Below are 257401 nucleotides of genomic sequence, written 5' to 3'. Positions count from 1 at the left end.
TTATATACATCTAACTTTTAAATAAGTTTTCCAGAAAGGCAAAAGGCTCCAATTTTTTTTAAAAAAAATAATTAGGTTGTGATTTTTTTAAAAACATTCCTAACATTACAGTATCTGGGTTTGAAAGAGACTGCCAGAAGAATGAATATTTATGATTTACACTTATATTAAATAAATATATGTACATTTCAAGGTGCTCAGGATAGGTAGTGCAAAATTAGTTTTATGCATTTTTATATACTTTCATTTATATTGTACGCTGATTTCAAATGTGAGCTGCATAGCAGTTTTGTTTTTTTCTCTGCTGCCTCTAGCGGTAGCTTGGCACAGGACCAGAAACTCAGATTTGCCCTGAGATGTAAAACACTCCCTGTGTGTGGTGGTGAAGGTGGCAGAAGCAGGCTCTTTTGATCTTGGCAAAGCTGGCAGTGAGAGCCCTCATGTGATTGCCTCAAGCAAGCCAAACATTGCAAAGCAACAGGGCAGATTTTATGGGACTGCTGTTTGGATTAGTATTTATAGGGCAGCAAGTTGGAACAAGATAGCATTTACCAACTTCTGACTGAGAAAGGAAATTGTTCTCCACTGGAAATTCTTGGTGACTTTGGAAAGCCTATTGGTATCACTGTTCAGACAGATCGTGCATCTGTCCTATATCCTGGGAGTTTGGGAGGCTGAGCCAAAATGGAAATGTAGGAAGCATCTTTATCCCCTCTTTTGCCTTAAGTAAATATGCTGCTAATGATGAAGATTTAGAATGGTGTAAATGGCCTGAAAATAACACCAATGCAGGCAAAGTACTGATCACCATGATCTAAATACTATGGCTCAGGGAAATTCTTCATAGTGAGAGTGAATTAAATCAGAGGTAGATAACGGGTGGTAGTTCAGATATTGCTGAATTAGAGCTTCCAGTTTCCCAAGCCCATCTGGCCAGTGGTGAGGGATACTAGGAGTGATAGCTTAGCTACTTCTGAATGATGTAAGTTAACTGTCCTTACTATAAACTGTGAATAAACAATCAGGTTTTTGATCCACTGTGGATCTTCAAATCTTCTCTCAAAAATTCTCTAAGGAGAATAGATGGAAACAACAAGGAAGCATCATTACAGGTCATGGGGAGTTAGCCTGTCAGCAGCCATGCTTCTAAAGAGAGTTGAATTTGCTAGTCTCTGCCTTGAACACAATTGTGGTTCCTTCCAATGGAGCAGCTCTCCATTGGCTGCTCCTAGAATGGTACTGCTAGGGATCAAACGTAAGAGTTGTATACATTTAAACCTCTGCTTTACTTCCAACACAATAAATAAAACCATACCAGGAGATGTGGACAAGTGTACATTGAATCAAACCAATAGGACTGCATATCTAAAGCAACTCAAATGTAAACTGTATTTATTATCAAAATTGAAAAGGAGGGTTATTCATTACACCCTGATTCCCCGTGGTTTATATATTGTATATTTAAACAAGGTACAAAGCTTGAACATAAATTGTGTTCTTAAATCTTGCAACTTTGTGACATGTTGGTAGATAGAATAGGCTAATGCTGATTCCATTCTGATGAGTTGGTTTGGCAGGAGGTTTATTCTATGTTGAAAAGTGTGTTCAATACTTGGCAAATAATAGTAAATAACTAGGATTCTAGAATATCTGCAAAGGAGATTTGATGATATTGATTTCCAGCTGTTCCTCATTTCTGCTCTCTATGAATGATTTACAAGTGGGAAACACAATATTTAAGAATTTAATGAGAGATTCTAGATCAAGTCAGAGTAGCAATCCAATATGCCTCAAATAAAATGCCATTTTTAATTTCCTTACTGAAAATAAGGAAATCTACCTATTTCAGATTTTGATTTCAACTGGTGCTAATAGCTTGAGAAAAAATGAAAATATAAAGTGATAAATAAAATTTATATTATACTTTAGATATAATATTACATTTTTCATATTGCTTTTAACATTCTTGCCAAAATGATATTCAACAATTTAGGCATTTATCTGTTTAAAAGTGGTAAGCCAAATTATGAATGAGGTACAAGAATATATAACATTTTTACAATGAATCAGGGTTTGAACTAAGAAAAAAGATTTTCACCATGGGCTCTGTACTTAATTAGACCATTCACCCACTTCAGGGAAAAACCCTTTTTATAAAGTCCTAATATTTTCTCATGTGAATTATAATCATAATTTTGGTTTGAGTTTAAATATATTCTGCTTCTATGGGATTTTATTTATTAAAAAAGCTTGCTCATGTCAATTTATGTAGCTGTGTTATTTTCAGAACCTCGAGGGCTTTGGTGAAAATATTCCAAATCGTAAATCACTGACTGTTTTATGAAAACATGACTGTAACCCAAAACATTTGTTAACTTGAAATTAACATATGTGTTCTTTTTTTTCTTTTTTTTCTTTTCTTTTCTGAATCTTAGCAGGTATATATTGTATTATCCTCTTCTTTTTTTAGAATGGCTATTACATAAAAGGGGCAAAATTTTTATTGGGCAGTTCAATACACATACACACACAGCCTTAAATGTCCGGCATAAAAATGTTTATATAGTATATAGTATAGCCTTTATTGTCATTGTAAATCATATATACAACAAAATTGGTTTAGCCTCTCTAGTGCAATCCATAACAGAAAATACAAAACTATGCTTCTATGCACATTTTTAGGAATGCCATAAACCACTGAAGATACCAATTTATTTGTTGAATATTAATGGATATAGCTCGTTTAAAATTAATTTTTTATCTTCAGATTGCTAAAAATTTAGTAGCATGTTTCAGAAAGAAAGGCAGTCTTTAATTTCACAATTGTAATACATTGAAAACTTTATAGAATGTCCAAACTCTTATTATTTTCAGTAATTTTTCATATTACTACATCTATTAGTCACTGCTGATCACAGGTTGAATCTATTGATGGTAATGAACTAAATTTGTAAACCTAAAAATTTGTAAACCTAAAACAGGAATCCCCAAACCCCGATCTGCGGCCTTAATACCAGGCCACGGGCCACTGGAAACTGGGCCGTAGAAGCAGCAGGCAAGTGCATGAAACTCCATTTAACTAAGGGTACATGTGTGAAATCAACCCCTTTGCCCCATGCAGATCCGCAGCGCCGGAAAGTTTGGGGACTACTGACCTAAAACAGCTAAGGGAGTTAGTCAGCTAAAACTGAAAAGGATTGAAGTATCTCCACAACTATGAAAATATTTTAACAATTCGTTTTCAAAAGTTTTCTCCTGTATATGTAATCTTTTTAGAGATTACATTGTTGGGTTTTTTTTAATAGAAATGGCAGTCATTGTACTATTCACTTCTAGGATACTAAAACAAAGTGATAAATTGTGACTGAAACAATTCTTGTAGAGAACACACCTGTGATCACAGGAGCCATCTTTTACCACCCTTGCAGTCTGTAAATCTATTGAAGACTTGACAAGCTACATGTGATAGGAGCTGAAGTTCAACACATCTGACAAATGCTCATTGGGTGGAGGGTTGAGAAATCTATTCTTAACCATTGAGGAATAGGAATTATTGAGGGAGAAACAGCAAAGATTGAATTACACATTAAATTGAGGGAGAAACAGAAAGATTGAATTACACATTCTCACCTCTGGTCCATGCTTCCTATTCCATAAGATTGGATTTAAAGCCTCTGTTGGACTATTTCTGTGGAATTTAACAACTTGAATCATTTTTCTGAAAACTAAAATGTTTTAAAAACACAAATTCAATAAATGTGATGCAGATGTCATCACAAATATAAGTATATACTCATACTCGCTGGATTGTAGACTTATGTAAAGGGCATACATATAATATTCTACATTGATAAACTAGGCAAACACACAACTTAAATAACAAAGCTGTTGCTAAATCTTGCTCTCAGGCTACTCAGGTAAGTATTTTAATAATTACTGTCCAGAATTTCACATATCTGAATATAATGTGCCCTGTGTGCAAAAGCATGATAAAACCATTTCACCGAGGAATTGTTCTCTTCATGATCACAAAACCCCACAGTAAAAACAGTGAAATATGGGGTCTTTTAGAAATTGCTGAACTATAGCTGACAGCACTTGGGAGCATAGCCAATGGTGACAGATGATGGGGGTTGTAATTCTGTAATATCTGGTAGGCTGCAAGTTCTCCAATCTTGATCTACATCAGTGGTCCCCAACCTTTTTATCGCCGCGGCCTGCTGAGCGCGCGCAGGGGTGGGGGCACGGCCCCGGAGCTTTTGCGCACGGCCCATTGCGCACGGCCCAGGAGCTTTTGCGCACGGCCCAGGAGCCTTTGCGCTGCAGCGTTTATGTCCACCGGCCGCTGCGCGGCCCGGTGCCAGGTACTCCACGGCCCGGCACCAGTCCATGGACCGGGGGTTGGGGACCACTGATCTACATGATATAATCCTCCAGCAATACTCTAAAGCACTGTTTCTCAACCTTGGCGACTTAAGTTGTGTGGACTTCAACACCCTGATACCCTTATACTGCACTGGTTGGGGAGTTCTGGGAACTAAAAGTCCACACATCTTAAAGTTGAGAAACATTGCTGTAAGCAAATAAAGTGGGTTTAAGTACCCAAGCTAGAACAGAAATTACAGTTGTTCCTGAAAACTGACTGAACATGCTATGAAAAGCCTTCTACTCAGGATAAGAAATTCCAACATTTTGCACTTAGATGTCTTGTGACTCATATGACTTGCATATAACAATTAGGACATTTGTGCCCATTCCAGTACACTAACATCAAACAAATAAAGGTGGGAATAGAGGCAATAAAACATGGTGGGAGGGGAAAAAGGAAAATATACAGTAAGCAGATTGTGAATTGACTTGTTTTAAAAAAATCCCACTTGCATACACTTTGGATAGCAGTAAAAACTGAACAATTGTTTGACAGGTAAGCTAACTGATAAGTTTACAATTTATTTTGCTACCTGAGGTAGAATTGTGTTCCCTGCTAAGTGCTGGATAACTAAGATTTTACTACTTTTTTATGGCATTCAGATTACCCATCTGATGCACACCCTCTTTTTTTCTGGTTATCACATTTTCTGCCCTCTACATCCTCTACTCCAAAATGAAGCACTGTCATTTTAATTTTTTTCAAAATTTGTTGTTGCTTTTCATGGATGCGGGACTATCAAAGCAGATAAATACATGCAGGGATGCCTCAGGGCATAGTTAAAAGAATTAAGATGGCAGCACTGCTTCGATCACACCATTTTGGCTGATATCATGGCTTTTTGATTGTACCCTGCAGACACCTCTGAACTATTGCAAATCTAAGATAAAGACCTGGGAATTCTCTTACACCACAACTGAGGTTTTGACCTACCTAACCCATCCATCCTCAATGCCTCTTTGTGTCTATTAAGATTTGCAGATTTTAGCAATAAATCTGCAGTTGAGTCAAACTGGAAAATAGTTCAGGGGAAAAGTGCAGATGTGGTCTTTCTGCTTCAGTGGAAAGGAAAGACCTGGAAGAGTCACCAGGTGGATCTTCAAACAAGATGCAGAGCAAAGTCAACTGTAATAAAAATTTGATTCAGGTCAAATGAAGTTAATCCTGCAGAGTCTCAGTTAAGAAAAAATAAAATAGCTACTTAAGATATGCATTGTTTTTTAGCAGCTAATCTTCTACAAATTAGGAATATACAAATCAGTAATCACCGATTGTCCCGCTAATTTCAAAGGCACTGTGATAAGCTATAATGAAGTTTGCATAGTTTTGGTTTTACATCTCTGTGAATTTACAGAGTTTATTTGATACAAGTAGTCCTCATCTTATAACCATTGATTTAATGACCGTTCAGTTACAACAGCATTGAAAAAAGTGACTTATGACTGTTTTTCGCACAACCATTGCATGGTCACCTAGTCAAAATTCAGATGCTTGCCAACTTGTTCATATTTTGATAGTTACAGTGTCCCGTGATCAGCTCTTGCGACCTTCTGACAAGCAAAGTCAATGGCGAAGCCACATTCATTTAACAACAATGTTACTAACCTAACATCTGCAGTGATTCACTTAACATCTGTTAAGGTCATAAGAAAGGTCATAAAATAAAGCAAATCTCACTTAACAAATGTCTTGCTTAGCAACATAAATTGTGGGCTGAATTGTGGTTGTAAATTGAAGACTATCTGTATTTCTAAAAGCCCCAATAAACAGTTCATCATGTGAACTCATTACGTATGAAGTCAGAAAAAAAAAAGGCTCCTCTAAGTGAGTGTAGCTAGTATCCAGTGCAATCTACTGAAGTGCAAACTTTTAATTTTGGCTACAGCTCATCCCACCCTCTACATAAAACATGACATATGTTTGAATATGAATAAATCATCAACGTTTTCAGTCAAAAAGAAGGACTGACTTTTTTCAAAATCTAAAACAGGATTCACCAAATTCACTATCTTGAGGTCTTCCAAAGGTTTCATATAAACAGAGATTGGGACAACATAGGTTATTCTTTACACTGAGTTGCACTATCTATATAGATTCCTGTAGAATCATGGAAGATGCTTTGGCTTTTCAAAGTAAGCCTGCACTCTCACTTCATACTACACAAAGGCTGTGCTGGACCTTTGACCTCCAAAGAGACTCTTAAGAAGACTGTAATGTGCTTCAAACCTAATTTATTTCTGAAAAGGCATTATCTGACAAAATAACAGTATCTGCACAAATCACAGGGCAGTAGATCTGTGAGGTTCTGTGTTCAGAGTTAGAATGTTCAGTATAATTGACTACAACATTTAATTTCACTTAGAACCACTTAATTATGTGTAAAGACTTCAATGAAGTCTCTTAATAAAACTTCTGGTGCTGGAAACTGTTCTGCCTGAGCAGAAAATAGTTGATGATTGCCCATTGATTATTAACATGGCATTGAAACGGTCTGAATTATAAAACCATTTGTCTATCACTACTGTGGTGCTTAATTTGTGTCTTGATTACCTCTCCTTTATCTCAGTGAGTTAAAACTGCAGACAAAGAAGGTTTTGATTTAAACTTATGTGTTACACACCAGCATCTTTTCAAACCCAATAATGTTTGACAGCTGAATGGATCTTTATTTGACAACTCATAAGGTATATTTCATCTTCCATAAAATCTACATCTCTTGAATGTTCTACAGAAAGCCTGTCAAACTTCATGTACCGAGACCTAGTAGTCTGTGTTTCTTATCCAAAAAAAAAAAAAAAAAGACTGGATAGAGGATTTACTGCCTAATGTCAACCCTGGTTTGTTGTTTAAACTGAGATCCTTTCAAAACTTCAGAAAACTAATGCAAGTTATGATCGTTGAAAATCCATAACACATGCAAACATAAAAGCTGAGTTGACACATTGTGCTAAGCCACAATATATTTAACAAAGAATTGTTCCAGAGTTTCACAAACTGTCTAATATGGTGACTCCTTAAAACAATAAATGCATTTATACGAACACGCACATATATTCCTGAACTGTAGTGAGTACACTCTGTCAGGACTCCTGTTATCAGACAGGTCTCCACTCTGCTTGTACAAGCCAAGTGCCCTAATAAGCCAAACGGCTTGTGCACAAATTGTAAAGCTGGTGCCAGTCAGATCATACACCACATGTTGGGTCTGTAAACCACAGCTAGATTGCTGTAATGCTGTCTGAACAATCTGACAGCTGGAGGTAATACAGGAATGCTACCTAGCCTGGTATGTCTGTGATAATTTAATTTCCATTCTATTATGTCATCACTTGATCCAGTGGTGGGTTTCAATTTTTTTTACTACCGGTTCTGTGGGTGTGGCTTGGTGGACATGGCTTGGTGGGCGTGGCAGGGGAAGGATACTGTAAAATCTCCATTCCCACCCCACTCCAGGGGAAGGATATTGCAAAATCCACATTTCCTCCCGATCAGCTGGGATTTGGGAGGCAGAGAATAGATGGGGGCAGGGCCAGTCAGAATTTTTACTACCGGTTCTCTGAACTACTCAAAATTTCCACTACCGGTTCTCCAGAACTGGTCAAAATCTGCTGAAACCCACCTCTGACTTGATCCTGCTAAAAGACTAGATATATCTTAATATTAAAAAAAAAAAGGTACTCCAAAATTAAAGCAAATTTTTCATTCATTCATGGTGGGTCTCTTTCTCTACTCAATTAGGCTGAGATTTATTCCCCTCTTCTCTGGGATATGTTCTGCCTTAATGTCTACCTGTGCATTTCAAATGATGCTGTCCAAATTGGAATTTGTCACAACTACAACATACCTCACCCATATACTAAATGCCAACATTTCACAGATTTTACACATACTGTCATTTTTGTAGTAATTTTATTAAAGAGTATAATCAACAACAATACCTGGATTGCAAACTTTCAAATAACCACTAGCTGGAAACAAAGAAATACAGAAAACTGTAGCCCATTGTTGCCATCTAGTGGTTGCCTTGATTTTTTGCAGCCCAGATAGTGAACTTGTACTTGTGTCTCTTGTGACCTGTGCACTATGGTAATGCTCTCTAAATAATCTATATCACTTTCAAAGTGTTTGAAAGGCTAAACTCCATCTCCACCCTACATATGAAAGATATCAGACTAGCCCAGAAAAATCTTGCCTTCAAATCCTCCATCTATCATTGGATGAACTTGATCCTGTCTCTTCTCAGCCTAGGTACAAGGACTGGGAAAAGTGACAATCATGTATGCAGTCTTGCTTTCCTCAGAAGAAAGGTGAGCTAGTTAGATAAATGATGGTGCCCCAGAACTGAATACTGTATTATTTATTTATCATACTGCACTTAAATTCTGGCAGAAAATACAGAACAATTAAAACTTGGACCACACATTTTCTGAATAGTTTTTATCTGGACCCGTACCAGTCGGGCTTCAGGCAGGGGTACAGCACAGAAACGGCATTGGTCGAGTTGGTGGATGATCTCTGGGCTCGGGACAGGGGTTGCTCCTCTGTCCTGGTCCTATTGGATCTCTCAGCGGCTTTTGATACCATCGACCATGGGATCATGCTGCAGCGGTTGAGGGGGTTAGGAATAGGGGGCACCATATTGCAGTGGTTCTCCTCCTTCCTCTCTGACCGTTCGCAGTTTGTGTTGGCAGGGGGGCAGAGGTCGACCTCGAGACACCTCGCATGGGGAGTGCCGCAAGGGTCGGTTCTCTCGCCCCTTCTGTTCAACATTTATGTGAAGCCGCTGGATGAGATCATCCGTGGTTTTGGGGTGAGAGTCCATCAGTATGCTGATGACACTCAGCTGTACATCTCCACCCAGACCACCCCAAGGATGCCCTTGATGTGATGTCTCGCTGCCTGGATGGGGAGAAATAGGCTCAGACTCAACCCTTCCAAGACCGAGTGGCTGTGGCTTCCGGTGTCCCGATATAGTCAGCTGGTGCCATCGCTGACTATTGGGGGTGAATCTCTGCCCCCCACAGAGAGGGCTCGCAATCTGGGCATCCTCCTGGACACACGGCTGTCTTTAGAAAAGCATATGACGGCCGTGGCCAGGGGGGCTTTTTATCAGGTTCACATGATTCGCCAGTTGCAGCCCTTTCTGGACCGGGACATCTTGCGCACGGTCCCTCACACCCTTGTCACCTCCCGGATGGACTATTGTAATGCTCTCTACATGGGGCTCCCCTTGAAGAGCACTTGGAGGCTCCAACTGGTCCAGAATGCGGCCGCGCGGGTGGTTATGGACGCAACTCGTTGTGCCCACATGACACCCCTCCTGCGCGAGCTGCACTGGCTTCCAGTGGTCTTCCGGGTGCGATTCAAGGTGCTGGTTACCACCTTTAAAGCGCTCCATGGCATAGGACCCGGGTACCTTTGAGACCGACTTCTGCCACCAATAGCCTCCCACTGGCCAGTCCGCTCCCACAGAGAGGGTCTCCTCAGGGTGCCATTGGCCAAGTTATGTCGGCTGGCGACACCCAGGGGGAGGGCCTTCTCTGTGGGAGCCCCTGCCCTGTGGAATGAACTGCCCCCGGAAATGCGTAAAATCTCCCACCTCCATGGATTTCACTGTGCCCTCAAGACCCTGCTGTTCCGCCAGGCCGAGATATCAATGTAATGATTTTAAATTGGGTGTTTTAAATTTTGGGGGTTTTAAATTTGAGCCGAAACTATTTAATAATTTTAATTATTTTTAATTGATGTTTGTCTTTGTGCTTTTAATAGGCTGTACACCGCCCTGAGTCTTCTGGGAGAAGGGCGGTATAGAAATATTATTATTATTATTATTATTAGTAGTAGTAGTAGTAGTAGTAGTAGTAGTAGTAGTAGTAGTAGTATTAGTAGTAGTAGTATTATTATTATTAGTATTAGTATTATTAGTATTATTATTATTATTATTATTATTATTATTATTATTATTAATCCCAGAGCTATAATAGCACTCAACAATGCACTAAAAGGCCACCATCAGTGAGCTGTTGAACAGCATTATTAGGTCTGTTGTGTGGATGTTTGGGTGGTTTAGAGGCAGGGAATTTGTGACGGGTGGGGGTGGGTTTGGGGATTGTTATGTGTGTTGGAGCTGGTCTTTGGGTGTTAAGTGAATTTCGTTGTATGGGTATACTGTGTATATACGTACAATGACAATAAAGTTATTATTGGTTAATCTTTAGTGAGATTCACAGCCTTTGAGGCTGGTTAATAGCTCAGCAGCTCGAGTCCTAACCAAGGACCTAGGAACTGTTAAGGTATCGTCGGAGGATGTAAGCTGTTCTGAGTAAGGTGGTTTTTTGTAGAGTCAAAATGTTCAAGTCCGGCAAATTTAGAATTTCTAAATAGCGGGGTAGCCCTTTGGGTATTGCTCCAAGAGCTCCAATTACAATCGGGACAACACACGATTTCTTTTTCCACAGTCGCTCAACTTCAATTTGCAAGTCCCGGTACTTTGTGATTTTTTCTTACTACTTATCTTCAATCCGTGCATCACCGGGTATTGCAATGTCAATGAACCATACTTTTTTCTTTTCAACTATTGTTATGTCAGGTGTGTTGTGGACCAAGTGCCTGTCAGTCTGAATCCTAAAGTCTCACATGAGTTTGAGTCTGTTGTGTGGATGTTTGGGTGGTTTAGAGGCGGGGAATTTGTGACGGGTGGGGGTGTGTTTGGAGATTGTTATGTGTGTTGGAGCTGGTCTTTGGGTGTTAAGTGAATTTCGTTGTATGGGTGTACTGTGTATATATGACAATAAAGTTATTATTATTATTATTATTATTATTATTATTATTATTATTATTATTATTATTATATTCATCTGGCTTAATGTAAAGCTGCCTACTTTTAGAGGAGAGTTAGATAGATTGCAGACATTTAAAAGAACGACGAGGCATAAGAACATATGTGGAGTTTGAGGTTTTAAAGGCCTTGTTTTCATGTCGATGGGCCATTTTTCATAGTCTTGTGTGGCAATGCTGAACATTTATGGCTCGTTTCATAGAACATGGTTACCCAAGAGATCTCTCAAGCTCAGTGGAAATTTCAAGGAAAAAAAAAGGCATTCTCCAGAGACAGGGGAGGGAAGGTGAAGCAGGAGTCTCATTGGCTCTTTCAATGGGAAGAGCTGGCAATGTACTGGAGTATCTTGTCCTTCATGCAGCAAAAATGATTAAACCCGTTCTGTTGTGTCAGCGTATCCTCAGTTTGTTAGTGTTTTCTGGCCAATGCTTGCCAGAAAAAGTGAAGGAAGCCTGCCAAACAGGCTTAACAAAAATGCAGCCTTAAATATAACAAATGAGGTTGCATTTTGCTGTGGAAATATTTCCTGAAAGATTTAAAAAAATAAAAATAAAGATGTGAACAAGCCAAACAGCCATGTACTTAAGGGAAGGGAAACGGGGGCTGATGAGGAGAAATCAAGAGACTCCATTCATCTGAAAGCCTGTTTAGACAATATGGGGCTCTAATTATTTTGAAGGCATCCCAACTAATTTAAGGTGGGGAACCATACCTCATACTTCGGCCTCCTATTTTCCTCACAACAACCACCCTGTGAGGGGGGTTGGGCTGAGAGTGAGTGATTGGACCAAAGTCACCTGGTCAGCTTTTATGTATTCATCCTTTCCTGGTTTCTAGGCCAGCACCTTCACCACTACACCAAACCCCAAGTGATGGGTAGGGTAAATTCCAAAACTAATGTGATGCATTGATCTAGTACCTAGAAATAGAAATAGAATTACAGAGTTGGAAGGGACCTTGGAGGTCTTCTAGTCCAACCCCTTGCCTAGGCAAGAAATCCTAAACCACTTCAGACAAATGGTTATCCAATCTCTTCTTAAAAACTTCCAGTGTTGGAGCATTCACAACTTCTGGAGACAAGTTGTTCCACTGATTAATTGTTCTAACTGTCAGGAAATTTCTCCTTAGTTCTAAGTTGCTTCTCTCCTTGATTAGTTTCCACTCATTGCTTCTTGTCCTACCCTCAGGTGCTCTGGAGAATAGTTTGATTCCCTCTTTTTTATGGGCAGCCCTTGAGATATTGGAACACTGCTATCATGTCTCCCCTAGTCCTTCTTTTCATTAAACTAGACATACCCAGGTCCTGCAACCATTCTTCATATGTTTTAGCCTCCAGTCCCCTAATCATTTCATTACTCTTCTCTGTGCTCTTTCTAGAGTCTCAACATCTTTTTTACATTATTGCAAATGTATGAGTACTGGATGAGTACTCCGAGTTGGTCTTACCAAGGCATTATAAAGTGCTATTGAACATGTCTCGTGATCTTGATTCTATCCCTCTGTTTATGCAGCCCAGAACTACCTGATCTAGTACCTAGGGCTGCCTATATTTCAGAATAATTTGGAAGAAGTGCCTCAGAGCTCACCCATGCTCAGCACCTCTCCACTTATCTCTAGTGCCCTGGCAGAGCCTGGAAGAAAAGGGCTGCAGCTGCTTGGAGAGCTGTTTTAACTCTACCAGACTGACTGCTTACAGCAGCTTTCTTGCAGAAGCCTGGAGAAAGATGGGTAACAGAGTGATGAGTAACAGAGGGATGCTGTGCTTGTGAGATCACAAAGCATTTGTTCCAATCAGACTAAAAAGTCTTCTCCAACCTCTAGTCAACAATGTCCTCCTTCTGTCACACTCACTCTCAACTTTTTGAGCTCTCAGCATCCACTTGTAGCCCTGGGCATCTCTGCCCTAGAATAAAGTCTTGCTCTTCCAGATGCTTCCAGCCTCTGTTTTGTTTTGTTTTTGCAAACACAGAATATTACAGATGGTGATGCCATATTTTGCCACCACTTTTTTATTAGTTCCAGTAAAGGGAAATGCATTTGATGGTCTCTGGTTGTAGGTCAAGAAACATATCTGAAGGAACTCTCCTTTATTGATATGGACTAGAGTAATAGAATCTTAAAAGTCTAACTCAGTTTTCCCTTCTTTTTACACCATAGGAAATTAGGAAGGGTTAGTCTGAACCCATTTTCAGGCTCCAATTCCGCTGCTTAACAATTTTTTTTTCCAAATATTACTTCTAATTTCTTCAAGATCATCTCTGTGATTCCAAACACAAAGATACCTTCTTCTTCTTTTCTTTTCTTTTTTTTTTTTTTACTGGAAGCACTTCCTAAGTTGTGCAAAATGGCTTTTTCTAGTTTGTGTCTTCAATGCATCTCAAATTTACAGTATGTAATCTACAAATTTCTTGTAGTTCCTTTCACAGAAGTTGTAGTTCAACATATGGCGGTCTTGTCTGGCTTTGCTCAACAGTTCCTAATGTTTGGTGTGGAAAACACTCAAGACCCGCAAAGATACTGCATGGGCTTCCAAATAAATAAATAAAGGCTAAAATCTCATGAGATCACCAATAATGCAAGATGTTCGTATTCTCATTCAAAATGTTGCAAGATTTCAGGAATGAATGTTTTAAATCTCTGCAGAATTCATACTTTCGCAAGTTTTCAACATTAAAAAATAACATATTGGTATCAGGGTTTTTCTTGGGTGTTTTTTTTCTTTTAAATTGGTTGTTCTTATTTAGGTTCTTATGGGACAAACAAAACATCAATATAAAACTTAAAAGAGTTTGATTAGTGATTAAGTTGCTGACTTAGAAATCAGGAGATGGTGAGTTTTAAGTTTCCCTCAGGCCAGCTGGGTGACTTTGGGCCAGTAACTCTCTCTCAGCCCAACCCACCTCATAGGGTTTTTGTGAGGAAAATAGGAGACGTGAGTATTAGGTAATTCAAAAATAGAAGATGTACACAAAAATACACATACCTGTTCATAGACACATAAGCTTAAGGAAAAATACATACACATATGTATATACATATAGAGTACATAAACATTAGGGGTTTTTTAACAACCCTTTTTGCTATCTAAATTTTTAACCACAACAGTTTCTCATACATTTGAGTATCTCAGTTAAAAATATATTGCATTTTATGTGACCTATATGTTTGTTTTACAGATATGGACAGAAACCACAGCAGATTTCAAGGGAATGTTAACCCAGCTAACAAAGATACCAATTTGCTTTTAATCTGCCAACACAATCTATAAAGGTTACAATTAATGGAATAGAGTGTTATCTTCAAGGTCAATAGCTGAAATAGATTTATTGGGAAATGTGTGCTACAAAGTAATCCAGGTAAATTCTTCCAATGTCTAAATCCTTTTTTAATTTTTTTTAAATTTAAATTTTTTAAATTGGACATTTTGCCAATCCCAACTGGGATTTTTCAGTATGTGCACATACTGGTGCCCACAAGTGTTGTTAGTTGCAAAGTTGTGTCTGACCCATCGCAACCCCATGAACAATGTTCCTCCAGGCCTTCCTGTCCTCTACCGTCCTCTGGAATCCGTTTATGATCATGCCAACTGCTTCAGTGACTCCATCCAGCCACTTTATTCTCTGCCATCCCGTTCTTCTTTTGCCCTCAATCTTTCCCAGCATTAGGCTCCTTTCTAGTGAGTCCTTCCTTCTCATTAGGTGGCCAAAGTATTCGAGTTTCATCTTCAGGACCTGGCCTTCTAAAGAGCAGTTAGGGTTGATCTCCTCTAGGACTGACCGGTTTGATCGTCTTGCAGTCCAAGGGACTCGCAGGAATCTTCTCCAGCACCATAGTTCAAAGGCCTCGATTCTTTGGAGCTCAGCCTTTCTTATGGTCCAACTTTCACAGCCATACATTGCAACTGGGAAAACCATAGCCTTGACTATATGCACTTTTGTTGGCAGGGTGATGTCTCTGCTTTTTAGTATGCTGTCTAGATTTGCCATAGTTTTCCTCCTCAGGGGAGGAAAATGCCCACAGGTACCATATTGCTAATCACTAATTTATATGATAATTCTCAAAAGCCAAAATTTTACTTGTGTAGAAAAGGAAAACATTGGGGACCACATATTATAGCATTGACTTTTGTGAGCTTTCCTGAATTTCATCAGAATTTATCAAGGCCACATGGCTTTTCATAATTTGACCATAATTCCCTGGAGCATAAAAACCACCAATTGGAGGGGGTTGTTTAGCTTTGTCCAAACAGCTGGTATCTGCTGACTTGATTTTCAAAAAGGAAAAAAAAGGGTTAAATCAAAAGAATGCTTTATTTCTATGCACAGTGGGAACAATTTAGGGAAATGATAGTCCATTTGGAATGGTGTCAAAGATTCCTAACTGCAAATTTGTTCTCAGATGCAGGTACTGTATCTTGAACTTTGACAACATCTCAATTTGGGAGGGGGGGTTGTTTGCTTTGTTTTGCATAATGCCTAAATAGTTTTTTCTCATTCCAGAAAAACCAACATAACAAAAGGAATGAATCCCAAGATACAAATCAGTCCAAATGGCTTTTTTTTTTCCTTTTCCTTTTTCTTTTCCTTTTTTTTTTTTTTTTTTTTTTTGCTATATAGATACAAACCCCAATGCCAAAGCAGATAACCATGTCCTGCTGGGTCATCGTTTCAGAGATATTTCCCTACTTAAACAGAGAAACAGAGTGAAGAAGGGCGAACAAAAAAGCAGGCACAACATTCGACTTCCTATCAGCTTCCCTATTGAATTTCCTTATGGGAAACTGGCAAGGAGCATCGGAAAGCCAGCCTGCCTTCTTTCCTTCCTTCCTTCCTTCCTTCCTTGCTTGCTTGCTTGCTTGCTTGCTTGCAAGTAAGTGGCTGCTGTTGGGTTGGGGAGTGAGGGATTATTAGACTGGCTGGGAAACACACACAGAACATTGAAAATTACAATCATTTCAGCAACAGCCAATAGCACTGAAGCAGCCACAAATTTCCCAAATTTCATTTCCTCTGGAGTCATGTGTCCTAGATTTTGGACACATTCTGTAAGTTAGCTCATTTGAGGTACTTTGGCTCAAAAATTGGAGCCCTGTGATGCATCATTCTGCTCCAGTTAAAGGTCATGACAACAAGAGTAGCATATAAATGAATTTTTTTGGCTATTAAAATGCTCAGTTATCAAGACTTAAGTTATACCTTGATTATTAATATTGTTCATATTACTGTTTAAGTAACAACATCTCATCTTCAAATACCGTCTATACCCATTCAAAATAAAGAAAAAGAAAAATGTTCTTATGGATTGGAATCTCCCTTTTTTCCCACACTTAACCAGATGGAATGCCGTAATTTGAGGCACCAAACCTCAAAATGTATTAACATTCCATCATGTTTGAAAGGAAACATAAAAATGTTTTCTGATGTGGCTTCTAAAATAACAAAGATTATAGGAGTGTAATTCAACTTTATCAAATAACCTGTACCCGAACTGGCTGTCTGAATTTTTGGAATCCTATTTCCCATGTTATTACATTTTCGTATTAACTTACATTCTGTCTGCCTTCCTACCTGTCCATCAGCCTGCCAGCCTGCCTTTGGTAAGTAGGATCCATAGAACATTACAGGGATTGCCATGAAGGGAGAGACAAAATGACAAAGATTAATTAAAAAAATAAGAAACCATTTTGCATAAGCTCAAGTATGAGCTTCACTTTCATGCTCGCTTTTACTTTTGGAAACAAGCCATGGCTTTTTCAATGAACCATTTCAATGTGGATAGTTTCAAAGTTAATATAAGCCATACATCAGGGGTGAAATGTAAAATTTGTTACTACCAGTTCTGTGGTTGAGGCTTGGTGGTGGTGGTGGTAATGTGACTGGGTGGGCGTGGCCAACTTTTTTTTTTTTAACTTTTCAAAGCATTTTTTCTACAACCTCTTTGCCCGAAGAGGTTGCAAAAAAATGCTTTGAAAAGCCTTTGCCGATCAGGCAACACAGCTGGGATCGTCAGAGGCTTTTCAAAGCATTTTTTTTACCACCTCTTCGGCCAAAGAGGTTGCAGAAAAAAATGCTTTGAAAAGCCTCTGACGATCCCAGCTGAGCTGCACGATCATCAGAAGCTTTTTTTTTTTTTACTTTTAAAAGCATTTTTTCGGCGGAAGAGGTTGTAGAAAAAATGCTTTTAAAAGTAAAAAAAAAAAAAGCCTCTGATGATTGTGCGGCTCAGCTGGACATGGTGGTGGGGGACAGGGATTTTTGCTACCGGTTCTTCGAACCACCCGCTGCCATCGCTACCGGATCGGGCGATCCGGTCTGAACCGGGAGCATTTCACCCCTGCTATACATGCTGCTGAAATGAACTGTTGCCATTAAATAATCCATATTAATGAAGGGCAGAAGCATTACATGAATGAATTAAAATAGGGACTGACTCTAATCTTGGTCTGTTTTTCATCCCCTGGAGCTCTTTGAGATTCATTGCTAATTGGATCTGATCATGCATTCACTTTTTTCTCCCTTAAAGCGTTCCACTTCTTGGAGAGGACAATTGAAAAGGGTAGACCAGGTCAGCATTGGGCCATCTCTACCAAGTCCAGTGAATACCGCTGAAATATCTGCAATGTTTCAAAATCATTTTGAAACCAGACACTTGTCTAGTCAATCTCTTTGGTAGGCTGAAACTCAACAATGTCTCTCTAGAGCCCAGAGTCCTTCATTCCTAAGAAATCCTGGGGACATTATGACCTCCTGTTTTTGTAATAAAGGAGCAGAAAATTACAAAACCTGTACAGAACAGTACATTTTAATAATATTATTTGCCATACATGATTTTTATATCTTTTTAATATATCCCTTGAGTATTTCAGGAATTAAGGTCAGAATGAAACTAAGAACGTACAGAGAGCAGAGAGGAAAAGAAGCATACCTTTTGTTGCAGTCAGAGGCAGGAAAGGAATTTGAACCTAAACTAATTTTGGGATTTGTTAGAACGAATTATAACTGACATTATTATTGAGTTTAATTTCTGCTTTGATTGAATAGTTTGACAGACTCTCTGTTAAGAGATGCCAAAGAGTAATGAAGTGGAAAACAAAACAGAGTAGGGACTCCTTTTTACTGTTGCGGTGCCTAGGGACAATTACCAGGAATGCAAGGAACAAAGTTGGATTATTTTGTTTCTTATTCTTTTCTAGCTGCACCTCAGATTGGATAGTACAACCTGATGCCTCCAAACATCACAGAGTCCCCAGAAGGATATGGCCTTAAGCGTTCCTTCTGAATTTCACTGAAAGGGAATACTATGAAATTTGTAGTGGATAATTATATTATTTCCATTTCATCATAGTAATTCTGTTAATCTTGGTTTCAGGAGTATTTGGAGTTAGAGGTAAAAAATCAAGATGGTGGACATGAACATGTGATCTAAACCATCAACTTGATTTTTTTTTTTTTTAGTCTTCTTGACGTATCACCCCAAAGTCAAACACTGCCCTTGGCCCAAAACTGGCATGCATCTAGTGAATAGAACATCTCTGTATCAAATTCCAATTGAAGAGGATCACCAGGTATAGATTATCTATTCCCATTATTCTGAGTAATCTTCAAAAATCCAAACCTAATCAAAAAGAGTTCTCACTTTAGTATTGACTTGTGCTTCTTGTGTGAAACAACATCAGGAGCAATATGAAAGGCTGGGGATTTGCAGCATAATGTTGCAACACATTTTTTTTTCATCTTCACAGTTTTTAGTTTTTCAACTTCACAATTTGTAGTTGTGCTATACTATAATATCAATTCTTTGCAGATGTGGTCATCTAAACAATATCAAATTGGGGAGGGATGCATACATAACCAATACAAGTATCTATATTTTAACACTTTTGTTGCTCAAACCATAGAGAAGGATTTCTGCTAATCACTGGAATCTTGCATTCTCTTTTTTTCCCTCAAAAAGAACATCTGACAGAGGGGAGACTTGTCTGACTATCACTGTTGTTGGTCAAAATCCAAATAACTTTTAGGGACCAACTTCAGAGAGACTTTTGCCTTAGGTTCGAGGCATGAGGAGAAGAATATTCTGGCTTCTTCCACATTGACATAGATTTCTTGAAACTTCTGGCATTCAGATGTGATGGACCTCAACTTCTATCACTCATGTCAGTCTATCAAGAATTATTGTGACTGTAAAGCAACAGACAGAACCTTCCTACTAATTATATTATTGTTCTAATGTGTTATAAGCTACCTCAGAAATGAATGGGAGAAACAGTGAGAAAGAAGATCTTAAAATCGAAAGGCTTCTTTTCAAAGAAATAGCACAAAAATTTTAGATTACAATATGCTTGCCTCCGAGATGGTGACTTTTTGGTGTATCTTGAGCTTCTCTACTATTTGAATCATTCTGTGTTTCTTCCTTTCTATTCTAGCCTTCCTGTGACTACAAAGAAGAAGAAAAAAAGCCATATTTAAAGATAAAAAGTAAACTAACATGCAAATAATAAGTTCACAGTGCCTTCATTGAGTCAGGTGGCATACATGTTTGATAAATGAATAAATATAGATTGTTAGAATTGTTGTTTAGGTGCAATTGATCCTGAGTGTTACATTTTGCACTGGTAAAAATTTTCTCATTTGAATGTAAATTTCTTAGTAATACAATTTGATACATATATATATGTTCAAAAGTAAGTCTTACTGAGTTCAAAAAGTTCAATGGACTGTTTTCATAGTTAAATGAATGTAGGCTTGTAGGCCTAGGAAACAAAAAGCAGAAAACTAAATGATCAAGATATTTAATTCTTTGTTCTACACTATTTTCCTGTAAGTTGTCTCATAGAAGAAATATTACTTAAACTGTTTGGCTCATTAAATCAGTACGGTAGCTGTTGAATTTCATTCTCCAAACAAAGTCCATTTTTTCTTCAGGTTTCTAATCATACCTAGCTTGTGTTATAGTATATTAACAGAACAGAACCCTAGTACATAAATCACAGAATTTGCTTTGTCATGACATAAAATATTTTTTGTCACTTGTCCCCCAATATCCTGTGGACACGTACAAAAGCATTAGTCCTGTGGAAGGCCTCAAAAACAATAAGAGCTGGCAGGAATATCTCTCTATAATTCATTAAAGCAATTGTGTCTTCTTGTGGATTCATACAGTTGTCTCCTGCAGCTGCTGTGAATACTTGGAAAAAGATACATTCTATTTCACACATCATACATGTGCCATACATGCTTTTGTACTAATATGTACAAAAGATTGTAACTCACTAAAAGCTGAGGGAACATCAAACCATCAGAGAAGTTATTGGGCTGGTGTGGTTTGACTTCCTTATGTGCTAAAATACAGGAGTAGCAAATGTAGAATTGGAAGACAAATACCTATAACAGAGATAACACTGCCATTGGTTAATCCATCCACAATGGCACTGAAGTCAACATGGCAATAATATCATTCTGAAGGTACAAAGAGAAAACTGAAATTATTGTGGGGAGTGTTTACACATTTTTGCTACATAGGGATATCATAGGGGGAAAGTACATAAGCACAATAAATTCTGAAAAGAGAATCCAATCAAGTTTGCCATTAATACATGGAACAAATATGTAAATATAACATGGGTCACAGCACTGAAAATCATACCACCATACAGGATGGCAGGAGTTGTATCAATTTTAGACCAACATTTGAATTGGCATAAGGGAAGATTAATACGATGAAATCTTTAGAATCTGGACTTCTTTATAAATTGCCAAGTTATTTTTCCTGTGGCTATACAAAGGAGTTACACAGAAGCAACAGTTTGCAGTCTTGCTGTGCTTGATTTATTGTAGCATTAAATTTTTGGCATCTTGAGGAACTTTCATAATAGGAGAAAATGAATAATCTGTTGTTTGAGCAAAGAGAACCCATTTGAATACAGCTACCCATGTTTTAGCCAAGTACATTGATGTAAATCCAATTCTAGCTATTTGGAAAGATGCAGAAAAATATACAAAAGAAAAGGAAAATGTGATTGAACGTATTTAGGAACTTCTAGTTAAAAACAAATGGCACATTAACAAAGCGGTCCAATTAAATAAAGTATATTTCCATGGCCCCAAAGTTTCTACTCTCCCAACCTAATCCCTTCAAAGCACAGGTAGTCCTTCCACAACTGGGACCAGAATCTTGTTTGTTTAGTGAAGCAATCATTAAGCAGAATGTCCATGTGGCCACTTTGCTCAATGAACATAATTCCAGCACTCCTAGTTGTGGTCATTAAACAAACTTGTGGATCATTAGGCAAAGCCAGGTAGCTTTTTTCTCTGATTTCAGCTCCATTTAGGTCTATGGGAAGCTGAAATCCTTGGGTAGGCAGCTCTTTCAACCAGCTTCCAGAAAGGACAGGGAGTTCTCTTGGCAGGTGGCAACCAAGCATCCAGATGGTGATCACGTGCGGCATATGCTTTGTTTCCAATCATCAAAAGTGCTTTACAGGCTATAGTTCACTCTTTTTGAGACTGTTGTTAGGCAAACAGTCATAACTTGAGGAATACCTGCATTTTCAATCTGATCCATAAACCTCTTCACTCACAGCCAAATGCGTGGGCAAAAATAAATGAAATAGCAATCGCACTTAGACTTATATATCTCTTCACAGTGCTTTACAACCTTCTCTAAGAGTCAGCATATTGCCCCCAATAATCTGGGCCCTCATTTTACCAACCTCGGAAGGATGGAAGGTGGAGTCAACCTTGAGCCACGTAGGATCGAACTCCTGGCAGTCAGCAGAATTAGCCTGCAATACTGCATTTTAACCACTGTGCACTATGACTCATCAGAGATAAATAAAGGCTCTCTTCATCCACTCCAAGCTGGGATATCTTCAGGATGTAATTAAAAAAAAAAAGTCAAGATGGCACACATGCAATTAAAACAGACAGAGCTCTAATCACACCATTGTGGTCACCATCTTGACTTTCTTGACTGTGCCTTCAGATATCCCCAACTCCAAGTAATGACAGGATTGATGCAGTGTCAAGTCCTCTACAGCTGGGCTGTAAAGCAAGAATGACATCCTTTGGGACAGAGTGATGCCTGGATCAGCCATTCGTGATCTCTTTTGTTTCTTTTTAATGTAAGCTCCCCAGGCTCATTAGGAGTCAGGCAACCTTTACATTGTATGAATAATGGAAATCAGTAACAGAAATCTATTAGCCTTTGGGGGGAGGGGGTGTCCCATCCTTTTGAGTCAACATTGACTCAATTGGACTGGTCCCTGCAGTTTTCTTGGCAAGGTTTTTCAGAATGATTTACCCTTGCCTCCTTCCTAGGGCTGATCCAGTGTGGCTGGTCAAAGGTCATCGATCTGGCTTCATGCCTTAGGTGGGATTAGAAACCCACAAAACCACCAACCACTACCCAAGACCAACTGCAGGCTCTTGGAAACTGTAAGGATTTCCTAGCCATGTTTTGAACTACTTTTCTCAGATGCCTCCCCACCTGGACTAACTTGCTCTTTATGCAATAATTTGTCTACTGACTCATCTCCTGGATTTGCAGCTTCCTTAATGCAGTTGTCTTTAATTATTCCAGAGTAAAAATGGTATTTTCCCTCTCACCATAAAAATCTTTCCATGTCTAGGGTGCATTGGTGGTTGCACCTAATCTACTCATTTTTCTTATTTTTATTCCAGAATATCAGTTGATTACTACTCTCATGTGTATACTATTCTATGTTCATATGGAGAGGAGGGAAGGAAATTGGTTATATGCAAGTATCTCCTCTTTGCTTTGGCTATGGATTTATAAGATACAGCAGACCACTTTGTTATGCCTTACCAAATATTTTCTCTTCTCCATACTCTATTTCATACATGTTGTGCAAATAATAAATCATTAATTCCCTAGCAGTGTAGTCAGTTGTCCAGTTATTTTCTATCCTTGATTGTAAGAGCAGCATATTATTTAACAATAGCAAAAGATAGCAAAAGAATCAACAATACATCTTTTCTTGAATTTCTGCTATGCAAAGTAAACAGCCTTGAAATTATCTGCATGGGTATTTGGGACTGGAGTCTAAATTACATTGACTAGTCCTATGTTTCGGTGAACCTGACATTTCTCTACAGAAAGACATAATTATAAGCAATGGAAACAGTAATATTTTTATTGAAATTGTGAACCGTACTATTCCTTGCAACCACTCAACAATTGTAGAATAACTGATTAAGTTAGTGAAGGCTCTTATTTAATTTTGCAAATTTCCAATGACAAATTCTCAATCAGACTCCAAACATGATTTAAGTAAATATCTGCTCCCTGAACTGATAGATATTCCAAATATTTAAGCGATTTCTGAATTTTCATCAGTATTTGCTTATTATATCACTTTATATATTGCATTTAATTTTATTATTAAATGCATTTAATTTTATTTTAAATATGCAACTAATTTTAGGCATTGTCAGCCATTAGAGGTAGGGCAGACCAGGAAACCAACATTACAAGTATTACTTTTATTCTAATGTTACAATAACAGAATCAAGCAAGTCTGAATGTGCTCTCCCTCTTTCCCTCCATCCCTTTATCCTTGTGAGAACTAGAAACCATCAAGTCTGACACTCTCTCTCAAATTACATTTCTGCCCCAACCTCAGATTTCTTTTCCTGACAGTTACAGTACCTTGATGGTAGCTCTTCTTCCTGCCCCTCAAGGTTATTCCTACTGCTTATTACAAGTATTTAGTTTAACCCACATTATTGCTTATTTATTTGTCCTTTGCTTGTTTGTCAAAGACCAAAACAGACATTAAAAAAAGGAAAAGAAAAACCCCTGTAAAGAACAAAGCAGTATAGTCAGAAACTTACACAAAAAGTATTGAAGCTACCAAGATTACTCAACAACATAAGATAGAAGTGTAACTGCAAGAAGAGAAATGGCTATTCTAGAGATATTTGGAAGCTTGTCAACTAAGAGGAGGAGTAATTCTTGCTTTATGTATTGCATTGTTGTATTGCACCATATTTCTATCATCACTTTGTGATAGAAATCTACACGTGGAGATGTCATTTGTCAGTTATTAGTTACAGCTTCTGTGTCAACCTATTGAGTTCTGTTAGCCAACTTAGCTTATTGTGGGAGAATAATTCCAGGAGTCTATACAAATTGTCTAAATCATTAAAATTTCACATGCTGATAAATGGCCAAATTTTCTTCTCTGAATTTTACATGGCCTAAAAAGAATTAAAATCTGCCTTGGACTGCAGCCAAATTCTTTACACTTGATCATCAGGAAGCAACAAGGTGTCTTGGCTTCATCCCCACCCCCACCCCCACTTCTTGCCAAAAGGCAAACTGCTTTCTCCAAGTAAAACTAAAAAAATTAAAGGCATAGTGTTCCATTGTTTCTGAGTTCATCCCCACTATGTTTTTCATTTCTTGTATGGATAAAGAGCGGGACATTCATATGAAATTACAGTTGGAGAATCAGGAGACGTTGTCCATTAATTTCTCAGGGAGGTAAAGGTGTGTATTGCTTCACTTCCATCAAGATTTTTGCTGCTGCCAAATGGATATTGTCTTTTTGTATAAAAATCCAGCACTTCTGTGGCTGCATATGCACAATTATGACTGAGTGGGATCAGGGAAAAAGTTCTCTTACTTACGGGTAACTGAGGGCATAATGTCTTTATCTGAAAATTCCATAGCTAAATAGGGACACATTCAAGCAATTGGTACTGTTTATATTTGCAAAACAAATCTGTGGGCCAGCCTTGAATCTACCTGCAATCTTAGTTACAAAATGAAACCATAATGGCTTCTAAAAGAGCCTAATGCAGCCTTTATAATCTGATGCTATCCAGGTTGTTATTCTAGGGTACACTATATTTTCAGGCTGCTACTAAATGAATTCTTGGATCAGTTTTGTTGGTTCTCTACTCCTTATTGTAACACAAACCTATATCACTTTATTTAATAATTTAACAATCGATCTGGTGAAATACAAGTGGCAGTTTCAAACTTTCTTTGATCCTTTCTGTTATAGTGATAGTTTTTAAGAATCAAAGGATTTATTTCTTTGATTTGGATGTGATCCACAGATGCTACCATAACATCTTCTTATTATATGGCAAATTGGGTTTGTAAATGGGAAATATCTTTATGATCACTGACCAATATTTGGATTTGTGTAAATTTGGACGGGTAGGGTGGGGTTGCTAGCATTATTCTCTGCATCTGCCATAAAATATGCAACCCTTTGCTGGTTATGCAACATCAGAATAGATACCATTTTTGAATGGGATTTTCTATTTTGTTCTCCCACATCTATATAAATGAAAATGTAAATGTCCGTTTGTACATAACCGCACATCTCCAAAAGTTCTTCACCGATTGCTTTCAAATTTTGACACAACATTGCATTCGACTACGGGCATGTTTTTATATAACTATGTTATATACATGTCACACCTGTGACAGGTAAAAACATGAAAAACATTGGAAAACATTGAAAGACATTGACAAACATTGAAAGACATTGAAAAACAGCGCCATCTGCTGGACGTAAAACCAACATGGCAGCCTCCCAGCCCTGATTACGCTCAACAGATTTCTGCTCCTTATATTTAGACTCTCCATATTGCTTCCAAGAAACTTCGTATTTGGAAGGCAGAGATGCCCGAGGGCCATATCCTGCCACCAGGCTCGGCAGGTAGGCAGCCGGCTCCCCACCGGGAAGCCCTCATAGCTGGTGCTTCTAGGGCTGGTTGGGGCCCGCCCGAGCCTGGCTCTGACCTCCCCCTCCCCCGGCCTCCCCGCGAACTAGCCTCGCCTGCTGCTGCTGCCCATCCCCCTCGCCAGCCGCTCGCTCCAAAGAACACCTGGCAACAAGGCTGCCTGGGTCCACCGAGCGGGAACCCTCCATCCCTTGCCTGGCCCAAATTGCGCCTGGCCCAGCGCTACCATGGGCCCCGAGCTCAGAAAGACCAGCCACTAACCGGCGCTATGCGAATCTGGTCAGTGAGTGGGAGATGGAGGCAACTGGAGCCTCGGGGTCACCTTTGACCAGCACCGCCTTTGATTCCCAGGTGGGCGCTCTGGCAGTTCACGGAGCCTACACGAAAATTTCGGCCTCTGCCAGAAAAGGGGCTCCGGGGAGGCTTCGGGGGGCGGAAACGGCCAGGAGGGAGGATGGCTGGCCCTCCTTCGTTTCGCTTGGAAGAGCGGGGAATTTAATCATTCCCCTGCCCTTGGCAGGCGGGGCAGGAGAACTGCGCAGCAGGGGTCCAGTGGGGTGTGCGTGGCTCCTGGCTTTGCCGCTTTTTTCCTTCAAGCAGGAAGCCCCAAACCAGCCTCGAACCCCTGCCGCACCCCCTCCCTCCCTCCCTTCCCTGCTATGCGTCTCCCCGTCGAGCCCCCAGAGAACATCTGTGTAGGGAGGACGGACGGGGGCCCCGAGTTTCTGCTGTGGTGCGGAGAGCTGTGAAGGCATGGCCTGAAAAGGTAAAGGCGACGGTGAGGGATGCAGAAGAGGCCAGGCCAGAGACAGAGATAAACAGAGAGAGAGGGAGAGAGAGACATAGAAAAATACAGAGAGACGGGGGGGGAGAGACACATACAGAGAGACAGAGAGACAGAGACAGAGAGAGATACAGAGAGGGGGGAGAGAGAGACATAGAGATACAGAGAGAGGGGGAGAGAGAGACACATAGATACAGAGTGGGGGAGAGAGAGACATAGAGAGATACAGAGGGGGGAGAGAAAGAGAGACATAGATACAGAAAGGGGGAGAGAGAGACACATAGATACAGAGAGGGGGAGAGAGAGATAGAGAGATACAGAGGGGGGAGAGAGAGAGACAGAGAGAGATACAGAGAGAGGGGGAGAGAGACATAGAGATATAGAGAGAGGGGGAGACAGAGACATAGAGAGATACAAAGAGAGAGGGGGAGACAGAGAGGGAGGATTTTGTGGTTCCCATTGTTTTTTAGCAACCGGTTCTCTGCCCTAATCACCAGCTGGCTAGGCGTGGCTCGGGGGCTGTCATGTGACTGATGAAAGTGAGTGACGTCAAGTTGGCCACGCCCACCAAATTTTCGTGGAGAGTTTGGAACTTCAGCCTCACTCTTTTAGCCCAGCAGAAGCACCAGACCGGGCCACAGCAACGCGTGGCCGGGTACAGCTAGTATGTAAATAAATAGAGATCAATAAGCGTTTTTAGCTTATATTGTTTTCATTAAACAAACATGGTCCCCATCAGAGCTCCAGAAAGCCATTTCAAGGACTCCACATAAAGTCTAGTTTAGGATTGATGAAGAGGGATAATTTGGCTCCAATTCTATATTATATCTAAAAAATTGTGCCCATTTTATCATTGTCTCCTTGACGACCTCATCTTCCATCTTGTTTCTCAATAAATATTTATATATTTTGTTAATTAATTTTTCCTCCGTTCCTTGTATAATTTTATCCAATTCCACTGCCCGTCTGTCATTTTTTCAGGATTTTTTCCTTATGTATTGTATCCTTTACATTCCAATATTGGGACTAATAATCTTTTTGTTTCTCTATGGGTGGGTATTTAAAATAGAAAGTCAACTGGGGGTGATTTTCCGAGAACAATTCCTATAGAGCTAGTCATTTATCAAAAAATTTAGTCAGATTATTTTTCCAAGAGACCACATGATTATGAAATTTTTCCAAATGCCAATGAAATGAAAAGACTGGGGCAAAGAGTACTGCTAGAAATATAAAATATCTGTATTTTCAAGAGCATTCATCTTCTGTGTGGTCAAAATATTAGGGTAGATGAACTTTGATGGTCAACTACCTTAGGGACACCATACATAATAAGGCCTACTCTTAAGGAACATGTATTTTATAGAGATAAATCTGGGCTTGCCATGATCTGTATATATTTTCAGAACATAACTACAATCAATCCTGCTTTGTGAGGAGGACACTTTTATGTTAAATGAACCTATGCTGTAAATAAATAAGTTGCATTCAACCTTTACTTATGTGGGTGCAAATGGAAGAGTGATGTTCCCATTGATCATTTGTTCAGTCTCAATACATCACTTCAGAAAGTAATCAAAATAGACTTGGAATGAATCCAAAGTGAGAATGATATCTTCCAATAACTAGCATAAGAAACCTGCAAGATATTCAACTTTCTAATACTTCAGCAAAGTGAGGTGAAATTTCCCAAGTGGTTGACGCCTAATTTTAGATAAACTCATGCTTCTTTAAATTTTGTTTTAAACTATATGAAATTCAAAATGGTCAGCAAGAATTGGATAAAATTATACAAGGAACGGAGGAAAAATTAATTAACAAAATATATAAATATTTATTGAGAAACAAGATGGAAGATGAGGTCGTCAAGGAGACAATGATAAACTGGGCAAAATTTTTTAGATATAATATAGAATTGGAGAAATGGGAAAAAATGTGGGAAACAAATATAAAATTGACTATGTCTGCTGCCTTCAAAGAAAACCAGATTAAGATGTTCTATAGATGGCATCTCCCACCGGCAAGGCTTGCCAAGATGTTTTCAAACATTTCACCAACAGTTTGGAAATATAAAAATGCGTACGGGACATATTATCATTTATGGTGGACATGCTCATCCGCAAAAAGGTATTGGACCAAAATTAGAAAATGGTTGGAAGAGTTAATCGAGCAACCCATAGATTGGAAACTGAAGATATATTTATTAGGAATATCCACCAGGAAATATACCAAAGAAATACAATACCTAATTTTACATATAATAACTGCAGCAAGGATATCATATGCACAAAACTGGAAAAATAATAATTTACCAACTGAGGAAGAACTGATAAGAAAAATATTGGACTGTGCTGAGATGGACAAATTAACGAAGGAGATAAAAGAAAAGGAGGACACAGAATACTATGCAATATGGAACAAATGGTTTGGATGGTTGTGAGCCACCCCGAGTCCTCCGGGAGAAGGGCGGCATATAAATTTTAATAAATAAATAAATGGTATAATTGGCTGGAGATTAGAACTAGTAAATAAGAATGAATGGGAAAATGTCACAAAACGGATAATGTTTGTAAAATAATAGTTACAATATTATGTGTGAAGGATTATAGACAGAAATAAGGAAAAAGGGACTATAAAGACAAGTATAGTTAAAGAAGAGCAGGGGGAAAATGTAAATAATAGAGGAATACCATTACGAAACTGTTGTAAAAAGGAAATATATGTTTTATGTTTGTGTTTGCCTTGTTCTGTCTTCTAAAAAACAATAAAAAGATTTAATTTAAAAAAAATTTCATTTTAAAAAAGGAAAGGAGACAAGGAACTTTACTGTTCTGAGATGAAATCAGACTGCATTTGCAAGAATAGTCTGGGATGATAGACTCTTCCCAAAAGTTCAATTGGTATTGTGCAAAGGGAAAATTTACAAATTTGAGATGATTTAACATATAGAGTCATTTATTATTTGATGAACAATTTGTATGAAAAATGCAAATACAGTAGCATTTGGGATGGAACATTGGCATTTGGGATGGAATTGATTTCTTTTTTACAATATGTATACCTAATATACATATTGTTTGATAGAATTTGATATGAAAATACATTTTCTGAAAGCAAAAGGTATATCTGCACTTGCTATTTATGGCAGCTTGAGAGTAGAGTTAGAAAAAAACATATCTAGACTGAGATGCTGCAATAATTGTTTGTAAGGCATTCAATCAGGGGTGAAATCTAAATATTTCCCTTACGGGTTCTGTGGGCGTGGCTTAATTGGTGGGTGTGGCTTGGTGGTCAGGTCACCCAGTGGGCGTGGCTTGGTGGTCAGGTTACTGGGTGAGCATGGCCAATAATAATAAATAATAAAAATAATAAACAAAGTACACAAAACAATAAGAGGTACCAAAAAACAACTTTTATACTTTACACACACACAACACAACACAACACAACACAACACAACACAACACAACTGACTCACACACAATGTAAAAGCAGCTGCACTTCATCCAAAACGGCCCCTGCAACAAGCAGGAACCTCACACAGCCACAAAAAGCTCAACAACCAACTTTCACACTTTACACACACACAACACAACACAACTGACTCACACACAATGTAAAAGCAGCTGCACTTCATCCAAAACGGCCCCTGCAACAAGCAGGAACCCTACACAGCCACAAAAAGCTCAACAACCAACTTTCACACTTTACACACACACAACACAACACAACTGACTCACACACAATGTAAAAGCAGCTGCACTTCAGCCAAAATGGCCCCTGCAACAAGCACGAACCTCATACAGCCACAAAAAGCTGAAATCAAGTGTGAAAATTGGTTTTTGAGCTTTTTGTACCACAGAACCGGTAGGGAAAAAATTTGAATTTCACCCCTGACTACATTATTTCTATAATCCCACATAATTCTAGTCATCAAATCCCAAAATCAAAATTTCATTTCTTTCAAGTTTCTTGCAAAAAGTACAAAATAGTTTTCATATTAGAAATAAAATTGGTCAAAATCTTTTCTTCAATCAAAACTGACAACTTTGCCATCTCCAAGAATTACATCAGCTTTACTTCCACTCCACTTTTTCACTGGAGGCATTTAAAAGTCCTTCCACCTTTGAGCATATAGAAGTATCACCGCTTTTATATATGTTGTGGGAGTTTTCCTAACTTTAAAATCAGAAATTTCTTTCCTAAAAAATGGGAAAGCAACTAATTAAGGAATACTCAATACTTCTCATTTATCACACCATTTTTCTACTAATATCAGCATTTTTGGAAACAGAAATTTTTCCAAACCAGGGTTTAGTTTTTAGGAATTATGACATGAGATTCACAAATTCTTTTGCAGAATCATTTGCAACCTATTTCTTCCCTTGAAAAGCACCTTGAGTAAACTGGCTGTTAGAAAGAGATTCATTTCTAATTAAATTACAGATTCATTTCTAGTCTTGTTCAGCAAAGGACTTCTGGGAGCTGTTGCAGCCTCATCCCAAACTCAGATTAAATAGTAGCGTTAGAGATAGCCAAATATTCACAGCCATCAGTTTTGTTGGTTTAATTCTAGGCCAATTAATCTTAATTAATAATGGAATTATTTGAAACTTGCATTTTAGCTGCAGCAATGGCCTTGACACAAACCCAGTTCCACAGATGTTATGTTTCAGCTCACAGTCTATCTAGGAAGACATGAACTGAGTGTACATGAATATATATTTTCCCGAGTAGGCTATGAAAGTATTGCTATTTAAAAATAAATAATAATGTAATTTATTTACAGTGCTGAAAATGAAAATTGCACAAAAGTTAGGGGTGGCTGACACAGGCAAGGGGAATCTTTGAAATGATATGAAGCCATGACAGAATGTTTAACAAATTCTTTACCCTAAATTGAGCTGATTTGGTTACGGGAAACAATTGTTTGCATTTACTTGCTTATAAATGTGTTTTAAATAAACAGAAACTTCCTAGCACATGTCTCGGCATATAGTATTTTGTTGTTAAAATGGTAAAAAAAAAAAAGGAATAAAGCTTGTTGGTGTTTAAGATTCAACAAAGGAACAGCAATCCTTTTCCTGTTATGAAAAAAGAACGGAAAGAAAATATTAAAAAGTGGGACATTTCTCAAGAGGATGTTTTTTAGTTTATTTTTGTTTAAGAAAAGACAACATGTCTTTTCTGGCAGAAAATTAGGGGTTTTTTGCTTTCCCGCTGTTTAAGAAGGTGATGATTTAGGGCATTATCCTGTCTTTTGGATAATGAAAACCCATTTTCTGAATTATTTTGGAAGGGTTTTTTTTAATTTTTAGGACATTTTAGACAATAAACAGGCACCAGGTCAAAAAAGTTCTGAGGCATGTGCCAGATTTATAACACTGTATACAATGGGACTATTAATAGAAAGGCCCATTAAAACATGTGCTTGATTGCTGTACTTTGCTGAATCAGGTCCATGCATTGTTTCTAACATTCCTGCAAAAAAGGGAAGACCGAAGGCCAATTTTAGTCTGACTTGAGACTTTAGTTGACAATGCAACTTGAGATTTTCTGCCAGAAGTGAATTGATGCCTGGAATTAATAATTCAGAATCAATCATTGCCATCTAACCGGGCCCATTCTTAAGCGTGGTTCCAAACTTAATGACAAATCTACAACCCAAGCCAAGGCATCTTTTTCATGAAGGGCAAGATAGACACGCCTCCAACCCCTGTAGGAAAGCTGACTGGATTGGTAATTGAACCTGCTAATGAGAGGAGAGCATCCCTCAAGATGCCAAAAGGTAGCAGCATATTTAAAGCTCTACAATATGCAAAATCTGGTCTGTTTTGGTGTCAGGCTGTCTCCCAGCAGCTGGTACTTTCTCTGTCTAAAAAAAAAGGGGGGGGAACCTTGTCCTAAATGATAATGCCAGAGTTAAGTAAGTATTTATGTTCTTTTCCAAATCACTCATTGTGTTCGGTTCAGAGGTAATATAATACTGTAGAACTTCTCTGGGATAAGAGGGAGAAGCCAAATATGCATATCATAAATATTCATTCATTCATTCGTTTGTTTGTTTGTTTGTTTGTTTGTTTATATCTTCAGGAGCTCCAGGCAATTTACATAGCACCTTTCCTGCAATTTCACAACAATCCTGAGAGGTAGGCTAAAGGTGACCATGAACCTTTCTGGTTGAAGCTCTAGGATAGTTGGGATACTCCCCCTTCTCCCACACACATCCTGCTTTTCCATTGTGCTACCTCAGTGTTTTTCAAACTTGGCAAGTTTTAAGATGTGTGGACTTCCACTCCCAGACTTGCCAAGTTTGAAAAACATTCAGCTAGACAGTTCTGAAGCAATTTTAACCTCTGACTGGTAAATATCAGTGATTTCTACTGTCTTCCCGCATAGCTTCTAGTTTTTCTAAGAACAATATGAATTCAATTTTTATTATTTTTTTACTTAAAATACTTCTAAGGTGTTTTGAGGGCAAAAGTATCTTACAATAAAAGCATTTATTAAACAACAGTAAAGCCTACAAGATTTAAAGAATGAATAAGGTTTACAATCGCTACCAATTAAAGCTATCCTTCCTATACCAGACTACTAAAATTAGGGGGAATGTGTGCTTCTAAGTCTGTGTTGATTCCTGACGGCTTCCTGGACAAGCCCATGCTGCACTTTCAGAATTAGTTTGTCCTTGGCTACTTCCTAAGGATGAGAATGAGTGGCCCAGGGTCATCCAGATGGCTTCATGCCTATGGTGGGACTAGACCTCACAATCTCATGATTACTAGCCTTCTGCCTTAGCCATTAGTCCAAATGCCATAACCACTAGCCCTAAAGAGCTCTGAAAATTAGGCTTTGTTATAGCTAATATCCAGAAGGGAACACTAAAACTTCACTAGGAGAAAAACTTGGGGAGAAAATCAATAGGTCTCGAGGGCTTTTAAAGAAACTGTTAATGATAGAACCTGATGAAATCAGAGGCTATGTGCCCCACCTGTAAAATGCCACTAGGGAAAATCTCTCTTTTTAAAGCTCGTTCAGGAAGGTATCAATCTCTGCTTCAGGTAAAAAGGTGAACACTATCCTACCAATAACATGGTGCACAATTTTAAGGTTGATGTCAGCAACAGCTCCGTGAGAGACGCTGGGCTGAGAGAAGAGGATCCAGTCAGTTTCCAGAGTGAGGGTGAGTTGAAGATGGAACTGAACCCTGGTTCTAATCCCAGACCTTTGTCCTAATTTTGCAATATTAACCCGTGTTAGTAAAATTGAATCATCAATTAATCAGTCTAAGGAGGTTCTCCAGTCATCCAGGTCATGGTTGTCCCATTTGGCACAACCATGACCTGGATGACTGAGAATCTTCATAGACTTTTAGCTATGGACTTTGGGATAAACACGCTTCGAATGGTGTGGGAGTATGAATGGATTTCCAGAAAAATTGCAGACTAAAAGAATCATTTGTGCTTCAGTTTGAGATGCAGACAACACAGACTCATCCCCAACAGCCAGTGCCTATGTTCAACAATGAAGAGACACAGGACAGAAAACATCCTGCAGCCAAGTAGGCTCCACACCATTTGCACAGGTGACCCTGAGAACATAGATAAACCTCCAACTGGCCTCAATGACTTTCTAAAAGAATGCAAATAACCAGCTGTCTGCAAGGAATATAAATCCTTCCATTCCTCACCATCCAGTCAGAGCTGAAGAATCTTCTTGGTTGAGAAGCGAAATGTCTTCAAAGGAAAAAACAAGAAATCCAATCGCCTCCTGAAAAACCACCTTTGAGCATCAATCGATCAATTATAAAACCTTTGTAGTGGTAGATGGTTTTCACAGATGTCAGGATCATCCAAATGTAACCCTCTTATAACGATTGCAGGCTTTGCTTCCCTTGGCTTGTATAAACCTGCTGTGAGTTGCCCAAGCAAAGTGTGAGTGAGTTGAGTGTGCTCCTGCTTTTCCTGAACAAGTGTGATCAAAATTATTATCTCCCCTGTAGATTAATCTTGACACTTCAAATGGACTCACAACATCCCACTCTAAAACCAGTTTTTAAAAATAATACATTATTCACTATTTTAAATTCTATGCATGTTAACACTATACATGAAAAGAAAAAGAGAAGTGGAATATTATATTCTTCTTTCACAAATGCATGCTGAATCAAAATATCAAATTTAGTATGTTTTAGGCTGTGCTGTGAATAATCAAGCACAAAGCTAAAACATATATGGTCCAAACTTCTGAGAACAACAATCAGCCATCAGCCCTTGAGCTGTAATTAAACGTTATCTTTTAATGAAAAGGCTACATCCCTCCATGACTATAAGAATAAGGGTTTCTGGGGATCACAATCATGAAAGTGAGTCCAACTTCAAAATGTGCAGTTGCACATTTTGCAGCTTTTGCATTGTTGCAGCTAACAACCATGTTCCAAAGACATTGACAAATGCGATGGACATCCTGCAACCTATATTATCCTCTTGTCCCTTATTAAGCTTTATCCTTTAGCCAGTTCCTTTACAAGAACTGGTGAAATTTGAAACTCAAACCTCACATGAAAGAGCAATAATTAACATTCTCAGGGTTTGGGCCTAGTAACTATATTCTGGATAAATTTTATTCTGAAGGATAACAACAAGTCACCATCTCATCTAACTTGCAGTGGGATATTGTGGTAAGGAGGCTTAATTCTCTCAGAAATGTCCTCCAATTTGCAGAATCAGAACCGTACGCTATGCTGACATTGATCCAACTCTTAGATGTTTGTTGCGGATGTTCAGAGAGGACATAATTCTGGGCACTATTGCAGATAAAGTACAGCAAAACTGGGTACGTGAATAAAATGTACACCCAACTACAGTTAAAGTATTTAATGAACTTAAGAATAAAACATTTATGTGATATTGCTGGTTTTACAAGTGAAATCAGATTGAGGTTGGTCTTAAGAGATTTGTGGGAGATTTAATGTCATTCATTAATAACTAACTTGGCATGCCTCACCTTTTGTTGACATTTTCAGCAGGCTATAAACACATTCCCATAAACTACTCTGCAGGAAGATTAATTTTAAATCAGGGATAAACAGTGAAAATTACTGAAATGGGGACATCTAGTGGCTCCATCTATTCCTACTTTTCAAAAGAGTGACCAGCTTGACAATACAATGGCAAAACACAGTGGACTTGTTCTTTCACTGAGAAATAGAATTTAATTGGTTGCTTTGCCCTTGCTGGCTCAAAAGATAAAAGGGTGCAAAACAGAACCAGCTGAGTCTTAAAAATAAGCACTTGACAAAATATTAATGGTGTAGAATTCATTGTTTAATGCACATGTTTAATGTTTTTTCAGTTATATTTGTGGGATCCTTGATGCTCTCAGAGAGCAGCATCGACCGCATAGCTCAACTCTGAGCTACAAATATTCTCTGCTATTGGTAAAGTTAGACTTAATTCAGATTGCAGCAGCTCATTTATTATCAGGAATTAATCTGCAAGCACAGTGTGTAGCCATTGTGCTAAAATACAGTATGGGATATTAATTAGCTTTCAGTGATAATTTAAAATGTTTAATATTTAAATTCCTAAATCAGTTTTGACCAGATAATCCATTATTTTAGTTTTGACTCAATATCAGTCCCATGCTATCAGGTTCCCTGCACCAACTTTCTTCCTCACTTGAAATTAAACTGAAACAGGTAAGCCCCAGCTCTTCTCAGCAAGGAGGATAGACTGATTCTGCTCGTTCTCCCAACTTGATATGTGTCCCTACAGCAGCTTTGCTCAACCTTAGCAACTTTTAAGATGTCTGGACTTCAACTCCCAGAATTCCCAAAAACTTCAGGCATCCAGATTGAGATTGAGATACATTGCCCTACAGGCTGAGATAGAAGTTGTCCCAAAGATACTCCACACCCATTTGTACTACTCAGATGACCCTGAGGACAAACCTCTAAATGGCCACAAGAACTTTCTAAAAGAATGCAAATGACCAGCTGCCTGCAAGGAATATAAATCCTTTCATTCCCCACCATCCAGTCAGACCTGAAGTAAAGCTTCTTGGATGAGAAACCAAATGTCTTCAAAGAAAAGAAAGTCCAGTTGCCTCTTGAGATAAACAAAAAAAGGCACATTTGGGACAACCATGATCTGGATGACTGAGAATCTCCATAGACAAGAAGAAGTTGTGTTTCAAAGATTTGAAAGGGGACAGGTTGGGGAAAGCCATTTTAGGAAGTAAACTTTCTGTTGTTTTTATGGTGCTTATAGTTTACATTCTCATTTCTATTTGATTTTCAAGAATATAGCATTTTACTTATTTTCTTCTTAGAGATATTTCAGAGTGTAAATTGCAGGTACTTCTTATAATAGTAGAATGCTATAGATTGCCACAATAAGATGTGTGTTAATATGCAAATCCTTATCCATAAATCCACTGAATTTAATGATCCAAATCCTTACTGTAGCAAGCCAAATTTGTGGGTGAACCAAGATATAAAAAATGCCTTTAGAGAAACTGGCAGGAATTAAAAACAAAGCTAAATTTTAATGGCATGTAAAGCATGTAAGATAATCTCTGCTTTATGAGCCTTTTTTGGCAAAGTGACATACCATTAAAGTATCATTGCAATAAACCAATCTTATATAAGCAATAGCGTGATTTAAATCAAAAGTCAGCTTTTCTATACCAAAGTAATATGTAGCTTTTTAATACAAAAAGAACAACTCTGTGGCACTTAATTGGATTGAAATATGTTGACATATGTTACCAATCTGTTATTTTTCAGACAATTTTATATTCTTCCTGCATTTCTGGATCTGTGCTATTGCCATATTATATGCAGGACAAAATCAATGTTAGGGTTGCCAGGTGTCCACTATTTGAGCGGACAGTCTGCTTTTTTCACATTATGTTCACTATTTTTTTTCACAAAATAGTAGACATTTTTTTTATTCAAAAGCTTTATGATGAAATGGTACGTAATCTAAAGCTGTACAGTCTAAGAGAATAAGGATAAGAGAATCGCGTTTTGTCTTTTTTTTCATAAGTTAGAATGAGACAAAGATCGAATATCCATTGAACTCGATTCTCCAAAAAAATTAATCATGAGATTAAAATAAAAATATATTATAAAATTATGTACAGTTCACATTTTTAAAATGTATTGTAGCTTGTGTCGACTGACCTAAAATGGCATCGAGTGATGAGAGTGACAGCAGCAAGATTTCGAATTCTTTAAAATGAAAGAGAGTGTGCAAATACACCAAAGACTGGGAAGCTACTTTTGCATGGATTACCAACAACGAAACCGACAGAACAAATACGACGGCCTACTGTAAATTGTGTCAGAAATCGTTCACAATTGAATATAATGGTATAAAAACTGTCACACAGCATGCAAGCACAAAAAATAATTTAGATAAGGAGAAAATAGCTTCCAGCAACAAGCGAATCAATTCGTTTTTCATTGTTAAAGACTCCTCTTTCAGTGAGAAAGTGACAGTAGCTGAAATGGCTGAAACTTACCATGGGATCAAACGCCATATTTCTTTCCTGGCTCAAGATTGCGGTATTAAGTTAATGAAGCAAATTTTTGATGATTCAGAAATTGTAAAAAAGATGTCTTGTGGAAGAACCAAATCATCAGCTATTGTCAATGAGGTTTTGTATCCTTTTTCTATTGAGTTGGTTCTCAATGATCTTAAAACTGGAATTCCATTTTCTCTCTCTACTGACGCATCAAACAAGGGAAATCGCAAAATGTATCCCGTTGTTGCACAATATTTTACTTGTGAAGGACTGTGTGTGAAAATTTTAGACTTTTATGAGGATTCTTTCAAAGATTCTACATCAATAAAAAATCAGCTGTGTCGAGTTCTTAGTGATAACGAATTGGAAATAAATAATGTTTCAGCTTACTCAGCAGATAATGCATCGGTCATTTATGGAGTGAACAAATGTGTTTACCAAAAATTATTGCTGGAAAATGACAATATTGTAGCTGCTCATTGCAATAATCACATTTTACACAACAGCGCAAAAAATGCATTAAAGCAGTTATCTTTCGATATCAAAAATGTAATGCTGAAGGTTTTTGCCGAATTTTCGAATTCTGCGAAGAAACAAGAAGAGTTGAAATCATTTTTTGAGTTTTGCGAGTCAGAATTCCATGAAGTTTGTATATTTTTTAATATTTCTCAATGTTGTACTGAAATTAAAAAATTATTCCTTAAACACAAAGAATTGATCAAAGCTGCGCAGTCAAATAAAAAATACACACGACAGCAAAGTAAAATGTAATTTAATATTTTACATATTATTATAATATATTTTATGTTTTGAATTTTAAGTAACGTTTTGAAGTGATTATTTTAATACATGTTAAAATGTTTGTAAGAAAATATATAATTTAATTGTAATTTTTTTTTATTTTTTTACTACTTAACCTCCCCCCCCCCCCGCTTGTCCGCTATTTTTTGAAAGCAGACCTGGCAACCCACAAATATCAGACAATTTATATTAATTCATCTGATCCCCAGATATTTACCTTCTTCTCAATTTTAAACCCTTGTTTTAGACTGTTTTGATCTTGTATACTCATATTTTTAACCAACATATTTGCTTTTTGCTTTTTATTTTAAGATCAACTAATACACCAAAGGCCTTCAATTTCTTTATTAAGTGTTCAATTCCATTCTGAAGCTCTCATAAACATAAACTAAACTAAATCATCAGTGAAAGCTATGAATTTGTAAGCCTATTTTAAATTTTCAGTCTCATTATTTTCTCATCCTAATGTCTCTATTTAACACCTCAAGAACAAAAATAAAAAGCAACAAGGATAAAATATATTCTTGCTTTTGTCTCCTTCTGTATCCTACATGATTTAAATTGCTATTACAATATTTTTCTAAGATTTAATCCCTTAAATAGAATTCTCCCCAAAATCCATACCTTTCAAAATTTTGAACATAAAAGATCAATTCAAATTACTGAAAGCTTTCTCAGTATCTAGAAAACTCAGTGCCACCTGTTTCTGATTATGTCGTTGTAGCTACTCTACTATATCCAATACAATTCTGACATTATCTCTTAATAGTCATATTGATCTTCATGAATAAAGTCCTGTAAAATCCTCTTAACTCTTATCAGAAAATATCAATGTAAATACACTGCTCAAAAAAATAAAGGGAACACAAGCAGAAGACATCCGAGATCTGAATGAATGAAATAGCCTTATTAAATACTTTGTTACATACAGTAGTTTTGTGTTCCCTTTAGTTGTTTACCTTAACATACAGTAGTTTATACATTGCTCAAACAACTAAAGGGAACACAAAACTACTGTATGTAACAAACAAAGTATTTAATAAGGCTATTTCATTCATTCAGATCTCAGATGTCTTCTGCTTGTGTTCCCTTTATTTTTTTGAGCAGTGTATTTCATAGTCATTATTCAATCGATCTATAATTCTTAGTTGAAATTAAAACTCATCCTTCCTGTAGGAAGAAATATCCTTCTGGGTTCAGCTCCAAGTGGGGAAAAAGACACTGGAAACATGGAGACTGCTTGGAAAGATGGTTTAATGGTGGACAGGATCACATGGTTTGAGTTCCTGAACAGAAAATGGCGAGATACAACGAGTCCCTGGGTTTTATGCTTTCTCTGGCTTTGAACTTCCTGGGGCCCCGAAAGAGTATCCTGATTGGTTGTCAGACTCCCAGGGTGTGGGGGTCTTAGTTAGCCTTGCTGGCTGATGTAATCTTCCCAGGTGCCATGTGGTGAGTTTCTGTTGCTATTGTGTTGCAGATGGGTCCTATTGTCAAAGATTGAGTTTCTGCCTCTGGCCCATTAACAAAGTTAATGGTCTTCCGAGTGCACTTCAAGGTGTTGGTTCTTACCTTTAAAGTGCTCCATGGCTTAGGATCTGGGTACCTACGAGACCACCTTCTGCAACCGATAACCTCCCACCAACAAGTATGCTCCCACAGAGTGGGCCTCCTCAGGGTGCCATCAGTAAAACAATGTCGGCTGGTGGTTCCCAGGAGGAGAGCCTTCTCTCTGGGGGCACCTGCCATATGGAACAGGATACCCCCAGGGATACGAATGATCCCAGATCTCCGTACTTTCCGTCGTACCTTGAAGACCTTTCTATTTCACCAAGCCGGATTGGCATAAATTTTCAGTTTATCTAAATTCTATGCTGAGGATCTTAATTGATGAGCCAAATCGGTTTAATTATTTTAAATTATTTTTATTTCACATTATATGTATGTTATTCTGACTTTTCACTGCCCTGAGTCCTTCGGGAAAAGGACGGTATAAAAATTTAAATAAATAAATAAACAAACAAACAAACAAATAAATAAATAAATAGGGGGAGGTAGGAAGGTGGGAGTTGCTTTGTCTTTAAAACATGTTTCTCCATTTCTCAACCAGGGAAACATAATATTCTGCCTTTTTAATATTTCCTAAAATATTTCATTCTTCTAGGAAAGGGTGGGTGCTAACTTCCTACACTTTGATAGTAAAGCATTATTAGCCCCTTTCCAAGATTCTGGCATAGCAGATCCGTGTAATTCAGCATGCAATTGTTGGAAGAAATATCCTTCTGGGTTCAGTTCCAAGTGGGAAAAAAAGACACTGGAAACATGGAGACTGCTTGGAAAGATGGTTTAATGGTAGACAGGAATCACATGGCTTGAGTTCCTAAACAGGAGCACATGGCTTGAGTTCCTGAGCAGAAAAGGGCAGAGATGCTATGAGCCCCTGGGTTTTATACCCTCTCTGGCTTTGAACTTCCTGGAGCACAGGAAGAGTATACTGATTGGTTGCTGTCAGAGGTCATAGATAGCCTTGCTGGCTGATGTAATCTTCCCAGGTGCCATGTGGGGAGTTTCCATTGCTAGATGGGTCCTATTGTGTTGCAGATGGGATGCTGAGGCTTTAATGGCCCATTGAAAAAGGGGTGGGGGAATGAGTTTTTGCTTCTCTGAGTTTCTACTTCTCCTTTAGGGGAAATATTCTGCCTTTTTAGTATATCCTAAAATATTTCATTTTTCTAGGAGAGGGGTGGGTTTTAACTTCCAACACTTTTAAATGGTTGATCTTTGAAACACTTATAGTATAAACTTGGTGATCCATCAGGCCTTGGTGCTTTCCCTATTTTATTCTTTTTTATAGTTTCTGATATTTCAAAAGTTGTTATAGGATTATTTTATGGAAAGCCTTAACAAGAGTTACAAATTTACAAAAGTGATTAGAAAAGTATCTATCTTTAAAGGCACTGACAGTGGTTTGAGCTACAGTGGCATCCCCTCATCTCCCAGAGCATTAAACCAGAGCTGTCAAACTCCTGGCCCATAGGCCGGATGCGTTACGTGCTGGCCATGCCCATGTCCAGTTTAGCGAAGGGGGGGAAAGTCCCGATACATCACGTGACAGCACCAAGATGACATGAATTTGACACCCCTGCTCTAAACCCATTGGAGTTCACTGGCTTGCAGTCTTCTCATGAGAAGTAATTGTCTGGAGCACTTGTGAACAATCCCAAGTGGTCTCCTTGTCGAGAGAGGAATTACGAAGAGTCCATTCACTCACTGTTTCTTCATTCTGTCATGGACATTAGCTCCACCCCCAGTCAAGCTGTCTTCAGCTTGCCATTTCCCCTCCCCCCCCAAAAAAAAGATTAAAGACAGTGGTGAAATCCAAATTTTTTTACTACCAGTTCTGTGGGCGTGGCGTGGCTTGGTGGGTGTGGCTTGATGGGCATGGCAGGGGAAGGATACTGCAAAATCCCCATTCCCTCCCCACTCCTGGGGCCAGCTGGATTTGCTGGTTCTCCAAACTAGTCAAAATTTTTGCTACCGGTTCTCGGAACTTGTCAAAATTTCTACTACTGGTTCTCCAGAACCTGTCAGAACCTGTCTGAGGGGAAGATCTTATTTTGATATAGAAGCCTATTACATTTCTAGGTCAATGCAATATACATGCATCTTCCTGTATCAACCCCAAAACTCAATATAAAGCAATTACAGGTAATACTACTTCAAGTATTTCCAAATGATTTCATCAAATTCTGACCTCTAAAAGGAAGTTCATGTGTTATGCACCAGGTTACTGACCTTTCTTTAAATGAGCTGCAAACATGAACAATTTGGTTATCATTGTGAAAGAAAGTGAACTGCTATTAACCCCAGCTAAATATATTGACACATACCTATTCTGGCAGCAAATGGGCATTTCAAACTTTTAAAGACAGTCCCCAATTACAAATTCTCTATCTTGCTATACTTATTGGAACTAAAATTACTGCGGGATATTATTTTCTGAGTATTCTGAGTATCCAAAAAAACAACAACATAATTTAAAGCACAAATTTAATCTTCAAGATGATTACCAAAAGCATTATCAGAGAACAAATACAAATAGCCTTATTAGAGACTGAAAAATAGCCTTGTTTTACTGCTGAAATTTCTTTAATTTCTCAATTTGTATAGTATTGAGGTAACTGTACTTAGCTTACTTATTTGAATAAAAACAAATTAAAACAAATTATGATAAAAGGCTAAAGCTCAGCTCATTTTGTTGTTGGGCTTTATTGGGGGCGGGGAGTAACACTGAAATTTTATCCTCCTTGAAGCCATTATCAATTTCATAAATTAGTGATCTGGCAAAAAAGTGGATAGCCACACTTACTATTTTAAAGATAATGAGTGATAATAATGCCATTATAAACAGAATGGTTTGAAAGGGCAGTATGGGGGCAGAGAGGTTACACAGCTTATAATATGCTGTCAGCCATTCCATGAATTTTTTTGACCGTAGCACACTTGCTTTTGCCTTTTCTGACACTGTCAACATAAATTAAACAGGGCAAAAACTAAGGCCAGTCAATATTGCTTTCAACATCCTTTTCTGCAGTAAAGAACATTTCATTATAAGTGTTAGATTGACAGCAGACTCCACCTCCCCTCTGTTCCCCACTCACCCATATTTTTATTAGCCATATTGATGTATTTGCTTTGCTTTCTTTTTCCTTGTTCATTTTATTGTCCTTCACTTTGTTTAAACTTCCTTTTTGTTGTGGTTGTTGTAAACCACCAAAAATAGCCCCATGACAAGACAGCCAGCAAATAAATTTAAGAATTATTATATTCCAAATAGTCACATATTCATTATATTGATTAATTTCAATTATGTTTATAGTGTTTCACTATATTCATTGTATTTTAGATATCTGACTGGAGACGAATTTGGTGCAGTGGTTAAAGGCACCAGGGTAGAAATAGGTAGAGCCTGAGTTCTTGTCCTGGTTTAGGTACAAAACCAGCTGGGTGATCTTCAGTTAGTGACTAGCAAGAAAGCAAAAGTAAACCACTGTCAAAAACTTTGCCAAGAAAAATGCAGGGACCAGTCCACAGGAATCAACACTAACTGGAAGGCACAATGCATATATGACTGTGTGTGTGATACGCACCTCAGAATCCTAAAAATTTATTATACAGATAGTCCTCGACTTACAATCAATAATTGAGCCCAAAATTTATGTTGCTAAGTGAAAATTTGTTGAAGTGAGTTTTGTCCCATTTTCCAACCTTTCTTGTCACAGTTGTTAAGTGAACCATTGCAGTTGTTAAGTTACTAACATGGTTAAGTGAATCTGGTTTCCCCATTGACCTTGCTTGTCAGAAAGTCACAAAAGGAAATCAGGACCAGTGGTGGGTTCCTCCCGGTTCGGCCGAGCAGGTAACGGTGACGTCACCGAACCGGTTCTTCCCCCCCCACTCTCCCACGTTATTCTTACCTTTTATTTGGTCCCACCCCCAATCTATTGCTGCCTCCTGAGTCCCAGTTGATGACTAGAGGGAAAAAAACTGTTTAAACTCTTGCAGCAGGGCTTCAAAGGGCCGTCCTACAGCTGATCAGTGTTAAAAGCAAACAAATGAGTTGGGTCATAAGTGCGTGGACTGGTCGTAAGTGCGAGGACCTTCCAGAAATGACTGACCAGCTAGCCACGCCCACCTAGTCACGTGACCTCTAAGCCACACCCACAAAATAAGCCACGCCCACAGGACCGGTAGTAAAAAAATTTAGAACCCACCCCTGATCAGGACACTGCTGCAACCCTCACGAACCAGTTGCCAAACATCCAATTTTTGATCACCTGACCATGGGGATGCTGCAATGCGAAAAAAGGTCATAAGTCACTTTTTTCAGTGCCGTTGTTAACTTTGAATGGGCACTAAATGAACTGTTGTAAATTCATTACTATTTTTTTTCTGATATTTTAAAATTCTTTTACATCCACATTGTAAATCCTCAGTTTTGGAAAAAGTTGGCTGGAAAACTGTTAACTGTTGCCGAGAAAGAAATAGCTAGCTGTGTACAGAGATATGCAGAAATAATCTCCCGACACACCATTGCAACGAACAGACGCGCGTAAATACCTTCAAGCTCAACTAGACTCAGTTCATTATAGCCCACCCCTTCTTCCCCCCATGAAGACATCCCGTGTCAGTCGCATGAAAGTCACGTGGCCGCCCGAACCGCTATGACGGAGCCTTGACGTCCCTTCGTAATCACGCGCTTTCTCCCCCGCCCCTCCCGCCGCTCCGTTGCCTCAGCAACCGAGCCGTAAATGCACGCCACCTTCCGAACGGGCCTTCTGCTGCGCTTCTCCGTTGCCACGACAACCGCGTTGGACCGTAAATGAGAGAACAGTCGTCAAACTAAAACCCTTCGGCTCTATCAGTACGTCGGGAGTTTAAAGTGAGCCTGGTGGTCTCCTTCTGGTCGACTTCTGCCGACGTCATAGGGGTTTGCCTTCTTGTTGTCTGGGCGGGCGGTCGCGCAGAATAGCTCGTCCGCTGTCTTGCTTTCCGATTTCCCATTCGGGACTGCAGCCCTGGGATTCCCGAGTGGTCTCCTATCCACGCATTAAGTAAGACCCAACCTGGGTAGTAGCTTCAGCGCTCGGCAAGGAAGCGGCGAGGGGTTAGGGCTAGCTAGGCTGCCCTTGGCCGCGTTTGCAAGGGGCGCTAAGCCACGTTTTACTGCCAAAGCTCAGCTTCCCTCTTAAGACTCTATAGCTCGCGAGCTCTGAAAATGGGGCTTTTTAAAGTGAAGAATATAGAGGCCGAATCAGGGAGACCCTGCACCAATTGAATTTCCACGCAATAAACAGATGTATTTTTTTAAAATGCTCATAGCAACCTAATTAAGGAAATAGGCAATTCTTTTAGCTTTTAGCACCATTAGTAATGTGAGAACAATTGGGTATTTTGTGTAACAAGTTCATATACTGCATGCCAGCTTTTCCTCCTTAGAAGGCATATCAAGTCCGAGTGTCAGACCTAGAAGTAAACATGCAGCTGCTGCTGTTTTCCCTCAGGGAAACAAGCTCTTGTTACTTCCATTTTCGCAGACTTGATATGGAATTTTTTACTTAAGATACTAAGAGTAGGACAGAAACCCATTTATAAATATTGTTTGAAATAACCATAAAAGTTCTTTCTTAACTGTTCTGAATAAGATAATGGGAAAAAATACATTTCTGTTTTGGGGGAGGTGTGCGTTATTATTTTCCCCTCAGTTGGCTTATGGTCTGTATAAAAGAAGAACTTGTGCAAGTGTCTTTTTTTCTCCCTTTTTGATATTAAGTGAAAGGTTATAAAAAGTGCCAGAGCAGATGGCAGCATCTAGCAGATACTAGACATTCCCCACCAACCTCCAGAAATGCTAAGCATGATCCAGCCTGTTTAATAATTGGATAGGGGAGAGCATGGCAAGTGGCTAAGCTGGAGACTAGAAGGGAATGCTTAACGCATTGTAAGCCGCCCTGAGTCTCTGGAGAAGGGCGGCATATAAATCAAATTAAATATATATATATATATATATATATATATATTTTAAAAGAAAGTAGTGGTCATATTACTGCCAAAGGTTCCAGTGCGGATGGCTCTATGACATCCCCTGAAGCTATATTTGATTCAAAATATTTTCTTTTGTATTTGGGAAAAGCTTATACCTCAGTAAAGAGCCATACTGTTATCATACATAAAAGTCCATATTCAGTTTCTGGCATTTCCACTGTTTTAAGCCTTGGACATACACACTTTGCAAGCTGTTAAGAATATAGGTAGTCTTTGTTTAACAACTGCAATTGGGACTAGAATCACTAAGCAACATGGTTATTTAGTGAGTTATCACATGACTATGATGGATGGATGACCTCAGTTCTACCAAGGTGGTTAAGCAACTCACCTGTAATCATTAAGGACATCACCTGACTGCAATTTCCAATTTTACTTACAGCTTCTCCATTCACTTTGCTTGTTGGAAGCAGGTTGTGAAGCACAGAAATGGTGTCCACGGGATACTACAATAGTCATCAACCCCTAGCTGGTTTAAAATGCCTGGATCTCAATTATAATCGCAGGAATGCTACAACGGTTATAACTGCAAGGATTTGTCATAAAGTTATTTTTTCGGTGCTGTAAATGGTCCTTAACAAGGGAGTGGCTTAGTGAGGACTACCTATATGTAGCTTTGAACAACATAAAAAAATTAATAATTTAGAATATAACCAAATATTTATTTATGCTCTTTACTCTTAGATACTTGCATTGAAAGAGAAAGATAATACCAAATGGCAGAAGCAGTTTTTCATCCTCCCAGAAGGAAAAGAAAAGTATATGAATCATATGATTCCCCATTCCCTATTTCTCCTTCCGTAGAAGGCAGTCATGGAAGAGTTTATAAAGTGTGCCGGGCTGAATTGATAAATAACAATGTAATTGTGAAGAATCCTGAAGATATAGAACAGATATATAGCAAGGTATTTTTGGCTTATTTTATCTGTATAATCCATTAAATTAATCAGTTTTGGATACTGATCCTGCATTTCTGTCTGAACAAAGAATGTTTTGTTAAATAAGTGGTATCATAGCTTTGCTTGTTTTCTAGGGATTTTTTGGAAAAGGTATTCTTTCAAGAAGTCGACCAGAATATAATATTTCAGATCCTATGTTGACTGCTAAATGGAAAGGTAAACAGAAGCATGTATGTGTGTGTGTGTGTATTAGACTTATATAGCTCCATTTTATATACCAGAATCCTGGACAGGATCACATAACAGCAACAATCAATCTCCTGCCCCCCCACCCCCAACCTAGCACCCTAAAAGCAATACACCTCTACACAGCCCATGTTCAACTGAATTGAGCTCTAGCTTCACCCTACCTTGCAGGAAGAGCCAGTTGTTCAAAGCCTTTCAAAAGATTAGGAGAGTGAAGGCCTGCCATATCTCAGGAGAAAAGGTGCTTTACAAAGCAGGGGCTGTACAGAGAAGGCACACTTTCTTGATCCCATGGATTGGTAGCATTTAAAGAAAGGGATCTGGTATGCACCCACCCTATCAGACCTAGTTGAAAAAGTAGATGGATACTGTGGGAGAGACAATTGAATAAATAACCTGACATTTCACCCTCAAAAGAATCTTCCCTAAAAAGGGCAGGTTGGAGAATGGACAAAATTTGTCCAACTCAGTTGAGTCCAAGGAAGGCCTCTTGAGAAACAGGCATACTAATGCCTCCTTCAAGGGAGGTAGCCCTGCCCCATCCTCCAGTGCAGTGGTGGGTTGCTACTAGTTCGCCCCGGATCGGGCGAACAGGTGGCGGCGGCGAGAGGCTCCACCCACGCTCCCGGGTGTTTCTTCCCATGCCCAGAAGCACCGCGTGAGCATGTGCGCACCCACAAGCGAACCGGTAATGATGGGACTAATGCTCCAGTGAGTCACTAATCACTGCTTGGATCCAACTGCATGTCACCTCCCAGAGGACCTTAAGCAACCAAGAGGGGCACCATCCAGCACAAAAGTAGCAAAACTGGCATCCCTGAGGACCTCTGGTCATTTCCTCAGAAGTAACCAGCTTAGAATCTTCCCAGATAAATTAAAAAGGCATGTGGTAGGCATTTGGTTACACAAAATTGCAACTGTGCTGCTTTGTGGTCTCTGAGCATGCAGATTGAGAGAGAGCTACAGTTCTCAAATTTATTTCAAGATCAGCATATTTCTAGATTTATTTACCCCATATATTTATATACTGTCCCTCTCCCAACATTCAATGTAATTTTCATAATAAAGCATTTTGATTATATGGTAAATATGAATACCTTTCTGAAATTGTATCCAAATTATGTTATTAATGTTTTAATATGTATATAAAAATAGTAATTATACTTTCTATTGCAGATGCTAAATTAAATATGCCAATAATCTCATCAAAAAAGTAAGTTTTACTTTTCGCTTTGTCTAGCCTAGAGTTTGAGCATGCTTAGTAACTATAAGAATAACAGTTTAATCAAGTGTTGTCTCATTGTTAAGATACTTTAAAGAAACAAAATACTGATTGATTCCCCAATTAAATCTTTGCCCTATCATCATTCCAATTATTAAGTGATTATAGTGGAGAAATCTAAATATCGGCATTTTTTTTTTTTGAACCAAGAATTATCAAGCAATTATTTAAGTTATAATTTGATATGCCTTTTGAGTATTACCAATAGAAGAGAATATTTGTTGTTCAGGATTGAACTGTGGGATTTTGGTGCTCTCTCAGCTTGGTAGTTCTCTTACAAGCGTTTCATTACCAAACTTGGTAACATCATGAATATACTTTCGAGTATTAAACTAAGAGTCATATGTTGCAATATATGATATACTGAATCTTGCTTCAGAATTAACAGGAAAGTATATCAAGCGTGGTCCTGTTTTTCTTGTTCTCATATCAAAGAAAACAATTTTAAAAATTTCTAGGTGAATTACACTTTTTTTTACAAGGGCTTGATATGGGGAAACTTGACTTGTTTACATTTTGGTTAGTGAAGAGATCAGAGTGATTATGGCTTGTTTTCAATTATAATTTCAGCAAACTATGTCTTTCCAGAATTATCAGTGATTTTCCTTCTTGGAATTAACACTTTCTTCTGGAGCAATTAAGCTGGTTGCATATTTAAACTTGCCTTTTTGAATGGAGGACAGTTTCTGGCCATACTTGCTCAGCAGTAGAGTTTGAACTAGCTACAACTTTTCAGACTCAGATTTTATAATTCAGTAGAGAACATGTGTCCGTACATTTTATTCTCACCAAGGATGATCTTTAAAAAATTTGTCTGTTTTATTCCTCACTGACTTTTAAAATAGAGATAAAAACATTTGTCTGAGAATGGGACACATATTCACGTTCTTAAGCAATAATAACATTTCCCTCTTTATAAGAGCCTGAAATTTAGAGTAATCCTTTGCCATATTTAGGGATGCAGAAAAAAGCAAAGAACAACATATTTAAAATTGCTGGATCCTTTCAGTCTGACCTCTGATAGCAAAAACAAGTTGCTTATAGAGATCCTCAGATAATTATAAAGGCATACAAAAGATCATCTCTTCTTCTTGAAATTATCATATAGTTCCTTATCCAAGTTTAAGAAGGGTTAAAAAAATATTGTGATGTCAAAGCAATCCAGAAAGCTAAAGGAGAACATGTTTTAGAATCTTAACCAGATCAGAGTTTACTCTCGATCCTTAGGTGAGGAATACTGCTGCAGGAAATTATTCCTCGGAATTTGCTTGTCTGTTCAGAAGTAGGCTTATGTTCTATTATGAAAGTCACATCTGTCATTGCTATTGTTTCTTAGCAATGTAAAAAACATTCAAGAAATATGCTGAAAAGTCATATATTTAAGCATGAGTTAGCAGAATCTTAGAAATCATGGTCATGCTTTGGCTTGGTTTATTCCATCTTTTTATTTTCAAAAGATGAATACGGCCATCAGAGCAATCTTGAATCCTAAAGGGCTGAGCAAATGTGAGTGTTGGCATTTACTCTGACTGACATCATCAAACATTACTGGCATCAGTAATTCTTTCTGAAGCATACTTCATAACTCAGTCAAGAAGAAACCAGTATTAAATACTTCAAAGTTTTCTGATACCATAAATAACACTGTAATAATTTTTAATTAAAGAGATTACCTTCTGAACAATTAATACAAATAAGTGATGAAATTAAATATTTCCTTTAGTCCACTGCATTTTTAAAAGAAAAGAATTCTGAAATATACCTAAATAATTTCCTAAATTTAATTAAGACCCTAGAACTCAAGGTGGAATTCAGATTTAGCTCTATATTTCCGATCTGACGTTGTATTATTTTTTATTTTATCTACAAGTTACTGTTCTTCCGGATGCTCAGCTTGCAAGAATAACTGGCAAATAAAATAAATAATGCAGCAATCACAAAAGAAATGAGTACAAGAGTGAAATTACTAGTCTCATCATTCAATAACACGCGTTACAGCAGTGAATTTTTAATCTATTTGCCTCAGTGCCGCTTAACTCTATTATCTTGATCAAAAGATAAAAGCTTTAGCAAATACTACTTTATTCTTCATATGCACCACTGAGAATCTCAGAGGTTGTGGGTTTCTCACTTAGGGCAATCCTCACTAAATAACCCAGAAAGACAATCATACCTGTAGTCTTTGTATGTTGTGCAATAGAAGAATAACCATTAAAATATTTATGAATAGCCAGAGATATAGAATATATGATTTATTTATTTATTTATTTATTTATTTATTTATTTATTTATTTATTTATTTATTTATTTATTTATTTATTAAATTTTTATACTGCCCCCTCTCCCGAAGGACTCGGGGCGGTGAACAGCCAGAATTAAAAACACACAATACAAATATTAAAATACATTAAAACAAATTAAATTATCTTTGGCTTCTCCAATTTTAAAACCCCTTACCCATAAAATTCACCCAATTAAAATTTTAACCCAGCCCGGCTTGCTGAAATAAAAAAGCCTTCAGGGCCCGGCGGAAGGTCCGGAGGTCCGGGATTAGTCGTATCCCTGGGGGTAGCTCATTCCAGAGGGCGGGTGCCCCCACAGAGAAGGCTCTTCCTCGGGGGGTCGCCAGCCAACAGCCCTGACAGACGGCACCCCGAGGAGACCCTCTCTGTGGGAGCGTGTTGGCCGGTGGGAGGTTATCGGAGGCAGAAGGTGGTCTCGTAAATAACCGGGTCCTAAGCCATGGAGCGCTTTGAAGATGAGAACCAACACCTTGAAGCGCACTCGGAAGACCACTGGAAGCCAATGCAGCTCGCAGGAGAGGTGTCACGTGGGAGCGCCATGTCGCCCCCATAAGTACCCGCGTGGCCGCATTCTGCACCAGTTGGAGCCTCCGAGTGCTCCTCAAGGGGAGCCCCATGTAGAGAGCGTTGCAGTAGTCGAGGCGGGAAGTGACGAGGGCATGAGTGACCGTGCATAGGGAGTCCCGATCCAGAAAGGGGCGCAACTGGCGTATCAGGCGAACCTGATAGAAAGCCCCCCTGGCCACGGCCGTCATATGCTCTTCTAAAGATAGCCATGCATCCAGGAGGACACCCAAGTTACGCGCCCTCTCCGTGGGGGCCAATGTCTCGCCCCCAATAGTCAGCGATGGCACCAGCTGACTATATTGGGATGCCGGCAGCCACAGCCACTCAGTCTTGGAGGGATTGAGTCGGAGCCTGTTCCTCCCCATCCAGACCCGCACGGCCTCCAGGCACCGGGACATCACTTCAAGGGCATCGTTGGGGTGGTCTGGGGTAGAGATGTACAGCTGGGTGTCATCAGCGTACAGATGGCACTGCACCCCAAAACCACGGATGATCTCGCCCAGCGGCTTCACATAAATGTTGAACAGGAGAGGCCAGAGGACCGACCCTTGTGGCACCCCACAAACCAAGTGCCTTGAGGTCGACCTCTGCCCTCCAGCCAACACAGACTGCGACCGGTCGGAGAGATAGGAGGAGAACCACCGTAAGACAGTGCCTCCCACTCCCAACCTCTCCAACCGGCGCAGCATGATCCCATGGTCGATGGTATCAAAATCCGCTGAGAGGTCTAATAGGACCAGAACAGAGGAGCAGCCTCTGTCCCGAGCCCTCCAGAGATCATCAACCAACGCGACCAATGCCGTTTCCTTGCTGTATCCGGGCCTGAAGCCCGACTGGAACGGATCTAGATAGACGGTTTCATCCAGGTACTGCGGGAGCTGTCGCGCAACCACACTCTCAGCAACCTTCGCCAAGAAGCGAAGGTTGGAAACTGGACGATAGTTTGCTAAAACAGCTGGGTCCAGAGAGGGCTTCTTGAGGAGGGGCCTCACCACCACCTCTTTCAAGGCGGGAGGCAAGAACCCCTCACTCAAAGAAGCACTTATAATCCTCTGGAGCCAGCCTCGTGTGACCTCCCGGGTAGCCAGCACCAACCAGGAGGGACACGGGTCCAATAAACATGTGGTTGCGTTCAACCTCCCCAGCATCCTGTCCACGTCCTCGGGAGTCACAGGGTCGAACTCATCCCAGATAACCGTCTCAAGACAGACCTCGGACAACCCGCCTGTACCTACCCAGTCAGAGTCCAAGCCTTCCCGAATCTGAGCGACTTTATCGTGCAGATAATGCGCAAAATCCTCAGCACGACCTTGCAAGGGGTCTTCCCGCGCTCCCAGATGGAGAAAGGAGCGAGTCACCCTAAACAAGGCAGCTGGGCGATTTTCTGCCGACGCGATAAGAGCGGAAAAATAATTACACTTCGCCGCCTTTATCGCCACTAAGTAGGTCTTGATATAAGACCTCACTAGTGTACGGTCAGATTCGGAGCGACTGGCTCTCCAACTACTCTCTAGGCGTCTTTTCCGGCGTTTCATCCCCCTCAGCTCCTCGGAGAACCAAGGAGCTGGGCAGATTCGGCGCCGGGTCAGAGGCCGCAAAGGCATGACCCGATCTAAAGCACCAGCGGCCGCCCTATCCCAGGCGGCCACCAGGGCTTCCGTCGAGTCGCGCGCCAGAGTCTCAGGAAATGGCCCAAGCTCCATTCGGAACCTATCAGGATCCATCAGGCGCCTGGGGCGGAACCACCTGATCGGTTCTGCCTCCCTGCGGTGGGGCATAGCGGTCAGGAAGTCAAGTCTGAGGAGAGAATGGTCTGACCATGACAAGGGTTCAATAACTATATCCCCTGTATCTAAGCCATTCAACCACTGACCAGAGACGAAAACCAAGTCCAGCGTGTTTCCTCCTATGTGAGTGGGGCCCTGAATTAACTGGGTCAGGTCCATGGCCGTCATGGAAGCCATGAACTCCCGAGCCACCTCAGATGCTTCACCGATGGACAGCAGGTTGAAATCCCCCATGACTAAAAACCTGGGGGTATCAACCACCACCCCGGCTATAACATTGAGGAGCTCAGGCAGGGTCGCTGCCACGTAGCAAGGAGCCAGGTACGTAACCAGCAAGCCCATCTGCCTCCCATGGCCCCACTTCACAAGGAGAGACTCACAACCGGCTATCTGAGGTACAGTGGCCTCCCTAGGATCAAGACCTTCCTTTACAATAACCGCCACCCCCCCCCCACCCCTACCCTGGGCCCTCGGCTGATGAAATGCGCGGAAACCCGGTGGGCACATTTCTACGAGGGGGACCCCCCCTCCGGGCCCAACCAGGTCTCAGTAATACCCGCCAGGTCCGCTCCCCCCTCCTGAATCAGCTCACAAATGAGGGGGGCTTTATTAGCCACAGACCTGGCGTTGCACAGCATCAGCCTAAGACCCAGGCTCTGAGACTCCGGACAACCCAGGGAACGAGAAGAGCATTGGGAGCCGGAGCATGTCACCGCTTGGAGACAGCGGATACGTGCCCCCACAACATGATATGGCCCCCTGCTCCCACCATACCTGCCCCTCCCACCCACGGTCCTGATGACATCGCCCTCTTCCCTACCAACACCAACCCCCTCCGATCCCCGCTCCGCACCTCCCCTAGTGCGACCCTGTGCCGGGCCTGGTCCCCTCCCCAGCAAATCACCCTCCCTATCCTTTGCCAAACAACCCTCCCCCCTCCCAAAATCCCTTAAAAGATTGGCAAATGACAATTTTAAAAAAACCCTCAACCCCCTCTTCGCCGCATGCCACCTCTCGGGATTCCAAAATCCGTCATCGAGGTAGGCCCTCGATAGAGTGGAGGGCCAATCCTGCGAGAGGGGGGAGTCTCGCAGAACAAGAAGCTCAGCTGCTGAATACATCTTGCCACAGAGGATAAGTGACCATGTCCCAAGGGTCAGATGGAAAATAAGAGGTCCAAAAGGGAGCAAATAGAGTGGGGGCATCCAAAATCCAAGGTCCAAAGTAACTAGATATTATTTATTTATTTTTCATATTTCTAAACCACCCATGTCCCTCAAAAGAGGGACTCCTAATATACCTAGGTCTTAGTAAAACTCGAGAAGTGATAATTTGTTTTACATATATACTTTTATATTGTTCATATGTTTATTTATTAGCCCATACTTTCTGTTTTCTTCTATTCCAGATACCAGCATTGTGTTGAATGGGCTAAAAAACGTCTGTCAGAACAGGGAATGGATGACTCCACAATTAAAAACATCATACAAAATTACACTAAACAAATTAATCTGAGAATAGAAACTGGACAAAATAATGGATTTCAAGATGAAGAAACATTTAAAATGGAAACTAATAAAGAAGAACCAAAGCTTTTAATGACTTCATCTGAAATTAATGGGAATAACAGGTCTTTCAAAGATAATTCACGTTGTGATTCATTAGACAAACATGCCTGTAGTGAATCAGATATAACAGACTCTAACATTTTAGCTAAAACTCCTTCACCACAACAATGTTCTCTCAATATGTATGATAGCTGCAGAGAAGACAGTTATGTTGAACCAAAATCTCATTGTTTCAGTATTAATGAATATGAGCACGAGCTTGTATTAATAGAAGATTCAGATTTGTGTATGGAAGAGAAAACAAGTGAGGAATTGCAGGTAAGTATAACTTGATTGGTAAATGGTAAAGTCAATTTAAAACTTATTAAATTGGGTATTTTGCTTTATAGATGTCCTTTATCCCTTTTTATTAAGAGATCCTGAAACTAATCAGTTGATGGATATCAGCAAAGTGCACTTAAAGAAATCATTTGCCATTTTACTTCAGGAGTCTGCTTGCATTTCCTCTGTCCTATTCCAAAGCATGTTGCAACACCGATGAGACTGAATAGGGACATCCAGAAAATCATGTCTTTGCCTGCAAAACTGTTATAATGTTAGAGCAAAAGTTGGAGGATTTAGGAATGAAAAGCCAAAAGGATCAAGAGGATGTCTTATGGCACAAAGGAAATATAATTCATTATGGTGCCTGACCTCTAGCTTATGCTATGTAAATTACAGAGATGTTTTGATTCCTTCTTTATAACTTTCATTACTTTCTTGTAGTTAATTAAAAAAGCAAACTTAGTATGCCGAAGAAATCCTTTCAGGATTTTCGAATATCTGCAACTCAGTCTAGAAGAGGTAAGTTTTATGTTCTCTCTTAGTTTGCATCTGCATATATTAAGAAAAAGCCTTATAAAGAAGTCTTCTTTTCAAAAAATCTAAATTGAAAACTTCCAGGCAAACACATAAGACTGAGAGATTAAATTGATGCTTGCATAATTGGAACAGCAAAGTGACATTGTCTAGCAAACCTATTGTAAGATTGATTAAGCAGCAACTAGCTGAAGTTACTGATCCATTTGCCACCAAATGTTGCATGATAGCAAAAATTGACTCACCAAGTCTTATCACCTCATACTTTTTTTCACAGAATGTTCCTGAGATTTTCCCTTGATTTCCTCCTTCAGCAATGGATTTCTGTTGCTTAGCACTAATGTACACAATGGAAGTTTATTCCTCTCTAGACTGCTTCCATTTTGTGGTAGTACATAAGTAAAGGGGAAAATATCCTTTTTCCCCAGTTTAATTTGCTTAGGAAAATGTCTCTTGTATTATAATTGCTGTGTAGAAATACTTCTCTGTAATCCTATACTTGCTTATTCAGATGTAAATTAATCTAACTAAATCCCATTTTCTTAAAAAATTGTCAATATTGTGTAATAATTTTGTATCTTTAAATAAGAAAGCTTTCCCAGTACTCTAGTTCTTTAAACATGCACAAATTAATTTTTATTTGATGTCATTTTTAGGCTTTTTTCCTGGTCTATGCTCTTGGATGTTTAAATATTTATTGCAATGAGGTAAGTTAATTGCAATGAGGTAATGTTGTTAGTAGTCATTCTTGAGTGAGAAATCTGTTGATTGTGGAGTAGTTATTAGCAAATAATAAAGCACACTCTAAGGCACTTTATACCAACTTTAAAAAGGATGCTACTTATTTGTTCATGTAAATACTTTTATTAATTAGTGTATGTAAATAATTTTTTATCATTGTGAAATATAGCCCTACCAAGCTACTATTGTCTGTTTTTTATAACAGATTTCATACTTGGCTTCTATTTTGTTTGTTTTTATAATTTTGCAAAGCACTGTCTATGACATTTCTATAATATTAGAATATATTCATTCACAATGATCATATGGTTGTGTTTTTAAGGCACCCTTATCTATCTTGAAGCTATGGGACCTTTTTGGTAAAGCACAACCCAATTTTAAGGCTACCTACATGGCTTATCATTACTTCCGTAGTAAAGGATGGGTCCCTAAAGTTGGCCTGAAATATGGAACTGATTTGTGTAAGTAATATTCTTTCATTATTAGCACCTAATGAAATAACTGTACAAGAGTGGGTCCATTTGCTTGCTCTGTTATGTGAACGTTCCTCTACCTTTACATTCAGTCATTCTTTAGTGGGGTTGATGTTCTGCTGCTAGGAATATTGGCTTATTATCTTGAGTCTGCTTGTCATATTCTTGGAATATATTATGTGAAGGCAGCAGTACTCTTCCCTGTAAGCGTGTGTTTAGACTGAACATCCCATTTTAGGGATTTGTGCTGTTTGGAGAAAAAAACAGCAAAGAATAATACTGGGCTTCATTGTTCTTTGATATAAGTAGCCCTCAAATTACAACAGTCCATTTAGTGACGGTTCAAAGTTACAACAGCACTGAAAAAAGTGACATGACCATTTTTCACAGTTACGACCTTTGCAGCATTCCCATGATCAGGTGATCAAAATCCAGATGCTTGGCAATTGGTTCATACTTAAGACCGTTGCTGTGTCCCAAAATCATGGGATCACTTTTTGCAAGCTTCTCAATGGGTAAGCCAGATTCACTTTAGAACTGTGTTACTAGCTTAACAACTGCAATGATTCACTTAACAACTGGCAAGAAAGGTCGTGAAATGGGGCAAAACTCACTTAACAAATATTTCACTTAACAACAATCACTTGGGCTCAATTGTGGTCGTAACTTGAAGACTACCTGTATATGATTGTATTTATGTATTAAGTGGCCAGTTCAGTTGATGTATAATATTTTTTTCTGTACATCAGTAAAACTCTACTAAACAGTCTGTGATCCCTTGGCTCGTTGTTTCCTTATAAGTTCCAGTTTCCTCAACGTCTTCAAGAATGGCAGGGCTTCTAATTTATTTGAAAAGTTCTTAAAAATTCAGGGATATTCAGAATGCATCTGCCTCGAACAAAGCCCAGTTGAACTGTATAGCACAGTATGACATTAAGAACTGACCACAGGAAGTGTTTTGTGACATTCCGTATTATGTCATAAAATGCTTTATGAAAATTGTTATAATTGTTTTTATAAATTTTATTAAATTTCAATTCCATGGGAGTCATGGGACCCAGTTTTGGGATGCATTTTGTAAATTAGCCCATTTGAGCTTTCTTGGCTCAAAAGGTTTTGCCCTATGCACCATTTTGCCTCGTTACAGACATGAGAGTGTATATGGCGATTCTCAGTCATCTAGGTCATGATTGTTCCAAAGGTGCTTCTTCAAGAGGCAATTGGACTTTCTGTTTTTTCTTTGAAGACATTTCGCTTCTCATCCAAGAAGAAGCTTCTTGGAGAAGCTTCTTGAATGAGAAGCGAAACATCTTCAAAGAAAAAACAGAAAGTCGAGTTGCCTCTTGAAAAAGCACCTTTGGTACAGAGTTTTAGTAGATAAACTAGGTTTTAGTAGGTAAAAAATCAGTTTACTTTCAATAAATATGTGGTATCATTTCTACTTATTTAGAGTACATTCATGTTATAACATTAGAATACAAGCTCATCTTACTATAAAGTAGTTTAGATTCTCAAAGTTTTGTAATGAGTTACCACAATCTTACCTTGTTACAACTGAAAACAAAAATATGACTCTTATAATAAATGAATGTTCATTTTATTCCTGTTGTAGTGCTATATCGAAAAGGCCCTCCTTTTTACCATGCCAGGTATAGCATTAAGGTTTGAATATAGTTTTCATTTTTACTGTATACTATGCTTATTTTTTATGCTACTGGAAATTATGATTATATGTTTGTTTCTAACTTGCTTTGACATAATTCCGAATATTGTTTTTCAAAAGCTGAAGCTAAGAGTAACCTCAAATTAGGAGATCCCATGGGTGGCCATCTTCAATAAGAACATTCAGATAACCAATCCTACACTGGAATGTTCTGTTACCCACAGAATAGCCCTGGAGATGCCCTGAGATTCAAATAAGGGTCTCAAACACTTAAATAATTGGAATTTCAAACATAAAGAACAGTTATGTTGATTTTGGCATACTTATATTGCATTATCAGTATGTATTTTATTAAAAGCTGACCTTGTCTTTAAATGCTGCTTTGATGAAGACAAACCAGTGTTGCTTCTTTTATTAAAGTAATTAAAACATGAAAGTGGGTGGTGATGAGTACCTCTCCTCACAAATATTTGTTCTGGAGGACCCTCACTGATGTCCAGAGATGATTTGGAAAGGGGGAAAATGGCTTTGGTGGCTGGAGGAGGGGATAAATGTTCGTGCATTTGATAGAATCAGTTTCATCATCGTAATGTTACATTGAATTTTACCTTCCCTTTAATCTACGTAGTCTACTTATCTATTTGAAAGAATACTGTGGAAAACTCAGAAAAAAGACTTAAAAGAATATGAAAAGAGATCTAATATCCTATTGTTTGCTGAATTGATTCTTTCACTTATACTGAAGGAACCATCAGTATTTTAAGTTATTTGGGTTGTGATTTTTAAATACATGTTTTAACTTTTCATCCTAAAAAAAATTTGGGGGTTATTTTCCAGCTATTCTGTGATTGCTGAATTAATTAATGATGATTTTGATGGACCATTGCACAGACCATTCAGTTGGAAATCTTTGTCTGGATTGAACAGAACTACAGCAAACGTTTCCAAGGTAGCCAATAAGAATAATTTTAAATTACACCAAAAATGCTATGGAGGAAAATGGATGTTTAACTTTAAGTGCAGTAGGTGAAATTTTACAAAGCGTGTAATAAAATAATTTTGCAATAAATGAGAGTAAGCATATATGTGTTTGTATGTATGTTTCTGGTTAAGAGTGGAAAATCATCTTTCATATATGTTTCAGTGTGTGAATTGTAAAGCAATCACAAATGTTGTCTGGTTGACTGACGCTGCTGTGATGGAGAAAAGATTCTCCTCTTTTCCATGTTTAATATTCCATCACAGATATGAACCAGTTTTTAGATGCCATTTTTCAAAAAAATTGCTTTAAAAAGCTAAACTTTCATAATAGTGGTCTGCTGCTATACAGTATTTCAGCTTTCTAGTTTCTAGGGGTCTTGAGTTGTTCAGATTGTATTTCTCTAATAATTGAGGTTTGCTTGAATACTTAGATACCCATTGCTTTTACAAATCACTTTTCAAATATATATTTTTATTTAGTTTGTCCTAATATACTATTTAGGATAAATGTTGATAATCTCCACTGTACATTTTAGAAAGAGTAAATGGAAGGAAGGAAGGAAGCAACTGAATTATAGTAACTAGAGATGAAAGTTACCTCTGAAGGCCAAGAAACCTAATTTTGAGGGCTCTGCACCACTTCACATTCAAAGCCAAATGGTGCTTCGGATGACCCAGGAGCACAAATAGAATACATGCCCAAAACTCCTAAAACCACATGCATACTTAGGACTGGGTTGCAACAAGCAGCTACATAATCCTAGAAAATGACACAACCACTTTCAGGAGTTGCAGGCAAGTTTACGTTTCCATCCCTGCACACTCCAAAGTATATTTTGCCTTTGAATCTAAAGTGCTATGCAACCCTCTAGGTTACCTGTTTTTACATACACATTTTTCTCACTTTAGTTTCCTCTGAAAATTAGCTCTAGAAAATGGTTTGGAGCTTCGCGAGGCGCAATAAAATGATAAAGAGCTTCCAATACTCTTCAGAAAACGATAAGATTTTTTATAAAACTCTTACAAAAGGACTCTCTTACTCTTGTTTTTTTATTAGAATAATTGATTTATAGCATTACTTGCTATAAAAAGTGAATGAACCTTAATTTGAAGTTTTCAGGAGAAACGTCTGTCGTATTTACATTTACTTGACATTTTGGTAACATAATTTATTTGTCACCAGGAACTCATGTTCTGCTATTTGATTAAGCCATCTGATATGAATGAAAAAGAAATGCTTTCACCTGAATGTCTCAAAAGAATGAAAGTCCAGGTATGTATGTTTCTTCCCAACTTAATGTTTTGTCAGAAATGAACATTGAATTGTTTATTTATTTACTGCTACAGTAAATAAATATACTGTGTTATTTATTCACTATCAGTTCTCTAAAACCAAATTAGAAGATCTCTTCTATATATTAGAAGAGATTGAAATACATAATTTCTCTCTAAGAAATAGGAATGATGCATGATACAGGTATATTAAACTAATTCGTCCAAGAATAAATTACAGGTAGTCCTCATTTAGTGACCGCTTTGTTTAGCAACCATTTGCAGTTATGATACTGATGAAAAAGTAATTTTGCAGCTTTACATTTACAAACTTCCCAGATCTGTAAAGCAAAGGAAAGCTTAAGTAAGATAAACCCGCAGTTTCACTTAGCAACTGCCTCACTTTACAGTCAAGTTGCCAGTCCCATTTTTTAATCACTAATAAGGATTGCCTGTAATTGTGTTTGAAAGAGCAATGCTAAAAATATGCTTTGGTATAGTAAAATAAACTATGGAAAATAATGGTTTGAATGCAAAATACTCTGTTCTTTAATTTTAAAGGAATTTGAGCATATCTTATCTTGAAATTAAGCAGCCCCATCAAATCACAAGAAGTCTATGAAGCATTTACAATACTAGAATGATATGTTCAAAGAGAAAAGGCTTTTTAAAAAATCTTATAATATACGCAGTGCTAAAAATCAGCTATGTAAAACATTCATCAAATAGTAGGTTGATCTTTTAAAAAAATGTAAAGGTCAGCCAAATGAAGTGCTATTGCAACTAGTACAGGAAGTTATTAGTGGTAATTACTTTCTGTGAAAATGCCATAAATACTGAATTAGCGAATGCCAAAACCTCAATTGGGAATGTGCACATTGGGTAATTCTAATGATTTGCCACTCCGCCTATCTACTAATAAGTGTGATAGTGATGCAAGTACTGATTTCAGGATGACAAAGATATTTTCATAAATAATCAAATTCACAAATATATACTTCTTTCACACACACCCCAAAATAACAAGGATTATCTGTATTTTCATTAATCAACTGTCGCCTTGTTTAGAGATGAAGCAACCATTATATATTGATTAGAGGGGTATTTAAGAAAGAATCATTCTTCCATTTCCACTAATAGTCTCAGTACTATTTGTAGTTGCACCAATGATCATGCCTCTGGCTTGCTATACCTTTGTGTGAACCAAATACTTACAATAGGTAGAAGCAGCCCAAATGCAGTATTTCTCCTTAAGCTATCTCTTTAGCAGGAAAATACATATTAGCTAACAATATTATTCAGCAGCCATATTTACATATTTTACTTATTTTATAACCAGTATCTTTCTCTTTAAAGGAATTGATCCTAAATCGCTGGGTTTCATCCTGTGAACGTGGTGAACAAGAAGAGGTGTGAAAATTGGAATCCAAAAGTTGAGCAATATTAATAATAGAACTGCAGCAAACTAAATAAATTTTAACTATTCTTTCTTTTAGCATGTATATATTAAGTATATATAATACAGAACCCTACAAGTTTGATTTTTTATGAAAGCTCAAATGGAGAGTGACAATTAAGATGAGCATGTTTTATGACTATTAGCTTAATACTTCTAGAGTTAATTAACCTCTACTATAGTCTTGGCTCAAAACGTTCTAGTTACACCATGTATGTTGGAGATTGCTTAAATCAATTAAACAAAAAAGTCAATTTTTTTTTATTTCTGTCAACCAAAATTTTTTGCTACATTATACCAAATAAAAGTACAGTACATTTTATTCATATGGTTGATAGTTATATGTCACTTCCAGCCCTATGATTCTATGAAAGCTGAATTTAATTTTGTTGGTTGGTAGGAATTTCCCTTAACTTCTATTCATGAATACACCCACAGAAAGAAAAATGTCATTGTGTCTGCTTCAGTGCCATCTGGAGCAAAATTAAAATATTAAAAATTGTTTTCCACTTCCAACAAAACAGAAGTGTTTCTTCTTCCTTGATCCCATCCATTTTTTTTCTGTTTGTAGATTCTTAGACTTCGTATCAATGTCTATAAATTAAAATAATGCTAAATATAATTATTTAGCCAAATAGAAAAGATGTTTATTAGAAAATTTACATTGTGATTCAGTTTCTGCAGTTTTATGGATAATAGGAAATAGTTCTGATTTCTCATGGATTTCTGTCCAATTAAGTATGATGGTAATGATATCCACTTTCCTTATAACAAGATAGGAACAACACCTTATGTCTTAACTTGAATATTTTAATTTTACTTACAGTAAGTGCTTTGGTCTAAAGTCAAATGGCATTAGTAGAAGTACTGCCTTTTTGAGCAGGATGGTCAACAACATAAAAACCATTCTTGCATACTTCCTTGTAGATGGTGATATATTTGGAAGCTTTTCTTGTTCGGGGAATTACAAATTTCTCTGTAAATTCATTTTTATTCATTTGCTGTTGCTTTTGGGCACTCAACACACAATTAATAAATGTTAGTGCAAATGTATAACAATTATGGAAACATTCTTCATACCTGTTAAATAGATAAAGAGAAATGAGTCTCAAAGTAACAAAAACAAAGCTCCTGCATAACTACTGTATATTTTATGAACTTCTGGTATATTTATAACACATTTTCTCAATGGGAATAGAATTCTAAACAACTCTTAACTTATTTAACATAATTATCCTGCTCTTTAACCAAAATTTGTATCATGCTCAGCTAGAATAGAAATAAATAGTGGCAGCCTTATAAATAGAATAGATTTACAAATAAGAAAAAGTGGCAAAGAATATTGCCATACAAGGATACTGCAGTAAATTAATTACTAGTCCTGTGCATCCTTTGAGCATTATTTGAAAATGCGAGTTTAGTAACTTTTTCCATGGAAGGCTGAAATTAGATTGCTTAGGTGATTGTAGGAAAGTATTGCACTTATCATGAAAACGCAATGCCCCTATTGTGATTTTAAAAAGCAAATCTGTTTATAATTTTCTGCAGATCAAAAAATATTTTTCAATTCACATGGTAGCCACCTAGATTATTCTCATTAGGAGGTCACGTAGTTCCTCTCCTTCAGATGATAGCAAGATATGCAATTTATTTTTCCACACAGGCTACTTTTATGGAATAAAAGTATAAAATTCTGCAATTGACAAGGAGCTCAAAATTATTCCGATTCCAATAAATTAATGGCCCAGTTGTGGTCTTCTTAAATTTAGGACTAACTATTTAATTTATTGGAATCGGAATAATTTTGAGCTTATCAAATGCAGAATTTTGTATGAAAGTTTCATTCCATAAAACAAGCCTGTGTGGAAAAATAAATACTTTGCTATCATCTGAAGGAGAGGAATGATCTTTATGATGATCTATACGACCTTTCTTGGCACATTTGTTAAGTGAAACACTGCAGTTGTGAGTAACATAGTTAAATCTGGCTTCCCCAATGACTTTGCTTGTCAGAAGGTTGCAAAAACTGATCACATGACTCAGGACACTGCAGCCATCATCAATACATGCCAGTTGCCAAGTGGCCACATTTTGATCATGTGACCATGTGGATGCTGAAACAGTTGTAAGTATGAAAAACGGTCATAAGTCACTTTTTGCAATGGTATTGTAACTTCAAATGGCCACTAAAGAAATGTTTGTAGGTCAAGGACTACCTGTATCCCAATTTTTCAAAAATGTATTTTGAAAATATCTTTCTAGTTTGCTTCTGAAACCAGTTTTCTTTTTCTGTCCCAAACATATAGAAATTACATATAGAAATATTATGGAACACTGGAAGTGCTTTCTGTTGTAAAATAATCAATAACCTTCCAAACTTTTATCACAGGTGGTTTAATTTCAATCTATTTGTTTAGGACTCTTGTTAAGTAAATTAAACACAAATAGTCCTTACTTAACGACTGCAATTGGGATGGGAACTCCATCACTGAATGATGCAGTCGCTGAGTGAAAGATCACATGATCGTTCCTGGCGTACAGTGTCAGTTCTCCTGCAATCATTAAGCACAATGTGAATGTAAGTTGCAACTTACAATTTACTGCTGGCTTCTCTGCTGAATTTGCTTGTCAGAAGCCAGCTGAGAAGATTGCCAATGGCAATCATATGACCATGGGATACTGCCACCATATAAATGAGCATTTTTTTTGGTGCCATCGTAAGTTCAAACAGTCATTAACCCAGGAGTACCTCTATTTCTTAGTATAGGCTAATGAAGACAAAGGTTCTGAAGAGGTTTATTCTGTCCAAATGATTGCATGAGACTCATCTGTAACTCAACCTAAGCAAAGTCCAAAAGTTTAACATGTTAGTTTTGCTATCTTAGAGGCAGTCTAAGATAGCAAAACTAACCAATACCATTTTGAATTCTGTACCTGTGTGGAAGCCAAATATCTGTTGCTGAAAATTGTCCTAGATAGGTATCCCATTGGTTAAGGAGACCATACATATCAGGCTGCACTAGTGGAATGCTCACACATTGTTCCCAGCCATATTCAGCAATGGTAATACCAGTTTCATTGTAATTATACACCAAACCTACAAATACAAGAACAGATGAGATCAGAAGGGCATAACTGCTCTGTATACAATGGTAATATGGAAAGCCTGGTTATCATATATTAATAACCATTTTTCTCATTCTGTTATAATTCTGAAAACACTCTTCCTAATTGTAGCTAGGACACATATTTATTTATTAACAAATTTGTATGCCCATCCATCTAACCAATAGAATTTTGGTCAGCAAACAGAAGAAAAAAAACACAATAATTATGTGTCATGAAGTTAGTGGCAACCACCTAGATTCTCTCCACAATACACTATCATAAACTATTACATGTACTTGCATAAAAAACATATATGCTATACTTCACTAAACATCCTGGTTACAGTACCTGGAGGATAGAGGGGGAACCCAGGTCTTTATGGCTTTCTAGAAGGCCAGCAGGGTTGGAGCCCTCAAATCTCTGGGTGTTCCAAAAGGCAGAAGCTGTGACAGAAAAGGGCACATTTCCTAGGCCCCACGCTAGGTGACACTGCTTCATAGCGGCCATTTCATATTGCTATCAGCACTGCGTGTAACCAAACTACTTTGTAGGATAGAAAATACAAATTGTTTGTCCTGTACAGTATATACTTACAATGCATGAAGACTTCATATTAGAAGGTTGATTATATGTTTTTCTTACCATTGGTATTAGTTATTCCAACATGAAGGTCAGAATCTCCATCATAATCTCTGAAAAGACATTTAATGTTTCACTTTGGAAAAAGACATTAGAGGGTTTTTTTTACTTATTTGAAGAGTTTTTGAAAAATAGGCTGACGTAATGCTATTCAAATACAATTAGAGATACAAAAGTTATTTGCTTAGCAAGAGTTATTACTTCTAAAAACCTCTGAGCAAAAAGCTCTCCAGTAATCAGATGTGTAAAAATCCTTTTCTACATTGGTGCTTGCCTTATATTCCAGTAATGATAGAAGGCAGCTTTTATATGCCTTGTTTCTAACCATAGAATAACAAGGAAGACTCATACCTTAGAAATGTTCCTATAGTGGGCTTCAGTAAAAAAGCACATCTTTCTCGGTGTCCATTAACAAATGGGCTTGGAATACTGATAGGTGCTTCTTCCAGACTTCCGTAAATCAACCTTTGCCCACATAATGGACAGTTCTCGGGAACTAAGCAGCCAAAAATGTCTTTGTCACAGTGGGTGACTTTAATTAAAGCTCTCTCTGAGTCCAAAGGTTGCATAATCAGTCCTTCCTTGGGTAAATGAACCTGCTTTCCAACTTGTATTTAATAAACAGAAGCCAGTAGAATTGGACATTGAAAGAAGGAAGAGATTAGTTGAGAATGACAGGTCCCAATACCAATTCTTCCTCTACCGTGGACTGAATTAACAAATGAGATACAAGATATGGGAGGGACAGCTTTTACTGGACATTCTTTTAAAGAGATAGTGTTCACTTTTTGTATTAATTGTATCTGGTACTTGTGTGCTGACTTAATTTTTGATAAATAGAAACCATCACATTTGTTTGTTATTTAGTCTGTAGAATAACCTGTTAATTAATGGTAAACAGATACATCTCTATAGATCTATCTCCCTTGATTAAAATGAGAAATAAACAAATTTAGAATTACCACCATCTCTTCCTGACAAAGATCTTCTGACTTTTGCAATATAGGCAAAAATGTAAACTGTTTTCTAGTTTATTTGGTCATAAACCAAAACTTTCCAAATACAACCCTACTATTCTTGTTAGCTGTACTGGCTGAGATTTTCAGGAACGGCAGTACCAAATCATCAGGAAGAAACCAGATTGGGAAATATTAATTTTGTCCTCGGCAGGAAAAGATCAGCATCCTAAATTTAATGCTGGCTTATCATACAGTTATTAAAGCCAGGGGATGCCTTCTCTTTTTATTAATATTCTATTACCGTAATTTGAATAATACAAATTTATTCTGACATACAAATGAATGCAAAAAAAAAAGTATTGCAGACAACTCACAATGTTCTCCAATAAAAACATAGATATGAAAGATCAAATAAAAATTAAGATTTCCAGATCTGAAACAGTTGCATACTTCTCATAAGCTACCAGATATCAGAGTACAAGGACCTAATACCACAAGTTTCCAAAAGTTCTATCCCCAGTTCTAATTAGCTACTCTCTGCACACTGCACAGGTTGTATGTTTCCACAAAACATAAGCATCAAGAATATTTGCATCAAATTTGGAGGAAATGCTGATTTTCCAATTATTGCTTGACATAACTAGTTGCTATCTTTACAAAATCAGAAGGTTCATTTAACTGCTTATCTGCTTTATATTACACTGTTTTATGCTATATAAACTATTGTCTACTCTATCCTTACCTTTAGTCATGAGACTGCTGTAACACTTTCCTGATCTCTATGCTCTGCCTTTTAATCTATATATTTTACAAGATAACTTCAAAAGGAGAATACAGCAGGAAGAGTTTGGGTTAGATGGGCTGTAAATTGATTTAAAATGTGATAATTGTTTAGCGCCAGAATCGTTGCCAATTACTCCACATACACTGAAGTTTTAGGATACTCATATTTTCTCCGTGTGTTTGTGTACACATACAAGACGGATTTGCTGATTTAAAATGCATTTTATAAGTTGAGTTCTGATGCATCTATATAGCTCGATCTTTCAAGGTATGGCAAGATAAATCCTTTAATGTCCCAGTTTCACATCATCTTTTTCCCCCCTGCAATTTAAATCATTTTATCGCAATAAATCTACATCAATAGACTGCATGTCTATTTCGCGCGTCAAAAACGAAGACCTTCTGTTGCTTATTGTGAATGTCCCTCCATTCCCTGCCAGATAGGCAACAGGAATCATAGATATACCAAAAATAGCGGATCCCGACACCCTATCACTTTAAACTGAGGAGGGGACATTCTGGCCGGCAATCTCGCTTCCACCAAGGCGGCCACTGTCCCGCCTTCCGGATGTACTGTATACCCGGGGAGCCGCGTTAGTCTATGGTAGCCAAAAAGCAGGAGACTGCCCATTTCCCAACTGACAGTTTTTTTTTTATTAAAAGGCGGCTTTCCAATAGCTTGTCAGTCTGGAAGAGGGAGGCCGATCTCCTTCCGATATTTAATTTATCATAATTGGCCTTCCTGCTGAAAGATCTATACAGCCCACCCTCTCGCGTGTGAAGGAAAGCCACTCTCTCTCTCCTGCTCTATGGTAGAGCGTTTCATTCATAATTTCCGGCCGGAAACTAGTTCCTGTAGCAAAGGCCCGGCTCTCTTTGTTTGGGCTCCCAAACACCTTTCCCTTCCTCTCCCTCCCCCACCTCTCCCCGGCGCTACAGCGGAACCAAAATGCGAGGAGCCGCGCAGGGAGGAGACATCGAAGCAGGAGCGGTGCCAAAGGAGACATGAGCAGCACGAAGGACGTGACCTGCAGGTCTGAGGGAGCAGTTACCGCTTGGGATGAGCGCGCTCTGCTTTCCTCCCCACCCCGAAAAACGGACGGGCGCTTGGAGAGGCTCCGCCCACGGGGACGGAGGGGGGGGAGGGAGGGAGGAGGACGGCACCGAGATGCCTCCCGGCTCTCTTCGTCGGTCTCCTCCATCTCCGACTAAGCCTCGAGAGGAAGGGAAAAGCCGGAGAACCGATGGCTCCTTGTCCTTGTTTCGCTAACTCGCCAGCCCATCCCTTTCACGCGGTCTCTAGTGGCCCTCTTTCACTTCCCCCAGTTGTGTGTGTGTGTGTGTGTGTGTGTGCGTGTCTGTTGTAGCCCTTCAATATGCGCATTACACACAGAGAGACCTTTTTCTGCTAACTCGCCACCCCATCCTTTTCATGCGGTCCCCAATGACTCTCTTTCACTTCCCCCAGTTTTGTGTGTGTGTGTGTGTGTGTGTGTGTGTTGTAGCCCTTCAAAATGCGCATTATACAGAGAAGAGCTTTTTCCACTAAGTCTCCATCCCACCTTTTCAGCGGTCCCTCGTGGCCCTCTTTCACTTCCCCCACTTTGTGTGTGTGTGTGTGTTGTAATCCTTGAAAATGTGCATTACGCATAGGGGAGCTTTTTGCAGAACCCCTTAAAAGATCTAAACCTCATTTCCCCTAAATGATTCCTAAAGGAAAGTGTTTCATAGGACCAAGGCCTTTGTGCAATTGATCCACAAAACACCTCAACACCTCTACAGGTCAATCAGATCAGTTCCGTTCTCTTAGTTCCTTATTATAAGAGATTTGAAGTTTCACACAGGATGGAAGAATGGCATTAATCCTGCGGATTGCTGATTTGCCCCAAAGTCTCTCTTTATTGATAATCAGGAATCTTTTTAGGATATAAAGTACATGCGTTCAGAATCTTAAATATATATTTTGTAAGTTCTTTTAAAAGCGCCAATAAAAACAACATTGCTAGAGGAATCAGTGCAATTTTATTTGAACCATGAGTTTAGAATCAACCTCTTATTTTAGGACATTTGTATATTTCAGTATACAGATATTTCACATTCTGCTTTTCTGAACTTTCTGGAGAAAATCTTGGCAGATTTATTCATGGGCTTGACAAATATTGAAAGAAGAATTATGTATTTTGACATCTGTTGCTGTATAACTTTACATTTATATTATTGTAGGTATTTTGTACAAGGAGTATGTCGTGAAGGAAATAGGTGTCTGTTTTCCCATGACTTGTCTACCAGCAAACGATCTACTATCTGCAAATTCTATCAAAAAGGACAGTGTGCCTATGGAACTCGCTGCAAGTATGTGTTAGTTTCCAAGAGAAAACCTGCAGTTATTTTATTATGTTAAAGAAATTTAAGAAGCTGGTTATTGTTTGTGTACTTCTTGTACTATGTGCCAGTGCATTTCTTGTAATTTCTTATTAGCACTGTTTGCTGTAAGATGATTGGGAGCTGAAGGAATCTGAGAAAGCCTCTTAAAAGAGGAACTTTTGAATTTTGATAACTGTTTTAAAAGAAACTGCAGAGAGATATGGTCTATAAATAGGTTTCATTTTTAGCGAGATGGCTTTCTAAAGGTTTGCAAGTTTAGCACCCCGATCATCTGCATATCTACTCCAAAATAAGTGAAATTCAGCAGGTCTTACTCCCAAATAAGTGACAAGTTTGGCAACCTCAAAGTATACTGATAATGCAATGTTCAGACCCCAACTGTTACAAGGAGGAAAGACTCTCATGACTTTGTAATTTAATTCTTTTTTTACTTTTTTACTTGAACTCCAAAATCCAGTTCAGATATAAATTATATGTTAAACTACTGAGAAGTCAGAAATCCTGATCTATTGTAAAATACCCAGAGATTCACCAATAGATGCTGATTTACTTTCTATACATATCCACATTTTAAAATTATAATCCTGCATGTGCTTGAATATTTATTTTATTAAATTCAGCAGATTGAATTAAGATTGTTAAACTAGAATATATGACAATAATCCATATTGAATTTAATGAGTGGCTATATCGGACTACCAAACATTACCATGAGTGAAGTTTTTTTTTTAATCATCTGGAATTCTACTATATATCATTATATTGCTTTACAATTAAGTTATATGGAACTTTGAATTTTACAGGATCTTTTATATATAGTTTTAGTTATATTATAATGTTAATCACTCAGGATTTAAATAACAAAAAGCCTGTTAATTCTTACTTCTTTTATCTTCGGCATCTTTCTCCTAAGATTAGAATAATTTAGGTTCCTACATTGAGATTATCAGTTCTGTGAAACAAATCCATATTGCAAGTATTGCTATCTTTCAAACCATTAGAAATTTCGCAATAGCAGAGTCTTATCTTTGTGATCAATGAGCTTTCTGAAATACATGTCTTTATAGGTTATTGTTGTTTCTCATTTGTTAAGATATGATCACGTTAAACCTCTGGGGTCCTCTGCATCCGGGGGCCCAGTGGGTTCTAGACCACTTTACATTGCTGCACCACCATTCCAAAGACTTAACTCTCCATCAGAGCAAACCCCAAGTGTTACCAAAAGTAAAGTACACGAATCTGGAAAACGTGAAAAGAAAACCTTAGTGCTCAGGGACAGAGGTGAGTAAGAATGGGTCATTTTTTAAATGGATTTTCTTTTTTCTACTGGTTCTTTAAAATGTAAAATCTTTCAATCAGGTTTTATTCCTGGTTAGATTACAGATATACCCATATCATTTTGTTGGAAGCAATAGAGAAGCTGTTTGTTATTGGTTTCTAAGTTTTCTTTTAAATCTAATCTGCAATCCTGGTATGGTGTACAGCCTCTCATCAAAGTATTAACCAAGCTTAATCTTGTTTAGCTTTTTGAAGTCAGCCATGATCAGCCATCTATCTGGACTTGACTAGTTCTTCGTGTCCTATCTTTTCAGTTGTTTTAAAGCAAATAGACCTATTTTTTTCTAAAAAAAACCCCAACAACCTATTTTACTATGAAAAGTAACGAGTTGTATATAATTTTCCTCTGTCATTTACCATAATATCCATTCCCCTTATATTTCATTTGCCAATAATGGCAAGTATGTTATACAAAGTGCAGTTGTTCAAGCCAAGGATAGATACATCCAAAGTATTTGCTTTACCAGACATCTGAAAATACAAGGCACATCTAAACACTTAATGATCATCCTTTGCCAGCTCTCTGTAGAACCAGGTATTTGGACACATATGGCAATTCTCAGCATTCCGTCCATTGGAGGCATAGTTCATCATATTGGTTAAGAAACGTTTATGTAAGAAAGCTTCCAACATGTCTCATACCATTCATACCTACCTATATCTTGAGGTGAAGATATTTTTTTTACTATTTCTAGCAAATGACAGGGAAGACCTTTTTGGTGCTGGCATCGTGGATATAGAATGGCCTTGTCTTAGAAGCTTGCCTGAAGTCAGTTGAATTTTTTTTTTAATAACCTGCTAGGGTTTTATAGATCCTGACTTTTGCTTTTAAATATTTTAAGACTTGCTTTTTGTGGTTCGTATTGCAGTCATTTTTTAAATTTATGTATAATATCCAGAGGATTTTATGGGATAAATATAAAGAAAATAATCGGGTCCACTATTCTCTCATTTGCTAGACTGACCAAGAAATAGATGCTACCTTAAACTGTGTAGTTAAGGGCAGACCTGATTCATAATGGGTGAAGTCAGAAAGTAAGTTTAGCTCCGGTTCCCACCTCAGTAGTGATATTGAATTTGCATTTCTCGATGTTCTTCTCCCTGATTGGATGGCTGCTACTTATGGAGGGAGAATAGTACGAGCTGTGTTTGGAGACTCATGTTGTGGCCAAAATATGCTCAAGCCTCATCTCTAAAGTCCTTGAAACAAGTTCTTTTATGTGCACTCCTCTGGTTGTCATTACTGGTATTTTGTTAATCTGCAATGGTTTTCATCTTCTGTTGTAAACTAAGAGATTATGTTGCTGCTGCATGGTTTTGTAGGCAACTAATAGCCATAACTTTGTGGTTTTACAGTATGCCACTGGAGATTATAATAATTACTATGCTTTGAAGTTGAAAGCAGATTTTCCATGTTTGATGGAAGCACATCAACTGCTATTAAAATTCAAGCTTAGAAATACTTGCTAATTCCCCCTGCTTTACGGATTCCATGAGAATCATGGCCTGTTTTTAATGTGATCAAATATTTTTTCTTCCTATTCCAAGACTTATGTGGAACCAATGAAGAAAGGGCAAGGCCTGGGTCAGTAAGTGACTTGGCATGTTGCAGTATGCCAGCTGACATACCAGAAACAAAGCCCCATTCGTATTTAGATGCTATCCGCAGCGGGCTTGAAGATGATGCTGAACCTGGCAGCTCATATGCATATGATGAACAGTTATGTCCCTACGCAGCAGCCGGCATGTGCCAGTTTGGGGACCGGTGCCTCTACCTCCATGGGCAAGTGTGTGAAATCTGTGGGTTGCAAGTACTCCATCCCTTTGATCCAGAACAGAGGAAGGCACATGAGAAGGTAAACCTGACCAGAAATAAAACTAACTTGGCTCTGTTATTTTCAAATCAAATCATTATTTAATTGACCAAAATAATCAGGCCAACTAATATTACAGGATGTAAAATATAAGAATGACAAAAGAGTGAACAATTGGGTATGTAAAAATGAGGAACTGGTCCTCATCTGATTTACTAGCTCTTGCTATGCTAGTGGCCAATTCCTGGTGGATTTTATGTACTGTTGCACAAAACATGACAACTGTGTATGTTATGGGGAGGGGGATAGGTATTACCACAGGTTATAGACTTACCATATTTTTCGGAGTATAAGACACACTTTTTCCCCCCTAAAAGGGAATGAAAATTTAGGTGCGTCTTATACACCGAATGTAGCCCCGCCCACCCACTGGTCCCCACCCTTTGGCCTCTGCTTCCCAGCAGTTTACCTCCTTGCAGCAACCAGCAAGAAGAAACAGCTGGTTTCAGCTTCAGCACAGCCTAATTAGCACAAGTTGATTGAATTGGCCTCCCGACTCGCAGCTGTTTGGCTCTCAGCTGTTTTGCAAGGCCTCTGCTGCTTGCTGCAAGGAGGTAAAATTCTGGGAGCAGATTTTTTTTTTCTTGTGCTAATCAAGCTATGCTGAAAACGAAAATGAAAGTAAAGCAGGCTATTTGCTGTTTGCTGCAAGGAGGCAAAATTTCTGGGAGGCAAGAGGCAGATTTATTTTTCTTGTTTTCCTCACCAAAAAAGATAGGTGCATCTTATAGCCTGGATCGTCTTATACTCTGAAAAATACGGTAGTCTGAAATCAGTATTGGGGAAACGAGTATTTAAAATATCCTTCGAAAATTATCACTGAAGAAAAGCATGCTTAGCCAACTCAATTTGCCCACAAGGGCATAATCATTCCTTGTGTGGGATCTTCTATGTCTTCCCACAGAAGCGGCTGAACAGACAACATAACCAAAATATAAACGTGATCAAAGGTTTAATGCAAACCTAATGGAATGCTTTTTATTTTCCATTAGAAGAAATCACTGTATAAACCTTGGATTTGTATAGTTTCTCTCCTCTTTCAGACCTGCAAGAAAGAAATTGCAGTACCCCATAACATCTGAATATGGAGAATGGTAGCTTCGTGAAAAAGACTATATGATTTCTCTACCTAATCACACAGTGAAAAAGCATTTTAAGTCTTTAATAAAAAATGTCAGAAAGAAATATGGGTCCAATCATATTAATTCTAACTTCTTTTATATTTTAGAAGAATGCATTTGTTGTTCATTGTATGTTGTATAAAATTATTTGGATTATTGGAAGAATGTACCTAGTCTTGTTTTAGATCAATGGTAGTCAACCTGGTCCCTACCGCCCATTAGTGGGTGTTCCAGCTTTCATGGTGGGCGGTAGGGGTTTTGTCTCTACTTTATAAATCACCATTACTGTGGAACCGGTGGGCGGTTAGAAAATTTTACTACTAACAGAGATACAAAAGTGGGCGGTAGGTATAAAAAGGTTGACTACTCCTGTTTTAGATCAATTAATGTTCTCTAGTAACATGCAGATTCCTTAATCCAAGGGCATATGGCTCATAGAATCAAACAAAGATGGCCCTCATTATTTTTGCTTAACAACTGCAGAAACAAAACTAGACATAAGATGTTGGTGAAACACACTATACTTTACACATGCCCCAAAACCTATTTCTTCCTATTTGCACATGCATAAAATATACAGAATGTATCCCAAAAGTCCTCCTCCAAACATAGCCATATGCCTAAATCCTTTAATAGGGATAAGAAGATCTAAGCTATATTTACTAACCGCAGATAAGCAGAACTGTGGTTAATTGACCTATAGATTATAGAAGCCACCTGTACAAAATATGGTTAGATTTTTTTTCTCTAATATGACTTAAGTGAACTTAGAAAACCATGGTGAACTGTAATTAGTTTAAACAGATATTTTTGACTGATTCCGCAATAACATGAAAGTAGGAGAGGAAGAATTGCTTAGTTTAGCATTCTATTCTGAATATAACTCATTTATGAATGAAGACAAATATACATGTCCCAGACAAGGTTGCAGGGTCCAATCCGGGTCAGTCACTGGCATAATCATTTACCTGTGTGTGGCGGTTCTCTTGTGCTGCTAAAATCCCTGTTTGAAAAATAAACATACAGGTAATCCTTGACTTATGACCTTTTGCTTAGCAATTGTTCTAAGTTACAACAAGCCTTCCCAGACTACATATGACAGTTCTGGACTCCCCCAGTCACATGGTTGCATTTTGGCTCTCAGCAGCTGGCCCACATTTACAGCTGTTTGCAGTGCCTCACAGTTACATGATTGCAATTTATGACTTCTTTGCTGGAAACCAGTGTTTGGTTTCTAGCAGAAAAAAACATTTGTTCCAGACACTTAATTCACTTAATGTCCACAGCATTTGCTTAATGGCTGCAATGATTAAGGACCAATGTGAAAAAGGTCGTAAAATCAGGCATGGTCAGGTGATGATCCACTTAATGTCCAGCATGACAAACAACCATAATTCTGGGCCCAATTGTCAAAAGTCAAGGACTATCTGTAATTAAATTTTTGCAAGTTTTTTCTTTCCCTTTATCAGTTTTTCAATCAGCCTATTTCCCTTTTAATTTCTCATTTCAGGCACTCTGTTAACCAATATTACATTAAAGTTAACACCTACAAATGTTAAAAGTTATTCATTCCTGTTCAGCTTATGACTTAATGTGGCAAACTTTGTTTATCTGTTGTATTGGCTGCATGTTGTGGAGGTTCCCTATACACACTGACCTGGTTCATTTGTCATCCTGTGATTTGTGGCTCATTGTGTAAAAAGTTGTGCTCATTTATTTAGCTTTATAAAAGGTACAATTCTGTTATCCCATAATTCTGTTCAGTTCCCTTTAAAATCCAGGTTGTTGTCCTGTATCTGTATCATAGTTTTTTCTGTCTGATACCTCAGATGCCAGTGTTATTTATAGCAGTGGATTATGTCCTATTTTTCAGTAAGAACAGAATGACTGGTAGTTTTTAATAAAGTTATTTGGTATTATGTAATCCAACTTTATTAGCGGTGGTTCTTGCCAATAAAATTGAGATGCTAAAACTTAAAGTCTTCAGTGGTATGCAGCGACAGACCTTTCTCAGTTGTAGTCCTACTTATTTCAGAGTAAGCTGCTTTGATTTTAATGAACTTGTGTTTTACTGTAAGCATACTATTTTATCAATCTAGAGTAACCACTCCTTTCCTCTATCTCTGCCTTCTCTTCCCCTATCTAGATGTGCATGGCTAGCTTTGAACATGACATGGAGAACGCTTTTGCCTTCCAGGCAAGCCAGGACAAGGTGTGCAGTATCTGCATGGAAGTGGTTTATGACAAGCCATCCGCATCCGAAAGAAGATTTGGCATCCTTTCAAACTGCAATCACACCTACTGCTTGTCCTGTATCCGTCAGTGGAGGGGGGTCAAGCAGTTTGAGAATCCCATCATCAAGTAAGTTCCCATAGCCTGCTCTTCCAAAACTTTATTATGTTTCCTTTCAAACTGTTCAGTCCTTATAGCTTAAATAAATGATAGAGTAGCTAATAGTTGACAAGGATATTCACAAAGACACGTAAATTGGACAAAATATGATGGTGGATTTCTCAGTTTCAGATTATCTTGATTAATTTTAAACTGCTTTGAAATAGATTACAATATTTTTCGGAGTATAAAATGCACCTTTTTCCCAAAAAAAAGAGTGTGGAAATCTAGGTGCGTCTTATACTCTGAATGTAGCCTCGCCCAGCCTCACAAACGGAGATTTCAGAGGCTGAAAGAAGCCTCTGAAAGAAGCTTCAGAAAAAAAGCCTCTGAAAGGCTTTTATCTAAAATAATATGGCAAGCAACAAAAGAAGAATCAGTAAAGGTTCTAACCAAACTATGCTAACAAATCTGGGGAATGACACAATAACCAACAGATCAGAAGAGGTTAATCTATATACCAATACCAAAGAAAGGAGATTGAACAGGGTACAGATAGTCCTTCAGAATAAAAGCCTCTGAAAGAAGCTTCAGAAAAAAAGCCTCTGAAAGAAACTTCAGAAAAAAAAGCCTCCAAACAGAGCTTTAGAAAAAAAGCCTCCCCCCCCTGCCCCCCAGCTCTGTTTTAGAGGCTTTCAGAGGCAGAAAAAAAAGCAAGGCACAGAGCTCACAACCAATGAACCTGTTGCTAAAATTCACCTCTGGGAACAGCTGATTGGGGGTATCCCGGGGAGGCCGATCTACCCACCAATCAGCTTTTTTCTTATTTTCCTCCCCAAAAACTAAGGTACGTCTTATACTCCGGTGCATCTTATACTCTGAAAAATATGGTAATTTCAAACTGCTTTAGAGTGGGCTTTGGGACTTTGATTTCTGATTATTGTCTTCGTTTGGACATCAGTTTACAGACTAAGGTTTGGTGCTGGCTGATTTCTGCATCATTATTAATGCTATTAAGCACAATGTTTTTCTGTTGCTGTTTGCCATGATTATATTCATTTTTTTTCAGACAAATTTTAGATGTTCTTCAAAGTTCTAATCTGTCTTTATTTTATTTCAATATTTATATGAAACTGATAGGAGTTCTCCAGCAGATTTTGAGCTGGATGGTGCTAGTTATTTCTTAAGTTCAAGTCCTGCCACTTTTTTTAAAAAAAAAAAAATCAAAGACCAACAAAGTTTAAATATTGAATTTTCCAGAAATGAATTGGCGCTCTTCAAATGCTGTGAAGCTTACTTTTATTATAAAAAGTTAATTTGCAGGAATGAAAACTTAGATCTGAAAATACAAAGAGGATGGACTTTTCTTAATAAAGATAATGCTTAGGTTTAATAAAATTACATGGTAGATGCCTTCAAAATCATGATAAATGGAAGGGTAATTTTATTCAGAGAACCTTTGGTGTGTGGTTTTTTTTTTTTTTTTTTTTGTTGCTTTTTCTTCTGTTTTTGAGTTAGGTAAAATAGCTTCTTCAACAACCAGTATACTACCTTTTCTTTTTACTACTCGAGGTCCTGTCCAGAATGCCGTGTGGTATCTGAGTTTGTCATTCCCAGTGTGTACTGGGTAGAAGATCAGACAAAAAAGAATGAACTAATTGAAGCATTTAAGCAAGGGGTTGGGTAAGTATTTGTACAAACATTTAAGACCATTTGTAAGACATTTTTGTTCTGTGCTGTGCCGCTTAAAACTGTGGCTGAATGAATGGATGGTAAACAAGGTCTTCCTGTAAAGAGGAGTAAGAGAATTCTGTATGACCATTTATTTTCAACTGAAGCAGAGTTGTATGTTGCAAAATAGGACCAGCTTCAGTCAATCATTTCAAACCGCATGTACATCTCTAATCACTGTATGGGTAATGCATGCTACACACACTTCTTTTCTATGAAATCAGCCACCACACCAGTCTAAAAGCATAGGCAGTTGTATTTCTGAGGGGTCCTTGGTGCTTTCGGAGCTTGGTAGTTTTCCTTCAGACATTTCATTACCCAAACTAGGTAACATCATCAGTCCTAGTAAGGAGTGGGTTTGCTCTTAGTTGTTTATTATTATTATTATTATTATTATTATTATTATTATTATTATTATTATTATTATTATTATTATTAAAAGTTTATATTCTACAGGCTGCCTTGTCAGTGTTGGTGGGAGTGGTCTTGGAGGTTATTTGGTTGGGCTGTTTACTGTTAGCTTATTTGGCATTTCCTTGATTGGGATACCCAATCCTCATTTCAACCCTGAGCTACAAATGGTACCCAACCAAAGAATCCCCAATACCGCTCCCACCAACACTGACTGGACAGGACATGCCACTAGAATATAAATGGAGAGCACACACCATTCCTTACTATCACTGATGATGTTATCTAGTTTGGTTATGAAACATCTGCAAGAAAACAACCAAGCTCAGAGAGCACCAAGGACCCCCCCACTCTCCATTTCAGCCCTGTAAAAGAAATATGCTCCTTGATTGTATTTTTGTGCTTTGAAGAATAACAGGGATAATAAAATGCACTTGCCTATTGTTGCTTATCTGAGCCATTTTTAATTGCCTGGGGCCTCCTTGTTGAGCTCTTGGGAGAAGACACTGGAATTTCCTAAAGAAGAGGCTGTGGAGTGATTTGGGAGGTGACTCATAATTTCACTGGTTTGGTGCTTTCCAACCAACTCACAGGAAGAAAGTTTGGCAAGACAAGCCATCACTAGATGTCCTAGAGCTATTCTCTCGTATGCCCCATTTTACTAATTTATCCTTCAGTTTATGAGACTCAAAGTCTTTCTGAAACTGTTGAATTAGGAAAGATCATTGGGTGCACATCTCCAGCATGAAACTAAAAATTAGCTACATACTACTACAAACTACATACTACTACATACTACTACAAACTCTGGAGCCTGGATAGCTCTGCAGACTAAAAGCACTGTAATTTAACACCAGCTGTCTGCAATTAAAGTAAGTTCGAATCTTGCCAGGCTCAAGGTTGACTCAGCCTTCCATACTTTCTAAGGTAGGTAAATTGAGGACCCAATTTGTGGGGGCAATAAGCTAACTTTGTATAAAATATACAAAAGTATGAAGGCTATTGCTTAACGCACTGTAAGCCGCCCTGAGTCTCCGGAGAAGGGCGGCATATAAATCAAATTTTAAAAAAAAACCTCGCAATTTCCTTGTTTTACTAATTTGTCATCAAAAGCATCTCTAAATCTTTGTATGAAATTATTATTTGAAAATGTATCATTGCTCACAATGAGTAGGACTGTCCATCTTGGCTGACACTTCTTTCAGCAGACCAAGAACAAAGGGGACTTTGATCTGACCTGTAGAAAATCCTGTTAGTTAGCCTGCCATGAACAAATCACATGAGTTTTGAAAGTTGGGGCTCTTGAGTTTCTTCAAATTTCTCTGGTAGACTTCCAGAAGAACAGAACAGCATTGGCTTTCTGCTAAGATAAGCCTTAACTTTACTGCCGTGCTAACTGTATCACAGTGTTTTATGGGTGTATTATCTATGTATCTTGCTACCGTTGCTACCGCCTCAATCACGTGTTTTACAGACAGCTGGGTGCTTCAAGGGCTGTCACCATATTCTAGACTGGAAGGTGAGATCCAGTGCCTCTCAGACAGTAGTGAGGCTTACAAGATTGTTGTTAACTTTTTGAGGTCAAGAAATAAGCATCAGAGGTTCTAGGAATACTTTTTATTGTTAGAAGGGGAAGTAAGAGAATCTTGAAAGTCTGCCACAGTTCCTCCCTGTCCCATCTTATATCAAACAAATTCAAGGCAGGGATTAGGTCCTTTCTCAGGACTTTCCTTGACCCTTAATGATTCACTATCCCCTTTTTTCCTTCAAAAGCCCAAATCTGTATTTTGCATATATGAAAGACTGTGTTTTCAAATCATATTCTTTTGCTAGAACATCTTTCATTGATGAAATGAACATCTTTCATTGATTTATTGAAGTTATCAAATATATTGTACAAGTAGCAAATTCAGAATGAAAATGTGAATAGGTTTAAGAAACATATTTTGATCAGTGTTTTTGTTGTGGGTCAAGTCGAGGGATGAAACATTTCACCAAACTGGTTTTATTTGAAAAAACAGTGTTCAATATACACCATATAGTACTAATATAGTAGTCCAGAAATTTTGAATGCTCAGACACTGAAAATTTTTAAGAGGATATTGAACAACCATTTGTTTGAAATTGTATAGGACTTCCTGCCTGAGCAGGGGTTCGACTAGAAGACCTCCAAGGTCCCTTCCATCTCTGTTATTCTATTTTATTCTATTCTGTTCTGTTCTATTCTACTCTATTCTAATTCTATTCTTTCAACTAGTATTTAGATAAATGTACGTTATGTTCAACAAAATGACACATTTGTAATTCTGTGACCTTCACTGCTAGTCTCTAAAAAGTTTTGTGTGTGACTCTAAAAAAGCTGAACTTTCGTTGTTTACATTATGTTGCTCTCTGTTTATGGAGCATTTTGCTTATCAGTAACATCAGGAACTGTGCTGTTAATAAATCTAGAGCTGAAATCTGAAGCTGTTGATCAGAACACACAGATTAGATTTATATTACATAATTTATATTATGGTTTCAGTTTGAAGTCTATAATATATACATTTCCATAGAAATTAAAACTGATTGTTCGATTATTTACCCATGATGGTCTCCAAATAACCTGTGGAATAAATCTCTATGTGCACCAAGATAAAAAGACCCTGTGAGTTTATATTTTGCAAAGATGTAACTGGAAAAGATTCAATGGTTTGGTTAAAAGTCTACCCTAAGTGGGAATATAATTTCTTTCACTTCTGTTATTTTCTTTGCCAAATGAGAAGTTTAACATGTTTGACTTTGACTTACTTGTCAGATTTCTCATGCTACATATAATTTATTTTGCTGTGTATCAATCATTAGTTCTGTGTTGGAATATGAGTCCTTGGCATCAGATTAATTGGAAGTACAGTTAACATTTTTCATGTGCTATAAATAGCAATAGCACTTAGATTTATACACCACTTCACAGTGCTTTACAGCACTCTCTAAGCTGTTTACAGAGTCTCAGCCTATTGCCCCCAACAATCCGGGCTGTCATTTTATCAACCTTGGAAGGTTGGAAGGCTGAGTCAACCTTGAGCCTGGTGAGATTCGAACTGCCAAATTGCAGGCAGTTGGTAGAAGTAGCCTGCAGTACTGCATTCTAACCACTGCCCCACCACAGCTCTTTAAGAAATATTTGAGAATGAAATACTAGATGACTGGTAAATATTGTTCTTATCTTCAAAAATGGGGGAAGAGAAGAATCAGGCAGGCAGGCATTTGGCATTTATACTTGGGAAGATTCTGGAGTAGATAATCTGTGGTGGTGGTGTCTGTGTGTGTAACAGTATTGACTCCTGCAATGGCATGGACAAGGCCCATGCAATTTTCTTGGCAGCATTTTCATAAGTGGTTCACCATTATCTGCTTCCTAAAGCTGAGAGAGCCCAAGATCACCCAGTTGGCTTAATGCCTAAGTCAGGATTAGAACTCAAACTGTCCTGTGAGTTTCTTGCCTAATGTCTTAATTTCCACACTAGACTATCTCTTAATATGCCCCAAAACAATCCGTAATTAATACGGATTTGTTAATAACTTGTCTTATCAATCTATTCTCATTATTTTTGGTCTGCTTCCTTAGCAGAACATAGGAATGCTCTAGAGTTAATATATCTTGATTTCAGCAAAGAGTTTGACAAAGTAACCCATTACATTTTGACTAAGAGGGTAATCATACAAGGTGTGAGTAGCAATGACAGTAAATGCTGGCTTGGAAATCATATTCAAGAAGTACTGGTGTGAGGAATCAAGGAAAGTGCCACAAATGATTCTAGTGGCTTTTCCACATCTTTATTAACTCCATGGTTGACTTAAGTGGAGAGAATGCCTGTCATACTTCAGATTACATAAAATTTAGTAGGGTAATTAATATTACTCAATACATAACATTCAAAATTATCTTTATAAGTTGGAGAAACGGGCTGAAAATAATAGAATAAAATGACTAGAGAAAGAACAAGAAAGTACAAAGATCTGAGTATGTTTCATTTTGACAGTGGCAGTCAGGAAGAAGTGGTTTTGTAATATTGTACATTTACAGATTGTTCAGCACGGGTTATTGCCAATATTATCTGAGCGAGAAAAGGAAAGGCGTTGGTGTTTATTCTAGCATATAAATACAGCCAAATGTTTTAAATATTGAATTGCTTTCCTTTATACTTTTGTCATCACAATTCCCATTTCAAAATCATCCCAAAAAATATGCATCAGGCTTGCTTTTAGGATTGATCTCTCTGTAAATTGGCTTTATTTTTCTTTTTAGAGCCACTAAGCTCCTTGAGTTTTTAATAATACATTGAGCTGTCAGTCTCCACATGAGTAACCCTGATACGCATTCTTCACCCTCTTAATCTAGGAGAAAGGCCTGCAAGTATTTTGAACAAGGAAAGGGGACTTGCCCATTTGGAGGGAAATGTTTGTATCTCCATGCTTACCCAGATGGAAGACGAGCTGAGCCAGAGAAGCCACGAAAGCAGCTCAGCTCTGAGGGGACAGTCCGGGTAAGAAGATACATAACTCTCTCTATATCCTGTCTCAGCTTCCCAAAACTGCTGGGATCACTAATCATCTCCTTTCATTTGAGACAACACATGCTATTTTGAAAACACCTGAATAGTTGGTTTAGCAGGAACACTTTATCTGTGTTATATAATAAATGTAACACAGACAAAATAAACCTAGTCCCTACTTTGACAATCCACTTGTTTGTTTCCAATTTAGAACCTAATTAACCTCAATAATTTTAAAATTGCAGCTTGCACTTGCAATTGTGACAGTGGTGTCATCACTCTTGGCAAGCTACCCTGCTGGTTTCTCACAAGCAAAGTCAATGGGGAAGCTGGCAGGGAAGGTTGCAAGTCACTCTGGTGTGAGTCCCCCCCCCACACACACACACTTCCCTGCACCCTCCTTCCTCAGCCTCCTTGTGCTTGCACAAATCCACAGTGAGGTGTTGGGATGCTGCCCTGGATGTTAAAAAAAAAGCTGTAGTTATAAATCCAAACAGTGCCTTAAATATATTAATAAGAGATATGTGTGAGTAACTAATATGCCTTCTGTTTTAGTTCCTCAACTCTGTTCGTCTGTGGGATTTTATCGAAGACCGAGAAAACAGGACGCTGCCAGTTACCAATGATGATGTCTCTGAGATTGGAGAGCTTTTTATGCATCTTTCTGGCACAGATGCCGAATCTGCTGCTCCTCCCTAGACTACCACAAGATCTCTCCCGTGTCCATATTCCATTTTGATCCTTCTGTTTCTTCAGTAACTTTGTACCACAATGTTAGAATTATTGTGCCATGGAGACTGAGGTCCTGGTGAAATTCTAGTATGAGTGTCACTGTAGAGCAAAAGTGTTGAAACATCATAAAATGAGTGCTTGGAATAAAAGTGATAGATGTAATCATGAAGAGAAGAACTTTTCTATTAGAAGGGAAAGAGCAGCAATGTGTTTTTAGTTTAAATGAATATTTACTCCCATTTTATTGAAAAAAATCTTGCTATTCTAAGATTTGAGGTAGATCCAAGTAATTGGAGGTTGTCTTTTAATATTATAATATCTTAATAAAAGAACGGAAAAATACATTTAATTATCCATGTCAAATATATCAGTGTGGTTTAAAATTATCAGACTCTGTTTTCAGGGTTGTTAGCAAAAAAAAACCCCACGCCCTGCACGTGTCCAATTTTTTTAAAAAAGTGATTTAAAAAAAAAAATGGCCATGAGCATTGTTAATGTATTTTATAAGCAGCATGGTTACTTAAACATTTGCCGCACTAGCTATGCTACAGTTCTCCTGGCTTAAGCTGTACCCATTTTTCCATTTTAATGCAACTATAACTAACCACATTTAAGATTATTTGTAGGAATGAGATATCTAAGAATGAAAGTACAGTCAAAATAATCCATGTTAGTTATATGATTTTCTTGGAAGCAATAACCAAGATTCTACTTATACATATAAGTAGAGAATTCCTTTGTTAGTTAGCTCCAAGTAGGGATGGATTTTCAGAAATAATTGTTTTAGTTCCAATATGCCTGTTCAAATATTGAAGTAAAATCTGTTAAATCCATATATGGGTAATTTTTCCCCTTCCATTTAATTGTGTCCGATTCTTGGAGACTGAACAAGTTCCTGCAGGTTTCTTGGTAAGGGTTTTCAGAAGTGGTTTGCCATTGCCTCCTTCCTAGGGCTGAGAGAAAGTGACTGGCCCAAGGTCACTCAGCTGGTTTTATGCCTAAGGCAGGACCAGAACGGACAAGTTCCTGCTTTCCAGCCTGATGCTTTAACCACTACACCAAACTGGCCATAATAGGCATTGCTAAAATACTGGCACTCTGTGACATGATATAATTTAACTTTTTAAAAAGTAGCACTGTCTGAACATTGCCTGAAAAGTGGGACCATGCTGCATTTCAAACTTGGAGGCAAAATGATGCTTCAGAGCAGCATGTTTGCTCATGGAGCCCCTTTCTACAGCTCTTTAAAGCAATTGCGTCTTTTTCTGGATGCTGTGCATGTTTGCCTTGAGATCTAAAGTATTGCAAAACTCTCCAGTTCAGTTATTTTAAGATGTTCTCTTCTCCTAGTCCCATTAGTAGGAGCAATTAATAGCAGTATTCAGCCTTCAAAAACAGCCTTCACTGATACCAATTTTTTATATATATATGAGGATAGCAGGTAATGGAAAATCATGACTCAGGTCAATCTAACTAGTGGGTGAAAGTGGTAGAAGTTCAATGGAATAGAAACTATTTGACCTGCATATACTAATTTACACACAAAGAACTTTCTGGGTTTTGAATCTGCTTTTTACAGTCCCTGTCAGAATGAAGGAGCCATTTGGTAACTCTCCCATCCTGCTTGATATTAACTGAATTTTAATATATCTTTAAAAACAATGCCTGTATTCCTAGTAACTGCAAGAAACTTGTACTTTACTTGGCAAGCATTATAAGAGTCTATTTGCTATTCTTTTCTGGAAAAAAAATCCCTCACTTTTAACATACAACCCTAGAATTCTCAGGTAGTCTCCCATCAAAGTATTCATCATGGTTGACTCAGCTTAAATTTTGAGATTGTCCAAAGTTACTGAGACAACTATTAACCTTTTAGGCCATTATTATCTATTACTGACAACAGTGATTCAATACCTCATGTTATAAGTAAGGGTGTCAAACTGGCGGGACGAATGTGTCACGCGCAGGCCACGCCCACCCCAGCTCCACAAATGGGGAAAACGTCGCAAAACGTCATGTGATGGCAGCAAGTTTGACACCTTGTTATAAAGCACTATCAAAAGTGCTGCTGAAATCACATTCTAAATCCTCACAAATGAGATTGTGTAGATAGTGGGAAAGTATGTGAAGAAATAATCATATAGGAGGCTTTGTGGTGTAAGTACTATAAAGAAGCAGAGTATCCTGTCTGGCTTGTTTGTCCAATATAGGAGCAGGTATTGTATACTATCAGGAGTATATTTGGAGTTTTACGAGTGTATTATGAGTTCATTCTTGCAGTCAATGGCTGTGTGTTTATATTTACAAGAATTTATAAATGCCCAAAGATGTGAATGTATACCATGTGGTCAGCACCTGCTCTAGTAGACCTTTTAAAAATGCATTTAATTCAATCGGCTGGTTTGGCACTTAGGTATCAGGTGAGAAAAAACAAGTATAGGCATATTCTCCAACAGCATAGTTCCAAAATAGCATCATTTTCTGTACCTAAACCAGATATTCAGTCTCATACAAAAGTGCTTGGTGGCATCTTTGATAATTAGCCACATGTTAAAACTCAGTATCTAAAATTAGCTACTCGTAGGGGTCTAGAGGTTGTAGACAAATATCCAAGCAGACTGAATAATTAACTTGCTTCTTTGTCAATGGTTAGTAGTGTCACTTTCTGACCCATTCTAAGCTTGACACTTATTTTGAAGACTGTATCTGTTATTGCTGTAAATTTATTAGAGTATTTATTAAATATTGTTCCAGGTTTGTGGTCCTTCAAATGCTACTGAGCATGTGCAGCTTTTTTACTACAGATTGAGAATTTGAAATGTTACTGAAGAATTGCAAAAAGAATGCAAAAAATACAGCCCAGGGATGATATGCGATTTGCCAGCATACCTTTTGCAGAATAAGCAGAACCAATGACTTCAGCCTCATTTTTGTTTTGGCAAAATTCGTAAAAAGCATTCTTTAAACCTCATGAGGACTTAAGGTAGGGGTGTCAAACTCACGGCACGCGGGCCAGATGCCTCACGTGCTGGCCACGCCCACCCCCGGTTTAGCGAAGGGGAAAGTTGTGAGATGTCACGTGACATGACATGAGTTTGACACCTGTGTCTTAAGGCACCTGTTTGAAATCACCCAAACCTAAAAAACCTGAGCCAAAGATTATTTATACTTGTATAGTGTATCATTCTTCAGAATATCTACAAGATAGATAATTTTGATTATATAGCTAGCCAAAGTTACTGTCAACATGCAATTTAATGAGGGCATTGGTCGGAATCCTGACAGTTACATTTCTTTTCAAGAAGTCCCAGCATCCACAGTTGATCAGAAGGAATAATCTAAGATGCTTTTATGAAAAATTATATTGTCTATACATTGACTGATAATCACTCTAAAGATTATTTTACTTTATTGATAGATTAGGCAAAATGGAAGACAATGCATCAAATTTAATTCATTTCCACTTATATTTAAATGGCCAGGTGAGTAGTAAATAGTAATAGTTTTATTTAAATAGAACATAGGTTTGAGTTCAGGTGTCTTTTCTAACACTGGAAAATAGTGTTCTTTTGATTGATGGTGTGTGTTTGACTTCTTGAAAGCTTCAGAGGGCAATAATTTTAAACTTGAGTCAATAAAAATTCAAGGAAGATAAAACTAGTTTCTCTAAATCTACTACAGTAACTATACAAGTTCTTAAATCAGATCTTGAGTTCCCAAACTACAACTGATAGCCTAGGCATACAGTTTTGAAATGAAAATGTTTAGTTTTTACTATTTGGCTATAACTCTACATTAATATTCTGTAATCAGCAGAGATACATAAAACAAAGAATATACTGGTTCAACAGTTTTTCTCTTACTTTATAGAGTATTTTTAGAACTAATGTATCTGTATAGGATTATTCTCAGATTATTATTTTTTAGTTATGGATAAGATCAGGGCAAATTCATATTAATCTCGATTTTTTTTTTTCAAGTTGGCAGTGTTCCCAACAATTCAGAGCTCAAAATCTTTACTAAGAGGCTCCAATACTCAAATAAAATCTGATGGCGGAAATCAGGAAACTTAAGAGAACACAACTCTGCTGACATTAGTTAAAAAATTGTTCCGATTAGAAACTCTTATTGAAAAAAGCACCCCTTCCCAACAGGCAATATGCAGAAACTTTCATTTATTAATTCTCAAATATTTCGGTCTCGAGTCTATTCTTAAAAATGATTGAGAAAATGTACAGTATCAATATGTACAGTACTCTATTAGAAATTAAAACAGAGAAATGTTAAAATATTATTTGACTCCAGAGAACCCCTGAAAGGGCCTCGGACTCAGCTGTCTTCAGACCATACTTTGAGAATTGACACTGTCATTCAAAAGATTACAGCAGTACAGCATGTTAGTTGGAGAATTCTGGGCCTTGAAATTGCCGTAGTTGAGAAATACTGGATTATAGGATATAAAATGCATCTTTTCAACATTTCTTTCAAACAGCATATTTCCCCTATAAAATCTTAAAATGTTTTGAAGTTGCGTGTTTTAAATAGCATCAGCCAATTTTTATGTAAGTATTGATAACGTCTCTAGACCAAACTGTTCTTTGCTAATGTTTTACTTGCATAGAAGGGTGCCACTGGTTACAAGAATGACTGGTGCTTGTGAACTGGATTAAAGTAACGTGGTAACAAGACAAAAGAACATGCGTGAATTGAAGCCTGGCAAACCAGCTCAACAGATTTTTGCATTTTTAAATGTACACTGAAGCTCAACAGAATGTACACACACAGAATGTAAAGTGCACATCAGAGTTCAGCTAACCATCACAGGCTAACGTAATAATCTTTATATCTGTACAATTGCAGCAACATTAGGACTTGTGCAGTCATAATGTAAGGTACTGCAATACAAGCAACTGCATTCTCTCCCTGAAAAATCAAACACCATAACATACAGTATCACACCCAAACCCCTAGTCTGCCAACTTTAATTCTAATTTCTTTGCAGCATCCTGAAGATGAGTGGATTTTAACTCAGAATGCTCAGCAATGGCAGAAAATTCTGAGAGTTGAAATCCATACATCTGAAGAGTATCCAGATCGGGAAACAATGAACTGGCAAGCTGCATAAAATGTTATCTGTGTGAGATAAATTAATTGGAAATGTACAACGCAGTTCAAAGGGAATTAATATAAAATACATATAGCATTAACATATATATTGGATGACTCAACTTTCTGCTTTAGTAATCCAACAATTTAACGAGAGATTTTGGAAGTACAATGGGCAATTTTCAGAGTATGAAATGGGTAGACCCAGTTATATCTGGCTATCGGAAAAAAGGCATTTTCTTCTTGTAAAGAAAATCACAGAAGCCTACAGAAGAATTTAACAGATCGCTCCTCCCTCCTTCCCACATTCATGGAATTCAGTCGAGTGCAAGTCTGAACCCAGCAAAGTATGTCAGGTATCTGAGAGACAATACACAGTGAAAAGCTGTAAATAAAATAGTGTTTTTTTATGAAATAGCATTTTTTAAAAAATTGCTTCAGTATTTTTTATTCCCTTCCTTTAAAAGTACTTGATAAAATAGAATGTATGGATTTGATTGGATATCTAAACACATACGTACACATACTGGGAGACCAAACCTGTTGTGTGTGAAGCAGCCAGAAAAAACAAATCAATGACAAATTTAAATTTAATTTATTTATTAAAATAAGATAATCAGAAGAACCTGGGTTTACAATAAATGTTTTTCTCTCAGGAGCAATAAAAACAAATTAAAACCCAAATCAGCAAGGAAAAATCCTGTATATGCCAAATTTCCTTATAGTGCATCTCAGAAAAAAAAGTTTTTTTTTTCCAAACAGTCTAATGACTGTTTGCAGAAATATACTGACATTACTTTATTTATTTCTTCCACAAAACTATCATGTCTTACTGAACCCTCCAGGTGCTGCAAGAAACAAGTCTGAAGTACCCAATAAGTTTCTTATGTTACCTTATGAAGATTGTAGCAAGATTGTGCCAGCTTCTGAGGAGGAATACTAGTTATAATATACATCTCATCTTAACATGATTTTTCCTATGTGCAAAATTATTTGTAGTGATGAAACTTTAACCACCAATATTAAGTGATTATGACAAATGCTCAGTTGGGGACACTTCCATGAACTTGCATTTCCATCTTCCCTTAAGTCATCTTTACAAATTGGTATTTTAGTTATGATTTCTCCAAGCCAGAATGTTCTTAAGTTATAAGAAAAACAGCACCATTTGCATTGCCTTTTCTCAAATGCTGTTGCTATACAAAAAAATAACAGTTTGTTCAGCAGAATGCAAGAGTTGAAACCAGAAAAGTAATACTTTTTTTCCTTTGTCCTTTTTTTTTTTTTTTTTTGCATATGGGAAAAAAAAATAAGGCTCAAGTGCATCTATAAAAAATAGCAATAGAACTTTTTATACAGTCTGTGAACTATTTCCATAAGATAAACTGTAGCAAAAGGCAACATGGAGTTTTGTCCCTGTAGGCTTAGAATAGTAGAAATTCATAGCAGCTCACTCTTAAAATTGGCACCCAGGTGAATCCCACGCTTGCTGTTCAGTTCTGTAGATTGAAGCCTTCAAAACACAACTGCTATAAAATAACTCTTCTTGGGGAGAACTGTGAAGGCTGCACGTGGATCTCCTAGAACACAGGTAGCTTTGTTGAAGTCAATGTGCATGAATTTATGTCCTGGGTGTGAGTTGCACGATGCAGAGAAGGTTCTGAAGCACTTCGGTTAATTTTGGGTAAAGAATGTTGCAGCAGTTCAATGGAAGACAATATCTGGAAGAACGATGGGGAAAGGAAGTGAGATTTTTTTTTTATTTTTCAGAAATAACACATCCATACAGACTATATTTTGAATATTATATTCAGCACGTGAACAATAGAAACATTAACATTATAGATACACAAAAGAAAACCCGATGGTGATAATGGGAATAGCTTATGAGATGGTAATTTCGTATATTTTGAAAATTGAAACACCGATCATCGTTCATTACAATATAACATGATCATTTTCCAAATCAGAAGTTCAGTAACAGAGCAGAATTTTTATTTTTTGACTTGCAATTAACGGAATAAAACTATAAAACTATACTCACCTGTGGAAAAAGAGGTCTCTCTTCCCTTACTTTTTTTACGCAATCTGCTACAAGCCTCTTCATAGCTTTTGGACAGTTTTTGTATAGTTTACTGAGATCAGGCGATGTATAACCACGACCAACCATGAAAATGATCTACGAATTACAAATAAATACATTTTTGTAAATGTAAATGTGTATCAACTTTATAAATATGAAAATGTGCATCAAGTTTTCATAATTCTCATGAAAAAATTAAAAGTAAATAAGCAGCTGCTAAGTCTTTCATACAAAAAAGGTACATCCAACCCCTTGCATTTACCAGTAGTAGCCATTACTACTGCACTAAATTAAGTTCCATCAGAGTCACTTGCCAGGTTAGGAAAAGAAAAATCAGTGTAACAGACTACAAGGAGGACTGGAAATCCAATTTTTTTTCAGATGTGTTATAGTATAAAAAAGTGGATGAAAATTTATAGAAATGCAAACTACAGCTGTTGCCATCTTGAGCAAAATGTAACAAGCATTCTGTATTATTCACGTCAAGGAGAAAATAATTAGAAGGATGTGCTAATGCAATTAGCCTATATTGCACCTTTTCAATTCTGCTACTAGAAAATGGAGGTATAACTTTCCTGAAATATAGACCTTTCTGAAGCATTCATTTTCTCCTTACAATATAGAATGCAGAAGCTAATCAAAGAGTAGGAAATCCTTATCAATAAGAGCCTAAGAACTGCTGTATTCAACAATACAAAGATTAGCAGTTTCAAGCCTTGACTAGACTTCCAAGCCTTCTCGAGGAAGACCTTTGCTCAGCAACAAACGTCGTGCTTCTTAAAACTTCTTAAAAACTATAGGAAAGATGTTTTAGACTAGACTAGGTTGACAGAAGGGCTCAGAGTCCAACTGTCAAACAGGGCATGAGGCACTCCTAGACATAAATTCCCTTTCATCCCTGAAGAAAGAGGCAGGGATGTATCAACTTTGCTCCTGTGTAATGGCACCATTTTCAGTCTATTTATTAATCAGCAGCCACAAATGGTCTTTCACATCCTCCTTTTGGTGCCCTGAGAATTGTCAAACTTAATCACAGGATTTCTTCCATGGATTTGGAATGATTGGGAATGCTTCCAGTGAATTCCCTGTCTTTTTAGCTTCCATTCAGGAAGAAGGCTATCCATTTATTATGCTCGCTAGAGGAAAGTGTCGTGTTTATCATGCCAAGTGAAAATGTTAAAACCTAGCATACTCTGATCATTCTCTTTAGAGACTGGATTAGTTAATTTTTTTTTAAAAAAAAAAGTTAATTCCATCATATCTCACTGTTCTAAAACAATTTCAGGCCCTTCTCCCAACTAGCATAATTATTCATGATATCTGGGTAAAGTAGAATACAAAGGGGGAAGAAGAAGAGTACACAAGTACTTTTAGTCTCTGATTAAAAGAGCAATCGGAAGACCAAAGCAAATTAAAGGAAATTATTAGAATATACAATGCGAAAACACCAATGAGCATAGTTAGTTCAGTATATGGGAACTTTAATTCTGTATTTTTAATAGATGAATCCTGTAGTGGCTCACAATGAAAGAGCTTAGGACAAAGATGATGGCATTACACTGACTTGAGGCACTGTAAAATAGGAACCATTACAAAATTATTGAGAAAGCATTCAAAAACACATCAGATAGATATCATCCAAATACAACTATTAACGTGTATATTTTTTGCTTTGTTAATTTTAATATAATTTAAAAACAAAACTTGATCAAAAAATATAAAGCACTCTATCAAAACATAATAATTTCTCACCTGATCTCTATTGTTAATATGTGAATAGGGTAACTCTCCTGTCATCAATTCGTATAGTACTATTCCATAAGAATACACATCTGATTGAAAGCTGAATGGATTGCTATCTTGCATTCGAATTACTTCTGGTGCCTTTAGAAAACATAACATTAAAAAAAAAAAAAAAAACAAATTATAGCAACCCACCCTAAAGCCCATACTTTTTTGTCCATACCCCACCACTGACAACCATAACTGTGGACTAGAACAGTGTTAAACTTTGAAAATAATTTTCTAACGCATTTAAATTGGGTCCAAGACCATACTTACATGCCCATTCACTATTACCTTTCAAGGTAAGCAATGTTATGCACTGCTTGGAAAATGAATAAAAAGTAGAGGGTCAAAAAAAGTAAAGACCTTAGGTAAAAATAAATAAATCATAAACCATAACTTAAGGTGAATGGTTTGGGTGTAAACTACTTTATCTTCCTTTTTTTTATGATATCTGCCCATGACTAGATGGCTGACCAGCAAATTAAATTAAGTCTGTAGACTACTACACAGGATTTTCAAAGGAAATAACTGGTGTTGCCTATAGTGTTGGATGAATACAAAAGACTGGGACAAAAGATCTCTCCCCAGCACCAATCTTCTGCATGGATATAATGGAAAGTTGAAAAAAATACTGTAGGTTATTATAGTGAAAGATGCCTCACATTCTGAAGGCAGGGGTGGGAAGCATGAAATGGGCATTGGTCTTACCTGAGACGCCTTTTCTCAGGACAGTGGACCAGCAGCCAGGAATGGAAGGCAATTCTCGATCTCAAGACCCTGAACCGTCACATCATTTATCAACGGTTCAAGATGCAGTCGCACCAGACCATCTTCTGTCAGGTCTACTGACGTGAGGAAGTCGCCTTTTCTGATGCTCTCCAAGATGGTCTGGAGCGACTGCATCTTGAACAGTCGATAAATGATGTGACGGTTCAGGGTCTTGAGATCGAGAATTGCCCTCCATTACTGGCTGCTGGTCCCACCTTTATGGAGAATTGTGCATATAGTAAGTGCAGGCTATGCAGTCTCAATTTGACTCCAAATCAGGTCTTGAAGCAAAATTATTACTTTGTTTGTTGGGCCTTAATTCCTTAAACACAAACATACTATTAACACTGCAGCATATCAGAAACCTAGATCTTTCATAACAAGGAAAAACAACTGTAATGGAATAGAGCACACTATATTTTGGGAATTAATTTCCCCCCCAAATTTGTTGTACAAATCTTCATTAATGTTAAGCGCAATGATGCATTATTTCCTTTATACTTGAGACCTTACCATCCAGAGAACAGATCCTGTAGGCTGTTCCACTTGTTGAGAACCGCTCCATCTGGATTTGACTGTTGCCAAACCAAAGTCTCCTATCTTCACTGTTCGGTCTTCATGAAGAAATATATCTTCACAATTGTTAAGGAACACATCTGGACCATAATTTGAATTACCAAGCACTGTCCATACTGTTAACTGTAATATTTATAGCAATTAATGTATTTATAAAATATATATTATTAATTGGAGGAGCCACTTATGTATACTTTCTATATTTCATTATCAGCCTTTCAAATAGATAACTACTATTTATGTTTGTGTTTTGCTAAATAAAAAGTTTATTTGCCCCCTTCCCACCTACAAAACTCAAGATTTACAAATAGGCCACTTTTCCTCTTATTACCATTTATTATAATTTTGATATGAGAGAAAAAACTAAGGAATAAATGGTGTAATGTTTATTGATTTATTTTTGCTACTCACCACTCTCAACTGATTTATCATTGGATTTATATGAACTCTTTATTATTTATATTATATGTATTTATGAATATTTTTATTATTTTAACTTCTAGAGTAGTTAAATTATCTATTTTTGCAGAGATGTATTGTCTTAAGGGCACCGTATTTCAAAAAAATTACTGCATAAGGACTTGTCCACAAGCAGGACAAATCTAACAATTAGATACAAGCACTTTTCTATTAGGGACTACATGCATTCTATGAGACTTTTTATACTAATTTTCAGCTCTAATTAGTATCAAAATACTGAATGAATGCCGAAGGATTCATTTGTTTTGTCAACAGCAGTCATCTTGATCTCACCAAATCACTATCCTTCATTAGTAGTATTAAGCTTCTTTATTGTCTTAATCAACCAACTGCTAGAAATCTCACAAGTAGAAAGGATACTATTTGATTTCATGTCTCTGTGTATAATATTCTTTGCATGCAAGTAGCTATAAATAGAATTAGATAAATTTGAGAACAGCAATAAGCAATTGAATTAACTTCCCCAACTGTTTTAGACAAACAATTCTATCCATGCAGAATCATTTTCTTTCTCTACAAAGAGAAATATAGGTAGCCCTCAGTTAATGATCACTCATTCAGGAACTGTTTGTAAGTCAATCCTATTCCAAATGCTTTTTTCTCCTCCAGAGCTCAGTTACACGAAGATCCTGGAGATCTCGTACTCGTAACATCCACCCAACTCACTTGTGTGGCGCTGCAGTAGCCACTTGTGTGTTCTCCCACCCTGGCAAAACCCACCCCCCACTCGACTGCACTTGCACCACAGCAGCCACTTGTGAGCTACCTAGATTTGTGATTTCCTGCTGGCTTCCTTTTCTTGTTGGAAGCTGGCAGAAAGTTGAAAGCAAATCCTTGGATAACAGCAACCAGAGATTGTGTCAGCCGGATCTCCAGCATGGGTTTTTCCTTTGACACATGCTTGCTATCGGCTGACATAGTAACTGGGGGAGGGGGGTGTATTTGGGTTTGGGAAGTGAGCTGGTGGGTGAAGGCCCATGTGAACTAAAAGGGAGGTTTGCTCTCAAGAATTATTGCGCTGCTGAGTGGAGTTGTTTACACCCAGTTAAGGCCAAACATCCTAGAACTCCAGGTGGGCGAAAATACCTGAAGAACAGCTTCACATGACATTATGCAGGACATGGATTGGACATTCAGCCTGGGACCCTGGAAGGAGGGATTTGGGGAAACTTTCATCCTGTATCTTTCACACCTTTTGAATCAGATCTTGCTTTGCTTTCGCTGCTATCATTTCAAAGTCAGTAAAAGTACCTCTTCTCTACTTCAATGGAGTTGGGGATTTTCTTTCTTGGGTTTTGAACGGAGACGGTCCTGACAGATTGCTATCTGAGAGGTACTTGGTACTTTCTGAGCTTGGTTGTTTTCTTGCAGATGTCTCATTACCCAAGCTAGGTAATATCATTACTAGCACTGATGATGTTACCTAGTTTAGGTAATGAATTTTTTGCAAGAAAACAACTAAGCTCAGAGAGTACCAAGGACTTCTCATTTCAACCCTGAGCTACAAATAATTTCCTTTATTGTATTGCTATCTCTAAGCGACACAGTCTCGTGTCATCACAAAAGGCTTTGCCAAAAACTTAAGATAACATTTCCTCTAGAATCATTTTTGCTCTACTGAGCAGTCAATCGCACTTCAACAATCTCTTAATGCAACAATGATCTGTTATCATTAAGCCTACTTACTCCATTCCTTGTGCTGTCTGTCTTGCAATATCAATACGCTGTAACATTGGAAACTTGGTCTCCTGAACATGTAGGTGGTTATATAGGCTACTTCCTTCACACCACTGTGTGACAATGGCCAGATTATCTTTAGTCATGTAGCCCATAAATAATAGAATATTAACATGTCGAGTTTTCCTACCAGAAACAAATAAGAAAGTATATTCAGCTGACATTTTAAAAACCTTAACAATAAAAAAATGCCAAAAGTCCAGCTTCACATGGGCTATACAATATAATGTAAAACAAATGTGTGAGATGGATGAATTTCTAAACTAACTCTTCAGTGTTGACATTTAGTCTTAATTTTGCTATAATTCCAAAACAATATTCTTTTAAGTTACTTGGGCTGTATGGATAAGTATATAGTAGAACCATACGGTTCCCCCACCAGGGTCCCTTAATTTGTATAGGGGTAAGTAGCTGTTTATTTCATTGCTTTTCATTTATATCACACAAAATTTCACATTGTTGCCATCTACTTAATATCTTCATAAAATCACAGATTAAGAACACAAAAATGTTTATACTAACAATATTAATACTCCTGCACCTGTAGGAGAAGGAGTGGCAGAACCTGCATGCAGAGTCAAAAGAGGCATTAGACTAGAGCAGGGGTGTCAAACTTGATTTCATTGAGGGCCGCATTAGAGTTGTTTGACCTCGGGGGCCGGGGTGGGCATGGCCAACTCGACATCACTCGTGTCAGGGGCACCTATGGTGCCCAAGTGCTATGGCAGAATTTCCCTCAGACTCTCCCTCACTCTCATTATAATCTTCCTTCCTTCCTTCCCTCTCTTCTTTTTCCTTCCCTCTTCATTCTTTCTTCTTCCTTTTCCTCTTTCCTTATTTTTCCTTCCTTGCTCTATTCCCATCTTTCCTTCTTTTTCTTTGTCTTTCCTCTTTCCCTTTCTCCTTTCCTGTCTCTTCTTGAATGCTCAAATGCAAAGGGGGAAACATTTCTCCTTTTGTTTTGTTTTTAGTTAGTTTTGCTAGCTCTCTGCCAGCAAAAACAGAGCTCCGTTTTCGGCTGTGACAGCCTCCTGCAGTCCTCTGCCAATGAAAACAGAGCTTGGGGGGGATCCTGCGCCCCATTTTCGCTGCCAGAGGCCCCTGGGTCCAGTCCTTTGCTGGCCCCGGGGGTGGCCTCACGGGCCACATCTAAGCACCCCGCGGGCCGGATCGTTGAAGAGATTCCGGTATACCGGCATGATTTTAATTGGAACTACATGTGTGGTCCTGATCTTTCATGCCTGACACACCAAAATTCAGATCATTTGAAAAGCAGTGTTTTGGGCACAAAGCCCATTATCTGTCACTTCATAAGCACTCGGGACAAATACAGCTTTGGGATCAGGCTTTAATGCGGTCTGTTGCCTAGAGATAATACAGCCATTGCAGTATCTCAACTGAGGAGAGCATTAAAATTAACTGCCTGGTTATTAACCATCAATCAATAAATTTTAAAAATGGTCTTTCAAACAGATTCCCTCTCAATATGGTAAATTAACAGGAAAGTTATGAAACATTTTAAGAAACTAAAATATCTCAGAACTGTTCTCCCTGCTGAGTAGAGTTCAGTATTTGAAAGAACTATTTTCCATGCTGGAGAGTTCAGTATTTGAAAGACAAGGCAAAAGAAGTTTAGCTGCCCTCTTTAGTTTTCCTGTATGAAGGAAGGTAATTATATACTGTGTGGATTAAAAACATTTGAGGCTTGGCTATCTAATTTTTGAATATTTTAAGACATATATTTCTGGTCCGATAATGGGCCCCAAACTCAGTCCCTTGACTTCGGAATGGTATCAATTAAAATTTGAGTTCAGACAGAAAACATTACCATTGGGTTACATTTGTAGAAATATTCAAAACATATATATTTCTCCAATCACAGCACAAATTAGGGCAGGATAACTAAGGATGACAATTTACATTAATTGATGAAGAGGAGATCTTTGGTAGTTAGAATCTATATATTAGCTATGATGGAATGTAAATATTGCTTAGAGTTTGAAAAGTCCAAGCGTTGCTTTATGTTAATACATTTATATGTTTTTATATATTGCCTTAGGTTTTCTATCTATCTATCTATCTATCTATCTATCTATCTATCTATCTATCTATCATCTACCTATCATCTATCTATCTAACTACACACACATATACATACACACACACACATTTTGATGTATTTATTTTATTACTGATAGTTGCTTAGATCTGTAAGTGCAATGCATTTTAAACTTCACTACAATCTAAGCAACAATACTGACAGGATAATTTTAAGAAACAATGTTTTCTAACAATGAAATTCTGGAATTTTCTCCATTTTATTTTTCAACATAAAATTCCAGGAATCTGGAATAAATGCGATATTATATCTAAACTCAAAGTTGTCACTGCACTTGTATATACAGAGCACATTGCAGATATTTGAAGAAAGCCATGCTGATTTTTTTGTCCTTAAAATGAAAAAGAACTATCTGCTAGCTTCCCTTAAAATATTTGTTGAAATTATTACATTAACAATTTTCTTTTTTTTCACCCTGGAGATCTATCTATGTGGTCATGAAGAATCAACATTGATTTGATAGAACATAATCAATCAATCAATCAACTTTCTTTTTTTATTCGCCCCACCAGCACGTTTCACTGTATTGAAATCCCAGTAATATATTACCTTAATACAGCTACTTCATTTCTAAAGGCTTGAAATTGTTCTGGGGTTGGATCTACAACCTTTAGGATCTTTACTGCTACATCACCTGCAAAAATAATCAGTAAACACCAAAATCAATAATGGGAAAGTCTCAAGTGCAGAATTTTTATGTATATACACAACAGCTGTTATAGCAAGGGAGAACTTGAAAACAATATGCCAGTTACAATGGAAAATACAAAGCCAGAAATTTAATTTCTCTGTTTCATAAAAATGTATACTTCTTGACAGAGATTTATAAAATGAACTTTTCAGATTGAAAAGCACGAAAGCATTCTTTTTCCCCCTCAGAGGCAGTACCAGTTTGGCTAAAAGCAAAGTGCTTTAAATGAAAAATGCTCCATTTTTATTTTGAAACAACTCAATTCCTGTATGGAATAAGCTGTTTTGATTGTTTCTTAAAATGTATTCAAGTTCTCCGAATTGTCCCTGTTTTGATTCCAAGACATAGTGTTGAACTCTAAATATCCCAAATGACGAAGATGTGCATTTCATATAATAAACAGCTATTTTGCCCTCAAAACAGATCACTTCAAATTCTAAACAGTTCATATATAAAATATTTGCAAATTATTAAACATATTATTCTGTTAACTAATATTTTAAAAACTGTTAAGTTCTAAAACAAAGAACTAATTGATTATAGAAAGGCATTTGTATTGATCACATCAAGCTATGTGCTTAGAAAAACAGGAATTCCAGAACATCTCACAGTCCACATGAGAATCATATAAACAGGTCAGGAAGCCACAGTACAGACAGACTACGGTGAGACAGACTGCTTCCAGGTTGGCATAGGAGTGAGACCCAGGTATACTCTGTCCTTGTTTATTTAACCTATATGCCAAATACATATTAAGGACAGCTGGATTGGAAGTTGATCATTCAAAATTGGAGGAAAAAAAAAACATCAATAAGCCTGCACTATGCCAATGACATTACTCTGATAACCAAAACCACAAAGAATCTGCAAGCTCTAAAATCAAGGAGCGAAAACCCAGGACTAAAATTAATATAAAAAGAATAGACTAATGATAATAAGCACAATAACCAGCCTTAGAATTGAGAATGAAAATACTGAAGTTGTAGTTAATTGATCCTAAAAGACAGAGGCTATCAACAATAAAGAAACAAACAATAAAAAAAAAATTCAGAGACTAGCACTTATAGAGTAGGAATGAAGGCCCTGGGAAAAAATATTTAGATGCTCTGATGTGTCTATACCTACAAAAATTAAAACAGGGCAAGCAACGATATACCCTGTGATAGAATAGGGGTCCCCAACCCTCCAGGTTGCAGGCCATGGCCTATTCGGAACCAGGTCGCAGGAGAGGCGGGCTGATTTGCAGCACCTGCAGCTCAACTCGCACAAGCGGTGGGCAGTTGAGCTGCGTGTGCATGTGCGTGCACTCTGGCCCACCACTCAGGTGAGTTGAGCTGCGCAAACATGCATAACAGCCTGCCACTCAGGTGGCCTAGTTCCCCTCTCCTGCCCCACCCAGCTGGGCCACCAAGCTGCAAAGGTTGGACACCACTGACATAGAACATTCCCTGTTCAATGGAAGTAAAAATTGAACTTTGAAGAAGCAAGCTGGTAAGAATATTGACACTTTTGAACTTTGGCATCTTCTGAAGACTTCCGAGAATATGGTGGTCATCATGGAAAAAATATGTGGCTCCAAAATCCACCTATGTGGCTACTAAGAGTCGACACCAACTTGATGGCACTTAGTCAATCAAAAGTTAAAGAACGAAGCTATATATAGTAAATGACTGCATAAAAAACACAAATCGTGTACATCTCTGCAGAAGGTATGCTTACTATTCTTAAGAATCTGAACAGAGACAAACATCAGTTGTGCTTAAAATAATATACAGATCAGAGTGCAAAGATCTCCATCGGTTACATAACCGAAAAGTTCTTTCAGTTTGTGAAGCAGCAACCTTCTCCCCTTCCCTCCCTCACCCTGAATGCTGCCAGCCAACACTGTTAAAATATAGAAAATTCTCAGAACAAGTTACATAATGGCCCAGGGGTCTATTCAATTAAAAAGAAGCAGGAGGAGGTCTCGCACAAAATACCCAAGCACATGGGCGCTGTTAAGTAGCTCTTTGGATCCTAGCCACTGTTTCAAACGCTGTATTCCTGGAAACTGTCCCAGTCTTAAAAGGTTCAACCAATAGCGTATATACTTTCCCCTCATCAGAGTAATGGAAAGGATGTGTCGAAGCACAATTTTTAAGAAGGAAAATGTCAATAATCGACTTTGCCACTTTGAGCAGGGAAGCCTCCTCTAGCAAGTATAATGCATAGCTAAGACTTCCTCTCAATATGAAGCTGAGCCAAACCAGTAATTCCATTTTCTCCTGGTCTTTTCTGCTCTGCTTTCGACAAAAATTAGATGCTCTTATCTAAAGACGGCAAACATCAAACCTGGCAGCATGCATCTAACAGCTCTTTTTGAAAGTCTGCCCAAAGAAGAGTCTCACTTACAGTCTTTAGCCAGGCCAAAATTCTAATTCCCATAAAACAAATCAGTACTAAATAGTCAAACTACAAATTCAGAAAAACTACTGTATACTGGAAAGTCAAAATTGGAGAACGTGCAGGAATGGAAAAGCTGACTGCATATTTGGAGCAGAAGATAACTGAATTCAAGAAGAACTGTCTCCCTTACATGCATCATATCACACAGAAACTCGAATTTAGTCACTTAAAATATGGTTTCGGATGGAAAAGAGAAATTGCCTTAAATAATTAAAATGAATCAAACAGAAATGAGCAATAATCATAGTAGTTTAAAGCAGGGTGGATAAAAATCAATGATTTGTTTAAAAATATCAAAAAAATCAGATTTTTTTAATTTAAATCGGATTTTTTTTTATTTTTATCGAATTTATTTTAATAAAAAACTTTTGGGGTAAAAATCTATTGTAAGATAGTTTTCTATTTAAGATACATAAATAATTTAGTTTATTCAGCATGAAATGGAGCTTAGTTATGTAGCATGAGGCTGTATATTCTGCAACACTGGGACTATCGGTGAGTCAACAGTGGGTCAAAGGAGTAGCAGAGATGACAGTTGCTCTTTAAAAATTATGATTTAAATCGAGTTGATTTAAATCAAGCCTTTTTACTAGTGATTTAAATCATGATTTAAATTGTGATTTAAATCAACTCGATTTAAATCAAATCCACCCTGGTTTAAAGCACATTATAAAAATACTTAAGTAGAAGTCAGTCGGGGTGAGAGAACAAAAGAATGGAGTGGCTTAAATGCTTCTAAAAATCACTTTTTCTGTTTTTTTCATAGTCTTCATCTTAATTTTTATATTAAATCTCATCTTTTGAATTCTCACTTCTACTCTCATCTCAGTATAAAGTTTATGCAAGAGCAGCAGTAATATTAATTTACATAAAGTCCAACAACAGCACGGATGAAAGCGATTATAGTGCTAGATGTACTTAGATGTATCTATTCTATTCCTTTCTCCCTTTTTTCTTTCTTTCATTTTTCCTATTGTTTTTACTTAACTTTTTTAAAATATAAAAAAGAAAATAAAAAACAGTGAGAAAACAACTTAGATCTCGGCATAACTCATTAAAAATCATCTATATTTGAAAAGGCTATATGTCTGATAAAGTTAAATGCTTGGAGAGCATTTTGCTACACTTTTAAGTTAGCAAAGTAGTTCTTAATCATCAAATCTAGCCTATTTTTATTTTGGCCAAATAAGAAATAATCTTTCCTTTTGGGAAGGATTTGGGTCTTGTTGCCCTTAGAATACAATGGGTTTGGAAAAGAAAGTTGAGATAACAGAAAATTATGTAATTGATCTAGATATTCTGCACTACTTACCTAAAACTAATTAAAATTTGATCCTAGGAAAAACAACTAACCAGCTTTCCTTATTTTTCTATCCATAAATTTTTAAGCAAAAAGAAACAAATGTAAAACCCTATCAGGTTAGCTTTGTTTTTAACCTTAGTTAAGTGCTTGAGAAACCAATTTAGACTTTGTCTTATCTTCTGAAAGCCTCATGAATTGTGAACTCCCTTTAGGCTATTTAGTCTGTCGTATTCAATTCAATTTAGTCTGCAGTATACATCTGATGCTGCCCTGGTTATGTGCTGCACCCTAGATGAATTCTTTAAGTAGAATTTTTCCAGTTATGCAATGTTGGGTTTTCCCCCAATCAGTATAAATTTCTGATTAGAATTTAAAAGTATCACTGAGATTATTAGATATGGACACACTAAATCAAATTGAGGCAATGAAAACCTGAACTATTTGCATCCTATATAAATATTTGATCTTTGTCAAGCCAGCTTTTCCTGTAGCAAACTGGCATTCTCCTCAGTAAGTACCTTTATACATAATCACTCTGTCCTATGAGCACCAAAACAGGAAATATAATGTACATTTATTTATTTACCATCATTCCTTTTCAGAGCATCAGCAGAGTCAAATGTATACCCTATGAAGATGCCTGTATCCAGTCATTTTTTCCGGTCTTTCATATTCTGTATCTTTCAACACAGTTGAAAGATATAGGAAGTTGGATATACCATTGCATCTTAAAACTACCTCAATTTTAAAAAAGATGGTACTGTTATTCCTATTATATACTTTTGGAAGCAATAACTAATCTGTTATTTGGTATACCACTCCACTCATCAAAAATATTATTACAATCCTTAGTACTTACTTGTGAATCAAAAATATATCAAAGGTATAGCAAGCCAAAAGTGTATTTTTATACTATTTTATATATATATTAATAATAGTTCAAAAGTTAATGAAAAAATACTGAATAGCTACCATGCCATTTTCCTTTATAAACTGTTCCAAATGAGCCTGATCCAACTCTGGTTGAGAGCATAACTTCACTTGCTTCTATTTCCCAATAATAGCTTGAATCCCGCTGTCCACGTGGTCTCTGCAAAACAAGCAAGTATTTCTAGTACAGACAGCATGACATGGAATCCATGTTTTAAGGTTTTATTAAAAGTATATATGAAATGTTTCATGATATTTGAATACACAACCTGCATTGACCGTACGTGTGAAGTTGAATTGTGCATTTAAATTCTGAACAGAAAATAGTGTAAAAAAAATTAGGATTAAATCATTAGCTTTCTGCTCAGAAATATAGGGATCATCTGATAATTTTGTTCCCAATAAAATGTTTCAAGTTACAGAACTCATCTTGCATTCTTCTAAAAATAATTGCAATTTCATTTCTGTTCCTCTGCTTCTTTTCTAATACTCACTGCATTGTTGTTAATTAGCATGAGTTCCCCTACTAGCTCAAGAGGCTGGAGCATATACTACGGTACCATTACAATTCTAACATAGAAGGTATGGGAGAATACCTCAAGTACAAATAAGAAAACATTCTATCTTATAAAAGCCCTACATTGTTTTTGTTTAATTTGATTAAAGGATGCTAGTGTCTATCCTCTTCCCAACCTCTTCTTTCTTTGAACAGTTATGCGGAGGGAAGCTGTATTGAAAGCTTTGAGACTTCAACTGCAAACTTGCAAGCAGAGTTCCAATCAGATATGGTAGAGAGAGAACACCAATTTTGACAAGTTAATTCCTTTTTTTAGAAACTCACATAATATTCAGGTTAGGTCAGAAACATTTAGCTACACCCATGTACAAATCAGACCTGAATGTGCAGATATTTGATGTCTGTATTATATTCATTTTATACAATTGTATTTTGATACTTACTATTTTTTTTTCTTGCGGATTAGCTCCTGCAGCTCGCTCTCTTTGAGCCGGGACTGGTGTTTTAGGTTGTGACCACCCTGTTGGACTTGTATTGTTGGGGCTTCCCGACATCGCTGGTGGTGATGCTTCAAATATTTAAAGAAAAAAGTAATAGATTTTAATAATACAGTATTCCTTCACAAGCAAAGATTGTAGACAAGAACTAGCATGAAACCTGCATATATGCCACATTGTATAAAGACTAAATAGCACATGACAATATTAATGCTACTGTGTTTTCTTTTGACCCCCGAAAAAAGGGCTAGGCCTTCTTTTTGGAGGGTTCTAATTATTGACTCACCTTGTGGCGGTGGCACTGAAAGCCCCGCCGAGCAGGAACCTGCTGCTGGCCCACTTCCTCTGCAGCCGCTTGCCGCCACTCACATGCATCACCCCAGCCTCCATTTTGCCTTCAGATGCCTGCCAGAATGCATCTGGCAGCTGATAACAGAGCTCCAGATTGATCCGGAGCTCTGTTATCAGCTGCAGATGCCTTCCGGAAAGCCCTCTGCAGCTAATAATAGAGCTCTGGACCAATCCAGAGCTCTGTTATTGGCAGCAGATAACAGATGCCGGCAGGCATTTGAAGGTGAAACAGAGGCCAGGGGATGTGTCAGAGTGGCGGCAAACAGCCACAGAAGAAGGTGAGACAGGTGTCTGGGTGTGTGAGGCCTGGTAAGTAGGGTAGCTCCACCCACCCCCCATCCCCACCCTAGCTTATTTATTACCTGTGTGCCTCGTCCTGCCCCCTGCACCCCAGAGTGCAGGGGCCTTAATTAGGCCTAATTTTGTAGGCGGGGCTTAATTTGATCGCATGCGCTCAAAAAAGTGATAGGGCTTCTTTTCAAGGTGGGTCGTCTTTTTGGAGAAACATGGTAGCATATTTTAGCCCTTCCCATTTATACAGGTAATCCTCATTTAACGACTGGCCTCTTTAGCAACCATTCAAAGTTGTGACGGTGCTCAAAATTACTACCAATCCTCGATCACTGCAGCGTCCCACAATCATCTGACCATCATTTGTACATTTCACTGCCAGCTTCTAACAAGCAGACTTAACGGAGAAGCCGGCACTTAATGACTGCAGGGAAAAGTGATGTTAGTCAGCCACAGTCACATGATGTCTCGCTTAACTACTGTGTCACTTAGTGATGGAGATGCCAGTTCCAACTGGGATCGTTAAGCAAGGACTATCTGTATACACTACTCGCTATAATGCAAAATACAGCAGTTTTTCTTCAGAACATTCTGTCTGACCTGAGTATTCTAGATAGTTTGAGCATTTCCAAAAGTGCCTATTTCAGGAACACTTTGAAACATTTCCTGTTTCCCGGGATATACATTTGGAGAGGACTAAATCTGGAACATCTGAAGTAGTTCATTCTGGCAGGAAAATTAAAAAGTTGTGGATTGCTTCATTTCACACTTTTAAGGAGTATCTAATTACCATATTTTAGTGAATGCACTCACCAGATTCGCTGTGACTACGTATAGCATCCTGAAACAAAAGGAAAAAAAAATATTGTCACTCTTTCAATATAACTTCTGTGAGAAACAGAACAGAGTAGCCAATGTCTCTGTAAGAGAACCTGACTCAGCAGCTTTGATTTTAGACTACAAAACATCAGCCAAGACATATGGTGAGAAGGGATATTGGCAATTCAAAGCACAAGGAACCCTAACTGCACTTTCAGCAATTATAACATGCTTAGCATTCAAAATGAGGCCCAAGTGATTTATTTGCAGTTTGTACAGGAATGTCAAAATCGTTGTCCCCATTTTTGTGCTCTGTTTAGAGATTATTTTAATAAGTTGTTTACAGGCAATCCAAAAATAAATAAACCGAGAAAAGAAGAACAAATGCATAGGACGGTTTAATATTTCAAATTCATTTTCGCATAAAATGTTTTTTATCCTAGTGTCTAAAGCAGATACTTTGCTGAAAATATAACAAAAAACTGGATCTGTAAAAAAAATAATAATAATCAGATGCCCTCCAGCATAGCACTGCTGCAGCTGACCTGGTTTCTCTTTCTCTTCCTTAATGTTACACATGCTAGTCTATGTAAACATGCACAGCTGTGATCAAACACACATTTGTACTGTTCCTCATCTGTCCAATACTGTCCAAATCAATATCTGGATAATTGACAGAAAGACGTACATGCCCAAATACTCCAGAAAACAATACCCAAGGTCAAAATGTGGGCAAAAAAATGGCTTAAAGGCTTGAATGGCTTGAAGATGATGAATATGTTTGTCTCAGTAAATTGGCTACAAACCACTCAAATTTTTTTTGAAATATAAGTGGGTTTGAGAAATAGTGAAGGTTCAAATAATTTTCCAATAAAGCTATGAAAAAGTTGAATGGAGTCCTGTGTGAGAATTACATTATATATTCAGTTATAAATTCAGACAAAATAGGTTCAGTTATAAAAAAAGCAACTGGGAACAACTTCAGGGCCTAAGAATTATGTGTAAAACCATCGTATTTATTGTTTTGGTTCTACTTTTTATTATACAAGGCATAAAACCGTGTTCCAGAAAATCAGCAGAGCTTCTGAAACAGTTCTTGCACATGTGCAAAGGGAAAAGAGCAGTTTAGACTGAAAGCAACTATTGCATGTTCTTGTAGATTTATGTAGAACACCGGTTGTTTTCCAATGTTTTTTTAAAAATCCATTCTATTTTCAGAAAGACATAGAACCAAGGACACAAATTGCTAATGCTAAAAATAAATGGCTGTATTTCAGCCATTTTGAAATTATACCAATTTCAAGTTTTACTAAGTCATACTAATTTGAGAATCACTTACTTTCACTTCAGTTATGTATTGTATGTTCTCTTTTAAAAGAAAAAAAAATTATGCTGAAATCTTACTTTATATTAACTGAACTATGAATGCAGATTCCCATTCAACTGCTTAGTGAGAATCTATACTGATTCCTCAATAAACAGATAGCTATTTCTGGCTCTATTTTTGTATATGTATTTAACCAGCAATTGGAAAATATAAGAGGATGACATTGAAATGAAAAAGTTCAGACTAAGTGGCTATGGGATCTTATTCTACAGTGCTATACTGCAATTGAAATTCTACTAAATAAAACGCAGCTCTGATTTTTGTATTAGGGTCAAGCAAACATGCCACACCAGTACTTCAATATGAAGTTTCAGTTAATTCACTCTAATCTGATCAGCTGTTTTAGCAATTTTGTTAAATGAACCAAGCAAAGGCATCCAGATAATACCTACTCTTCCCCTTAAACAGAATCGTCTGCACCAGGACCTGGGAGAAGCATTCAGGCTGTTATTCTAGTTCAAAGCAATGAGAAATAAGAAAAGAACAGAAGGAGTAGTAAAAAAACAGATTCCAGCTGCTAAAGATGAAAGAAGTATATAGAACAGACTTGGAGGGGGGGAGTTAATGTAGTAGCTAAGTGTAGGTTACACTATCTAAGAACTGCAAGAATTTTAAAACTGATGCAATCGCCTCACAAAGTTAGCCAAGCAGACCTTCCATAGACCATGAAAGTTCCTGTAAAGGAAGTTCTCAAAATTATCTTCTTCCCCCTCCCCAAAATTGGAGAGCAGTAAGATTCCGCTATAAGCCAAACTTGCGTGCAAAATGGACCAATGAAAAAGAATTCAAGTATGTTGTAACTAAACAAAACACTTAACCATATAAGAAAAACACCTGAAAAGAACCCAATAGTGCAAAATCAAGTAGAAGGAACACTGGACTTACCTGAAGGTTCTTTCTCCTTGTGCTGCGTGAGGGTCCATTGAATGGGTTAATCCTCATGTGACTGGCCAGAGACAAAGAATTTGCATAAATACACCTCCTCTTCCTGTCTAGCCCCAGTTCTGAAACGAAGTCCGGATCGGAAGCGACAGAAACTTGAACGGAAAGGGAGTTAATAAATGTCCGGAACCCACCAAAAAAGGGAGGGTATGGACTCTCACACAGCGCAAGGAGAAAGAACCTTCAGATAAGTCCAATGTTTCTTCTCCCTTGCGCTGCTTAGAGAGTCCATTGAATGGGATATACCCGAGCTAAATATCCCTGTGGGAGGGAAGAAAGAGAGTCAGGCAGACCCTCCGTAGGGAGAACCTGTTGGAGCACTCCGCGACCAAAGGCGGCTTCGGCTGATGCAAACTTGTCCAATTTATAATTGCGAATGACGCGAAGGGCGTCGGTGAAGCCCAAGTAGCCGCTCTGCAGATCTCGAGAAGAGGAGCCTGGGTGGCCCAAGCAGCAGTGGTGGCCGCACTACGCGTTGAGTGTGCTGTAATGCACCCAGGTAAAGGCTTGTACTTCCGATAGTAGGCCATGGAAATGCAGGCTTTGAGCCAGCAAGCGATGGTGGAAGAAGACACCTTTGAACCATGGGAACCAGGTTGATAGGAAATGAATAATGATTCAGATTTATGGAACGGAGCTGTCCTGGCAATGTACCTTTTCAAGGCCCGACGAACATCCAACAAGTGCTAGCGGCGTTCGGAGGGATGAGTAGGCCTGGGCAGAAGTCAGGTAACACAACTTCTTGGGCCCTGTGAAACCAGGTGTTGACTTTCGGGAGAAAGGTGGGATCCATCCACAAAATGACCTGGTCAGAATGAAATATGCACAAGTCCTTGCGTATAGAAAAGGCCGCAAGCTCGGAAACCCTGCAGACGGATGTGACTGCAACAAGGAAGGCAACCTTAAAGGTCAGTAATTTGAGGCTGGTGGAGGACAGGGGTTCAAAAGGTGATGACATTAAGGACTGAAGAACAAGACAAAGATCCCAGGAAGGGTACCTGTGGATGGGGGGGGGGGGGTGGGGGAACAAAGGCTGGAAGCCCCCCGTAGGAAACAATGAATTTGTGGATGCTGGGACAGTGTGGTGTGATCTTTGCAGGAGAGAGCGGTTGCCAATGCTGCAACTTGTCGTCGTAGGGTGTTGACTGCTAGGCCAGCATCCAGTCCTGCTTGAAGGAAGCCCAACACCTGTGGAATGGACGCTTCCATGGGTTCAATCTCTGAAGAGGTACACCAGCAATGAAATGAAGACCAAGTCGCGTCGTAAATACGGGTGGTGGACCCTCTGCGAGAAGCAAGAAGGGTGGATATAACTTCAGAAGAAAATTGCTCCCTCTTCAGGATCTCCCTTTCAAGTGCCAGGCGGCTAACTGGAACCACTGGGGTTCCGGATGGTGGAGAGCCCCCTGGCGAAGAGAGATCTGATCTGGAGGGATCCTCCATGGGTGGGTGATAGATAGGCCCATGAGGTCCACAAACCATGCCCGCCAAGGCAAAAATGGGGCAACGAGAATGACCCTCCTCCAAAATCTTCTGCACTACCCTCGGTATCAGAGGTATTGAGGGGAAGACATGAAGAAGGCCCGGTGGCCACTGGCAGTAGAGGGCATTGGTCCCTTCGACCCCCGGTGTCCAGAATCTGGTGAGGAAGCGAGGAAGCTGTATGTTCTCTGGACTGGCAAAGAGATCGATTTAAGGCTGGCCAAAGCGTGACATGATTTGCCGAAAGAGAGTGGGATGAAGTTGCCACTCTGCCCGGTCGATGATAGACCTGCTCAGCCAGTCCACTCGGTGTTGGAGGTTCCCGAAATATGTTCTGCTTGCAGGGAAAGCAGATGTCTCTCCGCCCATAGTCCCAGTTGCGTGACTTCGCTCATTAGGACCCTGCAGCGTGTTTTGCCTTGCCTGTTCACATGGGCCTTCGTCGTGATGTTGTCCATCCTGAGAAGCACGTGGTGGCTCGCCAGTTGGCACTGGAAGTGGCGGAGAGTAACTCCAGCCAATTGATGTCGTTGATAAGGTCCCTGGACATCCCTGAGTGACCTGGGCATTTAGATGTGCGCCCCAGCCGAACAGACCGGTGTCCGTGGTAAGAATCAACCTCTGGGGCTCGTGGAATGGGGAACCCCCTCGTCAGAGTTGCGGACATCCACCAGTGGAAGGATTTGAGTACCTTCGGGGGAAGTAACCCAATTAAAAACGATAAGATAAGACCTAATATGGGTTCTTAGTTGTGTTCGGTCGGACTCGGATCGGGAGGATCTCCAACCACCCTCCAGGCGTCTTTTCCGACGCTTCATTTCCCTGAGCTCCACGGTAAACCAAGGAGCCGCCCGGGATCTGCGTCGGATCAGAGGCCGCAAAGGCGCGATTCGATCCAAGGCCCCCACCGCAGCCTGTTCCCAGGCCGCGACAAGTGACTCAGATGAATCGTGGGCTAAGGAGGCGGGAAAAGACCCAAGCTCCATCAGGAAACTTTCAGGTTCCATCAGGTGCCTGGGGCGGAACCATCTTACTGGTTCCACACCCCTGCGACGGGGGGTGGCGGAGGAAAAGTCGAGTCTAAGGAGGGAATGATCGGTCCATGACAGAGGGTCAATAGATAGAGTCCCCTCCCCACGATCATTTATCCACTGTCCAGAGAGAAAAATAAGGTCGAGTGTGTGTCCTCCAATATGAGTTGGGCCCTGTACAATCTGAGTCAGGTCCATGGCCGTCATGGAGGTCATGAACTCCCGCACCAACTCAGATGACTCACCGGCCGATGGCAGATTGAAATTTCCCACAACCAAAAGTTTGGGGAGTTCCACCGTCAATTCGGCTAAGACATCTAGTAGTGCGGGCAGGGCTGAGGCCACGCAGCTGGGGGAGAGGTACATGATCAACAGCCCAGACTGAACTCCAGGGTCCCATTTCAAAAGGAGGGATTCACACCCGCCAACCTGAGGAACAGTGACCTCCCTAGGCCTAAGACTTTCCTTAATAACTACCGCCACTCCTCCGCCCCTCCCCTGGAGTCGTGGCTGGTGTAGTATCCGGAAACCTGGGGGACACAAATCCACGAGAGGGACACCGCCCTCCGGCCCCAGCCAGGTCTCAGTGATACAAGCCAGGTCCGCGTCCTCCTCGTCTATAAGATCTCGGACGAGGAGTGTCTTGTTCACCACGGACCTGGCATTTAAGTACACCAGTCGGAGTCCAGGGCTCCGCACTCTGTCGCCGTCGGGGGAGCAGGATGAGCTGAGGGGGCAGGAGGGCACCACTGCTTGAACGAAGCGGCGGCGCCCTCCTAGCCCCCCCCTCTCCCGACCTCTGCGTCTCCCAACTGTCACAAGGATTGGAAGACCCTCTCTCCGCTGAGCCTCTTTGTTCCCTCCTCCTCCCTCCCTCCCCCCACAACCATCCGATGGGCCCAATTGCTGAACCGTAGGAGCCGCCCCCGGCTCAACCCTTACCACCCGCCTCCCGGGTCCCCTTAAAATTTGATTAAAAACATTAATTAAAAAACCCCTCAAACCACGCTTAGAAGCATGCCACCACTCGGGGTTCCAAAACCCGTCCTTGAGGTAGGCCTTCGATAAATTCGAAGGCCATGTCTGCGAGAGGGGGGCATCTCGCAGAGCAAGGAGGGTCGCCGAAGTGTAAGCCATAATAAATATGAGAAGTGGATGGAAAATAGCAATATGAGATAAGCTTCCCAGAGATCTATTGATGATACATAATCTCCGTGTCTGATGCCACCCAGAATAATGTGAAGGGTATGCATTTTAAAGTGCCTATATCATATATGGACATTCAGGCATTTCAGGTCCAGTATGGCTCTGCTTCTGCTCAACTTCTTCTGCACCAAGAAAAGAATTGAATAAAAGCCGGCACCCTGAGTTCCAGAGGGACAGATTCTATGGCTCGGATGGCCAAAAGGTGCTGAATTTCGGCTTCCATTAGAGCTCTCTTGGAAGGATCAGTGGATGCAGAACAATTGATGAAATGCCTTGGGGGGTGCAGAAATGAATTCCAATCTGACTCCTAGGGAGACGGTTTGGATGGCACAGGCATCAGTGGTCCTAGCCTGCCAGACGTTGGAAAAGTCAGTGAGACAACCACCAATGGGCCCTGAAGAGAGGGGGCACTATTTTCTACGGTAGGGACAAAAATTGGAGCCCCAAAAGGGCCGCCTGGCCTAAGGCTGACGAGTGCGTTCTCTGAAAGACTGTCTGTCTTGGGACCTGTCGGATGTCTGATGAAACGGTCGGTGAGGAGCCGGGTTTTGTAAACCTGGGTCAGAAGATCAAAAAGACTGCCTCCAATAAGGGAAGGCAGACCGTCTATCAGAGTGTCTGAAAGTAAAAGGGAGGACCTTTCTCTTGTCCCTATCTTAAATTAGGATAGGGTCCAAGGCTTCACTGAAGAGGGAACTGCCCTTGAAGGGAGCTGCAGCCAGGCGCCATTTGGTTCTCATTCCACTTGCCAATGGCGCAGCCAGAGAAGATGGCGAGACGTGACATTGGATGCCAGGGCATGCAAAGCAAATTTGGCTGAGTTAAGAGTCACATCAGCAGCATATTCCATAGCAGCGATTATCTTATTGATGTCCTGATGCAAACGAGCATCTTCAGGCGACGCTCTAGCCTGCATCTGGCGCAGCCAAATAAGGGACGTCCTGGCAAAGAAGGACGCAGCTGTGGAAGATTTGATAGCCCACGCAGTGGCCTGGTGGGTTTTATGGGGGGAAATTTCAGCCCGTCTATCTTCTGAATGGAGACCTCAGCTGCATCAGATGGTAGAATGTTAGGAGAGGTAAGGCTAGCCATGGGAACGTCCACCGTGGGAAGCTTGAGGAGGTCCTCGAGCTCCTGTTCCACAGTGTACAGTTTCTTATCCAGCCCACTGGGGTTAGAAATCGAACCAGGTTGGGCCCATTGGCGCTGGACAGTGTCAATGAAGAGTTTAGGTGATGGCATGACCTCTTGTTCGATAACAGCTTCTGTAAAAAGAAGACTGGTGAAGTGCCAAAGTGGCCCCCATATTGGCAGTGGCTTTTGCCTTATGTAGTAAGGTCTTAAACAACTCATGTCAAAAAAAGACCCATGGAACGGGGTCTATCCGATGAAGTTTCCTCCTCCTCCCCAGAGAGGTTGTAATCGAAAGCATCCTCTACGTCCATAAGAGATTGGTCACTGCGGTGAGAATGAGAATGAGTGGCCACAGAAGAATCGCTGTCCAAATGGGACAAAGCCCTGGAGAGCTGGCGTGTCTGAGTGGGAGCAGATGATGGAGCCAGAATACCTCTTTGGGTGAGGACCGCATCAATGCCCTTAGCCACTGTCTATGCAATGAGATCGCACATTTCCTGGGAAATGGCAGTCAGATGGCCTTCCTCCAGGCGGAGTCCTGCCACTGTGAGTGGCAGTGAAAGATGGCCTGGAGGTGCGAGTTTGCCTAGGCGGATCCAAGATGGAATCGGTTCCCTGACGAAAACCTCCCTGAGTACAGCCTGGTCCTCTTGCGCTTCTGTGGAAACATTTGGAGACCAAGAGGAGATCTTCTGCTGAATTTGAGGAGATATGTCATGCCCCAGGGCTGAGGTGGAGGATGCAGCCATTGGGGGGGGGACGGGGGGAGCGGGGGGTAGGAGGTATAATGGCTTCTGCCAGCTTTTTTGCTTTGTCAAATTGCTTGTTTAAGGCCAGATGCCTTCTCCTGGCATCTTTCTCAGATGCAGTTGGAAGAAGAAGCAGCAGCCTTAGATGATTTGGCCCTGGTAGAGTGCTTATCCTTAGATTTACCTCTGTGCTGAAAGGAAGATAGGGATTTTCTAGAAGGGGAACAACTGTGGTCAGCCATTTTGAAAGGGCCGGTAGCAGTGGAAAAAAAATGCAGAGAATGTGATCCTAAAATAATTGGTGCCAGGGATAATATAAAGAAGCAATCCGGATGCAGTGTTGAACGAATTCCAGCTGAATTAGTAAACGTTTAAAATCCTGGGAGGTGTAACCAAAATGGCACGGGGCTGACAGGACAGACCTGATGAATAAACCTCACAATGAGACTCCAAAATGGTGCTGGGCCGACAACACAGCCCACAGGCACTTCAAAATGGCAGCAGAACTGCGTGGAGTTGACAAAACAGCTCTTTAAAAGCCAAAGGGTCCCTGAGGGAGAGGCAGAGAGCCAACAACACAGCTCCTGAAGCACCCTAATTACCCGCCAGAGTGAAGCAGGGCTGACAAAACAGCCCCTTGCGCTTAGAAATTGAGCCCAACCAAGGCGGGAGCCGACGAAACAGCCCCAAGGCAATTTAAAATGGGCAAAGTGAAGGAGAGCTGAGCTCCAACAACACGGAGCTATCCTCGATCCCCGCAGCGCGAAGCCGACAACACAGCTTCCCTCGCGCTCCCCAGTCAACTCACAGCAAGGTGATCTCCCTTGGAATGGCAAGCAGAGGATCCTTGTGTCCTTGGCTAATGGTGGCAAAATAAAGTCTCCAACGACGCCGGCAAAGCCGCGGCTCAGCTGAGTGGCACTCGGCCAAGCGTGAATCCAAAGATTGGCAACGTCTGGGAAGACTTTCAGGAAGGACTGAAGCTTGGAGAAGCTTTTTAAATTTCTTCCAAAATCTCTCTAAATGATTAGAGAGTCAAAAGAATGGAGCTAGACAATAAACAAGTCTCTAAGGCTGGACTGAGTAAGGAATTGGGGCTAGACAGGAAGAGGAGGTGTGTTTATGCAAATTCTTACTCACTCTCTGGCCAGTCACATGAGGATTAACCCATTCAATGGACTCTCTAAGCAGCGCAAGGGAGAATTAAACTAATCAATTACATTTCATTTCTCAAAAACGGCTCCCTAACTTCATTCAATGAAAAATCAAGGGGAAAAAAATCAAAAGTATCATGGACTCCAAGGAAAAATCATGTCCCCACTTTGTTTATCTCAATACTTTGGGAAGCACTTCATTGCTGGTTTCAGCATTTCTAGATGTGAGAACATAACCTATTTATCTGTTCCAGAAAAGGCAGATTAATGCAACGTACATGAATACAAAGAAAAACCCACCATATTCATGCAATCAGAACAAGGAACTCAAAATTCTAACATTGCCATGTCTCTAAAAACTGTAAATTTGGTCACTACTACCTGGGGACATTTTTTATAGAAAAGGCAAATGGTTTTCCCAGAATGAAAATTTGAACCACAGTATTATGCAAGAAATTTTTATTATAACAAGTCTCTGGATATCTTTCATGACCTCTTCCTATGAGTTTTAACATTCACATACTTGAAACTTCACCAATATTAACAATACTCCCAAAATCTACATTGGCATCATACTACCCTGTTATTTGATATCTGCATTAGGAAAAGAAAATCAGTATTAATTTTTTTTTACTTTTGTAGTACAGTAAGTAAAAATTAAATCTAAATCTTTTGGATCTCAAGCAAACAACATTTAACAATCTGTGTTTAATTTTATTCATGGCAGGCCTTGTAATAAGACAGACTGCTGTCTTAAACTGATTCCAAAATATTAAAATACAAGATATTATCTATTTATTATTATATTTTTATTCTCAGAAGATGTATTTCCAGGTTATTTGTTCAAATGCTACATTGGAAAGAATAATGTAGCAGCCTTTTTATCTTAGAGAGCATAAATAACATATTGTTCTGGGTCCTGTTATACAAAAGTTGTTCTTTATTCTACTCAATCAGCTATTTTAAGCACAGTTGTAGTACAGTCATAAAGATCAAAATTGGTTCCACTGTTCATTAGTTAGCAGAGATAATAGCACTGAAAGCTTGATATATTACTAGATTTAACATACATGGCAGCAATAACTTGTTCTTTGATCCTCTAATAGCATAGACAATTGATAACTTATGTGAGGATGTTGCCTGAGAAATGTTTGAGAAGAGGGTTTTTCTTAGGCCAGGCACACAGCAAATGAACAGCATACAACATAGCTTATTGATTTAGAAAATCAGAAAAAATACATCTGAATGAAACCAACTTTAAGAGTTATTAAATAGACATGCAGTTAGATATTGTAAAATACCAATTAAGTAATAGGGAGTAAGAATACCTCAATTATCCGGTTATCCACAGGCATAGTAGTACTGACCATGTGGACATTTGGGGTAGAGGTGGATCTCTGCCTTTGAGAAAGGGAACATTCAGGAGAAGGATTTGTTCCACTGAATGTGAAGACATGAGGTGTAGAATATCTATGCTGAGAACTAAGGAAAGAAAACAAAATTATAGATGTATGCTTTTATATGAAGACCTTAGCATTAACTTATGAAAATCTATAGAACCTATTTAAGAATAACAAGTTTTATGATATAGTCCTCTAGAAATAAAAAGTTATTTTGGAAATGATCAGAACTAAGATTTTCCCCCTAATCCACCTTGGTTTTTTACACCAGAGATTCCCAAAATATGCAGATTAGGAAACCAATTTTAAACGATGGCTTTGAATAGGTTTATTCCAGGGGTGAAATGTAAAATTTGTTACTATCGGTTCTGTGTGCGTGGCTTGTTGGGGGGGGATAATGTGACTGGTGGGCATGGCCAACTTTTTTTTTAAGTTTTCAAAGCATTTTTTCTGCAAATGCAAAAAAATGCTTTGAAAAGGCTCTGCCAATCAGGCAACACAGCTGGGATCGTTAGAGCCTTTTCAAAGCATTTTTTAAACCACCTCTTCTGCTGAAGAGATTACAGGAAAAAGTGCTTTAAAAGTCTCTCTGATGATCCCAGGTAAGTTGCCTGATCGTCAGAGAGACTTATAAAGCATTTTTTTCTGCAACCTCTTCAGTGGAAGAGGTGGTTAAAAAATGCTTTGAAAAGGCTCTGACAATCCCAGCTGAGCCGTGCGATCATCGGAGGCTTTTTTTTTACTTTTAAAAGCATTTTTTCGGCAGACGTTCTTGTAGAAAAAATGCTTTTAAAAGTAAACAAAAAAAAAAGCCTCTGATGATCGTGCAGCTCAGCTGGGCATGAGGGGGGAGCAGGGATTTTTGCTACTGGTTCTCTGAACCACCCGCCACCATCGCTACCGGATCGGGCGATCCGGTCCAAACCGGGAGCATTTCACCCTTGGTTTATTCTCAACTATGGAGTGCTTTACAAAGTAACTCCAGGTAATCCTCGCCTAACATTAATCCATTTATTCATGACTGCCTTCCCGGTTACTTCCCCATCATCTTTTCCTGTCTCCCTGTGCTCTTCATCCCGGCCATATGTGGAGGAGCACTGTAGCAATGTCCCACGTGCCAGGGGTGAGAACTATGAGTGATGGACAGGGGGCAAGGGCAGTGGTGTGCATTAAGGAGTTTGAGCAGTTATGGATTGTGCATCCCTACTAGCTGGGGCCTTCTTTTCCAAGACACAAAAAAGGCCCTGGCTCTGGTGGTATGAAAGAAGGGCATAGCTGGTAGTGACATGCAGTGTGCTGGATATGGCAGTGGGTGGGGTGATGCAACAGATAGTCCGGCACATAAAAGGGCAGAGCTAGGCGGGTGAGGGAAAGTGAAGTGGAAGCACTTATTGCTTTAGATCAGGGGTCGGCAACCTTAAACACTCAAAGAGCCACAAAGGTCCTAACCGGAAGCCCCCGTTCAATTCTGGAGTCGACCGAAGTCTGGTTCCCCACCATAGAGTCTCCTCCTAGCACGGCATCCTTTTTTCCTCTACCTGTCCTAACCAGAAGGCCTATCAATTGTGGAGCTGACCAGCAATAGGGAGCCGCAGCAGAGGGATGAAAGAGCCACATGCTGCTCCAGTGCTGCAGGTTGCTGACCCCTGCTTTAGATTGAGAGGCAAAGGAATTACTTCTTAACTTATGATGACTGTGCAAAGCTAGACTGCTTTGCTGGGCATTCTGAAGTGGTATTGAAGAAATGAATCAATTTGAGATGAAGTGTTCTTTCAAAAAAACTTACCATTTTACACACATAAATTTTGCCCAGAAATTCATAATACTGCCAACTTGTGAAAAACAGTAACAATTTAATATAATACAACTTAAAGGGCTGCTTACTTAATGGGCATCCGAGAGACAGATTCACGTATTCGCCGAGTCATCAAAGGAGGTGCTGAGATACCACTATCACCAATATTTGAATGTGGAAATAATCTAAAATCAAAGCATCCAAAGAAAAAGTTACTGAATTCAAGAGATCTTAACATTTCAACCAGGGCAGCTCTGCTTTTTCCAAAAAGAAAAATCTTAGGAAAAATCATAATCAATTGACACAGTATTTAAGTTTAAAAATGCATTCACATGATACACTATGCCATAACTAGAAGGTATTGTATAAACCATGGGTGAGCGAAGTATGACTTAGCATGATAAACTTAGAATTCTTTTACTGACAGCTAATCATGGTGAAAGGATAGCACCAAGTTGGGATACACAAAAGATTTTGGATGCAAACTACTTTGAATTTGAGGCGCTCCCATTTTGAGTCTAAAACAGTTACTTGGAAACATGCTATTTTGGGTTCAAAGCAGAGGTGGTATTCAGCAGGTTCTGACCAGTTCTGGAGAACCGGTAGCAGAAATTTTGAGTAGTTTGGAGAACCGGTAAATACCACCTCTGCCCCCCCCCCATCTATTCTCTGCCTCTCGAGTCCCAGCTGATCAGGAGGAAATGGGGATTTTGCAGTAACCTTCCCCTGGAATGGGGAGGGAATGGAGATTTTACAGTATCCTTCCCCTGGAGTGCGATGGGAATGAAGATTTTACAGTGTCCTTCCCCTGCCACGCCCACCAAGCCACACCCAACAAAACAAACCACACCCACCAAGCCACGCCCACAGAACCGGTAGTAAAAAAAAATTTGAATCCCACCACTGGTTCAAAGGGGGAGATTTCAAGTTCCAAATATTATCAAAATGATTGAAACAACACATAATGAATGCAGAACAGCCATTCTGAACACAAAGCAAGTCATTTTGATTTTAAATGCTTTTACAGATTTCTTGCAGAAGTGTGTAAATTGTCATTCTATCACAAGAATCATATTAGCTTTAGTAGAGATCTTTAGTATAAAGTCAGAACTAGTACAAAAAAACCTAGCAAAGAGTAAAAAATTTACCAAGACAAAGGACTAGTAGACCGGCTTACTCACTGCTTCTTTAATTATAGTTTACTGAGCAAATTACATTTGCCTTAGCTAAAACATGGAAATCCATATATATTACAATTTCTAAACCACCATAGTTGGATTCACCACACCAAAATCAAATAAAACACATTTTGGTTTTCCATGATGGCCGAATCAGACTATAAAATAAAAGTAATTACAATAAAAAGTTGTTTATAGATTCCATGTAAGTACTTTGCTTTGCATCTTTGAGCAACATAACTCACTATTAGTTTAGCTATAAAGTTGCAGCAGTGAGTGAAATGACAAAGATTCTAAACAAACAGGAGGGGCAGCTAATTTTACAAATACTTTTCCCCATTCCTGATATTACCTGTTGAAACAAGCACCAGAATTAAAAACAAAAGAAAAACAAACAACTGAGTACTTTAGGGAAACTGCACTGGCAACAAACACAGACCAAAGCCTAGCTCCTGCCAGGTGTACTAAGGACAAATAAAAAATACAAAAGATGGAGCTAGAGTGCATGATTAAAAGTAACATGCACACAGTTACTGCATATCAAGTCACAGATGGAGGCATTAGATAGGAACTAGGCAAATTGAAATGATAATAGCAAACAAAGTAGTTAAAAGTTTCAGAAAAATTCCCTACAACTTTTACATAGAAGTTTAGGAAAAAATCATCAACCAGGCAATTTTCAATAATAGGGTGATCCCCCCCCCGCCCCCACCCACCCAAAGTAATCAGGGTTCTGCATTATTTCAACAATTTAGAATTACTTCTATCCCGGATCCTCAAAAGTCCTTACAAGAGTTGCCGGATATTGCTCCAGTCCACACACATAGTTGGAACTTTTGTGCTGCAGTGCTCATGGAATTTGTAACCGCAGGTTTGACATCGGAATCCATTTAGTAAAAACTTCTGACAGATGTCACAGTATGCAAGCTTCAGAAATGTTTTCCGTGCCTGGAAAACAATTGCAATTGTTTGTCACTTATGTTGCCAATTACAAAGAGCAAACAACTTTCATAAATGTGTTTTCAAAAACTAACTTTAGTTTATATTTTCCAATTGCTTCAGTACATTTTCATGGGCATTGAACTTTTATAAAAATCAGCAAATTCTAAGCTTTGTGATCAAATTTTAATAAGCACACAGAAACAAATACATGCTCAAACAAGTTTCTCTCTGTCTGTATGTATGATACCACACAGAGAAGAAATTCTCAAATTGTCCTTTAATTCCTCCCCCTCCCCACTCCCAAAAAACAAGTACAGATTGCATTTGCTGACAGTTATCTTTTCTTCTCACTATGTACCATATCGATTTCAAAGATTCTTTGAAGTTCAACATACCCAAAGGGACAGAAGTTCCAGAAAGGGCTAACCCACGCTAAATTTACAGATGGGTTTTTTAAAAAATACTTTGAAGTATCTTTATATATCCTAGCCCAATGCATGCATTACTAAATGAAAAGGCAAAAGGATCATGGAATTGTGTGTTCCAATCTTTGTACACTGATGACAAGGGCTTTTACATCATACAGAGAACTGCACATTTCATACAGAGGGTTACATATTCAGCAACGTTTAGTCTTTCTTTACATTTTTCTCACCAATTTTCAGAAGTTTCAGAAAAAAAGAGCTGAAGCTGGCATGTCCCCTGCTCCCTCCATACTTTCATTTTGTAATACCTGTACTTGATTAGTGAGAATGTTCTATTACAATCATTAGGCCAAGATTGGAATAAGCATTAAGCATAGCAATAATCCAGGTGCCTACAGGATCGTAATATAAATTAGAGTATTTTCTGACTCTTTCTTCATGCAAAAAAGGAAGGTCAGAATATCTTTGACTACTATCTATTTACGTATATATGTATCAGGAAAACCCATTCACAAACTTTCTGCTAAGAACTATAGAGAAGCATGCAGAATGGAAAAATCACTAAATGGTTAAGAAAAATAGTTTGTATTATTTACATTAATTAAAAAATAATTTTCAAAAAATGTAGGCATTGATGCACAGATCAGAGGAGGAACTCTGTAGTTTACCCGACTACTTTAGGTATAAAATCCAACTACAACTACACTTCTGACCATCTTAATGGACATTTAGAAAAGAGAGGTTTTAAACTGCACTTGGTAATTCTTAATCTTGCAAGGAAAAATGCCCAATGCAAACAAGAAAAAAACTATAGAAAAGAAAAGGACAATATACTACAAGACTAGTGAACTGTTTATTTTATATCAATATTGGAAAGACCAGAAAACTCAACTATATTATAGCTTTCTGATGTACATGTTTATTTTGTGAGAAGACAAAATAAAGAATAAAGTCTGTATACAAATCTAGCAGCACTGCTTTCCATAAAGCATTGCCAGTTCTTCTATACATACAAAAGATCAACATACGAAGTTATGTGTTGTGAGTGGAACATGATCAAGGAAGTCAACTTGTAATTCTTCTCCAATCAAGGATGCAGCATCTGTACTCCAATCTAATCGTGCTTTTTTACTATAAAAACAAATAAAACCTCTTAAATATCTGCAAGTATTCACTTTTCAAAGAAATTATTTGGAAACCTCATTTATTGCAGATAATTGTTAGTTAGAAACAGAATTACCTTAAGATACACATGATAATGTATTTTACTTTCTACTCTGAAGTATTCAAAAATTGCAAACAATAAGAGTATTATAATTGTTCATGGAGCCAAGGGTGGCACATGATAAAACATAAGAAACATCATCATAAAAATACCATCATTTTGTAATTAAGTCAACCATCAGTATAGTACACAAGCCCATAATTTTTGTACTTCCTTATTGATGTCATTGTATCCGTTGTTATTTTGGCATCTTCACTAACTTTGTTAAATATGCTATTGCAACATCTATATAACCACTGGAACCTTCAGTTATCTGGAATTTACACATTCAGGAGAAGAAAGCAAACTGACATCATCCATGATTTGCGCTTAATGTGGCCTTCAGTATAAGCCTTAGAAGGACTGAAGTTATCTTCCCCAGCAGCTTGGTATAGAATTATTTGATCTCGTCCTATAAAAAGCAGAGGAATATCTAAAGCGAGAATCATAGCTGATTTGCTTTTTAAAAAAATGTCCTGTCATAAGAGAAGAGTCTCCAACTGCTATATGAAATGAAATATACTAAATATTATCTTAAATAATCTCATGGGAATAAATTATTTATATACAATTTAATTCCAATTCTTACCCTCTGTGTTCAGTAAGTAATTGAAAAACAGCACAGCATTCTGGCTGCAGACCTCTAACTTTGAGTGCTTTCATAAGACAGTCATGAAGAGTCATTCCATTACGTACATTTACCTGTTAAGCACAAAATAAAGTTTTTCTATTTCCAAAAATATAAATTATTATTTAGCTTCTTAATCTTCATATTTCAATTAAAGAGCAATTGTTCTTAAACTCTAGAAGACTCAATTTGTTAGACAATAGCCAGATGCCTTAAATGCTGGTAAACTCTTACGGTCAGTGGAGTGAATAGAATTGAAAATTCATTTCCTTACTATTGTCAATGTTTTTGGGAGGGAGGGGCATCTATCCCTGTAACTCTGTATACTTTTACCTTGGAAAAACTAAATGCAAAATGCATTAAAGGTATTGACTTCCAACCACAATTGGGACCAGAATTTCTATTGCTAAGCAAGGCAGTTTTTAAGTGAGTTATGCCTGATTTTACAGCCTTTTTTGTCATGGTTAAATTAATCACTGCAGTCATTAAGTGAGTCCAGTTTCTCCAAATGACTTTGCTTATCAGAAGCTGGCAGGGAAGATCGCAAATTGTGATTACATGACCCTGGGACACTGCAACCACTGTATATTCATGTTGGTTGCCAAACATCCAAATTTTGATTACGTATCCATGGGGATGCTGCGATGGTTCCAAGTATGAACACCAGTCAAAAGTCACTTTTTTTCAGTGCCGTTGTAATTACAATATAGCAGCAACTCTAGGAGATTTACTTCTCAAGAAGGGGTTTGTTAGGGGTTTAGTTGCACTGGTACTAAAGCTGCATTCATTGATTGTTCTTGCATCTAATTATTTTTGCAGGATGGAACCAGGATGAACTGGAGGAAGAAACTGAACAGAGATAGAACATCAGAGATAAAACATTATTTGATTGGGAGATGGGGCGTTGGTCCTACCTGATACGCTCCTTCTCGTTGAGTGGAGACAGCAGCCAGTGTGGGTACTACTCATCCAATCAGATTGAAGGACTGAGTCAGCCAACAACTTTAAGTCCCGCCTCTGTTGCCGGGCAGACCCAGCTTTGGCGAAGACTCGTAAGACTGACTCGGCGTGTGGGCACAGAAGGCAGTATCTGCCACCAGGTAAGTAAAGAGAAGAGTAAAACAGACAGAGAAAATACAGCCGGAGAAGGGGGGGTCTGGCTGCTGTCTCCACTCAACGAGAAGGAGCGTATCAGGTAGGACCAACGCCCCTTCTCCATTGAGAGTGGAGACAGCAGCCAGTGTGGGACATACCCCAGTTCACTGTCCCGAGTTCAGGGTGGGAACCGGCTGGTCGGCAACAACAGTCTCCCCGGCAACGACACGCTGAAGCACCCGTCGTCCGAAAGCCGCCTCCGCCGATGCAAACTGATCCAATCGATAATGGCGTATGAAGGGCACCGGTGAAGTCCACGTAGCCGCCCTGCAGATCTCCAACAAGGGCGCCTGGGTCGCCCATGCAGCAGTCGTAGCCGCGCTACGGGTGGAATGAGCGGTCACTCGAGCTGGACGTGGAAGGGATCGAAGGTCGTAGGCCGAAGCGATGGTAAGTCGAATCCAACGACCGACCACAGCTGAGGAGACCTTGCACCCTTGGGAAACGGGCAAAAAAGAAACAAACAGCGACTCCGAACGACGGAAAACAGATGTCCTCTTAATGTAGATCCGCAAAGCCCGTCGCACGTCGAGCGAGTGCCATCTTCGCTCCCGTGGATGAACAGGGCGCGGGCAGAAATTAGGCAGAATGATTTCCTGCGAGCGGTGGAAAACCGAATTGATTTTCGGGACGAAGGTGGGGTCCAAACGGAGAACTACCCGGTCCGAATGAAAGACACAAAGGTCAGAACGGATGGATAATGCCGCTATCTCCGAAATACGACGGGCTGACGTTATCGCCACAAGGAAGGAGACCTTGCAGGAGAGTAGACGGAGACTAGTAGTTCGCAAAGGTTCGTACGGGGGACCCATAAGCGACTCCAAAACTAAGGGGAGATCCCATGTAGGGTATCTGTGCACTACAGGAGGACACAAATTCGTAGCTCCCCGCAGAAAACGCCGGATTAGGCGATGATGCGATAATGATGGCAAAGACCCGCAGACCAGGACCGAGGACAACGCGGCCACATGCCTGCGTAACGTGTTGGAAGAGAGGCCTTGTGCCAGGCCCTGCTGCAGAAAACATAAAATGTCCACAATGGATGGCTGAAGAGCGGAAACACCGGACTCGGAACACCAGGAACAGAAGGCACGCCAGGTGGCAGAGTAAATGCGATCCGTAGAAGTGCGGCGCGAGGCTTGCAATGTCTGAATAACGTCCGGCGGGATATGCACCGCTGTCAAAGTGCTCCGCTCAACCGCCAAACGGTCAGGTTGAGCCAGGCGGGGTCCGGGTGTAATAGAGCGCCCTGGGACAGAACGTCGTCCTCGAGGGGGATGCGCCACGATGGGGCCACCGAGAGGGACACAAGGTCCGCATACCAGGGTCTCCGGGGCCAATGAGGCGCTACAAGAACCACTTCCGCCCGCTCGTACAAGATCTTGCGAACCACTCTGGGCAGGAGTGAGGTCGGGGGAAAGGCGTAGAGAAGACCCGCCGGCCATGGAATTCGAAGAGCGTCGACGCCCGCTGCCTGAGGATCTGGGAATCTGGCAAAGAACTGTGGCAGCTGAGCATTCGTGTGCGTTGCAAAGAGGTCGATAACCGGCATGCCGAACCTCCGAGACAGCTCCTGGAAGATTCGGGGATGGAGGCGCCACTCCGCGTTGTCCACTCGACGACGACTCAGCCAGTCCGCTTGGGAGTTGTCCGCTCCGGAAATATGCTCTGCCCGAAGGGAGCAAAGGTGCCGCTCTGCCCAGAATCCCAGTCGCAGGGCCAGCAGAAGAAGTGACCTCGACCTGGTCCCCCCCAGCTTGTTCAGGTGCGCTTTTGCTGCAACATTGTCCGTCAGAACGAGGACGTGTGAGTTGGAGACCAGGCTTCGGAATGCTCTGAGAGCCAGGAAGATCGCCTGTAGTTCCAGCCAGTTGATCGGGCGACGGGACTCTGCCGGGCTCCAAGTGCCCTGAGCCAACTGACCTTGGCAATGGGCCCCCCAACCGAGGAGGCTGGCATCTGTGGTTACTATCACCCTCTGAGGCTCCAGGAAAAACGACCCCGCAGCTAGGGCCGGGGAACGCCACCACCGCAGGGACCGACGAACCGCCGGAGGGACCGGAACCGGCCTGAATGAAGTGCCTCTGCCCGCCTTCTGCAACGGCAAGAGAAACCATTGAAGTTCCCGTGCGTGCAGTTGTGCCCAGGGAACTATGGAGATGGCAGAAATCATTTTCCCTAACAGTTGGGAGAGGACAAGAGGGGAAACGGCCCTGCAGGCTTCCACCTTGGAAACTAACTGACGGATACCCGCCTGTCTATCGGGGGACAAAAACACCCTACCCTGAACCGTGTCGATCAGGGCTCCCAAATGGACCAAACTGGTGGAAGGAGAGAGGTGACTCTTATCTAAATTAACCGAGAAACCATGGGCCGCCAACGTCTCTACCGTGAGACGAACGTCCGACACTGCCTGAGCAACAGAAGGGGACAGCAAGAGAATATCATCGAGGTAGCATAAAAGTCTAACAGAACGGACACGAAGAAATGCCGCTAAAGCAGCCAGCACCTTCGTAAAGGTACGGGGGGCAGAGGAGAGACCAAAAGGTAACGCCCTATATTGATAATGGACCCCCCCGTAACAAAATCTCAAAAAACGTCTATGGGAGGGAAGGATAGGGATGTGCAAATAAGCCTCTGTAAGGTCTATGGAAGAGAGGAGATCGCCCCTCCGAACACCGGCTAGAATAGTTTGTAAGGATTGCATTTTGAATTTACGGTACACCACGTACCTATTTAAGCGTTTCAGGTCCAAAATAGGGCGCCACCCCCCTGAAGATTTGGGAACCAGGAAAACCCTGGAATAGAAACCCTGATGCTCCTGGCCCACAGGGACGGGTTGAATAGCTCTAATGGTCAGAAGATGGTGAATTGCTGTGTCCATAAGGGACTTTCTCTCCAAATTACGAGAAATCGGACAACAGACAAAGGAGTCAGGGGGGGTGGAGACAAATTCGATAGCTAGACCCGAACGAAGAGTGGCTAAGACCCACTGATCAGAGGTGGACCGTTCCCAGGCGGCTACGAAAATGGCCAATCTGCCGCCAATGGGAGGATTAGAAATGTAATTAGCGCCGGCAACGGATGAAACGACCTCCTCCCCCTCGAAAGGGCCGCTTAGACCCTAACGATCTACCCCGGAATCCCCTATCTTGCGAGCCCCGCTGTCTGCCAAAATTTGTGTATGGCCGGGGCGAGGGGAAGGAGGAGGAAGAAGGCCCACCAACAGAGTTACCTCGAAGGTGGGGTCGAGGGGGATATGGAGAGAAGCGGGAATCCCCCCTGCGGAAAACCGCCGCCAAAACCTTCCGTTTGTCTCTGGTTTCGGTCAAAAAGGGATCTAAGGCGTCCCCAAACAAACGGGACCCCCCAAATGGGACCGAGGCGAGCTTCCATTTATGCCTGGCGTCCGCCTGCCAATGTCGGAGCCAGGTCAAACGGCGAGCCGTCACAGCAGAGGCCAGCGATTTGGCCGCAAAACGAGCAGCGCTGAGAGTGGAGTCCGCTGAAAACTGAACCGCAGCTACAATCTTATTGAGGTCATGCTTAATACGAGCATCCTCCGGTGACAATGTCTCTTGTAACTGGCGGAGCCACAACAACGTGGAGCGGTTAAAGAAAGATGCTGTAGAGGCCGCCTTAATGGCCCATGCTGCCCCCAGATGGGCCCTTTGGAGGACCATATCAGCACGGCGTTCATCAGGTCGTAAGTTCTCAGCAGGATCGCCCGGCACAGCGGCAGAAGAGAGAAGAGCAGCGATGGGAGCATCTATTGACGGGAGCTGCAGAAGAGTGTCCAGGTCAGATGCAACCTGGAAATTAGTACGGTCAGATGAAGAAGGGATAGGAGCTGACGCTGGGGAAGTCCACTGCCGTTTCACGACATCCAGGAAAAGTGGAGGTGTAGGAATGGTTGTAATCGGTTTGGGCGGCTCAGCGAACATCGGGTCCAAAGTTCCAGACGGCCCAGAAACAGAAGGATGGGAATCAGGGGAGGAAAGCCGAGCCGTATTGACGGTTTTGAACAGAAGAGACCTAAACAAGGCCTGTGGAAAAAGGGCCGTAGACACCGGCTGATCAGGTGGAAGGTTCTCGTCATCCGACAACCCAGAGTCACTGCTGTCACTGATGTCCGCATCCGACAGGGGGGAGAGTTGACCAGCATGGGAGCAGGAAGGAGAGCGAGGTGGCCTGGGAGGTGCATGACCAGAAGAACGGGGCTGCTCTGGTGAGGCCGACCGAACAGACCCAGCAACACTGGAGGGACGACGACCCGCTGCCAAAGTCTTTTGCACTGCAGCCTCAATCATCTTTTGCAGTTGGTCGGAAGACAGGGGACAACTCACCGCCTCCTGAGGCAGGACAGGAACCAAGGGAACCGCAGAGGTGTCAAGAGGAGGTGGAATATCAGGAATCTCCTCATCCGCAGGCGGTGCAGTGACCAGGTCCGCAGGAACAGAGCCCCACAAGTTTGAAGTGGAGATGGTGACCGGGCAGTCCCTGAGAGACAACTGGTCCGGAGTCGCCGGCCGAGAATACTGCAGCGGAGCAGAAGTTGTTGAAGACTGAAGATCAGAGCTCGCCTTGGCGCAAAGTTGGGTGAGGACTCTGTCCCTCCGTTTTTCCACTCTTTCCAGCGCACTGCCATGCTTTCTGCTCTTGTGATGGGCGTGAGAAGACAGGGCAACAAGTGACTGCGCTGGATCTTGAAACGAGGCAGATTCATCTTCTGACTGCCTCTGAGAAGCAGAGCTGTGCTTACGGCCATGTTTGGATTTGGCCAATGACTTTGGCATAATGACAGATCCCAAGACAAAAGCAGCAGTCACAAAGTGAGGACCCGGTGGGGAGCGCGGCAACTCCACTAATTTCCAGCCCTGAGCACACGATCCAGAGGGCGAACAGCAGGGGGAGCGCAGCCACTCCACAAAATGGCCGCTGCAAGAAGAAAGCAGCAGGCGAACAGCAGGGGGAGCGCAGCCACTCCACAAAATGGCCGCTGCAAGAAGAAAGCAGCAATGGAGGCTGGCAAGGGCAGCGGGGATACAGTAAGTTCAACAGCCAAAGGAAGGGGGCGCGAAGCTCCACGAACACCCGCACAGCCAGCCCAGTCAAGAACAGTCCAGACAGTTGCCCTTTAAATCTGCCCACAGTTTCCAGAAGGAGAAAAACAGCTCAGAGACAGTCGCTGGGAAGTTGGTGGGGGGGGGGCGCGAAAACCCCACTCTCCAACTTAATTGGTAAACAGGCAGGAAGCCCCCCAGGAGCTGCAGCAGGGAAGACAACTAGGGAGGCACAGCAGCAGCGAAAAAAATTCCCACTAAATAGCTCCGTTGGAAGCCACCGCTTCTTCAGAGGGAGCCTGCAGCCCCGGCTCAGCTGTTGGTCGGCTATCAGCGCTGCGCTAATTAACTCAGCAGGTGGTGGTCGGAGCGGCTTTAAATAAGCGCTAGCAGCAGCGTGGGCAAGCACCAAGAAGAAGCCACCAGGAACCACGAAGGGCAGGCAATCTAGCTTCCAGGGAGGTGGATTCAAAGTCCAAAGCAGCAGGCAGCAAGTTCTTTTAAAGTTCAGAAGCTGCGTTTTGGAGCGGAGGGCTTCAAAATGGCCGCCGCCACAGAAACGGCACGAAAAAAACGGCCGAGAAGACAATTAGGAGGCCCTGGGGGAAGCGGTCAGCAAGGAGAGTCAGGTCCTGAGGAGGTAGCTGCCAAGCCTGGCAGGGAGCCCCAGGAAGCCCCCCCCAGGGGTCCCCAAAGGGAGAAAACAAAAAGCCCTCACAGCAGAGGCTTAACAGTTCTTAAGGGGGAAAACACAGGGCAAAAAACTTACAAAGTCCAAAGGCAACCAAGTCCATAGGGAGAAGCAGAAGAAAAGTCAGAAACAGTCCAGGTTCAAAAAGACCAATAATTCCAAAAAGGAGAGATAGTTTGGAGAAAAGCAGTCAGAGCTACAGACCCACACGCCAGTCCAACTGAAGGACTGAGCCAAAGCTGGGTCCGCCCGGCAACAGAGGCGGGACTTAAAGTTGTTGGCTGACTCAGTCCTTCAATCTGATTGGATGAGTAGTACCCACACTGGCTGCTGTCTCCACTCTCAATGGAGAAAGGGTCAATGTAGCCAGACTTTTGCAGAGCTGTAGTAACTATAGGGATAACTTGTACCTAGATATTGATGAGTCCAATTTATTATTAATCTCTTGAGGAATTCCTGTCACACAAAGTGATCATCGTATTTGAAGACTGGTTTATCAACCTCACCTAGCCCCAGAGAATCAGATCTTGTGACATCTTCTGCCTTAGTTCTATCATATCTGGATTATACTCTACCAACACCAACTTCAAACAATACTTGAAAACTACAACAGGGTCAAAATGTAGCAGCCCAATTGTTAACAGACATATTGAGAATGTAGGATTGATCTTCTGAAATAGCTACTGTGTTTTTCAATTTGTTTCCAGGCTACAATTCACATTGCTTCAGATGATCTCTAAAATCTTAAATGGTTTAGCACCAATATATTTAAAAGAACCTCTTTTTCAATCTGGACTCAATGCCTATGGAAACTGTATTTGAACTGTATTTTGATGGATTGTTTGTTGGTGTTTCCAGTGGTGTTTGTTGGTGTTGTCACCTGAATTCAGGAATTACCGTATTTTTCAGAGTATAAGACGCACCTTAATTTTGGGGGAGGAAAACAAGAAAACAAGAATTCTATCTCTGCCTACCAGCATTTAAGGTGGCGCTACTTTACATCGCCCTCCTCCTCCTCCTGCAAGAGAGAGGTGCCTCAGAGACTCAGCTGGGAAAGAGGGGGTCGATTACTGAGAAATTCTTTTCCAGAAAACTTATCAGGGTGCTCCTGCAATCCACAAGGACTACTTGTTTTTCCTGAAGAGACCCTCACATGCTCTGGGGGCAGCCTGAGGAACGAGCCTCTTCGGGATGGTCTGGGGGGGAATCTGCCCAGTGGCTTCAGTGAACAAGGCGGGCCCCACGGTTTGTGAATGCCCCCCATCCTCTGACCACCCAGCGGGCAGCTCAGGGCAGACAATGGCCACAATGACTTCACTCCCCAGCAATGTAAGGAGCCGCCGCCGCTTAAAGCCCCCTCCATGCCTCGGAGCCCCTAAAGCGAAACATCCCTCCTTTCCAGCCACCGCTGCCCGTTGGCCCAATGCAATTTGCAGAGCTACATTTCAGGCGGCAGCTGGTTCCCCTCCAATGTACTTCAGGAAACCAGGGAGGAAAGCATTTTCAGGTGGCAGCGCCAGCCGCACGCTGTGCATTTTGATTCAGGGAGGAAAACGCTTTGCATAGCATAGCAGGGAATGGAGGTGGGGGATTGATCAGTCGTTTGAAGGGGAGGGGGAAGATACATGCTCTTAATTTTGCACGCACCGTGGTCGGTGTTGGAAAGGAGAAGTGAAGGACCTGGGGGTGCTGATGCTCTGGCCCTCTGGCCCCCCCTCCCCAACACTCAGGCTGCCCCGGACAAGATCTCCACCATCAAGCGGGTCTCGGAGGATGTAGCTGACTACTTTTACAAGAGATACGGGGGAGGACCCAGGCTGACAGGTGGGGGGGCACCCAACCTGGACAATGCTGGCTTTTCCCCTCCCCGAATCCAAAAATGGGGTGTGCGGCCGCCAGGAGCCGCTCACTCCTTGTCCGCTGTTTTGAGGAGGTTGTAGACAGCTTTGTAGTACTCGTTGAGCCGGCTCTTCAGCCACAGCACCCAGCACCTCTCCACCGTGCAGTCCTTGCAGAGGGCTTCCACTGAGGAAGGAGAAGGACACCTGGAGGCTGAAAGGCAGCAGCAGGGCCCCCTCCTCGGCCGTTCGGCAAGGGGGGGAGCTTCTACCATCCCACTGCCCTAACCTTGTGGAGGAGACCTAGCAGAGAGCTCCCACCCTGGGAAGGAAGGCAAAAGGCCATCTCCCTGAGCTTTCATGGGCAGGCGCCACTTTTGCCAATATGGATTCCTCGGGTCGCACCTCGTCTCTCCAGAGGCAACTCCAAAAACAGAGCTGGGGAAGGTGCAAGGGGGTGGGTGGGAGGAAACTGACAAATGTGGCAACACACCAGTGAGGTGTAACACCAAGTTTGCAACATTTGAGATCTCACATCTCCTGCAGAGCTGGAAGGCTCCCTCCCTTCTCTGCAAGAGCATACCGTAAGCAGTTCCATCTGCCTAGTATTCCCTCGCCTTTCCTTTCTTGCTCCTTCCCCCACCACCCCAAAGCAGAGGGGATCACACCAAGAAGGCGGCCAGGGCCAAAGCTGCCCTCGTCCAGGAAGGCGCCCCCCCCCACCTGTCAGCCTGGGTCCTCCCCCATATCTCTTGTAAAAGTAGTCAGCCACGTCCTCCAAGACCCGCTTGATGGTGGTGATTTTATCCAGGTGCAGCTTACCGTGGGAGCACAAACAGATCGTGTTGTCGATGGCTTGGGGGGAGTATCGATTCGTCCAGCTACTGCTGCAGCCATTCCAGGGAGACAAAGTCATAGGGGCAGCCTGAGGGTGGGGGGAGCAGCGGGCCAGAGCATCAGCACCCCCAGGTCCTCCGCCTCTCCTCCTCCAACACCAACCACGACACGTGCAAAGTTAAGAGTATGCATCTTCCCCCTCCCCTTCAAACGACTGATCTACCCCCCCACCCACATTCCCTGCTATGCCCTCCCCGAATCCAAAAGCAAGGTATGTGGCTGGCGCTGCCACCTGAAAATGTTTTCCTCTCTGGTTCCCCGAAGCACATTGGAGGGGAACCGGCCGCCACCTGAAACATGGCTCTGCAAATTGCATCGGGCCAACGGGTGGCGGTGGCTGGAAAGGAGGGATGTTTCGCTTTAGGGGCTCCCAGGCACGGAGAGGGCTTAGGTGATGGTGGCGGTTCCTCACATTGCTGGGGAGTGAAGTCATCGTGGCCATTGTCTGCCCTGAGCTGTCCGCTGGGCGGTCAGAGGGGGGACCAGCCGTGAACCGTGGGGCCCACCTTGTTCGCTGAAATCACCAGGCAGATTCCCCCGACCATCCTGAAGAGGCTCGTTCCTCAGGCTGTGCCCCGACCCAGATGCCCGCCACCTGAAACTGCCCAAAAACGTGACGCGCAAAGGTCGAATATGTCCGAAGGGTGGGGGCTGGCGGGTGGGCGGGGCTACATTCAGACTATAAGATGCGCCCAGATTTTCACCCTCTTTTTTGGGGGAAAAAGGTGCATCTTATAGTCCGAAAAATACGGTATATTCACTTGGAAATGATCTCATTTCTTCACCTTCTTTTAATATGTAAATTTTAAATCTGTTTTTAAATTATTGGGGTGTTTTAATTTGTCTGAGCCAAAATGATTTAATTTGATTTTATCTGGTTTTTAAATTTTTTGTATTTATGTATTTTATTGTTTGGCTGTTCACCGCCCTGAGTCCTTCGGGAGTAGGGCGGTATACATATCAAATAAACTAAACTAAACTAAACTAAACTAAACTAAACTAAACTAAAATACTTCTAAAAATTGAGAAAATCTTCAGTTCTAGAAAACTGAACTTTCTGATATACAGTATTGATTGAATATATACTGATACACTGATTTAACCCCTTGCTCTCTTGTTGCTTATTACAGTTGTTGTTGCATTGGAATTTATTCTGATCTTTTGGGGCCTCCAGAACTCATTTAGACAGTTTAAAGCACCAAGATATTGTATTATGGACATTTTGTGGCAAAAAAAAAAAAAAAAAAAATCAGGGTGTGACTTTTGTGTTAAGAACTAGGACAATAATGGTGGAGGAATGGGAACACAAGCCCTCTATAAATTAAAATAACTCACAATCTCTAAGAAGAAATTTCCTGACAGAACAATTAATCAGTGGAATGGCTTGCCTTCAAAAGTTGTAAGTGCGCCTCTTCTATGAATTAATATTATTAGCATGCTTTCCTATCAAATTTACAATTTTAGATTCTGATTGAGAGGAAACCTGGTAATTGTTAATCTTGATAATCAATTATGTAAACAATTAAGGCAACCAAGGAAAAAGGAAAACAGACATGATAGTTTCTGCCTTTAAAAAAAAACTCACAGTAGACAGCCCAGCAGCTTTACACCTATATTAGGCTTCCTTACAATACATAATTACCCCAAATTTAAGCACTTTTTAATCTAAGGTTAAATTCTATACAGAGAAGGGTTGGAGAATGCCATCACTGTTCCATATTTGGCAAAAAAAAAAAAAAAAGTAGGAAGCCAGAGAAGAAAGCAAGAATGCTATTAACAGATGAGAAACACTTTTTAAGGTAATTTCTATGGGTAAAATTAAGATTCTGTGTAAGTTTACCATTACCATGAGTCCAGAAGCTTGTCAGCCATTTAACAAAAGACTCCATTTTGGATTCTTTCTAATTTGCCTGAGCTTATGTGATTTTTGCTGCTGATGTTTAATTATCTATATTTATGATGTGGATAGAAGTCTAAAATTTTTTGAGGTTCAACTCAGTAGCCTCTTTCAAGCCAAGAGCAAAACACAAGAAACCATCTAATGTCCAGAAAGGGTGCATTAGCAGGACCTACTCATAAGAGCAGGTATACATATATTCAGAGAAATTACACTAGTCTCACTACTCTCTCCAAAGTTATGTGTGTGTATATATTGAATAAACACGTTGAACAAAATGTCAGTGTATCCATTCTGGACTCTTCCACATTTAAACATTTTTAGACTACTGGAGCACTGGAATATTTATGAACTAGTAGAGAAAAAACAGTGAATCTTTTATTTTGACCAAAACAAGAAACAGACTCACCACTGTGCGTTGCTTATTAGGCAAAAAAACACGAATAGTATTACTTGTCTTGGAGGAATCTAAAAGTTTCCCATCATCAGATGCTCTGCGCTGATAACCGAACTGTTCAACAATGGTAGGTGAAATACAGCTGGATCCATTGAAGACAGAATCCTTTAATCCAATTCCATCAGGAAGGGTCTTCCAAGCTCCGTGAATGTGGTCCATTGAAGCAGCTTTAAGTAACCAAACCTTTAAAAGAAAGACAAGTCTCCTCAGGAACATGCTGAAACCAGTTTCTTATTTTGCTATAAAGTATTTGCAACACCAAATGCATAGTAAAAGATTTATAATTCAGTTATTAAATATAAGAAAACTTCATCAACAACTGTGGGGTTTGGGGTTTTTTTGCCTTAGCGGATGTACACAGATACACGAACATGTTTCTGGAGCAGCACACTATAACCACCAATAAGACCAACTGTTTACAGGTAGTCCTTGACTTACGACCTCAATTGGGACCAAGCAAGGCAGTTGTTAAATGAGTCACACCCAATTTTACAATTTTTTTTTGCCATGATTGCTAAGCCAATCGTTACAGCTGTTAAGTGAATCATGCTGTCTTTAAGTGAATCTGGCTTCTCCCATTGACTTTGCTAGTTGGAAGTTAGCTAGGAAGATCATTAATAGCGATCATGTGAATCCCGAATGCTGCCATTGTCATAAATACACGCCAGTTGCCACATCTCCAAATTTTGATCACATGACCATGGGGATGCCGCAATGGTTGTAAGTGTGAGAACCATTTTCAAGTCATTTTTTTCAGTGTTGTTGTTACTTCAAATGCTTGCTAAATGAATGGTTGTTAAATCAAGAACTACCTGTACATTTCTAAGCTTTCTACATTATTACTTCCTTGAATCAATGGACCAAAATTGTTCACAATGCCAAAAGACATACTAAATAATTAATAACTTGTTTCCTATTTTTTCTTGAAGAAAATCCAGGTTACATGTGCTTCTCTGTAAGTCATAGGAATTTAATTCAGTCGATGAAGGCCAATCTTTTTTTTCCCAGGCCGCAGCACATATGACAGTAATGCATAGGATAGGATTGACATTTTCAGACAATTTTTTCTTTTTTGAAAAGGGAAGTTGTAGTTTTTAGTTTTAAAAGTCAAGTAAGTCTGCTAAGCCAAAACACTCTTAAGTTATTCCTGAATCCCTGTATATTTAGTTGTCAATTTTCAATGGTATGATTTTGTTAGGAGAGTCTAAGGGCATCAATTTAGCAGTATTTAGGAAAGAAATTAATCCCCCGTTACACTTACAACTGTAACTGTACAGTACAGTTAAAGACTATATAGTATATAAGAACCTTTTTTTAAAATATTCACTGATCAAGAGTCTCATTTAAATATTGTGCTAAACCATGATGCATCTTAACATAGTAACTGAATCTATCCACTCCAGTTTAGTATTGCATAGACCAGGCTATTATTACTTATTCAAACATACAGTACGTAAAAAATGTTTCTGACTTTGTATGGTGTGGCAACTCAGCTACTAGTGCCTCTGTTCTCTTTTCCCACTACAATTTATAAGGAATTAAATGTAGACATTTTTAGAGGGAAAATACACCATACACATAGCCATGCCTAATCAATTACACAGACTACTTTATTTCAGTTCTAATAACAGACATATTTTCTTGCTAACAACTTCTTAAAAAGCTCTGTCTTCATGCTGGAATGATTTTTTTTTCAATCAGCCTATACGGAATATTACATACCAATATAATGTTAACAGAAATAGACAAGATTGCATTATTACCATAAGAGACTGGACAACAAGTATACTTTTACTTATCAGTACATTCCCCATTTGACCTAGGAACTAAAGCCTAAACTGAAACCCTATTCTTTTATATTAAATTAGTGCAAGCATATGCAGTTTAAAATGATCTATTCAGGTTCTGAATATTATTTCAGTTTCTAAAACTATAGTGTGGTCTTCATTAACAAAAACCCAACCAGCTTAATTTGCTATAGAATCTTCAACAATTAGAATTTTGCACACAAATTGGAGAGAACAAGTAGCCCGAATGGTGAAAAAAGAAAGTACAATCTTTTCCACTATTCCAAACTAGGTTTAGTGGCATCTTGCTTCTACTTAACATTACCTATTTTGTATTATTTTTGCAATGTACACTAAAAACTGACATTTTACCTTGTTAAGGTCAGAAGTGTCATTTTCAGAGAATACTATCAATAGGACACATGCACGCTGGCACATCCAGCTGAATATGATTCAATTTTTTATGAGAACGGATGAATTCATCCAGTCTGACTTTATATCACTTTTTTTGCCACTAGGAGGGAAAAAGGAACCATGTTTTGACAACCTTCACAAAGAACAGATGAGAAAAATGGAAACACCAGCCTTTGGGGTCGCTCCATGATCTCTGGGCTAAGTACTGAATGGCAAAGAAAGGCAAAAGCCTTACCTAGAATTGTGATAGCAGCATAGGAAAATAGTATAGAATAAGCATTGAGGCAGGAAATTTTCCAGAGTTATATTTCTCTGTGGAAAAAATTCCATATTACACACAATTTTACAATATTAGTATTCTAATAAACATTTTTCAGGTGAATCATGCACATAGACATCCTATATTGGTAATATATATAGGAATGTGGATTTTGGGTTCTAATGATGGAATAACAGCTCTCAGCTTTTGTGTATTTTTCTTGACATTTAACCAATGTGAAAATCTCAGTACCATACTCTTACTATAGCTTACATTGTGTTGGAAGAAAAACTAAACATTTTGAATAGCATTTAAAACCATTTAAAATGGGCATTATTAAAGAAAAATGGAAATAATTACAGTATATGGAATGCAAAATACAATCCTATACATTATAATAAAATAGTTAATCCTTCAGGTGCCACAAGACTCTCTTAATCCTGTTTCTTTGTTGTTACTGTTTGATTTTGGTTTTTTGCTGTAGAAGTCTATCCCTTGTTACACTATGACAATATGTTAAATAACTACAACTATTGTGGTTTATAAAATACAATCAACAGCTAGCACAATGAATGAATCCAACCAACTATAATTTATTCAACAATGCTGCATTATTATACGATCGTGGGATTTTGCTGGAATATTTTGAATCTCTATTTTTCAGAAACTATTAAATGCAATTCATTTAGGTTCAAACATAGCATTCTTCAGTTCAAGAGTATGGATAAATATGTGAAATCATACAAAATATTTCAAATTTACTATTCCAAATGTATTTGAGACACTATTTATGTAAATATATGTTTCCATGAGTCAAAGCAATAAACTAGGATTTAAATGCTGCTTCAGCAACCATGATCACATTCTTGCTTACATGGAGCCCACAAATCAGGAAGGGGTTAAGTGTTGAATAGAAATTATTTCACAGAAGCCTTTTTAGGTTTATGTTACAGAACGTTAGGAGCCACGATCCTATATATATAAGGATCCTATATATATATAAGGGATATATATATCCCACATATAATTTGGTTTTCATTTCAGCATGTTCTCATGGGTTTCAGTGTATTAACCATTCTTTTCTGAACAATTCTGAATGTTCTTTTAATTTAACAGACTAAGATTTAGAGAAAAATAGATCCCAGAAGCCTACAAAATTCATGCCATTGTTAGTAGATACTTTAAATAATTATCTCCGGTGAAGCGCTTCTGAAATGTATGCAGAAATTATTCACATATCATATTAAATAAGCACCCTAATTAGTACATTTGTAGCTTTTTGTACATTTTTACAGGTCAATAATGATGACATCAATAACAGTTCATTGAACTCCCAGTTCAGATGGGTTCTCTTATCAAAAGTGGCAAAGGAGATGAAATATTATCAACTCTCAAATGTTATTGTTTGTTGTTTGCCACAGCACAATCAAACAACCTGCAACTTGCACTTGATATTCCTTGTCTATGCTATTTGTTTAAAACATTGATAACTCATCTTTTATCTAGAAAACCAAGCAAGCTCTGCCCAAATATCTTCTTCACAACAAACCTATGAAGTAGTTTAGACTGAGAGACAGCAAGTGACACCAATGATTTTCATGACTGAGGATATTTGACATAAAGCTTTCTAGTCTTAGCTCAGTTTTTTTAACAGAGAAATTTTAACATGCTAGAGGCTCATCATTGGATTTTGTAGTTATGATGGTACACTGCCTATTCACTATGAGAATCTCAGGTTCAAAAAGTACTATCATTGACCTGACATTTGTGGAAAGGCTATTTATTCAGGTGTGTTTACTGAAAGGAATTATTTTTGCCAACTCATGTACATTTTCCTGTGCTATTTCTCATACCAAACATAATCTTTGAAAACAGATATTTCAAGTATTTACAAGGTATTAAAAAAATATCTTCACTAACCTTCCTGAAGAAGTTCAACAAGGAAAAGCCTAACATCAATAAATCTATGATTTTTGGAAAGTACTACAAATCTTCACAAGATATCTGAAAAGTACATGAGTTGGCAAAAGTAATTCCTTTCAGTAAACACAAACTAATGTACTGTATATTTTAGGGGGGTTATATTTCCTAGTACCAAAAGCAGACATACCATATCCAGATGTCTGAGATAATCAATGCACAGAAACAATATTAAGCAGAAATTAATACATATTGTATTTCCAAAAATAGAGTTTAGCTATTTCCAATGTTTTTCATATATCAGATATAAAATTCACATGAAACTTTCATAAAAAATATCAACATTTGAATGAAGAACAAAAATCAAATAAGATATATTCTGATTTATAACAATATAGAAAGTTACCAAATAACAAATATGAGACAGAAATTTTTTTTTAAAATGTAAATTTAATCCCTAGATTCTGTTCTGTGTGCCTGTGAAAAATAATTTTATACCAATATCTCATCACCCTACTATGACAAATTTCTACATCAGTGGGCTTTTAATGTACTGCCATCAATGTCCCTATCAGGTAGAAATAAATAAATAAATAAATCTGCTGCTTCTAAAGTATTTGTCATTCTGATCAAAATAAGTCATATCCTTCTGTACTTCCTTTTTGATAATTCATATTATTACTTATTTGATATGATATATCACTATCTACGTCAAATCAAAATAATACATCCAACAAATTGCTTAGTAGCAAGAACTGAGGATGTTATGCTGAACTAGAACTATAAATATTGCATAGCATGTAATCACCACCAAATTATCAGCATAATCTCAAATTATGCTAGGCACAATGTACACCATTTATATAATGGCAGCAGAGTGGCTCTTTGAAGGGGGATATAAACAGTCCTCTACTAGAAATTCCACAATGGGAAAGTTCTGTACACTAATGGATCTTTATAATTTGAGATGCAATTTCCCGAAAAAGGATTGTATGCAGTTTGGGCAGCAAACAAATTTTATATTATCACTGCAGTAACCATAAATTGAAAGGTTCTGAGAAAGATCTGTACAAACTGATTTTTTTTAAAGTACACAAACATGTTTTTCCAAAAATAGAGAGACAGATGACTATTAGGAAAAAGTGAATATTTAACTTTTTAATGGAAAGTTAAATGTCTTACCAATTAAACAACTTAAAAAACTCAGTTTTTATGATCCTGTAATCCCTCAATTAAACAACTAAAACAGTAAATGTATGTGAAAAAGAACATAAATCGTTCTAAAAATATATTCAGGAATTTGGAAAGTTTCCTTTTAGAATTCTTCCACATACAGTATGGCAGAAACATAATCTTTACTGGTTTTATTATTTGTATCTGATTTTTAATGTGTTGCTTTTTGTCTTTACTTTGTAAAACCTACTTCATACTCTTAATATTTCAGAATTCGATTGTATTTGTTTCTAAACTTATACCTATCAACACAGATGATAATCATTATCAATTCTCATTTTCAAGGTGTGAAATGCCTTCCTTTCAAGTGTCTTTATTTTCAAGGGCTGACCTACAGTATATGTTTCAGAGATGGCACAACAATGAAAGACTAAGGGCTGGAGTCCACATATTTTGCCACGGGGATGCTGCCATCATCATCCTGGCTAGAACATGCAGAAGTACTTACTGCGTGGAGCTCCGTGATCATGCACTGATATCCCATGCTCCTGTTTTCAGCCACATCTCCACCATGGCAAATGTAGTTATGTGCTCCAGCCCTAAGAATATCAAACGCAATATGTCCATCACAACTAGGCCATACCAGGTTCAGTGATAAAGTGATATACCATATATAATCTGCTCAAATTATTAACTATACTCTTCAGAACATGATAAATTTCTATTTCCCATCTTAGTACACTCCAAACCTTCAACATTCCTCCTTGGTCTGGTGGCTCAGCAGGCTGATAGCATTGTGATTAACACCAGCTGTCTGCAATTACTGTAAGTACGAATCTCACCAGGCTCAAGATTGACTCAGCCTTCCATCCTTTCTAAGGTAGGTAAATTGAGGACCCAGTTTGTGGGGGCAATAAGCTGACTTTGTATAAATATACAAAAGCATGAAGGCTATTGCTTAATGCATTGTAAGCCGCCCTGAGTCTCCGGAGAAGGGCGGCATAGAAATCAAATCAAATCAAATAAATAAAATAAAATAAAAATTGGTCTCAAGTTTCACTATATCACTGAGTTTGTACCATGACTAATTACCATCTATTGAAATAGGGTTTTTTTTTTCTATCTATGTCCACCAAAAGCTGTTTAGAAGCATACAGAGGAATCCTCCCTCCCACGTATGCATTTTTAAAAGAATATTTTCAGAATTTTAATTCAGTTTAATTTTGAACCTTATCAGTAAGATTTATCAAGAAGCTCTTCAGTCACCAGAGTCATTTATTTTTTACAATAGAAGATGCTTGTTTAAACTTTTAAAAATTTACCTAGATTTAGGTAAATTTACCTAGATTTAGGGTCAGACATTAGATTCAATGTCAGCGTAGAGCAGGGGTATCAAATTGGCAGCCTGCGGGGCGGATGCATCATGCACAGGCCACGCCCACCCCAGCTCCGCAAAGGGAAAAAATGTCACAAAACATCACATGACGGCAAAGTGACGCTGCAAGTTTGACACCTGTGGTGTAGAGGATAGATTGATTACTGAAGGACGTTAACCATGGGAAAAACACAAGACAAATTTTGAAAATCTCTCTGCTCATGCATCTACAGGGATTCCTCAACTTACAATAGTTCATTTAGTGACCGTTCAAAGTTACAACGGCACTGAAAAATGTGACTTATGACCATTTTTCAGTTACGACCTTTGCAGCATCCCCATGATCATGTGACCAAAATTCAGATGCTTGGCAACTGACTCATATTTATGACTGTTGCTGTGTCCCAAGCTTATATGATCATCTTTTGCAACCTTCTCACAAGCAAAGTCAATGAAGAAGCTAAGTTCATTTAACAACCGGTATACTAACTTATCAACTACAGTGATTCACTTAACAACTGTGGCAAGAAAAGTTGTAAAATGGGGCAAAACTCGCTTAACAAGCAAAATGTTGGGCTCCATTGTGGTTGTAAGCTGAGGACTACCTGTATTAGCCCAACCTAGACCATTCTTCCCATCATCCAATATAAGGTTTGCAAGGGATCTAGAAGATCATCTAATAGAGAGATTCTCAACCTCAACCCCCATCATCACCATAGTAAAAGAAATGCTGAAAATGTGCACCAAAGGATATTACTATCAATTTTAGAGACGTAGATAAAATATTGAATTAGCAAAGACCATCTTTTCCCTAGAGCCTGCCAGGTTCCCTAGATTGGGAGTCCCCTTAATAAACAGAAGGAACCCCTCTATTTGTAACACAAGTCAGTTCAAGTGTTTCTGAATACTCTGAAGTGGAAAAATGCAAACTAGTGGTTCCTGAAATTCCATATATGTTATAGTAACTATAATAGCAGATGCCAATATATTATTTGTCAACATTAATGGTAAACCATTCTAGTTTAGCCTTTTAATCACAGAAAAACACTAACTCTACCAAAAGTATGACAATGACATGAATTAGCAACACAAGATATTTGGAAGATGGGGAAGGAAGAGAATCTTTTAAATCCTTTTTATTTGATTCAAATCAACTACCATGCAAAATATGTGTTTTGTATAACTTTTACCTCAGTAGAATACTTAAATAAAATTCTGAGATATGTTACACCACAGAGGCTTTTAACCCAGCTATTTCTTCCACAATATATAAAACCAGGATTTTTATTAATTGATATCAATGATAAGTTACTTATATTACTTCTGCAATATCCAAATTGTTCACCAAATTCATTTACTAATCCCTTAATCTCTTGAAAATGTAGGGGCTTTTTTTAAAAAATTCGCAATTCTACTACATTAAGTGAAAATTGATAAACAAAGATATACACACATACCATCTCCTACTAACAACAGTCTTCTAAATTTAGGGACTTTTACTTTACCATAAGCAATTAATGAATATTAAACAGGGTGGATACCAGGCGAGACACCCCTAGAAAATAGGTGCTGGCAATGAGAATGACCAAACTACTAACCCCCAGGCACAAGGCCAGGTAAGAATGCGAAACTCCAGAGACCTCCAGACTTCCACTCTGTTCAGTTCAGTTCAGCAGTTCAGTTATCTGCTACAAAAAGCTCTGCTTCCATCAATATAAGATTATCCTTCACTGCAGTCAACCTGAAAAGGCTGCATCGCTTCAATCAGTCATACCTTATATGTGGGTTGAAGAATGCAATGCTGGATATTTTATGAATTTGGGAATCAGAATCATCTCTCTTTTCTATGGACAATGTATACAAATACTGCAGTTATATTTCTGTATTCTCATGGTTAATAGTTTCTAATCCTTTAAAGAAAAAATGCATGTTACTTAAACATTGCTAGGAAAGACAAAAGGCTGAAAACAAAGGGTAAACACAATTCAGGATTAATCTGATAGAAAAGAGAAAACTGAGAGACTTGAACTGCAGATGAATTAACAAAACAGAATTCTCTTCAGGACAAACTCTGCATGCCCTACTCTGGAAAGCACTCTAATCTTCTGAAGCAGAGTTAAGTAGAAATGGGAATGTACAATACGGAAGAAATGCCTACCACTTTGGCCATTAATTTTTCTGAAAAACACCATCTGATACAACTCACTGGAACTGAAAAAAGAATTATTTTTCAAAATAAAAGTTAAACTATGCTCAAATTATGCTTATTAAAAGATTTCTATATAAAAGGTAGATGAGAAATAATGTGTAAGGAGGAAATTTTATACCATGCTTGTACTTCCAGTAAATTCAAATGAGCTAATGCAAATAATTTTTACACAATGCTTTAAAAAACTGGAAATTGATTTGATAGTGCAGAACATAGTGGCTCTGGGATCATGATATATTATAAACATATCTCAAACTCTTTTCTTATGCAATGCTTCATAAATATTGCAAAAAATATTATTTGAGCATTATTGATGTTGCAATTAATACAAATATTAGGATTAGAAGAAACTTAACGTATCACATCAGTTAATATATGAAGACATTTTAATTTCTTTAGCATCACATGACTTTCACTTATCAGAGTAGATATACCTCAGAATTTATTAAAGTGGCAATATGAGCTATAGTTACATCACATTTCTACAAAGTGGGTTTTGGGTGAAAATTTAAAAATACAAAGGATGGTAGTTAGAGTATTTTATGTAAAAAAGAAGAGCAATGTCAATGAAAAGTTAATTTAGAATGAAATGTAGTGGTAAGTTTTCATTCACTGTTACAACACTGGAACTAGGAGAGAACTTATTCATAAATTATCTATTCCCTGCTGTTTCAGATGTCTGCTAATCCAGAATTCAGACGAGGACCCTGCTGGCTCTTAAGACCTAAGTATTCCCTTGGACATTGGGCCAGAATATTGAGTGAATTTATCTCTAGATATTATGGTAGCATGTTGGTTAGCATCTCAGTTGCCAATTTGTTCTGCTGTTTTGATATATACTTTTTACTATTTCTATTTTACTTGCACATTAAACTGAATAACTGAGTTATCTACTCCTAAGGGTTCCCAATATTCTGAAGTCAATTGTCAAAGTGCATAGAGAGTTACAGTAGTAAGTCCGGCACCTTGAGTGGAAAGTGTATAATGTTAGATTTATCCTTTGGGGTTTTAAGAGGATTTTTTATATGCCACCAGTGATATTGTGATATAACAAGAAAATTCATTATTATTAAATTTATTGTTAAAAAAAAGAAAAGCTAGGAAAAAATTAATTTATAAGGAAACTAAAATGAAGGAGGGGTTGAAATATATATTTATAGAGTAAGAAAGATGACCTTGATAAATGCAAGCTATCTTGGCAGAACAACAAGAGATCTCTTAAATCTACAAGAGTGATAATATTCAAAAGTAGCATAGACACTTTCCTAGTCCAATGGAGGAGGAGGAGGAGGAGGAGGAGGAGGAGGAGGAGGAGGAGGAGGAGGAGGAGGAGGAGGAGGAGGAGGAGGAGGAGGAAAAAGAAATGCAGCACAGACTTTCAAAATTATGTTGTTGTTGTTAGTAGAGAAGTCATGTCTGACCCATCGCGACTCCATGGACAATGTTCCTCCAGGCCTTCCTTCCTCTACCATCCCCTGGAGTCCATTTAATCTTATGCTGACTGTTTCAGTGACTCCATCCAGCCACCTCATTCTCTGTTGCCCCCTTCTTCTTTTGCTCTCAATCGTTCCCAGCATTAGGCTCTTATTATAGCCTATATAAAAGTAGTTTCAGCCTTCTGATTTATTGATCCGATCTACTTAGAGGGGTAAATATCAATCTTGCAAATCTAATGGCTACTGACAGAAAACTCTGAACCAGAGACACTGCTTCAGCAATAGCTGGATATGAGGCCTTGTTTGAGAAATCTAGCTTTAGGGACAACCTCAAATTAATCTAAGAAGCCAACAGTAGAGTTTGTTTTTATTTCAGAGCAATGCTACATGTCTTAAAGGTGGGAGTTATTAATATCTATGTAATGATAATTCAGATTGTCACGGTCTGGTGCCACCGAACTCAGAGAGGAGGATGGACCTTTATATCAGTCCTTCCCAAGTGTCTAATGATTTTTCTTCTCCCCTAAAATCACAGTTTGGCTGACCCTGTAAGCACATCCCAAAATATGGAGGCACCTATAGCCTTGGATAGATTTGTGTCTGCACTGCCTTTCCCTGTTTATCAATTCAGAGGAGCTCCTTCGTTTACTGAGAAACTTCCAAGACATTAAATGACAGGGGAGATGCCTAGAGAGTCACTGGTAGAAAATAAGAAGCAAATTTGATTTGAACATGTAGTGTAATGATAAAAATGGTTCCACCACTCCTGTTTGCAGAGGTCTAACCAGCAACTCAATTTAAAGTGATCCAGATGTTATGGCTAGGCCAGACCATAATTTGCTAGGCTGCTGTGAACAGTAACTAATGCTACTCTCTAGGTGTCCTCTATATAGCTGTGAGCTGGGCATCTAGTAGACAAAATTGCCTGGATGCTAGCTAGATGGTTTCCTAATGAGATGTCAGAGGTCATAATTATCAAAATTATCTGGGCTGCAACATCAGTTCTGCCATCATCTTGGAGCCTCCAAGGAGATGAAAAGGAACCTGGACAATTTTCTTTTGACAAAAAGGCTGCTGAGAATTTGGTGAGCCTGTAGTTGCAGAAACCTCTGAAACTCATATGAACCATTTTCAGTTAAGGGTTTTACTCCCAAAAGGGGCGTTGACTTACCTGAACGCCCTTTCTGACTGGAGAGGGGCCAGCGATCAGGCACGGGTTTGCTCCTGTCTGATCTAGTCGGATCGAGTCTGCAAGCTCAGAAGCTCCTCCCCTTCCTGTAGCTTCCCAGCTTTCTGATGAGGAATTAATGCGGCAGACGACACACCTGCTGAGCGGAAGAGAAAACAGAGTATACCAGGCGAAGCGACTCAGCGGAAAACAGGGTGGGGCTGACCGCTGGCCCCTCTCCAGTCAGAAAGGGCATTCAGGTAAGACAACGCCCCTTCTCACTGGATGAGGGGCCAGAGGTCAGGCACGGGACATGCCAAAGCAGCGGACCTATAGGAGGGGAACCGTCGGGGACAGAGAGCCTCGCCTTCAGCATATTTGCTGAAGCACCCCGCGGCCAAAAGCTGCCTCCGCCAAGGCAAAGGAATCAATCCGGTAATGGCGGATAAACGGAGTTGGGGACGTCCAGGTGGCGGCCCAACAGACATCCAAAAGGGAGGCCTGGGTAGCCCAGGCTGCCGAGGTAGAGGCGCTCCTGGAAGTGTGAGCCATGATACGCAGTAGGACTGGCAAGGCCTGTACCTCATAATAGGCCTTGGCGATAGTCACCCGAAGCCAACAACCCAGCGTAGGAGGGGACACCCTCTGCCCCAAGGTGGCTGGTTGAAACGAAACAAAGAGGGACTCAGTATGGCGCAGGGACGAAGTCCAGTGTGGATAAAACTTGAGGGCCCGCTTGACATCCAGGATGTGCCAGGCCCATTCCGATGGGTCGGGTTAGGACAAAAATTGGGGAGAGCCAACTCTTGGGACCGGTGAAATGGGGAGTTCACCTTCGGGAGGAAGGTGGGGTCCAACCAGATGACAACCCTGTCGGGGTGGAAGATACACAGGTCAGCTCTGATGGAAAGAGCTGCCAATTCCGAAATGTGATGGGCAGAGGTTATAGCTACCAAAAAGGCCACCTTATAAAATAGGAAGCAGAGACCTGCCTCCCGAAGGGGTTCAAAGGGCCCCCGAGTCAGCGCGGTGAGCACCTTGGGTAAATCCCAAGACGGATACCGGTGGATGGGGGCGGATGTTAATATTAGAGGCACCCCAAAGGAAAAGTCTGATCAAGGGACGTCTGGACAGGGAAGTCTGGGAGCCACAACAAAGAATGGAAGAAAGAGCGGCTACTTGCCTGCGTAGGGTATTTGGTGCCAACCTGCATCCAAACGATGCTGGAGGAACTCTAATACCTGTTTGGTGGAAGCCAGCACGGGCTCCAGTCCCCTTGTCCCGCACCAGGTAGCAAAGGAACGCCACGTGGCCCTGTAGATCCGAACCGTGGCCAGCCAGCGTGCCACCTGGATAGTTTCGACGATGCGGGATGACAATCTGGAACCCTTCAGCAGGCGCCGCTCAACCGCCAGGCGGTCAGCTGTAGCCATTGGGCGTCCGGGTGCAGCAGAGAGTCCTGACGGAGAACTACCTCGGATGGTGGGAGGCGCCACGGTGGAAGAATGGATAGAGCTTGCAGGTCCGCGAACCAGGGGCAAAGAGGCCAATGGGGAGCGATGAGGACCAACTCTGCGCGTTCCGCCAGGAGCTTCCAAACAACCTTGGGAAGAAGGGGGAGGGGGGAAAGCATAGAGAAGGCCCGGCGGCCAAGAGGTGTGCAGTGTGTCCACTGCCTCCGCACCCAGTTTGGGAAACCTGGAGAGAAATCAAGGTGTCTGGCGGTTGGTCCACATCATGAAGAGGTCTATCACTGGAACACTGATCCGAGCCGTCACCTTCCGGAACAGAGCCGGGTCGAGTTGCCATTCGCCGTGGTCCATGGTGACCCAGCTGAGCCATTCGGCCTGGATGTTCGATGCTCCTGATATGTGGGAGGCCCGAAGGGACCTCAGGTGAGTCTCCGCCCAGGCTCCCAACCTCGCGGCCTCCTGCATGAGGTGCTGGGAGTGGGTCCCCTCCAGGCAGTTTACATGGGCCTTGGGGGCCACATTGTCTGTCCTGACTAGAACATGTTGGTGTCATATCTTGTCCTTGAAGACTCGAAGGGCCAGGTGGATGGCCCGCAGCTCCAACCAGTTTATATTGTGGCCCAGATCGGCCGGTGACCAAAGGCCCTGGGCCATGGTTGACTCTAAGTGTGCTCCCCAGCCGTGAAGGCTGGCATCCGTGGTGATGACCAGGCAATGGTAGTCCCTGAACTCCCTGCCTATAAGAACAGAGGGCGAGATCCACCAGAGAAGGGACCTGCAGACAGAGTTGGGAAGTCGGACTAGCCGACAACAGATGACATTTTTGATACAGGAGGAGAAACCACTGCAGGTCCCTGCAGTGGAGTCGGGCCCAGGGAATTATGCCAATGCACGAGACCATTTTCCCCAGGAGCTGGGAGAGCGATGCCAGGGAGACAGATCTCCCTGATGTGGCCGACCGGACCAGGGACCGCAGGCTGGTCAGGCACTCCTGTGACAGATAGACCCTGCCCTCGACGTATCTATAATCGCTCCGAGATGTTGTATGCGGGTCGTCGGAACCAGGTGACTCTTGGCCCGGTTGATGGAGAAACCAAGAGTCATCAAGACCTGGAGGGTGGTGTCCAGGTCGAGATGCATTGACGCCTCTGAGCTCGACTGGATGAGGAGGTCGTCCAGGTAAAACTGGATCCGTACTGGTAGGGCTCGCAGGTGAGCCGCAAAGGCGGCCATCAATTTGGTGAACACTCGGGGAGCCGAGGAGTGACCAAAAGGAAGTGCGCGGTACTGGTAATGGCGATCCTCATGACAAAACCAGAGGAATTTGTGATAGGCTGGGTGGATGGGGACATGAAGGTAGACTTCTGTCAGCTCTACTGACGTGAGGAAGTCCCCGGCTGTGATCCCGTCCAAGTTGGACTGGAGGGACTGCACCTTGAACCGATGGTAGCGGACCCAACAGTTCAAGGACTTGAGGTCGAGGATTGACCTCCAACCCCCCGAGGATTTCTGGATGATGAACAGGCGGGAATAATCGCCTTATCCGTGCTGCTCCAGTAGTACCAGTTCGATGGTTTGAATATCTAAGAGATGACGAATTGCTGATACCAGCAGGAGTTGAGTGGACCAATCCCACGAAAGGGGACATTGGAGCAACCGGTCTGGGGGTGTGGAAATTCCAGGGAGAAGCCCCACCTGTCTCCCTGACCCAAGCATCTGATGTTATCGCCTCCCATTTGCCAGCAAAGAGAGCCAGGCAGCCCCCAATGGGAGGGATGGACCTGCAGTCAACGAGAGCGTCAGAAGGGCCTGCCACGGCCTCCCTGAAAGGGACGTTTGAATTGACCCCGGTAAGACTGGGAACCCTGGCGATCTTGGGGACAGGGACGATTGGGGAAAAACCTCTGAGACCTACCCCCTGAATCGCTGGCCTCGGGCGTCCGAAAGGGCCAAAAAGGTGTCAAGCAGCGATGCTCCGATCTGTGTGATAAATTTGGTAGGGCATGCCTCTTGTCCTTGGACTCAATAAATAATGGCTCTAACGGAGCCCCGAAAAGAGCCGAGCCCTCAAATGGAGATGCGGCAAGACGCCACTTCTCCGTCGACCTGCCATTGGCGCAGCCATAAGAGGCGGCGGGCGGCCAGAGAAGAGCCGATGGCCTTGGTGCAAATCAAGATGAATTCAAGGTCCCGTCCGCAGAATATTCCAATGCACCTAGGATCTTATTAATATCCTGCTGCGACCGAGTATCCGATAAAGGAAGTTGGTCCTGCAGCTGACGCAGCCAAAGGATAGAGGCCCTGTTAAAAAACGAGGAGGCCATAGCCGACTTAATGGACCAGGCCAATGCCAGGTATGATTTGACTAGAATGTGCTCGAGTTGTCTACCCTCCGGGCAAAGGCTATCCTCTGGGGGCCCTACTAGGTTGGAAGTGGCTGACAAGGCCACGATGGGAGGGTCAACTGAAGGGACCTGGAGCAAGCTGGACACTTCGGGAGCCATGTTATAAAGGCGCCGGTCCAGGGGATTTGGGTTTGGACCTGAAGCAGGGGAAGACCATTGCTTGGACAAAATGTTCCTAAACAACTTGGGGCCTGGGATTTCTTTCGTCTCAAAGATGTGTTCCTCAAAGAGGAGCACTGAGGGGGCAGCAGTTGATCCCAGCAGAGATGAGGTTGGTCGGCAGGAGCCCAACTGCGTAGTAACTCTAGCCTTGTGCAACAAGGAATGAAATAGTTGGGGCTTGAACAGCCCCACGAAGGATGGCTGATCGGGGGTAAGGTCGTCGTCTTCGGACAAGTCCTGATCCCTGATATCCTCCTCTGCCAGAGATTGATGGCCCGAAGATCACATTGATGGAGCTACGGCTAGAGTGGGAGCCCGGAGATTCCCCAGGTGAGAATCTTCCACATCTACGTGGGAACAGCCCGAACCCAAAACCCATGATGCCATTCTGCATTGTAATTCGAGTTGAACCCCTTTCTGAATTGCCTCTTGAATAAAAGCAGCCAACTCAGGAGAGGTAGACTGGCCCGGTTATGGATTTCCTGCGGCCTGGAAGGTGGAAGCAACCGCCGGAGATGGCGAAGGAGGCTGGGGGAAGGAGGCATCGGGGTTGCAGGCTTCGATTGCGGGCCAAACAATACCTCATGTATCTCCCCTTGGATGGGAAGAGAGGAAGGGGCCCCGTCAGGGGACAAAGGAGGGAGCAGGACCATAGGAGCCTCCGCAGTCCCCGCTGGGGAGGCCACTGAGGCCGGATTCAGTAATGTCCTGGGGGGCGGTGCAGATTGGCTGGGGAGGTCCTTGACTGATGCTTCTTCCAGGGCCCTCTGAATGGATCTTTCAACAGCCTGGTGGAGGCGCAGTTCTTTCTTGGCCCGGGCTGTGAGATTCTTGGCCTCTTTAGAGGAGGCATGAGCCTTTCGTGATTTTTTGGCAGGGAATGAGGCAGAAGTTCCAGGCTCCTCGCCCTCCATGGCGGCCCGTTTGGATAGGTTAGAGTGCCAGGTGGCCATCTTGATTGAGGCGGAGATAAGTAGGCCTCTATAAGCCTCGTGGCGAAAACAAAATGGCAAAAACAAAATGGCAGCCGGAGCGCAAGGCCAAGCTAGTCACCCCGAGAGGCAGGCAGTCCCCAAGCCAAACCGTGTGCTGTGTCCTCCTCGGAAAGATGGCGCTCCGGATTGCAGCCACGAGGTCCACTGTGAGGCTGAGCTGCCGGCTGTAGGCATTTGGGGAGGATTCCCCCAGGAGACGCCGAAAAGGATGCCTTGCCGGCTGGCAGAGGCACCACACCAAGGAGGCGCTCAGCGAAGGTCAGCTGCTGCTCGACCCACTGGATCCGTCAATTAGCACGGCACGCCGCTGAGAGCATCCCTGAACAATGCAGCGCCAGAAGGACAGCCGCAGAGATGGCGATCGATCGCGGAGCCGAAAAGCCTGAGCTCTGGGAGGCTCCAGCCGTCTCCTATGACCAGCGGGTTCGGACGTGAGCCCTTCGCGCTCGTTAGAAGGGGGAAGGCTCAACCAGCCGGGAGCCTTCAACCCCTTGCACTGCAAAGCAGTCTGCAGCGGGATCGGGCACGAAGCCCTTCACTCTGGATCAGCTCAACCTAAAAGAAGGGAGCCAGATGGTAAAAAGCTAAATTTTAGATCTATACCAACGGTCAATTTACAGAGTGTTCAGACAGTGTGTCTGATCCAAATCAGACCAAGTCTGAAAGCTGGGGAGCTACAGGAAGGGGAGGAGCTTCTCAGCTTGCAGACTCGATCCGACTCGATCAGACATGAGCAAATCCATGCCTGACTGCTGGCCCCTCATCTAGTGAGAACCCATAATGATTACTCTTGTGGATAATCTGTGGTGGACAAAAATAGGTGAAGTATCTGATCTTGACTGATATCTCAGCAGATTTTAATGCTGTTGACATCAGTACTTTGTTGGATCATATATGAGTTTTAACAGTCATGGGACCTTTTGCAGTAGTTTTTGCAGGAGGCTTTGCTCATTGCCTTTCATGCTTTAGTCACCTTATATTTGATTAACAGCAATATGCTATATATGTGCTTTAAAGATCCCACCAAAACCTCAACTGCTTCAGTGGCTTGAGCAGTGATAGGCATTACAGGTAGTCCTTGAGTTACAACCATTCATTTAGTGACCATTCAAAATTACAATGGCACTAAAAAGTGACTTATGAACATTTTTCACTTATAATTGTTGCAGCATCTGCAGCATCCCCGTGATCAAATCATCAAAATTTGGACACTTAATAACTGGCTCATATTTATGACAGTAGCAGTGTCTTGGGGTCGTGTGATCACCTTTTCTGACCTTCTGACAAGCGAAGTCAATAGGGAAACCAGATTCACTTAACAATCATGTTACTAACCTAACAACTGTAATGATTCACTTAACAACTGGGGCAAAAAAAAGGTAGCAAAATGGGGCAAAACTCCTAAACAACTCATTTAGCAACGGAAATTTTGGACTCAATTGGGATCCTAAATTCAGGGCTACCTGTAGTTGATCTGCTCCAAGTCCTATACTGGTAGCCAATTTGTTCTGGTGCAATTCAAGCTGCTGGCTGTTCTCTTTAAAGCCCTTCATGGTCCAAATCCACAATATCTGCGGGATTATCTCTTACCATTGATCCCTGCAGGTTCTTTCAGATCCGGAAGAGAATGCTCCCTCTTGGTTCCTTAGGGCAATGGTTCCCAACCTTTCTGGTTCTGTGGACCGGCGATGGCGGGGAGTTTAGGGTTAGGGTCGTGATTAGGGGAAGAGGTGGTGGTTTCATGTCTCATGAAATAAATCAAGCTTTTTTAGAACAGAGAAATTTTTCACTAAAGTTGAATAGATTATTTTGCATATCAAGTTTTCAGATTCTTTGATCCAATGGATTGTTTACTGACAGATATTCTAAAACCAGAAAAATGAGCATGTAACATATTTTTCACTCTATGTTCACACACTTTATCCAAGATGTTTTCATCCACTTATCTTTTTATAATAGTTTCAATTACTTATTTATTTAACCTTCAAGTCAGTCTCAACTCTTAGTGACTGCCTTGACAAGTTCCTGAAATTTTCTTGGCAAGATTTCAGAAGTGATTTGCCCTTGTTTTCTTCCTAGGGCTGAAAGAGTAATTGGCCCAAGGACATCCAGCTGGGTTCATCCCTAAACCAGGATTAGAACTCATGGTCTCCCAAAGAGACTCTCTTCAAAACCATTGGTGACATTTTATTAAAAAATATGTTGATATAATTGGCAGTTTTAGCACAAAGAATGTATATAATACTCATCTTTAATTACAGAAGCATGCTTATAATGAGATTAGTTTAATTTTCAGTATTTCAGAACTTCAATAAAGGAACAATACAATTGGAAATCAACTAGTCTATAGATTTAATAATGCCAAACAGATATATGCTTATACAATTCCAAAAATTTAGAATAACCTCTAGACAAATAAACTATATTTGTGTAAAAAAATCTCCAGAATATGCAAAAATGTTCACTTATTTAAAAATTTCGAGTAATAAAAGATAAAATTAATTTACCATTTATTCATCATACTTGCACCAATGAAATATTATCAAAATGATCTGTTTCAAAATAAACAAATCAGTAAAATAATTTTAGAAATAAAAAAACATTGGTAGCATGTTTTTACTTAATATACAAGATTTTAAAAAGCAGGATTAGGAATTTCTAAATTAATGAATATTTATGCGAATACAACTGAATTAATAGATAAGAAAACTCCCTTTAGTTGAGAATAGCTTCTTATAAAATAAGTACTACTAATTTAAGATGCCAAAAGAGATCTTATAATTAAATTAATGACAGATTCAAAAGGATTTTGACCTGCTAAATTCATGAGCAGCAATCCATGAGTTAAACTTTAAAGGAGCTTAATCTTACTGAATGGGGCAGTAACCCTGACTAATAGATTAAGAGAATGTAGTAGCTAGCTCTCTGCCTCATTTGCCCAGCATGCAAGAACCTCCAGAATATCAAGAGTTATATTCCAATTCTTAAATACCACATGAAAGCCCAATGTATCCTAAAAAACCAAATTTAAGAATCCCATACTTCAAACTTCTCCGTAGGCATACAGACTCCAAGGTAAAATAGGAAGCTCTAAAATTTTTAAGGGTGTGGCTATATGCATATTGTAAGAATAGAAGCAAAAACAGAATATTAATTATTTGAAGGAATTCTACCTAAACAACTTTTGCTTTGGATTAGCTCCATGTAGGTAGTTTGAAAGAACTACCTTCTTTAGTTTGAAAGAAAAAAAAATAAACATGCATAAATGGCATATTACTGTATTCAATCCATTCACTTCCACTGTATTTATAGACAGGTGACCAAGTGAAGAAAGAAATAACTTTTTGAAATGTTTGAGTCCAGATTTATAGCTCAGTATGCACAAAAAAGTCAGGATAATAAATCAGTTATAAACCATGATTTGTTAGTGTGTCTGGATGCCACAACTTCAATTTAATTGACCCGATTAAATGTCCCTATTTAAGGGACTTTGGGTGCAATGGATCCAAACAATACCTTAAGCCAGCGGTGAAATCCACTTACCTTCGCTACCGGTTTGGGAACGGAAGCATGCAGGAGCGTGCGCATTATGCGCGCCTCTTCTGCACATGAGCAGAAGGTAAAAAACAAGGACGTAATGATGGCCCGGTGGGTGGGCAGAGCCTCCCACCACCAGCACTAGCGAGCCGGATAGAACCAGGTGGATTTCAACGTGGCCTTAAATCATAAAACAAATTGGCTGTATTCAAAGTATTTTACCTTCTAGTTCTGTTAAGTTCTACCTTAATTTTAAAGCATATGCAGTTATTACTCATTTGCATAATTAACCAATCTGAAACAAAAGACAACTGGCCTCAATTAGCCTATTACACTGAATTTTACTGTATTAGCTTCAGATATTGGGCTCCATTATCTCTGCCTATCTTGCCACCCTGCCAACCTATCTGTCTTGCCATTCTACACTTCACTCTCTCTGGCAGCTGTGGCAGCCCTGCCCACCTGAACTTCCTGGCCTTGCCATCCAGCCAGCAATTACCTTACATAGAGTCAAGCCAGATGTGCCTCACCAGCAGTGGAGATAGCAAAGATTAGTTGAATGCAGCAGAATTGTGGAACCCAGGGGAATGGAGTACTGGGGTTTTGCATTATAGCGGGGTTTGAGGTGGCACTGTGGCTAAAGTAGAGGTCCCAAGGCATCCAGCTAAGACTGAGCTTCTACTATCCTAGCACCATTATGAGGAATGCCACTATGCAGGGCAATCAGAAAGGAAGAAGGGAATTAACAGTTGGGGGAAATTGAAGAACTCCTGCAGTCGTAAGTGCAGGCAGGATAACAAGCACCCAAATTTTGATTATGGTTGCAGGGGCACTTCAATGGTCATACCTCAGCAGCTGAGCATAACTACCATTTGTTCAATGCCACCATAACTTTGAACAGTTGCTGAAGAAATGGTTGTAACTTGAGAACTCCTGTACAGAAAATGTCCACCATCTAATCCAACGGGCCATCTCAAGATGTTCAGACAGGCTATCACAATCTGAATAATCAAGTTTAGATAAACATAAGACATTCCCTGAGAATGGGCTCCAACACAAGTCCGAAAGCTTGGAAAAACAAACTTCTGGTCCCAGTGACTGACTCAGATTAGATCCTCTAAGGACATTCAACCTATGTTTATAGCTTATGAATTTCTGGTTGCTTTAGTTATATGGCAACTTCTTGAGGAGCATGTACAAACTATTTGTCTTTGAAGTAAAAAAAGAATTTCACTAGGAGTAGCTTTATGTTATTAGTTCTGCAATAATAGCTTGGAAAACAGGTGTTGATGATTCAAGAAATGTTTAATACCTGCATGTTTAACACCTGATCTTTTTAAGAAAAGGGAATAATTGAAGATCATGCACAAACCAAGTAGATTTTCTTTTGTGCTTAATATCAAAACAATTTACTGAATCCTTTGTAGGCAACACCAAAGCACTTGGACTATACTTAGCTTGAAAACTGATTAATTCTAAATATATTCTGTAGCAATTAGCTGATTTAAACCTCTCATTCCTGAAAGCAATACTTTATTATGAAAACTGTATTTAGTCTATAGACTATGTCACCATACTACAACTTCTGAATAAAAACATCATACAAACGAACTATTTAAACACCTAGAAAAGTGTTCAAAGAGCAGCAAACATAAGGGAGCTGGAGCCTAAATTGTAAGATGAACGGTTAAGGGAACTAGGTATGTTTGGCCTAAGGAAGAAAAGAATTTGGGGAGGGGGGGAGGGAACATTGTAATTATATTCCAGTACTTGAGAGGCTGTCACAGAGAAGAGGGGATTGACTTATTTTCCAAAGCATCTGAGGGCAGAACAAGAAGTAATGAGTGAAAGCTCATTAAGGAGAGATCCAACCTTGAAGTAAGGAGAAATTTCCTGATATTGAGAACAATTAAACAATGGAACAGTTTTCCTCCCAGAATTGTGGGTTCTCCATAACTGGAGGTTTTCAAGAACAGATTGGATAACTGCCAGTATTTGACCAGGACAGTACGGTACTTTTCAGACTATAAGACACACCGGAGTATAAGATGTACCTTAGTTTTTGGGGAGAAAAATAAGAAAAAAGCTGATTGGTGGGTGGATCGGCCTCCCGGAATACCCCCAATCAGCTGTTTCCAGAAGTGAATTTTAGCAACAGGTTCGTTGGTTGTAAGGTCTGTGCCTTGCTTTTTTTTCTGCCTCTGAAACCTCCGTTTGAGAGGCTGGGCGGGGCTACATTCAGAGTATAAGACACACCCAGATTTTCACCCTCATTGGGGGGGGAAAGGTGTGTCTTATACTCCGAAAAATATGGTATAAGGTCTTCTGCCTTGACCAGGGGTTGGACTAAAAAACCTCCAAGATCCCTTCCAGTCCTATGATTCTATGAGTCTATGAATCCAAAACACATCACATCCCAATAAAATTATGTTAAACTAGTACACTGTCAAAAGAATCCCACAATACATAGCAAGCATGCCAAATATGCTATATATAAAATTTCTATAATAAACTAATATTTTGCTCTCAAAATGACAGTTTATCACACCTAAGCTAAGAACTTCTCAACTGCTTATTCATTTTTATGCCTGTTAAATCAGAATGTGTAAATTTACTAATATGGGTAAGAATAAGAGACGAACTAATTTACTAATATGGGTAAGAATAAGAGAGGAACTAATAATACTATCATGGCTAACAGTACTCTGGCATAATAATGCTAACATTTAAAATATGTTCTAGTTATGCGAGACATTATCTTTTTTTCACCTGACAAATTCAAACAACACATTTTTTTCCCCCTACACAATTTATGATTTTGTTTTGTTTTTAGTGATCTGACTATGTTGCTTTCCTGATTGCTACTGGTTATTGTTTTATGATCTACTGTGTTTTAAACTTAATTATTGGGAATGGGAATTGTGAGACTGAGTCTGTGAACTGAAGTAGCACAAAACCCCAAGTAAATAAATGAATTCCCATGGATAACAATCATGTGTACAGCAGAGTCATACCGTTAAAATTCTGATTGTTGCAGCTCTTTTTCAAACAGCTGCAACCAGAGGAATTGCTGCCAGCCTTAAAGAAATTGTCCAGTTTGTAAGTTTTTATCCATGTCTACAATTGGAACAATGAAGAATCTCTCTACACCCAATCTTAGAACTTCTAACACACAATGTATAAATTCTAAGCAAAAACTAGGCAGGCTGCTATTGTCTGCAATCTAAGGGCTCCAAAGAAGAACCCATCTACATGCTCTTTTTTATAGCAGAAATGTTCATCTTGCATCCATGAGGAAACTCCCGAATGAAGATTTCTTCATAAAGGACAACATGATCATCTCTCATGAAAAAGCAACAGCCTAATTGGCTGGCACAGAAAGGAAGCAGCTATGGTGTTGAAGAGCTGATTTAAGACTAGTCCGTCGAGAAATAAATGCACATACAAACACATTCCCAAGTAAAGTCATACTTCCAAAGTCTCTAATTAATTCTATTTCTTCATGCAACATAATGCCAATGTAAAACTTCCCTGAAGCCTTCTCTACCAATTATTCTACAAGTAGTCCTTGACTTACAACCACAATTGAGCCTCAAAGTTTTGTGCTAAGTGAGACAGTTGTTAAGAGAATTTTTCCCCATTTTACGACCTATCTTGCCAGTTATTCAGTGCATCACTGCAGTTAAGTTAGTAACACAGTTGTTAATTGAATCTAGCTTCCCCATTAACTTTGCTCATCAGAAGGTCGCAAAAGGTGATTGCACGACCCTGGGACATTGCAACTGTGATATGAATTTGGATGCCAAGCATCCAAATTTTGATCAAGTGATCAAGGGGATACTGCAACGTTGTAACTTGGAACAGTCACTAAATGAACTGTTGTAAATTGAGGACTATCTGTACTGAGTTAATGAAATATAGTGGAACATCAAATTTCACTTTAACATCACTGAAAATTGCATTCCTATGTAGCAAATTCAACTGTGTAATAAAGGTCATTTAACTTTTTATGGCACAATGGCTACCATATTTTGTAGAGTTTTTCCGGGAATCAGAGTACACATTTAACAACATTTTAGGTCCGATTTGTGAAGATCACAAAGATCCTTGAAACACTTGTTTTCCCAGATCTTATGAAACTATAAGACTAGGAACTACTGCAACGCATTCTACATAGAATACCCTTGAAGAATATGCAGAAGTTTCGGCTAGTGTGAAATTGGCCACGCAAGCAGTTTTGGATACCTCAAGGGCTTTGACACCTTTGCTGCACAAACTGCATTGAGTGCCAGTTTGCTCCCAGGTCCAATTCAATATGTTGGTTCTCATTTTTAAAGCCCTTTAATGGCACAAGACCAGATTACCTGAAGAATCATTTTATTCCAATTACATAACCCATCCCACCAGTCTTGCAGGAAGCATATGTTATGCACTTTGTCGGTTAACGAATTTCATGGATTATGGAATCTAGGAGGACAGCCTTCCCTGCTATTACCCTTGCTGTATGGAACATCCTGTCCCCAGAGATGAGGTTGACCCCTATCCTTCCAGAAGATCTGGCTCTGACAACTGGCATGAGACTGAAGAGTGGCATGCAACCCTAGGGGTAGTTGTTGGCTTGAGGGCACTCCCTCCACCTTATAATTTGTTCATTAACTCTGTTTTTAATTTTGTTTCTTTTATATGGTTTATGACTTTTATCTGTAAACCACCTAGAGTCACTTAGACTGTGATATGGGCAGTGTATAAATTTGATAATTTGTTTTGATTAAAATACCCAAGAACAGTTTAATTTATGGCAATGATGGAGTTAGATCATGTTTGTAAAGTTACATGTGCAAATGTATGTATAATACAGATACACATACACAGAGGAATATGTCTATAATATCTTGTAATTTTATTGTTAGGTCTGCTCGTATAAAACAAACCTATAACTACTACATTTCTGATATGACCTTGAATTACACCAATTACACCAATTACACCAATGCTCTCAAACACATAATCACCACTGATAAATGAAGTACTTCAGATGGCTGTTACTTATGTACTAATATACAAAAATTATTTTGAACACTTACAGAACTATGCAGAAAGATCAGACCCAATTAATTCATTTTACTGACAGAGAAAAGTTAATTAGTGCAAAGAGAAGTGAGAAATCTTCAGTCTTCAATATTCTCCCAAATATAATTCACTGAGAGGGAATATTCAGGGATTGCATAGATAGTCATGTAAAGAAAGAAGACAGCATAATCTTCTATTCACATTTTGGATCCTACCAATATAATTTTCTATATCTAAGGCAAAGACTCTGTCAACCTTTTCCATTTTGGAAAATTCATCACGTAGGGACTTCAACTCCTAGAAATTGGTGTCCAACATCTATAAAATGCATAGGTCAGGGATAGTTATGGTATATTTCTTTAACACCATTATACGTTTTAATAAAAACTCACTACAGTGTTAAGGTTTCAAGAAAACTTTTCCTACAAAATGAAGAAGTTAATACAGTATTCAAACTCAACAAGGAAACTCAACCTGAACCAGAAATATATCAGAATAAAAATCATTATATTATGTAAGCAAAGCATTAAGGAGGCCAATATTCACATTTTTTATCCTATTAGGTTTTTCTTCCTGGATATAAAACAAAAAAACAAATTTCAATTACTGTCCTTTGGCTTAAAATTACAAGGGCATACCCCCTGGAATAATTAAAAATAGCACTATGAAAGATGCCAAAGAAGAGTCTTTCAGCTAAACTGCAACTGCTTAGTCTGCAACATTAACTGGCTTTCTTTTTATAATTCTTTGGCTACAATACCAAACTACAGCTAACCCAGCAAATTTTTAAAAGGTTGAGAAAGAAGACTCAATCGCTCTCTTGCATTCAAGGGTTTTTCCTTTAGCTTTTCCTTTAGCTTACAGCTCATTTCTAAAGTTATTTGATTCTGTTTATCTGCTGCTTGTCTGATGAAACCTATTACTTTCAACAAATCTTTTCAAATACAGGTCAACACTTTATAAATTGTAATCCTTAAAAGTAAATTTTATTTTATTTAAACATCTTTATGTGGCCATCCAATTCAAACATAGTGACTCCAACCTTGTAGGGATGACAATACAGGCACAATTATAATAGCTACTTGATCTGCTCCATGTCAGCCTGGGGTTCCAGATCCACTGACAGAATATATAAATTACTAGTTTGACTTTGAGTTTTATGTGCTATGGATGTCTGAAATAGAATCTGAATTTTATTTCCAGGCCTCCAGGCCACCACTTACGACAGCAAAGGTCTTTCTTCTTTTTCTATCCATAAATATCATTGCCCTATTAATATTTTATTGCCAAATTTAATGGAGAGGGGGAGACTTTTCAAATAAAATTATTCTACTCTTGCTTTGGGCAAAAGACAGCTGGGTGACCTTAGGCCAGTCACTTTCTCTCTGCTCTAGGAAAGAGGCAATGGCAAGCCACTTCTGAAAAACCTTGTCAAAACAACTGCAGGGACTTGTCCAGGCAATCTCCAAGAATTGGACACAATTGAAAAGAAAGGGAAAAAAACTTTTCCAATCTATATTAAACAACCATTAATATGATATAATTCTTCCTCTATTAAATTACTGCGTCCTTAGATTTTTATCTATTCTATAGATAGCAAAAATGTTTCCTTGATCCATGCATTCTATATAAATAACAATAATAAAAATTATAACTGAAATGAAACATTAAAAACCCCTTAGGTCTAAAATCCTGTAACAAATTTAATTACTGTTAACACCACACCCATCCAGCAAGTCAGCAAACCAACCTCAATCAGTTCACAATCTAAAAATATACTAGAGGTCCCAAACGTTCTTAAATGCTATTATGTACAGTAAATGGAACACATTGCTAATTGATAGTTTTATGAATATTTGCCAGTACTCAAGCAATTTTGGTTACACCACAGCTGTACTGGAACACCAGGCTGGAACATAAACAGTCACTCACACATCATAAACATCACATTCTCTCAGGTGGCACTGAAAAGTCTAATACATAGATCTAACAGCTATCATACACCTAAGTGTGTGTACAGATTATACATCTGATTTAATCTGCAAAAAAATGTTAATACTTAACATTTCTATTAAGATCCTGCAGCAGTCGTAAGTCACTTTTTTTCAGGGCTATTGTAACATTGAACAATCATTAAATGAGTGATTGTAAGTCGAGGACTACCTGTATAAAACCATGTATGACTAAAAATTGATAGTTTTGTTCAACACTGCCCAGAGAAGCAATTAAATGTGTTTCTATTATGGCAAAATTTGCAATATATTCCATGAATTAGTTTGACAACAATTGTACTCTTCACTGGTATTTCTGCCAAGAAAAAAACATAGTAGCAAAATAAAACTAGAAAGCTTGTCTTATGAATAACTGCATCAGCTGAACTCATTGTTGCATTTAACAGCAACATATGTGCTAGTTACCAAAACCTCCAGCTTTTCAAATACTTACTAAAAAATTTCAAAAGAACTTAAAATTAGAATGATGCCTGAAAGTTTTTCATTAGAATTAAATTGATACACAAGCACCCATGTTACAAGTAGCCTGAAGAGAGGTAAAACCAATGTGTCTGTTCTTAAACAGCTTAGATTTCTTTCAAGTTGATTAAGTATACCTCACTAAGTTTTAATATCATTAGTTCCATTTTGAGTTAGCCTTGTACATGAATTCAGGCATTAAGCTACAATTAATGATCTTACTTTGGATTCCTGCAACGTAGTTTAACAAATGAGTTAAGGAAATCATGGTTTAGAACAATGTGTCAACCCATCTAGTGAAAAACACAGCTTTCATGAGTTAAAATATAATTTCATCAAGTATGTACTGCCAGACAGATGGCTTATAGAGCTTCACATGAAAAGACATCAAGCAGTTTATTCTCTTTTTCTCTTCCAAAACCCTTGACTGGAAGCACTGTTATTTAAGCTATCCATACTGTTTTTCATGTTACAATCATAAACACATTTACTTGAAAGTAAATCTCATGCAAATCAGAACTTTTAGTTTAGTTTAGTTCAGTCTTGATAAATCTGAGCTATTAGTGGAAAGCAATATTCTTACTTACACAAGACTATTCAAGGCAAACCTATTTATATTATCACCGCTGGGGCTTGGTTTGTATTACTTAACTTTCTTTGATCTTTTATAAATCAGGGGCACTTAACCACCAAGAAAATCCGAGTAGGCTATAAACAAAAGGCAAATAAGGCACGTCTCTCAGGATCCACAAAGAATGATCACAGCCATGAAAAATTAAGAATAAATTCTCTCCAGAAGTTTCACTTCGGCGCAAGCCAAACTCGTTTTTCACAAGTCCCCCATCAGCCTCATAATCAAGAAACTGAAGAGCAGCTCTTCAATTCCCTCTCTATTCGATCTCCTTGCGGCAAACCGCAATTGCCTCTTTTTTGTTTTTGTTTTCCCAACCTAGCAAAAGCCTTTCCCGTCTTGCTCTCTCCTGCAAGTTTAATTCAAAATCCTTTCTTCTCCCGGGGCGGGGGGGGGGGAAATCCTGCTGCCGCTCGCCTGTCTCACTCAACGCCCGCCGAGCCGACGCTTCGGATGCTCCGCACACAACCCCGCAAAAGAAAGCCAGGGAGCGCCAACCTGCTGTCCCATGACAGCTGGCTGGCGGCGGCGGCAGCACCAATAGCGGCAGCAGCGGTTGCATCCATTCCTGCCCTTGTCAATAAACGGAGGTCCCCGGTCGCACCGATTCCCGCCAGCAAACACACGGGACTCAAGTTCCCCGCAGGACAGGCTGGTGGCTCCGGTTCTCTCTCTCTCTCTCACACACACACACACACCCCACCCGAAGAGAAGAAAATGAGGAAGGAGCTCGAAAGAGAAAAAGAGCCCAAAATGGCAAAAGCAAACGGGGGAACAAACCAGACTCCTCCACTGGGGCGCCTTCTTTCGCAGAGAAGCTGCATAGCAGGCATCCCCCGTGCAAGAGGGCGAAGAAAGCCCGAGAGCGGCAGAAGCAACAGCACAGCAGCAGCGGCGACGGGGATGAAGCCCACCGCTCAGCCCGAGGCGACCCCAATGCATTCGCCTTTTTCTCTCGGCGCTCCTCCGTAACTCAGAAGCCGAGCTGCAAACGCGGCGGCCGGAGGAGGAGGAGGGTGCTCCTTCTCATCCTCCTGCAGCCTGTCCGAGCCCCCCTACTGCGCCCCGTACACACGTACTCCTTTTCCTCTCGAGCCAGCAACCCAGCCGACCCGAACTCCACCCGAACCAGTCCTGGCCTCCGACGGCGAAACTCGCTGTCCCGTCCCCACTCCCGTCGCCCCCCGTACGAGGAACTATTGCCGTACCTGCCCGCTTCTCGGCTGCTCCCGCTTTCCCCACCGGGAGGGCTTTTCCCTCACTCGAAGCCTCCCGCTCCTCTCGTCATCTAAAATGGCGGCCAGGGTAACAGCCAGACATTTATTGCAAACGCATCGAAGCTCTCGGCGCTCGATTTCTCCTGTCCGGAGCGCCGAGACTTCAGCGTCTCGAGTGGCTTTCTGCCCCGCCCCCTCGGGCTTTTCCGCCTGTCTCGGCTGCCATTTGCGACTCCTGCCCGGGTCTGGGAAGGGGGAGCAAGGGGAGGGGGTGTGGCTAGAAATCCCCCCTCCCCCGCTGCGAGGCAGGTGAATAGTCCTGGTTAGGAGAGTGCCTAGCAGGCGCCCGGTGTCGTTGCTCCTTAATCTTGTTTAGACGGATTAAGGATTAAGTTTTCCAGATGTGCCTCGTTTTCCTGTAGGTCTTCTTACCTATCTAATGAAAGGAACATCAAGAGGGGCGCTTATAGCCATCCGTTGCCCTGCCATTTCCAATCGATACGCCAAGGAATGTCTTATTGCTCGTCCCTACGTTGCGGTCTACATTTCTGAAACCGGAGAGTTACTACGACTAAGACTGGAAGCAATTGATTTATCGAGGGCGGCGTTAACCTAAGACTCCTTCGCGTGGTGTGCTGAATTAATCCAGATGCTTGGCGGCGGGGGGGGGGGGGGTGTCTCAAAATTCACAACCGCAAACTAACATACTGACTAGGTTTGTCCTGCTCGCTAAGCAAGCACGCTTGAGCTTAGTCTATATTGGGCAAACCCAACCTGTCACATAGAATGAGGTAGACAATTTTAACGAGCAAAATTCAAGCAATTTTGGTCGTTTTTTTAAACTGTGCTCATAAATCGTAGAGAACAATAAAGTCCTTCAGGCTTGTTATGTAAACGAAGCCCTGATTTGATTTAGCATGTCTAAGCCCGCTAAATTGTGGCTTATTCAATACATTTTAAACCATAGTATAGTGTGAGGATTGAAAGCTAGCATTTTGTAATGATTTCCAGAGTAAGGACCATGCTATAGTACTTAGTTTACGATCGGGACAAGATTAGTAGACAGAGAATCCAGCTTTTCACTTCAGAAGTTCCCAAATCAGCCCAACCAACATTTTTAAAAGAATGGAGCAGCGGTCCTGAAAAAAATAATGCAGAGGGCAATTACAACTTAGCCTGCAGCATATCCAAATTTTTAAAAAAAGAATAAAAGCGGTCTGTTCCTGTTTAGAGTGCAAAGGAAAAGGAGGGAGAAGTGTGAAGGGAAAGCATACCCAAAGGGAATGGAAAGTAGAAGAAATCAGAGGGTGGGAATTGTGATCCAATCAATGTCTATTTATCCTTAATAGCACCATTGGGAGCACAAAAGAAAAGTATTTCAACACTTCAAAAACTAAGGATTCTTCTACACTACATTTTTCTATCTGTTTCCTTCTAAGGCAGATTTGAAACACATTTGTCTTCACTGCTGCTACTACTGCTCTTCCAGCAGAGAAAATATGTGGTGAACACCAGAAGTCAATAATTTTGCTCCTCCTACCTGACCAAAAAGTGCAAAAAACGTCAGTGTCTCATGTGCCACACATTTCTGTGGGTCCTGGAGGGGGAGAGAGATCTATATATACCGGTACATACGGGTACTTCTCCCTCCCCACCCCCCATGATTTTGCTATGATGGAAAAAATCTAAGCTGCCTTGCATTTATTTTTCTGCATACAAAAGTATCTAAAATGTAATGATTTTATACTGGCAGTTTTGCAGTTGGTGACTTCTCAATACTTAGTATGCTATAGTGTTATGCTGCTATAATAGTTAGAATGGGGGAATAAGTTCTAAGCAAGGCACACAAATACCAGAAGTTCTATTTCAAAATGCAGTCAAGGATTAACTGGACTGTTTTGGCATGTGCAATTTCTCACACCCCTTGCAGGAGTGAAATCAACACACATTCTTCCCCCTTCTCTTTGGCAAGAGACCAGTCAATATGCAAAATGCTAGACTGCTTGCATTTTTTTCCAACGCCTCCTTTGAAAAGAAATAGATTGCTTGAGCCAAGAGAAGGCCGATGAGAGAATGGACCTCCCGCAATCTCCAGTGTTGTGTAGAGTTTAAAATAATGTGTCTCAATGCCAGAAAGAACTGAGTCGCTGTCAAAGAACTAACCTCATCTGATTGGACAGATCTAGTTTTGAACTGAGGCAAAATCCTTGTGTAGAATTAAACGTTTTAATACAACGGCCATCAAGATTATGGTACTTTGTTTTCTGGTGTGTACTCACTTCATCAATTACACTATTTTTTTACCCTCATATAAAACCTGTACTATAAATACCTTACATATTTGTATGATAGGACAAACCACTCTGGTTGTTTAGTGGGGACATACAGTCTGCTTTCCTAATCCTCTCCTGTACAGCTTCATTTTCCCTAACTATTGTCAAAGGCATTCTTTGGCTAAGCATGTTGTCTCAACTTGGTTCATTTTTGCTTAAAACTATTCAGAATCTGAAATGCATAAGTTATCGTGTTTTTCAATTCCTATTTGTGATAACCTGAGAACCAGTTTGATGTAATGGTTAAGGCATCAGGCTAGAAAGCAAGAGACAATGAGTGTCAAGTCCTGCCTTAGCCATGAAGGCCAGCTGGACAACTTTGGGCCGGTCACCCTTTTCAAATATTTTTTTAACTTAAAGCAAAGATTTGGAATTCAGTGTACCTATTTTGTTTCCATCTCCCAATCTATTTTGTTTAGTTTTGTAAATGCTGAGTTCATACATTATGTTAAGTAGTAATATAATTTCTTAGCTATCCACCTATTGTGAATTAAAAACATAGTTTATTGTGTAGTAGGTTACGCTGCCCCAGCTCTTTGTTTTGTATCATGGATTGGCATATGTAAATCAGCTAATCATTGATAAGGCATTTGTACATATATTAAAAACCTTTAAAAGGAAAATTATTTCACTGAATTCACTGGAATGCACATTTAAGTACACATGTACAGGATCAAGCTGTACTTCAATTAAAACATACTATACTGGCATATAGTTTGTGCAAGGCGGGGTATCTATGATATTGTTCCAGAATTGTATTGCTATAGTAGCCATTTATAAATTATTGAGCAGGACTACAGTACTTTGTTAATATTATGCTTTCATTCATGTTCATATACCTCTAGTGGCTTCATAAGAAATGGTTTTTATAAAGACACTCCATTCTAAATCATTACAAAACTGAAACAATTGTGGCAAACAATGCTTAGCAAAGATCATGTGAATTCAATTTTTTAGTTCAGCTTTTGCTTGATGAAGGCCTCCCAAATTTTGTAACATTTCCCATGGATCTGGGCCAGCTTCCAAGGCAATTCAAGCCTGCTGCCACATCATTTCATCTCTCCTTCTGGCTTCTAGCCATCCATGTTTTTCATCTGCAATTCTCTTAGGCCTTCAGTCCACGGTATTGACTTTGCTATTTAAATATGAGGTTTGCCTGTTTCAGTCTTGTTCAATCATGATGGTTTTACTTTATGAAAGCCTGTCTAAAATAAGTTGTATGCTCAGCTTTATCCATTAACATACATAATACACTTCCTGAGGGATTCAATGGAATTAAACCAGAGATACGTTGGTGAAATGTTTAACCTTTAGAATATTTTGCTTGTTAAAAATATTCACCACTGCCCGGCAAAAGTTTGCATAACAGATTCTTCCAAGAAGGTTGGAGCATTTTAATCCTATTAACTGATTGCCTGTGATGCGTTATCCTGTTTTTCCATGTTCTGAAAAATATATGACACATGGTTTACCACCCATTGGGATATATAAAACTTTTTATTTGGTGTCTTATTGATCAGCATCTTTGAGCATTTATTTTTTCTTCATATCAGTAGTGTGTATATGCTAAATTCATGTCCATTATTTATATATATTAACCAATGAAGAAACTTGATGTTTATCCATTTCCACAAAATACGTATTATGTATTTGACATGCAAAATTGTGATACTAAGAAATAAGCTTCCATATGAACACCTGTACTGCCTTGTGGGAATTCCTCAGGGAATCCCAGTTTGTCGTCCAACTCTTCCAACTTAAAGAAGTATGTGTTTGGGTGCTGGATGAATCATCCAAATTGCCTAGCTTTGTTTTGTCACAATTCTATTCAGGGAGGCTGATGTAATTTTCTTCCTGAAGGCTCATTAGGAAAGTACCTGAATAATTCACTGGTTAATGTGTTTGTGTATCTGTGTGGAGAGACAGTATAGAACCGTGATGGTGAACCTATAGCATGTGTGCCACAGGTGGCACGTGTAGCCATTTCTGCGGGCACGCGAGCCGTCGCCCTAGGTCAGCTCCAGCGCACATGCACGCTCGCCTCCCACCAGCTAGCTGATTTTTGGGTCTCTGATGTGCATGCAGGAGACATGCATGCATGCCCATGCCGCCCCACCTGTCCCAGGAGTCTCCACGTGTCCCATTTTGGATGACAGATAACTACAGGGCTTGCACGGAGGCTCTTGGAGGGTGAAAAATGGGCCTACTGGAAGTCCAGAAATAGGCTGTTTCCGGCCTCCCGAGGACCGGAGGAGGCCGGAAACAGCCCTCCTGGAGCTCCAGGAAAGCCTCTGGCGCCTGTGGAGGGCAAAAAATGGGCCTCCCAGAAGTACCAGAAGTCTGGAAACAGCCTGTTTCTGGCCTCCAGAGGGCCAGGGGAGGCCGTTTTCACCCTCCTGGAAGCTCCAGGAAAGCCTCCAGAGCTTCTCGAGCCTGGGGAGGGCAAAAAACTACCGGAAGTCCAGAAACCAACATCTATCAGTTCTTCTAGGCAAAACAGTTCATTTCCTTAGGTCTCCACTCCATCCAAAAACACAGACCAAAGTAGCACTACTGAAATTTTGGCAGAAGAATTTTAGACGTTTTGGTGGGATTGAGCAAATCAAAGATGAAATGAGAAATGCTTCACCATTGAAATTGTTCTCATTCTCACCGAAACACCCAGATTTTTTAAAAAGTTATCTCCATCCTCCTGATGATACTGCAACAGTAAAGGCATCTTATCCCTTCCAGGTAATCAGGAAGTGAGGGGAGAGAGTGAGATGCAAGTCTCTCAAACAACAAAAGGTTGCCAATTTCTGCCTTACAACATATTCAAATGAATTTGGAATATGACCAGATACTGCTTGGAATCACAGTTATGTCTAGATTATTGAGAATCTAGAACAAGGGCCCCCAACCCCATGGGTCACAGTCCCTTACTGGGCCATCAGGTGTTAAGAACTGGGCGCGTGAAGTGGTGGGCAAGCACGTGTGCATGCATCCCCACTGAGCATCAGGTGAGTGTGTGCTTGTGTGCTCCATTTGTTTGAGTGGCAGGCAGTGTGCCCATTGCGTATGCATTGCTTGCCCACTGCTCATGCAGAACCATCCCCTCTCCCCCCCCCCCCACTTGCTGGTCTAAGAGCTGGTCCGCTGGTCCAAGTTCAGGGAACTGTGGTCTAGAGCATGATTAGATTGGGAATTCTGGGATTTGTCTACACAACGTATGGCTGCCAACTTTGAGAAATACTGGTCTAGAAGTTCCTCATAATATCTGGCAATCAATGTTACTTTTTTTTTTTTTTTTAATTTGATTTATATGCCGCCCTTCTCCGGAGACTCAGGGCGGCTTACAATGCGTTAAGCAATAGCCTTCATACTTTTGTATATTTTATACAAAGTCAGCTTATTGCCCCCACAAACTGGGTCCTCAATTTACCTACCTTAGAAAGGATGGAAGGCTGAGTCAACCTTGAGCCTGGTAAGATTCGAACCTGCAGAAATTGCAGGCAGCTGTGTTAATAACAGGGTGCATTAAACCACTGTACTACCAAGGCTCTTCACATTATAGTAATGGCTCTTTTGCCATTATAGTAGGCCAGAATCTGAGTTTTCTTCAAATTACGTCCTGGATCCCCACCCTATGCATTGGGTTGTGATTAGGTAAAATCTCATCATTTCTGCCTTTAGAAAAAGTTGAAAAAAAATCTCTTCGGAGAAATAGTGATGAGAAAATGCTGTAAACAAAAGCAGATGAAGACCCTAGTACTGTGATGGTGAACCTATGGCATATTGGTGGGCGTTGCCCTAGCTCAGCTCAGGTCCCACCAGAAGTCACCAAACGGGCCATTTCTGGCCTCCAGAGGACCATTTTTCACCTTCCCCAGGCTCCAAGAAAGCCTCTGGAGCCTGGGGAGGGTGAAAAGTGGGCCTACCGGGCCCACTGTGCCATCACATGCCAAAAGCAGGGGGAGTCGCATGTGCACACACATGGGGGGCAGGGTACACTGAATTATGGGTGTGGGAACGCACATGCATGACTCCCCCACTCTTAAGGTGACCAGATTTTAACATTGGTAAAGAGGGACATTGTGGGCGTGGCTTATTTTGTGGGCGTGGCTAGCTGGTCATGTGACTGGGTGGGCGTGGCTAGCTGGTCATGTGACCGGGTGGCCATGGCTATGTCTATAGGGTAAGGTGAACAGATTTTAACATTGGTAAGAAGGACACCATTGTGGGCGTGGCTTATTGTGTGGGCGTGGCTTGGAGGCCATGTGACTGGGTGGGCGTGGCTACCTGGTCATGTGACCGGGTGGCCATGGCTATGTGTATAGGGACTACTCAGAGGGCTGAAAAGTCATTTCTGACAGGTCCTCACACTTTTGACTGGTCCTCACACTTATGACCATCCTCACATTTATGCCCGTGCAGCATTCTTAACAACCATGTCACTCATTTCACAACTGCTTCTCTTCAACATGGTGACAAGATAGGGCAAAAATGTAAAATGTGAGGACAGTCGTAAGTTCGAGGACTGGTCAAAAGTGTGAGGACCAGTCAAAAATAACTTTTTCAGCCCTCTGAGTAGTCCATATGCACAAAAGGACTAACCAGAGGGCTGAAAAAAGTCATTTCTGACAGGTCCTCGCACTTTTGACTGGTCCTCACACTTATGACCATCCTCACATTTATGCCCGTGCAGCATTCTTAACAACCATGTCACTCATTTCACAACTGCTTCTCTTCAACATGGTGACAAGATAGGGCAAAAATGTAAAATGTGAGGACAGTCGTAAGTTCGAGGACTGGTCAAAAGTGTGAGGACCAGTCAAAAATAACTTTTTCAGCCCTCTGAGTAGTCCATATGCACAAAAGGACTAACCAGAGAGCTGAAAAAAGTCATTTCTGACAGGTCCTCGCACTTTTGACTGGTCCTCACACTTATGACCATCCTCACATTTATGCCCGTGCAGCATTCTTAATAACCATGTCACTCATTTCACAACTGCTTCTCTTCAACATGGTGACAAGATAGGGCAAAAATGTAAAATGTGAAGACAGTCGTAAGTTCGAGGACTGGTCAAAAGTGTGAGGACCAGTCAAAAATAACTTTTTCAGCCCTCTGAGTAGTCCATATGCACAAAAGGACTAACCAGAGAGCTGAAAAAAGTCATTTCTGACAGGTCCTCGCACTTTTGACTGGTCCTCACACTTATGACCATCCTCACATTTATGCCCATGCAGCATTCTTAACAACCATGTCACTCATTTCACAACTGCTTCTCTTCACCATGATGACAAGATAGGGCAAAAATGTAAAATGTGAGGACAGTCATAAGTTCGAGGACTGGTCAAAAGTGTGAGGACCAGTCAAAAATAACTTTTTCAGCCCTCTGAGTAGTCCATATGCATTAAAGGATTACAGCAATAGAGAGGGATGAAGGAATGGAAATTAGAGTAGGAGTGAGGGTAAGAGAGGGAGGAAGAGAGGAGGAGAAGGAGAAAGAAAGAGGAAGTAGGGAGGAGAAAAAGAGGGTGGGGGGAAGAGAAAGTAAGAAGGAAAGAAAAGAGAGAGGTGGTAGGTTTGAGGAGAAAGATTGCTGTACAATAAAAAAGATGAAAGGGAAGAAAGCCAACCCCAAGCAAATATAAAGATATTAAGATAAAGAAGAATTGTTAAACTTTAAAGAATAAAAGAGAACAAATATGAATAAATAGCAATAATTAGAAACACACATACAAACATACAATGTATTTTCTTTGAACAGAATATTTGGCTGGTTCACAAATTTAAACAGCGTTTAGTCATTTCAATTAAATTTACAATTTCTATATTTCCTTTTTGCCATATTTATTCCTCATCTATTTTTTAAAAAAACCAATATTACCCTTCATCCTCATCTCTAATCTTAATCAAATTCAATTTTTCCCTTCTATTCTATATTATACCCCTTCCCATTGTCATCTATTTTTATATCCATCCTCACATTGTTTAATTATGTAATTATGTAATACAGTTGTTTAATACAAATTCAACATTTTAATATAAATCAATTAGTTATAAAACTATCTTTTTTGTATATTAATCAATATGAACATGAATATTCCAATTATTTCCATGCAATCCAATTTCTTACAAATCAATTAATTATATTTACCAATAATAATAAACCAAATAATTTCTCCCATATATTCCTCCGAACCACAACTTAACCATTTCTGCTTTCAACACAATATACAATTAATAGTATCTCAATTATTACAATTCCCTAGTTAAATACAGCTTTTTTTCCTTTGTGTTTTAAAATCTTGAACTCTCCTCCTAAATTTCCCAATGTTTGCAGTTTTTCACCTACCTTTTTTGGGGAGGAAAAATAAAAAAAAAATAAATCTCTCTCTGCCTCATTTTGTCACGCTGCACCAAAGACCCTGGTTTCGGTTTCGTTTCTGAAGTTTAGCTAGGGGGAAAAAAAACTGCTTTACACTGATTGCCTGTAGGGCGGCCCTTTGAAGCCCCGGGCAAGAGTTTAAACAGTTTTTTTTTCTTCTAGCCATCAGCTGGGGCTCAAGAAAAATCGGGACTTTTTTGAAACGCCGCGGGACGCGGGACAAATTGCTCAAAAGCGGGACTGTCCCGCCAAAAGCGGGACGTCTGGTCACCTTACCCACTCTCCCCCCACTTTTGGCACGCGACGGCAAAAAGGTTAGCCATCACTGCCCTAGCATATGATAGCACCATAGTGATATAATGATGCACCTTATTCAAAAGCTTTTCTGAGGAAGTTTAACTGTGACAACACAATTAACATTCTAAGTTGAGCAGTAGGAAAGGTTCCCTGAAAGAAAATCAGCTATAATAATGCCGAGACAAACATCAAGATGTGGCAGTTCCATGAATAAGAAACTAAATCTGCATGAGATAGATGTATAAAAGATTATAAATACTACACCTGTCCTGGTTTCAGATGTTCAAGGAACTAAAATGTAACCTTTGTGCAACAGAAAATTTTCCTGCATAAAAATCAGGTAACCTCCAGGAGCTGTTTTTACCATAAGGAAACTCCACAGTTTTTACCATAGGGAAACTCTTCAGAGTTTCCCTATGGTAAAAACTGTACAGTACATTTCAAAAGAAAAGTTGACTGATAAGCAACATGGCAAGGGAACCTGAAGAATTGTGGTATACACAGAGGCTGTGCTTTGTCCCAATGTGTACAGAAATGACGTGATTCGCCTGAGGCACTTCATGTTACCTTGAAGCTCGCCAACAGTGAGATTAGCCAGGAAAACCGTCTGGCATGCTTCACTTTTAGCAGGGAGCAAATGAGGGGAGCAATTTTAAAAACAGTGCTTCGCACAACCCTTTATCACAATGAAGGAATCTTTGAAGGTTTGCACAGGCCTGTTGAATAAACATTAGATTATAAACAGAATAATCTCAGTGGTAGCAAATTGATTGGGCATTCTGTTAGCAAATTAACAAAGATACTTGGAGGAATTGCCAGGTTGGAAGAAATCCTTGAAATCATTCAGTCCAATTCCTCTTGAAGCTTCAAATGTTATTAAAATACAAACATTGACGTAAGTGCTCTTGAAAAGACCATCAAGAAAACTCACTTTTCAGAGAAGGCAGGGAGAAAATCTATCCAGGTGCAAGTTCATCTGTTTAAACACTTAATGATATCAGCGAAAAAGTAGCATAAATTCTCCAAAACATGGTCTGATGTTTTGTTCTATAGCACCCAAAAGCAGGTAATAGATTCACAGCAACCCATTATTATGTCTGTCATTTCATAGATCTGTCTAAAATAGAGTAACTGCATTAATTCTGACTGGGAATATATATATATATTTAATTAATTGTGATTTTCCAAAGATGGTAGATTTTAAATTTTAAAATAATTTATGTAGACTAAATTGCAAAATAACCAGGAGCCATAATGGCTTAATTCCAAGCATGACAACATTTTAACTGACATACAATGTAATGCATCTGACCTTGTTGCCTTACTAAGGATAAACAAAGCAGCTGCTACATTAAGCCACTGATTGAAGTACCTGATCTTACAATCACCCGCTGCCCCCCCCCGCCCTTGTAGAAATGCAAATTATTTTATTTATTGCTCTGAGACAGCTACTGTGTCTGCACATGCAAGAGGAGGAGACCTTAAGTTGTGACAACACACATGGCATTATTGTTAAACTCATTGCTTGTTGCACAAAGTTTAGGACTTACTCTGTTAGTAAAACTCAAAATACACGCCATCTTGAATCTCTTTCATCCAAAGTTGTAACCGACTACCCCAAAATTAAGGCCCAGCATCTGAGTTGAAGGGCACTCTGAGGTTGTCCATTTCTAATTCAAACACCATGGTGAATCTTGTTTTGCACATGGCATGCAGGGGTTAAAATCCTGATCATGCAAATATAGGTTGTATGAATATGGCCTTATTGTGTGTTGTTTGGTTGAGTCTTTGAGTTTTTGAACACAGCATCTGTTGATTTTTTTTTTTTTTTGTTAATGCAAACCTAATCAATTTTTAAATGACTTGGATTATCCCCAATCAATTGTGATTTATTGATAAACTATACTTTAAAAAAAAAAACTAGTGTTCAGTGTGCCAGGGAAACTCAAATTGAAATTGCTTGTAGGGGACTTTATTTCTGGAAAAGAATAATGACTCTGCTTCTTGAGGGACCATCTTTTCTTGTTTCCTATTCATGCATCACTGCCATATATCCCCTTTTACCCATTTTGCATTGATCTTCACAGTTTTTCTCAATTACTACCACCTGTTTCCTGCTTTGCCCTCAGCTTGAGCCCAGATTTCCACTGTACTCCACTTCCTCTTGTCTGTAGTTCAATGCTGAAACTGTGGTCTATGTCCACAGTTGGTTTGAACCAATCGTTCAAACTTCAAACATGGCTTGGCTTTCTTTGTGATCTACAAAATAGAATAGAATAGAATAGAATAGAATAGAATAGAATAGAATAGAATAGAATAGAATAGAATAGAATAGAATAGAATAGAATAGAATTTTTTATTGGCCAAGTGTGTTTAGGTGTATATGTTCTCAATGTACATAAGGAGAATAAAATACATTCATCAAAATACATTCACTTAGTTACTGTTTGGTTCTCCAATCCTGATTCTGACATGCTGAAACTGATGTCTGTCTTAAAAGTACTGGTACATGTCATATTTCATTCCTAATCTGATATAGAATTAACTAAACTAGTCCTCACTAGGTCAGCTCCTGCACTAAGAAGACTGGGATAGCACATGTTTGGTTGTATTGACTATGTTTATGCAAAATGGTAAACATTTTGCCTTTGCAATTCCAGGTAATGATTAGCTTTTGACCTAAAACATCAAACATAAAATCTGCCTGCCCTTTAAACTATGAAATTACATTCTGTGAACTCTTGTTCCTGTTTTCACCTCTCTGTCATCTCCCGAATTTTATAGCATGGTTAGGCCTGCTCTCCAGTCTATGAACATTACAATTCCTATTCACAAAGAAAACTGCTTGTCACAACTGCAGAGTTTGAGTGACAAAACACTTCTGCTGTAGACTGTGCACATCAGTAACGTTGCAAGAAGCAGAAAAATGCAGTGAATTTGCATTTATAAAAAAGGTTCACATTATATATTATGCCAATAAGTCAATGTTGACTCCTGGTGATTGCCTTAATAAGTCTCAGCAATATTTCTTGACAAGGTTTCAGAAGGATTTGCCCTTATCTTCTTCCTAGGGCTGAGGGTGTCATTGGCCCAATGTCACCCAGCTAGCTTTGTGCCAAAGGCAAGGCTAAAACTCATGTACACCCTGTTTCTAGCATGGTGCCTTAACCATCACACCATACTGGGTCTCTAGTTTAATCATAATTTATTTAAAAAAAATAAACCACTATGCAAAGCCAACACAGAACAAATCACACACAAATCGCTCATGTAAACCCAGACACTGCAATGAGTATTAAAACATTAATTCTCTACCTTTTTCTTTGAAGACACTTTGTAATGTAATCAATAAAACAAGAGACAGCTTGGCTAGAAATCCATTAAACCAAAATGATGTCATAAAGAATCTGTCTACACAAAACCATTGGGGGAAGATGTGGAACCCAATATAACAGAAGCCGAGTTCAGGCAATCTCACAGAACTTGTGAAGAGACTTCTGCTCTTCCAATTCAAATATCAAATATCAAAGTTTTAGCTCTCCTGGAAGCTTCTCCACTGCCTATATCTTTTCTGTATCAAGAAATAAACCCTATTTAGTGATACCTCTAATGAGAGAGGAAAGGAGGTGGTCACTACTCCTCATATACTTAGTTATACAAACAAATATATTGCCTAAATAGGATGACCAGAATAATGGCATCAGTACCAGATGATTGTATTACAAAGCCACTCTCCAGAGTCTAAATCTTAGGACTCTTACCTCATTTTTGTGACTCTTGATTTCTAGAATAATTTTTTGTCCTGGTACGCTACCAGATTGGAATGTAGTCTAGTAGTGATGTAACCGCCCTAATATAAACAATATGAGATAGTCTTACATTATATTCTCTTATGGGTGTTTCTGTTTTTTATGATCTAGTGCACCGGAGGGAAATCCTTTAATCAGGAAGAAATATGTCTTTTTTTCAGAGATCTTTTGACCTGATAATGTTCTCAAACAACACATAAATATGAGTGACCATTCTGTATAAAAATACAAAACCATTCCCCCACCTCATCTGGTGTCTTATTTGAGATTGAGATATTCTTCTAAAACAAATTAACATTAAGGATAATTATATGAGCAACTGTGCTTAGGGGGAGGATCAGAGGTGGGTTTCAGCAAGTTCTGACCAATCCTGGAGAACCAGTAGCAGAAATTTTGAGTAGTTCAGAGAACCGGTAGTAAAAATTCTGACTGGCCACGCCCGCATCTATTCTCTGCCTCCCAAATCCCAGCTGATCGGGAGGAAATAGGGATTTTGCAGTAACCTTCCCCTGGAGTTGGGTGGGAATGGAGATTTTACAGTATCCTTCCCCTGCCATGCCCACCAAGCCACACCCACCAAGCCATGCCACGCCCACCAAGCCACACCCACAGAACCAGTAGTAAAAAAATTTGAAACCCACCACTGGACTGACAAGATCAGCCTGAGTAATTTATCAGTGTTCAAATGGCGACAGAAAGATATTATAGCACCACCATTTCCCTATATTAAAGGTGTACATGACAAGTAGGATAGAGAGGGTGTTTCTGTTGCTCATACCTGGTGACAACATTTTCAACATGGTATCTCTCTACCCACACCCAGTGAAAGAACTTTTCCATGTATGCATTTATAGTAAAATGGTCATCAATAAGTGACGACATACATATTATTTACAATGGTCCATCCATCACTAAACACTTTCACTTTATAAGAGCAACTTCTGTGAGAAGACTGTTACAATTATACTTTAAATTTCCAGTCAATATATCCATTCACTCATTGTTAACTTGACAGTTGCTTCAAAAGATGAATTTTAAATTAAAGACTAAATATAGCAAGTAATATATTTTAATAAATTTATAGAAAAACTATGGTACTTAAAAGTTAACTAATATTTTGTATAGTTCAACAATATGAAACACTTAATTGCTTAACCATCTAGAGGGTGTCAGTTGAATCACATTAGAAAATAGAACAGAACAGAACAGAACAGAATAGAATAGAATAACAGAGTTGGAAGGAACCTTGTAGGCCATCTAGTCCAACCCCCTGCTCAAGCAAGAGACCCTATATCAGTGTTGGCGAACCTTTTCGGCACTGAGTGCTGAAATGGGAGTTCGTGCGTGTGCAGGTACATGCATGCCGGAAACTGGAAGAGCAGCTGCCTGGTGCGCATATGTTGCCCGGAAGATGATTTTTCAGTTTCCGGCATGCATATGCACACCGGCCACTGGGTCTTCCGGTTTCTGGTGCATATGTGTACACGAAGACCAGCTGGCCGGTGTGCATGCACGCGCTGGAAACGAAGACAAGCCACCCGGTGTGCATGCACGCCCCAGGAAGATAATCTTCCATTTTCCGGCATGCGCATGCGCACCGGCCACCTAGTCTTCTGGTTTCTGGCGTGCACGCGCATGCGAAGATCAGCTGGCCAGTCACCAGAACCCGGAAGAGAACAGGCAATGGCTCTCATGCCCGGAAAGATGGCTCTGCATGCCACTTCTGGCACACATGCCAAAGGTTCACCATCATGCCCCTATACCGGTGGTGGTATTCAGCCGGTTCTATCTGGCTCGGGCAAACCGGTAGCAGCAGCTGTGGGAGGCTCCTCCCACCTGTCCGGACATTATCATGTCCCATTTTTGACGATCTGCACATGCGCGGAAGGCCCCATGCATGCTCACATTTGCGAACTGGTAGCAAAGGTAAGTGAATACCACCCCTGCCCTATACCATTTCTGACAGATGTCTGTCCAGTCTCTTCTTGAAAGCTTCTAGTGATGAAGCACTCACAACTTCTGAAATAAAGAACAGAACTTAGAAAATAAAGTATGGCAAGTGAAGCCAACAAAAGAAATATCAAGTTCAACAAGGAGTTGAACTGACCAGAAATTGTGAGGATTGAAGATGGACACATCTGAAATCCTGTTCTCCAGGATTTTAGTAGCTGGAAGTAAAATCTCTAGAGTGGAGTTTATACAATTTTTATATGTGAAATTTATTTGGATTGAGGAAATTAGGAATCAACTGAGAGAGGAAGGGGAAGACTGGAGAGAAGGCTCTAGGTATGGAAAAATATTTGCCTTCACTTCTGTTCTATTTCACAGCATACCTTATGTTTATGGCAGGGAGTAAAATATTAGTCATGCCATTTTTATGAAGATGGGCATTCAGAAAAACCTGGAGTTACAAATATCAACTTGTATTAGTCTATTACAGAACACAGTCGATTCTTCTGAAGTAAGCATTTTTAATTTGTTCCAAAATACCTTTCCCTTGCGTTTAATTAAGCTGCATAATAAAGACCGATTAAGGACGGCAAAAATTGATATAGTAACATTTTTTTCATTTATCTGCTTTGTGAAGATAATATTGTAGCTACAAATTATTCAGATCTTTTTAATCTTGCTTTTATTTAGAATATTGGTTACGTAAACCATGACGCAAAAAGCATTCAGAAGTTGTTTAAAACAAAGTCAGATTATACTACTGCTGTGAAATGGCATGGAACAATAAATAAGAAGAGCCAATAAGCCACTAATAACTGCTGATTAGTAATCTTGGTGTTTGTCAGCTGACCAAATATTATTGTAATGGGCAGGGTAAAGCTTCAGAATTCTGTTAGCTGAACAGGATTTAAGTAAAAGCAGAGAGTGGAAATCTGATACAGAACAAGTAATTGATAGCTGATATTTGCTGCAAATGCCACAATAATCATAAACAGATTGCATTCTAATCCTCACCCCAATGCCCCTTGTCTGCAATAAGTCTATTATCATCAAGAACGTGATCATGGACAAGAAGAAGGATCTGGGCATATCAGCACTACCTGGCTTGACAAAGTGGGGTTCTCTCTCCAAAATGTATGTGGCTGGCTTTTGGGTGGTTTATCAACCTCAACAGAAAAGGAGGGGGCCTCAATCATGTACGGAGAGCCTATTAAGATACAAGAAGCAATGTACCTGAGGGTCCAGGTATGAGATTCTGTTTGTAATGTTTGTGGAATAGCTGCGACTGTTGTACTATCCCCCCAGCTACAGGGCTGATACCTTTCTTGAACTGTTTTACCTTACTGCATAGTTCATCCAAAGAAGTAGTTCTAGGTAATTTCATCCTCTCTTTTTTGGTGTTAGAGGTAACATGGGATTTCATGGCTACCAAGACAAGTGTGAGTATCTCAGGTCATTGCTGGCCTGGCCTACATTGAAGACCAAGTTGGTAAGGGTGGTAAAACATCATTATTTCTCTGTCCTTATTGCATTTGTGGAATAGTGTGCAATAATGCTGTTTAAGAATTACCTGGATCCTTGTGGAGAAGGATGAACTATTTAGGTGGGCATTTTTGTAGGGAAAAAAAATCACTCCTGTTCACTCTGAGTTGGAAACTGGATGGTTAGAATCTGGGGGGTCTCAGAAATGGATATTTTTCTGATACAACACTATTACCTGTCAACCTATTCCCAGCCTCTCCTAGGTGATTAAAAGTTTTGGAAGGGGGATAGGGAATTTGGTCTGATCAATAAGCAACATCTAATTGTAAAAGGGTCCCAGCTTGAAAAAAACGTACTGATTTGCTCTTCCTCGAGAGACCTACCCTGGACCCATTGAATTGGAAGAACTATCATGCTATCTCCAATCTTCCTTTTGGTGGAAGTTGACAGAGAAGCTAAGCTGGTGGGACAGCAGTTACTTTCTGAGAATCCTGAGAGAAGTAGACCCCAGAAGGCTATATTGAAGTACAATTATAGAAAATGAATGCATTGTTCACCTTGATAGATGTTCTATGGCAGTATTTGGATGCTAGAAATACAGCCATTTTTGTCTGGTTAGATCTCTCAGTGGCTTCCAATATTGTGGATTCTGGATCTTTCTTGGTCACCTGTGAGTTTAGGGTTCGCACTCATGTCAGAAGCACCGAGGAACTTCCGGGTTGAAAGGATTAGCTGGTGACATCACCATTGCCCTGGGGAAACCCAGTTGGGGGCTCCATTCATGTTCCCAACAGGAGCTGGGGTGAAGGACAAGAGTTCAATCCCTCCCCACGGTAGCTCTAGAGTCTCAAACGTGGGCTTCCTAATCTCTTGCTCACGTTCCAACGTACCTAAAGCCATCATTTTCGCGCCACCGTGCTCCTGTGAATTTAGGTTTAGAGACATCAATGTTTAGTAGTTTCTCTTCTTCCTAAATGGGGCTATTTCAGTTAGTGGTTGGTTAGAGAAAATATTGAGCCCTCAGGAACTCCAGTATGGGATGCTCCAGAGCTCAATTCTTTCCTGCATTTTATTAAATATTATGCTGGTGATATCTTATGTCTTGACTCTGAACCAAATTGGATGAGATAGTAGAAGTCCTAACTGATGTTTTCATGTTTTGAGGTACTGGATGTGGAGAAACTCAGACTCAACCTAAGAAAGACAAGTGGCAATTAATTCAGTGGTCTCCTGACCCCACAACTATTCAACTTCTGACTTATAACAAGGTTGCACTAATCATGAAAAGCAATCTAAAGTTGTTCTTTTTTTTCCTGGACTCATGGTTCTTGCTAAAAGAGCAGTTGGGAGGCTGAAGCTAGGAAGCTATAGCTAGGAAGGACAACAGCTTTGTTCACTTTCAGCTGTTCTTCCAGTTGTGACCTTTTTTGGAATGTGGTATGGAACACTGTCACTGTCACTCATGCCCATGTTAGTCAATGGACTGCTGCAATTCATACTGCATAGGGCTCCCCTTGAAAACCATGCAGAAGATTGAGTTGATGTAGAATATGTGTGTCCACCAGCTAAGAGATCAGTCCCTGTACTGTTATACTAATATTGAGAGAACTTAATTATCTACCAGTCTGTTTGCAAGTATAATTCAAGGTGCTGATTATCATATATAATGCCTTATACAGCTTACATCTTTGAGACTACCTCTTCTGGATATAATCTGCCTGCCTATTTCATGAAAGCAGAACCCTCCTATTCAATGTTATTTCCCACTGAGACCTTTGATGGGAGAGGGGCACAGAGGCTACAATTCTCTATAGGCACCCACCTCCTTGAAACAGCTTGCTCCCAGGACCAAGAATGGTCCATTCTCTGATAAATTTCCAGGATACCATTGAAACCTTCTTGTTCAGAAAGTGTTCAAAATCAAGGTACATTGTCTATTGTCTGAGTCAGTTATGCCATCAGCTAGTTTATTTTTGTTTGGTTTTTTTGTCTTCTATTTTATTGTGTTATTGTATGAAGGTTGTTTATAATATCACTAAATGTCTCTTTACATATCTCTACACAGTTTAGAATCAATTATAATTGAAATAGTAGAGAAGCTTAATAAATCAGTTTACAGAATTCTTGTCAGCATTACATTGGTTGGGAAATTTGGGAGTGCCATCTCAATATGTCTGGAGGGCAGTAGACAGAGAACACTCTCAGGACAGAATTAGCTAATATAATGCTTATATACCATACCTGTTTTATAGGCATTCATATATTATTTAGAATGAGGAACCAGTCTAATTCTAGACTGCAGCATTCAATCTGCAGGGAGACAGAAACCCTTTCAAATTTTTCCTTCTAATAATTAAGGTTTTACACATATTCAACATGGGAGAAAAATTGTGTTGTTCCCAGGAAACACAAGCCAAGCCTTAAATTTTACATTAGCCTTGACTAATGTATTAGTTGCCTGGGAACAGATCAGTTCATGCAGATTGGGAAAGCACCTGGTTGTTGAAGGATGCCATATTTAGTTCTTTGTCTTCTCACCCCTAATCTTCAGTGAATTCCTCATATTCCTTGCCAAGTCTCTAGTAAAAGTAGAACTTTAAAGAGCAACTAATTGTAACCATTTCCTCAGATAATGGTTCATCTGGCAGCAGAATCAAAACCACTATCAAGTGCTAAATATTTCGGACTCAAACATTTAAATGGGCGGGTCTCCATGTAAGGTCTTAAAAATATTTTGAAGTGTTAATATTTGTGATAAAATAGCAAAACCAAGTTCAAATATACAGTGAATGTAAAAGAGTTCTGCCATTATGGCCTCTCCTGCACACAAGCAGCGTGGGAAAACTGAAACAAGCAAGAGCAACCCGCTTCTATCTAAAGCCATCATTTTATTGTTTGGATTGGTTTAGCATATGATGTAAATCAGCCTTTATGGTGTAGAAAAGAGGGATATTGTTCTGAGAATAAAATAGAAGCTCCAAATGCAACTGTGAGTTCCTAAATAAGAGCCCAGAATTAATCAAAACAATAAATAAACATAATATTTCCCCCGTTTGTTTGAGTGGGATGAGAACAAGTGACCATAGAAACAAACATTATTCAAGCAGCCAATGAAGAAAGTAATCTGATGCATTCTGTTGGGAGAAAAAAGGAGGGGGACATTATTTCTCCAGCCCCCAGAACCGCTCATAGATGGAAACTTCCAGGTGTAGAAAAAGATTCTATCCCAATTTTATGGATCCAAAACTTATCCAAATTCAGCAATATCCACCCTTATCAGAACTTTAACATGTATTTATCTTGAAGAATAAACATGTTGACGTCTTATCGTTTATTAGAGTTAATGCACATAAGTGAAGTTATACTGAGCAATTGCAATTCTGTGAGTTTTACAATATTGTAGTTCATTTGGGTTTAGCTTGATTCTTCCCCCCTCCCTCCCCCCTTCCACCCCCGTCATTTAATCTGTCATTTTTACTGACTGCTCTCAATTCCCTGAAGTGGTTCACTCTTCCAGTAAAAACCACATTGATTCTGGTTCTACACAACTGTTAAATATAGAACCTCTAAGCTAAAGTAGCAAGAGAAAAGAGAGGTCTCTCCACATTCTGATCCTTCTACAATTTATTTTGAGGACAAGAAAAAGAAGTAATACATTTCACAAGTATAAGGCTGCTTCACGGGGCAATTTTCAACACCCATAGAAATCAGGTATTTTAAAGCAGAGGTGAACAACTGTGGCTGACTGTGGTCCCCGAAACTTTGGGGGACCCAAGAAGGAGGATAACCCAAGAAGCCCTAAGTATTTAAAGTACATTTTCCCATAATTTTAAAAATAAAATTGAAGAGGTATGTAAGATTGGTTTATCATGCTTAAAAACACTAAAGACAACTACTGCAAGAAATACTAAAAAATCTTTTGTCCTGCCTTGAAGACAGCAGTCCTGGGTATACTTGTTAATGGGAAAAAAATATTTATTTAATTTATTTAAATTTATATGCTGCCCATTTCACCTAGTAAATAGAGTGTGTTTATTTAAAAGAGATAAACCCAAGTATCACAATTTCCATTCCATCTGGCACTAGGGAAAATCAAGACCCAAGATCAGGCTCTTCTCAAGATTGAGTGGCTGTGGCTCCCTGTGTCCCGATATAGCCAGTTGGTGCCATCGCTGGCTATTGGGGGCGAGTCATTGGCCCCCACGGAGAGGGTTTGCAACTTGGGTGTCCTCCTGGACACACGACTGTCTTTAGAAGAGCATATGATGGCCCTGGCCAGGGGGGCTTTTTATCAGGTTTGCCTGATCCACCAGTTGTGTCTCTTTCTGGATCAGGACTCCCTGCACACGGTCACTCATGCCCTCGTCACTTTCCGACTGGACTACTGCAATGCTCTCTACATGGGGCTCCCCTTGAAGACCATCCGGAGGCTCCAGCTGGTCCAAAATGCGGCCGCATGGGTGATTATGGGAGCGGCGGGGCGCTCCCATGTAACACCTCTCCTGAGCGAGCTGCATTGGCTCCCAGTAGTCTTCCGGGTGCGATTCAAGGTGTTGATTAACATCTTTAAAGCGCTCCATGGTTTAGGACCTGGGTACTTATGGGATCGCCTTCTGCTACTGACAGCCTCCCACCAGCTGGTACGCTCCCACAGGGCAGGGCTCCTCGGGGTGCCGTCAGTCAGACAATGTTGACTGGTGTCCCCCCCGGGGGAGAGCCTTCTTAGTGGGGGCTCCTGCCCTCTGGAATGAGCTGCCCCCGGAGGTATGGAGGATCCCGGACTTGCGCACCTTCCGCCGTGCCCTGAAGACTTTCTTATTCCAGCAAGCTGGGCTAGCCTAATTTTTACGGTTTTAAATTTTAAATTGGATTTTAATGGGATGTTTTAATTGTGGGCCAAAGTATTTAATCTGGTTTTAAATTGTTTTTAACTTTTATATTTATGTATTTGATCCTGGCTGTTCACCACCCTGAGTCCTTCGGGAGAAGGGTGGTATATAAATATAATTAATAAAATGAATAAATAAATAAATAAATAAAGATGATATTTCAAAGTAGTTAACAGTTCGGTACAGCACAGTCAATGCTAGTGACAAAAAATCTACCAAGATCTTAAGCATATAAGGCAGACCAGATCATCATATGTTCTCTACATAGGTTAACAGTTCCACTTAATCTTCTGTCCACAATGAGGGAGTCAGCCAGCCTGCCCAACTTTAATTCCAAATCCAAAATATATCTTGTTCTTGAATCCTGGGACAGACGAACAGAAGTCAGGTTATCATGAATTACTAATCTCATTCATTGGAAGAGAAATCTAAATAAAGGATTGACTCCCTAAAACAAGTTTGAAGGCAATATTACAAGTGATTCCTTGTAATATTCCATCAACTAAGACAACAGAACAATTAATCATTGGGTATATTATGTAACCGTGTATTACCTAGAAATATATGCAGTGGATATAGGTGCAAGTGGATAAAGGCTTAAGATGATCCTCCATTTTGTAGGTAAATTATTCAAGAAAAATAAACCATCATCTTTTTTTTTTGGATAAGTATGTATCATTGATCGCTGAAATCTTTTGGATAAGTATATACCATTGATTGCTCCTCCTCAGCAAAGACTAAATCATTTAATGTACTGTTGTATTTAAGGTATAACTGTTGTTTATACCAATACTCAAAACAATTTAGCAATTGTTCTGAAAATGTAGTATTCATTGGTCAGGCATAAAGTGATCCATAAAGGGAATGAGAGGGCCCAGGATTGCACAGCAGGTTGGGAAGATGTTAACACACAATCATCACACAATTTGTGACTAATGAAACCTCTGAATTGTTCTAACGTTGAGTTGTTTCAGAAATAGTTTAGTCTCATTATAACATATAACTTTTCAAAACTAGTGGTCTATCACATGCCATGATAACAAAATAAATTTGTTTATTTTTTATTTTATTTTTAAAAAACAGATTTTTACAGATTTTTTTTTTAAAAATCACCTAAGTCCCTGTCTGAATGATCCAGGGATTTTCCATTGAGGCACTTCACTCAATTCCACAAATTAAAAGAGCACATCAGAGGTGGGTTTCAGCAGGTTCTAACCAGTTCTGGAGAACCGGTAGCAGAAATTTTGAGTAGTTCGGAGAACCGGTAGTAAAAATTCTGACTGGCCCTACCCCCATCTCTTCTCTGCCTCCCAAGTCCTAGCTGATCGGGAGGAAATAGGGATTTTGCAGTAACCTTCCCCTGGAGTGGGTGGGAATGGAGATTTTACAGCATCCTTCCCCTGCCACGCCCACCAAGCCACACCCACAGAACCGGTAGTAAAAAATTTTGAAATCCACCACTGGAGCACATGTGTTAATGTCGGCAGACCTTATGATAGTCTCTCCCAGTTTAAATTTATAAAAATGATTTCTAGAGTATGGAGAAAATCTATCCTCCTGAATCATCAAACAAACAAAAATTAGCATTGAATACTGTGTTGTAATTTCAGTCTTGTGTAAATTACCTCAACATAACAGGAATCCCTATAATACAGCAACGTGTTTAAATTTATAAAAGACAGAGTTCACCCTCTCTCCCACCAGTGAGACAACAGACCAACCACAATTCCGGTATTGCATAAGAAAAAAAAACAAACAACACTCCTCTGGTTTTCAAACAAGCTAATCCAGAGCCAGAAAAAGACAAGTCATCTTACAGAACCCATTGATGCCATCCAGGCAGGTCTAAACCTGAGTTGAATGGAAACTTTCCTAAGAGACTGATAGGCACTGAGTAAATACCTCTGCATTCTCTCTTCAGCTATCAATCCCCTGAATTCCCCCCTTTCTCCAACCCCCTTCCTCCCAAATATGAGAATTACTAGCCTCTGAAGAAACTTTTTTGTGTGATGCCTCAGATGGGTTGTGCTTACAAAGGTATTGTAAAATGGAAATGGCAAAGAGGAGAGATGCATGCATAACACCTAACACTTCTCTGGGATATTCACATACCCACATATATTATATGACAGGGAGAAACAACTAGTTAGGATGCATACTGTATACATGTACATGGCAAGAAAAACGAATCTTGTGAGTTTACCAGATGGATGGCATAGGGAACAAAGCTGTTACAGAATCTGGTAGTCCTGCTAGAAATACTTCAAAACCTCCTCCCAGAAGGGAGCAACAGAAAAAGACCGTAAAGTGGATTTGTTGGGTCTCTAACAACGCTTTGAGCTCTAAGCACATAGCGCTTATAAGCAGTATCCTGAATAACGGGAAGCGAGCTTCCTATCTCTATCTTAAAACCTGTCCCCTTATTTATCTAGCTGGGAGGACCTGACAGGTTGAGATATGTAAGGGATGGGGAGACTATTCTCAAAACAGGAGAAAATGATGGGAAACCAGGTGTATCTTCAAGTTAGGGTTGCCAGGTCTGCTTTCAAAAAATAGCGGTCAAGCGGGGGGGGGGTTTAAGTAGTAAAAAAATAAAAAAAATTACAATTAAATTATATATTTTCTTACAAACATTTTAACACGTATTAAAATAATCACTTCAAAACTTTACTTAAAATTCAAAACATCAAATATATTAATAATATGTAAAATATTAAATTACATTTTACTTTGCTGTCGTGTGTATTTTTTATTTGACTGCGCAGCTTTGATCAATTCTTTGTGTTTAAGGAATAATTCTTTAATTTCAGTACAACGTTGAGAAATATTAAAAAATATACAAAGTTCACTTCGGACTGATGGTACAAGCAGTTGGTTACGTTCGTCAGTCCACAAATTTCCCATGACACTGAAAATTCGTTCAATGTTTGCATTTGATACCGGAATTGATGATGCACAATACTGGAACAGTTTCAGTAAACTCGGAGCTGGCTCTTTCTTGAAAAAGTATGTCCACTTATCAAGGGATGAATCGCCCTGCAGATGAACATAAACTTCTTCTAAGGCAGAAATTTCATCGAAGAGAGTGTTGGGTGGAAGTTCTTCTCGCCATGGTGATAATAACCAGATGTTCGTCATTCCTTCTAAAGTTGGAGGATTATTGTGATCAATTAGATTGAAACAATTTAGCATCTCATATACTGAATCGGTGAAATTATACCACTTTTCTAGGTACGCAATGGCTTTTTGATACACGTTGATGGCTTCTTTCTTGAACTTTTGCATGGCATTCTCAGGCAAATGTTTTTTACGTAAGGCAAATAAAACTTTCATTCCAAAAAACTGCTCATCGTATTTTTTTTGCAAAGTGAAGATCACATGCAAGAATTTTCTTGCTTTCCAGCTTTAGTAGGGTGTCTTGCATTATTGACATGAAGAAGTTCGTGAAATATAAATACAATTCTGAAATTGTTGGTTCATCGTCCTTTGCGAGTTCATTTTCCTGATCCGAAATAAGGTTCCAGATAACCTTATGGCACTCATCAGATCCAAGAGAAATAAAATACGATTTAAGAGGTATCCAGTTTAAAAGAAGTTTTTTGACCGCTTTAAACAAACTTAACCAACGTGTTGGAACATGGCGCAAAACTTCATGGAATTCTGACTTCTTCTCGTTTCTTCACAGAATTCGAAAATTCGGCAAAAACCTTCAGCACTACATTTTCGATATCAAAAGATAACTGCTTTAATGCATTTTTTGCACTGTTGTGTAAAATGTGATTATTGCAATGAGCAGCTACAATATTGTCATTTTCCAGCAATAATTTTTGGTAAACAGATTTGTTCACTCCATAATTGACCGATGCATTATCTGCTGAGTAAGCTGAAACATTATTTATTTCCAATTCGTTATCACTAAGAACCCGACACAGCTGATTTTTTATTGATGTAGAATCTTAGAAAGAATCCTCATAAAAGTCTAAAATTTTCACACACAGTCCTTCTTCACAAGTAAAATATTGTGCAACAACGGGATACATTTTGCGATTTCCCTTGTTTGATGCGTCAGTGGAGAGAGAAAATGGAATTCCAGTTTTAAGATCATTGAGAACCAACTCAATAGAAAAAGGATACAAAACCTCATTGACAATAGCTGATGATTTGGTTCTTCCACAAGATATCTTTTTTACAATTTCTGAATCATCAAAAATTTGCTTCATTAATTTAATACAGCAATCTTGAGCCAGGAAAGAAATATGGTGTTTGATCCCATGGTAAGTTTCAGCCATTTCAGCTACTGTCACTTTCTCACTGAAAGAGGAGTCTTTAACAATGAAAAATGAATTGATTCACTTGTTGCTGGAAGCTATTTTCTCCTTAGCTAAATGATTTTCTGTGCTTGCATGCTGTGTGACAGCTTTTATACCATTATATTCAATTGTGAACGATTTCTGACACAATTTACAATAGGCCGTTGTATTTGTTCTGTCGGTTTCGTTGTTGGTAATCCATGCAAAAGTAGCTTCCCAGTCTTTGGTGTATTTGCACACTCCTCTCTTTCATTTTAAAGAATTCGAAATCTCGCCGCTGTCACTCTCATCACTCGACGCCATTTTAGGTCAGTCAACACAAGCTACAATACATTTTAAAAATGTGAACGGTACATAATTTTATAATATATTTTTATTTTAATCTCATCATTAATTTTTTTGGAGAATCGAGTTCAATGGATATTTGATCTTTGTCTCATTCTAACTTATGAAAAAAAAGACAAAATGTGATTCTCCTATCCTTATTCTCTTAGACTGTACAGCTTTAGATTACGTACCATTTCATCATAAAGCTTTTGAATAAAAAAATGTCCACTATTTTGTGAAAAAAAAAGTGAACATAATGTGAAAAAAGTGGACTGTCCACTCAAATAGTGGACACCTGGCAACCCTACATTCTGTGCTATCCCAGGAAATGGTGGTATAAACCTTGTATCCAGCTTTTTGGTGGCTATGTGCAACTAAGAACTTAGTGGAAACTAGACATGATCTCCAACAGTAATTGAGAGGAGGGGGCTGCTTTTTGATAGTGCAATCAGCAGAGCACTTATAGGGGGACTTAGCACTTGAACTGTTCTTTAAGGAATGGCCTGAGGCTTCTGAAGGAATGGGGAAGCTTTGAGGATGAGTGAGGGCCTGGAATAATTCAGAAGAAAACAAAGATGGTAGTTATAGAGCAATGACGGAATGAAGGCATCAACTAATTTATTTAATTTTACTTGTCACCTATCTCATCTCAACTAGTTGCATCGTCCCAGGAAAACATGTGGTTGCTTTAAAGCAGAGGTGTCAAACTCAATTTCATTGAGGACCGCATCAGGATTGTGTTTGACCTCGGAGAGTGTCGGGGGGGGGCTTGGCTGGGGGGGGGTCATGGTCAGTTTGACATCACTCATGTCGGGGGTGCCTGTGGTGGCCTGAGCACTCTGCCAGTGAAAACAGGCTCCCAAACTCCATTTTCTGCTGGGACGGCCTCCTGCAACCCTCTGCCAGTGAAAATGGAGCACGCAGCCCTCCCAAACTCCATTTTTTCTGGCAGAGGCACCGCGGGCCGGTCCTTCGCTGTTTCCAGGGCAGGCCTGGAGGCCAGATCTAAGTACCCCCTGGGCCGGAACCAGCCTCTGGGCCTTAAGTTTGACACCCCTGCTTTAAAGAGATAAAGATAGGTGCTGGGTTTCTATCCCTGCACCATTCCGAAACACATTTTCAAACTGGTTTCCAAGCAGTGAAGATCCTTACTTCTTGGTATCTGCAAGTCCTACATACCAACCATACAAAATGACTGGACAGCTTGCAACCACCCCAGGGTTTTGTTTTGTTTTTAACTACTGAGCCACATGGGGTATTTTTTGGCAATATATTTCTGCTAACGTAAATCTAGAGCTCTGGACAGGTCAAGGTCAACATGATTACTAATTGCCCTTTAACAGCATGCCATTATTTTTTACTGCCATTATTTTTTACTGAAATAATAGACCCATGACCCAATTTGTTTACAGCTCTGCAAAAGATGAAAACCACAAATGCTGACAGAGGATCAGCTGCTCCCAAAGATGAAGACATCACTTCCTTTAACGTTTGTTTTTCTCACAGCAATTTATCATCTCAAAGAATGTTGCCAGGGGATGAGAGACAGAGACAGGAAATCTTGCACTACTGATAGACAAGGTTGCCGAGAGGAGGTTCCATTAATTCTGTTGTGAACAGGTAGATGTGCAAGGATCCACCAATGTGTAAGCTTGTATTTAAAAATAAAAAAGTGAATGACTCTGGCATAGAAAAAAGAAAGTGTATTATTGTATACCAATAATATTATTCTCACAAATCAAAAAACAATTGAGCTACTTGCAGGTTTTGTTCTAATTTTAATTTAATTTTTCTTTCTTGCAGTGTGTTCTAATTTTATTCTATGCATTTCTTAAAGCAGGGAGCCTTCTAACTGAACTACCATGTCCAGCAGCAATGCCCAGCATAGCCAAGATAATAATAATAATAATAATAATAATAATAATAATAATAATAATAATAATAATAATAATAATAATAATAATAATAATTTTATTTCTATACCGCCCTTCTCCCGAAGGACTCAGGGCGGTGTACAGCCAATTTAAAAACACAAGACACAACAATAATTAAAAATTAAAATAATTAGATTTGGCCGATTTAAAACCCTAAAAATTAAAATACCCCAATTTAAAATTATTATATTGACAGCCCTGCCTGGCGGAACAACAGGGTCTTCAGTGCGCAGCGGAACACCCGGAGGTCGGAGATCTTACGTATTTCCGGGGGCAGTTCATTCCACAGGGCTGGGGCTCCCACAGAGAAGGCCCTCCCCCTGGGTGTCGCCAGCCGACATAACTTGGCTGATGGCAACCTGAGGAGACCCTCTCTGTGGGAACGGACTGGTCGGTGGGAGGCTATTGGTGGCAGAAGACGGTCTCGAAGGTACCCGGGTCCTATGCCATGGAGCACTTTAAAGGTGGTAACCAACACCTTGAATCGCACCCGGAAGACCACTGGGAGCCAGTGCAGCTCGCGCAGGAGGGGTGTCACGCGGGCACAACGAGTTGCGCCCATAACCACCCGCGCGGCCGCATTCTGGACCAGTTGGAGCCTCCGAGTGCTCTTCAAGGGGAGCCCCATGTAGAGAGCATTACAATAGTCCAGCCGGGAGGTGACAAGGGCATGAGTGACCGTGCGCAAGGCGTCCCGGTCCAGAAAGGGCTGCAACTGGCGGATCAGGCGAACCTGATAAAAGGACCCCCTGGCCACGGCCGTCATATGCTCTTCTAAAGACAGCCGTGCGTCCAGGAGGACACCCAGATTGCGAGCCCTCTCTGTGGGGGGCAAAGATTCACCCCCAATAGTCAGCGATGGCGATGGCACCTGCTGACTATATCGGGACGCCGCAGCCACTCGGTCTTGGATGGGTTGAGTCTTAGCCTGTTCCTCCCCATCCAGGCCCGCACGGCCTCCAGGCAGCGAGACATCACATCAAGGGCATCGTTGGGGTGGTCTGGGGTGGAGATGTACAGATGTAAGTTTTAATTGTGTTAAATAATACAAATTCTAGTGATTATAACAAAGCTTACGAATTTCATTCAGGTGCAATTAACACTGTTTATTGAATAAAGGACAACTTTAATCTCAACAAGCAAAGTCATTAAAGCAAATAAACCCCCTGGTGAATCAGTTTTTTCAGAATCAAACCTGCCTCAGAAAGGAATATTGTAAAATTAAAATGAAAAAGGGAGCATCATCAATGCTACCTTAGACTTCTTTGAGGAGAGTCATGATGTGAATATATGGCATGTAGTGCAGTACTTCTTAATTTTTTTCTCTAAGTCCACCTTCCCACTTTTAAAAATTATGGAGTGTCCTAAAAGGGCTTTTGTTTTTATGGATTATATGTAATAATATTTACCATATTAAAACAATTGATTCTTTGATGGGATTTTAATATTGTATTATTTTTAAACATGGGCTGCAAATAATTTTGATTTTACAGACCTCTGAAAGGATCTTGAGGACCCCTCAGGAATCCTAGGACCACACTTTAAGAAACACTAGTATAAAGCATTGATTAAGGCCTGGGATCTGGATTGTAGCATAAACTGACAAGTAATTTGGCTGGGAATGATGAGACTCGTAATCCAGTATATCTAATTGCTGCCTTCCAGTCACTACCTCTTAGAAGTTTCTGCAGAGAATGTATTGTATTCCACTGTCTTCATAAAATATACCAATCAGTTTAAATAAATCAGTTTGAGCATATTTAAATGCATTAAAATAACACAATACCTTTATTTATATCTATAAAGGAATCTTTTGCCTAATGCTATTTTTAAGACTTTATAAGAAACATTTTATCTGCCCAAAACCTTTGTGAAAAGGTTTTTTTCTCCTGATTATATTTTCTCTTGCCCTCCTGGATCAGCAAAGGAAAGAAAAAATCAAACTAAGTACAAACTAAGTACAACTTTCATTGTTCTTTTGGCTTGGCTTACATTCTGTCATGGCTGTTTTGTTTTTATACAAATGAAAATTAATTTTTATAAAAATGAATTTTTAGACGGGACTCGCCAAAAACAAGGCAGAGTAAATACTTGGCTTGCTATATAGGCCAGACCCCATAACAAACCAGCTGCCAATGTTAATAGAATTAATACTGAAGTTATTGGAGATTGTATTTCAAATGCCTCAATAAATTATGTTTCAGTGCATGAGGGACAGAGTGATACTCAAAAATCTGGTTCCAGTAAGACAACCACGGGCTGTGCAAATACTTAGATCAAGTGAATAATGTAACATAGTTATGTTATGACATCCTTAGGATGCCAGGAAAGAAGGATGATATCACCTACAGTTTGGGCTGCTTTTGTGTCAGCCTTTTCATTTGACTGACAACTGTTCCGTAGCCTGCCAATTGCAATTCACCAATAATCTGAAGGCAAGCCTTCAGCATGTGATCTTGTCCATTAAAGCAACTTCTCTTCTGCAGCACACCAAGCCCCAATATGGAAAGTTAGGACATTTCTAACTCACACTGACATTTGATATTAACTCCTCCTGATACTTTAATGGATCCTTTTGCTCTGTCACATTTTAGTTTTATTTTATAACAATTTCATAAACTCATTCAGGACTTCTTATGATGAGAAGTGGCATAATTACTTTTAATAAATAAACAATGATGCTAATAGAACAGTGTTCTTGGCTCTCCTCCACAGCCTTTTTTAAAATGGTCAGACAAGCTGTCCCTGTTGGCTGTTTGGACCGGATAGGGCCTTTAGAGCCAAATGGAAAAAGAAACAGAAGCCATCGTCTCTAGCTTTTTACCAGGAACTGGGGATGCCATGAGCTGTAATCGATTATAGCCATTGACCCATGCTGAAGAGGATCAAATGCTGAGGGTGTCTTAAAGGTTACTTACACTTCTGTACTTTTTTCTTTCAAAATGTAGGCAGTTTGGGATTTCCCCTACTACTGAGTTGAAGTGCTATTCACCATCTTTGAGCTGACATAAAATAATGCTAACATAAAATTAATTGCCCCATTATCAATTTCTGTCCAATCCCTATTGAGTCTATCTGAAGTCACTGTGAAACAGGCTTATACTGATTAGTGGGGTTGCTCCTTATTATAGACAAGGGAGGGAGGTGGTTTTGTCAACTGTCCTTGATGCCTTCCCTCTTTAGAATGTTACTAGATATTGGGGAACACATCTGCCAATCTAAATGCTCCATCAGGAATAGGAAAGGGCTCCTTTCAGGAGGGTCACTACCTTCCCTAGGTTGCTTTGCCTGTCCTCTTCCCACAACTCATTTGGCCCTTCCCCAGGTTAAAAGAATGGGAAATGTATATGGAAAGGCACTAGAGTAGAAGTATTCCCAGAGAGGAGGGAGCCGATTCTGTTGTAGTTTGCAATTAATTCCTGCAGAGCTGAAGAACTGAAGCCAACTAGATGTGGGTATCCACCTCTCTTATTTCAAGAGGGAAGGGATGTGATTGGAAGTGACAATTGCAGGAAAATTGTCAAATAACAAACACATTCCTTCTTCCTCCCCAAGTAGTGAAGTAGTACTGCTTTCTGTCTGGAAGCCTGGAGAAAAGATGACATCAAAATCAGGAAGACAAGGGAGGTGAAGAGTACTCAAGAAACAAAAGGGATAATGAGGAGGACAAAGAGATGGCCCCATCTCCCAACACATTCTATTCACACCAGTAACAGGTCACTTATCTTCATATCAAAGGGTGAAATGTAACAGATTTTACATATTTTGAAGCTGTTCTTGGATAGGGTCAAAATAAAAGAAAATAGGGGTGGGGAGACAAGAATGTATTTTGAGTAATGTGCTCAAAATTGTTGAACTGTTCCATTTATAACGTAATTAGCAATATTATAATATTCTTTTCTCAACCTTACCAAGCATAATTGTATTTTTTCCCCTTAGTTCTTCATCTTTCAACTTGCATGGGTAAATTTGCATTTACTGATCACTGCCTCAAGAGAGCATTCAGTCTCTATTTGGTTCAGGACTGATTGATGAGACCTTCCAGGCTTTGGTACTGTAAGTAAGCAACTGCAAATCTATATTTTCCAGAGTGTTCTGTCATAGTGTTTTGCCACATGTCTACCAAACCACACACCAGTCCATTGAAAGAAAACATAGAACATAGTGCAGCAGATGGACCAGAATGGGAAAAACATGCTTTTAATACAGAACTAGAAAACTTTGGTGGAGGCTGGCTTCCCAGCAAGCTGGTGGCATGCTGTGGATAATGTCATTCATTCCTGTCCTCCCCAAACAGAAGGTAGGTAACCCATCTTTGTGTTAAGGCAAAGAGGAAATGCAGAATAGAACAGAACAGAACAGAATAGAATTCTTTATTGGCCAAATGTGATTGGAAACACAAGGAATTTGCCTTGGTGCATACGCTCTCAGTGTACATAAAATAAAAGATACATTCGTCAAGAATCATAAGGTACAACACTTAATAATAGTCATAGGGAACAAATAAGCAATCAAATCATATTAGGAAACAGTCAATATAAATTTTAAGGATACCAGCAACAAGGTTACAGTCATACAGTCATAAGTGGGAGAAGATGGGTGATAGGAACGATGAGAAGATTAATAGTAATGCAGACTTAGTAACTAGTTTGACAGTGTTGAGGGAATTATTTGTTTAGCATAGTGATGGTGTTTGGGGAAAAAACTGTTCTTGTGTCTAGTTGTTGTGGTGTGCAGTGGACACCAGAACAACTTCTGGTAGGAGTTGAAACAGTTTATGTCCAGGATGTGAGGGGTCTGTAAATATTTTCACAGCCCTCTTTTTGACTCGTGCAGTATACAGGTCCTCAATGGAAGGCAGGTTGGTAGTAATTGTTTTTTCTGCAGTTCTAATTATCCTCTGAAGTCTGTGTCTGTCTTGTTGGATTGCAGAACCAAACCAGACAGTTATAGAGGTGCAGATGACAGACTCAATAATTCCTCTGTAGAACTGTATCAGCAGCTCCTTGGGCAGTTTGAGCTTTCTGAGTTGGCGCAGAAAGAACATTCTTTGTTGTGCTTTTTTGATGACGTTTTTGATGTTAGGTGTCCATTTCAGGTCTTGAGATATGATAGAACCTAGAAATTTGAAGGTCTCTACTGTTGATACTGTGTTGTCTAATATTGTAAGAGGTGGTAGTATGGGAGGGTTTCTCCTAAAGTCCACCACCATTTCTACGGTTTTGAGTGTGTTCAGTTCCAGATTGTTCTGGTCGCACCATGAGTATAGTTGTTCAACCTCCCGTCTGTATGCGGATTCATTAGTGTCTCAAATGAGACTGATCACTGTTGTGTTATCTGCAAACTTCAGTAGTTTAACGGATCGGTTGAGATGCAGTCATTGGTATATAGAGAGAAGAGAAGTAGAGAGAGCACACAGCCTTGTGCGGCTCCTGTGCTAATTGTACAGGTATCTGATGTGATTCTGCTTAGCTTCACCTGCTGTTTCCTATCTGTTAGGAAGTCCTGTCATTTTTTTGTAAACAAAGTGATGTGGTTTGTGTTCCTTGCATACAGTTGTGTGTTGTCTTCTAATTTTGATTTCAGTTGTCATCATGTCCAATCCCACCATTCTTTTAATATGCAGATGACTCAAATCTGTGGTTCTGTGACCCACCTTTGCACAGATCAGATCACTGTACAACTTCGTTTTACAAGATAAATGTTTTCATGAATTCACAGTGTTTTGGCTTGTCTCTTATTTTGCAAAAGCTTTTGTGTTATGCTCATACAAAATTAGTGGGACAGGCTTTTATGCATGTGTAAAGTATGCTTTACAAGGGTCTCATGATCCATTATCTTATATAATATTCATTATCTTATAAAATCCCTGCAAATAACAAGAATTACTTGCTTTTGCTGTAAAGGTTATACAGATATGGGGACCATATGCATGCTTGTGTTGTTCGGTTTTCTATTCTGAACCATTTTTAGCAATTACTATCCTAAGAACTCAAGGGATGCAGTGACTCAGTGGCTAAGACACTGAGCTTGTCCGTCGAAAGGTCGGCTGTTCAGCGGTTCGAATCCCCAGTGCTGCGTAACAGGGTGAGCTCCCGTTATTTGTCCCAGCTTCTGCCAACCTAGCAGTTCAAAAGCACATAAAAAATGCAAGTAGAAAAATAGGGACCACCTTTGGTGGGAAGGGAACAGTGTTCTGTGCGCATTTGGTGTTTAGTCATGCTGGCCACATGACCATGGAGACATCTTCAGAGAGCGCTGGCTCTTCAGCTTTGAAATGGAGATGAGCACCACCCCTTGAAGTCGGGAATGACTAGCACATATGTGCGAGGGGAACCTTTACCTTTATCCTAAGATCGTGAACTAGGTGCTCTACAGGACTATGCACAATCCTGGCAAAAGGGACAATTTGACTGAGAAAAGTTTTTTAAAGGTCTTTGGAATAGAGAATTGAATCTGTCCATATTCTGTCCTCAAGAAACCCTCTTCTCTCTCTCCCTGCCTCCCCCCTCCAAACAAGGGGTACGTGAACAATATGACAGATCTTCTTCTGTAGCTCTCCACACTTTGGCAAGCTTTAGAACTCCTTATCCCCAGAAGTCTGCAAAGCTATTTACGTCATGTTTTTTAGGAGGCAACTTGATTTCACCAAGCTTTCAACTCTAGCTAAGTTTTACTGACGTCCAGCTTGGGGGAGAAGTGATTTATTAACGATCTCTTGTTTCTGTTGGTTTAATAATTATGATTTATTTTATTGTTGCATTTATACTTTTAATTTGTTGTAACCACCACCGCCACCTGGAGTCTTTTGATTTGTGGGAGGTATAAAAAGTAGAAAATAAAAATAAAATCTTTTTTTTCTTTTGAAGAAGACAGCGACTTTGAAAATAGAGTGGAGAAGTAGTGAGTGGAGGTAGAAACCTTGTCCTCCATTAACTCCTTTTTCACTGAAGTTCCATGTGGGAAGAAAAGTATGTGAACCTCAAAACTCATGGTAGCAAAAGATGATTTTGCTTCTGGAGCTATGAAGGAACAGGATCAGTGGTGGGTTTCAAAATTTTTTACTACCAGTTCTGTGGGTGTGGCTTGGTGGGAATGGCATGGCTTGGTGGGTGTGGCAGGGGAAAGATACTGCAAAATCTTCATTCCCTCCCCAATACAGGGGAAGGTTACTGCAAAATCCTCATTTCCTCCTGATTAGCCGGGACTCGGGAGGCAGAGAATAGATGGGGGAGGAGCCAATCAGAATTTTTACTACCGGTTCTCCGAACTAATCATAATTTCTGTTACCGGTTCTCCAGAACTGGTCAGAACCTGCTGAAACCCACTTCTGAACAGCAGCAAATGAGTAACAGCTTAAAACATCATTGCTGAAGAAATCTCCCACATGATCTTTCATTCATATCAAAAGCAGCAGGTTATAGAATTTAGACATAATATGCAGAGACAGTTCATTAATTCTGAGGTCTTCATAAATCAGGAGGTGAGATTTTCATAAAATTGTATTATTACAGTATAAGCATGCAGTTGTTATTCAGTTGAGGAGAATTCAATTCACTTTGTAAAGATTTTGAACAATGCAGCTTTATACCTGATGCCTTCTGGCAGCAGACTACAATGGCCATCCTCTCTGACATAACAATCATGATTGGCTGGATTCATACAGCACATTAATTTTCATTCACTGTGGGGTTTTTTAAAAAAAAAATCTTATATTTTGCTAAGGAATAATTGAGTTTGTTTGGCTGTGTTTTAATGTCTTGTCTGAACACAGAAATTATAGTATTTAAATCAGCATGGAGCTGGGAACATGCAGAAACTAGAGTTGAATTTGGGTTGCCAATTATGAAACTGTCATTGTTCCTTTAATAGCACATGATCCAGAGACATTAGCAGATGATATATAACATTTATCACCCTGCTATAAGATGTTTATCTTAGGCAGATTGGATTGCCTATTAAAGTCGAAAGAATTGGCTGTAGACTTCTATTGTATTGCTGATTAGTCACCAACCCTACATTGTGGAAATTTTCTTTGCGAGAAAAGGAGAGGAATGGAAATCCTTGCTATTACCACTGACATTTATAAATTATTTTGCGGGAAAGTAATCTTGTGGCATCACTTTCAGTTTTAAAATTATATACTAATTACATATACTAATTACATCATCCACTCATACAACTGAAAGCATATATATATGTTCCAGGATAAGGTGGCAGGATCCAGTCTGAGTTGGTCACCTGGACCAGAAGTTTAGTTTTCTGAGCTTTCGGATCCATGCTGGAGCCCATTCTCAGGGAACTTTTCTCTTGCCAGATTCTCTCACATTCTGGGAAGAGAGAAGTTCCCCGAGGATCGGCTCCAACACGAGTCTGAAAACTTGGAAGACTAAATCTCTGGTTCTGGTGACCAATGCAGATTGGATCCTGCAAGTCATACAGTTCTTTACTTTGTTTAAACTTTTTGAGCCAAGTGGCAAACCTCTTGGCCCCTTTTAACACTTTTATCTAAAAAAATATTAGAATAGAATAGAATAGAATAACAGAGTTGGAAGGGACCTTGGAGGTCTTCTAGTCCAACCCCCTGCCCAGGTGGGAAACCCTACACCACTTCAGACAAATGGTTATCCAAATATTATTATTTCCTTCTTCCTTGACTCCCATACTGAACTATACATTTAGTTCAGCTAGCAAAACACCTTTATGGGTTTTCTTTTCTTTATTTCTGCATCTTGCATTCTTTGGCACAATGGGACTTTTTTTTTTTTTTTAATATTGCAAATCACACGTATACATACTACATTTAAAAATAATTGAGCAGTGCTTATTACCCATGTCTGGAAAAATCTGGAACATGGTAACCTTTAATTATAATATTCTTGCTAGGCTGCTATACTAATTAAGTACAAAGTAGATTGTCTGTGTAGAAGAGATAGCGTTCAGTTCCATTCCCAGCCAGACAGCCTGGCACGTACCGAAAGTTTGAAAAGAAAACCACAGGCACATTCCACAAAACCTGTACTGTCGTGGCTGCAAAGCATGACCATTACAAGTAATCCCCCACCACCTTTGAAGCAGAGAGCATTTCTCAGGTGAACAGCTGTTTCTCAATGCAACCTCGCATTTGACGCTGACTCAAGCAAAAAATGTTAGCCTGCCTTTTCCCTGAATGCAGCAGTAACCTAATCCTACGGCTCCCTGTTTGGAACTAAAAATGGCTCCTGTTGTTTCCAAACTGAGGCACTGCAGGCTACTCCTCTACAGTTTTCATCGCCCCTCCTCTTTCTTCTCCTGGAATTTGGAAAGTGTCCCAAGACCCAGAATGCAGTTCAGCAGGTTTCAGGACAACTTATCATAATGACCTGATCCAATTATGTTGCATTTCTTTCCCTTTTGAACTCCTAAACTAACCTGTATTTTTTCCTTTCACAGGCCCAGAGCTAAATTAAGTGTCTGATACACCCAAAGAATTCCTAACTTACCACTGCTGACTAGATTGGGAGTTGACAACACCTAAAATGACTGCCAGAGGGCCATCGCTGGCACTTGTTGCATTCAAGTAAAGCCAATCTTATCAGGTAAGAAGAAAGCATGTATGTCTGCTCCTTGTAATGGGTCTGTAAACCAATATTTCTTTAACTGGTGAAGTTTTGGAGCATCAGAAAGAAGGAAACTTATTCCTTTAATTTCAGAGGTTTAAAAGATACTTTATGGATTTTAATGTAAAAAAGAAAATTTAAGGAACCATATACTATGGTCTTCCTTTCACTGGGTGAACTTATTGGACTGAACTCCCATCCTCCAACCTGGAGTTGAGCAATGTAAGCACTTTCCAGATATTGAACTTGCATCTCATCTAGAACTATTGATGAGGAATGATAGATTATGGTCCAAACTTCTGGAAGACCACATGTTGCACATCTCTCTAAGCAGCCTTCATTTGTGTTTCACTAAAGGTATTGGTCAACAATTTCAAACAGTTTAATCTGGGTAGTATCTTGGTTGAAGAGCTGGGGAACACTCAAATTGTAGTATGACACTTCTGGGAGAAGCTGATATGTATTGTTAGCAGTACTCCAGATAGATATGCCTACAATTTGCATGATTAATGCCACAATTTATCAGAGCTTGCTGCTTGGATACTCTTGCTGGTACTTCCTTTTAATGATTTGCTTATCCATACTGCATTTATTGGAACTACCAAATAAAACTTTTTTTTACTATTCAGCTAGAATGTTGGTTTAGCATCTCAAAATGCAGTCACAGCTTGTAGGCTTTGCTTACAAACAAAGCATACCCTGTTATAACCTTCAATCTCTTTCTCACACCTTAATTTGGGGTTTTCCTGGAATTTTTGCAGCCAGATTTTGGAATGCAGAATTTGAAATGAAGTGCATATTCTACAGTGTGTTATTTCTGCAAACGATTGTAATTCTTACCTTGCAACGCCGCCAGAATGTCTTTGGAAAGTAACCTCAGACCCAGAAGTTTAAGTGAGATGACTACAGTAAAACTGATACTGGTCTGATTTTCCCACCTCCCGACCTTGCCAATCACCAAAGGGCTTTACTCAGTACGATGTAAAAGGGTGATGTAATCCAGCATTCCAAGGACTTTGGAACACTGCAGACATGAGCTTGCCAGCTTTGTTTTCTGAAAGGGCCATTCCTTCATAGATGAATAATATAATAGCAAAAATTGGCAGGTACTCCACTAGCACAAAATCTGCATGTCAGGAAAAATATTGCATGCTGAATGTCCTTGTTCTTGGTGGCTGTTAAAATTATTAAGACCATAGCAGGAATAATTTAACCACCTATGCTGAGAAAAATTATCAGCCTTCAGATGTGGATTCCTGGCTTCACTGAAGCCCACCATTATTTGATTATTGATAAAAATGAGCAATTTAGGCAGCTCATACAGTATCTAGAAAATAAGGAAAATGGTTCCTGAAGCCTCTCAAAATTTACTATGTGAGTTTCTGAACACACAGAATTTTTTCCCCTGCTCACCTATTTCAGTAGTCACATTGTGCTCCTACCAAGAATATCTTTTCTGTTTAAAGCATTCATAAACAGCATGAAACAATGATTCATTATGTGACTCAAATGTTAGCTTACATACTGTTACTCAGAAGCCTGTAACAATAATTTACTTGCATTAATTTGACTAAGTTACCAGGTGGTAGCAAGAATTCCTGAATGACAACATAATTGTAATGAGGTGTGTTGTATAGATCCAGATAATTGTAATTAATTTAATAAACCATCAAGAAGCAACTCAAGGCATAACAGGTTGTGTGAAAAAACGGCTATTATATGTGAAAAGTTTTCAATGCTTGAAATGTGTCCTGTAAACAATGGAATGCAAGTAACCATAGTGATACCATAGAGACAAATATTAGCTTGCTGGAAGCATTCATAAAGAAAACATGCAAGGAGCAAGTGGGATTTGAACTCCACTCTTGGTCTATCCATCCTAAAAGTATGTCTCCTGTCTAGGTTGCAACAATCTAAGTGGCTGATACAGATGGCAGTACAGGAATAGGAAAACCTGAATACTACCCTCTAGTGGCCATCCACATTTTTGCAACCCAATTATAGTAACTTGCTTAGATACATAATGAGGATATAAATGCATTCAAGGGGAACATTGTCCTGGGATTCAGAATTCCCATGCTTAAACTAATGAGACCACTGGTGAAAATGGTTTAGGTCAAAGATTAGTCTTTCCCAAGGTCATACCAACTACCATCAAATAAAAGAAGTAATTTTTTCTGTAAGAGTTAAAGAGAATTAACTCAATGCATCATGCATTAATTACTGTGTTTGCAATTAATTACAGCTTGCAAGTTGTAGTGTTTGGTCTATCACTCAGGACTTGTCCTATCTCTGTGGCAATACATATACATAATGTATGTGTATATTACACACAAACGTATCTATGGATATTGTGTGTGTGTGTGTGTGTATACACTTACACAGTATGTGGATGGAAATAATTGTTTTTGTGTGGTGTGATCAAAAATGTGATTCAGTTGAAAAAAATAAATGTCAGAAATATAAAAATATAAGATAAGATATAAAAGTAAATATTAGAGAAATATTTATTCATCCTCAGAATATACTCCAAATATTGAATCCAATTCTGGGTTTTGCATTTTAGGAAGAATATTGACAAATTGTATCATGTCTAGGGATGTCATGTCCCAAGGAGACAACCAAGTTGATAAAAAGCCTGTAAAGAAAAATGTAGGAGAAATGGATATAGGTGAGAATCTCAAAAAACCGAATGTCTCTTTAGTGCCGTTAAATGATCATCTGGGTTTTTCCAACCTAGCTAAACTTTAGGGCTGGAGACACAAGAGTATCTCAGACAGCTGCCTTTGAATATCTATGGGTAGTCAGGTAAGATTGGCAGATTTGATCAGGATTGTTCCAGAAGATAGTACAAGGTCTAACAAAGAAGTAGACTTTACTTGGACACTAGGAAAAAAGCCCTAATGGTAAGAACTGTTCAACAATGGGACAGATTGCCTGGGAGTGAGTTAGATGATCCTTTGCTGAAGTTGTTTAAGCAGAAGCTCAATGACCATCTCCTAGTATTGCCATAGTAGTGAATTCCAGGACAAGATCTTGTTGGATTGGGTTGAGACACAAAGTCCAGCAGTCTGTTTCACACTGTGTAAACAGGTGCTTTCAAGAACTCAAAGCATGGACAGGTAAGCAATATTGTTCCTAAATTGTAAATGAATAGTATCTAAAGTATGCTTCCTATGATTATAACAATAATTATATCAGCGCATTAGGTGCCAAAAAGTCTTGGATGACACTTGGAAAATCTATGTATTGGCAAAATTTTCAATTGGACTGGATCTGCACATAAACTATGCTAATCCATTATAATATCCTAGGTTCTTGGGAAAATACAGTGCATATGAAGGCCAACACCAGCTAAAGAACTGGCAGTTATGTTGTCACATTTTTGTGTATATAATAATAATTATTGATGGCCACTTGTAACACTAGTGCTCTTAATATTTAATGGCAACTTAGACCTATTTATATTGGCCACCTATCTATACAACTAAGGTTCTAATGAATCTAATTCCACTCCTCTGTTAAAATACTGATTTCAGTGCAATGCTGATTATTTATCACTCCAATAATAATGATAAAAGAGAAATAAACCCCTTCAGAATTATGAATCTAGTCAACAGTGATGACCAATGCAATGGACTTTTAAGATGCACTTTCTGTAATCAAAAACAGCTTAAGTATAAACATACAAAGTGCCTATTATCACGTGTGAATTAAACCCACTCTGTCACCCTACAGTATTTGAAAGCCCAAAGAAGTCCAATTTAAACAGCACAGGAGGCCTATCAACAGGTAGCTTGTGATCGCAGAGACCTTCTAGTATTTAGCAATTAATTAAAAACAATCATCATTATTTTGAAGCTTGAACACCGAGGATTCCATGGTTTATACCTATGTCCTTCTCTTGTTTTCAGATCTTTGGTATCTGAATCCACCTATCCACCTGTCACTGTCATCAACCCCCAATCTCACTTAGCCCTGAGTCAAATCACTGATTTCTGCCTATTTCACCAAACTGTGATTTTTCCACAACAAGGAGTTTCCCTACCTTGTTTTATCTGGAACATATTTAGAATTTTGCCAGGAAAAATCATGTATTCTGCCAACATCTTTAGATTGGCTTTTCTTAAAAACAAACATTTAAAATGAGTGTTAAGACTGAAGCCATTGCCTCATCCTGGAAGAATCAGCTCATGGTTTGTCTGCCACATTTTAATGATCAGAGCATTTATTATAGAAGGAAATGCAGCCTATTCATAAATAAATGGCTGCTATAAATATCCAAGGCTCTCCAACTTGTTCAAATTAAGCTTTGGATAAAGAGCTGTTGGTAGGCATCTATTTTATTTCAATCACTTTCCTAGTGAAAAAGTATTCAAGAGATTTGAAACTTGTTTATAAGTAATAGTCAATCCTGTTGAAGTCCCTGTTGAAATTATAAAGCAAGAAGGCACCCTCAAAAAAAAAATCCCCTATTTTTTTGATTTAACATTCATCCCTGCATGTGTCAGTTTATGCTTGGACCATCAGCAATGTATGAAATTCAAGCACCAATCTAATTAGCACAAAATGATGACTCCTCCATAGGAACAACTCTGCATTAATGATGAAACGACTGAGCTTTCAAGAGATGATTTTACTGAATTGAAACTGTGATCAAGGGAACAAATCAAGGAGAAGAGAAATGAACTGAACCGCACACGGAACTGATCTCAGTTTACCCTGTTATTTTCCAGCTCCTGTAATTCATGACTAATCACTGTACCAATCAGTAATTTTCACATCAAGCTTTGACCTGTTCTAGACAAAATTATCCTCCATTTTTAGATCCAATGAAAGATTATTTTTTTAAAACCTGGAAAAATCATGAAAACTTACCAGTAGAAGTCCTAAAAGCTTCTTTTCTCTATTTAAGGGCCAATCAGGAAGTTTTCACACAACGGCATCCTATTTGCTTGCAGAACTAACAAATTAGAACAGGAGCTTCGGCAGATCTGAAATCTAGGCGCAGCTGATCTTGACTAAACTGGAGGATGGGAGGAAGGTCCCAGGACTGACAGTTCAAACACTTCGACTGAACACACGGCTGCCACAGACTGAAAAAAGGCAGTGAACCCACAACTTCCAATTAAATACCACCCAAGGTATTTTCACATTTTCTTTGGAGCCTCTCAACGTCTTTTCGATGTAGCCTGCAATTTTTCCTCCTGTGTTCTCTTCATCCCCACCCAATTTTAATTGCTTGCTTTCTTGCTTTGGCTTGATACTTTTTCTCACTCTTTTATTTTTAGATTGTCAGTATAATACAGTCACTTGTAGAGGCTGCATGACAGCAGCAAATGTAACTGGAGCCGTAGCTCTTGAGTGCCAGGAATTACAGCCTCAAGCAGGACTTCGCTGAGGGTACTGGCGGGAAGGCCTGGGCAAAACAAAAGGATTGGAAACCTCCATTTTACATCAACAGCTATGGTAGTTGCAGGGAGGAAAACTATGAAAGCTAAAGTAGCTCCAGATATTGAAGATGATTTGCCAGTATATGCAGGACAGAGAATTCCAGCACAGCAATTAATGTTGCCTAAGCATTGGGCATCTTCCCATCCTAGCACTGCCATAATGGAAGGAGACTAGAAGATGAGTTCCAAAAGACCTTCTAAGTCTCTCAAACTGATTGTGGATGGGACCAACTGGCAAGTTTCAAAGGTTCAGCAGAAGAAAGCAAGGTTCAGAAAGATAGCAGAACCAAGCAGGAAATGTAGGTGCAATGATTGTGCTTTCATTATTGTCCATTTAAACTGCTCAGGTTATAGGAAATAAGAGAGTAGAATTGAGATTTGGTCAAAGCCAGTTGTGCATCTAAACTGTCCTGCAATGCAAACAAGAAAGAAACACAATCTTGTGTTTTGGAGTAATGCCCAATAGCTTGAGCTAACATGTTCAAGGGCAAGGGATGTAACCATTATAATCCAGGTATCTGTGGGCACCAGGTGGTCTATCCCAGCCTCAAACATATTTCATAGAGAGGAACTCGGAGTAACAGGAAAGCTTCTGCTTTTATATATTCTTCTTTAATCTTCTAGTGTTCTTCTGATTGCAGCTGACAAAAATCCACAGTGCAAATTACTTCCATTTTGAGACATTGCAGCTGCAGTATAAATGCTAAAATAGTCTTCACATTTAAAATAATAAAGGAAAAAAAACCCACAAAGCTCATCAAAAAGAAAAAAAATCAAGGGGAAAAAAAACAAGATCCCAGGACTGCATACCTGAGCTACTACCAAAAATCCCTCGTGCATGCCAAATATTAAGCTGACTCCTAGGCGCTAAGAGTTGCCCATCAGTTTGATGAAGATTGCCCCTGTGTATCTCACTCCTAAATTCAGTTTAGGTTTATTGGTTATCTACTGTAGTCTTCAAATGAGATCAGTTCATGTCTCCATCTTTGGCTTGTCAAATACGGCTGCAGATCTGACCTTGCAAAGGCCATGAACAAAATCTTGCCATATGATGCCAAACTGGAGCAAGTTCAAATCCTGTTCTCCCTGCAATATGCTCCCGTGATTTATGGTAACATTTCTTCCAAACTGGAAATTACCCTTGGAAATTGCTCTAATCTTTGGAAGCAAAGATATTGATAGTTTTAAAAAAAACAAACACACCAAATAAATTACTTTTTCTAGAGGGTCATATGAAGATGAATGAGATTTGGTTTGATGGTTACTACAAATTGTACTACATAATTGCATTCATATTAGAATAAAATCCTATACTTGTCTATTCAAAAGTACATTTCCCTTTTTTCAACTGGGTTTATTCCCAAGAGAGATAAGTAAATATCTCATCCTATTATAGGGTAACTAGTTAGTTTTCATCTAATATCTATATCTATATCTATATCATCTACAGGTGAAACTAGAAAAATTAGAATATCATGCAAAAGTTCATTTATTTCAGTAATGCAACTTAAAAGGTGAAACTAATATATGAGATAGAAACTAATATATGCATCATTACATGCAAAGCGAGATAGTTCAAGCCTTGATTTGTCATAATTGTGATGATTATCCTTACAGCTCATGAAAACCCCAAATTCACAATCTCAGAAAATTAGAATATTACATGAAATCAATAAAACAAGGATTGTACATAGAACAATATCAGACCTCTGAAAAGTATAAGCATGCATATGTACTCAGTACTTGGTTTGGGCTCCTTTTGCATCAATTACTGCCTCAATGCGGCGTGGCATGGATGCTATCAGCCTGTGGCACTGCTGAGGTGTTATGGAAGACCAGGATGTTTCAATAGCGGCCTTCAGCTCTTCTGCATTGTTCAGTCTCATGTCTCCCATCTTTCTCTTGGCAATGCCCCATAGATTCCCTATGGGGTTCAGGTCAGGCGAGTTTGCTGGCCAATCAAGCACAGTAATCCCATGGTCATTGAACCAGGTTTTGGTACTTTTGGCAGTGTGGGCAGGTGTGAGGTCCTGCTGGAAAATTAAGTCAGCATTCCCATAAAGCTCGTCTGCGGAAGGAAGCATGAAGTGCTCCAAAATCTCCTGGTAGACGGCTGCATTGACCCTGGACTTAATGAAGCACAGTGGACCAACACCAGCAGATGACATGGCTCCCCAAATCAACACAGACTGTGGAAACTTCACACTGGACTTCAAGCATCTTGCAGTGTGTGCCTCTCCATTCTTCCTCCAGACTCTGGGTCCTTGGTTTCCAAATGAGATGCAAAAGTTGCTCTCATCAGAAAAGAGGACTTTGGACCACTGAGCAACAGACCAGTTCTTTTTTTCTTTAGCCCAGGTAAGATGCTTCTGACGTTGTTTGTTGTTCAGGAGCGGCTTGACAAGAGGAATATGACATTTGAAGCCCATGTCCAGGATCCGTCTGTGTGTGGTGGCTCTTGATGCACTGACTCCAGCCTCAGTCCACTCCTTGTGAAAGTCCCCAACACTTTTGAATGGCCTTTTCCTGACAGTCCTCTCCAGGCTGCGGTCATCCCTGCTGCTTGTGCACCTTTTTCTTCCACACTTTTCCCTTCCACATAACTTTCTATTAATGTGCTTTGATACAGCACTTTGGGAACATCCAACTTCTTTTGCAGTTACCTTTTGAGGCTTTCCCTCCTTATGGAGAGTGTCGATGATGGTTTTCTGCACAGGTCAGCAGTCTTTCCCATGATTGTGATTCCTACTGAACCAGACTGAGAGACCATTTAAAGGCTCAGGAACCCTTTGCAGGTGTTATGGCTTACTTAGCTGATTAGAGTGGGACACTTTGAGCCGAGTATATTGAACCTTTTCACAATATTCTAATTTTCTGAGATTGTGAATTTGAGGTTTTCATGAGCTGTAAGCCATAATCATCAAAAGTATGACAAATCAAGGCTTGAACTATCTCGCTTTGCATATAATGAGTCTATCTCATATATTAGTTTCACCTTTTAAGTTGCATTACTGAAATAAATGAACTTTTGCACGATATTCTAATTTTTCGAGTTTCACCTGTATATCTGTATCTGTATCTATGCAAGTATTCGGGTCTTTTCCCGTGTAAGATTGAGAGTATCTTGGCAACATTCAACGAGGTCCCACTCGTCATCTTCAGGCTGATGCCTTCGGCTTCGTGCCTGTGCAAGCAAAGCGTGATCGGAGCTGCCATCTCTCTATAAATACTGGTGGGGAGGTGTGGGATACTGGCTTTGTGTTGTGAGCAGGTTGGTTGCCTGTGTTGTTACATCTTGATCTATATCTATATCTATATCTATATCTATATCTATCTATATGTAAGATCATGAATTTATTACTCTCCATTCAATTTTGATGAATCTTCGAAATATTGTCTTAATTTGATCATTGACAGCATAATTCTTTCATTTTCTTTTTTTAAAAAAACGTTTTATTAGGTTATAAAATAAGATATAAAATAAGATATAAAACAGGGAGACAGTGAGGGGAAAGGGGAGAAAGAGAAGTGAGGAAGGGCTGGGGAAAAGAAAAATAAAGTGTTGACTTCCGACTCCCTCTGTTGCAGCAAAATAAAGCATTAACATCAAACCACAACTTTTTGCTTTTCCATAGTAATTTAAACTAGCCATTTCTATAAACACCAGTCAATCTAATCGGTAAAACCCAAAATCATAGTTTCGTTTTTTTTCCCCCACCTCAAGCACAAAGTTCAGAAGCAGTCTCCATGTGGAAACAAAGGTACTTATGTTCTTTTCTTTAATCAAAACAGTCAATTTAGCCATTTCTGCCAACTCCATCAGCCTCTGTAGCCATTCGTCCATGGTGGAAATCGAACCGTCCTTCCATTTTTGTGCATAGCGTAGTCTTGCTGCTGTCAACATATATACGAAGTTATGAAGATTCTTCCATTTTCATAAAAGTGTACAAAATCCAGGTTTTGGAAAAGAATTGAAGAATAACACAACCTGATTTCTAGAAGCCATTTCTAATAATTTGTTTTTAAAAAACAGATAAAATATTTTGAGTAGTTGTGTTTATCACCCTGCCTCTTCCTTCTATCATATTTTATAATATGATATAACTTGCTGCTTTTTTAATATGTTTTTTTAACTTTGATTAAAAACTCTTTTTTACTTTTTTTAAATTCTAGTTTTAAATGGAATTGCTGGTTCTGGTTGTTGAATATTGTGGTGCAACAGATTTGGAGAGAATATTGGAAAATATTGGAATATTTCCAACATCCAAAAGTTGGAAATAGCGCCTTCAGCAGACCAAAATTTCATATTCTGCTTGTGGTGAATGATTCTGATGGCCACAAGCAGAAGAAAAGAAGCAGATGCTGTATTTTCAACACAAAAATCAGCCTATCCCTTCTTTTAATGTTCTGGCTGACATTAACTCCTCTCTGCCAGATTCAATCCCATTTTAGAAAGCTAACTGGGCGGGGTTACATGTTTATTTGGAAGCAAACTGCATGATATTCAGGCTGATATGTTGAGGTGGGGATTGTGGCTTAAATTTCCACCTTTGCTTTTCTACTTTACCTAGTCATACTCATCAGGAACATAAGTGCATGGCAGGCAAGCAGCCTCCCACGAGGACAAAAGGGGCAGTGACAGCACATAACCCTGCATTCCTTCAAAACCAAAGAGGAAAAACTTCTTCTAGAGCAGCCAGAGCAGAGGTGAAATCCAGCAGGTTCTGACAGGTTCTGGAGAACCGGTAGTGGAAATTTTGAGTAGCTCAGAGAACCGGCAAATACCACCTCTGGCTGGGCCCAGAGTAGGATGGAAATGGAGATTTTGCAATGTCTTTCCCCCAGGAGTGGGGAGGGAATAGGCATTTTGCAGTATCCTTTCTCTGCCATGCCCATCAAGCTGCACCACGCCCACCAAGCCATGCCCCCAGAACAGGTAGTAAAAAAATTTGGATTTCACGACTGAGCCAGAGATTTTGTCCCCATGGAAGAAGCCATCTTCTTCTGCAGGCAGCAGCCAATAGGTTGCATAAGGAATGGTATACTCCAGTGATGAAATCTAAAATTTGTTACTACTGGTTCTGTGGGCGTGGCTTGGTGGGCGGGGGGGTAATGTGACTGGGTGGGCGTGGCCAATTTTTAAAAATTTATTTTAAAACCATTTTTTGTAAAAAAAAAAAAAATGCTTTCAAAAGGCTCTGATGATCCCAGCTGAGTTGCCTGATCGTCAGAGGATTTTTTAAAAACCCTCTGCCGATCAAGCAAATCAGCTGGGATCGTCAGAGGCATTTAAAAGAAAAAAAAAGCCTCTGATGATCGCGCGGCTCAGCTGGGCACGGAGTGGGGGGGTGGGCAGGGATTTTTGCTACCGGTTCTCCGAACCACCCGTCTCCATTGCTACCGGATTGGGCGATCCGGTCCGAATCAGGAGCATTTCACCCTGGTATACTCCTCCACATGGGATTTATTTCCCTTCCGACTTTGTCTGGAGGTCTGTGCCCAGCATTCTCTCATCTAGTAGATGTCCTCTGTTGGTTTCAGTAAAAAAATAACCAAATCATACGTGTGCAAGCCTTGCAATCAGCAAAAACTGAATGCATTTCAGGATCAAAATGATAAATGAAGACTTTTCAGAAGAACCTCCCATTGCATCTCTGTTCATAAATATCAAGGCATTGTTGATTTATATGAGAAATAGAAGCCCAGAAAGGCCATAAACATTGAATGTGTAAATATTTAGAATGCTGGAGAATCTTGCATTCTAATATAAACAGAAATTCCTCCGCTCTACAGCAACATATGAAAGTGGTTAATTATGACCTCCATTACTAGGTGCTGTGTTACCCCCACCAATAAACAGGGCCTTGTCACTAATCTCTGAGAAACACTCATCCTTCTACATTTGTAAACAGACATGGGGGTTTTGCAGAGAGACCTTCCTTCTGCATGGACAGTGCTAAAAGCAAGAATGGGGCAGTGTAGACATTGATAAATACAAGCAAGAGCAATGTAATAACAGTTACATTGCTTGAGAAGCTGGCCTCAGTGGGGAACAGTGAGGCACCCAGTGACCGAAATAGTATCTTTGACTGGTTCTTACCTTGACTGTGTTAGTAGAAGAGGGAGAAGAACATGTAGGCAAGCTATTAGATTGGAAAGCTCTTTGGTATTAAAAGTTACCACAAGTTACATTAACCCTTTTCTGTTTAATGGGTAGAGTCATGACTCTGACCCAGATAAAGTTTCACACTACAATGAAAGGCACCAGCTTGAGAAAGTGGCAAAGAATGTATATTCATATTTATTTATAATATTTACATATTTTCCCCAGACCCCAGAGTTTATATTCAGGCCTGTTTACATGAAAATATAATAACATATCCACTATACTTAAACTATAAACCATAAAACATTAACAAAATCCCTCCAAGTTAGCAGATGAAGCACAGTAATTCAGGAAAAGCAATCAAAGGTTTATGGGAAAAGAATCCAAAATCCATAGTTGGGTAATAATACCTATATTAAGTCTACTCCAAATGTCACAAAATAATGTGTGTGCTCGCAAGCCCTCTGGAATGTTTACTTAAGCAAAATGTTGCAAAAACACAGGATGGAGAACAAATGAGTAAATCCACACATTAGATCAGATGTTTAGACCAGGAGGGCTGACATTCAATCTCAGTCACAAAATGAAGTTGTGAATCAAATGGATAGCTAATGTTAGGGGTTGTTAGGATCAGGCTATATTTAGAGCTTAGAGACAAAGTCCCACTCCAAGCTCTGAAAACACAAAGACCATTAGTCCTCAATCTATTACTCGGTATGGGTGACTCATAGAGGCAACTTGGCCTAACACAGAAGAAACAAAACATTACAGAAGCTTCTCCAAAATAAGTATAAGGGAAGGCCAACAGAAGTTTCCACAGATTGGGATCATAGCTCACTGAGCACAAGCGTAGGAAGTCTGAGGTTTAATCCTGTGGGATTTCTGACTAAAATGGGGTCGGGGGAGGGGGGAAAGTTTGTGGCTGGAGGCGGACTTCTATTTTTTGGCAGCCAAAAGATGCAAAGATGAGTATGGCCAACATTTAGTTTATGGAAATTTAGAGGGTTTTTTTTTAATTAAAAAAAACAAAAACAAATGTGTTACAGCTATCAGAACTCCAACACAGTTTTTGCCTTCTTTTCGGAAATTGGTGGAAAATTGAGCCACTATTATCATTATAACTGGCTTAACTGTCTTGCCACTGAATTTCAAGACCATCTTTGAGGGGCTCTGGAGACTACAAGAAATAAAGTACCTTGAAGGTAATGTATGACCCACAGATTATCTATCCATGACTTTAGAAAGATCCAATAACAAGAGATGGGAAAGATTCCTGCTACTAAAGCTCTGCAGAGCTATTGGTGGTCAAAAGTTGAGAAAACAATTACTTTGATCTGGGAGGAAGTTTCGTGTTCCCCCATCTTGAAGACTTACAGCAATGGCCACATTCTTGAAGATTTGATCTTCATAATAATATCAAGAAAAGCAACAAGATAGTGAACTTTGCTGGACTTTGCAGCAAAGCACAAGAACTTGTTATAGCAATTCTATTTTCTTACTTGTTTTATTTATTGATAACATTTTAGGCCTGCTTTTCATTGAAAATGATTAGGTTTAAAGCTAATTCTAAGGCAGGATCCAATAAATCCAACCAATAAAAACAAACAAAATTCCAAAATTAAAATTGGACAGGCAAAATTTTTCTATCTTATCAAGTAGTAGGTTGTGGTCTACTTTATTAAATGCCTTACTGAAGTCCAAGTAAATTACATCCATAGAATTTCTCTGATCCAGTAATTTTGTCACTTTGTCAAGGAATGCAATAAGATTTTTGTCTGGCATGATCTATTTTTGACAAACCCATTTTGGCTTCTGGTTATGACTTTGTTTGTCTCTAGGTATTTGCAGATTCATTGCCTGATTATCTTTTCCACAATATTCGCAGGTATTGATGAAGGGCTGATAGGCCTGTAGTTTCCTGGATTCATTTTTTTCTTTTTTGAAGATGAGAATTACATCAGCCCTTTCCAGTCATCTGATAGTTCCCCGATGCTCCAGGATCATTGAAAGGTATGTTTCAGTGGTTCTGAGATAATGTCTGCCAGTTCCTTCATAATCATGGGGTGATTTGAACTCATAGATAAGTGTTCTCTTATCATTTTCTTGCCTATTTTAACTTGAATTCTGTTTCTTATGGTACTGTTTTTGATAGATTGGATTGTTTTTTCCTTTTGTGTAAAGACAGATGCAAAAAATGAGTTAAGCAGTCCTGCTTTCTCCCTGATGCTTGTCACCTTCTTGCCATTTTCTGCCATTTTCTGCCATTCTTTGACTTTCTTTGATTTTTTCTTGTTTTTTACATGTTGAAAGAAGCTTTTTTTTTATTTTTGACTTCTGTTGCAAGCCTTAGTTTATTTTGAGCCTTAGCTTTCCTGACTTCACCTTTGTAGGTTCAGGCTGTTTGCTGGTATTCTGCCTTAGTTATGTGCCCCTCGTCACTTTTTATACTTATCCTTATTCTGGATGTGACTGGTAGATAAGGAGAAAATCCCACCTCTACCCTGTTTACACATTGGTCCTTTTTATCCACGTTGTTGTTAATTTTAATGTTTTAACTTTAGGTCCCAATGTTTTAATGTTTTAAACTTTCTAATTGCTGTATGCTGCTGTTTATGGCGTTGCAACTAACACAGAGTCACTGGATAGTGAGATGAGTGTTATATACATTTAATAAATAAATATAAATGGTAAGTGTTATTTTGAAAGAGAAAATATCTTCAGAAAAGATACTACCAAGCTTTTCCCTATTTTTTAATGGTTATTTGTGACCTTGACGTTCTCCCCAAATTAATGCTTGCAAATAGAAAAATTTGCAGCAAGACAGCCCAGCAAGGAGAAATGAAAATAACATATAATGATCACTTCTCAAATCCATCATCCTCTTTGCCCACTTAATTGACAGTTTCTTAGTCTCAGCTCCAAAGAGATGTGAATTTTCAAAGACTGATGTGCTCTCATTAATGGAGACATGGGGGGAGGGGGGATAAGCTTCCCCTTCCCACTTTAGACAGTTTTCTAGCAGTGGGGGATACTTGAAGTGAAATAGAACTAGAATTGTGTTGGATAGCTTGTGCCGCTTTTGACTGATGTGATCATTGACCCGAAGGCAATAGATGTATTGCACTGTCATGATAGTAAATTTCCTCAAAGTAAACTCTCTTGAACTCAGTGGCATTTACTGTCTAGTCAAAGTGCTACTACAAGCTGTGACATGTTTGAGTTGTAAACCTTTTGAGGAGTAAGCATCATTTTCTGCATTAGATCAGGTGGTTTTTCCATTACCTAATCTAGCCTTACTCTATGTTAATCTGTCTGAATATTTGTCATCTGTTGACCACTTTTTGTTTAAATGTCATACATACACTTTGTACTTCACTTGATTGCATAAGGGGGGAAAAATTACTAGTATCGGTGCAAAGAATTCTAACTGGTTTAATGACCAAAAAGGACTCTGCATTTACAAGGGATGTTTGCAGTAAATCATGCCAGCAATCCAGCAGCTTTCTCATTAGTCATCTATGTATCGTAGTGGACCACCACTTAAGTATGAGTCAACAGTGTGCTGCAGCTGCCAGAAAAGTCAATGCAGTCCTAGGTTGCATCAACAGAGGGATACTATCAAGATCACAAGAAGTAATAGAACCACTTTATACTGCACTAGTGAGGCCACACTTGGAATATTGGGTCCATTTCCAGTCCCCACAATACAAAAAAGATGCTGAGACCCTAGAAAGAGTGCAGAGAAGAGCAATAAAGATGATAAGGGGTCTGGAGGCTAAATTGTGCAAGGAATGGTTAAAGGAACTAGGTATGTCTAGCGTAACAAAGAGAAGAATTAGGGGTGATACACCAGCTGTCTTCAAGTATTTGAGAGGCAGTCACACAGATGAGGGGGTTGACGTATTCTCCAAAGCACCTGAGGACAGGACAAGGAGCAATCGGTGGAATTGCTAAAGAAAGATCCAACCTGGAACTAAGGATAAATTTCCTGACAGTGAGAGCAATTAATCAATGGAACAGGCTGCCCCCTGGAGTTATGGAGTAACTCTCCAGTAAAATCTTTTACTGGAGATTTTCAAGAAAAGTTTGGATATCTAGTTGTCCAGCATGATATAAGGATCCCTGTCCTGAATAGGGGATTGGACTATAAGACCTCCATGTTCCCTTCCAGCCTATGATTTTATTTTTTCAGCGCTCTTTTCTTGACTTTCCTTTCAAAAGATTGTGTTTTGTTATCATCATGATCCTTCTGTAAGATATATCATCATTCCTGCCACAAAGCTAACGATCAGTATTTGTTTCTTTGAATAATAATAATAATAATAATAATAATAATAATAATAATAATAATAATAATAATAATAATTTTATTTCTATACCGCCCTTCTCCCGAAGGACTCAGGGCGGTGTACAGCCTATTTAAAAACACAAGACAAAACAGCAATTAAAATTTAAAATGATTAAATAAATTTGGCTCAATTAAAACCCCAGAAATTTAGAATACCCCAATTTAAAACTATTATGTTGATAGCTCGGCCTGGCGGAACAACAGGGTCTTCAGGGAGGGGAAATGGGGACTTTCTTACTTTTAATTAAATGTGCAGGATTCAGTGGCAAGACATGTATTTTAAGCTGATATAATAACAAAGTACCGCAAAGCTGCAATAAGCAAAGATGCATCACAGTGCAGGAATATTATTTGCTTCTGGAAAAATACCGTGTTTCCCTGAAAATAGGACATGACCTGAAAATAAGGCCAAGACTGATTTTTGGGATGGGCCTAAACATATGCCCACCCCCCAAAATAAGCTCCCTCTCTCTCTCTCTCTCTCACACACACACACACACACATACACAAACACAGGTCCCTCACGCTCCCCAACCCTCCCAAGGCAGCCACATTCCTGCGAACTCCTGCACCCCCTGCCCCTTCCACCACCTGCAGCACCGACCATAGATCTTGAGTGCCTGCTCCTGTGCCATGGTGGCGGCCCACCCGCTCTTGCCCCCATGCCCAGGTGCCGTGTTCACATAGCCTGTGCTACCGAGCGCCTGCCACAGCAGCCACAGCGCAAGCAGTGCCACCCTGAGGCTTCTTTGACAGGGCGGCCACCGGCAGCAGAGAGGCCTCCATGCGCAGCAGGTAGTTGCAGAAGAGTACAACAGCAGGCCTGGCGCATCCTGCAACTGGGTGCAGGTCTCTCGGAGGGGATGGCTGAGGTACTGCAGATGTTGCTGCCTCCACCGCCACCTGTGGAGGCCCAGCGGCCCCCTGCAGCCAAGCTCAGCTATGGGTGAGGGACGCTGGCCATGGCTGGGCCAGCCAAGCTGTGTCTGTCGGGGCTGCCCTCGGCGTGGCTGCTTGGCGTTTTGCGGCACCGGGAAAGAGTAAATGGGATCTGCGGGAGGAAGGGAAGGTGGGCAAGGGTCCCGTGAGGCTCCCTTCCCCAGGAAGAGACTGGCCTGGTCGCCATCCACTCCGGTGACTCCCGAGGCAGAGGGGCTTCCCAGGCTCACCGGCGGGCACTCCGGTCGGTCAGCGCTCAGGTGGGGGGAACCGTGGGGCAATCAGAGCGGAGGGGAGAGGAGCAGGGAGGAAGGGGAAGCCTCCAGCGACTGTCACCATAGAGCGGGAAGTGCACTCCCAGAGCGGCTGCTGCCCTGGCTTGGGTTTGGAAGCCACAGAGGCAGAGTTTGCAGGAAAGAAAGAAAGACTTCTGCTGCTTCTGCTTTTGGCTGCATGCAAGGAAAACAGCAGAAGCAGCAGAAGTCTTTCTTTCTCTCCCCCAAACTCTGCCTCTGTGGATTCCAAACCCCAGCTAGGGCAGCGGCCACTCTGGGAGTGTACTTCCCATTCTATGGTGATGGCTGGAGATGGAGCTGAACCCTGCAGGGAGAGCTGGCCCAGGCCATGCCTTCTGTGTGGGTGCTGGTGGTGGGCGCCAGCAGCGGGCACCAGCGGCGGGTGCCAGCGGCATTGCCTACAAGCTCCTCAAGGACCTGGTGCTCACTGGCTTCACCCACATCAACGTGGTGAGGCCTGGGAGGCATGCAAGCAGGAGTGGGGACAGGCACTCGTGTGGCTTGGTGCCTTCGGGCTGCTCGCGTTCTACACACACACCCCGTGGGAGGGGAGGAGCTTGATGGTGGCATGCATAGGGACCCTCTCTCTGCCGGACTCCCGGCTGTGAGTGCGCAGGCCACCCAGGGCCTCCTGCACCCCCAAAATAATAAGACCCCCCCAATAAGAAGGCCAAGCCCTTATTTCGGGGTTCAAAAGAAAATAAGAACCTGTCTTATTTTCGGGGAAACACGGTAGACATTTACCATGCAAATTTTCACATAATTATGGTTAGTTTGAAGGATGCCATGCAATTTTTAAATTGTTGAAATAAAATGGCATGAAATTCATACATGAAAAGTAATCTGAGAGCCAGAGGTTCTCAGACTAGAATCTACAGATTTGTAAACATACTCAGCTTCAAGACCACCAACTGCTTACAGCTCTACATTGGCAGCGGACAGTCAATTGTTTTGTTTGGATTCATTCTTGTTTACAATAAATATTATTTATCCAAACTGTGCCTAAGATAACTAATCAGAGTTTTAGCCTAGCTAAAGAACTGTGAACTGGAGAACTGTGATTCAGTGCTGAATCAAGATTAGGGAACCTGATAGCATATTGCAGTAAGATTAAATGCTTTGGTGAGGGAGAGAAGAATTGTGTCTTAGCAAAATCAAGTCACTATTTCATATCCAGCAAGATATATAGTTTTGAGCATCAGGGGAAAAGTCAAGTGAGGAAATCTAATATTTTTGTAGTTGCTACACTGGAAATAGCAGTGTAGCTCCACAGCAAAAGTATTAGTGTCTTCACTTAGAGATGGGTTTTATTATGATTTTTCTTTCAAAATGGTATGTTTCAGAGGTGGTATTCAGCAGGTTCTGACCCGTTCTGGAGAACCGGTAGTGGAAATTTTGAGTAGTTTGGAAAACCGGTAAATACTACCTCTGACTGGCCCCGCCCCCATCTATTCTTTGCCTCCCGAGTCCCAGCTGATCGGAAGGAAATGGGGATTTTGCAGTAACCTTCCCCTGGAATGGGAAGGGAATGGAGATTTTACAGTATCCTTTCCCTGCCACGCCCACCAAGCCACACCCACCAAGCCATGCCCACAGAACCAGTAGTAAAAATTTTTGAATCGCACCACTGGTGTGTTCTTTTTCCAGGGACACTTTTTAAATATTTTGGGACTGACATTTCCAAAATCCCATGATTAATGGCCATAGTGAATGAAAAGTTTTGGAACTGCAAACCAAACATGTCTAAAAGGCCACACAGTGAGAAAGTCTGGTATCTGACTGATTAGAGTCAGTGTTTAAATGTATATGAAGATACCCAATCAATGAATTGATTAAATTAACTACTGTAATCTTAGTGTCAGCATTCCAGAACAAACCCCAACTCCAAGTAAAGACGCGGAAGCAAGCATTTTCCAAAGTTCTCTTTACTAGAAAAGGCAAACTGGCAAATCTGGGGAAACCCGAATCTGAAAAGCCCGTGTTTTCCTTCAGTAAGTCAAAGCTCCCAAAACCATCCCCTTTTCCACCCAGTCGGTCACATGCTCCAACCAACATCCATTCCATCTCAATCCAGCCCCCTGACCACTCCTTCTCCAGATGCTGGATCGCCCTGACCTTGACCGACAAGAAGAATGCTATTATGTCTACTAACCCCCTCTCCTAACTTTCCCACACACGAGAAGGTGGCAGCATTGGAGATTCCGGCCTAATATGGCTTCCAAAGCTGAAACTTAGTGTTCAATAGGAAAAAAAAGTCCTGATTAACTTTTTAGTAATATTATCTATAAGGAATGATTAGATTTGGTGGGGTTTGAGTGTGGCTTGAATGGATTGAAGGTACACACACCAGAATGCAATGAGGGTTATGGAATATTAGTGGGGGTCACATTGCTCAAAAACGGGAATTTGGTGAAATGTCAGTCTGTTTCATGGCCAATGCGACATGTAATTTTTTTCTGAAGCCAGAAAGGTTAAAGGAACTCTCATTTTTTTTAAAATGGTAGTATACCCAGAAAGCAAAGATGGCTTGTGTCAATAGTTAAATCTTGAATATTGGTTACCGTTATTTTTCTACTAGTAGTTTTATATCAGGTTATTGCAGCCTTTATATTCCTTTTAGTTTAATCTTTGGAATCCTTCCAGCATACCTTTCAATTCTGTAATAAACATTCAGCTATGAACATTATTTTCTTACTTTAAAGCCGCTGCATTTATAGATAGGTTAACTGTAGCAAATGAGGCAGGTGATCAATCTTTTCAAGATAAAGGCAAGTAAATTGCAACCTATTACCTATTAATGGAATACCTTTTAAATTTGTTCAATTGATAAACATCCAGATTGTTTGGATAAACATTCTGTTCCCTTGTCCCTTCAGACCTGATCATATGACATCTGATCATAGATGTATTTATGGCCAAGAAAAGTCTATTCAGTAATTTGAAGGTTAAAAAACAGTAACTGAGGTGTGAACGCTTTTTACTCCCCTACTCCAAGGCCTTCATAGTGCATTCTCTCATTATTTACAGAATTAAGGGCTTGTAGCTTGCCCTTAAGTGTGATAATGGCATAAAGCACAAATTAATACTGTGTATTACATCTGAAACGCCTATGAATTATTTAAACCGGGTTTAAAAGGTTATTTTTAACAATGATTTCAGTGCATTATATGCTAGCCCTAAATGATTTTCTATATGAATACAAGCATGTGGTGACAAAGGCAATTTGTAGAATGGAAGAAGAGCCCAGCAGGCCATGCCACCTCCCCTCCCCAGTGATGTAGCTTTCGGTCAGCCAGTGGTAACTGGATGCATTGGGAAGCTTGCAAGCTGAACTACAAGATCCCAGCTTCCTTCCCAGAAACCAGTATAAGGCATACTGCCTACAATTCACAAGGTATTAAACAGCCATGGATGACCTAATCTTCCATAAATCTGCCTCTTTTGAAAACAGCCCAAGCTGGCTGCCAATACCACAACTGCTGGCAGCAAATTACACAGCGCATAAAAATACTACTTTCAGTTGGTCCTCAATCTTGTTGGACTTGGTTTTGGTGAATGGTTCCAACACTAGGAAAAGGGAGGATATTATTACCCTTGCCATATTATTTATGCCATGCTACACATGCATGTATGGTATGTCTTTTTACCAGTGGTGAAATGTAAAATTTGTTATTACCAGTTCTGTGGGCATGGCTTAGTGGAGGGGGGGTAATATGACTGAGTGGGGGTGGCCAACTTTTTTTTTTTTTTTTTACTTTTAAAATCATTTTTTCTACAATCTCTTTGGCTGAAGAGGTTGTAAAAAAAATGCTTTTAAAGCCTCTGACGATCCAAGCTGACTTGCCTGATCGGCAGAGGCTTTCTTTTTTTTTTTAAAGCCTCTGATGATCCCAGCTGAGTCGCGCGATCATCAGAGGCTTTTTTTTTACTTTTAAAAGCATTTTTTCAGCCAAAGAGGTTGTAGAAAAAATGCTTTTAAAAATTAAAAAAAAGCCTCTGATGATTGCGTGGCTCAGCTGGCAATGGGGGGGGGGGGGGGGCAGGGATTTTTGCTACCGGTTCTCCGAACCATCCACCTCCATCGGTACCGGATTGGGCGATCTAGTCCGAACCGGGAGTATTTCACCCCTGCTTTTTAAACTTATGTGCTTTCCCTCTCACTTTGTGTTTGTTTATGTATGTCTATCCACGCTACCCTTTTACCCTCTGAACTAAAGAATCCCAACTGTTGGCGTATCTCCTCTTGGGAGCTATGTTTCAGTTCTCTAATCAACTAGGTTGCCATCTCATCTTTAAAAAAATGTCAAAACTTTTTAAATGTCCTTTTTTATTCACCATATGGATTCACCGTAGATTTGTGTAAGAACATTCTTATATTCAGAATTTCCTCCCTAATTCAAGGGATGAACTTTGCTTTGTTTACAATTGTTCTACCCTGAATTCCACCATGACTTCAAGATTCCTTTCCTCATTAGTCAACTGTAAGCACAGATTCCATTAATGGCATACTGTGAAGCGGCATACAGTATAAGTCTAATTGCTATTGCTATTGCTAGAGAAGAGATGACTGTGGATTTCTTGTGCCGACTTGCATAACTTATTTAGAAATGTACATTCACCACTTTGAAGAATTCCTACTCACCCTATATGAAAAGATGTTTTTGGATTTTACTATCCTGAATATAGGTAGTCCTCGATTTATGACTACAATTGAGTCCAAAATTTATGTTGCTAAGTCAGATATTTGTTAAGTGAGTTTTGCTCTATTTTACAACCTTTCTTGCCACAGTTGTTAAGTGAATAATTGCATAGGAACCTTGGTGAGGGACTTTGAAAAGATCTTTTTGAAACTCCACAAACACAATATCTTATTGACATTAATAAAAAAAAGTTTGTCTCACTTACACACACAAAAAAAAAAGAGTCAGGGCTTAACCTTTACGAAAGGCATATTTTTCAAGGCCATTCTGCTGTCTCTATTCTGAATGTTGGCTTGTTGCTCATCATGAGCTGTCTTCATTTATTTTTGACTCTTTGCATCCAGACTGGTAAAGCGTGCCAAGAAACCTTCATCCTTTGATGACTTGGCACTCAGGTACTGTATATCTGTAGAATTGATTGCTTAGCATGCAGATATATCTGTGGAATTGGGCAATTGTTGTGAGGTTATAAATAGATGATAAAATAGCAACATTCCATTGCACAGCCCTGCCTGCAAAGAAACCGTTTCTGGCTGTTCTTTTCTGGGAGCAAGATGAATAATTGCTAAACGCAATATTGGAATATTATTTCTTTTCAAAGCATTATTCATAGGGGCAGGAGTATTCTCCCCTTCTTATGCTGATGATGTTTGGTGCTTTAAAGCAGGGATGTCAAACTCATGTCATCACTTTGTTGTCACATGACATATCGCAACTATTTCCCCCTTCGCTAAAATGGGGGTGGGCATGGCCAGCGTATAACACATCCGGCCCGTGGGTTGCGAGCCTGACACCTTTAAAGGGAAGAATCCTTCTGACAGATGTATTGATGTGATATACTACTATTCACAACGTCATCCCAACCATTTAATGAAACCATTTTTTTCCAATGTTCTGTTTTTGTCTCTTTTGATATAAATCCATGGGCTGCTTTTGGAGGGATTGTTGTGTATAACTCTTTCAGCATGGCAACTGAAAGAGTTATACAAAACATTTGTTTAATGAAATTGTAAACTACAGACCTATCAGCCTGACCTCAATACCAGGGAAGATTCTCGAAAAGATAATCAAACAACAAATCACCGGACACCTAGAAGCAAACCAAGCAATAACCAAAAGCCAACATGGGTTTGTCAAAAACAGATCATGCCAGACTAATCTTATTGCATTCTTTGACAAAGTGACAAAATTAGTGGACCAGAGGAATGCTGTCGATATAATTTACTTGGACTTTAGTAAAGCATTTAATAGACCATAACCTACTACTAGATAAAGTAGAAAAATATGGGTTAGACAGCATCATCACCACCACCAGATGGATTCGTAACTGGCTGACCAACCGCACTCAACGTGTAATCTTCAATGGAACTGCATCTACATGGAGGGAAGTATCCAGTGGAGTACCCCAGGGCTCTGTTTTAGGCCCTGTGCTCTTCAACATTTTCATCAATGACTTGGACGAGGGGATAGATGGGGAACTCATCAAATTTGCAGATGACACCAAGCTGGCAGGAATAGCCAACACTCCAGAAGATAGGCTCAAGATACAGAAGGATCTTGACAGACTTGAACATTGGGCGCTATCTAACAAAATGAAATTCAACAGTGAAAAAAGCAAGGTTCTACACTTAGGGAAGAAAATCAAAATGCACAGGTAGAGTTTATGTGGTACTTTGCTCAATAGTAGTAACTGTGAGAGGGATCTTGGAGTCCTAGTGGACAACCATTTAGATATGAGCCAGCAGTGTGCAGGAGCTGCCAAAAAAGCCAACACAGTTCTAGGCTGCATAAACAGAGGAATAGAATCAAGATCACGTGAAGTGTTAATACCACTTTATAATGCCTTGATAAGGCCATACTTGGAATATTGCATTCAGTTTTGGTCGCCACGATGTAAAAAAGATGTTGAGATTCTAGAAAGAGTCCAGAGAAGAGCAACAAAGATGATTAGGGGACTGGAGGCTAAAACATATGAAGAACAGTTGCAGGAACTGGGTATGTCTAGTTTGATGAAAAGAAGGACTACGGAAGACATGATAGCAGTGTTCCAATATCTCACAGGTTGCCACAAAGAAGAAGGACTCAAACTATTCTTCAAAGCACCTGAGGGTAGAACAAGAAGCAATGGGTGGAAACTAATCAAGGAGAGAAGCAATTTAGAACTAAGGAGAAATTTCCAGACAGTTAGAACAATTAATAAGCGGAACAACTTGCCTGCAGAAGTTGTGAATGCCCAAACACTGGAAATTTTTAAGATGTTGGATAACCATTTGTCTGAAGTGGTATAGGGTTTCCTGCCTGGGCAGGGGGTTGGACTAGAAGACCTCCAAGGTCCCTCCCAACTCTGTTATTCTATTCTATTCTATTCTATTCTATTCTATTCTATTCTATTCTATTCTATTCTATTCTATTCTATTCTATTCTATTCTATTCTATAACTCAACATTTTATTTTATACTCTGAGATCATTTTGCAACTCTGAATTTATTTATGGAAAACGATACTATAAAAATCTTAATTCTGAGTCAAACGCAGGTAAGGATTGATGAGGTATCCAATTTCCTAAATAGTCATTTTCTTTCCAAATTTTGCCACAATAAGATGCAATCTCATGACTTCATTCCCATTTAATTATACTTAGTAAGTTTTCGTCCTCACTCAGCACCTGGATTGCATATTTCCTTTGATTATTAGTTTAAGCAGTGCTTAAGGCAGAGTCCCTCTGTGAGGGAGATGGGTTGTTTTAAAAACTGGTTAAATAAAATAAAAATACCTAATATTACTCTACTGCCCCATCCTTGCTGGAGATAGTCAGCAGAGCTAAACCCAACTGAAAACAAAAATCCACTATCCAATCATACAGATGAACTTTCTCCAATACAATCCTTCCCACACATTCCAGAGCTGCCATCATCCACAGCTAGTACTGCAAAGACAATAACAAACCAGGTGGAGAAATAATCTAATTTATTGGAATCCAATGCTATGTTCTCAACATTTCCACTTTCTATTGACTGTGGAGATACTCTTCTCAGAGCATAGGGTCATCCAACTATAATTAGGACACACAGAATAAGATCTGGTTTTTCAGGAAGCAGACAAGATGGATAAACAATGGCTTTTCAAATGCTAATATCAAAATCTGTTTCTCTGGAATGGGTCTGGTTACGCAGCGTGCCTGGAAGGCTGTGTGTTCCACTTTCCTGTGTTAAAACTGTATTGTGTATTTATTTAATCAGTTTTTATATAGCTTCAGTTTTATATTTTATGATAGCTTCATGAATCAAGGAAAGTGAATTTGAAAAAGTTTTCTTTCAATCAAAAGTGCTTGGTGCGTTTTTTCACTCCATTATCCCTTGCTTAGCACAATTTCAGTTTGTCGCACGTTGCATTCCAGAGAAGTTAAATGAATGTCAGTTTTCTTTAAGGACATATTCGTGTTTGTTTTTTTTTAAAGGCGGCAATTAGTAGGCTCCATGGAGAAAGAAGAATGAGGTAAAGTAACCCTATTTCCCCACAGCAGACTGCTGTGATTCAGTGACATTACCTTCATGTTTTTGTCTAGTTTCAGAAGAAATCTAAAAGCTCCAGTAATTTCTCTCCTGCTCCTTATGTAACAAAGCACCTGCACACAAAATAAAACAAACAAGGCCAAATTCCATTATCTGCTACTCCTGTCCCAAGGCCAAGACAGCACAAGTGAGTCAGGGTTCTCTCTTACGTCTGCTGCTTACACATTCCCCCAGTCCGTGAGTCAGCAGAAAAAGTATGTTGATAGGAATTGCACTGCTGGGCAGCCAAACCTTCTTGTGCCTCAGGCACCATCCCCTGAGCTGCCTTTTCAGATTCAATGGAACTCAAAGAAAATGATTGGATGAGCAGGGGACTGGACTAGAACGGGGGCCTCCAACCTTGGCAACTTTAAGACTTGTGGACTTCAACTACCAGAATTCCTCAGCCGCTGGCTGAGGAATTGTAGGAGTTGAAGTCCACAAGTCTTAAAGTTGCCAAGGTTGGAGGCTCCTGGACTAGAAGACCTCCAAAGTCCCTTTCAACTCTGTTATTCTATTATTTTGATACCTCTGGGTTCATTTTTCCCTCCCAAGGAATATCAGTCGCCACTGGGTAAATCAACCACCAATCATATCTTAACACACATATTTTTAAACTTTATTCCATATCTTAACATAATTATTTGAAATCACACAATTCATATTTGTCGAAGCAATACCCAAGTATTTTACCTTTTTCTCAATCTTGAAACCCATTTTGTTCCTCAATTCTGTTTGGTCTTGTATTTCCATATATTTTTTTTGACACCAAATCATCTGCAAAACATTTTTTTCTTTCTTTTTACATCTTTATTCACACAATCTTCTCATTTTATCTTATGTCTCTATTCAATATTTCAAGAACCAAAATAAACAAGAGAGGGGATAGTGGACAACCTTGTCTTGTTCCTTTTTGTATCTCACATGGTTTAGTTAAATCTCCATTAACAATTACTTATGCTGTCTGAAAAATACAAATCAATTTCACCCATTTTATAAAATTCTCTCCAACATTTGTATTTTCCAAAACTTTAAACAGTAAAATCCAATTCAAATTGTCAAAAGCTTACTCTATATCTAAAAACATCAATGCGGCTTGTTTTTCATTATGTTGTTGAAAATATTTCAAAATGTCCAGTACATTTCTATCATTATTCTTTAACTGTCTTTTAGGTAAAAACCTACATTGATCCTCCTGACTAAATTTTTGCAAAATTATTTTCAACTCTCGGTCAAAATCATTCTGAAGAAGTTATAATTATTATTCAATAGTAATATTGTTCTGTAGTTTCCTGCTAAATTTAAATCTTGTCCCTCAGTTTTAGACTGGTCTCTTTCATAATCACTGACAATTTTCCTCCCTATAAAATAGAATTCATCGTGTTTTGTAAAAATTGTAAAAGTTCCTCCTCAATGCATTTTATGATACAGACTCAAGATGCAAATGGCACTCCCAGAGAAAAATACACAAAAATCATAATAGATGCCTCAGCAAATGGAAAAAGAAGATACTGAATTAGTGCTAGAGTTACTGATGGTGTTAAAACTGGGTTTATAAGTAACCTGAAAAGCAGTAATCAAGCCTAGGGGGGAAAAGCTCCCATACTGCTCTGAGAAACATATCTTGTACACTACTCAGCATAATATAACAATGGTAAAACATGTATGATGAGAAGAAGTGTATTGGATAGAACAGGCTGGCATGTCAGTCCAACTCATTATGTTTGTCCTGCTTCAGCAGCAGCAGCAGCAGCAGGAGGAGGAGGAGGAGGAGAAGGAAGAGGAGGAGGAGATTATTATTAGTTTCATAATTGATTAGATTAATTCTAATCAATTTCACAATAGGCTCTTTCCAGGCATTCTAAATGAATAGGAGAGGGGCGCTCTTATTTATTTATTTTATTAAATTTTATTAAATTTCTATACCGCCCTACTCCCGAAGGACTCAGGGTGGTGAACAGCCACAGGATAAAACACATAAATACAAAAAGTTAAAATAGAATAAAAACGAATTAAATAATTTGGCTGGACAAATTTAAAATACCCCATAATTTTAAAACAAATTAAAATTGACATTTAAAAAGGGGAGAAGATTTAGGCCAGGCCAGCTTGATGAAATAAAAAAGTCTTAAGTGCGCGACGGAAGGTGTGCAGATCCGGGATCCTCCGTATCTCCGGGGGGAGCTCGTTCCAGATCGTAGGTGCCCCCACAGAGAAGGCTCTCCCCCTAGGGGCCGCCAGTCGACATTGTTTGGCCGACGGCACCCGGAGGAGCCCCTCTCTATGGGAGCGTACTGGCCGGTGGGAGGCTATTGGTGGTAGCAGGCGGTCCCGTAGATATCTTGAAATTTGTAGTGGCTTAAGTGAAAAAGAAGTGAAATGGTATCTGCAGCCCTCCATCACAGTCCTCCATCTGCAGCCCTCCATCACAGAGCCTTGGTAGTACAAGGGTTTGAGGCACCCTGTTATTAAGCTGCTTAAGACCAGCTGCCTGCAATTACTGCAGGGTTCGAATCTCGCCAAGGCTCAAGGTTGACGCAGCCTTCCATCCTTTCTAAGGTAGGTGAAATGAGGACCCAGTTTGTGGGGGCAATAAGCTGACTTTGTATAAATATACAAAAGGATGAAGGCTATTGCTGAGCACATTGTAAGCCGCCCTGAGTCTTCGGAGAAGGGCGGCATATAAATCAAATTAAAAAAAAAAAAAAAAAAAAAAAGTCCTGCAGATGAAAGGGCAGAAAGGTTCAACAGCATTGACAAATCTGTGCACACATATAGCCAAGGATTAGCACTTAAAAACTCCTAGCTCACAAAAAGTCTGTCTAATTCCTGACCACTCTCATGGACAGATAGTTCCAAATACCCCATCTCTCCAACACATAGGCCAAAATAGCCACCAAGATCAGTACTAAGTGACTGGAGATGAGGAGATGTGTCCCCAGCAGCCTAAAATACCTATAGGAGTTAGGCAGATTCTAGCCTTAAGCTTGCAACCAGTCAGATATCCTAAATTGCCAAGCCTTATGTCTGGAGAAATTTAAAACTGAAACAAATAGGGATCGATTTAGAATAGTTCAGCAAAAATGAGATGAAGCTGATAGCACAAGAATGCGTCTTTTTAAAAAGCCTAACAAGTCATCTTGTGCTGACGTTAGCAGGATATGAGGATGAGCCCCTGAGACTGATACAGCAGTATTTAAGCTATCATTGTGATTCCACTTCAAAGTAGTATCTTTCAAATGAGATGTAATTCTCACATTTGGTAGGCTTTTCAGGAGAAAAACCCAGGGACTGTAACATATTGAAAATAAAATGTATGGTTTACTGTGTTAAACTATGGAGAGATTTGAAATTAATGTATTTCTGGTAATAACTAACAATGAAGCACTGAGATGAGTGTGTGAGGAAATGCATCCTATATCCATCAAGCAAGCCCTGTGCATGTCTGTTAAAATATAGATAACACTGTTCCCTGTATTTTGAAGTGATCTATAGCACAAGTGATTCCTTACTGTGGAATGAGTTCTCCATGTAGTGTGTTATTTTAAATGGAGCATGTAATATAGGTGTACAGATTATATATATTTAACTAGGGCTTGGCAACAAATGTTGACCTTCCTGATTGGTGTGTTATTCTAGACTAGTAATTGGTCATATTGGTTGGAGATTTGGGGAGTTGTACTCCCACCCAACACATCTAGGCATTGCTAGGATGGGGATAGGTTTTCTGGAATGCAGTTTATAATTGCCCCAAATAGATTTGAATCTCTAAACCTGGCTTTAATACAGCTCAACAAATCTGGGGCTACAATACACTACATTTTGAAATTAGGAAGAATGTTAGCAATTTCATAGGGATTACAAACAGAATATTCTGTGCAAAGTCTAGATCCTTTGTAGATCTTTCTGAAGCCAAAGCTGCTTTATACATTTTAATAAAGCAACATTAAAATATTACATTACTTCATTTCCTAGGCATCCAGGACTTCACCATGAACATGATACTAAAGCTGTATTATTGGAAAAATAGAAAGGAATTTATACTCAGTAAAAATTTGGCTTTTCTTCCCCTATTACTTTAGATGTCTGCCTAGATTAGAATAAGACTGGCACATACTCTGTGTACTAATTCTATATATGAATGTTCTGGCCGGTCCTATTTATATACTAATGCTTCTTTTCTAAAATAAAAAATAAAAATAAATAAAAGCTATTTGGACCCTAGCTAATTATAGTTAATTGCTGAGAGCATACCAAAGAACAGACTGACAAGATAATATTTTGCAGTAAGCCATATATACATTGAACACAACTCGGATAAAAATTAAACCCAGTGAAGTCATTGAGTGAAAAGCCATACAGAAGGATTCCTATACAGACCTCCTCTCTTGGGAGGAAAGAACCTGTCACTCTTTACTATGTTGATACTTCTTTATTTTGTGTCATCATGATGATTACTACTATTATCCAATTAATAACAATAATTTTTCATCTGCTTTCTAAACTTTCCTTTTGGAAGTTCCAAGCAACTTGAGCTTTCCTTGTTCTGTTTGTGGAAGAGACCACTGAGTATAATCATGGGAAGATATGATGTAAGATGTTCTTTTGTTTGGTCTTCTCTGACACGGTTATTACTTCAGACCATCAGTCTATAGTGGGGTTTTTTTTTCTTATCCCCAGACAGGTTTGATTTCAGATGTGGGTATGTTTGCTTCTCCATGCAGATTTATGTACACGTTCTAGATAGATTGGAGTTAATTGACTAAGTGATAGAGAGTTGCTTCCCTTTTAATTAGTAGGGGTCTGCCCCTTCATTGACGTATGAAGACTTGGAACAGCTGTTCAGATTCTGAGTAGCAGTACTATTACTGGCAACAAGCTTTCCCTACTATATTTGATGCAGTTTTTATGCAGCTTACCACAATTTATTTATTAATTATTTATTTAAGGGACACGGTAGCTCAGTGGCTAAGATGCTGAATTTGTCGATCGAAAGGTTGGCAGTTCAGCAGTTCGAATCCCTAGTGCCACGTAACGGGGTGAGCTCCCGTTACTTGTTCCAGCTTCTGCCAACCCGAGCAGTTCGGAAGCACGTAAAAATGCAAGTAGAAAAATAGGGACCACCTTTGGTGGGAAGGTAACAGCGTTCCGTGTGCCTTTGGCATTTAATGCCGGCCACATGACCACGGAGACGTCTTTGGACAGCACTGGCTCTTTGGCTTTGAAACAGAGATGAGCACCGCCCCCTAGAGTTGGGAACGACTAGCACATATGTGCGAGGGGAACCTTTACCTTTATTTATTTGTTAAACAAATTTATATGGCCACCCAACCCACAGATGGTGACTCCAAGCAGCTTACAATATTATAATTTCACAATTTAAGAACCCATAAACCATGTACCCACCCTCAGTGGTGGCAACCACAATCACACCAGCCATTTTATTGGCTCCATATCAGCCTGAGATCCCAGGCCTGCAGACAGAACCATGTCTTCAGGGCCTTCTGAATAAGTATCAAGGTGGAAGGCAGACTGGTTTCTAAGAAAATGGTATTCCAAAGAGAAGGAGCCACCACAAAGAAGATATTTTTATTTCCATCAGAGATGTGACCCACAACATACCTTGTCTTCACACTCTGGTAGGTTGGATAGATGTAACTGGGGAAAGGCAGTCCTTCAAATAACCTGGTCCCAAGCCATATAAGGCTTAAAAGGTGATAACCAGTGCCTTGAATTGCATGCAGAAGCAAATTAGTAACCATTGCAGCTGCTGCAAAAGATGTGAGAGAAGTGAAGATCTTGACATGCGCAAAACTATGCAGGTGACTGCATTTTGAACCAACTGCAGCTTCAAGGGCAGCCCCATATAGAACACATTACAACAGTCCAAACGGGAGGTGATTAGGGCATGACTGACTATGAGGAAGGCATGTTGTTCAAGGAATTGGTGTAACTGGTGCACAATTTGTAGTTGTAAAAAAGGCCCTCCTGGCCACAACTGCCGCCTAGCTACAATTGCTATCTGGTCATGACTGTCATAACAATGCCCACATATTGAATAATTGTTGAGGACTGATCATATGCATTCATTTGCAAAAGTTTCCTGTAGGATCTGAGACACCAGTTTAAACTACTCTTATTAACCCATTAAAACCGGGGGTGGGATATCAGATTGTGTATGATGGTTTGGTTCACCCACTGCACTAAAATTATCACTTCTTTTTGCTATGTCTTGTTCACTAAGCCTCAAAGGCTTGTTCACACAATATTCTAGGCCAAATAAATCATATTACAGCACAGCACAATGCATGGAGTTGACCTTTGTATGATCCTGCTTTCTACAACAACCTGAAGATAATTCTTGGCAGTGTCTTCCAGCATATCATTCAGTCTGCCCCAGGTTTGGTGCCACCCCCCCAATTATTTAGGCAACATTCCCATATTACTGGTTATGCTGAATAGGAATAAAGATTAAAACCCTCAAACATATCTGGAGATCACCAGGTGTACAAGGCAAAGAAAGACTATTAAACAATTGCTGCTCAGAGTCACCTTCTAGGGGAGAGGGGTGGCATAGACATTTAATAAATAAATAAAATGAATAAACAATGCAACGTGTTGGTGTTATGTCCTTATAAGGACATCCGCCCTGATTGGCTGCCAGCCACCGGGCGGGAGATTTGAATCCCTGTCAGGGGCGGTGCGTCTGCTGGGAGCGAATATAAGGAGAGCTCCGGCAGCGTGCCAGCAGTCTTCTTTTACTTGTTACGTTGTAAATAAAGCTGTTACATGTATCGAGCTGGTCACGTCTTCTGCTCCTGCGCCTGATCTAACACTGGCGACGAAGGACTAGAGAAGAGAACCTGAGAAAGACTCAAGGCACGATCGCCCACCGAGCTGAAGTCACTACACCACAGCGACTTCCAGAATGGCTACCCCGCAAGCCCCGATGACCGCGCTGAACCCGTTCGACCCATCCCGGGAGAAGTGGAGGTCATACATGGTCCGATTCCGGCAATTCCTGCGAGGTAATGGCTACCAGAACCTCGACGATGAGAGGAAAAGAGCCCTCTTCCTGGCTCATTGCGGATCGGACGTCCTGGAGATGGCGATTGACCTCGTGGCGCCCAGGGACATTGAAGAGATGTCCTGGAACGACCTGCAGGAAGTCCTACAGGAGCACTACGCACCTACAGGCACCCCCATCGCAAACAGGTTCACCTTCCAGCAAAGGAACCAGAGGGAAGGTGAATTCATCAAAGAATTCGTGGCAGCGCTTCGCCAAATCGCTACCAACTGTGAATTTGATAACGTAGACAACGCTATCCGAGACCGCGTTGTGTTTGGGATGTGAGATGTGGGTCTGCAGAAAAAGTTCCTCAGCCGAAAGAGGATCCCGCTCAAGGACGTCCTCGACGAGGCAACAGCGGCTGAGACATCGGAGCAAGCAGCCGCCGCAATGATAAAGGCAAGAGGGATCCACAAGATCCACAAGTCGGGCCTGACCTCATCAGACGACTCAGCCACACACTCTGAGTCTGATGAGGAAAGGACCGTCCACAAGGTTTCCCGCACCCCCAGGCAGGAAAACCCACAGCATGGCGACCGGGGAGAACGATGCGGCAGCTGCAGAGGCGACCACCCCAGGGCAACCTGCAGATGGAGGGACGCAACCTGCCGCCGATGCCTGAAGAGAGGGCACATCGCCGAGGCCTGCAGAGCCACAGATCCAGCCCCGGAACCAGCCAGACCACGATTCCGGGAGAATCGCAAAGACAACCAGAGGACATCCAAACGGTCCTCAAACCAGTCCCGGCGCGGAGAGGAGGAATACCACCGAAGTAGAACAGTGCACCAGACCACCATCGCTCACACAAGCGACGAGGGAACCACCAAGTTCCACGTGACGCTGCTGGCAGAGGGGTCACCGTGCAAGATGGAGGTAGACTCCGGATCCGCCTATTCCATCATGGACTGGCAGCACCTACAGCAGCTGAAGCCATCCTACAAAAAGGCACAGCTGAAAACCCCAAAGTCGAGGCTTGTGGACTTCAACGGGAACCCCATTGGAATCCTGGGCAGAGCCACCATCCATGTGAAGTACAACGACTTCAACGGAGAGCTGCCCATCACCATCGTGGAGCACAGCCGACCGAACCTGCTTGGTGTGGAGTGTTTTAAGCCGCTGGGGCTTTCCATCGAGGGCATCCACGAAATCCACAGGGACGAACTCGACACCATCATCGAAGAGTTCAAAGAAGTCTTCGATGGTAAGCTGGGGAAATTTGTGGGGAGGCCAATCTCTTTTAACCTGGATAAGGGAATCACCCCAATTAGGCTCAAGCCCCGCCGAGTTCCGTTTGCCCTGCGGCCTAAAGTAGACGAACAGCTGGATAAGCTGATCGCCCAGGGCGTCCTGGAACCGATCGATCATGCCTCATGGGAGACTCCCATTGTGACCCCACTGAAGCATGATGGATCTGTGCGCATCTGCGCCGACTACCGTTGTACCATCAACAAAGCGTTGGCACAGAGTGCATACCCAGCATCTGCTGCATTCCCTGGGAACTGGCTCAATTTTTGCGAAACTGGACCTGGCCCAGGCTTACCAGCAACTGCCAGTGGATGAAAAAACGGCGGAGGCACAAACAATTGTCACGCACAGGGGGGCATTCAAATGTAACCGCCTCCAATTTGGAGTCAGCGCTGCCCCCGGCATTTTCCAATCAATGATGGAACGCCTTCTCCAAGGCGTTCCAGGGGTGGTGCCTTACTTCGACGATATGCTCATCTCCGGTGACTCAAGAGCTCAACTCCTTGAAAGGCTCAGGCTTGTCCTGCAGCAGTTCAGGGCCAAGGGCTTGAGGGTCAGGCGTGATAAGTGCATCATAGGAGTACAGGAAGTCGAGTTCCTGGGCTACCTCATTGATAGCACAGGCATCCACCCCACCAAATCAAAAGTGGAAGCAATCCATGAAGCTCCAAGCCCAAAAAACAAAACGGAGCTTCAGGCTTTCCTTGGGTTGCTCAACTTCTATGCCATTTTCTTAAAGCAGAAAGCCACAGTTGCTGAGCCACTCCACCGCCTGCTGGGGAAATCGGCGTCCTGGAAGTGGGGCCAGGAAGAGGAAGCAGCGTTCCGGGCCATCAAGGGACTATTGACGTCCAAAAGCGTCCTCATCCAATACAGTGAGACGCTACCCATCAAGCTGACCTGTGATGCGTCGCCATATGGGGTGGGGGCAGTCCTCAGCCACGAACTGCCCAACGGCACGGAAGCTCCCATCGCCTACTTCTCAAAGACCATGTCCGGCGCAGAACGGAACTACAGTCAGCTGGACAAAGAAGCCCTGGCCATCGTGGCTGGAGTGAAGCGCTTCCACGAATACCTCTACGGAAGACGCTTCACCATAGTCACCGACCACAAGCCACTCCTGGGACTCCTCGCAGGCGACCAACCCACCCCGACCTTCATGTCTCCACGGATGACGAGATGGGCCATCTTCCTAGCCGGCTACTCCTACCGGCTCGTGCACCAGCCAGGCACAGCCATAGGAAACGCCGACGCGCTCAGCAGATGCCCGTCGAAAAATCCAGTCGAAGACCCAGCCCCCACGCTCCACCTATTCCATATTGATGATGACGCCAGCTGTCCGGTGTCATCCGCAGATGTGGCCGTTCACACCCAAAAGGACCCCACACTCCGCCAAGTGAAGTCCTGGATCCTCAGAGGGTGGCCATCGGAGAAGACGGAGGAGAGGTTCAGCCCGTTCGCCAGGAAGCAGAAGGAGCTGTCCACCATAAAGGGCTGTCTGCTATGGGGAGACAGGGTGCTGATTCCAAGCACTCTGCAACGGCGAACACTAGAGACCCTGCACAAAGGGCATCCGGGCATCGTCCGCATGAAGGCCCTGGCACGGAGTTACGTCTGGTGGCCCGCCATGGACAGAGACATTGAGCAATGGGTCTCCAGATGTGACCCGTGCCAAGAAGTTCGCCCAGCGCCGCCGCAATCCGAAGTCGCAAAGTGGGAGACCCCCAGCAACCCCTGGTCGAGGATCCACATCGACTTCGCGGGTCCGATGCAGGGACGACACCTCCTCATCGTGGTAGATGCCTTCTCCAAGTGGCTAGAGGTGATATCCATGGCATCTACCACAACAGAAGCGACGATCCGAGCCCTACGACGTCTGTTTGCCACACATGGACTTCCGGATGTGCTAGTCTCGGACAACGGCCCCCAGCTCACATCCCTGGCCATGGAATCCTTCCTGGCAGGACTGGGCATCCGCCACGCCCTATCCGCCCCCTACAGGCCGGCCGGAAACGGACAAGCGGAACGCATGGTCAGACTGACCAAAGAAGCCCTCACCAAGATGGGCCCGGGAGACTGGCAAGAACGCATCGATAACTTCCTCCTCACCCAGCACATCACGCCACATGCCACCACCCACAAGAGTCCGGCCGAACTGCTGATGGGCAGAAGGTTGAGGTCACCCTTGGATCGGCTGCACCCCCAATACAGCCCGGAAGTGACCGCAACCGCCAGCCGCCCGCTTCGCGCCTTCAGCAAGGGAGATTCAGTTTTCGCGCTGAATTTCAGCGGCTCTCCTAAGTGGCTGAAGGGGAAGATTGCCAGCACAACCGGCCCCAAATCCTACACCGTCGAGTTGGAAGATGGACAGGTCTGTAGACGTCACATCGACCAACTTCGGAAAAGGTGGGGGGATCACACGAAAACCAGCCTGACGAGGGAGGCCTACAACACCCAGACGAGGTAGGCCTACAACACCCCGGCGAGGTAGACCTACCATACTCAGACGAGGTAGGCCTACGACACCCCGGCGAGGTAGGCCTCCAACACCCCGACGAGGTAGGCCTACAACACCCCGAAGAGGTAGGCCTACCCCACCCCTGCGAGGCAGAGCAACGCCATCCCGACGAGGTCGGCCCAGCACACTACCAGGTACTGTCACGTCGGCAGTCCAGCGAGGTAGACCGGGGCCAACCGCACGGGGGATGGCAACACCAACCCAGCCAGGTGGGCACCGGGCACAACGGGGCCAGGGACCACCAACCCAGCCCGCAAGTAGACCGGTACCTGCCCAGAGGAGGAGCGGCGCACCCCACCAGTGACGGCAGCCTACGCCAGCCCAGCCAAGGAGACTGCAGTTTCAGGCGAGTAGACCGGGACCCATCCAAGACGGGCAACCCCCGACCCATGGGCAAGGGTGGCACACGACTCCCCGGCGAGAGGGACCCCCGCCCATCACAAGAGGCAGCCAGAAAACAACAACCCGACCCGGATGGCCCCAGGCACCACCCGACGGTAGACCAGGGACTAGGGGGAAGGGAAAGCCGACAACAACCCGGCCAGGGAGACCTGCACCACCCCGGCAGGGGAGACCTCCGCCGCCCCGCAGAGGTAGTGCCGCAACAACAGCCCGACCAGGTCGACCACCACCGACCAGACGGGGTAGACCAACGCCAGCCCGACCTAGCAGACCAACACCACCCCTGCGAGGTTGGACAACGCAACACAAGCCAGCACCACCCGCAGCCGGCGGGCCGGTCCAGAGGGCACCAAACAGAACCACCACCCACCCGGCACCAGGCCGAACCGCAACCAAACCGCAGTGCCCGGGAGACCAGGGAGGAGCAAACGATGGACCTACCGAGACTCAGACGCTCTTCCCGGGTCGGAACCGAGCCACCGAGTCGAGGCGACAGATCCACAGGCCAGGAAGAAGACCACCAGAACCAGCCATCCAAGGTCTGCGGTCCGGCCGGAGGCGCTGGGGGTGACCCCGCTCACTCGACAGCCGAACCAAGCCCGGTTCCGGAGAGGGAGCCGGGAGACGACAGAGCCCCGTCCATCCAGGCCGGAGACGGAGAACAAGTGAGACTGCGCAGGTCAGCTAGGGTGCCGAGGCGTCCTACGTACCTGCGTGATTACGTGACTTTTGTGGACGAGATTTGACAGTCCAGACTAAGGGGGGAGGAGTGTTATGTCCTTATAAGGATATCTGCCCTGATTGGCTGCCAGCCACCGGGCGGGAGATTTGAATCCCTGTCAGGGGCGGTGCGTCTGCCGGGAGCGAATATAAGGAGAGCTCCGGCAGCGTGCCAGCAGTCTTCTTTTACTTGTTACGTTGTAAATAAAGCTGTTACATGTATCGAGCTGGTCACGTCTTCTGTTCCTGCGCCTGATCTAACAGTTGGTATGCAAAACTCCCTTTTCTAAAAGGTCTGTACGATCCTAAGTCTGCATATCTCCAGCACAATCCCAGAACACATTCTCAAAAAAAAAAAAAAATGCACTACAGAGGCATTAGGGCCATGATGGTGAACCTATGGCATGTGTGCCACAGGTGGCATGCAGAGCCCTCTCTGCGGGCACGCCAGCCATTGCCCCAGCCCAGCTCCACCACGCATGCGCGCACGCCTCCCACCAGCCAGCTGGTCTTTGGGTCTCTGCCACGCATGCGCAGGTGGGGCACATGCAATGTGCAGGGGTGGCGCGCATGCATGGGGGTGCAGGTTGGTGCAGGAGCTTTCCAGGCCCAAAATGGGGCACGGGGGCCTCTTACAGCGCCCCATGCCCTGTTTTGGCTTCCAGTTTGGTGCAGGAGGCTTTCCAGGCCCAAAACAAACTGTGCTTGGCAGCATTACCCTATTGCAGTGATGGATAACTGTTTTGGTGCTGAGTGCCCAAAGCACACGCATGCACACAGGAATGCACAAATACAATGCGAATGCCCCCTGCGCATGTATCCTGCCCCCGTGCATGCACATGCGTTCCCCACATGCATGTGCATCCCTGCGCATGCACCCCGCCCCCCCATGCATGCGCCCCCGCCCCCTGTTTTGGCTTCCAGGTTGTTCAGTAGGCTTTCTGGGGGGGGTCCCCCGTGCCCCGTTTTGGGCCTGGGAAGCCTCCTGTACTAACCTGGAAGCCAAAATGGGGCGCATGGGAGTGCAAGCTCGAGGGGGCAGGGCGCATGTGTGTGTGGGGGTGCTCACATTGCATTTTGGGGGTCCTGGCATACATGCATGCATTCACGTGTACACATGTGTGCTTTGGGCACTCGGTACCAAAAAGATTAACCATCACTGCAATAGGGTAATGCTGCCAAGCACAGTCCAGACCTGTATCACTTAAACTGGTTTCCTGGCTTCCCTATGTTTTATTGAAGATTCATTTATATAGATTTACTTTTTCTGTCAATGCTATGTGGTTAGGGATGTAGGGTTATCTTACATTTCCTTGTGAGCTTCATTCCTGTCACTGGGCTTACCTAAAATTTGATAAACTAACATGAAAAATATTGGTGATCCCCATTATTAGAAAGGAAATTATGCTCTTTTATTTTTCAGCTTTTTCTCAGATTCTTTGCTTTACCTTTCCTTCATTTATACAATAAACTTTGAAGAGGGATTTAAGAGATACAAGTCATTAGCTCCCTCTGCTGGCTAGACAACACTTCCGGTTTCTAATCATAAATGTCCAGGCATTTAGGGTACTTTCAAGTAAGAGTTCTAGGATTGAAAGACTGACACACACACACACACACAAAGGCAAACTGTTCTGTAAAAATCTTTTATTTCATGATCTATGATTTAACAGCAACATACTTATATTTTTTTTCCGTATAATTACTACCCTGTGAAGCTGAAAAAGAATGCCCTTTCCAAAGCCCCATAAGCCTCATCCTACTTGGGATACATTGCATTAAACTTAACACTGCTTCTGAACTGAAATCCATAATATTGCGCTATTAATGGTATTAATGACAAAAGCGGAAATGTTTTGATTCCCATTATCTACCATGCTGTATCAACCCTTACTATTACGTATTACGTATTATATTACGTATTAATGTCAATGCAAAAAGCCAGGTATCCACCAAGAAAAATCTTATACCTAATCTACCATTATAGGATATGAATATAATACCTGATGTTCACTCAAGTGAATATCTGAGACCTGTGTTCATTCACAATAATTAGATATTTAGGGGTTTTTTTTCTACCTGGATGGTCAAATAGATAAAGAAAACATTTAACTTCTTATCTTTTCACTGACTGTTATTCCTGACTACTAGATTAAAGGGTCTTTCCCCTAGCCAGAGGATTAGATCTGGCGAGATCAGAAGGAAACAGCTTGAGACCACAACATTTTACAACAAAACACAGATGTTAACTGTTCCTTCTACAATAGTGATGGGTGTGTGTGTGAAAGGAAGATGCAAAAATTGAACCTTGTTTCTGCTGGAAATATGGCTTGTGTCTTACCCTTGGCAGCTGCTGAATTTCTTCCCTAAACTCCTAATTCTTGCAATAAATATACTTATCAAGAGTATGCGGCATCTAGTATCAAGCCAGGGCTTGATTGAAAGCAACTCTGTGACCAGCAAAGACACTTCTGACTGATAGTACAACATATGAGTGTTATTTACCTATGATTTCTTTTGAAAAGGAACATTAGCAGGAAGTTTATAGTTAATAAATTAAAAATCTTCAGATTATATTAAATAAAAATATTCTCTTCCCTAAATATTCTGATACGTTGCAGAAATCTTGCTGCCTGAACAAAAGATCTTTTCCTCCCCACAAACATTCTCCATGCTTTTAAATTTGGAGTGTACAGCTACAGTGATGGCAGCACTAATTCCATTTACCGAAATTGTATTTCATAAACTTGCTTCTGTTCATTACTATAGACCAGTTTGGAGCTACTTTGCTCACGTATCTGAACCACAATTACCTCTTAAAAAGAACTTGGACAGAAAGGAGGACAGCTGCACTGTTTGATTTCCTCATTTACTCATCGGTGATTGGAGAACATGCAGCTTTATTTGCACCAAGCTTAACCTGCAACACTAACTTAGATCCAGTGTGAATGTTACGTCTTTTTCCATCAAATTTATGAGTGACATATCAAAAGACTTATGAACTTATCTATAGAGAAAGAAAGGTAATAAAGCATACGTAAATGTGAGAAAGCATCTAAATCAGTGGTGGAATTCCATTTTTTTTTACTACCGGTTCTATAGGCATGACTTGATGGGCGTGGCTTGTGGGAGTGGCAGGGGAAGGATACTGCAAAATCTCCATTCCCACCCCACCCTGGGGCACCCAGAAGTAGTATTTGCTGGTTCTCCGAACTACTCAAAATTTCCACTACCGGTTCTTCAGAACCTGTCAGAACCTGCTGAATAACACCCCTGATCTAAATGTGTTGTATAGCTAATTTGTAGCATTTGAATGTAGAAAAATTAAGACACGAATTCTGGCTTTGCCAAGAATCTCACTAGATAGTTTGAGAAAGTTATCTTCCCATCCTAATTATAAGGTATTGACCTGCTAGTCTTTCTCTTTAGAGGACATAGAGTGATGATGTGAAATTAAAAGTTTGCCTGTTTCCCCTTTAACTGGGGTATAGCATGAATTAGGAGCTGCCAATAGTGGCATTCTCTTACAATATTTATCAATTACTCTGTCTCACTTCATTTCACACTTGTCTGGCAGCATAATCAGTCAGCATGGGCAGTGCAGCATGGGCGAAGGGGAAACAGGTCCTGAGAAAGATTTCCCATGTTGTTTATGTCCCCCATTACAAGTGTGATCCATCAGCCAGCTTGGCCTTAGATATGTGTCTAGATACAAGTTTAAACAAATAGTGTTCCTTCTGAAGAGTTTCATCCTCAGAAATAGTCTTAGTGCAAAGAAGCTCTATGTTGTGACTTGTTGCTTGGGCAGCCTTAAAAATGGCTAAAGTCTCTATCCCAGGCACACACCTATTGCCTTTCAACCCAAAACTGCATGTGAAAGACAGCAATTGGTGTTTGCCCTTCTTGCTGGCAGATAACTCTGGATGGGAAGGGACCACAGCCAGGGGAATCCAACAATCATTGCCTTTAAATTGGGGTGAAATCCAGCAGATTCTGACACGTTCTGGAGAACTGATAGCGGAAATTTTGAGTAGTTCGGAGAACCGGCAAATGCCACCTCTGACTGGCCTCGGAGTGGGGTGGGGATGGAGATTTTGCAAAATCCTTCCCCCAGGAGTGGGGACAGAATGGGGATTTTGCAGTATCCTTCCCCTGCCATACCCACCAAGCCATGCACACCAAGCCACACCACGCCCACCAAGCCACGCCCACAGAACCAGTAGTAAAAAAAAATTGGATTTCACCACTTCTTTGAATTGTCAAAATATAAGGACAACACCCGTCACCAGCTTTGTCACTGAAGCAGAATACAGTTTGACTATCAGACAAATTATACCAGCATACTTTTATGCTAACTCAACATGTAAAGGAATGAATATTAACATGGAAGAAGTCTTCTGCATCTATAACCAGCTTCTTATAGGTCGTTGTTGGTAGTACTATGCATGGAATTGACGGCTCCCTGGAAAAATAACAATGTTCTAGTATAATAACAATTAATAAGCAATCAAATTATGATAATTTTAAGGCACTCTTCTAAATTACTGATAGAGTCTGTCTCTCACAACTGACATAGCAGAGATGAACTGCAATGTAACAGAAGACAAATGACAAAATAGAAATAGATCAACTTGTAATCAGATCTACTGAAATGCCACCCATCCTATACAACATGCCAGGGAAAACTTCTGAAGCAGACCTTAACTTGCAGCCAAAGTCACATCATTTCCATTTGGCTTAATCTTGGAGCCATTCAAATATAGAAAGGCAACACCTCTGTTAGAAACGCAATGTACAAAAGGCATTCAGGCCAAAATACGGAACTTTTCTAGCCTGCAATGAGCTGAAAAATCTGTTAGCAAGTAACCATATTCTCCACATATCGATTTCTTTTAGTCAATCCTATTTCAAGAAATTGGTTTTTGTATAAAATCCAGATTCTTGAAATATCCCTAATTTGTCCTATCCTTGATTGTAGGACATTTTTAAATTAACATTTAAGATTGCATAAAAATGGGGCACAACTCTCTTAACAACTGTTTTGCCTAGCAATGGAAATGTTGGGCTCAACTGCGGTTGCAAGTCAAGGACTACTACTACTTCACAATGTGTTCACAAAGATGGCAGTGGTTAGAGTGCAGTACTGTAGGCTACTTCTACTGACTGCCAGCTGCCTGCAATTTGGCAGTTCGAATCTCGCCAGGCTCAAAGTTGACTCAGCCTTCCATCCTTCCGAGGTGGGTAAAATGAGGACCCAGATTGTTGGGGGCAATATACTAACTCTGTAAACCACTTAGAGAGGGCTGTAAAGCAGTATATAAATCCAAGTGCTATTGCTATGTGCATTATCAGTTACTGAAATTATGTATGGATTGATTTAATTATATAAGTTGCCCAGAGCTGGTTTGCAGAGTGAGCTTGGTGGCATATATTGTCTTTTTGAGATGTTAGATTTTTAATTGTCTATGGGTTTTAGTTGGGATGTTTTAAATTTTGGGCCAAAGTTATGTAATTCTTTTTAAAAATTTTAAATTTTGTATTGGAATGTTTTTTATTTTTGGCAGTGCATCGCCCTGAGTCCAGCAGGAGAAGGGCGGTATACAAATTTAATAAAAATAAAATAAATAAATAAATAAATAAATAAATAAAGCAAACAAACAAACAAATAAATAAATATGATTGGTCAGTTAATTGCATTTATTTTCAGCCTTTCTTTTAGGAACTCAAGGTGGAATACACAGAGGTTCTATCTTTTTCTCACAACAGCCCTTTGTATAAATCTTCGCACAGGTTTTAAGTACTAACTGAGCAACAAATCTAATATGTTTTAAAGCTTCGTTTTTTTATCTGAATTTTATAGGAGGTAGGTATCTCTACTTGGTACTGTCAATCTGGTTTGCTTAACCAGATCCACAGATGCCAATAATTTTCTTTATGTATGTATGTATGTATGTATGTATGTATGTATGTATGTATGAAGTTAATAAGGCTGCCCAACTTCACAATGATTGACAATATGTATTTGTTCAATTTATAAGGCTACTCATTTGGGAAATGACTCTGCTGCAAGTTAAATTCTCAGGGCCTGCACTATGGAATGGACACTATAATCAGAGTGGTTCTCACTGAGATGCGATTAAATTGAAAGTACTCAGTTGATGTCATTATTCTTGTTGTTAAGACTGTACAACTTCAAAAAATATTTTACCATGTAACCAAAACATGTTTAAAAAACTCAACTAAAACAATATGACTATATAGACTAAAACAGCATTCCCAACATTCAGAAAAAGGACTCCACAGGGGTTCCACAGACACCCTAATCTGAGGTCTGAGAGTAGAGCTGGGTCCTATGGGACCTCCAGGACCCTTGGAGTCTGGGAGCTATACTTATACCTGGGGAGATGTTGTTCCAAAAGGCAAGGACTGTGATTGAGAAGACACTCTTCCTTGGTCTTACAAGATGACATTTAATTGAGAGACCCTGGAGCATGCCCACTCTGTCTGAAAGGACTGGAGACAGAAAGTCCCCCAAATGATCAGGTCCTGTGGCCATGAAGAGCTTTCTGGGGAAAGTGATTAGAAATGAGGTTAGTGCATTTAGTGTCCTTTGAAAGGCAGCTATGACTTTGATGATTTTGTCTCCTGGCACTCAACCCTGTAGGGGGACTATTGTCCTGCCTTCTTCTCATGAGAAGTAGCCATATAGATATGTGGGTGATTTTCTGCTCTCTCCTTGTCTGAAGAGGTTCTGAAGAAATTGTTTGCTCATGGGTTCTTTAGCCTTTGCCATAGTTGCGCTCTCTGAAGTGCATCATGCCTTACCAAAAATTATGTAAGGTATTAATTTGTAGGCAAATTCCCCCCTTCAAAATCTGCATTCTCAGATTTTAAAAAAAATTGTGGTCATAAATTGATGGCTATTTCTATATGGATGACCACTCCAAGAAAACTTTTAGTTAAGCCTGGTTGAATAAGAATGCTTGAGGAAAGTCAGTGCTTGAACACTGATATAATTTGTGCATGATATATCCATTTGTTTCAGTGAATCATCTTTTGGTAAATGGAAAATGTGATTAGCCTGATTCAAGCAAGATCATTATCAGGGCAGTCCTGAGTTTACTCTAAAAATAGCATCAACAGGCTATTTGACCTTCATTAATAGACTTGAGGTTTAGTTATTCTTAAGTATGCAAAGAATTGCAGTAGTACAAGCCATGTTAGCTTGGTCTTCATCAAAATATATTTAAAATGTGTGTTTTAGCATGAAGTGTGATGCCAGCACATCCCCCTTTGCAGTGGAATTATAGAAAAAGGGAATTTCTTAATAATGCCTGTTGTGCTGTTCCGAAATTGGCCTGGAAATTATACTTTTTTGGGGGACAGGTTAAAAGATGCATCCTTATCAGAAGTTCTGTAGTACTAGAATACATAATTGAGAATATGAGCAATTTTCTTATGCTTAAAATCTTGTAGATGTTAAAACTCCATTGAAAAGAAGTTCATTTAAAATATATTTGAGGGGCAGTGAGAAAACTACTCAGAATTCTGAAATCATCAGCTGCCACCTTCACTTCCTCAGGTTAACTATAACAAAAATATGGCAAACTAGCAACTGTATGCAACAATATGTTATTCTGAAAAAATTATTAAAAAGAATTTAGATTCTAAATTCTAGATGTTATGTTTTTCTTGTATTGCTCTTGGTGCCGAGCTTTCATGATATGCTGCATTCAACATATTTATAGGCCATTATTTGTGTATATGCTTGTTTAGTTTAGCCCCAATATAGGATGCACAATCTTACCTTTCTCCTTGTTATTTGGAAACATTGTAAGAAAATATACTAATTTCTTCATAATTTAGGTTTGGAACAGATGAAAATCAAAACTACTACAATTAGTATGCATCAGTCCTCCTCAAAATAATCAGATGAAAAGATAGAACTCTGTCCAGTTTAACATCAACCATCAATGGATAATTAATTTGCTTCTAGCCCCTTTTAATTTTCCGTAAGCACTTCTGAATATACAAAACATTCATTTGCCACTCTTTGGAAGAGTTTAGATTGATGGAAAGAAATCTGGAATTCAAAAAGAGAGGTCAGAAACTATTTAAGCTCTTCTCCTGCCTATCCTCAGCTCCAAAATAGTGTGCCTAATGTTGGGGAAAAGATACTGAGATGTGTTAGTTAATGACCACAGTAAAGTCAAGTAAGTAAAACTACTGAGGCTGTAATATTTATTTTTTTGTATAATAGCTTCATTTGCACCAGAAGCTTTAGGCCCGGTTCACACATTATATTAAACAAATGTTTTCTATATTTATATTTATTAAATATAATATTTTTATTAAACTCAATATTTATTAAATAATCCACACTTGGCTAGATTTAGGCATCATAAGGAGCTGAAAGCAACAGCTAAACACAATGTATGAGTCTTATGCTTTTCCTGCAATTATTGCACTCTTCAGCTACTTACCGTACCTCATTTGCCTGATTTTGCTGCAGAACGTGTGGAGCACTGGAAGCAGCAGCAGATGAGGGATCTGATCCAGGACTTTTTCCAGTTCTAAGGCACATAGGGCTGAGTGAAGAGCAGCACAAAGGAAGCCTTGCAAGCAAGGGGTTCTCACCAGCAATCGCTTGCATCAAGTGGGGACTCTATTTTAGAACCGTTGCTAACAAAAGGAACCTAGCATACATTTTGCTGCAATGTCAATCAGACTGATGGGCCTACAATTGCTAGTATCCATTTTATTCCCTTTTTTGTGTATATGGGGACAACTTTTGCCATCTTTCACCCAGCTGAAATATTTTACTCCAATTTCATTTTAAATTGTTTTTATTAGGATTTTATTAATCATTTGTTTTTTGAACTCTATATTTTGATATGGCCTATGGGCTAATCATAATAAATAATAATAATAAACTAAATTAACTAACCACTGCTAACAAGTAATTCCTCATTGGGAACAACTACCCTGTCTGAATTCCTGCTTGTGGAAACACTGTTCTTTTGGACCAGGGCTGCTGCTAAATACCAATGTCACTTCTGCCACTGCTTTGAAATTGCCTACTGGGAATTTGCTTGAGACTGTCTATACAACTGTGTGCACACCCTGCCTGCCACTGCTATAATTAATCTATTATAGAGTAATTATAGTCTATATCTTTTCAAACTGTAGGGATATGTGTATATATGTGTTGGTGCTGGGACAGGACAATGAACTTGTTAAAAAAGAGGCACTCATACTTCCACTGGTGGACTTGTAAAAAAAAAATACAGCTGTACAGTATAAGGCAATAATCAATGCCCAGAGGGAGGAAGTTCTCCCCTAGCAGGCAGTAGCTAATTAGAGTGGAGGTATTTGCCTCCAGTGACATTAAGTCCAGTAAGTACTTGAACCAGCATGGGTCAGAAAATGCCACCTGTGATGTATAGCAGAAAAAGAGTGGTGCAAATTGCCTTCCACATGGGCTGAAATAACAACACTGTGTGTTCCTATTCTTGAGAAATTTGTCAGTGGCTTGTACTTGTGCGAGAGAAAGCCAGTCATCAATTTCTTTTCTATATTTCTAACATTTGTCAAATCTGATTCAACCCAGCTGATGTAATGGTATGTGGGAGTGAGTTTGGGAGACAGAGCAATCAGACCCAGGCAAGGGAACTGTCAGATAAAAGACAGATAAAAGTTTAGCCCACAGCAGGAATGTAGGCAGGGCAAAGGCTCAGAAGAGATCATCCCTACTTTTATAGCTGTAAAGGGGCCAGAAGTACTTTCACACTTGCAAGATTCTGCTAACCTAACCTTATAATGAAGTAGAATTAGCTCATCTGGTCATGTTCCCTATCTGATCTACCCAGTAAAACTGACAAGCTTGAAGAACATGGTTTTACATTATTTTTCAGAGACTATAACCTCTAGTCTCGTAATCCTAGCTGTTTCACTATTAACCTACTTATAAATTGCTCCCAAAATTCATATCTCTACTATAATAATGTAGCATAGCATAGCAGTATATCTATTATTGCCAACATTCCTGGAGTGACTATACTGAAACCTAACAATCTCCTCTCTTTTTAAAAATTCAGATATTAGCTCCTATCACTAAATTAAATTTCTAAATTGCCCTTTGCTGCCATCCAGTGAATGGAAAAGAATTTAGTCAATAAAAAGGGGCATTTGGCTGGAGCTAAAGTTTGGTATAGTAACTTGATTACTTTCTACTTCCTACTCCTTGCTTTATGGGCTCATATGTTTTTTGAAATATTTTCTTCTGAGTTGGAAAATTGAATACCGGGTCTAAGAAAAGAACAGGACAGAGGAACAGTGATAACAGTTTTTGAGAAAACAAGGAAATTACAACTTCTGTTGACAAATATATTTTTTGTTTTAAGGTTTTGCTCTACATGTCGCCAGCATATCCAGCTATTGGCATTGTAGTCCATATAGTTAAGATTGGAAACCTAGCAGGTACCAGGGAAAGTGAGAGTTGGAATAAATAACAAAATTGTTTGGCATTTAAATTTTCTGAAGTCACTTTTATCAAATATCCATCCAATATGAAACAATAAGATATACCGGTATGTGTTATATTTAATTTATTGTTTTAATTCTCCTTAAAGTTAAAGCTGAAAAGCATTTCTGCTCTATGAAGAACATAGAAGAAATCTACCTAAATTCCTGTTCTTGGTGAATCAACACACCTTCCTATGATTTCACAGAACTGTAAGTCATGAGGAAAGATACAAAAAGTTTCTGTTATGGCATCATTGTCATAAGGAATTACTTTAATTGTAGGGTGGAGGAAAAGCTTAAGGTTCTCTTCCAAGCGTGCATAATTTGATCAGCTGTATCAGCAACTGTGCACTGTATGTAATGAATTTATCTGCTTGTAAAAAAAAAAGTTAACACAGTCCTAGATTGCATAGGGATAGGATCAAGATCACATGAAGTGTTAGTACTCCTTTATAATTCCGTGGTAAGATCGGAATATGGTTGCCATGATATAAAAAAAGACGTTGAGGCTCTAGAAAGAGTGCAGAGAAGAGCAACAAAGATGATTAAGGGACTGGAGGCTAAAGCATACAAAGAATGGTTGCAGGAATTGAGTATATCAAGTTTAATGAAAAGGACTGGGGTGAATGATAACAGTGTTTCAATATCTAAGTGGCTGCTGCAAAGAAAAGGGGGTCAATCTATTCTCCATAATACCTGAAGGCAGAACAAGAAGTAATGGATGCAAACTAACCAAGGAGAGAACTAAGGATAAATTTCCTGACAGTACAATTAATCAGTGGAGTGACTTGCCTCCATAAGTAGTGGGTGCTCCAATATTGGATGTTTTTGAACAACCACTTGTCTGAAATGGTATAGGGTTTCCTACTTGAAGAGGAGGTTGGATTAGAAGATCTCCAAGGTCCTTTCCAACTGTCTTTTTCTGTTATTCTCTGCAGTTTAGTATTATTAGATCTCTTTCTTGGACTATATAAAGGAGATCAGAGCAGAATAAATTACACAATGAAAAGCTTCCTAAATTTTATTTTTGTGGCTTTCCATCTTCACTGAATAAATCATCAGAAAAGAAGCAGCAGATCTGGATATGATAGAAGTGCAGAGGACCAAGTATATCTTCAATTTAGTCCCCTACTTAGTGCAGGAAATCCAGAATTTATCTAGTTGAGAGCTATCCCTTAAGACTTCCATTTTTAGAAAGCCAATTCTTCCCTAGATCCTAAGGCCGGTTACATCATTTCTTCTTAACATTCCATTGGGTTGAAAAAGAACAAAAACTCCTTTAATATTCAGTCACAGTTAACCTCTCTTACTTAAATTAGCTGGACCAGGACCTGTTCTGAACAGCAGTGAACTTTTTTATTTTACCCTTTACATGTACCCTTTACCACTGAGAAATCAGCAGACTGCTTCTATTCCCCATTCCTAAGAGGTCTGTAAGGGGTGTGCATAAGCGCACCAGCGTGCCTTCCATCCCTGTCCTACTGTCCCCATTTATTTGTATCCATTTTCTATATTCATATCCATGTTTATACTTATTCCTGTTATCTCGTACATGTTTGACAAACTAAATAAATAAATAAATAAAATGTTCATTTTCAGTTTCTCCTTTTCAGATGAAAAACATTATTTTTCCAAGATGGCAGGAACCTTGTAATTTGGAGCATCACCCAGAACAGATCTATGCAAATATCATGTCCCCATTGATTTCAAACAATGCCTCCCTCCTTCTTGACATCAGACAAACGAGCAAGACCAAAACAATAACCTAATCAAGGAACTATAAGGAGAAAAATGTGCAAGCAACCCCATATAAACAGGGAAAATCCCACACTCACTACAATTATATTACCTTGTGGGGTGCTGAATTGTTCTGCAAACAAGCAACCAAGTTCAAGATAGCATCTAGGATTCCATAGTTCAACCCTGAGCTGTATATATTTTCTTTTATTGGAAGAATGGTTATTGTTAGGACACTGAATGTGAAAGCATATTAAGTATTTTAGTTATAATACCCTGTTTCCCCCAAAATAAGACCTCCCCGGATAATAAGCCCAATTGGGCTTTTGAGTGCATGCGCTAAAATAAGCCCGCCCCAAAAATAAGCCCTCCCCAAAAATATTTAAGCATATGCAAAGCCAGTCCCCGCCATTTCCTTGGGTTAAGGTTAGGGAGACAGAGGTGGAAATCAGGTAAGACGGCAAAAGGAGCCCCGTCTTGCTCCACACACCCCAAAATAATAAGACCTCCCTGGAAAATAAGGCCAAGAACTTATTTCTGGGTTCAAAAAAATATAAGACAGGGTCTTATTTTCGGGGAAACATGGTAGGTCTATGTACTAAGTAACCCATAGTAATAAATCTATATATTCTACTTAAACAATTTTATACAGATAGGTGTACATATAACTATAGATAAAATGTTTTATTTTGATTTGTTTTACTATTTGGGGAATTTGCTAAAGAGGAGGTGTCAATTTGATGCTATTTTTAAATGTAGAATTAAAGTGGTCTACCTCAATATTCTGGTGAATGACGTTTGATTTTCTCTTAAAAATCTATCTGAACACAAACATTTATTTGAACACAAATAAAAGATTGCTGTGTTTTTCCCTGTAGAACAAACCAGCTTTACCTGCTTTCAGATGCATTAAAGAGATGTGTTTATCAGCCAATTAAATATTGATTCCATTTTCGTTTTAAAATATTAGGCAGCATTTTTCATAGATTTTGCAAAGGAGCATGAATTCACTAAATATTTAATTGTCTTAAAAGCTGAAATATTCACTCATAAAACAGATTTCAAATCTGATAGATTTGAATTACAGTAGTCCCATGTATTTTTGGTATGTTCTGCAAACTAGCAGAACTGCACCTATATCCACAGCAGAAGTGGGTTTTGGCAGGTTCTGAACAGTTCTAGAGAATCGGTAGCGGAAATTTTTAATAGTCTAGAGAACCGGTAGTAAAAATTCTGACTGGCCCCAACCCCATCTATTCTCTGTCACCCAAGTCCCAGCTGATCAGGAGGAAATGAGGATTTTGCAGTAACCTTCCCCTGCCATGCCCACCAAGCCATGCCCACACAGAACCAGTAGTAAAAAATTTTTGAAACCCACCACTGATCCACAGTTACTAAAATATGTATAGTTTGACTTTACTTTCAAGTTAGAAGTCAATATAGAAAGGAAGGTCAGTATTCTCTCCTTTCATTGTTTCCTGCAGCTGCTGGCCAATAATAGAGTATACAACATGGATTCTTCCACCAAGCACCTTACAGAATACTAAGCACACACCATATGTGCATATGAGTCTATTTCAAAGAGAGTTCCCAAGGAGCCCAACAGCAGCCCAAGAGATCTCTCTAATGCATCTATCCAATTCTTGCTCCAAAGAAACCAACTAACTTGTCCAGAAGAACCAATGACCCCTCATTTTAACCCTGAGCTACAAATATTCTTCTTTATAGGGGATTTATTGTGTGGATAAACTGAGGATTGACCCACATATGTAATAACAAGAAAGAAGGTTGGGTGGAAATAAAGACATTAAACCATAATGTAATTTGCTTGTGAATTAGCAAGTTTTATGAACTAGGTGCTGTCATTTCTAAACCTTGCTAATGGTTCAGCATATTGTGCAACTCCAACAACTATTTTGTTAATCAATAAGCAAAAGTTGAACAAAGCCTAGGTTTGTTCAATGTATGAACACAGCCCTTGTTAGTGGCCAGCTACTTTTTAGTGACAGAATAGTTAATATACAGTACATTATCTGCGTATACTAAATTTTCAAAAAAAAATTCCCATCTTTCTTCTAGAATTTTGTCCAGACTCCATACTCAAAATATGTCTGCATCAGAGTTATGAGAACCCATGTGACTCTTTGAATCCAAGTTCCCTTGAATGATAAATTGAAATAAATGGGCAGATCTTTCAAATATACAGGTTTCCAAGACTTTTCTCCACCCCACTGTCTCAGTCTGAAAACTTCTGTGTTAGGTAGTGGGAAAAACAGGGATTTGGGAAAGATTCCCTGGCCAATGCCTTTCCTCTGAGGGGTTCTTCTCCAGACCAAAATAATATAATGGGGCATCTTGCCAGGATAATAATCCACTAACCTTCCTGATCTTTCATCTGATGGCAATCTCACTTGTCCACATTGGAAGACTGGTCCTGAAGGGAAAACATTTCAATATTCTTGGTACAGTAGTTTAAAAAAGAAACAAGATAATTAAAAGTGTAACTGTTAACTCAAGAATTTCTAGAAATGTAAAGATGTGGATTATGGTAATATTACCATAATATTATGGTAACATTAGTTTTTATTATATACCTTCGTGTGTGATATGTAGTAATTAGGTCATCACAAAAAAGACATGTTATATTTCATGTCAATTGTGAAACTGGTTTTAATGTAGTAAGTGGCTGAATGTGTGATAGTACAACTATTCAATTTTTCTCACTATGGATTATAACGATGCCCCAAATTACTATCTGAGGGGCATTCCAGAAACAATTTTTAAAGTTCTGTGCACGATCTTCTGGCATTATGATGTCACGCTCTTCTACTGTGCTTTATTCTGTCATTTATGACTTAAAAACCACTTTCAAATTCTAGTAACTAATCTTTAGAGCACCATCAACCTTTTCTACTGCAACATCTCTCAGGTAACATTGTTATGGCTATTCTTTCTATATTGAAAATAATCAGAATGTAATTATTACATTTCTATCATATATAACACTACATAATCTTTCTAAATTATATAGAAAAAAACAAATGGCATATTGATAATGTATGGTATATATACAATCTTGGATGAATAGCTACATAAACATAAAATGTCACAAATTATTAGTTTTTCAAGAGTAGTATCAAATAAATAGGGAGGCAGAATTCACATTGGAATTTGTCACAAAATTTGGTTCCTGTATCTGCATTACTGTGGCATGATGTACTGTGGCTAATTAGTCATTGCTTAAAGTTTAGTGATTATTTGTATATAAATCCAAGCCTACCGCTCAGATCTTCCAGGGTGAAAATTGAGGGTATGCTTGTACTTTTGAAGAGAAATGTTCAGAAGAACTGGACTAGGTTTGAATGACGGCAAGGAGAAAATTATTCACATGCTGATCAAATTTTATCAGACCCTCATTTTCATTCTAAAGATGTGAATGTATCTCATATAAAACAGAGCATTTGGGGGACAGAAACTAAGGGTTTAAGCGCCATAGCTAATTTAAATCTGTATGTTAACCGTCACCCCAAAAGTACTACTGTACTTGTGGGTGAGTACAAAGTAGTGTAGCTTAATCACTAAACAGAATTCATATTAATTGGAACTGTACATTTACACTTTTTTTAGCATTCACTCAAAACTTTCTAAATTATTGTAGTCCGATTCATCTACTGCAGGGAAGTCAAACTCAAGGCCCGTGAGGTGCTTAGATCTGGCCCACAGGGCCGCCTTGGAAACAGCCAAGGACCAGCCCACGGTGCCTCTGCCAGCGAAAACAGGGGCCGGGAGTGGGGAACCACGTGCGGCCCTCCCTGGCTCCATTTCACTGACAGAGGGCTAGCAAAACAAACTAAAAACAAAACCAAAGGAGAAATGTTTCCTCTTTTGCATTTGAGCATGCAAGAAGGGACAGGAAAGGAGAAAGGGAAAGAGGAAAGACAAAGAAAAAGATAGGAAGATGGGAAGAGAGCAAGGAAGGAAAAATAAGGAAAGAGGAAGGAAGAAAGAATGAAGAAGGAAAAAGAAGAAAAAAAAGGAAGGAAGGAAGGAAGGAAGGAAGGAAGGAAGGAAGGAAGGAACAATTATAATGAGAGTGAGAATCTGAGCGAAGTCCTGCCTTAGTACTTGGCCACCACAGGTGCCCCCAACACGAGTGATATCAAGCTGGTCACACCTACCCTGGCCTCGGCCACACTGGACCCTGAGGTCAAACACAACCCTGATGTGGCCCTCAATGAAATAGAGTTTGACACCCCTGATCTACTGCATAATTGTTGCAGCATGCATACTGCCAAAACATTTTCAAATGTTTGCAACTACACTTCATTTCTGAAATAAGCAACTGAGATTACAATATTTATTATGACAAAGGCTTTCTTAGATATATATATATGACCCTTATAGAGAAACTATAAGTTATTGCTTAACTCATTGTAAGCAGCCCTGAGTCTCCGGAGAAGGGCAGCATATAAATCAAATTAAAAAAAAACAACATTGACACTTGGGTAATCTTCATATGGCTGATGTCTGTAATGAGGAACTCTAACCACATATAAATATTTTTTCAGTGTTTTTGTGTCATTTTTGAGATTGACCTAATTGGTCCAGTTGCCCTCCATCTCTTGTATACAGGACTGTATTGTATTGTATTAGTATTCTTGTATTGGTATTCTCATTTATCAGCTATAATCAATATCTGCATTGCCTGCTGCTTAGTTTCTGTGCCCAAAGTTATGGTCAAATCTTTAAAGCTAGAATTTTGTTTGGGGTTGAGGGCCCATTACTGGCCTCTGCAGATATGCTATGAGCTGCACTCCAAAAAG

General features: G+C 40.0%; 4 protein-coding genes across 9 annotated transcripts; 2 read left to right on the top strand and 2 right to left on the bottom strand.

The window, feature by feature from the left end:
* Positions 1 to 45495: 45495 nt before the first annotated feature.
* TSEN2 (tRNA splicing endonuclease subunit 2) lies at positions 45496 to 62838 on the top strand. Of its 3 annotated transcripts, none has more exons than XM_070937002.1 (12): positions 45496 to 45546; positions 47394 to 47614; positions 47743 to 47824; positions 49031 to 49067; positions 55202 to 55679; positions 56127 to 56204; positions 56876 to 56926; positions 57283 to 57421; positions 59046 to 59082; positions 59934 to 60045; positions 61261 to 61350; positions 62706 to 62838. In XM_070937002.1, exons 2-12 carry the CDS (start codon positions 47426 to 47428, stop codon positions 62763 to 62765), a joined length of 1353 nt encoding a protein of 450 aa, XP_070793103.1. In that variant the 5' UTR covers positions 45496 to 45546; positions 47394 to 47425; the 3' UTR covers positions 62766 to 62838. The 3 variants fall into 3 exon arrangements, with proteins under 3 accessions (XP_070793103.1, XP_070793102.1, XP_070793104.1); XM_070937001.1 differs by lacking the exon at positions 45496 to 45546 and adding an exon at positions 45553 to 45718; XM_070937003.1 differs by lacking the exons at positions 45496 to 45546; positions 61261 to 61350; positions 62706 to 62838 and adding an exon at positions 45553 to 45718 and having other exon boundaries at positions 59046 to 59095; positions 59934 to 60039.
* Positions 62839 to 63070: 232 nt separating this feature from the next.
* MKRN2OS (MKRN2 opposite strand) lies at positions 63071 to 67223 on the bottom strand. Its single transcript, XM_070937004.1, has 5 exons — positions 66904 to 67223; positions 66556 to 66605; positions 65740 to 65902; positions 63630 to 63885; positions 63071 to 63399 (listed from the first exon to the last, which is right to left on the bottom strand). Exons 1-4 carry the CDS (start codon positions 67119 to 67121, stop codon positions 63651 to 63653), a joined length of 666 nt encoding a protein of 221 aa, XP_070793105.1. The 5' UTR covers positions 67122 to 67223; the 3' UTR covers positions 63071 to 63399; positions 63630 to 63650.
* Positions 67224 to 69171: 1948 nt separating this feature from the next.
* On the top strand, positions 69172 to 85094 carry MKRN2 (makorin ring finger protein 2). The gene is made up of 8 exons (XM_070937000.1): positions 69172 to 69328; positions 70518 to 70646; positions 71773 to 71960; positions 73566 to 73873; positions 77159 to 77373; positions 78916 to 79026; positions 83867 to 84011; positions 84576 to 85094. The coding sequence occupies exons 1-8, from the start codon at positions 69300 to 69302 to the stop codon at positions 84717 to 84719; spliced, it is 1269 nt and encodes a 422-aa protein (XP_070793101.1). The 5' UTR covers positions 69172 to 69299; the 3' UTR covers positions 84720 to 85094.
* A 5340-nt stretch (positions 85095 to 90434) lies between these two features.
* On the bottom strand, positions 90435 to 207987 carry RAF1 (Raf-1 proto-oncogene, serine/threonine kinase). 4 transcript variants are annotated; one of them, XM_070936996.1, is made up of 19 exons: positions 207849 to 207987; positions 142030 to 142120; positions 135921 to 136151; positions 123932 to 124044; positions 123107 to 123209; positions 121502 to 121659; positions 119623 to 119718; positions 117667 to 117820; positions 109033 to 109092; positions 107248 to 107275; positions 105739 to 105863; positions 104821 to 104938; positions 99959 to 100043; positions 97240 to 97416; positions 95914 to 95960; positions 95011 to 95129; positions 93694 to 93825; positions 91903 to 92037; positions 90435 to 91579 (listed from the first exon to the last, which is right to left on the bottom strand). In XM_070936996.1, exons 2-19 carry the CDS (start codon positions 142063 to 142065, stop codon positions 91439 to 91441), a joined length of 2058 nt encoding a protein of 685 aa, XP_070793097.1. In that variant the 5' UTR covers positions 142066 to 142120; positions 207849 to 207987; the 3' UTR covers positions 90435 to 91438. The 4 variants fall into 4 exon arrangements, with proteins under 4 accessions (XP_070793097.1, XP_070793096.1, XP_070793098.1 ...); XM_070936995.1 differs by lacking the exon at positions 207849 to 207987 and adding an exon at positions 165661 to 165790; XM_070936997.1 differs by lacking the exons at positions 109033 to 109092; positions 207849 to 207987 and adding an exon at positions 165661 to 165790.
* Between the last annotated feature and the right edge of the window lie 49414 nt (positions 207988 to 257401).

The sequence above is a fragment of the Pituophis catenifer genome, unplaced genomic scaffold (genome assembly GCF_029215685.1).
Source record: "Pituophis catenifer annectens isolate HBS135680 unplaced genomic scaffold, rPitCat1.0.hap2 SCAF_2, whole genome shotgun sequence".
NCBI lineage: Eukaryota > Metazoa > Chordata > Lepidosauria > Squamata > Colubridae > Pituophis > Pituophis catenifer.
The sequence above is the reverse complement of the archived record's forward strand: the minus strand, read 5'-3'. Positions and strand labels throughout refer to the sequence as shown.

Bases quoted from the DNA above. Each gene is read 5' to 3' on its own strand.
- TSEN2 (XM_070937002.1), top strand. From the start codon at position 47,426: ATGGCAGAAGCAGTTTTTCATCCTCCCAGAAGGAAAAGAAAAGTATAT. The intron at 49,068-55,201 runs GTAAGTTTTACT...CTTCTATTCCAG, and splicing joins CCAATAATCTCATCAAAAAA to ATACCAGCATTGTGTTGAAT. The intron at 57,422-59,045 runs GTAAGTAATATT...TTCCTGTTGTAG, and splicing joins GAAATATGGAACTGATTTGT to TGCTATATCGAAAAGGCCCT.
- MKRN2OS (XM_070937004.1), bottom strand. From the start codon at position 67,121: ATGCAACCTTTGGACTCAGAGAGAGCTTTAATTAAAGTCACCCACTGT. The intron at 66,606-66,903 runs GTATGAGTCTTC...ATGTCTTTTCAG, and splicing joins ACTATAGGAACATTTCTAAG to AGATTATGATGGAGATTCTG. The intron at 63,886-65,739 runs GTACAGAATTCA...TCTATTTAACAG, and splicing joins GATATTTGGCTTCCACACAG to GTATGAAGAATGTTTCCATA.
- MKRN2 (XM_070937000.1), top strand. From the start codon at position 69,300: ATGAGCAGCACGAAGGACGTGACCTGCAG. The intron at 70,647-71,772 runs GTATGTGTTAGT...TCATTTGTTAAG, and splicing joins GCCTATGGAACTCGCTGCAA to ATATGATCACGTTAAACCTC. The intron at 84,012-84,575 runs GTAAGAAGATAC...CTTCTGTTTTAG, and splicing joins GCTCTGAGGGGACAGTCCGG to TTCCTCAACTCTGTTCGTCT.
- RAF1 (XM_070936996.1), bottom strand. From the start codon at position 142,065: ATGGGATATCAGTGCATGATCACGGAGCTCCACGCA. The intron at 117,821-119,622 runs GTAAGCAGCCCT...TTCTTTCCTTAG, and splicing joins GTCTCTCGGATGCCCATTAA to TTCTCAGCATAGATATTCTA. The intron at 93,826-95,010 runs GTAAGGTCTCAA...TGTTTTCTAAAG, and splicing joins CAGGATCTGTTCTCTGGATG to GCACCAGAAGTAATTCGAAT.